At 39.9% G+C, this 287,250-nt stretch overlaps 5 protein-coding genes and 1 pseudogene across 18 annotated transcripts; 3 read left to right on the top strand and 3 right to left on the bottom strand.

The window, feature by feature from the left end:
- Window positions 1–39,289: 39,289 nt before the first annotated feature.
- On the bottom strand, window positions 39,290–39,948 carry LOC139165681 (late histone H2B.2.2-like). Its single transcript, XM_070748901.1, has one exon. The coding sequence runs from the start codon at window positions 39,755–39,757 to the stop codon at window positions 39,290–39,292; it is 468 nt and encodes a 155-aa protein (XP_070605002.1). The 5' UTR covers window positions 39,758–39,948.
- A 3,416-nt stretch (window positions 39,949–43,364) lies between these two features.
- On the bottom strand, window positions 43,365–43,825 carry LOC139165680 (late histone H2B.2.2-like; annotated as a pseudogene).
- Window positions 43,826–52,889: 9,064 nt separating this feature from the next.
- SLC45A3 (solute carrier family 45 member 3) lies at window positions 52,890–123,330 on the top strand. 4 transcript variants are annotated; one of them, XM_070745520.1, is made up of 6 exons: window positions 52,941–53,054; window positions 102,163–102,307; window positions 103,690–104,086; window positions 111,649–112,473; window positions 114,602–114,867; window positions 118,177–123,330. In XM_070745520.1, the coding sequence occupies exons 3-6, from the start codon at window positions 103,894–103,896 to the stop codon at window positions 118,603–118,605; spliced, it is 1,713 nt and encodes a 570-aa protein (XP_070601621.1). In that variant the 5' UTR covers window positions 52,941–53,054; window positions 102,163–102,307; window positions 103,690–103,893; the 3' UTR covers window positions 118,606–123,330. The 4 variants fall into 4 exon arrangements, with proteins under 4 accessions (XP_070601620.1, XP_070601621.1, XP_070601623.1 ...); XM_070745521.1 differs by lacking the exon at window positions 52,941–53,054 and adding an exon at window positions 53,364–53,385; XM_070745519.1 differs by lacking the exon at window positions 102,163–102,307 and having other exon boundaries at window positions 52,890–53,054.
- An 11,983-nt stretch (window positions 123,331–135,313) lies between these two features.
- LOC139163998 (Krueppel-like factor 15) lies at window positions 135,314–154,589 on the top strand. Of its 8 annotated transcripts, none has more exons than XM_070745516.1 (4): window positions 135,336–135,456; window positions 146,492–146,591; window positions 146,709–147,511; window positions 153,919–154,589. In XM_070745516.1, exons 2-4 carry the CDS (start codon window positions 146,583–146,585, stop codon window positions 154,097–154,099), a joined length of 993 nt encoding a protein of 330 aa, XP_070601617.1. In that variant the 5' UTR covers window positions 135,336–135,456; window positions 146,492–146,582; the 3' UTR covers window positions 154,100–154,589. The 8 variants fall into 8 exon arrangements, with proteins under 8 accessions (XP_070601612.1, XP_070601617.1, XP_070601616.1 ...); XM_070745518.1 differs by lacking the exon at window positions 135,336–135,456 and adding an exon at window positions 136,684–136,764; XM_070745517.1 differs by lacking the exon at window positions 135,336–135,456 and adding an exon at window positions 136,730–136,893.
- A 6,500-nt stretch (window positions 154,590–161,089) lies between these two features.
- ELK4 (ETS transcription factor ELK4) lies at window positions 161,090–181,565 on the top strand. Of its 3 annotated transcripts, XM_070745509.1 has the most exons (8): window positions 161,131–161,367; window positions 162,919–163,053; window positions 171,376–171,560; window positions 171,863–171,948; window positions 172,054–172,269; window positions 176,109–176,993; window positions 179,629–179,745; window positions 180,732–181,565. In XM_070745509.1, exons 5-8 carry the CDS (start codon window positions 172,063–172,065, stop codon window positions 180,828–180,830), a joined length of 1,308 nt encoding a protein of 435 aa, XP_070601610.1. In that variant the 5' UTR covers window positions 161,131–161,367; window positions 162,919–163,053; window positions 171,376–171,560; window positions 171,863–171,948; window positions 172,054–172,062; the 3' UTR covers window positions 180,831–181,565. The 3 variants fall into 3 exon arrangements, with proteins under 3 accessions (XP_070601608.1, XP_070601609.1, XP_070601610.1); XM_070745507.1 differs by lacking the exon at window positions 171,863–171,948 and having other exon boundaries at window positions 161,090–161,367; XM_070745508.1 differs by lacking the exon at window positions 171,863–171,948 and having other exon boundaries at window positions 161,111–161,367; window positions 162,911–163,053.
- A 9,358-nt stretch (window positions 181,566–190,923) lies between these two features.
- On the bottom strand, window positions 190,924–257,737 carry MFSD4A (major facilitator superfamily domain containing 4A). Of its 2 annotated transcripts, XM_070745505.1 has the most exons (12): window positions 257,578–257,737; window positions 256,835–256,951; window positions 256,464–256,613; window positions 230,180–230,378; window positions 226,276–226,515; window positions 206,363–206,531; window positions 202,161–202,276; window positions 201,192–201,365; window positions 197,296–197,443; window positions 195,413–195,483; window positions 193,985–194,105; window positions 190,924–192,702 (listed from the first exon to the last, which is right to left on the bottom strand). In XM_070745505.1, the coding sequence occupies exons 1-12, from the start codon at window positions 257,727–257,729 to the stop codon at window positions 192,641–192,643; spliced, it is 1,719 nt and encodes a 572-aa protein (XP_070601606.1). In that variant the 5' UTR covers window positions 257,730–257,737; the 3' UTR covers window positions 190,924–192,640. The 2 variants fall into 2 exon arrangements, with proteins under 2 accessions (XP_070601606.1, XP_070601607.1); XM_070745506.1 differs by lacking the exons at window positions 256,835–256,951; window positions 257,578–257,737 and having other exon boundaries at window positions 256,464–256,782.
- Window positions 257,738–287,250: the final 29,513 nt, after the last annotated feature.

Genomic DNA, 287,250 nt, shown 5'->3' with positions numbered 1-287,250 from the left:
AATAATAGAATTCCCCAAATATTTAACAAGCGTTTTTTTTATTGATGTTTTGAATAGATGGAATTTAAATTGTCCAAAGGGGGAAACAAGTTGACTATGCAAAGCCAACTACTACAAACTGAAGACATTAAATTCTTGTTAAAAGACACAAAATTGTTTTGCCTAGAGACCACAAGATTTTATGAATCTGAGAATACACTTGAAATTTATATTATTCAAATGTTTTAATCTTTTGAATCTTAAAATTGAAAAATTCTGAATCAATAACAGATTTGGAACTTCAGTACTGAGTTCTTCAGTTCTTTCAGGTATCATATTTGGATACAAGCCATTGTTTTTAATGACAATTTCTTTTACAACCATACTGCTGTTTCTTAACAGAATCATCTTGAAAAATATATCTCTGCCTTTATAGCATTTTGTAACATTTAAGAGTAGTTGAATCATTCTTTGTATGTTATCTGCAAGCCATAGAAGCAAAGTGTTGTCAGAACATGATGTTATCAGAATGGGAAGATGTATATTTCGTTTTTTGGATTAGCACAATTCCTTCTCCAAGCTTTACAGATACACTAGTTAAGGTAGTATTTTTGTCCTTAAAACTCTACCCCAGAGGTCTTCAAACTTGACAACTTTAGTTTGCTGGAGAATTCTGGAAGTTGAAGTCCACTGTCTTAATGTTGCCAAGTTTGGGGACCCCTGCTCTACCCCAAAACAGGAAAATCTGCCTCCTTTGGAAAGTTTATTTCTGTGGCTACAGTAGGTAGCCTAAATTCTGTATTTTTTGTGGATTTTTATTTTAGCACATAATTAAAATGCAAACAAGAAAAATATAAAGATGTACAAGCTGAGTAAGAATTTCAATCATTAAATTAACATTGCTAAATACAATATTGCTATATAACAAGTTTTAATTGTTCTTAAAGGTAGATAAATACTTAGCAAAGACCACTTACATAATAAAAACTCTCAATTAGAATAAACAATAGGCATCCAAAATCCAAATTTAGGATGTAGGGGAGTTCCCAGATTAAATTCTTTTGCCAGTGATCCATACTTCTACTGCTTAGTCTGCAAATCTTCTAAAGGTGGAATTATATATAATTTTAAAAGCACACAGTATCTAGGCAGTTGTCATATTTACAGCTAAACCTTGTATGCTATGTGGAAATACAAGGCTTTAAGCCTAGCAGACAAATGGCAAGGAAGAACAGTTTATCTCCCATTGGCTTGTCCATTGTTGCATATAATTTGTCCTTTTAAAATTGTATTTACATTAGAAATTACAGATTTTTTAAAGTAGTCTCAGGTTATGATAGCAATTGGAATCATTAAACAGAAACAGCCAAAGTGCAAGATCCGGTAACCACTTTGTTTAATAATGGCAATCCCACAGTCCTGATTGCTATCATTATCCCAGGACTATGTGGGTCATTGAACTGGAAGAGGGAGGAGTCCCAGGCAAGCAGGCCATTGGATGAGAGCTGTTGGCAGGGAGTGTGCTGGGCATAGGCATCATGGAATGTGGTTGGGTGAAAAAGGAGTGACATTAGTGACTTACTGCTGGTTTTGCTGTGGAAAATTGAGAGGCAGCATCAATTGACTGACGTAATCAAGCTGGGCACTGAGTAGCCAGATCATGATCACATGACCCTACTTACACTGATGGCCAGTGCTCTGAGGAATGGTGATAAGTTCCCTTTCTTTAGAGGCATTGTAATTGAATAGTTACTGAAGTAGTAGCTATAACTAAAGAACTGCCTGTAAGCAAAGCTGAGGAGTCCATCTTATTTTTGTAATTCCTTTTGAGCTATGCTACTTATTTGAAGGTGCTAGAATCAATGTAATTGAACATTCCGTGGAGAAATCATAAAAGATTAGCATCTCTGATTTCTTGAAAATGTTACAATATAAAGGTAGTCCTTGATTTACAACAATTCATTTAGTGACTGTTCAAAGTTGCGACCTTGAAAAAAGGGGAGTGATGACAGTTTTTCACACAACCATTGTGGCATCCCCATGGCCACATGATCAAAATTCAGATCCTTGGCAACTGACTAATACATTTATAAAGGTTGCAGTGCCTTGTAGTCATATGATCCCCTTTTGCAACCTTCCGAAAAATAAAATCCATTGAGAAGCCAGATTCACTTGAAAGCCATTGTGATGAAGTTAACAACTTTAGTGATTCACTTAACTTGCAAGAAAATTTGTAAAATGAGTCAAAATCCACTTAAATCTCTCAACAGAAATTTGGGGTTCAAATGTAAGTCAAGGACTACCTGTATACAAATTATTTTTTTAAGATAATGTTTTTCTAGATTAGCCTTCTTGAAAATAAATATTAGCACTAAAACTAAAGGCAATACGTCTGGACTTATTCCTGTATATCTATTGCATATACAGTACTATTTATGATCAAGTAATCATTGATAAATGACACTTCTGCTTGTATCTGACCAAGCTTCCAGGCAATCTCATTCCTCTCTAGAGGTAACCCAGTGGTATGAAATGATTAAGTCTGTAATTTACTAATACAGTTTTGAAATTAGGTATAGCTAGTATACCACTTTTGTATCTTGCAAAATTCTAAATTTAATGGAGATAAAGTTAAAAATAGTTATGTATCTGTTTAAGTTCTTAGTTTATTAGATTTATATCTCACGTTTATTTTTTACAACTCAAAATAGAGTGGAATAGGTTCCTACTACCCATTTTTCACCCCAATTACCCTGCTTACTGGGTTAGACTGACTTCAGTGCCTGTTTCTAAGACATCCCCTATTATGCTCTGCTGCTCTGCCATTTCTCAGAATTGGGGGTAAAATTTTAAAATATTGTTTTATTCATTCTAGGAGCCATAGTGAGTTGCCAGAGACGTCATCCAGCACATAGGCTGCCCATACCTTCTTTAAATCATGCTGTTCCTAGCCATAGCTTAAGATATTTCATTTCCATATATTTAAAGTTCATTCCAGCCCTGTGATTATATGATTTTAAATTATTCTAAATTTATCTGAAACCATGTCAGAATAAAGAGAATATACACTTTATTTATAGTTATGCAACTGTTCCTTTATATTAAAACAGATTTTGTTCTTTGATCTGATAAAATTGAGACTATTTTAAGATGTCATTTGATATTCTGCTCAACTGTCAGATTATGATTGGGCACTTCATTTACAATTTGAAGTGATAATTTGCATATCTTAATATGCTACAACTACACCTATGAAATGGCTTCAGTAATCCTACTTTCGTTATAAAAAATAAGATGGCTGTGAATTGTATACATTAACAGCAAGGCACCACCTTTCTATTAAATTGGTTTGTTTTCACCCCATTCCTATCTCACTTTGAAAAAAAATCATACAGTTCTTTAAAAAAATGTTAATTGCTGAAATGTGATAAATTGTATGATCTTTTTCCTGTCTTAAAAAGTCTCCAAGTGGTGATGATTTATTTCTGGATAGTATATGAGAATTCTCTGAAGTTGAGTAGGTGCATTTCAGAGAAATCACCAATTTTCTGAACAGTTCCTTTTTTCCATTACATCTGTACAACCCATGCTTTTCAGAAGCTCCTTGATATCATTCTGTATTTAAAAATAAATCCTCTCTTCTCCCATTGAATGGTTTAGCATTCATTAAATATAAATGCAAACTATACATTTAACTTACAATATTGCAAACTTTAAACTCTAGCATAATGGAATAATGCCAAAAATAAATATCTGTTACTGTTCCGTAAAATACCATGTTTGAGTTGAAAATAATTGATACTGTTGATATTCAATTCTGAAGGCAAGTTCATAAATTGCCAAAATACTATTGCAAGAGGTTTGGTTGAAAGTCCTTCCCCTCTAAGAAAAATAGGTAAATGAAGCCACGGATATTTCAACAAGGACCAAGCACAATTGTTCAGGAGGGCAAGGGACAGATGGAAGGGAGGAGAGATAAAATAGACAAGGAAATAAATGTTTAAAAATCCATTATTTCAACTTTCATTTATGGGAGGATTTTGGCTTGTCTATTTTATTTCTACAAACCAGTTGGTAACTGAAAAAAGTAGAATTTGATCCATTCAATTAAAATTTAGTTCTAACTTCAATCTGGTAGTAGCATGCATTCGTAAGTATCTAAGGACAGCTTACATCCTAAATTGTGTCCAGATCAAGCAGCAGAGGGCATACTTTTACCTTAGAACATCATACTCAAGAAAGCCTCAAGAACTGTCGCTCAGATTTTTTGCAGGTAAGTTATAATTGTTTTTGATGGATAATGTATAAACTAAGTGAAAATTACTTAAAGGTTACAGTTCCTAATTAAAATATAGCCAGAAATTTGTAACCTATACTGTATTTTATAAGAACTCAGAGGCTGAAGTACTTACCGTAATCTATAAATACATATTCTTGCAATTTGTTTCTCCGCATTATGTTCCGCTTAGAAATCTTGTGCAACCTCTTCTATATCCATTTCACCTCACACCACTAACATTTTAAAAACTTTTATATAATCACAAAGTTGCTTATAACTTATTTTTATCACAATAATTTAAAAACAAAGTGGAATCTTTTCCCTAAATTTATGCCAATTTTTAATATGCCTGGTATAATTACGAATTATATATAACTGAAGGTTTATATTGTAATCCAACTGTACTGTGTCTTCTCACCCTAATTTGTTAGTGGTATTAGTTTTAGTTACTTGTGCATGTAATTTCTTTAATCCACCACATGGATATTTTCTTCCTTTTTTACATAACTTGCTCATTGTTTCAATCTGCCTTGATATTGCACAATCTGCTAGACATAATTTTAAGCATGTAGCATTGTTTAGAAGATTGATGAACATCCTTGAGCAAGGATTGAAATGATTGATGTAATGTCAACTTAGTTTTATAGGAGAATAGTTCTTTAGACAATAAAGTGTTTCCGGGTATTATATGTATCCAATGTTTATGAGTACAAATATGAAAAAGATTGTTTGCTTTGAGAGCAATTTCATGCAGATGGCTGTCCAGCAAACCTGGAAAACAAGGAAATCAGAATTATCAGAGAAATTGGCGGTTCAGGAAGTATCAGGGAATTTGTGAAAAAAACAATAAATGGGGGGGGGGGCAAACTGTATTAAAATGCAAAAGTCAGGGAGAAATGTTTTTTAAAAATGGATCGCACTGCCTGGCAGAGCCAAACAAAAATTAGCATAACTGTGGCAGCAACTTGCTTCCTCAGCTACCCATATTTCTCTATGGCTTAGTGGTTTTGTATAAGGTCATCTACGACCGCGCCTTAACTAGATTTCAAGTTACAAGGAAATATCAGGGATTCCCCCCCCCCTCCCGGGGCACTCTGAGATGCAGAAGTAGTAGAAACACAGATTGTAAAGATGTAAATGCTTGCCCTGTATAGTTCTTTGTCTTTCTGTACTGGCTGAAGTTACATTTTGCTTTTTTATATAAAAAGCAAATGTGGAATAAGTCCTAGACAAATCAAATTTCACTTTAACTTATTTGATCTTTTTTTTAAAAAAAAACCTGATTTATTCTATTCAGCAGAGTGATTTCTAAAGGATTCTACTGTATCACTAAGGCTACTTTTATCTTGCCTTATGTTAGAACTACATATCCCATAAAACTTTGATGATATAGTTAATTACAAGGACATGAGTAGATATGAGAACAAAATACAAAGGTTATCCAGAAAGTAAATTTTATGAAACTGCAAATCTGACATTTGAAAACTACATCTGCCTGAGTCACTGTTTTACATCTGACAATGAATGTTCTATTCATTGTTTAAAACACACTCTTACATGTTTGATAGCCTCTGAGCTAAGCAAGAGGTGACTAAATGGCTTGGCACATCATGCTTTGTGGGTAATGTAATATTTGCTTTAAAATCTTTGTATGCCTATGTAGTACATTTAAATAGATATCAAGAAATCGTTCTCACTGAAATTCTCACTTTGCTATTTAAGTTGGCAACTGCTGCTTGCTAAAAGTATCTTAACTTCTTACACTCCAGAATTGTAGAGTATATTCTTTGAATAGGCTCATAATATAAGATTGCCAGCTCTTCTGAGAGGTCAAAAAAATTGCCTACAGGTTTTTAATTCACCTTTGAAATAAGCCTTTCATTTTTCATAACTCCATGTCATCCACCCAATATACAGTATAGGACAGTTTTTGCCTAATTATAAAATGCAGGGTATTTATTTTCATTCTGTAATATTGAAAATATGGGTCATTTTCAAGAAAACATTATTTCAGGATGCCACTAAATTTGTGAGGTTTTCTCCAGTACTCATTAACTAACATTAGATGACAGATTGCAAAGCCAGTCACTGAACCAGACAGAAAAGTTCCTAATTATGTGACAAGCATAATGCTGTTCATGTCTCTCAACATTCTCTTTCTCCTAAATTAATTAATTACGGATACTTTGGGGGTCAGGAAAAGCATAATTTTTTAAACAGAAAGCTAAATGCAGATCTCGGTATGTCTCTCCTGTTTCTAGTTGTGATAGTAATTTGAGCTTCTGCATTTGAATTACCCAGCAAAAGGGATAGTAAAAAGGCAAAGGGGAAGATCCAAAATTGTTCAAATAATTTATCTCACTAATGAGGGTGAAATCCCACTTAAATACAAACAATTGATTATAACATATACCGAACTTCCATATTATCTCAAATTAATTTTTTTCTGGTCTAATGGCAGCAACGTTTGTTTACTAACGGCAGTGATTAATTATCTTTGTCATATTAGCATATTTTCCTTCTATAGATTGGGCTGGATATTTGCAATTTTCACTAGAAATTCTAGGTGTAAAGTATAAAAGGTAAAGTAGTCCCTGTATATTTTATTCCACTTCTCAGTGGAGCAGTCTCATCTCTCTTTCAAGGCCATTGACCCAGTGGTATGTGAAGATTTTTCCACAGTCATGTGGCCAGCAAGACATCACGGAGCACTGCTACTGTGTTTCCCCGATAGTAAGACACCCCCGATCAGTGTTCTCTCTAAATTTTTTTGGGGGCGGGCGGAAAAGTATAATGTCTGAGCGGCAGTCCCTTCGGGACTGGGCGACACAGAAATAATAATAAAATTTCCCTCTCGGCTTATGGGCAGGTTTGGAAAACTCTGAGTTGATGATTTTTAAGTGAGCGATTGCTCACCTGCTCAGCTTAGAGGGAACTATGCCCCCGATTGTAAGACGTATCGGGGGTTTCAGGGGTGTCGGCTAATATAAGCCGTACCCCGAAAGTAAGACATATGTCTTACTTTCAGGGAAACACCTAGCTGCGCGCTGCCTCCTGCCCACGTCTACTCTACTCATCGTAGCTCCTACTATTACCCTCCCTCCGTCTTTCAGGTTGTCCCCACCTCTTCGGTACCTTTGACGCCAGCGAGGCCCCTTCCCTCGGTTGCTTCCTCCAAGCTTGGCCTTCCGTGGGAAAAAAAAACCCTCCAACAAAGCCGATCGTTTGTAATCCCCCTCGGTTTAAAGTCCCCCAAGTTCTTTGCAGTGCGGATTTTGGCGAAGTCCTGTAATCTCCGGGATCTGCGCCCTGAGAGGCGGAAAGAGGAAACGAGGCGCAAGGCAGCGGCGCATAAGTCGCCGCGTCTGCAGGAACGGGTGGTGGGGCGCCACGAAGGACGGCGCTTGAAAGCCACCACAGCGCCGTTGTCCTCACGGCGCAAAGCCACACAGTCCTGGATCGTTTGCTTCCCCAGCCAGCAAGCCGGCTGCCTAGGAAAGCAGCGCATTTGAAAAACGCACGTTTTTCAAATGCGCTGCTTTCCTAGGCAGCCGGCTTGCTGGCCAGGGAAGCAAGCGATCCGGGACTGTGTGGCTTTGCGCAAGCGCCGCCCTTCGTGGCGCCCCACCACCCGTTCCTGCAGAAAGCCTGGGAAAGCGGCCAGCAAGCCGGCTGCCTGGGAAAGCATTTTTCAAATGCGCTGCTTTCCTAGGCAGCAGACTTTGCTGGCCGGAGAAGGGAGCGATTCAGGACTGCGTGGCTTTGCGCCGTGAGGACAACAACGGCGCCGCTTAGAAGCAACAGTGGCCAGTGCCCTCCCACCGGGGCCCCAAAAGCTCACGCCGTCACCGCTAGGGAAGCTCCAATATAAGACATACCCCGAAAGTAAGACATAGTGGGGCTTTTGGGAATAAAAAGAAAGTAAGACACTGTCTTACTTTCAGGGAAACACGGTATCTCTAATTCATGGAGTGATGGTATTATATTCCAATGCAGCATATAAGTCTAGAGAGTTATTGTTAAGGCTATCAATAGTTGTGCTAAGCAATTAGCATCATCTGCCAGCCTTTCCTTCTTGTCCAACCACATAAAAATGGATGAATGAGGCCATTGTGGGATGTGAAATAGCACTGAATATTTCCTTCTCATCTGCAAAGATCCCAAAACACTAAATTGCCGTTGTATTCCAACTGTGAAATAAATATGAACTTTCATTTACTAATTAAACTCAACATATGAAACAAGTTTCTTGTGAAACTACATAGATGATTATCTGTTTATGAATTTATTGAGTGTTTGTTTTGAAGATAATACTATCCTTTGCAAATGCTTTATAATAATCTTTGCAAACTTGTTATACTGTATTTCCTACGTATTGGCTACAATTACTTGCTGCAGGAAAAAAAATGTTAATTCCATCTAGAAAGCAACAGAAAGCAAAGTTATTGTTCAATATGACAGAATTCAATCATATGGCAACAATGTATTGCTTGAAAACAAGAGAATAAGGTTAATTTTAAAAACTAGTTCAATTTTGAACCACTGCAATCTCATTATTTTAAGTTTTAAAATATCCAGGATTAATAATAACTGCTACTGTAATATGCCACCTGATTCCTAGCAAAATTGAATGGTTAAATTCATATAAATTAATACAATAATTTCCCCTGATCACTTTTGATTTTTGCAGATGAGAACCTGAAAATCTTAAGATGTATGGAGGCTTCTAATGAGTTGAAGTCCCAAATATTTGTTGGGGTTTTTTGGGGGATTACCTGAGTCAAAAAAACACCTGGGCACCTTAACTTTATTTTTAAAAAAATAAAAAATAATTTAAAAAGAAACATGACTGCTTTGACAAAAATCACATAAATAATATCCAGAAACAACTTGGCAGGAGTTCTACAGACACCCTAACTTTAGGAGCTGGATCAATCTCGTATAAGACTTCCTAGATATAATGACAACTTTTAATTAATGGGACATGGGACAAGCTGTACTTGAGTATATGACATAGGCAGAAATAGCTAGAGACAAGGAATTTCTTTAAATACTTCATCTTCTCTTCCATTTACTAAGAAGCACTCCAGGATCAACAAGCAAGAAGAAACTGCTCACGTGCAACCTGGTCCATAATTGCAGCTACCTTCAAGTCCAAAAGGTCAACAAATGTCTCAGCAGAATTACCTTACAAGGTTATAGGAGGAACCCAAAGTGCCCTTTGGAAACTAAGTGGATCTATTAGATTATTGGGATAAACCATAGATACTCAACCTTGACAACTTTAAGACTTGTGGACTTCAACTCTCAGAATTCTCCAGCCAGCATAGCTTGAAGTCCACAAGTCTTAAAGTTGTCAAGGTTGAAGACTTCTGGGATAAACCAATTAAATAGGTCCTCTTCCCCCATCCAGAGAGATAGGAAGAACTAATCAAGTCTTTAGCAATGCAAGAGTGATTTGGCATCTTCCTTGAGGCAAAAACCTGAGTTTAAAGTGTGACCATACATGTATCAGGCCAATAACCTGAGAAAGACTATCGTGGCGGCTAGACTGCTGCAACCTCCATTGAATTAGGGAAGATAAACTGATGTTTCCTCAGACATAATCTGAAAACGTCAGCACTAAATTTGATTCTGAGATTCCGGAATTCAATAAGCAACCCTGTTTAGAAATGATAAGACAGTAGAAGTTGCTGTCTTAACTACAAATACAAAGTCTCATGGCCAGTTACCCACAAGCCAGTGCCTCTGGTTGCTGTTAAAATCATTAGTCCTCTTACTCCTCCCCGCCCCCCAGTAACAGCTGGTACCAAATCCCAAATCCAGAAGTGCACATTTCTGAGGGATAAGTGAGCCCCTTCTTTTAAGGACAGGTTTATTGCAGATTTATTAGCCAGAGACCAAATATTTGCTCTTGACAAATCCATATTAATTTCTCATAATTTCCATGTTGTCAAAGTGCTTAGGGATCAATCTCTGTGATACAGAACACTCTTAGATGCTTGTGTTTTGCCGGATCTTTCATTTTCTCTTCTCTGGAGCATAGAAATATTTGCTGTTCTATTTCACCCAACACTACAACAGTTCTTCAAAATTTATCAAAAATAACGTACAGTGGTACCTCTACTTAAGAATGCCTCTACTTATGAACTTTTCTAGATAAGAACTGGGTGTTCAAGATTTTTTTTTCCCCCTCTTCTCAACTATTTTCCACTTACAAAGTCAAGCCTTCGAAACTGTAACCAGAAAAGGGAGTGAGAAGCCTCCGTGGGGCCTCTCTAGGAATCTCCTGGGAGGAAACAGGGCCGGAAAAGGTGGGGAGAAGCCTCTGCGGAGCCTCTAGGAATCTCCTGGGAGGAAACAGGGCCTTCACCCGCCCTGTGGTTTCCCCAATCACACATTATTTGCTTTTACATTGATTCCTATGGGAAAAATGGCTTCTTGTTACAAACTTTTCTACTTAAGGCAGTGTTTCCCAACCTTGGCCACTTGAAGATACTTGGACTTCAACTCCCAGAATTCCCCAGCCAGCAAATGCTGGCTGGGGAATTCTCGGAGTTAAAGTCCAGATATCTTCAAGTGGCCAAGGTTGGGAAATACTGACTTAAGGAACCTGGTCACGGAACGAATTAAGTTCATAAGCAGAAGTACCACTGTATAAGAGTTTGGCTAATCCAAACTTCAGATAATCCCTAGGATGCAGTATGTCTGATCCTAGGAAAACAAATCTTGAGAACTGTTGTTGGAAATTTCATACCAGAGCTAGGTTTATGAAACTGCAAATCTGACATTTGAAAACCACATCTGACTGAATCACCTTCTGTTTTACATCTGACAATGAATGTTCTATTCATTGTTTAAAATATTACTCTTACATAGTTGATAGCCTCTGAGCTAAGCAAGAGGTGACTAAATGGCTTGGCACATCATGCTTTGTGGGTATGTTGTAATATTTGCTTTAAAATGTTCATATGCCCATAGTACATTTAAATAAATATAAAAAAATCAAGATGTTATAGAAATCCCTTGGAATTAAGCAATTGGGGTTTAGAAATGCCTATAGAAAAAAAAAGTCCTGTAGATTAAACATCAAGTTCTCCTTGTTGAACTGTTTTGGAAACTATTCACTACACAGAGAGCACTTTATATGGACAAAATTCAACATTTTTTAAAATGTTAATTTTGGATTTGAAGCCCATCCTGATGACTTTAAGCAGCTCACATCCAAAGACAGAAAACAAGTGTTCAGAAAAGAATAAAATGACAACAATAAAAATATATGACAAAATAACCATTAGGGGCTCAGCAGCCACCCTAGCCCTTTATTTGGAAAAAATCCAGATCTTCAAAAACTTCTAAAACAACTAAAGGATGAGAGCCACATGGACCTCCAGAGGTGGGATGTGGTTCCAGAGAGGATGTGATGCATCGGGGAACAGACCTTTCTTGGGTCCTGATGGATGACATTATTTAAGTGACGGGATTGCCCACATCACCTGATCATAGTGGATGAGCAGAACCTTCAGAAACTTCATAGTGCAATGCTATATTATGTGTGTTGCAAATTTTTTGCTTGTTCATCGTATTAACCTTTCCCTTCCTTGGCAGCTGACTTTGCACAAGGAAACAGATCTGGTTGAAAAATGCCCTGACTGCGAGTTAGAGAGGATAGATTTAATTTCATTGCAATGGTCAATAGAAGCAATATTCAGTCCGCGTACACACAATTTCTCTCAAGCCAAAAGTGATGTTTGATGTTTAAGTAACATGTAAGTAAAAATTTAAAAATGGGATCAGGACAAAACTGATGCAGTTTAGTTGTATAGATTATTTACTTAACTAAATATCAACTAAATTACTAAACTCCAGAATAAGATAGTATTTGGTGGTGGCTTAGGCAGATGCCTCCCTAATTCACTGAAGTAGAAGGAAGGGGAGTGTGATGACCCGGGCAAGGCACTGAGGTAACACAGTCAGCTGATAGTTCAAATCTCCCCTTTATTGCTCCAACTTTCCCCCAAATGCTCCCCCATTTATGGCAAGTCCCAGAGCAAAGTGATGACCCACACCGACATCTCTAGCAGCATCTGGCTGCAAGTAGTTCTGCAAAACACTGAGCAAGAAATCCAGCGGGGCAAGGGAATAAGTCAATGAGTCCAGGGAGCAAAGGAACACAGCAATGGTTTCAGTAAGCAAAGGAACACGGCAGTTAATCCAGGAAGCAAGAAATAAAGCAAGAAATCAAGGGAATTCCAAATGTCGGCAACAGCAAACATAACTCCATGAATTCAGCATTTGTTCCTGACAGCATCTCCTTATAATTTTTTAGATTGTAAATTTGACTTCTTTTTATTGTTGTGTTTTTATATCATCGTTGTAAGCTGCCTTGAGTCCTTCAGGATTGGGCATCATAGAAGTCAAATTAAATTGAAATTAAATTACCGGTAAATTAAATCTCAGTCCTGAGCTGTGCCTTGTGAAGAGGGGCATGGTGCTCTCCTGAGTGATAGGATCAGCCTGTGCTGTTCTCACCTTCTCTCCACTCTCCTTGCTCGTGAATCAGGAAGGGACAGTCCTTGCTCATTGCCTGAGCTCCATCGCTCTTCAGTTCCACTACTTGAGCTCTCTGGGTCATCCTGTCTCCGTTCCTCCCTGCTAGCAAACCATCCCACTCCTGAGGGTCCTGACCTGCCTCATCCTTACATGCCAGTCTACAGAGAGGGGCGGCATACAAATCCAATAAATAAAATAAATAAATAAATAAAGCCACCCCTTCAGTCTCTCTCAGCTCCAGTTCTTCATAGCAAAGGTAGATGCCCTGCAACACAGAACAGTCTTAGAGATGAAGGGGATAATAATGCCTATTTTTCTTATAGGTCATTGTTATGAAGATAGCAGTTGCCTTCATTAAGACATTTGCATAATTTCAAATAAGAATTTCGGAGTGCAAATTAAATATTTAACTAGGAAAAGAATAGTTTGCTTTTCCTTCCTCCTCATTGGTGGGCGTAATTTGTATGGAAATTTCAGAAGTCAGACCTGTCATTAGGAAGTTGTTACTTTTCCTTAGCATTTTTCAATGGTGTCAGAGTCTATTTTTTGCTTCCCTTTGTCTAGTTCTTTCAATTAAGCTATCAATGCATTATGTCAGGAGAGTACTAAGAAAAGATGTCCATCCATCATGTTCGAAGAGGACCTTGACATCTAGCAGGTTGTGGGCTGTTTATGATGTCTCTGCAGGTGGGTGGTAAGGCCTATACGGGCATAAAATGTTCTGCCACATGTTGGACAGACATGTGGGCCCCATTGTTGCAGCATTTGCAGCTCTGGCTTTGCGAAGTGCTCGCTTCTCTTCTGCTATTACAGTACTGTTCTTCTGTCCTCAAATATCTGGCAGCCTTGGTGGATCAGCACGCGTTATGTTGATTGATCTTGTGCCAGGGTTTCCCAGGAGGTGGTGTCAATATGAAGGGTCTCCAGAGAGGTCATAAGCTTTAACATCGATATTGCGGCCCTGTGTGATACTCATCTAGTCAATGAAGGCCACCTCACAGAAACAGGAGGTGGTTATACATTCTTCTGGGGTGGATGTAGCAATAATGAAGGATGTGAATCTGGAGTTGGCTTTGCAGTTAAAAAAAAATGAAGAAATACCTAAAAAAAAATCATAATTCTGGATGATGGGATGAGATACTACAATAAAGGAGAAACCATTTTGGTAGTTGTTTTTGTTTTTTATTTGTTTAAAAACCTTAACAATTGCAACAAACCCTTTAAAAAATTTTCAAAGTAGAGATTAAAGGGATAGAATTCAGGACTTTCTCCAAAAAAACCCATGTGCTTTATGAACCTGAGCTCAGGGTATTCTCTAAAATAATAAATCACTGGACTTCTTAAAGCGCTTGAGTTATAGCTCTTGCCATTATATCCCCAGTTCATTTAGTTAAATGTAGTTGTTGCCCAAAATTTTCTTAAGAGGATTGAGTGTTCCACCTACAAGGACTTTGTGTACAGTAACTGCCCTGGGAAAGTTCTATGAGCATGTCAACCACATTTCGCTAACTAATCAAGCCAGCAGATCAGTCCTTCATTCTGCCAGGCATGTCACAATTTGCAGACTCCAAGTATGCAAATCCACTCATTTTTCCTCTTCCATCCCAGCAAAAATCTTTCAAAACGCAATAACCTGGGATAATAGTTTGTTTACTGTTGTAAAACATAAAATGTTACCGAGAACTTGATAGTTTGCATATTTAAGATCTTACAAGTGGGTGTAATAAAAAGCATTACATGTATACCACCTTTTATATGACCTCTATCTGCATATTGCAGTTTTCACTGTAATTTTAGAAATTTTGCATGAAAATCTGTTTTCTCCTTTAAAGATTTAACATAATTGGCTCCAAACAACTGTTGATAATCATCATGTGCTGTCTATTTTTCTGCAATCATTTCCTATTTATGTGGTCAAAGGTTTGTGGGTAAACATACTATGAAATGTTTGCACTGAATCAAGTAAACAGAGTCATAATATTTACCTGAAGCAAACTTATACTTGTGTCAAGAATTTGTAGAATAAATTCAGCTTAGTGAAATAGGAAGGGCAGAATTAGAAGCAAAAATGTGGACCACTTTGTGTTATTTCCATTGCAGTTTCCATTTTTTAAATTCTGGATTTATGCTGCAGATATATTTGCTTTTGATGATTCTCATGGTGCTTCTTGTTTTGAATTATATAAACATGTTATCAATGGCCAGCTAAATAGGATATGATCCTGGGTGCATTTTACTTGTACATGTCATGAATAATTTGATTATAGGATGTTTAATCATAGGTCATTTGAAACATAACACATCTGCCCATTCATATCAACCATTATTTATGGGGCTTCTTGCATAGTCCTAAATTTAAAAGTGTTTATTTTACTAACGTGGATTTTAATTTTGCATGTGAGTCCTTGAGTTTCAATCAAATGAAATGCTTTAGCATTTTCTAGGAAAAATAATGCTTATATATGCTTACAAATGCCTTGCCTCTTATATTCATGCTTCCAAAAATGTAAAACTTCAATCATACTTTTTCCATCATACCTCAGTAAAGAAAATAATGTGGCAGCTAATAAAGTCAAATAATCTAGATGAGGCTTCTGTGAGAGAGTGACAGAGAGATAAGTCTTATAAGAAAGAGACTCTTTGCTCTGAATTATCAAATACAAACTGACCATGCCAGGCAAAAACTCCAAAAACCCACAAACAAAAGACCTGAAAAATAGCAGCAACCCAAACTATCCCAGCATATGCTATAAATATAATGTTGCCATCAACGAACATGATGCTTCCAAGAAATGCCACCAAATTTGCCCACCACACCTGCCTAAAAATAACCAAAGAAGTAGCCAGCTTTCTCCAAGAAACCTCTTAATTTTCCTATATATGCCCATCCTGCTCATCAGAACTGGACAGCTTTATTGCTGTGTCTGACAGGATCCATACATTAGAACCAATCACAAAGACTCAACAGACAACATAGAAACCATTGAAACAAAATTAGAAACATGACTACTGGCATGCCTAGATCCATGTTTTACATCTTTGGGGGGAAAAACCCAAGCACAGAAAAATGCTTACCCATACTATTTTATAGTATGTTTACCCATAAATCTTTGACCACGTAAGTAGGAAATGATTGCAGAAAAATAGACAGCACATGATTATTATCAACAGTTGTTTGGAGCCAATTATGTTAAATCTTTGATGGACAAAATTGATTTTTATTTCTAAAATTACAGTGAAAACTGCAATATGCAGATAGAGATCATGTAAAAAAGTGGTATACATGTACTGCCTTTTGTTACATCCATCCAAACTGAAATCCTATGGTGTCTCTGGACCCCTACATGACTGGATAACTGTGTTCCTATCAAACAGACAAGACCTCAAATTACCTAAGTGAAAAAACACACTGCAGCAACAGGGCACTGCAACAACATTGCAAAAAGGCTCCAAGAGTTGTTAACCTAATCTTACATAGCTTCTTCTCTGGTAAAATCATACTACTAACCAGAGCATGCAAAACATTCGCCAGACCAATCCTTGAATACAGTTCATCTACCACACTGCATATGGGTCATAAATACATTAGAAAGAGATACTTTATGAGAAGAGTCCTCCACTCCTCTACCAGCAACAGTATACCTTATGCAACCAGACTTGAAATCCTGGGCTTAGAAAGCTTAGAACTATGCTACCTATAGCACGACCTAAGCATAGTTCATAAAATTATCTGCTACAATGTCCTTCTTGTTGATGACTTTTTCAGCTTCAACTACAACAATACGTGATCACAGAACAGATACAAACTCAAAGTGAACCGCTCCAAACTTGACTGTAGAAAATACAACTTTAGCAACAAAGGTGGTTCATGCCTGGAGTTCACTACCTGACTGTGGTTTTGTCACTTAACCCCCAAAACTTTACCCTTAGCCTATTCACTGTTGATCTCGCCCAATTCCTAAAAGGTCAGTAAGGGGCATGCATAAGTGCACCAGCATGCCTACCATCGCGTCCTAATGTTCCCTCTTATTAGTACTCATCTTGTGTATATAAACAATGTTATATCTATTATCAAATATGCAGGACGATAAGAGCAGAGGCGGTTTTGGACTCCTGGATTCGAAAACATATTACAAGGCAGCCTCTTTAATATGGGTCAAAGAATGGATAAACCTCCAAAATAAGTGTATATTAAAACTGGAAGGGCACGATCTCAAGAGTGGCTGGCATACATATCTTTGGAGCACTGGAAATAAAATGCAAAAGTACTTCAATAGATACTTAATCAGGAATTCACTATTAAGCAATTGGAAAGAATGAAACAGAAATACTATTTAAAAGTCCCAAACTGGCTATCAACAATGGAGGCATTAATATATCCAAATAAAATTGACATAACAAAAACAATCAAATATAAAGACATTTTAGATTCATGTAGTAAACTAAAAAATAGAGAAGAATTGGCAAAACAAAATATTAACATAGACTGGTGAATTTACTACAAATCCAAACAAGATAAAAAAAGATTCTGAAGGAGCTGGTATAGACACCCAAACACAACAGCTAGACAAGTTGCTTACAGGCCCAGAGGGAAAATTGATATCAAAAATATATAAATATATGTTTGAACATGATAAACAGGAGGAGACTGTTAAAGGATCAATGATCACCTGGACAAAAAATATCGGCCGTAATATAACCCTGGTGGACTGAGAACAAATTTGGAATAGAAACATTAAATTAACTAAATCAACAGCGTATAAAGAAAATCAATATAAAATGTTTTATTGGTGGCATTTGGCCTCAAATATATGGGCTAAAATATGCAATCAGATCTGCTGGAAGTGCATGGTGGACGTGTCCCGAAACTAAAAATACTGGAAGAACCTCCATTGATGGTTACAAGAAATAACAGGAACCATGGTTGAATTTACCCCAGAACTATTCTTATTAGATATCATTAGGAAAATATATCCAAAAAAATTAAACATTTATTGCTACATATCGTGGTGGTGGCCAGAATGACCTACACACAAAAATGGAAGGACTCAAAAGTACCTGGAGATAAAGAGACAATTAAAAAGAAAAATTGATTGTGCAGAAATGAACCGGTTAATCATGGAATTGAATGATAAAAAAGACTCGGACTATTACTCCATCTGGACAATGTGGTATATAAATGGATTTAATTATATACCAAAAGTTTCCAGAAAGCTGAGCTATAATGACGGGAGAATCAGAAGAAGAGAACTCATACAGAAGGATAATGAGGAAACGTTTCTGGAAGGATTTGGAGAGGAAAATGTTTTTTAGCAAAACGTATTTAATCCAGTAATTTCTAGACAGAATATAGATTCAGTGGAATATTCCTGAACTAAAGTGGGAAAATATTTTTACTAGTTATTTAACTCATCAGCTCTAGCATAGGACAGTAGATTTAAAAGACTGCAGTAAAAATCGAAGGATAAAAACTAATGATATAGTTCAGCATCTAAATATATGAAATTATTCTCTGTCATTGGAAAATTATGGAGATAATGGAGATACTCTTTCTACCCCATTATCTTCCTAGGTGACCTCAACCTACCACACATCAACTGGACACTAAACGAATGCTCCACCGAACCTATACATACCGCCATCTACAACACCGTCACCAGCCTGGGACTGGAACAATTAGTATTAAACAACACCAGACTCAACAGCTGCCTCGACCTCATCTTCTGCAATAGTAAAAGTGCTATTTATGGACTGCATATCATAGAACCCTTCTCCAACAGCGACCATAGTATGATCAACTTCAACCTCAACCTACGCCATCATAACATTCAACAGAACAACGTGTCACCTAAGTACAATTTCAGGAAAGCTAACTACGAACTCATAGATGTCAGTCTCTCATTTATTAATTGGCAATCCCTCTTCTCCAACTGCATCTCCATCGATGACCTCTACAACACGTTCTTACTCCAAATCAATAGACTTATAGATCTGTATGTTCCAATTACTCCTCCTAGAAGAAAACAGAAAAACAACATTCCCATCTCATTAAAGAAACTACAAACCAAAAAAAGATCCCTCTGGCGTAGAAACAAAAAAGGTCCTGTAAACAACTTCAAAAACCGCTACAGAAGAATATGCCAACAAATAAAAGTAGAATGTCTGAACTACCACAGTAAACAAGAGGAAAACCTCCTACGCTCCAAATCTAACCGTGCCTTCTACAACTTCGTCAACAACAAACTTAACGACTCCAGACCTATTCCACCTCTCATTGGACCACACAACATAGAGTACCACGACGACCCATCCAAAGCAAATCTTTTCAACTCCTTCTTTGGCTCCGTTTTTGTTAACAGTAATAACTCATCCCCCCTCTTCGCAAATCGCACTCCTAACTCATCAAATAACCTAAGCCAAATCATCTTCACCACAGACTACGTTGAAAAAGCAATCCGTGATCTCAAACCTTCCCTATCTGTCGGTCCAGATGGTCTTTGTGCATACTTCCTAAGAAAACTCTCATCTGCCATAGCTGAACCTCTAAGCATCATCTTCCAAAATTCCTTCATGACCAGCACTCTCCCCAAACTGTGGTCAAAAGCAGTAGTCATCCCCATCTTCAAAAAAGGAGACCCATCACTAGTTGACAACTACAGACCCATATCACTATGCTGTGTACCTTGTAAAATCATGGAATCAATTATAAATCGTTCAATCACTCTCTACTTAGAATCTAACAACCTACTATCAAAAAAACAATTTGGATTCCGTAAGAAACTATCCTGCAACCTACAACTACTCCACTGCAAAAACATCTGGACTACCCACCTTGATCAAGGAAAATTCATCGATGCAATTTATATCGACTTCTGCAAAGCCTTTGACTCAGTGGTTCACGACAAACTTCTCCTAAAACTCAAATCCTATGGCATCTCAGGACTCCTCCACAACTGGATTACCGCATTCTTGTCAAACAGACAACAAGTTGTCAAAATCGGAAGCGCCATTTCCTCCCCTGTCCCTGTCAAAAGCGGCGTTCCCCAAGGCAGCGTACTAGGTCCTACTCTTTTCATCCTATACATCAACGACCTCTGCGATAATATCGTAAGCAACTGTGTACTTTTTGCCGACGATGTGAAACTCTTCAACACCACCGACAACACACTCACTCTTCAAAAAGACCTTGACTTCATTTCAGATTGGTCCAACACCTGGCAACTTCAAATATCAACCAACAAATGCTCTACCCTCCACATCGGCAAAAAGAATCCAAACCACATATATGAACTGAATAAACAAATCCTCACTACCAACCAACACTCAGTAAAAGACCTCGGAATACTCATTTCAAATGACCTAAGTGCTAAAGCCCACTGCAACAATATCGCCAAAAAAGCCTCCAGAGTTGTTAACCTGATCCTACGCAGCTTTTGCTCCGGCAATCTCACACTACTCACAAGAGCCTACAAAACCTATGCCAGACCCATTCTCGAATACAGCTCATCTGCCTGGAACCCACACCGCATCTCAGACATCAACACTCTCGAAAACGTCCAAAGATACTTCACCAGAAGAGCCCTCCACTCCTCCACTTGAAACAGAATACCCTACGAAAATAGACTAACCATCCTGGGCCTTGAAAGCCTAGAACTAAGGCGTCTAAAACACGATCTAAGTATTGCCCACAAGATCATACGCTGCAACGTCCTTCCGGCCAACGACTACTTCAGCTTCAACAGCAACAACACAAGAGCACACAATAGATTCAAACTTAATATCAATCGCTCCAAACTTGACTGCAAAAAATACGACTTTAACAATCGAGTTGTCGAAGCGTGGAACTCATTACCGGACTCAATAGTGTCAACCCCCAATCCCCTACACTTCTCCATTAAACTCTCCACGATTGACCTCTCCCGATTCCTCAGAGGCCAGTAAGGGGCGTATATAAGTGCACTGTTGTGCCTATCGTCCCCTGTCCAATTCTCTTTTCTTACCTCTTTTATCTTATATATTCTCTCCTCTATATATATTCTCTTCCTATCCACTTCCCTTCTTTTTACTTCCTATCTTTATATATATATTCCTAATGTATATTCTCTCTCATATGTATTGTATATTGGACAAAGAATAAATAAATAAATAAAAATAAAAGGAAAGGAAACTCACAGTGAAAATTGGCTTTCTATACAAGACTATGTGTACAGATATATGAATCTATAGTGTATGGATAAGAATGTTAAATTACGGACACTGACCAACTCGAAAATATTTAATCCATATGTGTGTAAATGTTTGTTTATATGTTTTGTTTGTCTCTTTTTTTAACCTATACTGTATGTTCAATAAGAATTGTTTTTTTAAAAAAACAATATTATATCTATGTATCTTACAAATATGTACTTGACAAATAAAATAAATAAATTATAATTATGTTCACCCTCGGCTATATAGAAGGAATCAGAAGAGTATAGCTGAGGAGAATATAAACAATTTTTATTTTAAAGAGAAGTTTGTTCTTTCCGACTTACAAGATTGATGTCAGCCTTACATGGTAAACCAGACAGAATCATTTGAGGAACTAATTCTACTTTATTTTGAGGCTATATTAACAGAAGTTTGCAAGTCTGAACATTGCAAGTTCCTCAGAGGTGGGGAATGATGGCCCTTTCCCCACCTCAGAATATAAAAATGTCCCACAACCGTTTTTAACTGCTTGGTCCATTACTTCAGGCCTTTCTAAGTTTGGGGTCTTCTTTCTCTTTTGTCTGATTGTTTCCTAGGCAGCATTTCTTTCTCTCATTTCCCAAGGTCATCCACACATTCCATTACATAACCAGATGGTTTCTAACAGCTACAGTTATTGATAAACATGTTGCAACTTTTCTAGAGGTAGCTGAAGAATACCGGCCACCCCGGGGAAGAATTGATAGCGAGATTTGATATGCTTGCTTTTACAGTGCATCTCTGCATTTTATTCATACCATCCAGACTTCATTTCTTATTTTATGACATTTGGAAGCAGACTGTAGGAGAAGACATAGGCATTTGATGACATGGCCTCCTAATCCTATCATGTCCTCCATGGTTTTTGATGTGAGGAAAACTTGGAAGGAGGAGTGCTATGAACGTTTATACCATCTTCAGACTCCGGAGACAAAGTGACAATAATGTCAATCATAATGGACAATATGAGGGGAAAAGGTATCGTAATTATATCACTATTGACTAGTTTCTTCTTCTTCTGTTACAATTATAAAGAATTTGTTGATTAACAGGAAGCAGTAGAAAGCACTTCCCTTCAAAGCACTGTTCACTATCTATTCTGCTTTCCAAGCCCAGCATGATAAGAGCTATCCTCGCTCCCAGGAATGGCCATCCACCTTCCCTATTGCCATTAGCCTGGAATGAGGGACTGGATGACCATCACCATCAACCATATGTAGGATTAACCTACCGGTAATCAACAAATCCAAAGTTTGAAATACACATAGCTGTTGCACATTTCCCCCCCTCTCTGTTTTAATAAGGAAAGTGCAGGCATTGCTGCAACTAAGTTCCACCCATGATAATGAAAATACAGCTGTTCCCTTTTATCATCTTAATTGCAGTCTCTTGGAACTAAACCAGGCAGCAGCCTAAAGTCAAGTGATATAAGCAAACAAATCTAAAAGGCTACGGAAATAAACATGGCCGGATGCATTTTAAAAGTGAGATGCTGTGATTGAAAAAAAACCTCTCTTAGTTCCACTATCTTCTTTCAAAAGGCAACCTCTCCCCTTGCATTTTTCCCAAAGAAGAACAGTTAGGGTGGAATATAAAGCAAAGTCTCTGCAGCTTTTCTGGTTCTGTTCAGGTGGGCCACTGGAGCATCTTCTGGATAGGGTTTGAAACATGCTAGTTTGGAGAGCTGCAACGGATGATTGATTTGCTAGAGGTTTGCTATTATTCAAGGTGACTCTATTGCCTTTTCTCTTGCATTCAGCCTCTTTTTAGCTATCTGTTTCAAAAGAGGCCAATAAAATGCCTGGTACAACATGAAATACCTGCTCTAATATATGTTTTCTTGGGGGAGATTCCTGCTTTGCCTCCTGCTGTGTGCAGCTGCTATGTGAGAGGGCAAGGAGGAGGAAGAGGAGGAGGCCTGCCCCTGCATGTGGGATTGGCTCAATGCCCAGGCCAGTGCAAGACAGACCCAGGCCATCTTGACCTTGCTTTGGAGACTCACAGGAGAATGTATAGAAGCAAGTAAATAGGCCTGGAATTGTAAATCTTCTTTTAAAGCAGAGAAATGGTATCTGTGTTTCCAACCTTGTTCTTTAGGCTGTGATGGATGCTAGCTGTTTGTTGCTTGTGCTAAACAAGCGCCCCGTTAGATCATTTAAGGCTCCTTTAAGGTCATTCTTAATAGCAGGGCATCTTCTTCACTGGAACTGTGTACCATGTCCCTTTTAAAAAAACAAAACCAGCTGAGGAGGGCCTTGATGCTAACATTGCAACTGTGAATGAGAACAGCTGAAATGTTCTTTTTGGGATGGGAAATGAGTAGGACCCTATAGTTAATACTGCATTACCAGGGCCACCAGACTTCAGCTGCAAAAATCTGGATAGTTAATTGGTTGGTAATATAGATTTTGCATTGAAAATACAAAAAAAAAATTATTCAATTATTTTTCATTATTTAAAACTCACCGGAATCCCCAGGGACTCTGGGCAGCATACAATACCAAGTGAGAAGGCAAAGAAGGAAATGAAAATGGCAAATGTTGGCTGGTAATTCTGGAAGGTATTACTCACACACTGGAAGGGTGAGATTTGGGGGAAGTGTGGTTATTTGTAGGTGAATGGTTTAAAATGTCATTCTAACACTTCTAAGCATGCCACGAGCTTGTCTTTAGCTGGTTCTAGGAGACTCAGAAGCAGTGATGGGCTACCAAAAATTTTACTACCACACTGTGGGCGTGGCTTATGCATTTTGTTTCAATGTCTTTCAGTGCAAATTGGGTGCTCTGGGGTGTAGCTCCAAATTTTGCTACCAGAACTGTGTTCCTGATCGTTCCTGTAGGAGCCCATCATTGCTCAGAAGTATAATGATAAAGGAAGAAAATAGTGTTGTTGTAGCCATCAGCCAATAATTGTTGTAAGTTGAGGGTTTCTTGTTGCCCCTTGTTGTTAAATCGCTGCAGTTGTTAAATGAATCACATCAGAGTTGGGTTCTGGATCCTTTTGCTGCCAGTTTGCTCAGGGTCGCACCATGCACGTGCAGCAATCAAAAATTAACTTCTGTGCATGCGCAGAAACAAAATCCAAGATGGCGGCGTCGGCGACCACAAAGACATCGACAGAACCAGCTCCATTACATCATCACCAAGTTACTAACGATTCTAAAGAACAGGTTAGAATGGAAGGAACCCACCTCTGAATCACACAGTCATTAAGTGAATCCAACTTCCTCCACTGGCTTTGCTTGTCAGACGTCAGGTACGAATGTTACAGATAGCAATCACATATCCTGGGGTAGGCAAACATTGTAAATACTTGCTGGTTGGCAAACACTCAAATTTTGATTCTGTGACTACGGAATGCTGTAACAATTGTGTGAAGACTAGTGGTAAGTCTATTTTTTCCCCCAGTACCATTCTAACTTTGAACAGTCAATAAAAGAATGGTTATAAATTGAAGACCACCTGTAGTCTGTTTTCCCCCCAAAATATTTCATTTCATTTCATTTCATTTATTTAGATTTGTATGCCGCCCCTCTCCGCAGACTCGGAAAGCTGCACATTTACTTCCAAGTCTAACTTTTTATTTTATTAAGCCACTAAATTATAAAACTAAAAGAGTTCTTCAAGAAGCAATGAAAGTGATTCTGTCGCACGCCTAGAGGAGATACAAGTAGAAGATGCATACAGGACCTTTGTCATAAATGCAGTCATCAGTATATCCTGTGATCGATAATGCGTCATTAATAAAAAAGAAATTAATTACTTTAAAATGATAATTAGTTTCTAAACGGTTTTATTTAGAATGTGCATCTGTGGGTGGATAGATACTGATTCATATTAGCTAATAATTCAAATTATTTAAATAGAAATATAGTGCCTCTAAATTTAGCTGATAAAATTATGATCAAATATTTGCTTCTTCAGCTGCTCTCTGAGTATTGACTATTGAAAGGTAATTTCCTCTCTTCTTTCCTGGAAGTCCTAACTTTCAAATCAGACTTTGACTAAAGTTAGGACTTCCAAGAAAGAAGAGAGGAAATTACCTTTCAATAGTCAATACTCAGAGAGCAGCTGAAGAAGCAAATATTTGATCATAATTTTATCAGCTAAATTTAGAGGCACTATATTTCTATTTAAATCATTTGAATCTCTTCAAATGGAGAATTGAGCTCTGTAGAAAAAAGACATTTGTCCAGCACAGTGTGTTTTAAATTACACCCCAATAACTAATGCGTGTTTTATTTAGACTTTCTTCATTATAATCCTTTTCCACCCAAGGGACAATATAAGGGGAGCGATTTGCCATGGTTGTAGAACTTTTTCCCATGGCAGCGCAAGGAGACATAAGAGCTTTGTGTTAGCAGGGGAAAAGGTTGTCTCAAGTTTTATTAGCAAATTCATGACTGCATTTCCATTGTCTAATGTTTTGAGTGTCTCCTCTATGGCAAAAGATAGGCAGGAAGAAGGAAACAAAGCATGAGAATTGCTTATGAACTGTGGGTAGAAATGTGCAGATGGTATTCAGATAACTTTTATTTGCCGTCTTTGAGGCTGACTAGGACTGGTGTTATAACCTCCATTTTAGAATGCTTCGTGTGAGGTCCCTAAAAGCCTTCAAAGTGGTCTTCAATAGTGCTTGACCTTTCAATGGTGACTGTTCAGTGTTAGAAACATAGAAACAGAAACATAGAATACTGACGGCAGAAAAAGACCTCATGGACCATCTAGTCTGCCCTTATACTATTTCCTGTATTTTATCTTACAATGGATATATGTTTATCCCAGGCATGTTTAAATTCAGTTACTGTGGATTTACCAACCACATCTGCTGGAAGTTTGTTCCAAGGATCTACTATTCTTTCAGTAAAATAATATTTTCTCATGTTGCTTTTTATCTTTCCCCCAACTAACTTCAGATTGTGTTCCCTTGTTCTTGTGTTCACTTTCCTATTAAAAACACTTCCCTCTTGAACCTTATTTAACCCTTTAACATATTTAAATGTTTCAATCATGTCCCCCCTTTTCCTTCTGTCCTTCAGACTATACAGATTGAGTTCATTAAGTCTTTCCTGATACGTTTTATGCTTAAGACCTTCCACCATTCTTGTAGCCCGTCTTTGGACCCGTTCAATTTTGTCAATATCTTTTTGTAGATGAGGTCTCCAGAACTGAACACAGTATTCCAAATGTGGTCTCACCAGCGCTCTATATAAGGGGATCACAATCTCCCTCTTCCTGCTTGTTATACCTCTAGCTATGCAGCCAAGCATCCTACTTGCTTTTCCTACCACCCGACCACACTGCTCACCCATTTTGAGACTGTCAGAAATCACTACCCCTAAATCCTTCTCTTCTGAAGTTTTTGCTAACACAGAACTGCCAATGCAATACAGTGGTACCTCGAGATATGAGTTTAATTCGTTCCGGACCTGGGCTCTTAAGTCGAGCAGCTCTTATCTCGAACGACTTTTCCCCATAGGAATTAATGTAAATAATTTTAATTGGTTCCAGCCCTCAAAAAACTCACAAAGTTAGTCTAAATTATGCAGAAAGACATGTTTTTAATGAAGAAATGTACATGTACATATAAACGAATAATGAAGTTTCTTTCACTTAACTTGTAAACTTTCTTAAACTTTTAAATTTACATATGTTCAACTTCTCTGCCACCCAATCCTGTAGGACAGAGGTCCCCAACCCTTTTTGCACCAGGGACCGGCTTTAAGCGATCAAGAGAGGAATGGGTGAATGAATGGACGGAGGGTGGGAAGGAAGGAAGGAAAGAGGGAAGGGACAGGAACAGAGGAAGGAAGCAAGGAAACTTATGAAAGGGGAGAGTAAGAGAGGAATGAGTGAAGGGAGGGAGGGAGGGAAGAAGGTGGGAAGGAGAAAGAAAAGAAGAAATAGAGGAAGGGAAGGTAAAAGAGAGAAAGAAAAAGAGCAAGCAAGCAAGCAAGCAAGCAAGCAAGAAAGAAAGAAAGAAAGAAAGAAAGAAAGAAAGAAAGAAAGGGTGAAGGGACAGGAACAGAGGAAGGAAGCAAGGAAACTTATGAAAGGGGAGAGTAAGAGAGGAATGAGTGAAGGGAGGGAGGGAGGGAAGAAGGTGGGAAGGAGAAAGAAAAGAAGAAATAGAGGAATGGAAGGTAAAAGAGAGAAAGAAAAAGAGCAAGAAAGAAAGAAAGAAAGGGGGAAGGGACAGGAACAGAGGAAGGAAGCAAGGAAACTTATGAAAGGGGAGAGTAAGAGAGGAATGAGTGAAGGGAGGGAGGGAAGAAGGTGGGAAGGAGAAAGAAAAGAAGAAATAGAGGAAGGGAAGGTAAAAGAGAGAAAGAAAAAGAGCAAGAAAGAAAGAAAGAAAGAAAGAAAGAAAGAAAGAAAGAAAGAAAGGGGGAAGGGACAGGAACAGAGGAAGGAAGCAAGGAAACTTATGAAAGGGGAGAGTAAAAGAGGAATGAGTGAAGGGAGGGAGGGAGGGAAGAAGGTGGGAAGGAGAAAGAAAAGAAGAAATAGAAGGGAAGGTAAAAGAGAGAAAGAAAAAGAGCAAGAAAGAAAGCTGCAAGCACCCCCCCGAGCCCCCCAGGCCGGCTGCAACCTTTTAAAACATGTGCGCCGCTTCGCAGCTGTCTCCTGAAGCCGAACGCGGAAGTTAGCGTTTGGCTTCAGGAGACAGCTCCTTGGCGCTTGTATCTCGAATTTGGGCTTGTAAGTAGAACAAAAATATCTCTCCCCTCCCAGCTCTTATCTCGAGTTGCTCTTAAGTAGAGCAGCTCTTATGTCGGGGTTCCACTGTACTCAGATTGAGGATTCCTTTTCCCCAAGTGCATTATTTTACATTTGGAAACATTAAACTGCAGTTTCCTTTGCTTTGACCATTTATCTAGTAAAGCTAAATCATTTACCATATTACAGACCCCTCCAGGAATATGAACCCTATTGCACACTTTAGAGTCATTGGCAAATAGGCAAACCTTCCCTACCAAACCTTCCCCTATGTCACTCAGAAACATATTTTATTGGAAATGATGTTAGACACTTAGAAAAGCAATAATGAACAAACATATTTTATTTCTCCTCAAATCCTACGTCTTTAATTCCAATTGCACCAGAAGAGTCAGTATTTAGGAACATAAACAAAAGCATTCTTGTACATACATTGAGATTATTCCAGTGTCCTAGTAGCGCAGTGGTTAGGATTCAGTGTTGCATGCTAACTCTGCCTGCAGCCAGGAGTTCAATCCTAACTGGTTCAAGGTTGACTCAGCCTTCCAGTCTTCTGAGGTTGGTAAAATGAGGTTGTTGGAGATAATAAACTGACAATGTAAATAGCTTAGAGAGTGCTGTAAAGCACTAGGGAGTGGCATATAAGTCTAAGTGCCATTTCTATTATGAATCAATGTAAACATAATATATGAGGGTAAGTCAAAAAGTAATTTCATTTTATTTAGGACAGGTATAAATAGCAACACAGGAACATGCAGCATACATCAAAATTAAGCTGGTCCTTTGTGGGTAACATCCCTACTTCTCCACATAGTCATTATTTCTCTCAATAGCAATGTTCCACCTTCGAACGAGAGCATGTATCCCTGCCTCATAAAAGTTTGTTGACTGTTCTTTGACCCACTTCTTCACTGCAGTTTTCACTTCCTCATCGCTGGAATCATGTTTGCCTTTCGAATCCTCTTTCATGGACCGAATAATGGGGCTATAATCTAAAGTATTTTCCTCAAGCACATTTTGTAATCGTCTGTGAATATTCACAGGGGTTTCCTCCTCAGCAACAAGGAATTCAAACACTGATCTTTGTTTTTGACGCAACTCTAAGGGGGCAGCCATTTTGAATTTTCCTTGTGAGTCTACAAACCTGAAAAGTAAGAAACAAAATACTTCAGAACGTAAATGATATAGTCATTTATAACGGGGAAATTTTTTAGGTATAATAAAATGGCATTACTTTTTGACTCATCCTCGTATTTTCCAATGGTCTGAGTCCCGGAGAAAAGGAGGATCACATATCTCGAGGATGTTGAAGGAGAGAAGGACCTGAGATGCTGAGAGTGCCTGATTTATACCCACTGTTGGGTCCCGCCTTAAAAGTTTCCTGTTCCTGTACAGAAATATATCCCACTGGTGGTCAGACTCACAAGGAGTATGCTGGAGCAATTCTGTAGGCTGTCCTGAGTCCCAGACTTGGCTGATGTAATCTTCCCGGGTACCATTGCTGAGATGAGTAGAGAGCTAATCCTATCATGTCCTAAGGGTGAAGGTCTTAATCCTTTCAGCTCCAGGGTGATAGATCTTTGTTATGTAGAATAGACTGGTCCGTGCCATTAACAAAGATGGGGGCTATTGGGTGAGTCTGTTTCCTGCCTAAAAGCATGTTTCTCAATTTCTCTAGGGATATTCTATATAATATTCTGCCTTTTAAAAATATTTCCTAAAGTATTTTATTCCTCTAGAAGGGTAGGAGGTGTTGACTTTCTACAGATTTAAATAAGCCAGAACATTGGGGCTAAGCAGACATAGCAATTACAATAGCTTATTTTCATAGTTGCTCTAATCATCTCAGAAGCAGAAATTAACCACAAATTAATGCTTATGTTTGGTTTTGTTATCATACTGGGTGGTAATTTAGATGACTAAATCCATGACAATGGTTTCCAAACCATTTGAAATTATGGTTAAGATGATACTTAAAGATAATTAAAATCATAATCCAAATGTAGAGGTCATACTAGGTCTAACCACAAGATTAAGTACCCTTTATTTTGGCAAAAACATAGTCCAAATTTGCATAGGACTGCTTTAAAAAAAACCCAGGGATATCACTTAGAATTTATTTGCTGAGTACTTTTAATGAGGTATTTACTCTGTAATCATTTTGTTACATGGGGCACATTTTACAGAGATCCAAATCGTATCAGCTTCATGGGTAGTTTTTCCATGTTTTCCCACTCTACAACTAGTGTTTTCTTTTGTTTCTCTTTGGAAGGAACCTAGTTGGCTGCAGTTGATCTGATATTAGTTGTTCCTAGGACCTCTCAATATATTATTTGTTTATTAAAATATCTGTGTATGACTTTTGATGCAACATGTTGAAAAGCTTATGCAGACAATAAGCTTCCCAAAACACTGATGCTTTGATATGTCAATATGTTGCAAAGAGCAGGTGTCCTTTAAATATTGTTATTTTTGCAAGTAGATGTTAGCTTGATTCTCGCATTGAAATACTGTCAGCTGTGACAGATGGGTTTGTACATGGGTCAGAGCATGTGATGCTCTGTTGAAAACAAAATCCTGGAGGTTAAGAATTCAGCTCACAAAAGCACAAAAGGACAAAATGCAAAATGTTTGCTCTCCCACAAGGCAAAAATAAATCTTCCAAGTGGTCTTTCATTCTTCAAAAGTCTTTGCAAAAATGCACGGTCTTTCCACAATCAATAAAAATGTTAGCCAGAGGAGCAGGTTTATTTGGTTAGTTAATAAATTATGTATTTTTATAGTGTTGTGCAATAATATTCTGCTCTTTGGTGTGTGACTTGTTACAGTCAGGAAACAACAATAAGTTTGTCCTGAGAAAGCCTGCAACTGATCTTTTGGGACCCTACAGAGAGGCATAGGACTAGGTGTGTTCCTTATTGAGGTAAGTGTTCCTCGACCAAATTTCATAATAAGGAAAATGCTCTTTAAACCATGGGTCTCCAATCTTGGCAACTTTTAAGACTTGTGGACTTCAATTCTCAGAATTCTTCAGCCAGCTTTGAAGTTAAAGTCCAGGAATCTTAAAGTTGCCAAGGTTGGAGATGCCTGCTTTAAACAACTCTACTTAGCAGTCTTTGTCTTTGATTAAATAGTTGTGTAAAAGATTCCTGTAATTTAGAAGAGGATTTTATTAATATAAAGTTCTGGTGATTTCCCATGCCCCTGAAATGGTCAGATTCAGAGATCACATCCCCATGATACTTCAAGGGCAGACAGTAAGCATGGGATAAAACAAAGATTACAGACATTTTAGTATTAAATATAATGCTACAGGATAGGGTGTCCTCAGGAGAGGATAAAGAAAGTCAAGATGATGGGTGCAACCATCCCCACTGTTTTTGATCTGACTTGTGGCTGCTATGTTGACTTTTTGGTCTCTGTTCCCCACCCCACCCGGAAACATTCATGACTACAGGGAACTACTTAGGGGGGCCAGGTTCACAAATTGTCATTCAGCAGTTAAGATGTGGAGTTTGTCAGTTGGAAAGCCAACAGCCCAAGTTTAAGATCCAAGCATTGCACAATGGGATGAGCCCTTGTTACTTGCCAAATAGCAGTTCAAAAGCATGCAAATGCAAGTAGATAAATAGGTACTGCTTTGTCAGTAAAGTGTGTTCCATATTTTCATGTTAGTCACATGATGAAAGAAATGTTCCTCAAACAATGCAGGATCCTTTTACTGAGAACCGGAGATAAACATCACTCCCGTGAGTCAGTCACAGCTGGACAGAGTCAACTTTTAAATCATTTAGTTTTTAAAAAATCAGTTTTTGTTGGCTAAGATGTACCCTGTTTTTCCAAAAACATGACCCACTCCAATAATTGTTCTGCCGGGCTCTCTGGTAGGAGCCTCCTGAAAATTCAAGGGTACAAATTTCAGACACACACAGGTTTGAAAATTCAAAACAATGTTCTTTATCACAAAATTCAAAATAAACTAAGCACTCTTTTTGTATTGCAAAGGGCACTCTTCCCAAAACAATCGGGTAGTCTGTACAATTTCCCTTAATCAGTCATTAAGTACTTAGTTAGCAGCTGTGAAGAAACTTCACATCCCTTCTTCTCCCAATGAAGTGAGACACACACACATACACGTTGCTCTGCTTTGGTTTCAAAGGCATAAAAAATCAACAAACAAAGTTCAGAAAACAGCAACACACGATTCCTGAAGAACTGCGATCAGATACTCTTTCACAACGGCCAAACCCATACGCTGCAGCAGCCCTAATTACTGGAGCCCCACCCAACCACAGGTGGCCTCCTTTTCTCTTGTAATAATCCTTCAGTTGTTGTCTCCTATGCATCACTCTACGCATGCATGGATGTGTCATTAATTCTTGTTCAGAATCCAAGGATGATACAGATGATCGATATCCTCCTGGGCTGTCTGCCAAACTCCCCTCTTCCCTGTCACTCATGCTTCCTTGGTCAGAGGAGGCTTCATCGGCAGATTCCATCGGGAGCAAAACAGGCCTGCGGCATGTGGATGTCTACCCTACATCCACCTGCACATTCCTTGGGGCAGGAGCTGGGCCAGAGCTAACCACAACAATAATAATCCCAATTCTAATATTAATCCTACTCCAAAAATAAGTCTGGGGGGGTGGTGGTCATGGCCAGCACGAGTGGTGGCATGGGCGTGTGGGGGAAAACGATTTGGCTGCACCTGCAGCCCACTGGCCCCTTGGGACAGCGCAAATGCTGCTTTTACCCTTCTCTTTCTGGGTACAGCACTTCTGCTGGTTGGGGCACTTTCCTGAAGCAGGCAGCTCCACGGACTGCTGCTTTGCTTTTCCCCTCTTTTTTGGGAGGCTCTCGGGAAGAAAATGGGGAGGGAGATTTTCCTGCCTGTCATCCATTCCTCAAGCTCAATTGAAGAATGAAGGAAAGGATGACAGGCAGGAAGATTCTCCTCCCCATTTTCCTCCCATTCACCAGAAAGCCTCCATTTGGAATGCTGAATGTTCGGAATGGAGACGACAGTGTGTCCATGGCATGTCCAGCTCACCAAGTCTGGCCTGCTGTACCTCAAAAAAAGTAAGACTACCTTGAAAATAAGCCTAAGTGCTTATTTTCAAGTCTAAAAGAAAATAAGACTCGGTCTTATTTTCTGAGAAACACGGTATTATTGTGTTTTCTTCAATAGAACTGGATGTACAACCTATTAAATATGGAGTTGGGTTATCATAACCCAAAATAAACAATAATTTTATTTTATGGATTGTTCTTCTCCATAGCACAGGGAAAACTTGCCCCGATGCTCTTAAAAGTGTATTGTATTTCTGCTTACCATAGTGCTTATATATTTTATATGTAAAAGGTCTAATTCATAAGCATGATTGTATAACAACTTCCTTAGAATAAGAGCTAACAGCCAATCCTATTGGCTTGCCTCTTTTATGTTTTAATTTATTCTGTTCTGTGGTTTTGCGTACCTAAAGAAAATAGTCCTTCATTTTAAAGATTTTTAAAACCATTCTTTCAAAATTGCTATCATAATTGTGTTTGTTTTTATAAAGTCCCATCTGGGTTTCCGTTGTTCAGAGTCAAACTGTTATACAAATTTACCACCCTTTAAAAGCCAGTGATGATGGCAGAAACTTTTCCTTACAGTGTAACAATTGTATTAATCTTTAAGGTACCACCCACTCCTTGTTTCTGCTGCAGCCAAGAAAATGACCCCTTCTAGCAGATGACAGATGCTATGATTCTATATGATTTCAAATAAATTATGAGGCCTTGTGCCAATTTAGCATAAGGTATGCACTCAAGCAATTGAGGAGATTCCTGAAGGAAAAAGACTACAAAGAAAATAAAAACACCTCTGGTATTAGAAATAAAGGACATGAAATCTGAGCACGCTCTCTTTAGGTGAGGCCAAATAGAATTGGAATCCCATTAACAAAAATCTGTTTGTTGGACATTCCAGAAAAGAATTTCCAATCTCATTTAGAATATTTCTTGTTGAAGATAAGGCCAGGAATGAAGAGTGACAAATATAGAAACCATGCAACACAACATTATAATGTGCTTAATAAACAGAAATAATAGATCCTGTTGCACTCTTCTCAACCATCTCTGCCAGGCATTTTTCAGCCTGGCCGTGGTCCAGTAGCACTTAATTTACCTCCCAGGAAAAACCCAGCTCTAGCTTTTAACTTGACAGAAAGTGCCAACATTTGCATTTCCCTGGAGTCTCCACAGCTCTGCTGGCAAAGGGCCATTCTAGGTTTGAAGGACCAGTGAATGCAGACTGAGAAATTATTTTTGCTATCCCAGGGAATGCCCCAGTATAAATGGAGATGTTACATTAAAAGTGATTCTCAATTACCAAGTTAGTTGCTTGTTATGGGTCCCATCCCCTGAACCTGAGAATATACACAGTTTAGAATAAGAGACTCTCTAGTGACGAATCACTGGCTGGAAAGAAAGAATTGCATATATAATGTGGAGCAAATTTAAATCAGTTGTATTTAATGTGATTTCTCTAGTTTAAGGCTCTTGGCACATTGAAAAAGGCAGTCCTCGGTCATCAAAAGATTGCCTTGTTTAAAAAAATAATTTGTTTAGCTATAGTTTGAGTAAGCCACAATATGTAGCCATAAACTACAGTTTTGTATGATGAGTAGACTCAAGCCATACAATCCACATTATATCTTAGTATGATGTATTCATGTAGTATTGCTTAGGGTTACAAATAGTTCTACCATACTTTAAATAGACTCAAACATTTTGCTGTATCAAAAAACATCAGCCTTGCAGTACAAATTAGTCTGAAGTTATGAGCTGGCCAAAAATAATAATAATGAACGTTTAAAATGTTAAGACATGCTTTTGAAATGAAACAGCCCAAATCACACCGTGTGCTATGCTAATGGCTGTAGCAGTCTGAGATGAAAAGAGAAGCAGTTGGTTAGTGTATTGAGCTCCACGTGTGCATTGTTCAAGCACCGCTGGACAACCAATTTAAATCTTGGGTGAAAAAGGATTATATTTTCCTTTTTTAATATAAACCTATTTAAACTCTCTATGACCAGACAAAGAAGTGTCTGTAAGACCTTATTTTGATAGTGCAAATAAATGATAAGAAAGGTGCCTCTATAGGACTTAAAGGTTCAAGACTGAACAGTTGAGGTGCTAGTACATTTTTTTTCTGAATAGAGCTAGTCTTTCCTCTCTGAAATATTAGATTTCAAAGAGTTTATTTGAAAGAAAATGAATTCCGCTTCTTTCTTCAAAAATAGTTTTAATTGATTTCTGGAACAAGTGTGGCAGAAATGGGCATCATCTATATCCATTACTTACAAGCAAGGTGAAACCCCTTTTTAGCTTGTTAAATCCATTCCAAGAAACATATTTCATTTCCTGAAGCAGGGGCAGTTTTTAAACAATTAAAATGTTACATTATTCTTTCTTTTTGTGTACTGTACTGTTAAATGGCTTTGAAACGCTGTACATTGTGCCAGTCAAAAACTTCCTGTAAGAAGAGAATCGTTTATTACTTTCCCCACCCATGATTATTCTCTCCTTTGCCAGCATTATATGTGTGGGTACACATTTCTCTGCTCCATTTTGCCACCTGTAAAAATGACTGTACATATTCCAACAATGCTCTCTCAGATTTCGACATGTTTGTAATCATGCCAACTTGCTCAGAGGTAGGGTTCACTTAAGTCAATGGGATTTTTGAGTAAGCTTCTGGATTTAACTCCTGGAAATAACTGGCTTTTTTGGCTGCTTGGGAGTTTAATAAGAAAATCTCTTCTTGGTTATTACTTTGAAAAAGAACTGCTAAACATAGATTTCTAAACATATACTCAGGTAGCAATGATCTCAGATATTTGATGCTATTGTAGAACAAATACAGAGCTATGTTATTGAGCTATGTCACTAAAATGAGTATGCTCCCTTATATTTTATAAATATTTAAGTATATCTTTTGATATGACAACACTGAAGAAATGACACATGGCTACCATGTCAAGTAGTAAGTATATAGCTTGTATAACAGTGTAAATGTGCTGTCCCCTCAAAATAATGCAACAAACAGTCATTACTGTCTAAACTGCTGGCAACAAAAGTGAGTACACCCCCTAGTTATAATGTCCAAATGGGGCTCAAGTAGCCATTTCCCCTCCATGGAGTAATGTGACTCATTAGTGGTACAAGGTCTCAGGTGTAAAGAAGCAGGTGTGTTAAATTTGGTGTTATCGCTCTCACTCTCTCATACTGCAAGTTCACCATGGCACCTCATGACAATGAACTCTCTGAGGATCTGAAAAAACAAATTGTTGCTCTACATAAAGATGGCCTAAGCCAGAGATAGGCAAAGTTGGCTTTTCTATGACTTGTGGACTTCAACTCCCAGAATTCCTGAGCCAATCAGTCTAGCTCAGGAATTCTGGAGTTGAAGTCTACATGTCATAGAAGAGCCAACTTTGCCTACTCCTGGGGATCTACAGTTCATTGAGAGAACCATGAATGTCAACATGTACTGTGACATACTGAAGTAGAGCATGATCCCCTTCCTTTGGAGATTGGGCCACAGGGCAGTATTCCAACATAATAACGACCCCAAATACACCTCCAAAATGACCACTGCTTTGCTAAAGAAGATGAGGGTAAAGGGGATGGACTGACCAAGCATGTCTCCAGACCTAAACCCTATTGACCACCTGTGTAGGATTCTGAAATGGAAGGTGGAGGTGAACAAGGCTTCTAAGATCCACCACCTCGGTGATGTCATCATGGAGGAGTAGAAGAGGATTCCAGTGGCAACCCATGAAGCTCTGGTGAATATGCCCAAGAGGGTTAAAGCACTGCTGGAAAATAATGGCGGCCCCATTTGGACATTATCACTTAGGGGCGTACTCACTTTTGTTGCCAGCAGTTTAGACATTAATGGCTGTGCGTTGCGTTATTTTGAGGGGACAGCATATTTACATTGTTATACAAGCTGTGTACTCACTAATTTACATTGTAGCCAAATGTCATTTCTTCAGTGTTGTCACATCAAAAGATATACTCAAATATTTACAAATTGTGGGGAGGTTTTATTCACTTCTGTGATATACTGTACATTGCTACAATAGACAACAAGAAGAAAAAACAATTGGGAACATTTTGCCCAAATTGTTCCCTAATGGAGAGAAATTCTTGCACTGTATCTATGTTTCCTGTTTAGAGAACAAGAGCAGATAAGCTTAAGAGTTCAGATACTTACTCTGACTGTGTCAAGGCCCCTGCTGTCTGAATTCTGGGTGTGTGTATGTAACAATAAACATCTGTAATAAATATACTTCACAACAAATACTGGAAACAAACTGGAGATTCAGGATGAGTCTCCAGTGATATGCAATGTTTTGTCTCTTACACAAAGGCTGCTAATAGAGACATCATCAAATAGAAGATCCAGGATATCTGTTCCTGACAAGAGAAGGGAAGAAATTCTTCTGAATCAACTCAGCTCCTCATCTAAATCTAGCAGCCCTGCCTAGAACATCCTCTCAGGAGGTAATGAGCAGTGTCCAAAACTCTATTTGCTTTTCTAAAGTATTTCCTTATTTCATTAATCCTTCATCCCTCACAGCAGGAATTGCAAAAATACCTTGTATGGAAACCCAGCTATCTAAATATGGTTCTTATGCATTTTAATCATAATAAAATGATTTGTTTTAAATTTAAAACACAAGGGAATCAATAATATTGAGGTTAAAGCTGAACTCTTATGATGACATAATTTTGAAGACATGAAGAAACAAAATGTTGAGAGTTCAGTGTTGTTCTTTTTTAAGAACATGATTAGGGTTGTAGTTACTTTTCTCCCTCCTATTTTTGCAATGAAATCATCCTTCCTCTTGTCCCAACCCTATTGCTATTTGTTTAGGTAGCTACTGTATAATGCTTTCCATAGCAGCAACCACTGGCCGTGGGATGGAGTATAATTTTAAAAAGTAGTGTAGAGAATAAAGTAAATCTCTTTCACCCATCACAGTGCTTCAGTCTTTCTGCAAATGCTTGAAATAGAAATGCATCTTAACTCTGAGCCTGAATTGACCCTAATTGGCATTTTGCAAAGAATCAGGATTTATCCTTTGATCGTGTTTTCTGACATGAATGAAACTTGTATTCCTTTTCATGCTGCACTTAGAAATTAAGACTTGTACTTTTTATTATCAATATTGAAGCATTATATTAAATAAATAATGGCATAGTTGGCATTATCAATAGTGTTGGAAGAAATTAAGCTTAAAAATCATATTTTGAAGTATAAGGAATATCCTTCTGAGTTCAGTTCCAAGTGGGGAGAAAGACACTAGAAACATGGAAGCTATTTGTAAAGATGGTTTAATGGTGGACAGGACCACATGGTTTGAGGTCCTAGGCAAAATGGAGGGAGGGAGGGAGGGAGAGAAGGAGAGAGATAGAGAGAGAGAGAGAAAGAGAGATGTTGAGATTTATCTCCTCTCCTGGGCCTCACCTTGGAGCTTCCCGTTCCTGTGTAAGCAATGTATTCTGATTGGTTGTCAGACTGCCATGGGCAGTGTTCCCTCTATTTTTTGGGGGGGGGGGGCGGAAAAGTATAGTGTCTGAGCGGCAGTCCCTTCGGGACTGGGTGGCACAGAAATAATAAATAAACAAACAAACAAATAAAAAACCCACCCTGTTTTGCCTCAGAGAATTTCAAAATAAAATACTGTACTGTGTGTCTATAACAGCGAGCTCATAATAGGGCAACTCTATCAATATCAAAATGCCACTTAAATAGTTGAGCTAGTTTCAAACTAGATTTTGATTTTCTTTCTCTCTTCCTTACTCCCATTCTTTTTCTTTCTCTTTTTCTTCCTCTCTTTTTTCCATCTGTTTCTCTCTCTTCCTCTCTTCCTCTCTCTCTCCTTCCCTCTCACTCTTTCCCTCTCGGCTTCTGGGCAGGTTTGGAAAACTCTGAGTTGATGATGATTCATTGAATTTTATACCGAAAATTCATTTTCATGGCATAACTATTGCAAATTCCTTTGGATACAAGTGTTAACCAAAATTTTAGGTAGCTGATTAAAATAAAAACCCAGAGAGAAGAAAACATTAAAAAAAATAATACATTGAACATAGTTGTTAAAATCCTGATTTATTGGAGATAACACACATATTGTATCATAATTACGATGTTCCTTTTCTCTCTTTTTTGCAAACTCCTCACAAACAATTATTTCAAACATCTCTTTAACCTTGGCTCATCTTAAGCCTTGAGGTTCTGGCTTAGGTGGTGAAATTCTCCTCAAAAATACAGTCCACTGTCCAGTCGTCGCTTTTAACCGCCTTCCTATTATTTCGGGGTAACAATTGTGGAGGTGAAAGATGGTGTACATTTGCAGGATTTCTTATGCTTAAAAGGGCAGGAAAGTATGTTTATAGTTTCTGGGATATTTTTTGTTTTAAGATCTTTGGTCTTCTCCGTTTGGCTCCCTGAGGGAGAAGGGAGGTTGTTTCTCTAAGCACATTCGGTGCTGGTGGGCTCGGCCGAGTGCTTGGCCAATTCCTTCATCATGGCTTCCTTCAAGGCGGCTTGCACATCTGTGCCACTGATGCTGGACAGCTCGTTCTTCTGGCTCAGATTCTCCACCTCTGTGGCCACGTGGTCATAGACGTCGGTCAGCAAGGTCTTCATAAGGCTCCTGGCCTTGACCTCCATCCGCACCTTGGGCATCTGCCGAAAGATCTTGGCGGCAAAGAGCTTTGGGGAGCAGATCCTCTCTGGACCACTGTCTACTGTCTTGGTGGTAGAGGGCTGCTGCTTGACCCGACGTTTGATCTGACAAGCCTGGTGTTTCTTCTGTTTCCTGGGATGCAGTTTCTTCTGCTTCTGCTTCTGCTTCCGCTTAGCCAGTTGGTGCTTCTTCTGGATTTTCTTTTTCTTTGTGTCTCTGACTTTCCTTTTGCCTTGCTGTTTGGCGGCCATTGTTCTTTCCTCTTGGAAGCCCCTGCTTGAAATGTCGTGAGTCTTTGCTGGCAAGGTCACTTATAGGCAGCGCCATGCAAATTGGGCTACACAGGGAGACCTGATTGGCTGGCTATCTTTGCCTTTCTTTGTTACAGCTAGGCTGTCATTGTTACATTAAAATGGTTGTGATCAACAGCTTGATGGACATTTCTATATAATGCCATTCAGTTTCACCCCTTTCATCAGCTATCCTAAACTACAAGGGTTGCCGAGAAAGTAATGCACCACTTTTTTTCTCTCAGCCTACTGTAATGGTACAAATGCAAAATTTTAGATATACATTATTTGAATTGTCAGGAGCAGTGTTCCCTCTAATTTTTTTTTTGGGGGGTGGTGGAAAAGTATAGTGTCTGAGCGGCAGTCCCTTCGGGACTGGGCGGCACAGAAATATTAAATAAATAAATAAATAAATAAAGAGAATTTCAAAATAAAATACTGTACTGTGTGTCTATAACAGTGAGCTCATAATAGGGCAACTCTTATCAATATCAAAATGCCACTTAAATAGTTGAGCTAGTTTCAAACTAGATTTTTATTTTCTTTCTCTCTTCCTTACTCCCATTCTTTTTCTTTCTCTTTTCCTTCCTCTCTTTTTTCTATCTGTTTCTCTCTCTTCCTCTCTTCCTCTCTCTCTCTCCTTCCCTCTCACTCTTTCCCTCTTGGCTTCTGGGCAGGTTTGGAAAACTCTGAGTTGATGATGATTTTTAAGTGAGCGATTGCTCACTGCTCAGCTTAGAGGGAACTATGGTCAGGAGTGTGTGTGTAAATTTTGCGTTTCTTCAGACAGATAGCGTAGCTGCAGCAGTGTTTCAAAATGGCGTCTGTAAGTGATGTAGGAGACAAGCAGTGTGTCATTGAATTTCTCACTGCGGAGAAAGAAACCGTTGGGAACATTCACAAAGGCTTGTATACAGTTTATGGAGAATCTGCAATCGACAGAAGTACGGTTAGTCGCTGGGCACAGTGGGTGAGGCCTTTAGAAGACATTTCAGCAGAGCTCCAAGGCTTCATGACCAGAATAAGGAGTGGTACCGACAGAGCATACACACCATTGTGTCTTGCTGGAGGAAGGCCATAGAACGGGATGGAGATTACGTGGAAAAATAGGAAGTGTAGAAGAAACCTCCTTCTTTCTTGTGTATAAGTTTCATTGTGTTCAATAAATAATTGTTGAAGAAAAATATGTGATGCATTGTTTTCTGGGTGACCCTCATACGTTCTAAGCTACAACATACTTTGTTATTTATTCATGAATAGGTTGCTACCCTTGTGTTTTCTAACTCAAATATGAAGTATTGTGAGCTGCCCTGAGTCCTCGGAGAAGGGCATCATATAAATCCAATAAATAAATATTGAACTGGCACTGACAGCGCTGCTACAGTATTAGCAGCTTTTTCTTTTCTTTGTATTGCCGGGTCCTGCCCCAATCCAATTTTTGTCATGTTTTTCAAACCACAGTGTATGACTTAACTTGGAAATTTGGTCTTGGTGCAAGCAGGGCTGAATAGACGTGCTGATTATACAATGGTAACTAAAGTAAGACATATTTAAGTGTTGATAGTCAAACTATTTCACAAAGCACCTGAGGGTAGAACAAGCAGCAATGGGTGGAAACTAAACAAGGAGAGAAGCAACTTAGAACTGAGGAGAAATTTCCTGACAGAACAATTCATCAGTGGAACACCTTGCCTCCAGAAATTGTGAATGCTCCGACACTGGAAGTTTTTAAGATGATGTTGGATAAACTTTTGTCTGAAGTAGTGTAGGGTCTCCTGCCTAAGCAGGGGGTTGGACTAGAAGACCTCCAAGATCCCTTCCAACTCTGTTGTTGTGGTTGTTGTTAAAAAATATGAGGTAAATATATGAGCAGTTAGTGATAGCTTCAGAACAGGTTCAAGGTCATGCTGATGTGGAATTTGGATTTAAGGAATTTAGAGTATCTTCAATAAATGGATTGTGATCGAGATGGTGTCCTTCTGTCTTGGAGGTGAGATCTCAACCATTTTCCACCCATCCCACGAACCCCCTGAATATAGCCGTTTTTACATGTAACACATGTATTGTTCATATAAAAGGCAAGAGCCTCACCATCTTGATTTTTTTAAAACCCTCTGCAGACAATCCTGGTTCTCAGTGGTACGATTTGAAAGTCTAAATTTGTTTGTTTCAAGAAGCCACTTAAGATTGTGATCTGTTTGTTTCCTAGGAAGGAGAATATTGGCATTTCTGAGACACGCCAATCATTTTCATTCATAAACAGGTTTGAAGGACTCAAAGCAGTCCTAGTAATCCCATTCCTGTTTTTAAACAAATCCAGATATCCAAGTTAAATTGCAAATATGAAATCTTCCATTTGGGCAATCATAAACTCAGTAGGTTGTGACTTTAACTAAACCTCCAAATCTCATAACAATTTCCAGAAGTGCTACCTTCTTTATTTTATTATTAGAGCTGGAAGGGACCTTGTAGGTCATCAAGTCCAACCCTCTAGACCTACCTTCTAATGTTCAGTGTGCAAGGTTTGGGTTAAGAAGTAACACTGCGGCCGGCATTATTTAAAAGGAAAGAAAACCACGTGAGCATTAAATGACCTGATAAAACCCCATTTTATTATACTCCTAAGAATAAGATGTTTCTTTTCCAAAGATTTTTTCCCCCAATGATGTGAGGAGTTTTCTGCAGGTCAGAAGTTTATTGGTTCCTGTGCTTACGTGAGATGTTCCTCAAAAACGAAGAGACTCTCAGTATCTTTAGAGTATTCTCAGGACTTTTCACCAGGTGGAAACTAGATTTTGCAGGGTGGGTGGGGGGCGTTGTTTTGAAGGCTGGCTCACTCTCTCCCCTCCTGTTTCTAGATGTCGCAAGGGCCAACCAAAGGAAATGGGAAGGAGCAGTTCTAAGAGCGCCGTGGCTCTTTGCGTACGGTTTGGACCAAGTCCATGGCGTGCTTTTTGCGCATCACTTTTTTTAATGCATTTTGTAATTCCTTGGATGAAAATTCATTGAATTTTATACCGAAAATTCATTTTCCTAGCATAACTATTGCGAATTCCTTTGGATACAAGTGTTAATCAAAATGTTAGGTGGCTGATTAAAATAAAAACCCAAAAGCAAATCCCCTAATCAGGTATCTGATTAAAAAACCCAGAGGGAAGAAAACATTAAAAAATAATACATTGAACATAGTTGTTAAAATCCTGATTTATTGGAGATAGCACACATATTGTACCATAATTACGATGTTCCTCTCTCTCTTTTTTTGCAAACACCTCACAAACAATTATTTCAAACATCTCTTTAACTTTGGCTCATCTTAAGCCTTGAGGTTCTGGCTTAGAAGGTGAAATTCTCCTCAAAAATACAGGCCACTGTCCAGTCGTCGCTTTTAACCGCCTTCCTATTATTTCGGAGTAACAATTGTGGAGGTGAAAGATGGTGTACATTTGCAAGATTTCTTATGCTTAAAAGGGCAGGAAAGTATGTTTATAGTTTCTGGGATATTTTTTGTTTTAAGATCTTTGGTCTTCTCCGTTTGGCTCCCTGAGGGAGAAGGGAGGTTGTTTCTCTAAGCACATTCGGTGCTGGTGGGCTCGGCCGAGTGCTTGGCCAATTCCTTCATCATGGCTTCAAGGCGGCTTGCACATCTGTGCCACTGATGCTGGACAGCTCGTTCTTCTGGCTCAGATTCTCCACCTCTGTGGCCACTTGGTCGTAGACATCGGTCAGCTAGGTCTTCATAAGGCTCCTGGCCTTGACCTCCATCCGCACCTTGGGCATCTGCCGAAAGATCTTGGCGGCAAAGAGCCTGGGGGAGCAGATCCTCTCTGGGCCACTGTCTACTGTCTTGGTGGCAGAGGGCTGCTGCTTGACCCGACGTTTGATCTGACAAGCCTGGTGTTTCTTCTGTTTCCTTGGCTGCAGTTTCTTCTGCTTCTGCTTCTGCTTTCGCTTAGCCAGTTGGTGCTTCTGGATTTTCTTTTTCTTTGTGTCTCTGACTTTCCTTTTGCCTTGCTGTTTGGCGGCCATTGTTCTTTCCTCTTGGAAGCCCCTGCTTGAAATGTCATGAGTCTTTGCTGGCAAGGTCACTTATAGGCAGCGCCATGCAAATTGGGCTACACAGGGAGACCTGATTGGCTGGCTATCTTTGCCTTTCTTTGTTACAGCTAGGCTGTCATTGTTACATTAAAATGGTTGTGATCAACAGCTTGATGGACATTTCTATATAATGCCATTCAGTTTCACCCCTTTCATCAGCTATCCTAAAATACAAGGGTTGCCGAGAAAGTAATGCACCACTTTTTTTTCTCTCAGCCTACTGTAATGGTACAAATGCAAAATTTTAGATATACATTATTTGAATTGTCAGGAGCAGTGTTCCCTCTAATTTTTTTTTGGGGGGGGGGATGGAAAAGTATAGTGTCTGAGCGGCAGTTCCTTTGGGACTGGGCGGCACAGAAATATTAAATAAATAAATAAATAAAGAGAATTTCAAAATAAAATACTGTACTGTGTGTCTATAACAGTGAGCTCATAATAGGGCAACTCTATCAATATCAAAATGCCACTTAAATAGTTGAGCTAGTTTCAAACTAGATTTTGATTTTCTTTCTCTCTTCCTTACTCCCATTCTTTTTCTTTCTCTTTTCCTTCCTCTCTTTTTTCTATCTGTTTCTCTCCCTCTCTTCCTCTCTCTCTCTCCTTCCCTCTCACTCTTTCCTTCTTGGCTTCTGGGCAGGTTTGGAAAACTCTGAGTTGATGATGATTTTTAAGTGAGCGATTGCTCACTGCTCAGCTTAGAGGGAACTATGGCCATGGGGCCATGCAGTGATTATTTTGTAGGTTGTCTTGAGCCCCAGGCTTGGTTGAATCTTGCTGAGTGATGCAATCTCCCCAGGTGCCATATGGTGACTTCTGTTGCTAGATGGTAGAGGACTAATCCGATCCTGTCCTGAGGACCATGTCTTAATCCCATCACCCTGGAATTGAAGGGAGGGGACAGGGAACTACTTTGTCTTTAAAACATGTTCCTTCTTTTCTCATCCAGGGAAATTATAATATTCTGCCTTTTTAATATTTCCTAAACTATTTCATTCTTCTACCAGGAGTGGGTAGGTGCTAACTTTCTTCAATAGGAATGAGAGAATTCTGGTCCAGAAATTGCTAATGCTGCTGAAAAGGATTGAGAAAATTTCTGAATGAGACTCAGTTTGGAAAATATATACATTAGAATATTGCTGCATGACTAGAATTATGAGGAAAATATAGTACTTTTTAATTTTTGTGTGTGTATCTTTTAGTCAGTGTTTCCTGGCGACATTACTTCCTTTCTAGGGCTGGGAGGGAGTAACTGGTCCAAGGAGATTCAGCTACCTTTTTCATTGGTGTGGGAGTATAACTCAGTGTCTCCGAGTTTCTAGCCTGGTGCCTCAACCACTGCACCAGACTGGCTCTATTTAATACTTTACTAAATACATTCTGGATGCAGTACTTTTAATTCCACTTTTGACTGATTTGTGGAAGAGCAGTATCTTATCAGCATTCAAGAATTGTCCTGTAGAAGCAACCTGATTGTTTGAGAAGATTACTACAGTCTGTTTGGGTTTAAGTACCTTTTTTGGCAGCTTATTTAAAAAAGCATGAATGCTTATGTAATACTGTATTAATATGATATAATATAATCCTGGTTTCACAGGATTGTAATTGCATACATATTATCTTTATACAGGAAAGACATCTGTATACTTGGCTGGGATCCATGATACACTAGCAGAGATAAATCAGATGGTTTGTTACATAAGTAAAGCAATAATAATAATAATAATAATCTGCTTTGTGATAACTATTTTTGATGCTAGGTTCTGATCTGTACTCTTCAATGTTTTTAATAATTATTTCAATGAAGAGGTAGAATAAATGCCTATTCTAGCTGAAGATAGCACAAATATGAGTGGGATAGTGAATAACCAAAACAAATTCAAGGTTATCTTCAAAGGGCAGAAGAAATGGGTAGATATTAAGAGAATGAAATTTAACAGGGACAACTTCAGGTTCTTCTCTCAGAAAACAGACATTAAATCAGCCATCATTTGTTGGGGGCTGCGTGGCTTGATAGCAATATATATGTAAAGTCTTAAAAGAATTGTTGATTACAGCCTGAATATGGAAAAAGCAATTTATGAAAAGGAAGATATTTCTAAGCTTTGAGACAGATAATACTTTTTGCTATCTGTTGCCCAGGCCACATTTAGAATACTGTATCACTAGAGTTTAAGAAAAATTCAGGCAAACAATCATACATTCTCTCTGGTGAATAATTATTAGAAACTGTAAGACTTAAAGCAGCTAGGACTATAATTTAATTTAATTTAATTTAATTTAATTTAATTAACTTCTAATCATAAGAACAGGAGAGTATGACAGTGATCTTCAAATACTGGAAAGGATATCATACAAGAGTGGTCAACACCTATTCTCAATCTTTGCAGAGTGTAGGGCATAAATCAATTAGTTTAAATTAAAGAATGGAAGATTCGGACTGACCATTAGGAAAAAAAACCACTTCCAAATAAAGTAGCATGATTGTTGAGATAAATACAAAGAAGTTATATGCTCCCCTTCACTGGATGTTTTCAAATGAAGGCCAGACAGCTCTGTCCTGATTATATTTAGATTTATTAGATTTGTATGCCGCCCCTCTCTGAAGACTCGGGGCAGCATAATTTCCATTTTGTAGTGAGCAACAGCATAGACCTGATGGTCTTGCTTTGTTCTTTCAATGTTAAGCTTTTGTGACATCTTAGCAAGGAGGACAACTGTTCTTAACCTGATGTTCTCCTGATCTGTTGGACTTTAGAATGGAATAGAATAGAATTCTTTATTGGCCAAGTCTGATTGGACACACAAGGAATTTGTCTTTGATGCATATGCTCTCAGTGTACATAAAAAAGATACATTTGTCAAAAATCATGAGGTGCAACATTTAATGATTGTCATAGGGTACAAATAAGCAATCAGGAAACATTCAATATTAATATAAATTTTAAGGATACAAGCAACAAGTTACAGTCATAAGTGGGAGGAGATGGGTGATAGTAATGATGAAAAGGCTAATAGTAATAGTAATGCAGCCTTAGTGAATAGTTTGACAGTGGTGAGGGAATTATTTATTAGAATGATGGCATTCAAAAAAACTTCTTGTGTCTAGTTGTCTTGGTATGCAGTGCTCCATAGCATCGTTTTGAAGGTAGGAGTTGAAACAATTTATGTCCTGGATGCGAGGGGTCAGTAAATATTTTCACGGCCCTCTTTTTGACTCATGCAGTATACAGGTTCTTAATGGAAGGCAGGTTGTTTTTTCTGCAGTTGTGATTATTGCCTGAAGTTTGTGTCTGTCTTGTTAGGTTGCAGAACCGAACCAGACAGTTATAGAGATGCAGATGACAGATTCAATTATTCCTCTGAAGAATTGTATCAGCAGCTCCTTGAGCAGTTTGAGCTTCCTGAGTTGGCGCAGAAAGCATATTCTTTGTTGTACTTTTTTTGATGACATTTTTGATGGTAGGTGACCATTTTAGGTCTTGAGATATGATAGAACCAGGGGTGGGTTCCACTTACCTTCATCACCGCTTCGCATCGCAACATCCCCTCATGCAATTTCATTTCCGCTCAGTGACAGGATTCAGATCGAAACACAGCTGAAGAGCTGATCAACTGTATTTCGGACAAAGAAATAAAGGTCAGTATAAACCCCGGCGTGGGTGGGAGGACCCTTTTTCAAGCACCGGATGAGGAGAAGCCACCCAAACATGGAAAAAATTCCCCCCAAAAGATGGTGGTGCCCACGGACCAGCACTGATTGTTCTGGTCACACTATGAGCCTAGTGGTGCGACCAGAACAACTTCCTGTCTGTATGTGGTTTCATCGTTGTCTCGAATGAGACCAATCACTGTTGTATCATCTGCAAACTTCAGTAGTTTAACAGTTGGATTGTTTGAGATGCAGGCATTGGTATATAGAGAGAAGAAAAGTGGTGAGAGTAAACAGCCTTGGGGGACCCCTGTGCTAATTGTACAGGTATCTGATGTGATTTTGCCTAATACTGCTTTCACCTGCTGCTTCCTGTCTGTTAGGACTTAAAACGCCAGACTCTTCAGCTGTTGTGCTCAAATGGCCAAGAGCTGGAAGGCTGGCAGAGCATATAGTTTGGACAATATTGCTTGGAGCAAGAAAACTGCTTGGAGAATATTCTGAAAGGCAGCTAAACTGCACCAGCTTTTGAATTTTTGAAGCCATAGATCAGGGGTCCTCAAACTTGGCCACTTTAAGACTTGTAGACTTCAACTCTTAGAATTCTCCAGCTAGCATAGCTGGCTGGAGAATGCTGGCAGTTGAAGTCCACAAATCTAAAAGTTGCAAGTTTGAAGACCTCTGCCATAGTTGGATGTTCCTCTTGTAGAACATTTCCAAAGCTAGATTATTCAGTGACTGAGACATCATCAGTCTTTATCACATTCTTGCAGATGTTGTCATACCCTGATGGCTAAGTGATCTCAATCTCAGTTCAGTTTTAGATCAGAGAAGGAAAATCTGTAAAAGAATCTAATCAGGCAGCTGCAGCTCGTATGGCAGTTGCTCTTCCTCTTCCTTATTCCAACTGTATAATCTTTGACAAGTGTTCTTCACAATTACTGTATATGCACGGTCCCAGAATATCTCCGGGACTGCCTTCTGCTGCACAAATCCCAGCGACCAGTTAGGTCCCACCAGAGTTGGCCTTCTCCAGGTCCCGTCGACTAAAGAGGGGAAGAGCCTTCTCTGTGGCGGCCCCAACCCTTTGGAACCAGCTCTCCCCGGAGATTAGGATTGCACCCACCCTCCTTGCCTTTTGTAAACTTCTTAAGACCCACCTTTGTTGTCGGGCATGGGGGAATTGAGACATCTCCCCCGGCCTATATATTTTATGCATGGTATGTTTGAATGTATGTTTTATTTTAAATAAGGGTTTTTTTAGTTTTTTAAATTATTTAGTTTTTTAATTATTAGATTTGTTACCGTATATTGTTCTCGTTATTGCTGTGAGCCGCCCTGAGTCTATGGAGTCTAATTAATAATAATAATAATAATAATAATAATAATAATAATAATAATAATAATAATATGAAACAGTTCTATTTTTCACATGTTGTTAAGGTAAACCGAAACAGATTACCCCAGATTGGAATTCCTTATGTATTATCCCAACAGAACAGTTTCTGCTGGTTGAACTTGGAAACTTGTGGCCATAATTCATGAAGAAAGATGTCAAAATCAAATGTGCATAAATAATAGTCAATTGGACTAGGACTGACAGAGGTGGCTAAAATATCTGCTGGAATTCTTCAACAATACAGAACAGGTATCTTCACCATAATGTTATTACACACTGTACATCAGACTTGAAACATATGTTTCAGTATTATTTCATCTCTTAGGAGTTATCTTTCTTAATGCTTAGAGATGGTCAGCCAACTATGACAACCTCTAAGTTAAAACATTCCAGCTAACTTCGTCTTCTCAGCCATTTTACTTTTCTAGCACAGCTAATTTATACTCAGGTTGTATGTACAGGGAGGAGGATGTGTTTTACTTCATCGACTTATTCATTTGCATTAGGGTTATTTGTAAACATCAAGTTTTTAAGCACGTTGATGCCTGCTCGTTTGGCATTGCTTTGGCTCCATTCCTGCCAGCATCCACTTCTTGAACTCATGATGAGAAGGAGTCATGGACTCTCTTTGGAATTTTTTCTTCTTCTTGATGTGGCAATCATTTAAAAATGGTAGCTAATTAATAATAGCTCTTTCATTTTAAAATCATTATACACATGTTGATTTCTACTAGGCTGTTCTCTACATTATACTTATGAAGATAAACTTCATGTTAGTAATTTTGAACTTGATTTGGCAGAAAGACACACAGGTCAGGAATTAAAAAACACAATAAAACCAGTTAACATTAACATTTAGCCAAATGTTTTCTTCAGTAAAAGATATGATCTGATTAGCTATGTCTCCACATGGTCTTGCAGCTTTTTGCACTTGCACAGTGAGATTTTTCAGGAATAAGACTGGCTTTTTGCCAGTAGTCTCAAAGAGCCATGCCAATGGACTTGTCTCCACTTGGTAGACTCATGAGGAGAATGGGTGTTCCATAATCTTTTGTCTTATGTGTAAGGGATCCAATATGCAAACAGTTTGGATGGAACAGGTGCTCCAAATAAGGCAGGCCTGGTGCAACTATACAAAAAGAAATGAAAAGTACAATGCACGAGAATAAAAAATAAAGGGCAAAAATATTTCACATTCAAAAAGTTTTACGTGCATCACTAAAGTGTCTTGGCCTTGTCATAAACTGCTATAAATTGGAATATCAATAAATTACATATCAACAAATGCCTATCTAATTGGAGAACAGATGCTTCCATCCCCACATCTGTGCCTCTATTTGTGAATATTTGTACAAATATCTAGTTGGTCACACAGATGTTTGGGGAATGCCTGCATTCACGTCTGGATAAAGAACTAATAGAAACTCATGCTGCATGAAGATCTAAATGGACTAGAGTGAATTGACTTCAATGCTAGTCTAAATACAGCTGAAACAAGCTGCTCATTTATCACTGTAATTGGCACTTGGAAGACAGACTTGGATCTGTGAGGTCTCAGCCATGATTGCCTGACTCACTGAAACTTTGTCAGGCATTAATACCCCAACTAAACAGTCTCCACTACAGTTTAAAAGCAGGAGACAGCTTAATCAGACCAGTTTTATATAATAACTTCAGACTAGGATTGGTTTATTTATTTATTTATTTGATTTTTATGCTGCCCTTCTCCTTAGACTCAGGGCAGCTTACAACATGTTAGCAATAGGACTTTTTAACAGAGCCAACATATTGCCCTCACAATACGGGTCCTCAGAATATTACAATACAGTATTGGTTACAAGTAATATTTAGTAATTTCTTGAAAGTTTTGTTCTGGACAAAAGAGGCTCCTGTTCTACTTCTTTCTGAAGGTGCTTTTCTACTATTTTTGCAATACTGATTAATTTTATTGTGGCAAAGGAGTCCTGGGTGCTGCTGTGGATTCTATTGTCACACACTGATCCATCCTTGTGCAGCTTCTTTGGCTGATCTGAGCAAAACTGAAAGGAGGATGACTTTGGGATGTCATGGGAATGCCAGATGTCCATGAGGCTGCATGAGGCTGGAAAAGTGACCGAAGGGTGAAAAATGGGAACATTCTCAGGAACACTCATTAATCACTTCTCTCTCATGCTATGCACACCACCCATCCACCCACCCACACATCTTGGTAAGCTTTTAAGTAAGCAAAGCCCAAGAGTTTCAAATGTTATCCATGTTACCTTCAGCAAATCTTTTTCCTTTGGAAACAAACAAAAAAGCTGATATGCAGACATCTTGGCATCATGTTGTTCTCTGCAAAAATGAGTCTGCCCAATGACCTTGTCAAATAAATAAACAAATAATGAGCTTGTAGATATGGCAGTGTATAACCTGGCTTTATTCTGAGGACATTAAAAAAAGATTGAATCATTGTTCAGTATTCTATGTTTGGAATTGTGCCTGAAACACAGCACTGAAAACCAACAAATCCAGGACACATTTGAACTGGTCAGAAAGATGGTTAAGCCATGTCTGGACTTCCAAATAAAAATATTATTGTCTCTCTCTACCCCCCCCCCCCATGCAATTTTACAGCATGGCAATTAAACATTTACATATGTTAAAGGGTTAAATAAGGTCCAGGAGGGAAGTGTTTTTAATAGGAAAGTGAACACAAGAACAAGGGGACACAATCTGAAGTTAGTTGGAGGAAAGATCAAAAGCAACATGAGAAAATATTTTACTGAAAGAGTAGTAGATCCTTGGAACAAACTTCCAGCAGACGTGGTTGGTAAATCCACAGTAACTGAATTTAAACATGCCTGGGATAAACATATATCCATTGTAAGATAAAATACAGGAAATAGTATAAGGGCAGACTAGATGGACCATGAGGTCTTTTTCTGCCGTCAGTCTTCTATTGGTAGCCTTAGAAATCGTGGAAGCATATAAAATTAAATACTTTAAAAATTTGGAAGATGCTTCAACAACTCGAGTTTGGTAATTTGGCACAAAAAGGAGGATTTGTGTTTTGCTCCCAGGTTCTGGAGTGCCCCATCGTTAAATTATTTTAATGCTGATTTGATCCTAACTATATGGGCATGCATAAGCGCACCAGCCTGCATACAGTCCCTTGTCCTAATGTTTCTCTCTTACTAGTGTCATGTATATAAATATTTTAATATACTCCTCAAAATAAATAAATAAAGGGAACACTCAAATAACACATCCTAGATCTGAAAGAATGAAATATTCTCACTGAATACTTTGTTCTGTATAAAGTTGAATGTGCACAACAGCAGGTGACATTGTTTGTCAATCAGTGTTGCTTCCTAAGTGGACAGTTTGATTTCACAGAAGTTTGATTTACTTGAAGTTATATTGTGTTGTTTAAGTGTATCTTTGTATACGTGGTACCAATACGTACTTGACAAAATAAATAAATAAAATAAAAATATAGTTTTTATATTTTGTACTTAAATTTTTAAAGCAGCCTCAAATGTTTATAAAACAAAAAAGGCAGGGTATTCTTACACACGGAATAATAAATTAATATTCCTTTTTTAAATACAGTATTTGCATTTATTAGCATGTATTATTTTCTCCGTTGGTGTTTTATTCGCAAAGAACACCGTTCACCTCCAACGTCTGAGGGAGTCAAATATAACACTTCGGCCATAATTTTTATAGAGTCGCATACTTGTGGAAGGGGGTGGTGGTGGTGTAGTGCTTTCTGCAATAGTTGAAACGAAAAGGGGAATCAGGTCATTCCCGAAAGCCGGAGTCGAAGCGGGTCGCAGCCTTGAACTTACAGCCCGCCCGCGGGAGGAGACGAGAGAAAAAAAAAGAACTTCTCCCGCCAGGTCTCCAGACGAGGGAACGCTCCCTCGGCCCCACATTTGGGCAAGCCAACGTCACTCGCAAGGCAACAAGGCGCATGCGCCTCGAGGTCTAGCAAATTTAAAAGGCGGTAGGACGCGAGCCGGTTTGCGATTTGAGCCCTGCACGTAAATCCGCCACTCGGGGGCTCAGGAGTGGCTTCTCCTTTGAGAAAGAAGGCGTGCGAGCGGCTGCGTCTCTATTTCCAGGTACTTTTCCAGCAACACGCGCGCTAGTTGTTTCCGAGCCTCCTCTTCCTCTTTCTCTCAAGTCAGTTCACGCGTTTGCTGCTGCTCTGAAAGAGCCGGGACCGCTTTGCTGGAAAGAGCCTCTTCTCGGCTCCGTCCGGCTTTGCAATCGGTGGGACGCCTGGGAAAGTGAACGGGGTGGAAGTAGCCCCGGCGCCTCTTCTCAGCTCGGGCAATGTCCTCTGAGGCTCTCCGTGGGGGAAGACGGGGAGGCCGGCGTCCTCCGTTGCTTTTCTCCCTCCTCCTTCTCCTCCGGCGGCAGCGGCTACCGCTGCGGAGTAGTTGGGTCAGGGTGAGTAGAAGGAAAAGAGCCGCCTCAGTATTTGGAGTAAGGACGTTGTTGGCAACCGCTTCAGTATTTGGAGGTGACCGCAAGTCGCCCCGCCGCAGAAAGCGCTTTTTTTTTTTTTTTGCTCGATCATCGCAATCTCGGCTCTTTTTTTGGAAACTCTTATTAGACTCTCGTCTCCGGAAAGGGGTGGGGCTGCCGGGAGGTATGAGTCACATAATATTATAATCGCGGGGTTTGTTTTGGTTGAATTCGGCGGGCGGAAATCTCCGGCGCTCCCCCATCTGCTCGGGGATTCCACGTTTTTTTTGAGGTTGCTCCGTCGGTTCCCGGAGTTACTTCCGACCCGGAGCCGGTTGGGTTTGGGAGCTGCTCATTGGATACGTGGCGTCGGGAGAAATGTCGCGGAGAAAATGAATGTTTGGCCCCCTAGGTCAGTGTTTCCCAACCTTGGCAACTTGAAGATATTTGGACTTCAACTCCCAGAATTCCCCAGCCAGCGAATGCTGGCTGGGGAATTCTGGGAGTTGAAGTCCAGATATCTTCAAGTTGCCAAGGTTGGGAAACACCGACCCAAGTTAATGTTGCTGCTTTAATGAGCGGTAGTTTTATAAGATGGCGAAGGAATTCCGCCAAGTCCTGAGGGGGGGGGGGGGGAAGGATAATCGAGTTAGCTTCATTCTTGAACTTCTCTCCCCCCCCTTTCCTTTAATAGTTCCTTTCATGAACTCCTGCTCTCTCCTACTAGCTAGGTAGCCTGAGCTTTCTAAAGTTTGCTACCAGTAATTGTTGGAAATCCATAGAGCACAGATTCAAATTTGACATAGCCCAGTTGCTGCTCTAGCTTACCAAGTACAAAAACATGTTCTTAAACCTCTTTCATCAGTCAAGGGAGACATTTCAGATTCTTTCCTCTTTCTTCCTGCTGTATTCTGTGTTGTTATTAACATTTCTATAAGTTCTATAAGTATAACTTATATATATACATAAAAGATTGATGGCAGGAAAAGACTTTGTGGTCCATCTAGTCTGCCCTTATACTATTTCCTGTATTTTATCTTAGGATGGATATATGTTTATCCCAGACATCTTTAAATTCAGTTACTGTGGATTTACCAATCACGTCTGCTGGAAGTTTGTTCCAAGCATCTGCTACTCTTTCAGTAAAATAATATTTGCTCATGTTGCTTCTGATCTTTCCCCCAACTAACATCAGATTGTGCCCCCTTGTTCTTGTGTTCAGTTTTCTATTAAAAACACTTTCCTCCTGAACCTTATTTAACCCTTTAACATTTAAATGTTTCGGTCATGTCTCCCCTTACCCTTCTGTCCTCCAGACAATACAGAGGTATAAACTTATATAATGCATATATGTTTAATTAATAATAAATAAATTTCTGGAAGCTGAAAATCCACATCTAGAAATGCAGAAATTTTGTTTTAAAAGTTTGTCTTTACCTGGGGTAGGCCTGCTTTCCAGGGCTTTTGTTTTAAAGATCCAAATGCGGTGGCATGAAATTATCTGCAGCTAGTAACTCCAAGGTTTCCTTAGAAAAATCTGTATTGATTGCTGCTATCCAATAAAGCTAAGCTGCTAACTTTGAAGCAAAGGTATTTTCAGTTGTGACAACTGGGTTGCTCATTAGGGCCTTGTGACTTTGGGTGAAGAAAATTGTCTTGCTGTCCAGAAATGTGGAAACTACATTACCATATTGTCAAAAAATTCTGGGAGCTGGTACTACAGTGATATAATGAGCCACCCTGAATCTACGGAGAAGGGTGGCATAGAAGTCCAAATAATAAATAAATAATAAGAGGATGCAATCTGACCAGGGCTTTTTAGTAATTAGTATTTAAATTTAGTATGTAAAGATTGGGGAGATGGGTTGTTAAAAAATAAAATATTGGATAAAAATGTTTGTTTATAATTTTGTTCCAATGCTACATTGACATGTTAGTTGTTTTCAAGCCACCTAACATCTGTTATGCTGTGTAAAGCCATAAATAACTGAATGTTATATTTAGTTACTGTGACCCAGGACAACTTGGTCACATGGACTACTGCCCAATGAAAAATAAAATGGCAGCTAACCCAGATACCTGATACTGTTTGAAGCAGTAGATCTGATGTTGTTGGTAAGGGTGATAAGTGTTGTTTGACAATAATAGTAATAAAAAGTATTACATGATTGGCTCTTCATTTAAGAACTGAACTCAAGCCGTGGCCCAGAACATATAATTGAAGTAAGATCTGTTTCATGTAACGCTTTTCCCACTACATGTTCCAAATTGTTTTATTGACCACTTCAGAATTATATGAAGGATTGTGAGATGCATGAAGGAGAGGAATGCAGGTTGGACAAGGAAAGATTCCTTCCTCTTCCCCAAAATTGAGTTTGCCATGGATTCTGCCAACCAAAGAATGCAGCAGAAACTTCACAGCTGGGCATGTAAATTGGTGTCCTTGATTAACTCTGATAGACTCATAGGGTTTGGTCTCTTTCTCAAACAGAAAACTAAGCTCCAGCATTGATTTCATAATGCCCTCGCCACAACTAATGTGTAAGAGGTAGATTGGTTTGTGGTTAAGAAATGATGTTTGTCTAATAATTAACTAAACTATTTCCTGCTCTAAAGGGATAGCAATTGTCCCTTAACTTTCTGACACAGACCATAAGTTGATTGTAAATCAGTAATAATCTATGTGAGTCTTTCTTTTAAAAAAAAATAGATTAACTTATAGTACCCAAAAACAGACCATGTGTTTGTATAACTTTGTTAGCTCTGCTTGTGGAACAGGTCTATGAAAATCAAGTTTGCACACTCCTGTATCAGCACAAGTTAATCCAATAAAAGCTATTGCCTGTGGTTTTTAAAAAAAAATAAAAATCTTAGCATTGGGGAAACCAAATAATGGATTTTAAATAGTACTAAGCCTTTATGACGGATTGGGATATAACCCTAGTGTTTTACTTGGGATTATCTGAAGAATTGGACACCTGCTAAAACAAGCATCTACCTATAATTTGCTGCAGCAATAATGGAAATGGCAAATATTTGAGTGATGAGTAGGTTTAGCTGCTTTCAGTTAGGTTCAGCTCAGAGCTAGTGAGTTGATAGAGTGATCTAGGCTCACTCATAACATTCTTTGCAGTTCTTCATGAACTTCCTCCTTTTGGGTATCAGAGGAGGATTTCTAAGAATCTCAAAATTATGTTGGGGGATAAAATTGGGTATGGCAAATGATCTTTATTCAGTCAGGCATAAGTGGATAAAGTAGTCCTGGAAGGCAGACTATAATTAATAATAATAATAATAATAATAATAATAATAATAATAATAATAATAATAATAATAGTAGTAGTAGTAGTAGTAGTAGTAGTAGTAGTGTTCTAAATCATGCACAAAAAAGCACTGAATACTTTGAGGTATTCTAGGGGCTCTTTCTCACCTAACAGATACGTTGAACCACAACTCACATAGTTCCAAGGATGTATCAATTATTGTGGCAGAGAATTACAATGTTTGCAGTGTTCCTACTCTTTGCACAATTGCATATGGAGAAGACACAGGGTTGGCCTAAACTATTTCTAAAGTGTTCCTGTGTTTGCAAGTAAGATAGTGGCGTATCAGTCTAGACCAGTGATGGCGAACCTTTTTTTCCTTGGGTGCCGAAAGAGTGTGTGTGCACGCTATCACGTATGTGCAAGTGCCCACACCCATAATTCAATGCCTGGGGATGGCAAAAACAGCTTTCCCCACCCCTCTGGAGACCAAAAACAGCCTGTTTCCCAATTTCTGGTGGACCCAGTAGGCTTGTGTTTCTCCCTCCCCAAGCTCCAAAGGCTTCCCTGGAGCTGGGGGAGGGTAAAAACGCCCTCCTCCATCCCCCTAGAGGCTATTTGGAAGCCAAAAACGTCCTGCCAGAGCCTCTATGAGCCAAAAATCAGCTGGCTGACACACACATGCACGTTGGAGCTGAGCCAGGACAACGGCTCACGTGCCACCTGTGGCACCCGTGCCATAGGTTCGCCATCACTGGTCTAGACAGTGGTGTAGCAAACCTAACTTTCTTCTCATAGCATTCATCTATCCTTAGTTTAATTTGTGTTCTATCGCAAAAATGGAAGCTTAAAGTCAAGCATTGCCATATAAATGTGAGACTGGTTTTAGATCAATAGGAACTGATCAGTAGAATGTTGTTTGTTTTACTTTGAAAATTACCTTCATTTCTGTCTTTGTATTTGATAAACTGAAAAATAGTCACTGACATATCTCCAAATTATTGTCTCCTTGATTCTACCTTTGCAGTGCCTTTAAAAAGCAATTCCTGATTCCCACATATGTAGTACAGAAATTTTGGGCTCAGTTGCAGTCGTAAGTTGAATTTCAACCATAACTGAGCCCAACATTTGTGTTGCTAAGCAAGACCATTGTTAAGTGAATTTTGCCTCATTTTACGACTTTTTCTTGCCACTGCTGTCAAATGAATTACTGCAGCTGTTAAGTTAGTAACATGTTAAGTGAATCTGGCTTCCCCCCTGACTGCTTGTTAGAAGCCTGTCAAAGGTAATCAAATGACCTCAGGACACTGCAGTCCTCACAAGTGTGTGTCAGTTGCCAAGCATCTGAATTTTGATCATGTGACCATGGAGATGCTGCAATGCTCATAAGTGTGAAAAATGGTTGTAAGTTACTTTTTCAGTGCTGTTTTAACTTCAATAGTCACTAAATAAACTGTTGTAAGTCAAGGACTTCCTGTATCATAGAACGTGTTCTAAGTCAGAGGTGTTCAAACTTGGTAACTTTAAGACTTGTGGACTTCAACTCCCTAGTTGAAGTCCACAAGTCTTAAAGTTGTCATGATTGGAGATCTCTGTTCTAAGTGCACAGAAGACTCCTTCCATTTTATTTATTTATTTATTTATTTATTTATTTATTTATTTATTTATTTATTTATTTATTTATTTATTTATTTATTTATTTATTTATTTATTTATTTATTTATTTATTTATTTATTTATTTATTTATTTATTTATTTATTTATTTATTTATTTATTTATTTATTTATTTATTTATTTATTTAGTCCAATACACAATGAGGGTTTTAGTGAGTATATATCAATATACACATAGTAATACATGATGAAGGTTATAGAGGAGATACTCATAGTAAAATATATCTAAGAAAGAATAGAAAAGAAGATATAGGAATAGAATATATAGGAATAGAATATATAGAATATATAGAATATAGTAACAGAATATATATATATATATATATATATATATACACACACACACACACACACACATATATATATATATATACACATACATATACACATACATATACTTATACACATACATACATACATACATACATACATACATACATACATACATACATATATATATATATACATAGGAATAGAGTATATCATGAAAGAATAGAAGAAGAGATATAGGATATATAGGAGAGTAATAGGACAGGGGACGGAAGGCACTCTAGTGCACTTGTACTCGCCCCTTACTGACTTCTTAGGAATCTGGATAGGTCAACCGTAGATAATCTAAGGGTAAAGTGTTGGGGGTTTGGGGATGACACTATGGAGTCCGGTAATGAGTTCCACGCTTCGACAACTCGGTTACTGAAGTCATATTTTTTACAGTCAAGTTTGGAGCGCCTAATATTAAGTTTAAATCTGTTGTGTGCTCTTGTGTTGTTGTGGTTGAAGCTGAAGTAGTCGCCAACAGGCAGGACGTTGCAGCATATGATCTTGTGGGCAATACTTAGATCTTGTTTAAGGCGTCTTAGTTCTAAACTTTCTAGGCCCAGGATTGAAAGTCTAGTCTCATAGGGTATTCTATTTCGAGTGGAGGAGTGAAGGGCTCTTCTGGTGAAGTATCTTTGAACATTTTCAAGGGTATATATTTGCATCTGATTTCTTTGGCTAATTTGTTTTGCTGGTAAGCACCAAAATTCACTTCCCAAATACAGTATTACAGTACTGTATTCCGAACTGCAACTTCACCTCCCTTTGGAACCAACTGCCCCTGGAGGTTCGCACTATCCCTGTTCTACCGGCCTTCTGGAAAGCCATTAAGACCTGGCTTTTCCGGTGGGCCTGGGACCATGAATGTTTGAATGTTATTAATCGGGTTATTGACTGTTTCTATATTTTATTTTTGACACTGTGACTTTATGCTTTTATATATTGTTAGCTGCCCAGAATCCACTGGAGTTGGGCGGCACACAAATCTTGTTAAACATTAAACATTAATGGCAGCCAATTCTGATTTCTGTCCAATCTACTGTCATACAGGGATTGTTAGTCTGTATTGTTACTTGCCAAGAGAGTTTCAGGGACATTTTCAATCAGGCATTTCTGGATATGAGAAATACCACATCATCTCCCAAAAAACTATGGATTAGATTTACCTTATGTTCAGGTAGGCAGTACTGTGTTATCATCCCAAGAGGATAATTATCATTCCTGAACCTAATGTTACCTAACACTCCTATTGTTATCTGAGTGTTCAGAAAAACAATTTCTAATCTCTGTGGTTAAAGTCCATGTTCATGTGCAAGAGACACAAAAGCTCTAAACTTCAGACAGGTATAGGTGTGAGTGCAGGCAAAGGAAAACCCAACTTCATGTTTTGAAAACTACTTAAGTGCAGCCTAATGTATTACAGGAAAGGCAAGAAAAGCATGTGGACTTGGCTGTCTCAGGAAAAAAGCCATGCAGCTTTTTTCATTTCTTTTTTTTATTTCTGAGAATAATCTCTTTATTCCTTGTATTTGAAAATTGTTCCTTATTGTTCTGTATTGACAGATTTGTCAGTCAAAGGGACAGGATTTGTTTCACTCCAAAGCAGCATTGTATGTCATCTATCTAATCTATCATCTATGCTATTTTGTTACATTTTGCAAAATGGGAACTAATCATGAATTATCTTCAGATATAATAGGCTTAGTTTTCAAACTGGCTTTATTAAAAGTTTTTTTTTTGGTATGATGTGATGTTGGGAGGCCCATAGGGCTTTCTGAATCTTATTTCTCAGTTATATTTCTCAAACGGAAGCAAGTCCATAGGTGGCATTATAATACGTACTCATATTCATTTCCAATTAGTTCTGGTTAACTCAGTTTTGCTCACTGTAATTACTATTTCATCAAAAGAGAGAAAGAGGTTGAGCATGCATACTTTCTTTGGTATAGGTATGTGTTTATCTTTACTTGTGCCTTGCCAAATTTTTGAAAAAGTAAAATAAACAAAAAATCTAAGAGATTAATAGAAGGGGGGGAAAAGACAGGGATCCCAAAAGGAGGAAAATAAACAAATAAACTTATCACCCTTTTGTAAATGTTGTACCACTAACTTACAAAATGTCCAGGTGTAATGGTCACTGCTGTAGATTATTTTGGGAGTAGCCAAATGGCAGCTTGTCTCAAAAGTAGGGTGGATGAGTGGGTGGAGGAAGTGAGAGCCTTAATATCATGCCTCTCCTTTACTGCAGTCAGATGGATCAATAGGGAAATAAGTGGCTTGGTTCCATTGGGCAGTGTTATGAATTTCATCACCTTTGCATATTGGGCCGGCCAATAAGCAGAGTGATTAAACATACCATCCTGTATATATTAACTCCAAAGTTCACAGTGACTTACACAAAGCTTTGTGAGAGTTGCACTGAGCCTTGTGCAAGCCACCCTGGATACTGCATTTCTCAGGTGACAAATGTAAGATCGTTTTTGCATATTATTTGTATTTTCTGTAATTGCATCATTGTAACTGAATTTGGATGGGAGGAATAGAATCCTAGCATTGCTATTTTAAGGTTTAAGAGTTACCTGAAATTCTTGGTGACTACCTGACTTTACTTATATAGTTTTCTTGTAGGGAAATGGTTTGCCATTACCTTTTTTCTAGATGTTTTTTCAACCTGTTCAAATTCTATGTTTTTACTTCTGGGCAATATGAAAATATGAATGGCCCCAGGAAAACAAATCTCAGACTTTGACATCAGTTAAATCTGTCTTTACTGTATCTTTCCTTCTCTATATAATTGTTTGTTCGTGGGTATTGACCTGATTCTTATGTTGTATATTCACTACCTAAAATGCACAGTAAGTGCTTTTTGGAAAACAAAGTGCATCATTTATAGAAAGCATAATTTGAAGGCACCAGATAGGTGTATGAGAGGGAGGAAGTTTTCTACTCCATGTATATTGTCCATGATCTTTGATCTGAAAAGTTGTGATTTCTGAAGATATGAAACATAAACTACTAACGGGAAAAGAATATGCCTGTAATTTTCAGAGAGTGCCAGGAAAATTTCCCCACCCTGTCTGCATAGAGTGCCAGTAAGTAAGTGAGAGAGTTCATGTTTATAGTTAGCCTTGTTCTCCTCAACCATACTGTGTGTACTAAGTCTTAAAATTTTCAGCAGCCAAATTCAACTTGGAGTGCAAACTTAACAAATCTTCAGTTGCAAAAACCCATTTTCCTTCTTTTCCTGTTGAGAAACTAAAAGGATAACAGGAACTGATTATGTGGAAAGCCTTCAATTAATTATCCCAGTTGTACAAGAGATTTAGCTGGTGCTTTATTTGAAAGGAATTATTAAAATCTGAACAATCAAGTGATTTGTCATAAATCCTGGCCATGTGATATATTGCAAGACATATCTTAACCAGTTTTAGCTAAATGGTGACTCTTTGGGAAAATGAATATAAGTAATACCAGTTTTCTAAGAGTGGTCTCAGTCATTTTAGTAGACTACTGAGGAACTTGTGTCTCAACCATAATTCCTACTTCCCCTCATGAAATTAGAGCAAATTGGAATTGTGGTTAAGCAATAGCCCGAGAGCCATAGGTTTCCACAGTTCTACTTTAGAAATTGATGGTAAAATAGTTATAGTTGCCAAAAGCTTAAATCTCATACTCTCAAAAGAAATGTTGATAAGCTAGGGAAATGCCTTTCTTCTTAAAGAGATAATTGGGCTGATATGATTTTCAGAAATCACTGAGAAGAATGGGATTTATGTGGCAAAATGGCACATAGGTCACTCATGAAAGAAAAGAGAGGTGACTCTTTCAAAACCTGGCATTTTCAACCTCACTGAAGACACAAGAATTGCCTCTTCCTAGTACTACATCCACTCTCTCTTAAAAGTATGCTGTAACGGAAATTAGTCCATATTCTGTCTTTTTTTCGTTTATAAGGTTCTGGGGTTTCCACGCTATGCCCCTCTGACGATCAGCAGCAGGTTTCTTCTTTGCAGTGGTCAAAAATTACAATGATGACATTAAAGAGCTGGCATGATTATAAATAGCTAGAATGGCAGACCACAAAACTGCCACAGGCAAAAATGCGTTAATTCCCATGTGATTACAAAAGGGGCCATTAGTATATTTGCAACTCAAAGCCTATCCCTCACAGAAGAGCATAAGGTCATGCTTTTCAACTTCAGTCAGAAAAATGTGATAAAGCTTAAGAATTTACTATCCTAATTTCTTCAAAGCTTCTTGGGGCTGAGACATGGAGTAATGTGGTTGTCTCCTATCACTACAGTACTGTTCTATACCAAATAAGGCCTCTCTATTGGCGACAAATTATCTTCCCGTTCAAAAATGTTAACTAGGGTTGGGGTTTTTTGTACTGGATTAGCCAGTCAATAGCTTATATTTTTGCCAGAAAGAATTTATTTGGGTTTCACATGTTGTACGAGTGGATAAGGTGGTTTGTTCAATTTTAGCTTATTATCTTGGATCTGAATTGGCTATAATGTGTTGGATTCTATGTGCAACCATGATTTGTTTTAAATTCACCCTTTTTGTTTTATGGTATGTTAGTAATAGTTACCTATAAAGGTTCCATAGGATCCTTCATTAGTTTCCCTTCCATTTGGAGCCCTCAGGATTCAGTCTGCAATGTATCTTGTATCAAATATAGTTCTCCCTCTACATCTGCCCCGAAAGTCCCCCGAAAAAGGCAAAATGGAAAATGGAAATAATTGTCTTTGACAGCATGACGAGGCACTGTCACAAAAAGGGGGAGCAAAGTTAGTTGCTGCTGTTTTCAGTCTGACCTTTGCATTTTTGAGATTCTTGATGTCATGGAGTGATGTTAAACTGGCAAAGTATTTGTTTCTGTTCAGGGCTAAGCTGTGAAGTGTGTGTGTGTGTGTGTGTGTAATGAAAACTTCAAATTATCTCTTTTTTTAATTTCTAAATTCATGACTTTTGGTGGCTTTGAATTTTATTCTACAACTTTACAGCAAATGTAACATTGGAAGAACTATGAAGAAAGAAGGAGATTTTAAAAAAACTTAAATTCACGCTGGATTCAAAAGACTAAAAGTGCCAGAGTGTGTAAGAGATATAATATTAAAAATAAGTGCTAAAAGCAATATAATTTGGATTTTTAAAAAACAACAACACTGCATTGCTTTCAGAATGATAAAAAGGTAGGTGTGAGACAGCGAAAATACTTGTAATGCCAAGAGATAATGAGGTATATTTACACATAGGTAATTACGTCAAAAGAGTGATACTGGTAGTTGTTAACTCTGTAACACAATGCTGTATCTTCACACTATTACTATACTTCCTCTTGCCATTCTCTCAAAAAATCAGCCATTTCAAAAGAATGGTATATTATGAAATGGAGGTGGGGATAAGATGGATAGCAAAGAAAGGAAAATACATTTTTTGCCTATAATTAGGTGGAAAAGGGAAGTAGCACCTTGTGCGAATTGATCATGCGACTGTGAGGCAGAGAAGTTTTCAGATGCACATGCAAGTTATGCTCTGTTGGAGATTGAAGGCAGAGTTGCATATGAAGGGGTTCCAGATCTGGATAAAAGTTACAAAAAACTATAACAGTCTGCAATTTCATCCCAGTGTAGTGCAGATCATGTGTGTCTCTTTTTGCTTTGGATATGATGTGCAGCTGAGTTTTTTCTTTGCCAGAAAGTTGGATTAAAAGATATGAGCATTTCCCTTCATGTTTATTGTACTGGTTTAGCCAATCAATAGCTTATATTTTTGCCAGAAAGAATTTATTTGGGTTTCACATGTTGTACAAGTGGATAAGGTGGTTTGTTCAATTTTAGCTTATTATCTTGGATCTGAATTGGCTATAATGTGTTGTATTCTATGGGCAACCATGATTTGTTTTAAATTCACCCTTTTTGTTTTATGGAAGAGCATCTTAAAACAAAGTTAAAGTGTTTTAAACTTGCAACTGCGTCCAGATTTTAAAGTGAATTCAAACTATCTTGACCTGAAAGTAATTATTTGACAGTGGAAGGTGAATAAGGATGAAGGCCTCTGCTGAGGAACTGACCAGCCAAAGCCAAAGAATGGTCCATGCATGGCCTTATAGCAGTTTTGCACTCTTGGTCCTTATCTTGAGATATGGGAATATTACTGCCACTTAGAAGTTACAAATATATTTTATCATTATTTAGTAAAAATCAAAGCTTTGGTTGTCTTACGCCGCTTACCCTCCGGTAACCTTCCATACCCTGTTGGAATGAAGTATGTGTGAAACGTGGCATCTTCAGAAATGGCATTTCTGGACCAGGCCCACTGCTCACTTCACATCCTTCAAGAACGCAGGCAGATGGTCAAATGCAGCCGAGCACAAGAAGAAGCCTGGATCTCTTCCATGTGCATTAAGAAGAAGAAAAAGCGATAAAACCCAAAGCCCCCAAATGGCTGGGAAGAAAAGGAAACGCCCGGGGCACTGCTACACAATGCCCAACTTAAAACTCTTAGAAATGGGGACTCTTTCCCTAAACGCAGAAGGGGTGGGCTGGGAGGAGCTTGGTGTGTGTATTGTTGGATATATACTACTCCTGGCTGCTGTTGTTTCTGTTACTGGAGAGCTGGCTGGGCCACCTGTTGGGTTTTGACACATGGGAGAGGCCGCTGCCCTTTTTAACATTGGCTGCTCTCCTCTTCCCCCCTCGTAGAGTTCCCTCTCTTTTCCCTTCCAAATTGTTGTCTTCTGTTTACAACTGTCCCATTGTCGGGCTCCGCTAGAAGTAGCTGAAGGTGGTGGGGGGGGGGATGGGACTGTTTCAGGCTCAAGGGTAATTTCAGCTTCTTCAAAAGCCTTTAGAGCCTTGCTCCCTCCCCAAGAGGACGGGCAGCACCAACAAGGGGATAATTTGATGGATTACTCTGCAGGGCTGAGAGGCTCTTGGCTAATCCCCTTTGTGTGTCTGTTGGGCGAGACATTCAGCAGAAATCCCCCAGCCCCACCCCGCTTTCCCCGCTTCAGGCAGAGAAAAGGCTGCTCAGCAGGGCGGGTTTTACACCCCCGACAGACAAATGGGAGCGGCTGGGTCATGTGATCAGGGTTTAATCCTTGCCCACTTACCATGGCCAAGAGGTTAAAGGGAGGGAGGCACCTCTGGGATGGCTTTAGGTTTTTCTCACTTTGATTTCCATTTGTATTCTTCTGTATTAAACCAGGGGAGGTGACTGACTGGCAGAGGGACAGTCCTTAATCCTGTCCCATTTGAAAGCAAACAGCTGAGGGAGGAGGTCCATCTTTATTTCTAAAAGGCAGCTTTCTCTTCCTTATTTAGGATGTTGACAGTCCAGGTTTAATGGGTCTGATTAGTGACTTGAATTAAGATCTTCCAAACCATAAACTACTAAACCATAAACTACTGAAGACTGTAGAGTCTTCACTTACAGTAGAAGTTACAGCTGGCACTGCTATGTTGTATATAGTGGTCGTGGAGCATGAATTTGTGGTGCAAGTGGAAGAATTATACGTGGCAAGGGGAGGGGAATCTGTTGGGCTGTAGGAATAGGGTTGAATCTTGATATTTTTAGAAGGATTTCCTGCCCCAGTAGATAGAAGGAAGGGGAAATGCTTTGTTGTGGTGGGGGGTGGAAATATTAACTTTGGAATGGGGAAAATCTCAGCCCCACATGGACACATGGAACTGAGATTCTCCCAGTGGGCAGCTCTTTCAGCCACCCCCAGAGATGGCATGGGGTCCTTTTGGCATCCTGCAGCAGTTTTCAGCTTTCTCTGCCAGCTTCGCCATTAACTTTCTGGAAAAGATTGCAGATGGTGATCACATGGTTCCAGTCATAAATATGAACAGGTAGTCAAGCACCCAGGTCACGAAAGCATGTCTGGAAATGCTTTACGTGCTGTGAAGTACCCCTTCTGAGGCCATCGTAATTTCAAACTCATTAAACAAACTGAGGTTAATAATAATAATAGTAATAATAATAATAATAATAATAATAATAATAATAATAATAATATTGTCATTGTCAAAAACAACGAATTGTCATTGGCAACGAAAGTCGTGTGACACCCAGAGACCAGTCCCATCATACATAAAATCAGAATAGGTAAATTTAAAATTGAGGACCACCTGTACTATAAAATTGAGGACCACCTGTACTATATATTAAGACAAGCATTTGATTAACACTAAATAACTTCTGATTTACCTACAAATTCAATTCAAATGAAATCTAGAAACAGATCTCATTCATAATTTAGGGACTCCCTGTATTGCTTTGCTTGGAAGCTGGGAAACAGAACAGAAGGTAGTGTGGGTACAATCCATTCTTGCAATTCAACAACTGCATGGAAATTTCCTTAAAAGTTTAGCTGCCTATGTGGAGATGTCTTGTATCTCCTCTGGTAAACGTTGAGATGATGAATTCTGGTGAATTTTGCAGTCATATAGCTATTGCCAACTTGGTGTCTTCCAGCCTTCAATACGTTGGTTGAGATTTCTGGGAACTGTAATACAGCATATCAGATTCAGGAGGGTACTAATTTTGGAATGATTACTGAATGATATCTGAAATCTTTATTTGAGAGTCATATACAATGCCGCCTGTGGATGTTCTGGCATGGTTCTGCTCCGTAGTGTAGCTAGAACAGATGTGAAATGGATTTGAAGACATGGTGGCCTAATGCGCAAGTCACTCTGAAACATCTGCCACTCCTTTTCTTATTCACACTCATTTTTATGCTAGGCAAATTGATTCTGCTGTTAAATTGCAACAGCTGTCTTTGATGGTGCACAAAGAGAAATAGTAGAGGAAAAACCTCAATAAAACATAAAAGAAAGACTTAGGGTGTTAAAATAGCTTTCCAAAAAGCAGTATTGAACTTACTTGTGGGCAGGTATGTGTCTCTAGGTCAATCTTGCCTTCTGGCTGCAATCTTCTTGGCAACATTTTTGGAAGAACAGTAGTTTATCACTGGCTTCTTCCTACGGCCAAGAGTAACTACACCAAAGTTACCTAGCAGACTTCTGTTGAACCGTAATCCCCATAATTTTTAATCTAGTCATTGGTTGGTCTAGTAGGGGATTGAAGCAGTCATGATCCAGTCAATATCTGATTGGAAAGTATGTAAATTGTAATACAACATATCTGTATGCCTTAGATTGATATTAGTAGGGCTGCCAAAATTGGACTGGAAAAATTAATGGCCACTAGATGACAACAAAGAGAATTCTCTGTCCATTTGCCCAGAAATGGGTGCCCAGAATTTGCAGCCAAGATCTGGCAGTTCTGTTGATTTAAGGATGCTCTTCTCTACTCCCCTCTTCCTAAGTCTTCAAACAGACTTCAAACACTGCTGTCATTACATAGAATGGTCATTAAATGAATTGTTGTAATTCAAGGACTGCCTGTAAGTATGACATCAGGATGGGTGGCTGTGGTTATGCAGCTTTTTCTTGAAAACCTGTTTGGCAATACAGTGAGAGCATGGGGTCTTTTTTCCCCAGGCCTTTTTTCTAACTTTTAATGGTCTCTTAACAAATGGTGGTAAGTCGAGGACTATTTGCATTGTTTTATTTATTTTTATGAGAATCTAGCAGGGGACTCTTTAGGCTAATTTTTGTACAGGTTACCTTTTGCAACAAAATGTGGGAAATCTTCAGGCAACGTTTAAAAAAAAAATCAATAGGCCATGGTAATACGTTGCACATTGGTAGTTTGTTTTATTTTTTATTTTTAATTTTATTAAGCATGTATTAGATAACAGATACAAGTATAAACATAACTATGAACGCATGAAATGGAGACGAATAAAAGGGAACACTAGGACAGGGACCGTAGGCATGCTGGTGCACTTATGCACATATCTTAGGAAAAAATTTTCTCGTTTCCTCTAGAAAATTATTCTTCTCCGTTCCTCCAGATTAAACAACTGACTGCAATCTTTAGTCCTATTTTCTTGGAAATTGTTCAGAATATTTGGTTTTTCCTTCTCCCCTAATCAGGGTGGATTTGATTTAAATCAACTCTACTTAAATTACGATTTAAATCACTAATAAAAAGGCTTGATTTAAATCAATTTGATTTAAATGATCATTTTTAAAGAGCAACTATCATGTCTGTCCTGCAGCGGCTGCAACATTGACTCATCGACAGTCCCAATGTTGCAGGATATACAGCCTCATGGCTACATAACTAAGCTCTATTTTATGCTGAATAAACTAAATTATGAATGTATCTTAAATAGAACACTATCTTTAGATAGATTTTGACTCCAAAAGCATTTTATTAAAATAAATTCGATAAAAATTAAAAAATCAGATTTTGAAAAAAAAATCATGAATTTTTATCCAACCTGCCCCTAATTTTATTTAACGGTCTTGTTTTTGAAATAAACAGATTTTCATCTAAATAACTTTACTGGTATTCTCCAACTCATTTTTTTCCTGGTTAATATCGGTTATTGGGAATCAAAACTAAAGCACAATTGTACAGTTAGAAATTATTATTATTTCGTTGTAGGGACAAAACAGCTGGAATATTTTGTTAACAATGACTGACAGAGACAATAGACTTATGCAACAATCCTCTGAAAGCTTACTGAGAAGTAACCTTTATATTTATTCAATAGAACATTCTAGTAAATGGGTGTGTGATTGCAGCCTTATTTAACATTTCACTGAACTGAAATCAGCAATTGAATGCCAGTTCATGCATCTTAAAGAAACAGGGAACTTCTTTCATTGTGAGTTTGCTTTTGCACTTATAGAAGCTGTTAGATCAAGGCAATATTTATTTGTGCAGTCCTTATATAAAAAGGGTTTTTGCAAGGTATTATTAGCCTTGCTCTGATGAAGAGCCAGTAAGATAACAGAGGCTTCAGTTTATCAAGCCGGGAGCAAATTCAAGGAGCTGAAATTAAATAAATTATAACTGTGCTTCTATCTTCCTGACTCTGAGCACATACTGTACTTAAGAACTAGGGGGGGGGGGTCAGAGGAGAGAGAGGGAATTTTCCAGATCAGAGAGGAACTTTATAACTGTTCTCTTCTCCTTTCCTTAGGTTTGGAGGGCAGCTTCCCAGTTTTTCTTTTCTCTCTTCTTGGAAGGCCAAGGTCTCTGGGTCTTTTTCTCGGAAGATAAATGCATGCAGTATTTTACAATAGGTTAACTTTTTAAAAATATATTTTAAAATTATTAATAAGCAACTCCCAGTTCCCCTCTGCTAAGTGTTTACTCTCCAGGCCAGGCCAAGAGATCTAATTGTAAGCTGCCTGCCTGTTCCTTTAGGTAGACAACTAGACTAGACACAATGACATCATCAAGTGAGGTTTAAAGAAAATACTATAGTGAGAAATGTTCCTGTTCCCTATTTTAAGTTACAATTCAACATCTTCCTAACTGCTTCATTAAAGCAATCAAATTTACTTTTCAGGAGACTTTGGTTATACAATAATTGTACTATGAAGCATACTCTCCTTCAATGCAATCTGTGCGTTCAATTTTTCAAATGAGCCCATAGAGGCTCATAGAGCTTCCAATGACTAAGATATGAGTTGCCTCTTGTTTGTGGGTACCTATTTTTGTGTTTTCTAAAACAAATTTGTACTTCTGAGAACTTTGGGCTTCACCATTCACCTCGTACATCATGAATTCGATCCTAGTATAGGCAGATGTAGGGTTTTATGCTTGGGCAGGGGGTTGGATTAGATGGCCTGCAAGGTCCCTTCCAACTGTTTGTTTGTTTGTTAGTTTGTTTCTTCATTTGTACATTCATTCGTTCATTCATTCATTCATTCATTCATTCATTCATTCGACTTCTATTCTGCCGAATCCCAAAGGACTTTTTATCTATTAAATCATTTGTGTGGATGAAGTTTGGTAACTTAAAAACTTTGTATTTGCATTTAGAGGGTGGATAATAAATTCTGTCACTTTTCCCTACAGTATTGATTCTAAAAGTGGTTTTAAAAGTGGAAAAGCAATACTGTATAATAGTGTGCTCATTCTCATTACTGTGAATTTTAGGCCTCTCTTAGACATGAAAGCCTTGTCTCTCAGCCAAACTGACCTCACACAATTGTGGTGGCAAAAGGAGGAGGCAAGAGGATCAAATATAAAAACACCCCAAATCCTTTGGAAGAACTCAATAGAAACATAGAAGACTGACGGCAGAAAAAGACCTCATGATCCATCTAGTCTGCCCTTATACTATTTCCTGTATTTTATCTTACAATGGATATATGTTTATCCCAGGCATGTTAAAATTCAGTTACTGTGGATTTACCAACCACGTCTGCTGGAAGTTTGTTCCAAGGATCTACTACTCTTTCAGTAAAATACTTTCTCATGTTGCTTTTGATCTTTCCCCCAACTAACTTCAGATTGTGTCCCCTTGTTCTTGTGTTCACTTTCCTATTAAAAACACTTCCCTCCTGGACCTTATTTAACTCCTTGACATATTTAAATGTTTCGATCATTTAACCCTTTAACATATTTAAATGTTTTGATAGGTGGATCAAAGTGCCAAATGCAGTCTGAATATCTGACTGACTGTATGATAATGTGTATCATATAGTTCTGTATTATTGAATACTACAGGTAGTATAATTTATTAATATTATACATTGGTGCTGAATAATTTCTTCTGGAATATTTTCCAATTTTTATTTTATTTTTGCCCAGGAGTCATTCATACATAATTTAAAAAAAAACATGTTTATACAATTTTTTAAAAATAAGATTGATGTGATTTCTTGAGTTGTTACACTTTGATACAGTCCTCAAGATTTTAGGTCTCTTGTAACATTTGTACAGAAGTTGCGGGAATGTTAAATATATGTTATAACAGTTGCCATCCTTCTAAATTGTGCTTTAAATTTGCCTTCCCTTTGTCTGGCTTTTTTCCCCTTTAAATCATGCTGAGGCCTGGCCTGCTTACCTGGTTTTCAGGTAAAGGAGTTTTGTTTCCTGGTTTCTTGGACAAATGTTGTTCTCTGTTCATCAGGTAGGGCTTATAATGTGTTTTTTTTTAAAAAAAAATCTTCAGACTGTCTCCCAGGGGAAGAATAAAGCAAAGCCCAAATTGATCATGTGCCAGATCAGTTTAGACTCTATTGACTGCATTTCATTCAGAGTAGGCAGAGGCTTAATTTTTTTGTTGAAATGTGAATCTTAAGGTTCAAAAGCAGATTTGCAGGAGACTCATAATCCATAGGTTGTGGGGGAGGGAATGTATTAGAATTAGAAAGATAATATCTAGTACAGTATTTTGAATGGAAATTTTAGTTTCTTTCAGATGAAAAATCAGAAGAATGATAAAAGTGATTCATTCACAAAATATATCTATTAACACTTGACCTTTCAGAGAATGGGAGTATTGAGGGTAGCATTAACATTTGTTTAGTTAATATATACACTGTTAGAAGCTGTGGACAAGATAGTGACAAAATCTATGCCCAGAAGATTTGTATTTACATTAAACTAGGGGACATCAAGGGATCACCAAACTCATTAAACTCATGCGGACCACTGGTGGTGGTGGTGGTGGAGGCTCAGCCGCCTTTTGGGCCTACCTCTCTGCTTTTGCGAGGCCTTCGGGTTGGAGGCCTGAGAAAAAGGGCCTGGTCCAGGCACAGAGCCTGGAAACCTCTTTTGTGTTCCTTCTCTCAAGAAGCTTGGTCAATCTGAGTGAAGTAAAATGAAGATGAGCAGGTTTGCTAACATTGGTGGGAACGTTTGTCCCATATTCCAGAGCTGTAGTAGTCACAGGACTGGTCCCTTTGGTCATCCCAAGCAGCTCCTCCACCTGTATGAGGACCTGCTCCAGGATGACCAAAGGCTGATCCTATGATTACTACAGCTCTGAAATATGGGACTGATGGTGGGGCTGGAAATCTCCGCCATATGGAGTGGCACATGCAATATGGAACTTTGCAGGTGGTACAAAAAGATAATAAGATAAAGAATGAGATAATGGGGCTGTTGGGAGGTGTTGTGGTTAGCTCTGGCCCAGCTCCTGCCCCAAGGACTGTGGATGTGGGGGAGACATCCACATGCTGCAGGCCTGTTTTGCCCCCGGTGGAGTCTGCTGATGAAGGCTCCTCTGACCAAGAAGACATGAGTGACAGGGAGGAGGAGATTGTGGCAGACAGCTCAGAAGGAGATCAATTATCTAGCTCCTCCTTGGATTCAAAACAAAAGTTAATGGTACAGCCACGCATGCAGAGAGTGATGCATAGGCAACAACAACTGAGAGATTATTATCAAAGAAAATGAGGCCACCTGTGGTTGGTGGGGCTGTGGTAATTAGTGAGGCTGCTATAAATAGCAATCTGTGGGTTTGGCCATTGTGGAGGATTATCTGATTCTTGTGTTTCGTGACTGCTTTACTGACTTTGACCTTTTGTGTGCTGATCCCCCCCCCCGCTTTGAAACTAAACCAGAGCAAAGTGTGTTTCACTTTGTGAAAGAAGAAGGACTGTGAATTGCCTCACAGCTGCAAGCTAAGTATCACAGAACTGATAAGGGACTTGTACAAATTACCAGTTTGTTTGGAGACCAGTGCTCTTTGCTATACAAAAAGAAGGCTTAGGTTAAGTGAATTTTCATTATAAAGAACATTGTTTTGAATTTTCAAACCTGTGTGTGTCTGAAATTTGTACCTGTGAATTTTTGGGAGGAGTCTACCAGAGAGCCCGACAGAACAGGGGGGGGCAAGAGGATCAAAGTAGCGGCGGTGATGGCTGGAAAGGCACGGGGTAAAGCGCTACTTGCATTTATGGGGCATCAGCATTCTGCTTTCGCCATGGTATATTGGTATATCTGCATTGGCTGCCGATCAGTTTCCGGTCACAATTCAAAGTGTTGGTTATGACCTTTAAAGCCCTTCATGGCATCGGACCAGAATATCTCCGAGACCGCTTTCTGCCGCACGAATCCCAGCGACCGATTAGGTCCCACAGAGTGGGCCTCCTCCGGGTACCATCAACTAAACAATGTCGGTTGGCGGGCCCCAGGGGGAGAGCCTTCTCTGTGGCGGCACCGACTCTCTGGAACCAACTCCCCCCGGAGATCAGAACTGCCCCTACTCTTCCTGCCTTCCGTAAACTCCTCAAAACCCACCTTTGCCGTCAGGCATGGGGGAACTAAACATCTCCCCCTGGGCACATTTAATTTATACATGGTATGCCTGTGTGTGTGTCTGTTAGTATATGGGGTTTTTTAAATCTTTAAATATTTTAATTAATTGAATTATTTATGATTTGTTTTACACTTGTTGTGAGCCGCCCCGAGTCTTTGGAGAGGGGCGGCATACAAATCCAAATAATAAATAAATAATAAATAAATATTTGCACTATTTGGTGGTGCCAAAGCAGTCCTCATCTCCTGCTGCTTGGGACTTGGAGCAGTAAAACACATCCAGGAAGCACCACAGCTTTTTTTCCATTTTATCATTTCTTCCCTATATTACAGTACAATGTTCATAACTCTCCTACTTTAAGTTTAATCAGCATCAACCTAGAATCTTAACCTGTGCATCGTTATTATTTTTTGCACAACATAATCAAGGCAATGCAGCAAAGAAAGCAAACTTAACAAATCTCAGTTCCGCCGCTTCATGCTGAATTTATTTTAAGAATGTATATTCATTCCCATTTTAAGTGCATAGGCATATTCCTGCCTGGGATTTATCCACCAATCCAATACAAAGAGAAGTCTTTAAAGCCTGGTGTTTCTAAATCTTTGATTTTTAGATTGCACAGGCAAAAAACAAAACCCAACTTATTGGAACCAAATGGAGGACTTGGGAAAGTAATGGTGGTGGTGGGGAATCAATGAAAAAAACAGAGATGTCTGGAAAGAGACCGCTGAACTAAATACTAATAATAATTTTGGGCAGCTAATTCTGGAAAAGCAAGTGTTGGAAACCGCCAGCTCTGTACAAAAAGAGGAAGGGGTCTTTTCTCCCCAGAAAGAGCTGCAGGAAAAGAAAGGGAAAAAGCCAGGTGAGAGACAAGCCTTTGTGCAGAAAAGTTGGGCAAAGATACCCTACCAAGGTTTCCCCCTTCTTCTCCTGGGACTGCTGCTGCTCTTCTTCCATTTCTTCCCAGCTGTAGCCACCCAGCCTGAAAAGATTCAGTATTTCCACCCCATCCAAAAGGCTGGTTGGGGGCAGAAGGAGGGAGAGGTGCTGGCTTTCAGACACTTTATACCGGGGTGGATTTCAGTTGAATCAAGTCAATTTAAATCACGATCTCAATCATTATTTAAATCACTAGAAAAAAAGCTTGATTTAAATCAACTCAAACGAAATCATAATTTTAAACAGCAACCCCTAACCCCCAACATTTTCCCCTTAGACTATCCATGATTGACCTCTCCAAGTTCCTTAGAGGTCAGTAAGGGGCGTGCACCAGTGTGCCTTCTGTCCCCTGTCCAATTGTCTCTCCTTATCTCATTTATCTTTTCTTCCTTTCCAATATGTTCATCTATACTTTTATATCTTTTCTTCTATTCTTTTCTTTACTTATATTATTACATATATTTCTCTTCAATGTGTATTATGTATTGGACAAAATAAGCAAACAAACAAATAAATAAATAAATAAATAATTGCCATCGGTCCTGCAGCAGCTCCTCCTCTGACCAACTGTTCACTTACCGACAGTCCCAGTACTGTATTGCAGAATAAACAGCTTCATGCTACATAACTAAGCTCCATTTCATGCTTAATAAATTAAATTAATGTATTTTAAATAGAAAACTATTTTATTAATTTTTGTTGATAAAAACAAAAAAATCTGACTCAAATTAAAAAAGAGATTCTTAAAAGAAATCCGATTTTGATTTTTTAAAATATCAATTTTTATCCATCCTGCTTTCTACAGCCATAATACTGTATATAATCTTCAAGTTCTAGTGTTTCTGATACTGTTCATTATGTCTCTTCCAAGATGGCTGCTGAATGGTAGGAACTTTTCTTCCTCCTGCCGAGAATCTTTTACAGTTGCCTGTGGGAGAGGTCAGAAAGTCAAGGGCATCGGTCATCCATTTTTCTTCTCGGTAGTTCATTTTCTTACGATTGCCTGGCTTTTAACTTCATTTTTAAAGCTTCTTTTTTCTTTGCTTCTTATCTTTAAAAGTTGACCAGATGATTGGGTGCTGATTTATTATAATCCTTTGCTGGACTCCATCTGGGGTTTGTTTTTTTATTTTTTATTTTATCACTCCTTTCGTGTATTTTCTTGTTTTGAATAACTTTCATTTTTCTGTAAGAAAACCATGGCATATTTCTGGATAGGGAAAGTACTTGTATTTTATTAATTTGCAAAAAGCTTGGAGCTTATTTTTTAATCTTTCTTTTAATTTTGGATCAAAATATCTTCTCTGCTTCTCTATTTTCTGAGTGATATTACTTCAACATTTCTTGTTTTGTGTTTTTGAAAAATTCTCTTATCTACCATTGCGTGGATAAGTGATTCATTTAATGTAATTTAATTTAATTGATTTATATGCCACCCAATCCCGAGAAATTGTTTTAAGAGGATAGAAGGAGATTGGGGAATGGATTTATCACACATAGCTGGCAAACAATTTCCTCTGGACATTTTTGGGAAGATAGACCTACTTTGGAGATTAGGCTTAGTACAGTGGTACCTCTACTTAAGAACTTTTCTAGATAAGAACCGGGTGTTCAAGATTTCCCCCCCTCTACTTAAGAACCATTTTCTACTTAAGAACTCGAGCATGGAAAAATTTCCCAGAAAATTTGAGAGAGGCACAAAGGCCTGGCCAGTTTCCTGCCATTCCCCCTGGGTTTCTCTCTCTGGCACTGTGTATGGAGGACAGCCTCGCGCCAGGTGTATGGGAGGCGCGGACTCCTCCTCGCCACTAAAGAGTCCCTCTCTTTTTTTTAAAAAAAGCCTTAAATTTTGGATTTTTTTTATTCCTCTCACCTTTTCTTCACCACTTCTTTCTTTGGCAGCGACTGTCCTCCTCCTCTTCTTCCGCCTCCTCCCACCCAAATTCCAAGCTTTTATTTCTTTCCTAATGGGTTTGCACACATTATTTGCTTTTTACATTGATTCCTCTGGGAAAAATTGCTTCTACTTAAGAATGTTTCTACTTAACCTGGTTATGGAATGAATTAAGTTCTTAAGTAGAGGTACCACTGTATATTAAGTCCTTAAGTAGAGGTACCACTGTATATTCAACTGGACAACAATTGATAAGAGATGGTATTAAGAAATATAGATATTGATCCAGGACAAATCAGTGCTAACTCTTAGACTGATTTGGGATAAGAAACCATGGTAGATTTTCTACGAGTTGATTATAACAACAGTTTGTTGACACAGGGTTTTAAAACCTTAATCTTGTCTTTTTAATTATCATTGCACTTCCTTTTATCTGTTTTATCATTCATATAATATACAGTATAGACGATGGATTAATAACTTGCAAATAGAGTTACCGGTAGTAGTTTTGATATTGGGGGGGGAGCTGTTTTGCAAGTGGTGGGAAACTAATATTGTTATTAATCAGTATTCAGCTGGAGGAGGGGATAATATGTATAGAAGTTTGGGTTAGCGTTTTGTTTGGTTTGTGGGATTTTTTCTTTGTTTCCGCACAAAATACTTTGGAGTTTTGTATTTTAACTTCTTTTAAACAAAATAAAAATAGACCTTAAAATAGATCTCTTCATAGCTGAAATAGCCAAATCATTTTTATTTTAGTACGTTATGCTTACTGGAGTCTAGAGTACGTTATGCTTACTGGAGTCTGGACCACAGTTTTATTTTCAGCGTGGTGGGCTACAACTGCAGTTATCTGTCCTGGACACTTCCACTGTATAATCTAATTTGGCTGTATGCCTGGCAGATCTAGTCTCTTGGCAAGTGCGTTGTGGGGGAGATTAGTGGTTTACAATGCCTGCCTGCTCTCTGCTGAGACTGTTATTAGTAGCCAAACAAGCACCTGCAAAAAGTGTAAGCTTTGAATTATGAGTGATAACTTCCCACTCTTCTTTCCACTTGATCCATGTTTCCTCCAGATGACTGAGACATAAACAATGCACAATCCATACATCTGAACAGAATAAATGCTCTATCTATAGTATCTATTCATGGTGCTAAATACAAAATTGTACTCAGCAATTCAGGAATAAGTTTTGAAGTGTAGGCGGTTGAGTGTTTGTGTATGTGTGCTTACGTGTAAAGCCATTGAAGAGCACGATACTTAGTGCAGCGCCCCATTGATTAGGATCAGCATGTTCCCAACCCTATACATAATTACCGTATTTTTCGCTCCATAAGACGCAGTTTTTTCCCTCCCAAAGTAGGATGAAAAATCAGCCGCGTCTTATGGAGCGAAGATGCAGGCAGGGGGGGGGAGCGGCGCAAGCCCAAAAAGCAGCCGCAGCGGAGGCCAAGTCTCGCTCCGGGCTGTGCCCCCTCCGAGCGCTCGCCGCCTGTCCCTGTCAGCGGCCCAGCCACCTTCACCCGTCTTTGCGTCGCTTCGGAAGCCGCTCTGCATCAGCGGGAAGGAAGGCGCAAGGCAAGCAGCAAAGTGGCACTTGGCGAGCGGAGAGGCGCTTCGCTGGCTGTGGGCATTTCGGAAGAGAAAAGAGCCCGCAACACCGGGGGAGGCAGGGGGTCCCGCGCCGCAAAGCAGCCAGAGAGGCTCCTGCGGGGGAAGAAGAGACTAGGGGCCTCCCCTCGGAGGCAGGCGGGGGAGGGGCAGGTAACGCGCACCGCTGCAGGAGGGAAGAGGAGCCGAAGCAGCCCCCCGTCCGCCCAGCTGCCCGTCCGGGGATTTGGCAGCGCAGGCCGCTGGGCCCTCCCGCCTGCAGGATCAGCCTCGACAGCCCCCCCCACTTGCCTAAAGGCCTGGCCGGGAGCCCGCGGGCTTGCCCCAAAAGCGCCTTCACCCCGGAGAGCAGCCGCCGCCGACCTCTTCCTCGCCCGCGGAGTGGCAGGAGCAGGCCGAGCAGAAGCGCCCCTGCCCCGCGACGGAGAAGTCGCCCCTCTGAGCCCGACATTCCGGGCAGATGCGGCAGGAGCGAAGCTCGCCCACCCGCGGCCCGTTGTGGCTCGGGTGGAGCGGCTTGCCCGGGATGATGCTCTGCCCCGTGAGCGCCTCTGGGACTGGAGGACAACCCCCCGCCCGCTTGCTCGCTCGCTTGCTCGCTCCCGGTGCGTGGGCCCGCGCTGCGTCCGACCGGACGCCCTCATGTCGAGGTTCTACTGTACTGCCTATTTTGTCTTGAAATATCTAAACTTTATAAATATATCATGGCAAGATTCTTCTTTATGTTGTCTAACAAGTTATTCTGTGAAATTTCCTAAATTTCAGAGTTTTATCCATATCCAGGTTGTGAACTACTATTGCAGTTTTCAAGATCTCTCTCTCTCTGTACTATAGTTTTTTCAGACGTGTCAGATTGATTAGTTTGCAAATCCCCAGATATTTGACTTCCTCCACTTCTCAAAAATTTGTTGAAAGGAAGAAAACCCCCCAAAGTTTTTACTGTATTACAAAATGTAGTTAATCTAGCCCAGGAGATTGAAACTCATTAAATTCTCTTTTAACAGTGATAGCTGCTAGCTACTTTATGTAAGATGCTGCCTGGCATTGTCATACAAGTTATTATTTACCCTTGTATCTGAGCTTTAGTAGAAAGTCAATTATATTTAACATCAAAATGATCCAAGTGAGATGTTGCTTGTTTGTATATTTTCCCAATTCCTCTAGGGCAGTGTTATTGTAATAAATATTTTAGCCTACTTTTTGGCTCAAAATATTTTTTTTCTATTTTCCTCCTCTAAAATCTAGGTGCGTCTTATCAGCAGGTGCGTCTTATAGAGCGAAAAATACGGTACCTTCAAATTGTTGTTGTTGTTGTGAACTCAAGTCTGACCCAATGCGATCCCATGGACAACGTTCCTCTAGAGCAAAGCTGGCTGGAGAATTCTGGGAGTTGAAGTCCACAAGTCTTAAAGTTGCCAAGTTTGGGGACCCTTACTCTAGAACTTTCCTGTCCTCTATCATCCCCCAGAGTCAATTTAAGCTCACACTGACTGCTTCAATGACTTCATCCAGCCACCTCATTCTCTGCCGCCCCCTTCTGCTTTTGCCCTCAATTTTTCCCAGCATTAGATTCTTCTCCAGTGAGTCCTTCCTTCTCATTAGGTGGCCAAAGTATTTTGAGTTTCATCTTCAGGATCTGGCTTTATAAAGAACAGTCTGGGACAGGCCGGTTTGATCGCCTTGCAGTCCACGGGACTCGCAGGAGTCAAATTGTAGGCTGTGGTTTTTTAGGTTAGAAACATAGAAACATAGAAGTCTGATGGCAGAAAAAGACCTCATGGTCCAGCTAGTCTGCCTTTATACTATTTTCTGTATTTTATCTTTGGATGTATATATGTTTATCCCAGGCATGTTTAAATTCAGTTACTGTGGATTTATCTACCACATCTGCTGGAAGTTTGTTCTAAGGATCTACTACTCTTTCAGTGAAATAATATTTTCTCACGTTGCTTTTGATCTTTCCCCCAACTAACTTCAGATTGTGTCCCCTTGTTCTTGTGTCCACTTTCCTATTAAAAACACTTCCCTCCTGAACCTTATTTAACCCTTTAACATATTTAAATGTTTCGATCATGTCCCCCCTTTTCCTTCTGTCCTCCAGATTGAGTTCATTAAGTCTTTCCTGATACGTTTTATGCTTAGGACCTTCCACCATTCTTGTAGCGCGTCTTTGGACCCATTCAATTTTGTCAATATCTTTTTGTAGGTGAGGTCTCCAGAACTGAACACAGTATTCCAAATGTGGTCTCACCAGCACTCTATATAGCGGGATCATAATCTCCCTCTTCCTGCTTGTTATACCTCTAGCTATGCAGCCAAGCATCCTACTTGCTTTCCCCACTGCCTGACTCCACTGTTCACCCATTTTGAGACTGTCAGAAATCACTACCCCTAAATCCTTTTCTTCTGAAGTTTTTGCTAACACAGGTTCAGTTAGTAAAACATGTTGATCATGATTGAAAAATCTTTGTCAACCTGAAGTGCAACTTTCAAATTTTAATTAGAAATACAAACTATACTGCAAAGAAGTTTTGTCTGCTAGTATACTAAAGGGACCCTTATAATTAAAAAAGCAAGCTATAATCAGCTGTTGCTTTATAATGTCCCATATTACCTTTTCAGATTCAGATTAACAGAGTTGGAAGGGATACTGCTGGTCATCTAGTTCAACCCCCTGCTCAAGCAAGAGACCCTACATCTGCCTCCACCAAGGATCGAACTCACAACCTCCTGATTGTGGCCAGCTCTAGGCCACAGCAGCTGGGGTTGAAACCTTTGTATTACTACGTCACAAACAATAAAAATGTGAAGGCTACAATATTACATCATTTATTAGATCAAGAATGGTATTTGGTGTTTTCCTAACTTTTGCCACTATTTTGGAGAAAGTCCTTTGGTGCTCTCCTTATTATCTCTCTAATGCCCAGGTTGATTGAAGTTGCAGTAACAGGACATGAGCCCAGAACAACTCAGTTGTTTTAGTCTATATATCCTAAGTTTCTCCTTCAACGATTCTTCATTTCTACTGTTTTCTTAATGGATGTCAAATGTGGGAACTGGTTTTCCTAATATGGAAATGGAGGAAATGCAACTTGACAGTTTTCTACTCCTCGTAGGGAATGTGCAGCTTCAAGTTGGTGAGCACTGAAGAACGACATACTGTATTTCTGAAGAGCAACTCATAAAGAAAATAGAGTTCCCTTCCAACAATAGCTTTTATTCCATGCCAACTTTCTGTGGATGCTACTGCATCCCTTCCAAGAGGCCCAGTAAAGTACAGACTCTCCTGTTGTGGAGGAAGCACTATTCAGCTGCATAATCACTTTTGAGACTGGTTTCAGGGCAGGGTTCCCAGCTGTTCCCAACCATCTCTTCTCTCTCCCTCCTCCCGGCTGCTTTTGTACCATTTTAGGTTGTCCACTACTAACATTATGTCTTAGGGCAGAAGTACTGTACTTCTTCTGAAAAAGGCAGAAATGGGAGTGTAACATTCCATATTCTGCTGATAATAATATCTACTGATACTGATTAGGGGACTGGAGGCTAAAACATATGAAGAACGGTTGCAGGAACTGGATATGTCTAATTTAATGAAAAGAAGGACCAGGGGAGACATGAGAGCAATGTCCAATGTCTCAGGGGTTGCCACAAAGAAGAGAAAGTCAACCTAATCTCCAAAGCACCCTAAGGGGTAGAATAAGAAGCAATGGGTGGAAAATAAACAAGGAGAGAAGTAACTTAGAACTAAGGCAAAATTTCCTGACAGTTAGAACAATTAATCCATGGAACAGCTTGCCTCCAACACTGGAAGTTTTTAAGAAGATGATAACCATTTGTCTGAAGTAGTACAGTATAGGGTTTCCTGCCTAAGCAGGGGGTTGGACTAGAAGACCTCCAGGGTCCCTTCCAACTCTGTTTTTGTTTGTTGTTGTTGTTGTTGTTGTTATTTACAACAATGCAGCAGTCATGTCATCCTAAAAATTTAGAATCTGAGTTCTTTGGGGGGGTTTAAAAAAAAATATTGTGTATTTGCTGCTTTGTGTTCTTTTATTTTTTTCTTTCCTCCAAACCAAAAAAAAAGAGCAGGTTGTGCATTGTAACTGGAACTCTTTTTTTAAAATAAAATTTATTTACAAATATAATACATGGTACATAGAATACATAAAACATTACATTACATTACATCCAGTAAGAGAAATAAAAAACAGAGAAAACAAAAAACAAAACAGAGAAACAAAAAAAGAGACCTACATATTAAAATAAAGGCGTGTACAGGATCAGTATCTATATTCTTCCGAAACTATGTAAATTTTCTTTACATTCAGTAACAGTTTTTATCGAAAAAGGGGAAAAAAAGACTGTAACTGTAACTCTTAACTCACTGTAAAATATACAATAGTTTTGCAGTGTAAATACTTGGGAGGGGAGAGGGAAACAGGGAAAGGTAAAAAGCAGCAGGGAGGGCTTCCAAACCAATAGGCTATGACAGCAGAGGGGTGGATCTTGGCCCCACCTCTCTCTGGTGCACTCCCAATGCCGGTCCAAGCTTACTCTGCTGAAAAAGCTTTGTCTTTCAGAGGGAAGGGATAAGAAACCAGCATACTTGAACTTCTTAGCCTGCTGGCTTCCAGCTTTAGCAAATAACCAGGTGAGTTGGTCTTAGCATTTGGAATAAGAGGAGACTCTGCAGATGTTTTGGGTGGCAGTTTAAATTTTGAAGGACAGTTTAAATTTACACTCTTTTCTCCTCTCTGCTTCCCAGAATAGCTCTGTTTTCTCTCTCTCCCTCCCAGATTACTGAATGAAAGTGTAATTATAGAAACTTACTGGAAATAACACCTTTCATCAACTACCACAGAAGAAAAGGAAAGGGAAGAGAAGAGACTAGTGGGGAACTGCTTTTAGGTTTTGCTGAACAGCTCCTTGCTTCTGAAATGTACTAATACAGGGCACGAATTTAGGTTTGTAAAGAAGTGAAAGAAGAGTCCAAGGTTTTTATTTGCTTAATGTCTAGCATGAAAGCTAAATATGCATTATATTTGTAAACATTCTGATATTGCCATTTCTAAGGGCCAAGAAGTTAATCTAATTTTGCCCCACAGAGAACAGAAGGTTTTTAGCATTGTGGTATGTACTTCTGCTAACTGATGCTATTGTAGAATCCTGTGCTGTGCATTATTATTTACAAATGCGTCAAGAGCACTTATTTGAGTTTTATGGCTGTAGGGCAGGTTTACACCCCAAGGAAGATTTTATTTTAACCGGTTTTTAAATGGTCTATTAGTTTTTCATTAGCCTAGTGGCTAAACAATAATTCTTCTAGCAGTTGAATAGCAATTTTATAGATATTTCCAAAGCAGAAATTAACGTGTACAGTAAATACATTTCCAATTCACTCTCTATAATGGATGAAAGTAACCAAAGTTCAAACCAGACAGTTAAATACAGTGGAACCCCGACATAAGAGCTGCTCTACTTAAGAGCAACTCGAGATAAGAGCTGGGAGGGGAGAGATATTTTTGTTCTACTTACAAGCCCAAATTCGAGATACAAGCGCCAAGGAGCTGTCTCCTGAAGCCAAACGCTAACTTCCGCGTTCGGCTTCAGGAGACAGCTGGGAAGCGGCGCGCGTGTTTTAAAAGGTTGCAGCCGGCCTGGGGGGCTCGGGGGTGTGTGTGCTTGCAGCTTTCTTTCTTGCTCTTTTTCTTTCTCTCTTTTACCTTCCCTTCCTCTATTTCTTCTTTTCTTTCTCCTTCCCACCTTCTTCCCTCCCTCCCTCCCTTCACTCATTCCTCTCTTACTCTCCCCTTTCATAAGTTTCCTTGCTTCCTTCCTCTGTTCCTGTCCCTTCCCCCTTTCTTTCTTTCTTTCTTTCTTTCTTTCTTTCTTTCTTTCTTTCTTTCTTGTTCTTTTTCTTTCTCTCTTTTACCTTCCCTTCCTCTATTTCTTCTTTTCTTTCTCCTTCCCACCTTCTTCCCTCCCTCCCTCCCTTAACTCATTCCTCTCTTACTCTCCCCTTTCATAAGTTTCCTTGCTTCCTTCCTCTGTTCCTGTCCCTTCCCTCTTTCCTTCCTTCCTTCCCACCCTCCGTCCATTCATTCACCCATTCCTCTCTTGATCGCTTAAAGCCGGTCCCTGGTGCAAAAAGGGTTGGGGACCTCTGTCCTACAGGATTGGGTGGCAGAGAAGTTGAACATATGTAAATTTAAAAGTTTAAGAAAGTTTACAAGTTAAGTGAAAGAAACTTCATTATTCATTTATATGTACATGTACATTTCTTCATTAAAAACATGTCTTTCTGCATAATTTAGACTAACTTTGTGAGTTTTTTGAGGGCTGGAACCAATTAAAATTATTTACATTAATTCCTATGGGGAAAAGTCGTTCGAGATAAGAGCTGCTCGACTTAAGAGCCCAGGTCCGGAACGAATTAAACTCGTATCTCGAGGTACCACTGTACTGCCATTAAGATAGTAGATTAAAAATAATGAAAAAGCAAACATCTAGAAGCACGACCTACAGAATTCTTACTATTGTATATACCGGTAATCTTGATAACAATTGATACTTTCATCAGTCCTATATAATTCTCCTGGAATTTGAAACCTATTGTAGTTGTTTATATTGTCCTTTGTTCTGTGAGCATCCAAGCAAAGTTCCATCCAATTATTTAGGTTATACTGATATACATGTTTTCCATTTATTAGTTTGCAAATGGAAGAATGTGTATTGTTCAGAAATTTAAACATGAAAAATGTAGCACGTAGTTGACTTCAGTTTTTCCAAATTAGCTGTTACCTTACTTGCCAAATATGTTTCTTTCAATAACTCAGAATTATTATTTTATTAATTTAAAAAGCCTATATTTAAAATTAGGCAAAACTTATTCATCTGGATATGTTTCTTCACTATCTGCTCATATTTTATCTTTTCCATTTCCCCTTTCCCCTTAAAAGACAGCTGTAAGAAAGTTTTTCCATTCTCATTGGTACAAAACTAACCAGTGGGATCGATGGTGTGTAGTACGAAGAGATAAAGGGCATAAATGGCATATAAGCACAACAAATAAATAAATAAACACATAAAAATAAATTGATTGATTGATTTTGGTCTCTATCCTCAAACTGACACATGTTAATTTTGTTTTTTGATATAATATAGTCAGTGGTAGGATTCAGCCAATGTACACCAACAGAACTGGTTGTTAACTTTCTGAGCAGTTCAGTGATCTAGTCATTGCAAGAAATCACTAGAGCAGAGAACCGGTTGTTCAATTATTTGAATCCCACTACTGTATATAGTACTGTACATAGTTTGCACACCATTCTCTTTGTATCTTTTATGACCTGTTTCTACTGAAGCAATGCAGTACACATACTTGTTAAAACCGAGATGATGGGTTTTGGGTTGAATGCTTTGAGGGAGAAAAGGATGTTAAGCATGTAAATATCTGTATGGGTTATGTCGAAAATTAAGATGATGGGCCGGTGAACTTCTCAACTCTTGAGCAGAGTCAGCTCCTCCTTGAACCACCATAATTGCTTTTTTGGGAAAGACTGATCAAGCGTTCTTTTATAAACTACATAAATTTCAGGCAGTTAAATGAAAGATACATGGCCTTCCCTGAGTTAGCTTTTATATTTATTTGGATCTCAGATATTTCAGAAGTATTTGTGGAATTTGTGTGAATGACTTAAATGTAAATAATTTTCTTGATAGCTGAAGAAAATAATTTGTTAATAGCAGCAGATCTAACATAGCTTCCAGTCTTGATAAGCAAAATTTATATAAGAGTGTTAAAGTTGCTGGTAGAAAGCACACAATGATAGGGAAAACTCCTTACATACACTATATAGAAGGCAGCGTGTGCACGTGTGAATATTGTAAAATTTGAAAACTGCAAGTATGTTTTCCAGGAATGTGTCCTACTCATTGTTTCAGTGTCCTATTCAAAATCCTGATTTTGAAAAACAACTTTAATAATTTAGTCCTGAGTCTTTTGAAGTAATGTTACATCAAAAAATGTACTGTGACTTTACTGTACAGTGATACCTTGTCTTACAAACTTAATTGGTTCCGGGACGAGGTTCTTAAGGTGAAAAGTTTTTAAGACGAAACAATGTTTCTCCGTACTGAAGGAGTGGGTCCAGCAGTCACATGGGTTGCTCCTGTCCAATCCGTTGGAACTGAGCCTAGTATTAAAAAAGACTGCTGGATCCGCCCCTTCCCCAGAATTCGCTCAGTTCGCATCCTCGGATGTGTGTGAATGCTCGTTCCTCTCGATAAAACACCTTCCCTTCGATCTCTCTTCAATAGCAAGTAAGATTTTTCCATTACTCAGCTTGCCGGCAGTTTTTTTCTCAGCCCTACAGGGCTTTGAGTTGGGGGAGAAGTTAGCGGCTCAGCCATTTGCGGTTTTTCCCTTCGTGCTGTAGCCGCGGCCGGTTTGTTAATTCCGGCCTTGGAGGTCCTGCCGTGAGCAAGCTTTATTTTTTTTTTTTCAACTAATTAAGGGCTATTTACCTCCCGCGGTGTGGGACTTGTTTTGTCTCCCGGGCTTAGTCGCTCCTATTGCAAATAACGGAGCAGTTATTTTGGCGCCAAGGCTCTGACGCCCAGTAAGTTGCACTTTCGGTTCTGCCCTAAGGGGTCGGCCATTAGTGCCTACAGCCCGCCGCCTGACCCTGGAGTCGTCGCTTTGAGTTCCCTCGGGCCTATTCTCCACGGAAGTGGCCTCCAACCAGTGTGCCTTGGTTTTTCTTAAAGTTAAGTTAGTGAGGCCTGCCACGCTGCACTTAAGGACAAGAACTCTTGGTATCGCCCAGGATTGCCTCTTAAGGCGCAGCTGCTCCTGGGCCTAGGAGCAGGGTCACCTATCCTCTTGGGAATTCCACAAAATAATTCTTCTCTCCCCTATTTTTTGGCTCAAGCCTTGTCTTCTGTAATTGCTCAGACTATGGCTTCCCTTCCCAAGAGAGGCACTACCAAAGGTTCCAAAGAGGTTAGGCCTACTGGTAATCCTTCTGAGCTTCCCCAGGCCTCTTCCTCCTCTTCCTCAGGCTCTCAGTCTTTAGCCAAGCCCACTAGGGCTGAGAAGAGAAGGGACCTAGCCCTACAAAAAATACATGATAAATCAGCCAAACGTTTTAAGGTGCAGGCCCAAGTGCATATCAACCCTACCCCCCCGGAGGCCTCTAACCTGCCTCCCTCTGGGGTACCTGTGCTATCCCTGGATGAGCCAAACCTAAATCCACCCCAACCTAACCTATGGGGTTTAGGTCCAGAGGAGCCAGATATTACCGAGGATTTCCCCCAGCCAGAACCTGTTCAGGGCCTCAGGGATCCTCAGGCTTTTCCGGCTGATATTTCTTCCTTGCCACCGGAGTTTCAGTCTATCTTGACTATTCTGACTAACACTATTGATGCTAGACTCTCATCTTTAAATGTACCTCCTCTGTCTCATCCTCCCCCTCGCTCCTCCCGTCCCGTGAGTTCTTCTCCTTCCTACAGAGCCCCAGTCATGGAGGTCTCTGACTCCTCTCAGGAAGAGGATGAGGACGTGGATGCAGAAGAGGATGATGACCCCTTTCAGCGTCTGTCGGAGGATGAGGAATCTCAGATTAAGATTCCAGCCCCAGCTGCTATTTTCCCTTCGCAGCTTTTCAAATCTCTCCTGCTAAAAGCTAGAGTATCTACGGGGCTAGCCGGGCAAGAGAAGCAAGCTACTCCTTCCACAGACCCCCCAGAGGAAAATCTTCCTTACTTCATGGAGGAACAGGAAGACAATGAGGTAATTCCTATGCCCAAGTTGTTTAAGGATGCCTTGCTTAAACAGTGGGACCACCCAACCATAGGCTTCACTCCCACTCCCAAGGACAAGAAGCTCTACAAGCTCTCCCCCTCCTATGAGGAACTCCTAACATGTCCCAGGCCAGATGAACCAGTGAAGACGCTCCACTCAACGGCTGCCATGCCTGGCGAGGCAGAGGAGGTCCTCCGGCCAGAGGACAAACGACTTGAACAAATGCTCAAAAGAAGTCTCCTTGCAGACTCATGGGCCATTAAGAGTGCTGCAGCGGCATCCTTCTTTTCCAGAGCTATGCTCTTATGGCTTCGTCAGCTCCAACTACACCTGCCTCCAGATGACTTACGGGGCCAACAGGATTTCAACAAAATCTTCGCAGCTGCCCAATATATAGCAGATGCTACTCTCCAATCTTCCAGATTTGCAGCCAGGTCAGTAGCAGCCTCCACAACGGCCAGAAGGCTTCTATGGCTCCGCCCTTGGCAGGCGGGGGTAAGACAGAAATGGCAGTTAGCTATGGGTCCACTGAAACGTAACCTCCTCTTCGGAGATCTTCTCCGTACTGAAGGAGCGGGTCCAGCAGTCACATGGGTTGCTCATGTCCAATCCGGTGGAACTGAGCCTAGTATTAAAAAAGCTTGCCGGATCCGCCCCTTCCCCAGAATTCGCTCAGTTCGCATATCCTGCGGTTGTATTGTGATAGCTCGTTCAACATTCTAACACCTTCCCTTCGATCTTTCCTTCAAAAAAAGTAGTAAGATTTATTGTCTTTATTTTATTACTTGCACTAATTGCGCCAGCCGTTTAAAAGAAAAAAAGAAAAAAAGCGGCTCGGCTTTTTTCCTTGGGAGAAGTTGCGGTTTCGTTTTCCCCCGGCGGTTTTGCCGGTTACGATTCCTGCGGCCGCTTGTGGATTCTTCTAATCCTTTGGCCTGGAGGTCCTGGTGCAAGTATTTACCATTGAATTACTGTTTATTTATTGTATACAAATATTTAAGGGCTTATAAAAACCTCCTGCGGAGTGAGACGCCTTATAGTCTCCTGGACTTAGTCGATCGCTTTTCCCTTAAGAAATTCTACGGAGCGATTTTTTCGGCGCGAAGGCCTTCGCGCCCTTTTTTAAAAATCTAGGCCTCTCGTGTTGGCCTTCTGCCAGCCGCGTAGGCCTCAGTCCACCGCGTGGATCCGGGAGCGGGCCTTGGGGGTCCCAGGCTAAATTCTCCACCGGCTAAGCCTCCAACCAGAGTGCCTTGGTTTACTTAATTACTAAGTTTAGGGAGGCTGGCCCCGCTGGATTTGGGGGCACGAACTCTGGGTTTGCCCAGATTGTCCTCACGTTTCAGCAGCTTCGAGGCCTCGAAGCAGGATCCATTCCTCTTGGGAAGTCCTTGAAATCTTCTCCTTATTATTTAGTTATTGGCTCAGCCTTGTCTTCTGTTAATTGTCAGACTATGGCTACTTTTCCCAAGAGAGGCACAACTAAAGGTCCCAGAGAGGCCAGGCCTACAGGCGATGAGATTACTAGTATCCCCCAGGCCTCTTCCTCCTCTTCTCCAGGGGCCCGCCCCTCGACCAAGGTCACCAGGGCCGAGAAGAGAAGGGACCTAGCCCTACAAAAAATTCATGACAAATCAGCAAAACGTTTGAAAGTGCAGGCCCAAGTAATCAGTAGTCAAGACCCACCAGAGGCCTCTAGTCTGCCTCCTTCTGGGGTCCCTGTGTTATCTCTGGATGAGCCAAACCTAGACAGACCCCAACCTAACCTATGGGGCATAGGTCCAGAGAAACCAGATATTATTGAAGATTCCCCCCAGCCAGGATCCTCCCAGGCCTTTAGGGATTCTTCTGCCATTTCTGCTGATATTTCCAGTTTACCTCCTGAGTTCCAATCTATTTTTGCTGTGTTGTCCAAAGCCATTGATGCCAAACTCTCCACCATCAATGAGCTTCCCTTACCTCTTCCTCCTTCTCGTTCCTCCCGCCCCTTGGGTTCTTCCCCAGCGGTCAGAGCTCCTATTCAGGATGATTCAGAATCCTCCCAGGATGAATATGAGGATGTAGAGGAGGATGAAGACCCCTTTCAGGGATTATCAGAGGATGAGGAATCCCAAATAAAAGTCCCTCCTCCAATTACTATTTTTCCTTCTCAACTATTCAAATCTCTCCTCCTCAAAGCTAGAATTTCTACGGGATTAGCGGCCCAGGAGAAACAAGCCTCCACTTCCACTGATCCCCCGGAGGAGAATCTACCTTACTTCACAGAGGAACAGGAGGATAACGAGGTAATTCCTATGCCTAAATTGTTTAAAGATGCCTTACTCAAACAGTGGGATTTTCCAGCCTCTGGCCTTAATCCCTCCACCAAGGATAGAAAGTTGTATAAACTCTCCTCTTCCTATGAAGAGCTTCTATCTTTTCCTAAACCAGATGAACCTGTCAAGATTCTTCACTCGGCAGCGGCTGTGCCAGGCGAGGCGGAGGAAGTCCTCCGTCCTGAGGACAAGCGCATCGAGCAAATGCTCAAAAGAGGATTCTCCGCTGATTCCTGGGCCATTAAAAGTTCTGCAGCGGCCTCCTTCTTCTCCAGAGCCATGCTGCTGTGGCTTCGCCAACTTCAACAGCACATTCCTCCCGATGACTTGAGAGGTCAACAAGACTTCAACAAGGTCTTTGCAGCTGCCCAGTACGTGGCTGATGCCACCTTGCAATCTACCAGATTTTCTGCTAAGTCTATTGCAGCTTCCACAACGGCAAGAAGACTCCTATGGATTCGCCCTTGGCAAGCGGGAGTTCGCCAAAAGTGGCAGTTATCCCAGGGCCCCTTAAAGCGCGACCTTCTCTTCGGTGATCTTCTGGATCCACTCCTCACGGAGACCACGGACAAGAAGAAGGTTTTGGGTCCAACCACGAAAAAGGTTACCAAAACGCAGTCCTTTCGTCGCCCAGGGCGCCAGCAAGATCAAGCGGCTTCCTATCAGAGATCTCCAGGTCAGTATTCCCCCCGCTTTCGTTCCCAAGGTAGGAACTCCAGGGGTAGAGGTTTTCGTTTCCAAAGGGGAGCTTCCTCTAACAGGGCTTCAAAAAAACCTAGATGGTAGGTAATCTTACCTCCATTCCCATAGGGGGTCGCCTAGCTCATTTCGCTTCTAATTGGCGTCTCACCTCCAAGGACCCTTGGGTCATTGACACTGTTCAAACAGGCCTTCTTTTAGAATTTATTTCTCCTCCCCCTAAACGTTTTATTTCCTGCCCTTCTCCCAGGTCATCCTCAGATTGTAACCGTATGGAGGAGGCCATTTCTCATCTATTGTCCATCAGAGCCATTCAACCGGTCCCTTCCGGTCAGAAGGGCCTAGGTTTTTACTCCATATTATTTATGGTTCCAAAGTCCTCCGGAGGTTGGAGAGCCATTTTGGATTTAAAGAAACTAAACCTATTCATCAAATATAGGAAGTTTAAGATGCACTCCTTGTCTTCTATTTTGGCCGCCATTCACTCGGGAGATTTCATGGTCTCCTTAGACCTCACTGAGGCCTACCTTCACATTCCCATAGCCAAATGCCACAGAAAATTTTTACGTTTTTCTTTTCAAGGCAGGCATTTCCAGTATAGGGCGATGCCTTTTGGCCTTTCCTCGGCCCCTCGGGTCTTTACAAAGCTCTTGGGGTCCCTGGCGGCCTATATCCGGGCGTCTCCCATCCACATTTTATGTTATCTTGATGATATTTTAATTCATGGGAACTCCCTAGAGAGAGTGAAATCAGACCTTTCTGTCACCATGTCAGTCCTTCAGGACCATGGGTTTTCCATCAACTTTGATAAAAGTCACCTCCAACCTTCCACTTCCATTCCTCACCTGGGATCCATTATTGATTCAAAATCTTCCCAGGTTTTTCTCTCTCCCGAGAGAAAACTCAGCATAGTGGAGTTAATTTCTAACATTTTATCTAATCCTTCAGTATCCATAGTTACTCTATCTTCCCTTTTGGGGAAGATGGTGTCATGCATAGGCATCATTCCCTGGGCTCGCCTTCATGCTAGGGAACTCCAGTGGCTTCTGTTGCCTTTTCAGAGATCGGGGCACAGCAACTCAAATCGACGCATTGTCATCCCACTGAGTGTTCGCAGATCCTTCAAGTGGTGGAAGTCTCCGGCCATGGACAGAGGATCCCCGTTCAGGTGCCCGGATCAATTTGTCATCACCACAGATGCCAGTCTATCGGGATGGGGCGCCCACGCCCAGGGGATGATAGCCCAGGGCACGTGGTCCCCGGAGGAAGCTTCCAGGCCAATCAATTGGCTAGAGTTAAGAGCCGTTTCCCTGGCTCTGAAGCATTTCTCTCCTCGCATTCCCAACCGGCACGTTCTCATTCTCACCGACAACATTGCCACAAAAAGCCATATCTGCAGACAGGGGGGCACGAGATCCAAGGCTCTCATGAGGGAGGCCCTCAAGTTGGGTCTTTGGGCGGAAAAGCATCTCCAATCGCTCCTAGCCGATCACATCTCGGGGAGTCTCAACGTCCAGGCGGATTGGCTATCCCGAGCGACGATAGACCCAGGAGAGTGGAACCTCCATCAAGACCTGTTCCATCAAATCACCCTCAGATTCGGCCTACCAGTTCTGGATCTCTTCGCGACCAATGCGAACGCCCAACTCCCTCGCTTCTATTCCAGATTTCCATCCCCGGGAGCGGAAGCAATCAATGCCCTCCGGAGTCCATGGCCCCCAGGCCTACTCTACGCATTTCCTCCAATTCCAATCCTCCCGGACGTGATTCACAAGGTCCTCACCGAGAGGGCCCGAGTAATCTTAATCGCCCCTCATTGGCCCCGCCGGCCCTGGTTCGCGGATCTCCAACAGCTGTCCGTCCAGGACCCTTGGCGACTCCCCGTTTCGGGGGATATGCTGCGGCAGGGGGCCTCTTTCCATCCAGACCCGGAGTGGTTCCACCTCACCGCCTGGCTGTTATCAGGAGAGATTTAGAACTGCGAGGGCATGACTCCGATTCAGTGGAGGTCATTTTGAAGGCCAGAAGGGGCTCGACCAATCGAATCTACGACCACACGTGGTCCAAGTTTCACCAGTGGTGTCTACAGGAAGGTCTCTCCCCTCTGTGCATCCCCATACACAGAATTATTTCCTTCCTTATGCAAGGCTTCCATAAAGGGCTTTCCACCAGCACCCTCCGGCGTCATCTGGCAGCCATTTCATCTGTCCTAGGGGGTCCCCGCAGACAGCCTCTCCGATCCCTCCCTGAAGTTCAGGAATTCCTCAAGGGCATAGCCAACCTCAGACCTTCCAAGGTCCACAGGTATCCATCCTGGGATTTGCCACGGGTTCTCCATGCCCTCACGCAGGCACCATACGAACCCCTAAAATCGGCGTCCCTCAGGTACCTATCCTTTAAGGTAGCTTTCCTGGTGGCTATTACTTCTGCCCGACGCATTTCGGAGCTGGCTGCCCTCTCAATCAGGCAGGACCTTTGTCAATTCCAGCAGGACAAGGTAGTCTTGCGACTGGACCCCACCTTCTTACCCAAGGTCAGTTCCATGTTCCACAGATCTCAGGATATTGTCCTACCTTCCTTCTGCCTCCAACGAGACCATCCCTTGGCAATTAGATGGCACACCCTGGATCTCACCAGAGCGCTGAGAATATATATCCAACGCACAGGACCCTTTCGGAGGTCAGAAGCACTTTTTGTAGCCTATCATCCCAGAGTCATGGGGGCAAAAGTGTCTTCAACAGTAATAGGCCGTTGGATCAGAGGGACTATATCTAAGGCCTATGAGTCGGCCTCCCTCTCAATTCCAAGGAACATCACTGCGCATTCCACCAGGAGCGCAGCCACCTCGGCCGCTTGGGCGACTCAAGCCCCGTTGGAGGAGGTCTGCAAAGCAGCCACTTGGGCCTCGCCAAATTCCTTCATCAGGCACTACAAAATTGATTCTTATGCTTCAGCGGACGCTGCCTTCGGCAGAAGGGTACTCCAATCCGTTATCTCTCACGATAGCAAGCTAATCCCACCCTAGGGACCATCTATTGGGTATGTCCCATGTGACTGCTGGACCCGCTCCTTCAGTACGGAGAATAGGCGTTGATTGCTTACCTGAACGCCTCTTCTCGTACGGTGAGCGGGTACAGCAGTCACTTCCCGCCCTTGTATGTGTTTTCTTTACCTTTCTATACCTTTCTTCCTCTAACAATGAGAGTTGAACACTACAGAGCTTCACAACTGAGCCTAGTCTATGGATTCGCGAATTCTGGGGAAGGGGCGGATCCGGCAAGCTTTTTTAATACTAGGCTCAGTTCCACCGGATTGGACATGAGCAACCCATGTGACTGCTGTACCCGCTCACCGTACGAGAAGAGGCGTTCAGGTAAGCAATCAACGCCTATTCTGGACCCTCTCCTTACGGAAAACGCAGACAAGAAAAAGGTCTTGGGACCTACCACCAAGAAGGCCCCGAAACCGCAGTCCTTTCGGCGCACCGGGCGTCAGCAGGATCAAAGCTTCGCATTTCACAAGAGCCCAGGTCAGTATTCCCCTCGCTTTCGATCCCAAGCTAGAACCACCAGGGGCAGAGGGTCCCGCTATCAGAGAGGATCCTCTACTACCAGAACTTCCAAAAGAACCAGATGGTAAGTTTTCTCACCTGCCTATAGGCGGTCGCCTAGCCTGGTTCTCTTCCGCCTGGCACCGCTCTTGTAAGGACCCCTGGGTCATTGACACAGTGGAAAGGGGCCTAAGGTTAGAGTTTATTTGTTCTCCCCCTAACCGTTTTATTTCTTGTCCCTCTCCCAGTTCCTCTCCATCTCGTATTCGAATGGAGGAGGCTATTTCTCATTTGTTGACTATTAGAGCTATTCAACCGGTCCCCTCTCTCCAGAGAGGTTTAGGCTTCTATTCCATCCTCTTCATGGTCCCTAAGACTTCTGGAGGCTGGAGAGCCATCTTGGACCTAAAGAAATTAAACCGCTTCATTAAATATAGAAAATTCAAAATGCACTCCCTATCTTCCATTTTATCAGCTCTTCATCGAGGAGACTTTATGGTGTCTCTAGATCTCACTGAGGCCTACCTCCATATCCCCATTGCCAAGGTCCATAGGAGATTTCTGCGCTTTGCCTTTCAAGGCAGGCATTTTCAGTATAGGGCTATGCCTTTTGGGCTCTCCTCAGCTCCCAGGGTTTTCACTAAACTCTTGGGATCCTTGGCGGCTCATATCCGGGCCTCTCCCATTCATATTTTATGTTATTTAGATGACATTTTAATTCATGGTAATTCCAGAGCTGGTGTAGCTGCAGACCTCTCCTCTACCATGTCGGTTCTACAGAACCATGGTTTTTCCATAAACCTTAACAAGAGTCATCTTGATCCATCCACTTCCATCCTGCATCTGGGGACTATCATTAATTCCGAAATATCCCAGGTTTTTCTCTCCAATGAGAGAAAACGCAGCATTTTGGATCTCATTGCTCGCATCCTGCCCCAGCAATCGGCCTCCATTGTCACCCTATCCTCCCTTTTGGGTAAGATGGTGTCATGTATTGGTATTGTTCCCTGGGCCCGCCTTCACGCCAGGGAACTTCAATGGCTACTATTACCATTTCAGAGATCAGGCCACAGCAACTCGAACCGACGCATCACCATCCCACCGACGGTTCGCAGATCCCTCAAGTGGTGGACTTCTCCAGCCCTAGACAAGGGATCCCCCTTCTGGTGTCCCGACCAGTTTGTAGTCACCACAGATGCCAGCCTCTCGGGCTGGGGAGCCCACGCCCAAGGTCTTTTAGCTCAGGGCACATGGTCACCGGAGGAGGCTTCCAAGCCCATCAATTGGCTAGAATTAAGAGCCGTGTCTCTAGCTCTAAAGCAATTCCAACCTCACATATCCAACCAACATGTGCTGATTCTCACCGACAATATAGCCACCAAAAGCCATATTTGCAGACAGGGAGGCACAAGATCCAAGGCCCTCATGAGGGAGGCCCTGAAGTTGGGTCTTTGGGCAGAGAAAAATCTCCAATCGCTTCTAGCCGATCACATCTCGGGGAGCCTCAACGTCCAAGCGGACTGGCTCTCACGAGCCACCATAGATCCAGGCGAGTGGAATCTCCATCAGTCACTGTTCCACCAAATCTGCCTCAGGTTCGGCCATCCAGTGTTGGATCTATTCGCGACCAGAGACAATACCCAGCTTCCCCGCTTCATCTCCAGGTTCCCGTCTCCGGGAGCGGAGGCAGTCAATGCCCTCAGGAGTCCTTGGCCTCCAGGCCTACTGTATGCCTTCCCTCCAATTCCAATTCTGCCAGACGTGATCAACAAAATCCTCCTGGAGAAAGCACGTGTAATCCTGATTGCCCCTCACTGGCCTCGCAGGCCCTGGTTCGCGGACCTTCAACAACTGTCCGTCCAGGACCCCTGGCGACTCCCCGCTTCGGAGGATATGTTGCGGCAGGGGGCCTCCTTCCATCCGGATCCAGAGTGGTTCCACCTCACCGCCTGGCTGTTATCCGGAGGGACTTAGACCTGCGAGGGTATGACCCAGACACAGTGGAAATCATTCTGAAATCTAGAAGGGGGTCTACCAATCGGATCTACGACCATACTTGGTCCAAATTTCATCAGTGGTGCTCGCAGGAGGGCTTATCCCCCCTGTGTCTTCCCATACACAGGATAATCGCCTTCCTTATGAAAGGTTTCCACCAAGGTCTCTCTACCAGCACCATCCGCCGCCATCTGGCCGCTATCTCTTCCGTCTTGGCGGGGCCTCGCAGGCAGCCCCTACGCTCCCTTCCAGAAATCCAAGAATTTCTAAGAGGAGTGGCCAATCTCAGGCCTTCTAAAATCCACAGATATCCAACCTGGGACTTGCCACGGGTTCTCCACTCTCTTACTCAAGCACCTTACGAACCCCTGAACTCTGCGTCCCTCAGGTACCTATCCTTCAAGGTAGCATTCCTGGTGGCGATTACTTCCGCCCGACGCATATCTGAGTTGGCAGCCCTTTCTATCAGACAGGACCTCTGTCAGTTTCATCAGGATAAGGTGGTCCTGCGGCTGGACCCCACCTTTCTACCCAAGGTCAGTTCCATGTTCCACAGATCTCAGGATATCGTTTTACCTTCTTTCTGCCTCCAACGAGAGCATCCCCTGGCGATTAGATGGCACACTCTAGATCTCACTAGAGCGCTAAAGATTTATATCCAACGCACAAGATCCATCCGGAGATCTGAAGCACTCTTCATAGCCTACCATCCCAGATCCTTGGGATCCAGAGTGTCTTCCACAGTAATAGGTCGTTGGATCAGAGGGGCCATCTCAAAGGCCTACGAGACAGCTTCCCTCTCCATTCCAAGGAATATTACAGCGCATTCCACCAGAAGTGCTGCCACATCTGCCGCTTGGGCGACTCAGGCTCCGTTGGAAGAAGTCTGCAAAGCAGCCACTTGGGCCTCGCCAAATTCCTTTATAAAACACTACAAGATTGATTCGTACGCATCGGCAGACGCTGCCTTCGGAAGAAGAGTACTCCAATCCGTTATCTCTCACGATAGCAATGTACTCCCACCCTAGGGACCTATCTCTTGGGTATGTCCCATGTGACTGCTGGACCCACTCCTTCAGTACGGAGAATAGGCGTTGATTGCTTACCTGAACGCCTCTTCTCGTACGGTGAGTGGGTACAGCAGTCACTTCCCTCCCTTGTGTGGTCTTCTTTACCTTCTATTCTAATTTCCTATAACACATGAGAGTTGAACATTAAAGAGCTTCACTACTGAGCCTAGTCTACGGATTCGCGAATTCTGGGGAAGGGGCGGATCCAGCAGTCTTTTTTAATACTAGGCTCAGTTCCAACGGATTGGACAGGAGCAACCCATGTGACTGCTGTACCCACTCACCGTACGAGAAGAGGCGTTCAGGTAAGCAATCAACGCCTATTCCCATAGGAATCAATGGAAAAGCAATTAATGTGTGCAAGCCCAAAATTCACCCCGTTTGCCAGCCGAAGCGCCCATTTTTGTGCTGCTGGGATTCCCCTGAGGCTCCCCTCCATGGAAAACCCCACCTCCAGACTTCTGTGTTTTTGCGATGCTGCAGGGGAATCCCAGCATCGCAAAAATGAGTGCTTCACTGGCAACGGAAGTCCGGAGGTGGGGTTTTCCAGCAAAGGGAACATCAATGAAATCACAGCATCGCAAAAATACCGAAGTCCTCGAAACCCCACCTCCGGACCTCTGTGTTTTTGTGATGCTGCAATTTCACTGAGGCTCCCCTTGCTGGGAAACCCCTCCGGACTTCCGTTGCCAGCGAAGCACTCATTTTTGCAATGCTGGGATTCCCCTGAAGCATCGCAAAAACACAGAAGTCCAGAGGTGGGGTTTCCCATGGGGGGGGAGTCTCAGGGGAACCCCAGCAGCGCAAAAATGGGTGCTTTGCTGGCAACGGAAGTCCGGGGGCGGGGCATCCCAGCGGCGGTGGTGGGTTTGTAAGGTGAAAATAGTTTGTAAGAAGAGGCAAAAAAATCTTAAACCCCGGGTTTGTATCTCAAAAAGTTTGTATGATGAGGCGTTTGTAAGATGAGGTATCACTGTACTGTAAATTTTAGGATTGTTTAAAATGGGAAGTTTTGCATGATGGCTTCTTTGATGATTGGGTTGGTCTCAGCAAAAATATATTCTCAAGTAAAAAAAGGGGAAATCCGTTGTAGAGAAAAAAACTTCTCATCTATTTTAAATTACATGTTTAAAACTTAGTAAGTACATCTTACTAAGTAAGCTTAGTAAGTACATCTAGAGTTCTTGAAATTTCTTGGCTCCAAATGGTTTCTGACTTTAAATTTCTGCCAGAATGAGCAAATAACTGTTAGACCTAATCAACTGAAACAAGACCCAAAAGTAAATACTGTATCAATTATTTTTAGATTTCATTGGGGAAACTGATAGATTTAGGACTTTTGAAATTGTGTAATAGCAAACTGGATTTGATTGAGACTATAATAAAGGATTGAATTTGTTTATCATGGAAAACTTAATCTTCCCTAGTCTTCTTATTAAAGATGATCATCCTACAGTTTGCCCAAGGCAAAGAAGAGTGAGTATTAATCTTGTTAAGGGGACATTGGTAGAATATACAGTATTTTCAGTGCTGTGATAAAAATAATTCAAAGTCTTGGAGGCAATAGAGCCATCTACTGGTCTGTCTTGTTAAGATGTTAGATTATGGTTTACCAAAGGAATATTGCTTGTAATTCTAACTCAAAAGGATACATTTTTCAATGACTTATATACCTTCTTTCCTTTGCTAATATATTATCTGAGGGAAAAATGTGAGAATGAAGATATTGAAGGGCAAATAAGTAACCAATATATTAACTTGGTAATCATTATTAACAATATGTCAGTTTTGTGGACCAGCCCAAACAAGAAGCATATCCAGGAAAAATCACTCAGTTTTTATTCTGAGATTTCATTAACAGAAATTTGCAAGCCTGCCCTGGCTCACTTTTACAATCCCAAAAACTAAGGAGGGTCCTTTCTGAGGCATTTTCCGTGCCCCCCTTCTTGTTTCCTACCTTACCATTAATTAATTAATTACATTACATTTATTCATTATATTTATATGCCGCCTAACTCCCAAAGGACTCTGGACCCTTATCTGATAGCTGATGTCAGATAAGACACCCCCATCTGTCTCCTAAGGTAATTCCTATATTCCCTTACACTATAGTTGCTTAGAATTTATTCCTTCCTTTCTGAATAACATATTAGTATAAAATTCTTTCCCCCTTCAAACGGTGTATGAATTTATCCGTGGGCTGTCAGACTCCTCAATGCAAAATAACATCATAACTATGTCAGTATGGTGGATTTGCAGGGCTGGCGCAACATGGAACATGTTCATAGTGGTGCAATAGGACTGGGTGTTTGATAATATGTGTTATTGGGTTAGGGCAGGGATGAAATTCAGCAGGTTCTGACAGGTTCTGGAGAACCAGTAGTGGAAATTTTGAGTAGTTTGGAAGAACCAGCAAATACCACCTTTGGCTGGCCTCGGAATGGCATGAGAATAACATTTCAGCTTTATCTTACCTTTGTGTGTCTCATTCCTGTTGTTTCTATGAGTGAATATTCCATGTGCTTTTTACTTGGACCCACATCCCGTGAATATAATTGTCAGGTGAGTTTAGAGTGTAAGCCAGTTGTTCCCAACCTTTTTTTGGCCATGCTCCACCTAAGCATCTCTAAAACCCTGAGGCCTCCCCTCCATGACATATAGAAACATAGAAGATTGACGGCAGAAAAAGACCTCATGGTCCATCTAGTCTGCCCTTATTCTACTTTTTGTATTTTATCTTAGGATGGATATATGTTTATCCCAGGCATGTTTAAATTCAGTTACTGTGGATTTACCAACCACGTCTGCTGGAAGTTTGTTCCAAGGATCTACTACTCTTTCAGTAAAATAATATTTTCTCATGTTGCTTTTGATCTTTCCCCCAACTAACTTCAGATTGTGTCCCGTTGTTCTTGTGTTCACTTTCCTATTAAAAACACTTCCCCCCTGAACCTTACTTTAACCCTTTGACATATTTAAATGTTTCGATCATTTTCCTCCCTTTTCCTTCTGTCCTCCAGACTATATAGAATGAGTTCATTAAGTCTTTCCTGATACGTTTTATGCTTAAGACCTTCCACCATTCTTGTAGCCCGTTTTTGGACCCGTTCAATTTTGTCAATATCTTTTTGTAGGTGAGGTCTCCAGAACTGAACACAGTATTCCAAATGTGGTCTCACCAGTGCTCTATATAGCAGGATCACAATCTCCCTCTTCCTGCTTGTAATACCTCTAGCTATGCAGCCAAGAATCCTACTTACTTTTCCTACAGCCTCACCACACTGCTTACCCATTTTGAGACTGTCAGAAATCACTATCCCTAAATCCTTCTCTTCTGAAGTTTTTGCTAACACAGAACTGCCAATACAATACTCCGATTGAGGATTCCTTTTCCCCAAGTGCATTATTTTACATTTGGAAACATTAAACTGAAGTTTCCATTGCTTTGACCATTTATCTAGTAAAGCTAAATCATTTACCATATTACAGACGCCTCCAGGAATATCAATAATTCTTATTATTAAAAAAGTGAACTATTCATGCGGAGAAAGCTTAAATTCTCCTCTCCTATTCTCTTATTTGCATTGAATCCAATTTGATATTTTGTTTTCTGTTCATTTACTGAAATACTCCCTTAATGTACCATATAAAATTTGCAGCTGTGGGAGTATATAGGTAGCCCATAACTTACAACCACAATGGAGTCCAAAATTTACATTGCTAAGTGAAAAATTTATCAAGTGATCAAGGATGCTGCAATAAGTGTGAAGAATGGTCATAAGCCCCCTTTTTCAGTGTTGTAACTTCAAACGGTCACTAAATGAACTGTTGTAAGTCGAGGACTATTTGTGTTCATAATAGATAAATAGGCAAGCTAAGAAAGGACTTCGAAGCATAATTACCGCAAATTAAGGGTTATGTTTTAATTCTTATGAAGTTGCCAGAATTTCATGGTTTGTTTGAATCACAATTCTTAACATCCTCCCAAAGTATAGCTCTGAAACTTATTTGGAGAAATCTTGGAATTCAGCTAGTTTAAACTTCTTTATTTGCATAGCTAAACAAGAAAAAAGCCACCAGTATTTAAAAAGTCCAGGGCTGAGAAAACATTTGGTGATCATAGAAACATAGAAACATAGAAGTCTGACGGCAGAAAAAGACCTCATGGTCTATCTAGTCTGCCCTTATACTATTTTCTGTATTTTATCTTAGGATGGATATATGTTTATCCCAGGCATGTTTAAATTCAGTTACTGTGGATTTATCTACCACATCTGCTGGAAGTTTGTTCCAAGGATCTACTACTCTTTCAGTAAAATAATATTTTCTCATGTTGCTTTTGATCTTTCCCCCAACTAACTTCAGATTGTGTCATAGACTGCATGTCACAATTGTTTTAGGAAGGGGTATCAAATTCTGGTTATGTAGCAATTATATGGATGTTTTACTACACCTTTTATTATTGATTAGATTTCTGTCCTGCCTGTTGTGCAGGAACTCAAGATAGCATACATAACGCCGCTTATTTGGATTGTTGGCGAAAGTTGGATTGAGGGAATGTGACTGTCACCCACAGAATCACCAATCGAGTTTATATATTTCCTGTTGCTAAGTGGTGGGTGGTAGTGTGATATGTGATGCAATTGTGGGTAAAGATGCAAGGGCAGTGTGGAATCACGAAACCTTGATTTCTTCAGTCCTAAGCTAGACACAACCCGGTTGTTATTAAGTTCTGAATAATAAAGCTGCCGCTTTAAGTTACATCATGAGGAAGGTTGGTATTTTTTGGTGTCTGTGTGTGTAATTTTTTTATTTTTCTCCATACAAACTTTTTCAATAAATTTCAAAATACCTTCATAATACAATAAAAAAAATATTGAGTTAATAAACAATTATAATTGCCCCCCCAAAAAAGTTATTAGTTCCCAATTAATTATTTCCTGTATTCATCGAGCCCCCCAACCTTGACCTCTAATTTTGTCATCTAGATATCTAATTTTCTTCTAATTGAATCCAACCTTAATTTCCTTTAAACTTTATTAGATTAATATCATTAATCTAATTCAGGTATGCCATCCTGCCTACTCCTCCTTATATATTCTCCAAAACCCTTACAAGAGAAAAAAAGACGTTATCAACTAAAGAAAAAGAAAGAAAGAAAATTATAGTCTTAAAAAGGAAGGGAAAGAAAAAGTTAAAAAAGCAGAGAAAAACCACAACATAGAAATTAATCCATTAATTTAAGTCTTCAGTTCTTAAACATTTATCATAATATTGTAATCATATATCATTCAATATAATAATCAGTTATTATTCAAATATTTATCAGGAAGGTTGGTGTTTAAGGAGTAACTGTCTTGTGTGTTTCCTGCAGAACATGGGGAACAATTCATTTGCTGGGTGTTGGGTGGTAGGGGAGCTGCTACTATTAGAAACATACTAGATTTGTATGCCGCCCCTCTCCGAAGACTCGGGGCGGCTCACAACAATAATAAAAACAATATTCCAGAGAAAACAAATCTAATATTAAAAAGCACATAAAACCCTATCATATTTTTAAAAGCAAACAACATAAACATACCCAAACATAAATATATAAAAGCCTGGGGGAAAGGTGTCTCAACTCCCCCATGCCTGGCGGTATAGATGGGTCTTGAGTAATTTACGAAAGACAAGGAGTGTGGGGGCAGTTCTGATCTCTGGGGGGGAGTTGATTCCAGAGGGCTGGGGCTGCCACAGAGAAGGCTCTTCCCCTGGGGCCCGCCAAATGACATTGTTTGGTCGACGGGACCCGGAGAAGGCCAACTCTGTGGGACCTTATCGGTCGCTGGGATTCGTGCGGTAGCAGGCGGTTCCGGAGGTACTCTGGTCCAATGCCATGCAGGGCTTTAAAGGTCACAACCAACCAACACTTTGAATTGTGACCGGAAACTGATCGGCAGCCAATGCAGCCAATTAGATGCTGATGTGTATTATTTTTAATTTTCATTCTCATAGGGAAAGTGAAGCCTGACAAACAGTTAAGACCACTCATCTTGCCATCCTCACCTCGGACCAAAGTGGACAAGAAACAGATCTTCTCTGCTGGCTGTAACATGGCTTCCGCTCTTTTGCCATTCAGCTACAAAAGAAAACTCAGGACTCTGAACTCCTCTTCTCAATCGCCCTAAGGAGTCTGCTGTGGCCTGAGGCAACTCTGGGATGATGAGGTGCATGGCTGGGCTGGCTCAGAGGGCCTCGCTCAGCATGGTGTTCCAGAATCGCAGAGCCCAGCTTTTGCTGATCAACTCCTTGACCTTTGGCCTGGAAGTCTGTCTTGCTGCCGGTGTCACATACGTGCCACCCCTCTTGTTGGAAGTAGGAGTGGAAGAGAAGTTTATGACAATGGTTCTGGGTAGGTGGCTTCTTTTCTTCTTCGCTGGGTGTGGATATGTGGGTGTGTATGCTTACCTGTCCATCAGTCAAGGCCTTAGGGTTGCCAACTGAACAATATTCAGGCTGCAATAATAATGTCGTGCAGGTGAGTATTTAAAGTGGCATATTATGGATTAGGACAGGGATAGGCAAAGTTGGCTCTTCTATGACAAGTGGACTTCAACTCCCAGAATTCCTGAGTTAGCATGATTGGCTCAAGAATTCTGGGAGTTGAAGTTCACAAGTCATAGAAGAGCCAACTTTGCCTGTCCCTGGATTAGGATATAACAAATATAACATAATTGCTATTTTATATTAAACATGTAGTCTAATCCAGATATGGGCAACCTAAAGTCTGCAAACCATATCTGTCCCTATATTGTCTTTATATTTGGATCACCAAATATTGGCAGCATAGTTCTCCGTACTGAAGGAGCGGGTCCAGCAGTCACATGGGTTGCTCATGTCCAATCCGGTGGAACTGAGCCTAGTATTAAAAAAGCTTGCCGGATCCGCCCCTTCCCCAGAATTCGCTCAGTTCGCATATCCTGCGGTTGTATTGTGATAGCTCGTTCAACATTCTAACACCTTCCCTTCGATCCTTTTCTTCAAAAGTAGTAAGATTTGTTTTATCATTATTATTTACTTGCACCAATAGCGCCAGCCGTTTGCGGCTCGGCTTTTTTCTTTTGGAGAAGTTGCGGTTTCGTTTCCCCCCGGCGGTTTTGCCGGTTACGATTCCTGCGGCCGCTTGTGGATTCTTCTAATCCTTTGGCCTGGAGGTCCTGGTGCAAGTATTAATCTATTGAATTATTGATTATTTATTGTATACAATATATTTAAGGGCTTAAGAAATACCTCCTGCGGAGTGAGACGCCTTCTAGTCTCCTGGACTTAGTCGATCGCTTCCCCTTTAAGAAATTTACGGGGCGATTTTTTCGGCGCGAAGGCCTTCGCGCCCTTTTTAAATCTAGGCCTCTCGTGTTGGCCTCCTGCCAGCCGCGTAGGCCTCAGTCCACCGCGTGGATCCCGGAGCGGGCCTTGGGGGTCCCAGGCTAAATTCTCCACCGGCTAAGCCTCCAACCAGAGTGCCTTGGTTTACTTAATTATAAAGTTTAGGGAGGCTGGCCCCGCTGGATTTGGGGGCACGAACTCTGGGTTTGCCCAGATTGTCCTCAAGTTTCAGCAGCTTCGAGGCCTCGAAGCAGGATCCATTCCTCTTGGGAAGTCCTTGAAATTCTTCTCCTTATTATTCACTTATTGGCTCAGCCTTGTCTTCTGTTAATTGTCAGACTATGGCTACTTTTCCCAAGAGAGGCACAACTAAAGGTCCCAGAGAGGCCAGGCCTACAGGCGATGAGATTACTAGTATCCCCCAGGCCTCTTCCTCCTCTTCTCCAGGGGCCCGCCCCTCGACCAAGGTCACCAGGGCCGAGAAGAGAAGGGACCTAGCCCTACAAAAAATCCATGACAAATCAGCAAAACGTTTGAAAGTGCAGGCCCAAGTAATCAGTAGTCAAGACCCACCAGAGGCTTCTAGTCTTCCTCCTTCTGGGGTCCCTGTGTTATCTCTGGATGAGCCAAACCTAGACAGACCCCAACCTAACCTATGGGGCATAGGTCCAGAGGAACCAGATATTATTGAAGATTCCCCCCAGCCAGGATCCTCCCAGGCCTTTAGGGATTCTTCTGCCATTTCTGCTGATATTTCCAGCTTACCTCCTGAGTTCCAGTCTATTTTTGCTGTGTTGTCCAAAGCCATTGATGCCAAACTCTCCACCATCAATGAGCTTCCCTTACCTCTTCCTCCTTCTCGCTCCTCCCGCCCCTTGGGTTCTCCCCCAGCGGTCAGAGCTCCTATGCAGGATGATTCAGATTCCTCCCAGGATGAATATGAGGATATAGAGGATGATGAGGATGCTTTTCAAGGCTTATCAGATGATGAGGAATCCCAAATAAAGGTTCCTCCTCCAATTACTATTTTTCCTTCTCAATTATTCAAATCTCTCCTCCTCAAAGCTAGAATTTCTACGGGATTAGCGGCCCAGGAGAAACAAGCCTCCACTTCCACTGATCCCCCGGAGGAGAATTTACCTTACTTCACAGAGGAACAGGAGGATAACGAGGTAATTCCTATGCCTAAGTTGTTTAAAGATGCTTTACTCAAACAGTGGGAATTTCCAGCCTCTGGCCTTAATCCCTCCACCAAGGACAGAAAGTTGTACAAACTTTCCTCTTCCTATGAAGAGCTTCTATCCTTTCCCAAACCGGATGAACCTGTCAAGATTCTTCACTCGGCAGCGGCTGTGCCAGGCGAGGCGGAGGAAGTCCTCCGCCCAGAGGACAAGCGCATTGAGCAAATGCTCAAAAGAGGATTCACCGCTGATTCCTGGGCCACTAAAAGCTCTGCAGCGGCTTCCTTTTTCTCCAGAGCCATGCTGCTGTGGCTTCGTCAACTTCAACAGCATATTCCTCCCGATGACTTGAGAGGTCAACAAGACTTCAACAAGGTCTTTGCAGCTGCCCAGTACGTGGCTGATGCCACCTTGCAATCTACTAGATTTTCTGCTAAGTCTATTGCAGCTTCTACTACGGCAAGAAGACTCCTATGGATTCGCCCTTGGCAAGCGGGAGTTCGCCAAAAGTGGCAGTTATCCCAGGGTCCCTTAAAGCGCGACCTTCTCTTCGGTGATCTTCTGGATCCACTCCTCACGGAAACCACGGACAAGAAGAAAGTTTTGGGTCCAACCACAAAAAAGGCTACCAAAACGCAGTCCTTTCGTCGCCCAGGGCGCCAGCAAGATCAAGCGGCTTCCTACCAGAGATCTCCAGGTCAGTATTCCCCCCGCTTTCGTTCCCAAGGTAGGAACTCCAGGGGTAGAGGGTTTCGCTTCCAAAGGGGAGCTTCCTCTAACAGGGCTTCAAAAAAACCTAGATGGTAATCTTACCTCTATTCCCATAGGGGGTCGCCTAGCTCATTTCGCCTCTAATTGGCGTCTCACCTCCAAGGACCCTTGGGTCATTGACACTGTTCAAACAGGCCTTCTTTTAGAATTTATTTCTCCTCCCCCTAAACGTTTTATTTCCTGCCCTTCTCCCAGGTCATCCTCAGATTGTAACCGTATGGAGGAGGCCATTTCTCATCTATTGTCCATCAGAGCCATTCAACCGGTCCCTCCCGGTCAGAAGGGCCTAGGTTTTTACTCCATCCTATTTATGGTTCCAAAGTCCTCCGGAGGTTGGAGAGCTATTTTGGATTTAAAGAAACTAAATCTATTCATCAAATATAGGAAGTTTAAGATGCACTCCTTGTCTTCTATTTTGGCCGCCATTCACTCGGGAGATTTCATGGTCTCCTTAGACCTCACTGAGGCCTACCTTCACATTCCTATAGCCAAATGCCACAGAAAATTTTTACGTTTTTCCTTTCAAGGCAGGCATTTCCAGTATAGGGCGATGCCATTTGGCCTTTCCTCGGCCCCTCGGGTCTTTACAAAGCTCTTGGGGTCCCTGGCGGCCTATATCCGGGCGTTTCCCATCCACATTTTATGTTATCTTGATGATATTTTGATTCATGGGAACTCCCTAGAGAAAGTGAAAACAGACCTTTCTGTCACCATGTCAGTCCTTCAGGACCATGGATTTTCCATCAACTTTGATAAAAGCCACCTCCAACCTTCCACATCCATTTCTCACCTGGGATCCATTATTGATTCAGAATCCTCCCAGGTCTTTCTCTCTCCCGAGAGAAAACTCAGTATAGTGGAGTTAATTTCTAACATTTTATCTAATTCTTCAGTTTCCATAGTCACTCTATCTTCCCTTTTGGGGAAGATGGTGTCATGCATAGGCATCATTCCCTGGGCTCGCCTCCATGCTAGGGAACTCCAGTGGCTCCTGTTACCTTTTCAGAGATCAGGGCACAGCAACTCAAATCGACGCATTGTCATCCCACTGAGTGTTCGCAGATCCTTCAAGTGGTGGAAGTCTCCGGCCATGGACAGAGGATCCCCGTTCAGGTGCCCGGATCAATTTGTCATCACCACAGATGCCAGTCTATCGGGATGGGGCGCCCACGCCCAGGGGATGATAGCCCAGGGCACGTGGTCCCCGGAGGAAGCTTCCAGGCCAATCAATTGGCTAGAGTTAAGAGCCGTTTCCCTGGCTCTGAAGCATTTCTCTCCTCGCATTCCCAACCGGCACGTTCTCATTCTTACCGACAACATTGCCACGAAAAGCCATATTTGCAGACAGGGGGGCACGAGATCCAAGGCTCTCATGAGGGAGGCCCTCAAGTTGGGCCTTTGGGCGGAAAAACATCTCCAGTCGCTCCTAGCCGATCACACCTCGGGGAGTCTCAACGTCCAGGCGGATTGGCTATCCCGGGCAACGATAGACCCAGGAGAGTGGAACCTCCATCAAGACCTGTTCCATCAAATCACCCTCAGATTCGGCCTACCAATCCTGGATCTCTTCGCGACCAATGCGAACGCCCAACTCCCTCGCTTCTATGCCAGATTTCCATCCCCGGGAGCGGAAGCAATCAATGCCCTCCGGAGTCCATGGCCTCCAGGCCTACTCTACGCATTTCCTCCAATTCCAATCCTCCCGGACGTGATTCACAAGGTCCTCACCGAGAGGGCCCGAGTAATCCTAATCGCCCCTCACTGGCCCCGCCGGCCCTGGTTCGCGGATCTCCAACAGCTGTCCGTCCAGGACCCTTGGCGACTCCCCGTTTCGGGGGATATGCTGCGGCAGGGGGCCTCTTTCCATCCAGACCCGGAGTGGTTCCACCTCACCGCCTGGCTGTTATCAGGAGAGATTTAGAACTGCGTGGTCATGACCCCGATTCAGTGGAGGTCATTTTGAAGGCCAGAAGGGGTTCGACCAATCGAATCTACGACCACACGTGGTCCAAGTTTCACCAGTGGTGTCTACAGGAAGGTCTCTCCCCTCTGTGCATCCCCATACACAGAATAATTTCCTTCCTTATGCAAGGCTTCCATAAAGGACTTTCCACCAGCACCCTCCGGCGTCATCTGGCAGCCATTTCATCTGTCCTAGGGGGTCCCCGCAGACAGCCTCTCCGATCCTTCCCTGAAGTTCAGGAATTCCTCAAGGGCATAGCCAACCTCAGACCTTCCAAGGTCCACAGGTACCCATCCTGGGATTTGCCACGGGTTCTCCATTCCCTCACGCAGGCACCATACGAACCCCTAAAATCGGCGTCCCTCAGGTACCTATCCTTTAAGGTAGCATTCCTGGTGGCTATTACCTCTGCCCGACGCATTTCGGAGCTGGCTGCCCTCTCAATCAGGCAGGACCTTTGTCAATTCCATCAGGACAAGGTAGTCTTGCGACTGGACCCCACCTTCTTACCCAAGGTCAGTTCCATGTTCCACAGATCTCAGGATATTGTCCTACCTTCCTTCTGCCTCCAACGAGACCATCCCTTGGCAATTAGATGGCACACCCTGGATCTCACCAGAGCGCTGAGAATCTATATCCAACGCACAGGACCCTTTCGGAGGTCAGAAGCACTTTTTGTAGCCTATCATCCCAGAGTCATGGGGGCCAAAGTGTCTTCAACAGTAATAGGCCGTTGGATCAGAGGGACTATATCTAAGGCCTATGAGTCGGCCTCCCTCTCAGTTCCAAGGAACATCACAGCGCATTCCACCAGGAGCGCAGCCACCTCGGCCGCTTGGGCGACTCAAGCCCCGTTGGAGGAGGTCTGCAAAGCAGCCACTTGGGCCTCGCCAAATTCCTTCATCAGGCACTACAAGATTGATTCTTACGCTTCAGCGGACGCTGCCTTCGGCAGAAGGGTACTCCAATCCGTTATCTCACACGATAGCAAGCTAATCCCACCCTAGGGACCATCTATTGGGTATGTCCCATGTGACTGCTGGACCCGCTCCTTCAGTACGGAGAATAGGCGTTGATTGCTTACCTGAACGCCTCTTCTCGTACGGTGAGCGGGTACAGCAGTCACTTCCCGCCCTTGTATGTGTCTTCTTTACCTTTCTATATCTTTCTTCCTTTAACAATGAGAGTTGAACACTACAGAGCTTCACAACTGAGCCTAGTCTATGGATTCGCGAATTCTGGGGAAGGGGCGGATCCGGCAAGCTTTTTTAATACTAGGCTCAGTTCCACCGGATTGGACATGAGCAACCCATGTGACTGCTGTACCCGCTCACCGTACGAGAAGAGGCGTTCAGGTAAGCAATCAACGCCTATTTCACCAAATATTGGCAGCATAGTTTCTCACTGGATTTGGCTGCAAATCAAACCGTGTGTGGTTTTTTTTTAAAAGGTCTGGGTCGCAGTGATTCTCAATCTTTCTAATACTGCGATCCCTGAATACAGTTCCTCATGTTGTGGTGACCCCAACCATAAGTCTAGTGCCAATCCTCCCAACAGAGCTTTAAGCTGATTGGCAGGAAGGTCAGAAGGACACCCCCACTGTAAACGCCTGATTGGTCAGATTGTAAAAATATGTTCCAAGATGCCAGAATAGAAGCTTTAGTTCCTAACCCCATGGAAAATTTGTCTTTTCCCATGGTCTTAGGTGACCCCTGTGAAACGGTCATTGGCCCCCCTCCCCCAAAGGGATCCTGACTCACAGGTTGAGAACCACTGGTCTACAAGGATTGGAAGCTCTGCATTTTAAAAGATGTTTCAAGATTATTCCCCCTGTCACACAGGATGACTCTTCTACATTTGTATCCAGGCTTTCCTTACCTTTGAAGTTGACTTCTGTTGCTAACTTCTTTTCCCTTGTTTTAGTCTGTTGAAGTCACATGGCTACACACATACTCCATTTTGGAAAATGAGTGACGGGATTTATTTATTTATTATTTATATGCCACCCCGAGTCTTCGGAGAGGGGCGGCATATAAATCAAATAAATAAATGAATGAATGAATGAATAAATAAAATTTTATTTATTAATCAAATTTGTATGCCGCACCTCTCCGTAGACTTGGGGCGGCTAACAACAGTAATAAAACGATATAAACAAATCTAATATTTAAGTTAATTTAAAAAGAAACCCCAGTTTGAGAAACCAATCATACATACAGACATACCATGCATAATTTTTTTATAAGCCTAGGGGTAAGGGAATATCTCAATTCCCCCATGCCTGACGACAGAGGTGGGTTTTAAGGAGCTTACGAAAGGCAAGGAGGGTGGGGGCAACTCTGATATCAGGGGGGAGCTGATTCCAGAAGGCCGGGGCTGCCACAGAGAAGGCTCTTCCCCTGGGTCCCACTAAACGGCATTGTTTAGTCAACGGGACCCGGAGAAGGCCAACTCTGTGGGACCTAACTGGTCGCTGGGATTCGTGCTGATAGACCCCCCTAGCAGTTATTAATTTCTCCTTAGAAAGCCTGGTTTTCCTCTTAGGTTTTGGAGACCTGGAGATAGGTTATCTGAGGTTGTATTTTTTTGTTTTCTGAGCATTTGTTTCTAGCTTCTGCTCTATATAATCCCCTCGCCTCAAATAATCATTTCTCTCCTCTTCTTGTTTTCCAGGAATTGGACCAGTTCTGGGCCTAGTGTTTGTACCACTGCTTGGCTCTGCCAGTGACCATTGGCATAGTAGCTATGGTCGACGGAGGCCTTTCATCTGGGTCCTATGCCTTGGTGTCTTCCTGAGCCTTCTCATCATCCCACACGCTCACCGCCTGGCCAGACTTGTTGCCTTGGATGCCCGTGCACTGGAGCTGGCTTTCCTTATCCTGGGGGTTGGCCTTCTTGACTTCTGCGGCCAGGTCTGCTTCACCCCGTTGGAAGCTCTTCTCTCAGACTTGTACCAAGAGCCCGATAGCTGCCGACAGGCCTTCTCTGTCTACTCTTTCATGGTAGGCCTGGGAGGCTGTGTTGGATACTTGCTCCCAGCTATTGACTGGGACAGTAGCTTCCTTTCTCCTTATCTAGGGGGTCAGGAGGAATGTCTCTTCAGCCTCCTCCTCATCATCTTCCTTGGCTGTGTCTTTGCAACTCTTTTTGTGACAGAGGAGGTGTCAGCTCAAGTAGAGCTCAGCTCAGGCCCTACAGGAAAGTCTTCGTCCAAGCCCCCATCATTTGCCTGCTGTCCCTTCTGGCTTCCAAAGAACTTTATGAGGACCAGGCACCTCGTCCAGGCCTTTAGGAATCTTTGTGCCTTGGCCCCACGCCTGCACGGAGTGTGCTGTCGTATTCCCAAGGTAATCCAAAAGCTTTTTGTGGCGGAATTCTGCAGCTGGATGGCCCTCATGACATTCATGTTGTTCTACACAGACTTTGTTGGGGAAGGATTATACCAAGGCATTCCCCGGGCTGAACCTGGGACAGAGGCCAGGAGAAACTACGATGAAGGTATGGAGTGTGCGAGAGTCCTTTTGCTTCTGTCCTTAAAGCAGATTACAAAACGGAGTGTTTTTAAAATTATGTAATTAGAAAATCCATTCGTATTAAAAATGTTTGATAATGGATGCAATTAGAGCAGACTTATATACAGTGTTCTCTCGATTTTCGCGGGTTCGAACTTCGCGAATAGACTATACCACAGTTTTTCAAAAAAATTAATTAAAAAATACTTCACGAGTTTTTTTTCTATACCATGTTTTTTCCTGCCCGATGACATCATCTGTCATCGCCAAACTAATAATTTTTGCAAATAAATAACAAAATAATAATAATTATTGTTAATAAATAATTATGTTTATAAATATCAGGATCACTAAGTGTCTTATTCAATGGTGCGTACCAGTAATAATGGTGAGTAAATGGTTGTTAAGGGAATGGGAAATGGTAATTTAGGGGTTTAAAGTGTTAAGGGAAGGCTTTTGTCCATAGCCAAAATGGTGTATTTACTTCTGCATCTCTACTTCGCGGAAATTCGACTTTTGCGGGCGGTCTCGGAACGCATCCCCCGCGAAAATCAAGGAAACACTGTAAACCTGCCTTTGCCATTTGTTATAAATTTTAAATTCTCCCTGAAACTTGGACTTCTTTGAGGAAAAATAGCAAGAAACTCATTATTATTCATGCACATAACATTAACCTATACCAGTGATGCCAAACCTTTTTTTCCTCTGGTGCCGAAAGAGCGTGCGTGCATGCTATTGCGCATGCATGAGTGCCCACACCCATAATTCAATGCCTGGGGAGAGTGAGAACAGCTTCCCCTGCTCTCTGGAGCCCAGAAATGGCCTTTCCCCAACTTCTCATGGGCCAGTAGGCTTGTGTTTCACCCTCCCCAGGCTTCAAAGGCTTCCCTGGAGCCAGGAGAGGGTAAAAACGCCCTCCCCCATACCCCCTGGAGGCTCTCTGAAAGCCAAAAATGCCCTCCCAGAGCCTCTGTGCGAGCCAAAAATCAGCTGACTGGCACCCACATGCACATTGGAGCTGAGCTAGGGCAACGGCTCGCGTGCCAGCAGATATGGCTCCATGTGCCACCTGTGACACCCATGCCATAAGTTCCCCATCATTGACCTATACCTTATTCTTTTATGAAAATATATTCCCTTGTTGCTAAAGTAGTTAATATCTGACTTTTCTGATTAATTGATTAATGTGTGGTGGCCTGTGAGCAAACTACTTTTTATTAATTAATAATAATAATAATAATAATTATTATTATTATTATTATTATTATTTATTAGATTTGTATGCCGCACCTCTCCAAAAACTCGGGGTGGCTCACAACAGTAATAAAAAACAATATTATAGCGAAACAAATCTAATATTAAAAAAGAAGCATATAAAACTCTATCATATTTAAAAGCCCAAATGAAATTAAAATGTTAAAATATTCTTTTAAATATTTGTCTTGCACTAAATCAAATGTGCAGACCCCCTCTCTGGTTGCAAAAGGATAAAACCTGTTCTCTCATCTCTTTCTTAACATGAAAAATTACCCAGAGGGTAGCTTTTTTTGAACGTTTCCTCTTAAAGCCATTTGATCTGTGGCTTGCCTTTGTTCCAATATAGCATATTGTTCCAAGGTCTGAGTGACCCAGTTTCAGGTTAACTAATATTTAACGTTTGTTAATGAGGTGTACACAATGCTGTTCAGTAATTGCCTCATCTTGGATCCGTGACCCGTGTATAATTATCTTTTAGAGATGCATGAAGAAAGGTTCACAAGGAACTGAAATGAGGCCCTGATTTAAACATCATTTTCAATATAAAAGAAATGTGAGCAACATTTGTCATTTGCAGGTAAAAGTTAACATCTCGGCCACAGTTAATCCTCAAATTAACAGCTGGATAAAGTTCTGAAACACTGAGCTATATTTGAGGTTTATGTTACTCTGTGCAAAACACCGGAGGACAGACTTGACTTCTGGCATATCGAATATTTAACACTTTAATTTCATAAACAGGTTGATCAATGTCCAGATGACTAACGATAGTTGGATTTATAAAATTTGAGTTTTTCCTAGCTAACTTGTCCATCTTCTTTATTTCACTATATATAAATATATATCTTTCTTCTCAGGAATTCGGATGGGTAGCCTGGGCCTCTTTCTTCAGTGCATCATCTCCATTTTCTTCTCAACAATCATGGATCGGATGGTGAAACACTTTGGGACACGAATGGTCTACTTAGCCAGCGTGGCTTTATTTCCATTGACCGCCTTCATCATGTGCTTCTCTCAAAGTGTTGTCATTGTCACTGTCTCTGCTGCCTTGACTGGCTTCCCTTTCTCAGTGCTTCAGATCATTCCATACACGCTTGCATCACTTTATCATCATGAAAAACAGGTAGGAGAAACATCCTGAGATGCCTCAGAGCATGGAACAAATGGATATAATTTTATTATGAAGTGTGGCACACGTACACTTTTTCACATAGCTATCTTGCATGAAAGCAGAAACTAGTACATAAGAATGGTTCCAGAAAAGGCTCTTAGGTAATTTTTCTGATGAATTCATATATCATCTTCCAGATGTGATTCTCCTATCATTCTGTTAAGGAAAAGGCAGAATGGTTGCGTAATAATTTGATTGCTAATACAGTGGTACCTCTACTTAAGAATGCCTCTACTTAAGAACTTTTCTAGATAAGAACGGGGTGTTCAAGATTTTTTTGCCTCTACTTAAGAAGCATTTTCTACTTAAGCACCCGAGCCCAGAAACGCTTCCCAAGAAATTTGAGAGCAGCACGAAGGCCCGACCAGTTTCCTGCCATTCCCCCTTTAATCCCGGCCATCTGGGCTGTCAGTGGAGCATTTTATTTTATTTTATTTTATTTTATTTTATTTTATTTTATTTTATTTTATTTTATTTTATTTTATTTTATTTTATTTTATTTTATTTTATTTTATTTTATTTTATTTTATTTTATTTTATTTTATTTTATTTTATTTTATTTTATTTTATTTTATTTTATTTTATTTTATTTTATTTTATTTTATTTTATTTTATTTTATTTTAATTTATTTTATTTTAATTTATTTTAATTTATTTTAATTTATTCATTCATTCATTCATTCATTCATTAAATTTGTATGCCGCCCCTCTCCGTAGACTCGGGGCGGCTCACAACAGTAATAGAAAAACAATGTACAATACAAATCTAATAATTAAAACTAAAAACCCATAATTTAAAAAACATGCACACAACATACCATACATAAACAATATAGGCCTGGGGAAGTTATCTCAGTTCCTCCATGCCTGACGGTGGCACTTAGGAGACTTTGGCAATCCAGAGCGAACGAAGCATTTTCCTTTCTCTGGGCGCTTGGAGAGGGAATAAACCTCTGCCAGCGCCCATAGAAAAGAAACGCTCCCTTTGCTCTGGGCAGCTGAAGAGTCACCACAGTGAAGGAAAACTGCCAGCTACAAAGCGAGCGAGCGAGCGAGCGAACGAGAGGAGAGGGGAACCCTTCAGCATGGGAAGGAAGAGGCAGCAGGTAGCAGCAACAGCAGCCAGTGTAGGGGAGGCAGCCTCATGCCTGCTCTTCCTCACCGCCTCAGAGTCCCTCTTTTTTTTTTAAGCCTTAAAGTTTTGGATTTTTTTCTGATTCCCCTCACCTCACCTTTTTCCCTCGGCAGCAACTCTCCTCCTTCTCCTCTTCTTCCTCCTCCTCCTCCCACCCAAATTCCGAGCTTTTATTTCTTTCCTAATGGGTTTGCACACATTATTTGCTTTTACATTGATTCCTATGGGAAAAATTGCTTCTACTTAAGAATGTTTCTACTGAAGAACCTGGTCACGGAACGAATCAAATTCTTAAGTAGAGGTACCACTATATTCCCAGCAATCCAGCTGAATTCCCAGCAATCCAGCCAAAGACTAAATTTGCTTAATGTATTAATGACTAAGTCAGCAGTATTTCATTTGATTGCTGCTTTATTGATTCTTGTCCATTGTCATATCAAGCTATTGACTATATAAAGTACTGTAGTATCTTGACTTGATCTTGTTTTCCCTATTTATATACATTTTAATAAGCAATGGATTTTTGTAGACTTGGTGTCCTAGCTATGAATCTTAAAACCTACATTTCTGAGCAAAACAACTAGGAAAGAGTGGATGGTTTCAACTAATATAAGAGAAAATTGCCATCAGAAATTCTGATTGTACAAACTCCTAGATTTTTCTAGAGGTTTTGTAATTGAGAATTCCAGTAATGACTTTTTAAAATATACATAATTGTCAATACCATAATCAATAAGTCTGGGATACCTGATACAAATTCCCAAGTCGTAATGGCTTCACCACCACTCGCCTTGGCAATAGTCATGCGGGATAACTTCATGCTAGCCATTGCATTTATGTATTGGGTAGGATTCCTGGATTCCTATGACCAGGGTTTGTTTGGCCTAGAGATCTATAAGTGGATTTTAAAGCAATAAGACAATTATATAATGGTGGCAAAAGAGGCATGTTCAGTTGATCCTTATTCAGTATGGCTGCCCTGATCAAACAATTAAACAAATACATAACTTCTATTGTTAAAACTGTCACTACTTTGCCAGTTTTGCATCCCAATCAAGATATGTCCAAAGCAGCTGTTCCCCATTATCTAACTGCACGACTACTGTATCTTCTTTGTAGACCTTTGTAGAGTGATACAGTTCTACCTATGCCTCCTCTTTTTTTCTTTGCCTTTTGTCAGTCCTTTATGTCTGCTTCCTCTATCTTTTTGCTTCTTTCTTCTGAAGTGATTGCTTCATAACAGCTGCCATCCCAGTGTTGCGAGAGCCAGCAAGACTAACTCTGTCTGAAGCTTCCAGTGCTCAAGCCGTGTAAGTCGGTTGCATTTCATGCATGCCCTTGAATTGTACCTTATAGGACTATCATTTTTCTGGAATCAGTTCCTGACTCTTCTGTTTTGGATAAAGCCGTTTTGACCAGGTTGACATTACATAAACCTAAATGGTAAATAAACTAATAAACATTTCATTGGTAACTAAATAGTAAATGAAAACAAACTGCTCTGAGCTCTTTTTTTAAAATGAATCTTCAATTCATGTGAAATAGCTTGAACAATACAGTGTTCCCTCGATTTTCGCAGGTTCGAACTTCGCAAAAAGTCTATACCACGGTTTTTCAAAAATATTAATTAAAAAATACTTCGTGGGTTTTTTTCCCTATACAACGGTTTTCCCCGCCCAATGACGTCATATGTCATTGCCAAACTTTCGCCTGCCTTTAATAAATATTTTTTAAAATAAACTTTAATAAATAAACACAGTGAGTAATAATCTAAATAGTTGCTAAGGGAATGGGAAATTGTAATTTAGGGGTTTAAAGTGTTAAGGGAAGGTTTGTGATACTGTTCATAGCCAAAAATAGTGTATTTACTTCCGCATCTCTACTTCGCGGAAATTCGACTTTCGTGGGTGGTCTCGGAACGCATCCTCCGTGAAAATCGAGGGAACACTGTACTTTTAATTTCTAGAAAACAGTTCTCTTTGTTTTCTTCTGTTGATCTCTATTTAAAAGCTTTCATCCTCACTTTTCTCTGCTCAGGCTGGTCATATATTTCATATCATATTCTGTGGTTTCTTTACTGAATTGTGTCCAACTTCTCATTACCTTTTATTTTCTTGTGCTTTCAGATATATTTGCCTAGGTGTAAAAGTAAAGAGAATGCAGCTCAACCAGAAAAGAAGCTGGGTTTCCTCAAAACCCACCTTCCTGCTCAGAAGCTGACCTACCAGAATGGACACGGTGGTAGCTTGTACTCTCCTCCTGTTGCCGGTTCTTCTCTCTGTGTCAGCTCACCATGTGAAGTCTCACTCATGATGATGGTGGGAGATTCTGACACTGCAGCGGCAAGCCGAGGCATCTGTTCAGATCTGGCCATCTTGGACAGTGCTTTTCTCCTTTCCCAGGTTATCCCGTCCCTTCTTATGGGTTCGCTGGTACAGTTCACACAGTCCGTCACAACTTATATGGCATCAGCTACCGGCTTTGGCTTGGTAGCCATTTACTTTGCAACCAAAGTTATTTTTGATAAAAGTGATATGGCTAAGTATTCAGTGTAGAAGGAGAAAAGTATAGAGGGGAAATTAATGTGTATTAAAGACACATTACTAGAGAAGAGCCGGGAGTGCAAATGTAGCCTCTTTTTCTACTTCTCTGTTTGTTCAATGAGATATGCAAAATATTTGACTGAAGGAAAATAACTGGATTGATCTCAGGGTATCTTAACAAAAAGTATGGTGTTGGTCTGCCTCTTTTTACCCAATGCCTTTAGTAAAAATCTGTGCCCCATCCTCTTTGAATCAGGCTCACAAGAGCCATTCGGACAGGGGTGCTGCTATGATCACTTCCTTAAGTTGTGCGGGTGGAAGATGACATAGTGCAGAAGGGACCAAAGATAGCTCAGAATTGCAATTTCTGACCTTGCTTTTTAGTTGCTTTCTGTATTGAAATGTTGTTGGTCAGCTTTTTGTACTGAGTAACAAGCCCTCACAACTTGCCGTGAGCCAGAAATCATGTGGAAGAATGTGATATGATATGTTAATGTTTTTGAAAATATGTCACAATAATACACTCCCTTCATTTTTCTGGATATGTTGCAGTTTAAAGTCTAGATGGTATCTGAGAAGAGCTACATAAAAGGGAGCTTGTTTAAGAGAAGATGCTGTGGTTATACTGGCAGCAACTCTACCACTGCATGAAGGAAATGAGACCTTCGTTGTCAGCTGATCCTTTCACCCACATCTGCCCAAAACAGAGCTTGCAATTAGTGTAAATAGTAAGACTTGCATAAACGGACACTGGAGAACATTTCTCTCTGGGGAATTGCCTGTAAGTGACTGACTGGCCTGAACAAACTACAGTGCCTTCTACTATGTACAATCCTAAAAAGAAGGCTTAGATTAGAGTAAAAACATTTGGGTGTAGGCTGCTATTTCGGCTAAGCAGATGTGTGGTCATCTACATTTCTGGGGAAGGACTGCATAGAAAAGGAACTATGTTCTTATGTACCACAAGGCAGGCACCAAACTGAGTTTTCCACTGTGTAATCCATTCTTTCTGCCACCCAGATAGAACATAGGCATTTCTTGGGCTAGAAAAGTATTATAAGCCAGACTGCCCCTTTTTAAGTGAATGTGCACAAACTCACACACTGACACACCCCAACTGTTTTTAATAAGCCATTTAGCTGGCATTGATTCAGTCAGCATCAGGCAGGACAGGTTTTCCTGGCCAGGACTAACATATATCAAGTACAAGAGTTCAGGGTGTATAGAACAATGTGACCAGAAGGTCAAGATCAACTCTCTTTCTCCAAGATAGGATCCTCTTTCCATGGGTTGCACCAATTAAAAGACTGTATTTTTAATTAGAACAATTAGTAGATTAGATCTGACAATAGTATTAAGTAAATAGGGATTGCTGGAAGCCTTAGGATTCTAGAATCTGGGATGGGAAAGAGGATTGTTTTCTATACTCTCCAAACAAACAAACAAAAACCAAATAGCATCATTAAAACTACAATTTGTATTTGAAGCTTCCATTGATGGTCTTTTCTTGGAATATAGAAAACCACTACAATGAAATGATTTTTTGGGATTGAGAGAGAGTAAGAGAGATGGATGCTTCATATTGTATCCATTTGATATAAACTTCAGTTGGTCATTTCTAATCTGACCCATTTGGCATTTTGAACTAGGAGATAAATCATCAAGACAATCATGTGGTCCTTTAAGCCTATGTCCATGGGTTAGTGTGCTACAATCTTGCAAATTATCACATTGTTAACCAGACTGACACAAGAACCCATTAGGAAATTGATAGATGAATTTGAACAGAAGACCCCTGTAGGAAAAATATTTTTTTTAATGGATTAATCATGCTTTTGTGAAATGCCTTAGGCAATTTTAACTAGTCCAAATTCTTAGCTTAAAGAAACCAGTCTGTTAAATCCTGTGAAAGATGACATTTATCTATGAAGTTTCCTGCTACATGACTCAGGTAATTTAATCTTCTGAGTGGAAGGAGTAAAGTTTTAAAACAAAAATAAGGGCAAAATGTCAGAACTCTGGAATAGGGAAAGATGTAAATAGAACCAGAAAAAGCAAAAAACAAAATTGAACACATTGCAATTACTTTGGCTTTCCCCAATCTGATGTTCTTCATACGTGTTAGATTATAACTCCGCATTCCCATCCAGCAAGATTACATGTGATGGAAGCTACAGTCCTAACATGTGTTTTCTTCTGATGCCACAAGTACAGGGATGTTGAAAATATATATTTGATATTAGACCCTAATAAGATTTCATGCTTTAAGTGCTGGCACATATTGTATTAGCCATCAGTACCACCTGTGTGATCAAACAATAAGTATTTGTATATTAATACGATGGTCCTTCAATAATGTTTACTCACAGATTAGCAAATACCTTAGACACACTTATGATTCCATGAAGCAAATGGAATTATTTTCCGGCAAGAATACGGAAACTACAACCTTCTAAAATAAGATGCTTCAGTCTTTCTTAATCTGACATCTTTCAAATGTTTTGCAGTGGCAGAAATTCTAAGCAATTCCATCCTATCTTGTTTAAATAATAATGAAAAATTCATTCATAGATAGAAAGTGTCAGTATCTCGGCTCTGGTTTGAATAGACAAATATAGATGTGTTTTTTCTTCTTCAGAGCAGTGAATCTAGTGATTGGTATTAAAAATTATGCCCGTTTTCACTGAAACTTTTTCCTCCTTGTAAAGTCACCCAGGTGCCCACATTTCTCTCTTGGTAGGAATGACTGTGGTTTATAAAAGGGAGCAATAAGTTTCCATTAGAGAAAGCAATCATTTTGGTCGGTCTTTTCCTCTATTAAATGTTAGTTAAAAGACTATAAGTAGCATTTTACTTGTTCACTGCCCAGGGTCATTTGATAACTATAATTTCATTTATTGCTGCAAATAAGATCTGGAATAAAAAACAAAAAGGGTGTCACTTTAGAAAAACAATTAATTTGAAAAATCATCTGAATTCAGGAGAAAGAAAGAAAGAAAGAAAGAAAGAAAGAAAGAAAGAAAGAAAGAAAGAAAGAGGACTTATGTGGAAATAGCTCAGGTTGTTTTTTCCAAGGAAAATAGTTCCATAGAATTATATTTGCCTTCAAATCAGTTATACCATTCTTTATAGTACAGTATGAGAGCCCTAACCATTAGCCTAGATCCTCTGTGCCAAAAGTGAGGGGCATTAGTTGTTTCTAGGATCCTTCTTGGGTTCTAGATCTAGAAATTCAGAAATCTGATCATTCCCCAATGGTTTTCTTGTTCTTGTTCTTCTCCATACAATGTAGCAAAAGATCACAACTATCTTTTATCAGCAAAACTTCTGCTTCAAAATAAATCATGGTATATCACTAGATGATGCAGTGGTAAGCAATTTTGTGTATAAAACATGCATAATCAGTTTTAAAGTCAATCATGCTGTTATCAGGATTTTTTTTAAAATATGGGTCTCTGAAAGTGGTATGTCATTTTTGCCTCTGCTATACAATCTTCACAGTATTTTCCACTCAGGCTAGATTTACATGCTTGGTTTAGCTTGATATGTCAAGATTAGGAGAGAGGGATAATATAGAAGTACAACAGAATTGGGGAGGTCTAGCTTGAGGTAAATTGAACTAGCTGATTGGTTGAAAAGATATTGGCAGAGATGCCTACACAAGAAGCTTGACAAACCATGCAATTCATCTTTTATACCAATCCCTAAAATTATAAATTAGGATAATTAATTCCATTTAGTCATTGGTGGTTTGACCATAATTTAGCTGTGTTCATAGAAACAATAGCCATAAACTCTTGAGTTAACAATTTCCATTACTAAGTTAATAAAACAAAATCTGAGTAACCACATTATACAGTAGTTTAGACTTCAGCATAAACCCATTTTTTGTTCTTGCATTTTGAACAAATTATCCATGGATATGGAATAGTGGAATAGGCTGGACAAACACGTGTGGGGTTTGTAACACATTGTGACCATCTTGGCTTTCTTATGATTAAATTTGTTCCATTGTATTATGTGGCACAATGCTGTCCAGTTGGAATTAGGAAACATAAATCTGATAAGATTTGTCTTGCTAATATGTGGAGGACTGAAAAGATATAGAATGAAAAGATAAATTCATGAGCCATATCCAAAATTAATATATATCAGTAACTTGGTTTAAATGAATATGATTGTCAGAAACATTCTTTTTATACTTGAGATGTGCTAACAAAGAATCCACTGGGTAATGGATTCACACACTTCCTTTATTGTTATGTTCCCATTATTGTTTGTCCCTAATGCATATCATTCACAAACTTTCTTTGGCCACGTTGAAACTTTGTTAGGGCACTGACTGTGGAGGTGACAAAATGTACAAATAATGACACGTGCATTATGATGGAATCGCACAAAATCTGCAACTTGTGCATTTGTGTCATTGTATGTATGTATTCATAATGTTTGCATGATTGCCTCTTCATATATGAATTGTCATTTTGGCATCACATCAGCTTTGGGTGTTAATTATTCCTCCTTAGTTAATAGTATTCTTACCTTTCCCACACAGCTTTATTTAAAGGGAATTTTCTGAATCAAGTTTTTGGCCAGTGATTAAATTATACCTTGTGCTATGTCCTCCCCCCATTAAAAAACCCCACCTGTATGGAATTTGTATGTTTATTTATTTATGGAAATAAGTATTTTGTACAGTTTGTGCAGGAGATATTAAAGTCTATTAAGGAATGTAAATGTTTAAATGTCTTTAATTTAAAACAATAAGAACTTTTGAATTTAGAACCAAATACCAAATTATTTACTTTTTTCTATCTTGAATTTTAAGAATGAATAACTTCTGAAATGGTAAAGTAAGCCAAGGCCATTCACGGCCTGATGAGTGTCAAATTTGATTGTGTCACATAAGGTATCACAGTTTTTTAACCTTTGCTGAGCCAGGGTGGGCGTGGCCTGATTGAGACGCATTCGGCCCATGGGCCAACAGCTTGACAGACCTGTGGGATAAAATATACTTATGGGGCTATATCATTGTGATTTGTTTATGAAAATGGGTAATTTCAACAGGAAAATTAAAAGACGAGGAGTTGAAGCTGGTCACAAAGTTTGAATAGCTTCCTTTTCAAGACATGGAATTTTCCATATTACAATAACTTATGGTTAGGTTACACTAAAAAATACATTTAAACAAAATTTATTATTTACTTATTTATTATTTGGATTTCTATACCGCCCTTCTCCATAGACTCAAATACAAGTTAATTGTTTGTAGGCAGTAAAATATTAAGTTAACAAAATATTTTTATTTTCAAATTTTACACTGGGTTTATAAAGCAAATATATTTGCGTTTCATACCAAATCCCATTTGCTTTGGATTGATTGTAGAACTGTATTGAAAACGTGTCTGGTTTTCACCCACTAACCCCACTAGCCTCTTTTTAGACTTGGCATGGATAACCTTTATAATAATAATAATAATAATAATAATAATAATAATAATAATAATAATAATAATAAAAATATTATTATTATTATTATTATTATTATTATTATTATTACAACTACCATTTACCAGTGGCAAAGAACTGGTGGGATCATAAGCCCAAAAAAGTGGTCGAAAATGAGCAAGCAAAACTACTGTGGGACTTCAGACTGACCGAATTCTGAAGCATACCACACCAGACATTGTGATTGTGGAGAAAAAGAAAGTATGGATCATCGACATCGCAATCCCAGGGTACAGCAGAATTGAGGAGAAGCAGCTAGAGAAATTAGTGAAATACGAAGATCTAAAAGTCGAGCTGCAACGACTCTGGCATAAGCCAGTGAAAGTGGTCCCAGTGGTACTTGGCACGCTGGGCGCAGTACCAAAGGATCTCAGCGGACATTTGAAAACCATCGGAATTGACAAAATCTCCATCTGTCAATTGCAAAAGGCCGCTTTACTGGGATCGGCAAACATAATTCCCCGCTACATCACGTAGTCCTAGGTGCTTGGGAAGCGCCCGACTGGTGATGAAATACGAAATCCAGCATAGTGATCTCGTTTGCTGTGTTGTATTGACATAATAATAGTAATAATAATAATAATTATTATTATTATTATTATTATTTATTAGATTTGTATGCTACCCCTCTCCGAGGACTCGGAGCGACTCACAACAATAAAACATCATACACAAATCCAAAGTTAAAACAGTCTTTAGCTCTATGATTCTGCCATGGCATGATAGGAAATTCCCAGCAGGTTTGTCAATTCTTTTTGCAGAACACTGTGTACAGTAAACATATTGGCAGACTTCAGTTATAAGTCCGTTGCAGAAAAGTTTCAGAAAAGTTAGAAGGTATCACCATTTGCTTGCATCACACAAATACCAAAATTCTTAGATTAATCTTAACCTCCCTGAGACACTCATCCCTACTTTATGTACTATTTATTTTATTATGACTATTGAAAAAAACAGTGTGGGTGGTTGTAACTTAGACCAGTCTTTTTCAATTTGCAGCTCTAAAGAAACATTGTCCTGGAACTTCGACCCCCAACATTTCAAGCCAAAGGCTGGAGATTTTGGAAGTTTCCAAACTTTTAAGCTACAAAACTATTTGGAAAACCAAACCCATAATGCAGCGGTTTGAATTCTGAGCAAAACCTGAACATTTCCATTACATGCATATATCCATGATATCAACCCAGCTAGTGTACAGTGAATAATAGCTACTGAATGCTGCAATATTCACATTATAGCTACCATTATGTATGCTAGCAGTGTGGGCATAGTTTATGCAGTGTGGCATAATCAATTTAGATAGGAGTCCATGGTGGTTTTGGAAGGCCAATAAAACTGTTCTTACAAAACTTTAGGTAGAGGCACTCAAGAAATTGGCAGTGAATAAAGATAAATTGTTCTATGAAGAATCGCTTGGGGTATGGAATGCTACGGTTTTGACAAATTGTGAATTATAATTGAGGGAAGTCAAAGGAATAAAGGATAATTCGAAATATCATGTCTGGATGTGCACAGTGGGAATAATTAAAGGAGGGGGAAAGGGGAAAAAACCCTCCTAGAAAAATTTGGCAACTTTACATTAATTTATGCCTTCATTTTAAACTGTAAAATAAATCTGCCAGTTCCGTTTCTTGGTTTGTCATGCATTCCTTTCTGAATTAGTACAGTATCTGCTAGGGAGAAAGTAACAGCTTTGTTTTCTAGCCCCACACCCCTAAAATGATTGCAGAACTAATAGCTGTTCATAGAACAGCCTTGGTTTTTATTTTTCCCCCCCATTCAGCAGAATTTTGGGAAGAAATTATGTCAGGACTGCCTGTCAGCAAAATAGCTCTTCAATGCAAGAGGGTCATATTTGGTATGGGGGAGAAGCTGGCAAAGATGTTTGCAAATGGGCTGAATCAGCCCAGGTGCTACAGAGAAAGATTTGTGGAAGAAGAAATTGACCAGGAGCTGGGATTGCTGACAGCTTTTCCAAATCTGAGCATCACATGACCCAAAAGCAGAGAGTATTCACAGAGACACAACATGATGCCTCATTCTCACAGAGGATACTTACTTAGCTACACAAACCAAAGTGCAATTGCCCCCAATAATCAGCGGGTTGGAAAAATATTAAGCAGTGCTCAGTTTGCTTTCCTTACTTCATTTAAGTATGGATACACCATATTTTGCGCAGGGTCTCCAGCAGGTGGTGCTATAATATTCTAATCTAGGCAAATGTACAGTGGTACCTCTACTTACGAACTTAATTCGTTCCATGACCAGGTTCTTAAGTAGAAAAGTTTGTAAGAAGAAGCAATTTTTCCCATAGGAATCAATGTAAAAGCAAATAATGTATGCAATTGGGGAAATCACAGGGAGGGTAGAGGCCCTGTTTCCTCTCAGGAGATTCCTAGAGAGGCCAGAAAGAAGCTTCTTCCCACCTTTTCCGGCCCTGTATCCTCCCAGGAGATTCCTAGAGAGGCCCGAAAGAGGCTTCTCCCCACCTTTTCCGGCCCTGTTTCCTCCCAGGAGATTCCTAGAGAGGGAATTGGATTCCCTGTTTCCTCCCAGGAGATTACTAGAGAGGCCCCATGGAAGCTTCTCCCTGCCTTTTCTGGTTACAGTTTCAGAGCCTCGGGTTTGTAAGTAGAAAATGGTTCTTGAGAAGAGGCAAAAAAAATCTTGAACACCAGGTTCATAGCTAGAAATGTTCTTAAGTAGAGGCGTTAGGTAGAGGTACCACTGTAGTTTGCATTAGTGTACAAATTACTTTTTTATATACAGTTGACTTGGATTACTAATGCTACTACATCCTTCTGAACGTGAATCCTAGACTGGATTAGTCTTTTGGACATATCTGTTTCCAGGCTAATTGATTTGGCACCATATTCTGGCAATTCTGGATAATTACATTTGCACTTGAAAGATTGACATATTGGTTATTTGATTCTAATAGGTATCACTTGCTCATAAATAATAGCTTTCAAATTAAAAAAAATCAATCCTCTACAAAGCAGAGCAAAGGCAGCATGATCATTCAATTAAAGGCATCAAAGGTTAAATGGATAACAGAACCAAGAAAAACATAGAATCAAAGATTTAAAACTACTAAGCTGAATAAAATAGGAAGAATATGTAAAAGAATAAAAGCAATCCTTTAGAATGCATTCCAGTATAGCCAACCTAACTCGTTAAGATAATAGCTAGATAAAATATGCTAAGAAATAAATATTAAAATATATTGAAATCCCTAATAGAATAAGTTAATTAACTGAAAATGTTGATTGTGAGCTTTTCTGGAAAAGGAAGTCATGAATATATGGAATTGAACTGCTTTAGGGAAATGAATTTATTGTCCAAGACTAAAAGAATACAAATATAAAATATAAAGTAAAAAATCAACACATTAAAGAATGGAAATGGTGGTAAACATTAACAAAGCATTCATTCATTCATATAACCAGATCATTTGAGCCTATGGCTAATTCACACCAGTACCTTCATAGCAATTGCATTTGAACAGAATTTGGCACCTTTTATAGAAATTTCAGTAATCTGATAGGTTAATAGAAATGTATTCCTACTATTTTAGGCCAACCTGGGAGATATTAATTCAGAATGCTAAGCGTGGAAGATGAATGAGGCTTCCTTGATGGCTTCATCCAAGCATGGATGAGAGCACACTGAATACAGGATGTAGCTAAACTTTATTATTTATTTATTAATTAGATTTCTATGCCGCCCTTCTCGAAGTGACTCCAATATCTTTTGAGGGTAAGGCATTAAATTTCAGTAGTGTAAATATCCTTTGAAGTGAGATGAAAAAGCATTATTGAACGGTTGGGGATGGCAAAAGTTGTGGTACAGAGGCCCCTGCACTATTGGTCAAAATCTTTGACACGGCCTTTTCTGATTACCAAAAATTGGGAGGTGAAGCCCCAAAACACAAAAAACAAGTTATATCTTTTTCTACCAGGAAATGAAGCATCAGCAAGAATAGACATTGTCAAAGATCAACACCAACACTGGGGATATCCCAGCCAACAGATGATATAAAAATTCCAGAAGAGCTCTGGTGGCACAGTGGTTAGAATTCAGTGTTGCAGACTAACTCTGCCCGCAGTCTGGAGTTCGATCCTGATTATTGGCTCAGCCATCCACTTTTGTGATTGGTAAAATGAGGGCTCAGATTGTTGGGCGTGGGTAATTAGCTGACATTAGATAATTCTCAGAGAGTTCTATAAAAGCACAATGGAGTAGTAGATGTCTCAGTGCTGTTGCTATTGCTATTGCTAATACAGACCCAAACCAGATAAGAGGGAATCTTACATGAACAAACTTGAATAGGCTAACTTATTCCTACCCATTTGCAATGCAACATGTTATGTACAGTTAGGTTGTATGTTAATTTTAGAACAGAAATTCCATTGTATTATTATTTATTATTCTTAGAGCACAGGTTAACATTACTATTAAACTGACATCAACAGAACAACTACTTGAAATGGTGTGCAAATTTCACCATTAAAAATTGCAGGTGCTATTCAAACAATGTTCTATGAGCACTGCCTGCTAAAACATGCATTTTAAATGTAGCAGGAATCGGTTCTGATTCCTGAATAAATTAAAGATCAAGAGTGTTGGCAACCTGCGTTTGGAAATTAAGGGTGGTACCTTCTTACTACCATTCTAGTAGATCAAATAAGCTGGTTACAAGTTAGTGCAAGTCTCTGGGACGCCTCTGGGAAGAAAAGGCTAATCATGCTTTAAGAAAGAGACAGTGTTGAAATAATACAAGAATCAGATCCTCTTGTGATTAGTATAGAACAGAGTACAGTAGATGCCAGCCACAAACCAAACTTGGAATTCCAAGAAGTTATTAGAATTTAAATATCCCTTTTGAGTGTTCGGAACATTATGTACTCGTTTTCTCAACAGTCCTTATGACGACATTATAAAATGACTAAGTACTGCTTATAAAATGACTAATTACTGCTTCATTCATTCATTCATTCATTCATTCATTCATTCATTCATTCATTCATTCATCATTCATTCGACTTCTATGCTGCCCAATCGCGAAGGACTCAGGGCAGCTTACAACAATAATATAAATACAAATACAAATAGATACAGAACAATAAGAAGAAGTCGAATATAATATCTAAGACTATAAAACCCTATATTAAAAAGAACCCATTAATTATAAAACAGTCATAATCACATGCATACTATTATTATTATTATTATTATTATTATTATTATTATTATTATTATTTATTAATTTGTATGCCACCCCTCTCCATAGACTCGGGGCGGCTCACAACAGTAATAGTACAATATATAACAAATCTAATAATTAAAAGTCACTAAAAACCCCTTATTAAAAAGAAACATACACACAAACATACCATGCATAAACTGTATAGGCCTGGGGGCGATGTCTCAGTTGCCCCATGCCTGGCGGCAGAGGTGGGTTTAAGAAGTTTATGAAAGGCAAGGAGGGTGGGGGCAGTTCTCCGGGGGGGAGCTGGTTCCAGAGGGTCGGGGCCACCACAGAGAAGGCTCTTCCCCTGGGTCCCGCCAGACGACATTGTTTAGTTGATGGGACCTGGAGAAGGCCAACTCTGTGGGACCTAACCGGTCACTGGGATTCGTGCGGCAGAAGGCGGTCTCGGAGATATTCTGGCCCGATGCCATGAAGGGCTTTATAGGTCATGAGCAACACTTTGAATTGTGACCAGAAACTGATCGGCAGCCAATGCAGACTGCGGAGTGTTGGTGTAACATACATAACATTCATACAGTTCATGACCTCTCAGGCCTGCCAGCAAAGCCAGGTCTTTGTGACCTTACGGAAGGCCAATAGGGTGGGAGCAGTATGGACCTCTGGGGGTAGTTGGTTTCATAGAGCTGGGGCGGCCATAGAGAAGGCCCTCCCCCACAGCCCCACCAACCTGTATTGCTTAGTCAATGGGACCTAGAGGAGGCCAACTCTGTGTGCTCTTATTGGTCTCTGGGAGGTATGTGGCAAGAAGCGGTCCCATAAATAATCTGATTCTGACCCATGTAGGGCTTTATAGGTGATAACCAACACCTTGCATTGTGCCCGAAGACTAATAGGCAGCCAGTGCAGCTCACGGAACATAGGTGTTATATAGGTGCCGTCCCTTAAAATAAATGCAAATTGAGCCGAATACCATATATATAAACATGCATATATCTTGTCTCAAAGGTGCTTTGTCAAGAGGCAACTGGACTTTTGTTTTTCTTTGAAGACGTTTTGCTTGTTTGTGTAGAATTGAATGTTTTTTTTAATAATAATGGGTTTTTAAATTAGTTTTAATATAGGATTTATATCATATTGTATTTTATTGCTGTTGTGAGCCACTCTGAGTCCTCGGAGAGGGACGGCATACAAATCTAAAAAATTATTATTATTATTATTATTATCATCATCATCATCATCATCATCATCATCATCATCATCATCATCCAAGAAGCTTCTTCATCTCTGATTGAAGAAGCTTCTTCTCCACCATCCAGTCAGAGCTGAAGAAGCTTCTTGGATGAGAAGCAAAATGTCTTCAAAGAAAAACAAGGAAGTCCAGTTGCCTCTTGAAAATGCACCTTTGGGACAACTGTGACTTGGATGGCTGAGAATCTCCATAGACATACACATATCTTTGTAGAAACATAGACATACACCTTCTCTTTGTAGAAACAATCTTGGCTTCTCCATAACCAGTTGAAAACTATGATTAGGTCTGCCCATACATTGTGAAATTAATTAACTGTGAGCATCTTAGACCAAGCCAAGTCCAAAAGCACTAGAGAATTCCTGGAAGCCTGGCACTCAGACAAATTGGCAATCAGCAGGCATGCAGAGATAAACAACATCTACATATCATTCAAAAGTGGCAGTCAACAAGTCTAAAAAGAAACAAAAGGCCCAAACATCTTCTCACCAGTAATCAACAACCAGATGAGCAAAGATTAAGACCAGGATTAACACTAGACCAACAAACAAGAAGCAAACAATACCCTAATCAGATTACTTAATTTGTCAATGACTACTTCAGCTTCAACCACAACAATATACAAGCACACAATAGATACAAACTCAAGATAAACTGCTCCAAACTGTTGCAAAAATGTAACTTCAGCAACAGAGTGATCATTGCTTGGAATACACTACCTGACTCTGTGGTCTCTATCCCAATAGTGGGTTTTAGCTTCAGTTTTTTAATTATTGGATTTGTACTAAATTGTTTATTGCTGTTGTGAGCCACCCTGAGTCTTCGGACAGGGGCGGCATACAAATCTAAATAATAATAATAATAATAATAATAATAATAATAATAATAATTATTATTATTATTATTATTATTATTATTATTATTATTATTATTATTAATTATGTCAATACAACTCAGCAAACGAGATCACTATGCTGCATTTCATATTTAATCACCAGTCGGGTGCTTCCCAAGCACCTAGGACTGCGTGATGTAGCGGCGAATTATGTTTGCCGATCCCAGTAAAGCAGCCTTTTGCAATTGACAGATGGAGATTTTGTCAATTCCGATGGTTTTCAAATGTCAGCTGAGATCCTTTGGCACTGCGCCCAGCGTGCCAAGTACCACTGGGACCACTTTCACTGGCTTATGCCAGAGTCGTTGCAGCTCGATTTTTAGATCTTCGTATTTCACTAATTTCTCTAGCTGCTTCTCCTCAATTCTGCTGTCCCCTGGGATTGCGATATCGATGATCCATACTTTCTTTTTCTCCACAATCAGGATGTCTGGTGTGTTATGCTTCAGAATTCGGTCAGTCTGAAGTTGGAAGTCCCACAGTATTATTATTATTATTATTATTATTATTATTATTATTATTATTATTATTATTATTATTATTATACAGAGATGTAACTGATGTGAGTGATTTCTGTCCCCGACCAATGAGGATAAAGCAGTTTTTGGAAGCTTGTGAAAAGGGAGCTGCAAATAATATAGATGTAGTTGTTGATGATAAGGGGCAAACTAATAACGAAAATAATGTTCTTTGGGTAATGTGCACAAATGCTTGAAGCTTGAGCAACAAGCTCTGTGAATTAATGGCCATAATATCTAGAGATAATTTGGACCTGGTTGCCATAACTGAGACATGGTTTAAGGATTCTAATGAATGGGAAATATCCATACCAGGATATACACTGTATAGGAAGGATAGAATAGAGAGAAGGGGAGGTGGAGTAGCCATTTATATTAAAGAAAGTCTAAAAACAACACTAATTCAAAATACGTGTCAAGATCTAGAGACTCTCTGGATTTGCATGCAAAATAAAGAAGGTACTGTCATTAGAATTGGGGTGATCTACTGTATAGGCCTCCAGGGCAATCCGAGGAATATGACAACAAGATGGTGGATGAAATTACCCAAATGGCAGTAAAGGGAGATATTGTGGTTATGGGTGATTTCAACATGCCTGATGTTGACTGGAATATCCCCAGTGCCCTTACATGCAAAAGTAAGAATATAGTAGAGGCCTTTACAGGAGCAGCTCTGGCACAGCTGGTTAAAACACCAACTAGAGGGGAGAATATTCTAGATTTAGTTTTTACGAATGGGAATTGGGTTTCAGATGTCAAGGTGGGAGAAAATTTAGGTTGCAGTGACCATCTATGTTTGTGGTTTGATGTAAAAACTCATTGTGAGCAATCCTATAATGCAACCAAAGTATTGGATTTCAGAAAAACAAATTTTAATGCAATGGGAGAATATTTAGATAATGAATTAAAGGGGAGGGATAAAATGGCAGGAGCGAGCATCCAGTGGACTGTATTAAAAAAGGCCATCTTAAAAGCCACTGGACTGTATGTAAGACAAATAACTAAAGGTAAAAGGAAGAAGAAACCGCTATGGTTTAGCAATGATGTAAGGGCTATAGTCAATGAAAAAAAGGCTGCCTATAGGAGGTATAAAGAGTCTGGAAGTATAGCTGATAGGGAGGTGTATAAAATGAGACAGAAGGAGGCGAAACAGATAATATATGATGCTAAAGCCTCAAAAGAGGAAGAAATTGCCAAATCTGTAAAGAAGGGGGATAAAACCTTCTTCAGATATATTAATGATAAGAAGAAGAAAAGCTGCGGCATCATGAAGCTTAGTACCGGGAATAATACATGCATTAATGGGAATAAGGAGATCGCTGACCATTTCAATAGCTACTTCTGTTCAGTTTTCTCAAAAGACACCTTACAAAATGATACTATAGAGGGATATAGCATTGCTTCCAACTGTACAGATTCAGCTCCAGTGATCTTAGAAGCCGATGTCTTAGAAGAACTTGAACGATTAAAGATAAATAAGGCAATGGGTCCAGATGGCATCCACCCCAGAGTTCTTAAAGAACTCAGAACTGTCATTACTACCCCCCTGACTGATTTGTTTAACCAATCGTTGTTAACAGGAGAAGTTCCTGAGGATTGGAGAATGGCCAGTGTTGTGCCTATTCACAAGAAGGGCAGTAGAGAAGAAGCTGGTAACTACAGGCCAGTTAGCTTGACATCAGTTGTAGTTAAAATGATGGAGACTCTACTCAAAAAGAGGATAAATCAGCACCTAAAAAACAATAACTTATTGGACCCAAATCAGCATGGCTTTACTGAAGGCAAATCATGTCAGACTAATCTCATTGATTTCTTTGACTATGTCACAAAGGTGTTGGATGAAGGTGGTGCCGTGGATATTGCCTACCTGGACTTCAGCAAAGCCTTTGATACGGTTCCACATAAAGAGCTGATAGATAAATTAGTGAAGATTGGACTTAATCCCTGGATAGTTCAATGGATTTGCAGCTGGCTGAAGCGTAGACATCAGAGAGTTATTGTTAATGGCGAGTATTCTGAGCAAAGTCAGGTTACAAGCGGTGTGCCACAAGGGTCTGTTCTGGGTCCTATTCTTTTTAATATATTTGTGAGTGACATAGGGAAAGGTTTGGTAGGGAAGGTTTGCCTATTTGCCGATGACTCTAAAGTGTGCAATAGGGTTGATATTCCTGGAGGCGTCTGTAATATGGTAAATGATTTAGCTTTACTAGATAAATGGTCTAAGCAATGGAAACTGCAGTTTAATGTTTCCAAATGTAAAATAATGCACTTGGGGAAAAGGAATCCTCAATCTGAGTATTGTATTGGCAGTTCTGTGTTGGCAAATACTTCAAAAGAAAAGGATTTAGGGGTAGTGATTTCTGACAGTCTCAAAATGGGTGAACAGTGCAGTCAGGCGGTAGGGAAAGCAAGTAGGATGCTTGGCTGCATAGCTAGAGGTATAACAAGCAGGAAGAGGGAGATTATGATCCCACTATATAGAATGCTGGTGAGACCACATTTGGAATACTGTGTTCAGTTCTGGAGACCTCACCTACAAAAAGATATTGACAAAATTGAACGGGTCCAAAGACGGGCTACAAGAATGGTGGAAGGTCTTAAGCATAAAACGTATCAGGAAAGACTTAATGAACTCAATCTGTATAGTCTGGAGGACAGAAGGAAAAGGGGGGACATGATCGAAACATTTAAATATATTAAAGGGTTAAATAAGGTCCAGGAGGGAAGTGTTTTTAATAGGAAAGTGAACACAAGAACAAGGGGACACAATCTGAAGTTAGTTGGGGGAAAGACCAAAAGCAACATGAGAAAATATTATTTTACTGAAAGAGTAGTAGATCCTTGGAACAAACTTCCAGCAGACGTGGTAGATAAATCCACAGTAACTGAATTTAAACATGCCTGGGATAAACATATATCCATCCTAAGATAAAATACAGAAAATAGTATAAGGGCAGACTAGATGGACCATGAGGTCTTTTTCTGCCGTCAGACTTCTATGTTTCTATGTTGTTGTTGTTGTTGTTATTATTATTATTATTATTATTATTATTATTATTATTATTATTATTATTATTATATACTCTCTATATTTTTCTCAATAAAGAATTTGAATTTTTAAAAATGATGGGAGCTTCTGACCTTCAAAGCCAGCGGTGAGAGTAAGAATGGAAATGTAAACAGCAAAAACCTATTTTTTGAGCGTGCGGGGAACTTACCGGTGATGGTCCGGAGGCCACTCCGGCCAGATTCTCACCCCTTCAACGGCACGTGGCTCCGCAGCTAGCGGGGGTGGGCGGGCCCAGGCGAGCCCCCGATAGGCCCCCGTCCAATGAGGAGCCTGGGACGGAACCAAGCCTTCGAAAGGGGCGGAGCCCCCGTTTCGGCAGACACCTAACCTTGGGATCATATGAACAGAGAGGCGAGAGCGCGAGGCGGCGAGGGGGGAATAGCCAGCGCGTCGTGGCGGCCGGCGAGGGTAAGGGTTAAAACGAGCGGGGGGGGGGACGTTGGTGTGGAAGCGCGCGAGTCGGCCACAAGAACGAGGTGAGGGGGGGTGAAGGGGGAAGGGGCCGCGGGTTGCAGGGAAGCGACCGCGTTTTTCACCGAGAAGATTTGCAGGGCGTTTGTTACGGTAAAAAGGGCCGCTTAGGCAGCTAGTGAGTCGGGGAAGGCGCGCGAGGAATGCACTAACACGGCTCTCCGACCTTGGCAACTTTAAGCCTTGGCGGACTTCAACTCCCAGAATTCCCCAGCCAGTTTTGCTGGCTGAGGAATTCTGGGAGTTGAAGTCCGCCAGGCTTAAAGTTGCCAAGGTTGGAAGCCCCTGCGACTAACAAGCTGCGCGTGAATTAGCATCTTCCAAAAAATAGTTTTCTCTGTTTCTCTACCTCGAACTAACTGGGTTGGAGACGGGTTCACCCGCGAAGGGCCGACATATATGCATATTTTTCCAAAGTTTCCCCCCCCCTCCACATTCAACCTACAACCTCATATACCTTCAATACATCTTTAATATCCATAATATCGTTATTTATTACAATAGACTGCTTCACATTCCAAATTAGCTTCGTATTATTTCATCTGTATATCACTTTCTTCTCTCCACTTCCCTATTTCTATCTCAGGCGGCTATTCCGCCTCTACTACCTGGTTTTCTTACTTTTTCTATTACTTACTACCTTCTATTACTTACTCCTCTGTTTTGCTTGCCGGGGGGAGCCAAAAGCTCCTGAAAAAGCGGGTCCGCTGTGTTTATTTTCACACACACAGGCGCCCGCGCGCCTCGTTATATTTCAAACCTGGGTGAAGAAATAAATCGTGTGGGGGTTGTTTTTACTGCAAAGTTCCCGCCCGCTTCTACAGTTGAAAATCTGGGGGCTTCTTGACACCAAAGGACGGATAGGATAGGTCCCCCCAGTCCGTCTGAATTAAAGCGTCAATTCAGAAACGCAGTCGGTTCTCTCTTCATGACGCTGACTAAACGTAATGGGGCTTCAGGAATCCGGCTAAGCAGGCTAAACTTCTAGAGCGGAGCGTGGGTTTTTTTTTAAATTATTATCTGCAAGGCGCTTGAAGCCCTCTGAACGCGAGTAACCCGAAGCCGGCTGGCCCGTCGGGAAGTCGATCTCCGCCGGCCTATCGGAAACGCGGAGCTATGATTGACGGGTTTAAAAGACCTGCCCTAGGGCTTCGGCTTGCGAGGGCGGGACTCTCGCTCCTTCGGCTCTAGCGTGAGTGGGGGGCGGGGGCAGCCACGCCGTGTGTAGCGAGAGGAACCCGAGAGGTGAGCCGAGAAGCCCGCGCCGACCGGGCGACTTTTATTCCGGTCTTCCTCAGGGCAGACGCCTCATTCCCTTTCCAACCAGAGTTCGCTCCTGCGCCCGGTTTACGAACAGCAAGCAAGTAGCGTGAGGTTCGGGAATTCCTTTTCCTGGAGCTTCTCAAGTTCTCTTCACCCCGTTCCAGTTGTGGGGAGGGGGGCACTCGTATTGGATGCTTGAGAAATACCCCCTTTCTCAAAAAGTCCATTCTAGATGGACGGCATACTAATTAATTAATTAATTTGTATGCCTCCCATCTCCGTAGGGATTCTAGGCATCCCACAACCAAAATTGAAACATACAGATAAATGTTAAAACCTCTAAAACAATTTTAAAACAAACTGTTGGGTTTAAACAGTTAAAAACCATACATACCATTTATGACCGGATTTATTTATTATTTATTTATTTCTTAGTTCGCCCAACTCCCCAAAGGACTCTGGGCGACTCTCAACCAGAACAAACAAGTATACAATATTAATATGTATTAGAATAGCTAAGATTTGTATGCCGCCCCAAGTCCTCAGAGAAGGGTGGCATAAAAAATGAATGAATGAATGAATGAATGAGAAACAATTTAAAATCCACAATAATATCATGCGTATCTTCTATGGCCAGATCTTGCTGATACAACAACTGATCAACAGCCCCAGGCCTGCTGGAAAAGTTAGGTCTTTAGAGGTTTCCAGAAGGCCAGTAGGATGGAGGGCAGTCCAGATCTCAGGAGGTAATAATAATAATAATAATTATTATTATTATTATTTATTAGATTTGCATGCCGCCCCTCTCCGGAGACTCGGAGGTAACTGGTTCCAGTGGAAAAAATGGCTTGCAACTATTTTTCATACTTATAACCCTTACAGCAGCGGTATGCAAAGTTGGCTCTTCTATGAATTGTGGACTTCAACTCCCAGAATTCCTGAGCCAGTCATGCTAGCTCAGGAATTCTGGGAGTTGAAGTCCACATGTCATAGAAGAGCCAACTTTGCCTACCCCTGCCTGGTTCCAAGGTGACAATACAGTATTGCCTTTTGCAACCTTTTGACAAGCGAAGTCATAGAAGCCAAATTCACTGAAGCAACTGTATTTCTAGTTTTAATTGCAGCAATTCACTTAACAACTATGGCAAGAAAGGTCATAAAATGGTGCAAAAGTCACTGAATCGCAATCCGTCTTAATAACAGCATTTTTGGACTCAGCTGTGGTTGTAAGTCAAGAACTATCATACTTGTACTCTCACCTTCTCTCCTCCAAATATTCTGCAATCCATTTCTCTGTCCTTTTAAATTTTTTGCTTCTCTCTTTCCTCTGCTGTGTGAGTATTTCTCCCTCCTATTAACATTTCTCTCTAGGACAGAGGTCTTCAAACTTGGCAACTTTAAGACTTGTGGACTTCAACTCCCAGAATTCTCCAGCCAGCATAGAATTCTAGGAGTTGAAGTCCACAAGTCTTAAAGTGGCCAAGTTTGAGGACCCCTGCTCTAAGAAGGAAAGAAGCGAGTTCAGGGAAGCTGTAGTTTGTTGCTGTGAGTTAGGAGGCATCAGGTCTGAGCCCAGACAATCTCCTTAATTGATTGACCTTCAGGTAGCTCTTATCTCTCTCCAGATCCACTGCTTTCACTTCCTTCAACCCAATTTACTTGGCAACTTTATTTTCTTTAATAACACACTGCTAGTTATATGCAACTATTTTGTTCTTCCAGTCTCTTATCTACCCTATCTTGTTTGCTTTAAAAACATTTTATTTCCACCCCTGAATTCAGTGCTACAATTTTTCCATTGGTTAATGTGTCCATTACTAATGTTATTAATCGAGATTCAGGGGGAAATGGATGGTTCAGCTACTGTTTGTATATTATATTAAAATCTATGTAAATAGGAGAATTCAAGTATTTAATTTCTTAGTTCAACAGGCTCTATTTGCTACTGGCAAAACTGGTTTTCAACAAAATTAACACAGTATCTAAGATAGAGCAATTGTTCTTGTGCCAGATTTTCAGTTAAAGTTTTACAAACCTTTAATTAGGCTATGAAACATCCCAGTTTCAATGTTTTTTTTAAATATTTACAGTTCCTTAGTGCAGTAGGTAAGATGTCTTTCCTGTTTAAAATAGGTCAAAATTTAAGTGCAAAAAATGAGTATACTTTTATATAAACTTGGTCTCTGAAATCTTTCCACATGTGTAAATTTTTTGCTTAATTTTTCTTTAATCCTTGCATTTTCATATGTAAATTGATATTGTCACTTTAGATATTTCCCATATGGAATAATAAATTGCTCATAGTGCCAATACCTGCTGTTTGATCTTAGCAGTGATTTCTCTTATTCATTCATCATTTGATGCTGATATACCTGTGACTTTATAGTTTTTTTTACTAGAGTTAACATCTATATATAAATAAAGAGGCAATTCAGTTCAAAGGTGCTTTAAAACAGGTATAATTCTATTGCCTTGAAGGGTAGAAGATGCATCACAACAAGTGATAGTCAACTTGGCTATTTTATTACTGAAACTGTTTTCATGGGAATTGATGTGGAAGAGAGTCCTTCAAGAGTAAGCCAATAGCATCAGTTACAGATGAGTTACAGTCCCAAAGGTGCTTTTTCAAGAGGCAACTGGACTTTTTGCTTTTTATTTGAAGACGTTTTGCTTCTCGTCCAAGAAGCTTCCTCAGCTTTTCTTCATACATTTCTCTGTATTCCTGGCAATTGAATAATAATTTAAAATGTGTTCAATAGGGTGACTGGAAGAAGCAGACAGAAATGGCTTCAAAACAACACCTCTTGAAGTTCGGAAGGACTTCTGGCAGTGGTGGTGATCCTGTACTAATAAAAATTTATCGATTTGTCAATTGCCTGGGCTCATGTGTGACAGGGCTTCTTCTGCTGATCTGACCATTCTCTCCACTTGACCATTGCTGGAGGGGTGGAATAGTGGGAAAACGGCGTGTCTGATCTATCCCCTGTTCTGCTAAATAAGTTTCAAATCGTAAGGCCCATTGTCTGAAACCAGGACTTTCGGCAGGCTGTCCATGGAGACAATAGTGAGAGACAACCCGGTATCAATCTCCATGCTGCATGGTGACTTTTGAGCAGGATGGTGACTTGTAGTTTCTTCCAGTATGGCTTGGTTGCTTGCTGGATTGTTGTTTGGCAGCCTCGATCACGATGGCCCTGTTGGTTCTCTGTCGTGGCTGCCAACCCCTTATTGAGGCTGCTTGGCGTAGCCAGGCTTGCTTGGTGCTTGTCATGTTGTCTGTGGTGAAGGTAGGTTGGCATGGCAGACTCTTGTTAGATGACTGTGATGGTCACATCATTGACAGATGGCCTTGTGGTATCAGCAGTCAGTGCAGTGACAGTGGAAGTCATCAGGTGAGTTTACCGCATCACACTTTTTGAATCAAAAGCGGAAAACGTCCTCAGCGCTGTCATGTAAGAAGTCTTTCACTGAAGTCTTGTGATGCACCCCGACTGTCTTTTGTACACTTTCTGGGCTGCATGGTTGCTGTAGTGCCTCACTTGACCTAATGGACACCTTGGCTGCCCTGGTCTTGTCCAGTGCAGTCTGGAGAGTGAGGTGGTCTTTGAAAGTAGCCTCCATTGGAGGTTAATGTCCCGAATTCTGCAGATTACTCACTTGAGCAGTAGCTCTAGATCACAGAATTCTCAATGGGCAGCAGCCTTGTGCAGCACGGCAACATATTCATTAATGGACTGCAGATTGAAGGTGACAGTTTAGTTCAGAATCAGTAAAATAATCTGTGATGTCTTGAGACTTCGGGTTTGTTAGGTTTGTTTGTTACTATTATATAGGTTTGTAATTGTTTTTCCATTTATGTATCCATGTACATATACTTGTTTTGTTCTTTTGTTTTTGTTTTTCTTTATCTGTTTTTGTGTTATATGTTTAAAAATTATTTAATAAAAATTACTTTAAAAATATTTTAAATAGTAATCATTTTGCAACATAGAAGATGATGGAATTTGAAGACATTTAAACAACATGTTAACTCAGTCATTATTTTTTTATCCATAGGCTAAGTCAAATTGCCCTTCCTTCCTTCCTTCCTTCCTTCCTTCCTTCCTTCCTTCCTTCCTTCCTTCCTTCCTTCCTTCCTTCCTTCCTTCCTCGCTCTCCCCTCCTTCTTTATATTATTTTAATTTATTGTTGTTGTTGTCATTATTATCATTATTATTATTATTATTATTATTATTATTATTATTATTATTATTATTTAGACTTGTATGCTGCCCTTCTCCGGAGACCCGGGGCAGCTCACAACAACAATATAAACAATTTAAGTACAAATCTAATAATTAAAACTATAACTAAAAACCCATCATCTTAAAAAACAATCAATATATCACAATCATATCCACACATAACTTTTTAATGATCAGAAGGGGAGGGGGCATGTACTAGTTGCCCCATGCCTGGGAAAGTTTATTTAGTCAATAAACTTTAGTTAAACAAACCACAACAACGCAATATGAAAATCCAGTTTTTATCTGCATCCAGTTAGAGCCAGTTCTCACTTGACTCACTGTTTACATTGAGGATGATTTGTTGGAAACAAATCACCATTGTTTTTGAGAGAGCCTCTTTTGCATTTGTTGAATGCCTCTGTCTATTCAGACAACAAGTCAAGTTGTTCCCTGATTGCTTTATTTTTGAGATATAAATGTGGCATCAAGTAGGAACCCCCTCCCTGCCCCACAGAGTTCTTTGGCTTTAAATTGCAAATGACACACACATGGACATAACATGCCTTTCATACTTTCTAAAAATAATATCAGATTTAGCTCTAACAACAGCCAGTGTTTTCAACACCTGGTAAAGCTGCTATTCTTTGAAGATGTGAAACAGTGCTGAACCTTTAAGAAGTCACTTTCTGAAAGAAAAAACTGGAGAGGAAAGAAACATATACTATAATTAAAAACACTAGCAATACAAATAAACATTATTAACCAAAATCAAAATGAAAATTCTCTACGAAACTGTGTTTGGGGCTTGATAAATTGACAAAGCTTGAAAATTAATGATTAGTTAAAAAGGGCACTATTATTTTGTTGGAGATGGTAAGCTAAATTTCTGTTACAGATGAAGACATTATTTGCATAGCATAGACTTTCAATTAGTCCCTCAGATGAATTGCTTAGGACCTCCCTGTAAACAACATTCCTAGTTTTGTGCTCTGGCTGGAGGATGACCAGGCTGTCAGGTGAACTGACTCTGGAGCATGCAACATAGAACTGGCCATGGGAGAAATAGGCTGTGTAAATCTTTTCTCTCGTTTTTTGCCTCTTTTCCCTTTAACTGACGTTATAGTAGAAGGGACAGATTCATCTGAACTGAGGAGGAAAATGGGGGAGGGAATCTGTCTCTGCCTACCACCACCATGGGTATTCATCTGGCTAGGGTGGCTTAGCTCACTGTTCTGTAGTAAAAGCTGCTTCCTGCTATGAAAGCAAAAATGAAGCTGAAACTCCTCTGCTTGTGTTTTGCATTTGGATCAGATTTCTTTTCAGGTGGGGAGGGAGAGTAGAACTCCTTAGCATCAGGACTTGTTAATAATAATTTAAGAAATACTCATGCTCCAATGGTCATTTTGAAAAATCCTTTCTTAGTGAACATCTGAAAGCCAAGAGGAACATACGTGGCAAATTTCAAGTTTGCAGGCTTTATGGTTCTGGAGATTTTGTGATTAATGTGTGAGTGGTTTTTGCTTTTACTTATATATAATAATCCAGGCTAGCTTGGCATTGTAGTCTTAACCAACCCAATGTCTGTTTTCGTTAAACCAAGACTAGAACCACAAAGTGTTCTTTAAAGGTAAAGACTGCTTTACTTCCTGTGATGGTGGGTCCATGGCCATATTGATTCTCAGCAACAGAACAAAAAAAATTTGTATAGTATTTGCATTTTCTGGGATGTTTATTAATCAAATCTGGTCTCCATTTTGATTGCGGTCAAATGTTCCAGAGGAGAAAGAGTAGGCAGGGTGATCTAATTCCTTGCAATTTCTGGACATGCATGGAACTTGCAGTGGGTGTGGGATCAAAAAACATTCCAACTGTTATGAATGGTGTGTTACAAAATGCGTTGAGTAATGCCAGGTCTTTGACCTGAACGTTGCCTTAGGCTGGAAGTGAAATCCTTTGAATGCTGTGCTCTCAAAAATGGGTATGTTTATTCAGGAATGTACCCATAATTAGGTTTTCTTGCAGGAAGATGCATAAGAAGATAAGCCGTGATTGAGTGCCATTAAAAGAAAAGAGCTCTGTCAGTTAAGCCCTCAGAACACATCCAGACAGTATCCAGTGGGACAGGAGCAAACATTCTTGGGTGGTTGTTTTTTTGGTCATCCAGATCTTCATACACAAATTTGTATTCATGTTTGCTTTTTTTAAAATAATATTTCCAGTTATGGCTTCTATTGTATGAAATGTAGAGGAAAAGTGGATTGAAAAGGTCTTGGATGGATTGATAAAACTTATGTCTTTTACAAAATTGTATCTTCTCAAAAGGACAAATGCATTTATGCAATGAAAGGAAAGTCACAGATGGATAAATCTGTGAATTGATATTTCTGAAGTGTTTCTGGTTTTAACTCCATCCCTGCAATGGCTCAGGGCTTAAAGATGATGAGTTTGTCAACGGGAAGGTTGTCAGCCCAGGTTCGAGACTCAAGTGCCGCGCAACGGATGAGCTTCTATTTTTACCCCAGCTTCTGTCCCCCTAGCAGTTCAAAAGTTTGCAAATGCAAGTAGATTAATAGGTACCACTTTGATGAGAAGGCAATAGCATTCCATGCTCCTTTGGCATACAGCTGGCAACATGACCATGAAAATTGTCTTCACACAACTCGGGCTTGTCCAAGAAGCACAGATGAGCATCGCGCCCTAGAGTCGGACACAACTGGACAGGGAACCCTTTTTACTACCTCACCACCACCCCCAGCTGTAAGAGTATCCTTGTTATTAAGTTAAAATAATATGACAACCACCATGCTGGTGGTTGCATAGACATCTCCATGAAGTCCTCAGGAGTAGAATTCAGCTTGAGGGAGATTCATTTCATCACAGGGACCTTCAATGGGATCATAAGATTTGATAAATGACAGGAACAAGTCCTTTGGATGTAGGGGAGGGGAGCGTATTTGTTGAGCTAAGGCATTTGTTTCATTTCAACAGCTATCTCAGGAACAGAATTTACAACTGGCTAATTGCATTCCACTGCTCTTGGCTTCTGATGACAACTGTCCCTTGACTTTTTAAATATTCTGTCTTCCTTGCAAGGAGACTACCCCCCTTCTATTACTGAACAGGATAACTTAAGATTTTTAAAAATTTACAGTCAGCTTCAGTGGACTGCAGGATAGCACTCTATCTGCTGCGCCACCCCGGCTCTTGAATGTACCTTTTGTTATTGACTGTCCAAAATTCTGACCAAATTCTGTATACAGTATTACGAATTTCATATGGCTGTATGAGGAGGGAATGATACAGTAGTTGTGAACATTGGTTGCTCTGATTTTGCTAATGGTTAAAACAAGGTTCTCATTAGTTTCCCATCAGGCTGCAAAACTGATTAATACCAATTTAGATTTGTAGAAAGCTGCATCTGCAGGTGCAGCAGGACAGATATACGGTGATGCATATATTATTATACTGCAATGCTTATTTGTCCCATTTAGTTGTTTCACTGAATCTTTTGATATAGAGCATAATGCAGTGATGGCGAACCTGTTTTCCCTCAGGTGCAAAAAGAGTGTGGGTGAGTGACCACACCCACAATTCATTGCATGGGTAGGTTGAAAACAGCTCCCCCCCCGGGAGGCCCTCTGGAGACCAGAAATTGCCTGTTTCCCAACTTCTGGTAGGCCCAGTAGGCTCGTGTTTCATCCTCCCCAGGCTCCAAAAACTTCCCTGGAGCCAGGGGAGAGTAAAATCGCCCTCCACCATCCCCCCCAGAGGCTCTCTGGAAGCAAAAAATGCCCTCCTAGAGCCTCTGTACAAGCCAAAAATCAGCTGGCTGGCACACCCATGCACATTGGAGCTGAGCTAGAGCAACAGCTGCTGTGCCAGCAGATATGGCTCTGCATGCCACCTGTGCCACTTGTGCCATAGGTTCACCATCACGGGCATAATATATTGTGGAGTGTTGTTTATGCCTATAGTACAGGTAGTCCCCGACTTACGACGGGGATTCATTCCCACGGCCCGTCGTAAGCCAAGTTTGGTGTAAGTTGGAATATTCTGATTTACATGAATATTCCAACTTACACTGTGGCGGTGGCGGCTTCTTCTTCAAGGAACCAACAGCCGGTCCTTCTCGGCGCTGCATTGCTGCAGCCTCTGAGGCTGCCGCCGCCACTGCCGCCTCCGTTTGGGCGAGGGGATCTCCGTAGTGGGCAGCCTCGGAGGCTACAGCAACACAGCGCCAAGAAGGACCGGCTGTTGGTCCCTTGAAGCTGCCGCTGCCTCCGGGCAAGGGGATCTCTGTGGGGTCTCCGAAGCCGCCGCCCACCACAGATTTGCCTTCGCCTGAATGGAGGCGGCAGAGGTGGCTTCGAAGCTGTCTCCGGGTCGTCGTAACAATGAAATGTCATACGTCGGGGACGACGTAACCCGGGGACTGTCTGTAGAGCTAAAGTAGTAGATATAATAGAGCTAAAGCCAGAGCTGCAAATGCTGCAACAATGGTGCCCACACATGTTTGCCCAACATATGGCAGAACATTCTGTGCCTGTATTACCAGCCACCTGCGGACACATCGTGGGCCGCCCATACACAACCTGTTAGATGTCAAGATCCTCTTCGAACACAATGGATGAACATCATATGCCTATAAGCAGTGAGGGTGAACCTTTTTTTCCTCGGCTGCCAAAAACACATGTGTGCATGCTATTGTGCCCATGTGAGTGCCCACACCCATAATTCAGTGCTCCCTTGCCCTCCTGCGCATGCATGTGTGATCCCCCCATGCTGCCCCGCCCCCTGTGTATACATGCCCAATTCCCCCGTTTACACGTTTCTCGATTTGGGGTCCAGAGGTATTCTTAGAGCCTAGAGAGGCTGAAAATGGCTTCCCCATCTCCCCCGGATGCCCTCCAGAGGCTGAAAGTGCCTTCCCAGAGCCTCTACACTACACAAGCCCAAAATCAGCTGGTCAGCATTCACATGCGCACTGCAGATTAATTAGTGTGCCAGCAGATATGGTTCCACGTGCCACCATGGCACCCGTGCCATAGGTTCGTCATCACTGGCCTATAGTATAAGTGTCTGGGCTTTCCTTTTATTTATTTATTTTTTTTTGCAGAAATATCTTTTTATTTTAAAATTGGTTTTGTGCATATATATCATAATGAGACATCTCCCCCCTGGCCTATACAGTTTATACATGGTATGTTTGTGTGTATGCTTGCTTTTAATAATGGGGGTTTTAGTGTTTTTTAAATTATTAGATTTGTTCTTACATTGTCTTTGTTATTGTTGTGAGCTGCCCTGAGTCTATGGAGGGGGCGGCATACAAATCTAATAAAAATAATAATAATAATAACAACAACAACAACAACAACATATCAAAATCTAAAACCTAAAATTGCACACTGCAATTGAACATCAAAAAAATAAGATATGTTGAGTTATTATATTTTTATTCTGCCTTTGTGGTTATTTTCTTGCAGGTGGATCTATAGATTCCCCAAGGCCTTCATTTCCATCTGACTTGATTACATACCGTGCAGTTCATCTTTTTATGAGGGACTAGATCAACCCATGGTCTCAGTAAGTCATAGCAAACCGCTATCTGTTTCTGGTCCATTGCTTGCCCCAGCTCTTGATCAGCAAGATATCATATTCGATGTTTTCAAGCCTGATATGCCATCATTAAATTTACTGCAGGACTGCAGCAATGAACAAGTATCTGTTCCAGCTGTTACCTCAAACACGGTTTCTACACCAGAGATGGGTGTCTCATTGTCCATGGTAAAGAAGGAAGTGGAGAAATCACAGAACACCATCTATGAGGCTTACCTCAAACTGCCAGATTTTTGTTCAGATGTCTCTAGAGATTTCATCCCTACACTGGAAGAGATTGAGGAGTTCCTCAATGAGAAGAAAGAACTTGTCAAGGATGAGCTGAATGACAAACAACTAGGGGGACAACTTGAGATAAAATCTGAAATCAACTTAAGCAGTGCAGGGGAAGAGTTTGCTGCTGGGACTGATCTAGATGAAGGTGTTTCTAGTTCCGTTCAGGCTGGAGTCGTATCTGGAGATATAAGCATGCCTGGAACTGTGGGGACAATCCCTGTTCTCCTTCACATCCAGCCTGGCCAAGCAGAAGATAGCTCATCCACCCAGAATTCAGTGGGTGGTATCCGGGTGGCCCATGTAATCATCAGAATGCAAGGCCAAAACTTGACTGTTTATCCCCAGGTCACTCCAAGTCCTGTGAAAGCCACAGACCAGAAGTATGTACGAATCGCTCCATTGCCTGTTGCATTGAGGCCAGAAGTTTTTGGAAGTCCAAAGAGTATAGAGGCCAAAGTCCCCAAAGTTTCCCCTTCGGTTATTCGAGTCCACAAGTGTACACATCCTGGCTGCACCAAGATGTATACCAAGAGTTCCCATCTTAAGGCACACTTCCGACGTCATACTGGAGAAAAGCCTTATACTTGTACATGGCCTGACTGTGGTTGGAGGTAAGTGGGTGTCAGTGAAAACTGCTTTCTTAACTACATCTTTCACTGCTTTGATAACTATAGGCTTACTGTTCAAGCCTGTTCACAGTTCAATGAACCATTTCAAATAGGTGTAACGGTCTTAGAATTGTGTCCTTTCTATGAGGGTCGCCCAGAAACTAATGCATCACATTTTTTTCCTTCAACAATTATTTATTGAACACTATGAAACTTACACACAAGAAAGAATGATGTTTCTTCTACACTCCCTATTTTTCACCGTAATCTCTGTCCCACTCTATGGCCTTCCTCCATGTATGCCCTGTCGGTACTACTCCTTGTTCTGGTCATGAAGCTATTTCTGTACTTTGCAAATCACCAAACTATCTTTTACCCTCTGTGCCCAGCAACTAACTGTACTTCTGTTGACTTCAGATTCTCCATAAACTGTACACAAACATTTGTGAATGTTCCCAACAGTTTCTTTCTCCACAGTTAGAAATTCAATGATGACACTTACAGATGTTAATAACACTGCTGCAGCTACGCTACGCTATAAGAAACACAAAATTTACACACGCACTCCTGACAATTCAAATAATGTATATCTAAAGTTTGGTATTCGTATCACTACTGTAGGCTGAGAAAAAAATGTGGTGCATTACTTTCTGTGCGACCCTCGTATTACTATTTCTCTGAGTCTACAGTGTAATTTCATATATATTTCCACAACAGACATTACAAATAGATTCAGTGAGGCTTATAAGACACTTTAGGATTGTAGTCCAAATACAGCTCATACTTTGCTTGAAAAATAATTTGAAATGTATTAATCTGATCTGAAAAATATACACATGATTTCAACATATGGTAGTCGACAGAAACAACTATATAAACATTTGTTAATACTTGGATACTTATTCTTCATGTGGGCAACAGTATCTTTTTATATAATTATATGAAGCAATTTTTAAATAAACAATAGTGTATTACTATGCTATTGTATATTTAATACAGAGTTGCAAAAGATACAAAATATGACAGTTGACATATTTAAATTGCCCACAAGGGAAACTTACAATAATGTGAACCATTTAGTGTACAAAAAAGGCACATGTTTGTCTCTTTCTTTTGGAAAATATTTTCCAAAACTCAATGGTAAAAAAATGAAGATAGAAAAGGGAAGAACTTTTTCACACAGTGCTATAAACTATGAACTTCATTACCACAAGATTCCCTGAAATTTGCCAACTTCCACAGGTTTAAAAAATAATTAAACAAATTTTGGGAGAGTTAAACTATCAAAGGGGGTGCCAGTTCAGGGTTAAAGCAATCTGCAATCACTTGCTGACAAACATGATCAATATAACTTGCTTTTAGGCTTCCCATGTGCAATCTCTTCGGAACAGAATGTTGAACTGGAAGGTTAAACAGGCATGGCATTTCTTATGTCCATTCTTGGTGAATGGTTGATTCACATACAATAGTTTCTCTGTCTTTTTCTGTTCCCTACTCACAAGGTTTTGATTCGTTTTTACAGCTGCCTGGCAGCTTACAGTAATTTAGCCTGGTGCAAAATAACTTATTTCCTTCTTAGCAGGACTGAGAAAAGCTTCAGCTGCTGAATTTTTGCTTGGTGTTCTAAAGTTTTGGAAAGCCCTAAGGTTAGCCTCCCATCCCTTGGGATTGTGTTTAATGTACATTTTCAAAGGCATCATGAATTAATTCCCCGTAGTATTCCCCTTTCTCCAGAAGCCGCCTTAGCCTGGAGATCATTGGCCCCATCTTTATTTTAACCTTTTTCACCCCTCCTCTCCCCCCTCTCTCCTCCTCCATCTACTTCTTGGATACTTGCTGGATGAAGTGTTCTGGAACTCTTGAAAGTTCCCTACAGTTTTGCTCTCTACATATTTTCTTCTGATAAAGAATTATCCACGCATGGACTTTGTCAGACTGTCATTTTTATTTATTCAGTTTTGCTGGTCTTTTCAGTTCTAGCTATATCTTACGGCTGTAAAGTTGCAAAGTTTTGGAAAATTACATTTATGTGCATATATCTCTTCTTCAAGCAATGATAGCTCATATGGTTTAAACTTCCAGTTTTCTGTTTGTCATTGCATCCATGGAGACTTTCCAATTGTGGAGAAAGGCTGCTGTTCACAGATGTGTAATTGTATTTACAGGGAGCTTTGCAGTAATTGGCAGAGCTGTGTTGTTTGTCCCAGTAACTGTTCTGTGATCAGAACAAGGTTGCCATATTTGGGCTGAAAAATGCCAGATAACCTTGGAAGAGGGACAGAGTTTGATTTCTGAACCTTTGTACTATGTGCCATTCAGTGGTCATCCAGATTTTTACAGTTCGGAATAAGGGAAACAATGTGAAACCTATAGAAACATAGAAACATAGAAGTCTGACGGCAGAAAAAGACCTCATGGTCCATCTAGTCTGCCCTTATACGATTTTCTATATTTTATCTTAGGATGGATATATGTTTATCCCAAGCATGTTTAAATTCAGTTACTGTGGATTTATCTACCACGTCTGCTGGAAGTTTGTTCCAAGGATCTACTACTCTTTCAGTAAAATAATATTTTCTCATGTTGCTTTTGATCTTTCCCCCAACTATGAAACTCATTTGCAGAGATGAGTGTGATAAATCCTTATATACTGGTATAGCTGGCTGTGATTCACATGATATTGCCTAGAAACTTAAACAACTGGACTTCACCTGTTCCACTCTATAAATTAAGAGCATAAGATTTTTTTTCATGGAGCAGATTGTCCATTCAGAACTAGCTAATTCATTTGTAAAGCTATTAAGAGGGTAGAGATTTAAAAAAAATATTTTCTGGCTAAACTTCTGGCATTTCAAATGGTGAAATTACTGTTGACTAAAGGAACAAATTCTGTCCATCAAATGTGGTGAAAGAAATTAATGGTCTTATGAGCAGCTACATCTAAGGCAGTGATGGTGAATCTGCCCCCATATCTACCGGCACATGAGCTGTTGCCCTAGCTCAGGTCCAGCATGCATATGCACACCATCAAGCTGATTTTTGGCTTCTTCAGAGGCCCTGGGGGGCATTTGAGGTTTCCGGAGGACCTCCGGGAGGGCAGGGGGGTTATTTTCACCCTCACCAGGCTCCAGGGAAGCTTTGGAGCTTCGGGAGGGGGGAAATGGGACTACCAGGCCTACTGGAAGGCAGGAAATGGGCCATTTCCGTCTTCCAGAGGACTCCTGTAGGAGCAGGGGAGGCTCTTTTTGCTTTCCCCAGGCAATGAATTAAGGGTGTGGGCACTTGCACATGTGTGTTAGTGTGTGTGTACACACTTTCAGCACCTGAGGGAATAAAGGTTTGCCATCACTGTTCTAGGGAAGCTTGTGAATTATTTTAGGTGGGAGATATCCACAATTGATCTACCTGAAGATTAATCTATCAATTCTTATTTTTGGAAAATTTTGGAAAATTTTGGAAAATTTTGGAAAATTTTGGAAAATTTTGGAAAATTTTGGAAAATTTTGGAAAATTTTGGAAAATTTTGGAAAATGAGAGCTTCTTCAGTAGAAAATGTACCCTTCCCCAATCCATAATGGGGGTCCATAATCCACCACTGCAAAGTTCAACTATATGCCATAACAAATAGTGAACTGCTCCTTGCCACTTTGTCTCACTCACATTTGCCATTTTCTACAGTTCTTAGTCTACAAGCTATCAAGAATCATGCTACAAGTTTCTTTGGCTGATCTGTTTATTTCCACTCTTTCAGCTACATAACTGGATGCGTTCCCATTTTATTGCAATAATGTAGTTATTTCCCCCCTCCAGAACTCTGATAAATGTATTAAGAAGTGGATCTTTGCTGACTCCTCTGATGTGTTGACAATGAGTTGCTTTTTAATGAAAACACAAGTGGGAGGAATTACGATTAGAACATATTTCAGATTCTGCATTATCTTACGTAAGCCTTATTAAATGTTTCCATTATGTTTTGGTAACCAGGAATGCACTCCCTTAGTTTGAAACTCTGTTCCTTCATGGAGGTGGATACTCTAGAGATTTTAGTTCCCTTCTGGTCAGGTTGATTCTGGATTAGGAGAATTAAAGTCTGATCCATTTAGGCAAAAAATAAATATGAACATCTCTCAATTGGATATAAGCCAAAATATGGTGTTACATTCCCTCCCTATTCCTGTCTTTGCTAGAAGGCCAAGATTGGTCACTGTGGGAACTTTGGATTTAAGATTTAGCTTTGATCCTCTGATAAGAGTCACTAAAACAAATAAACTAGAAGATGACAATATCAGAGTGAATAAAACTAAAGCAAATAACTTGGCACACTTCAACATGTACATTCATATTGGGCTTCATATAAAGGCTCTCTTTTTACGTGTACAGTCAAATGAAGACTTTTGACATGATGGTGTCCATGTGCATGATGGGTGTGCATGTCTGCTCTTAATTTATTTAAATTTATTAATTGCCATTATTTTATCAACTTTGTCAACTTTGGAGTTGATATCGTTAGAGGTGAGATTATTGTTTAGAATTGGTGTTATTATGATGAAGGTGATGGGCTTGATCATAAGTACTGTGTAGCTTTATGAACGTACCCTTAGTAAAGAGCTTTGCTCAAAGCCTTGAATTGATTGGTTTTCACCAGGGTGTAGTTCCTGAGTGAATGGATAAAATAAGTTAATATTATTCCATTAAAATTGGGTATCCTATTATGTCAAGAGCCACATTCCTGGAAAGGCCATTTGCTGAAGGTTATGAGTGAGTCATAGATAGAGCTAAGACAGTGGTAAGCATAGTCAGAAGCCATGGTAGCAGGGTTACCTCTTACCCCTTTAGAAAGTTTACTTTTGCCATCTGTCTGTCTGTCTGTCTGTCTGTCTGTCTGTCTCTTTTTTTGAGACAGTCTCTTTCTCTCACCGCCACCCTAAAAAAATTATTTGTTGTCCAGGCAGCCAAGACAGATTGCTCAGATTGGAGAGAGTTTTGAAATTAGGTTGGAGGGTGCATGTTATCCAATACTTGACTTATATCTTTACATTTAAACAAAGATTCCTTTCCAATTAAAAGGAAAATAAATCTGCTAGGGAGCAGTTTGTGTTCCGAGCCCAGTTTGAGATCATGTCTAGCCTGTTACATAAAAATGGACCAGCGATGCTTCCTTTTGTATCTCTCATCACATTCTAAATAAAGAAGTGATATTGCACAAAAGCACAGTGGTTTTATTAAGAATTGTTAAGGTCTGTTGCAAGACTTCATAGGAAGATTGGGTGTGCACATCTGCATATGAAAATAAAACCAAAGAAAGGCTGGACCTGACTTGCACAAAAATAAGGTCCCCATTTATTTGTACTCATTCCTTGTTTGTGTCTATGTTTACACTTATACCTGTTATCTAGTACATGTTTGACAAAATAAATAAATAAATAAATAAAATAAGTAACAGAAGCCTTTATTGTTGTGAACTGGAGAGGTGTCATGTCTTTTCTCTCCTTGAGCCATATACAACAACATGCTACATACATAATGCAGGGGTGGGCAGCAGGCAGGATGGGGTGGAACACAGTTCCACCGGTGGAAATGAAGATGCGTGTGCAGCTCCAGCTGTCACTTCCTGGATTACTGGTCTCGGCATGGCTCTCCTTTTTTTCCCTGCTGCTGCTGCGGCGTCTGCACTCCTTGCTTTTTTCCTCTTTCCTCCTTCTTGGCCTTGGATGAGCTTCCCTCTCTCCTGCCCGGCTCTCCTCCAGCCTCACGTGGCCACCTCCTGCCTGAGGTACAAGCAGAAGGCATGGGTGGAAGCGGCGCTGGCAGCATTTATGCTTCTGGCAGCACCCGTTCACCTAGCTACTCAGCTTGAGGCGGGTGTGTGTGTGACCCAGGAAGGAGAGTATGGGAAACATGAAGCAAATTGTCACCCCAATAAGCAACACTGGTAAGGTTGTAATAAATAATAATTATAATAATTTATTAAGTTTGTATGTCATCCTTCTCCAAGGACTCGGGGCAGTAAGTCGAGGACTTAACAGTTCACTTGAACAATGATTATTGTTCAAGCCACACCCACCTGGTCACATGGCCACCAAGCCACTCCTACCCAGTCACATGACCATTAAGGCACACCCACAAAATAAGCTACACTGGTGTGGCAGTAAAATTTTTGGCTGCTCATTACTGACATAATGTGCATGTGTGAATTTATATGAGCCAAAGTTTGGTTTATGAGGGGGTGGAAAAATACTGGTTTCATGAGATTCAAATAAAGATGACATCCATTTGATTCTCTTTTCTATATCCCAGAAAATTTTCCTGCATTCTGTGATTTGATGTTGATGGCACAGGGGGAAAAAACAATAGTTTATTTAGTTTTAACAAATGTGCAGTAAACAAATGTTTTCTCTTCTGTCTGGCAGGTTTTCCCGCTCAGATGAGCTCTCTCGCCACAAGCGCTCCCATTCTGGACTCAAGCCTTACCAGTGTCAAATATGCGAGAAGAAATTTGCCCGCAGTGACCACTTATCTAAACATATGAAGATCCACAAAGGGTCATTCAGTTCAGGAAGTCAGTCAGCAGTTTGTTTTCGTAACAGTTAACTAACTCCCTGTTTCCTTGCCAAGAGAAGATTTCTCATCGACTCAAAGGACAGCTGAATAGAAAATATGATTTTTCTTTAGGAGATAAGTAATTAGAAAATGACTTATTTAAGGGAAAAAACAACCTCTGTTTCAATGTGCCTTACAATTAGGGTGTGCCTCCAACTCAAGATCTTTGACACATGTTAATGTATATTATATCTAAGAGGAAAATGTGACAATTCAGGATGTGGAGAAGAACAGCATGAGATCCTGTTTCATTTAAATTTTGTAAATATACTGTACTGTAAATATTAGTCAGGGATTATGTATTTTCTATTAAGCTGCACACAAGGGACTTTATTCAAATGTAAGTTACCCTTTTAGTCCTTTCAGCCTACCTTATTTTATCTACCTAGCACTTATTGTAAAACCAAAAGAGTGGAAGAAAATTATTTCAGTTTGAAATGCAGGCAAGTGAACATGAACTATAATAAATACAGTAAACAAATTCCAAATTCTCTTTTAAAATATAGACTTCCTAAGTTCATATGCTACTACTTCAAAGTGAGTTTCATTGCTTTCTCTGTAATATGTTTTCTTTTTTTTGTTTTCTTTCAGGAAATTATTTGTATTTTATGTTACTGTGAAATATTAGATTATCTCTTAAATGACACATTTAAAATGCATATTCAATAGAATGCAGATTGCCAGTTCCTCAGAATAGTGTCTAAGGTGAATTTGTACACCTTGATATTTGTCAAAATGCTGCATTATTAGGAACTGCCCTCTGCCTTTCTAATAAGGCAAGCCAGAATTAGTCTTCAGTCCATATTAATTAAAACAATAAAGAGCCTGATACGTTACAATTGATAAAACACTAATAAATATATTGCAATATCTGCTATATAATGCATTGGATTTGCGCTCTCAGTACACAGCAATGGCAATGCCTAGTTAACTTTATTTATTTATTTACTAGATTAGTATGCCGCCCCTCTCTGCAGACTCGGGACGGCTAACAACAGTAAAAAGACAATGTAAACAAATCTAATATTAAAAAATCTAAAAACCCCAATTTAAGAGATCAGTCATACCATACATAAATTTTATAAGCCTAGGGGAAGGGAATATTTGAATTCCCCCATGCCTGATGACAGTGGTGGGTTTTTAAGAGCTTATGAAAGGCAAAGGGGGTGGGGGCAACTCTGATATCTGGGGGGAGTTGGTTCCATAGGGTCGGGGCCGCCACAGAGAAGGCTCTTCCCCTGGGTCCCGCCAAACGACATAGTTGACGGGACCCAGAGAAGGCCAACTCTGGTTGATCTCAGACAACCTAAGCATATCAGATCTGGTTGATATGTGGATGGACCTTAGCAGGAAACTCCAAGGCTTTGGGTAGACTATGAGATTAAAAATGGTTTGAAAAAATAGCAGCATGCAATAACATGATATGTCTACCTGAACATATAGCTGTCAAGAATGCAGCCAAAGTAAGGGAGTTTTCATCTTTAATATGCCTACTTTACTTAAGTATTTAGACCTAGATCTTTAGATCTTCTGGTGTAAAATTTAGGACAAATATTCTTCTACAGTTGCATGTGAGCACAGAAAACATCTTGTACTGAAGACACAACATGCATCAGCAAGCAAGGTTTTTATACATCTCCAGCCTATCCCAAAACGCAACGGTTCCTGCCAGAGGAGGAGAGCATCTGTATAGCCAGCCTGCACTCAACCACGGGAAACTGATTCTGAGATATGTTATGGCTTGCCTTATATGTTTTAGCCTCCTTCCCCTATGGGCACTATTTTCATTTTTTAGCGTGTGCCAGCCCAAATGATTCATATTGCCCTGTCTCCCTTCTTTGCTTCAGTGTGTTCCACAAGAATTCTGTACTATGTCAAGTTTATTATTCTCTCTTTCAACATTCTCAGTCTTCAACTAGGACTCTGAGTAATGTATAAAGGTGTACTGCAGTGATTTCTCCTCCCACTGAGTGACACTCTGTTGGTATAAATAACAAAAAGATTTTAAAACAACCTCCAATATGCTCTACAATTTTTTTTTTTACCATGGCACAATAAATTGTACTGAAAAATCCTCAGAGCAAGTTGTATTTGCTGATACAGAAATCCAGAATTCAAGCACAATTATACAAATAAGTGTGTTTATTAAGCCAACAACCATAAAATAATTTTTTAAACATATCACAATAAGAAATAAAACTTGACTCAAAATCCTTCCTAAGTTGTATCTGGCAACCCAAATTGTCTCATTATGTTCAAGTACATGTAATTGGCAAACTGATTTCCAAGGATCTGTTAACGTACCCTAGAAAAAAAAAATAAAGCTGAAATCTAGTATAATAGATTGTAGATACTGAGCTTCAAATAACAAAATAAAATTAACAGGACATTCAACAGTGGAACTAGTTGTCCAGAGGAATAGTAGGATTTCTATTGTAGAAGATGTTCAGGAGAAAGTTGAAGAGCTGTCTTCTGGGGATGCTTAATTTTTATTTCTATCTTGAGCAGGGTGTTGCACCCAATAGCCTCTTTCACCTCTCTGATTCAATGAGATTTGAATTGATACCAACATTATATAGCAAGGGCATATTCTTACATATGCAACTACACCATATGTAAACACACAGATTAGGTATTACGGAATTCTTTTTCCCTTTGGGAGTTATTTGGACTCGGAGAACTTAATTTTTCCCCATAACTTCTACCATTCTTTAAAAATGCTGGGTTTTTTTTAAAAAAAAGCAAGTCCTAATATAAACTCATATATATTCTACAATTGTGATGATTTGTGTAATCTCTGTTACATGTTTTAGGGAGGATTTTTTTTCCTTGCGCAATAGTGCTGCCAATTTTTTAATACAGTACTTATTATAAAGAGTTATATTGACCACCAGGAGGCAGTAGGAGATGGTACATGATCTTTATTGGGAACCACCAGATGTAGGTATCAGATGTTGGTTCAAATCCTCTCCAAGATTAATTGATCATTGCATTTTAAATGAATAAATACAGTGCATTACCTTTAGAAGCTTTTCAATTCCCACTGCTGTTGGCAGACAGAATATATACAATCAAAAAGAATGGTATGTACGCTCTGTTTCCCTTACACATCCTAGGTCTGAATGAATGAAATATTCTCATTGAATACTTTGTTTTGTACAAAATTGAATGTGCACAACATGTGAAATTGATTATCAATTAATGTTGCTTCCTAAGTGGACAGTTTGATTTCACAGACATTTGATTTACTTGGAATTATATTGCGTTGTTTAAGTGTTCCCTTTATTTTTTTGAGCATAGTTCAGCAGTTCAAATCTCACCACCAGCTCAAGCTTGAGTCAGCCTTCCATCCTTCCGAGGTGGATAAAATGAGGACCCAGATTGTTGGGGGCAATATGCTGATTCTGTAAACCACTTAGAGTAGGGCTGTAAAACCACTGTGAAGTGGTATATAAGTCTAAATGCTATTATATAGCAGTGATGGCAAATCTTTTTTGGCTCAGGTGCCAAAAGGGTGTGTGTGCAATAGCATGCATGTGTGTGCCCACACCCATAACGCAATGTGGGCATGCACACAAGCCCCACACTGTCCCCCGCTCATATTCACAATCCGCCGCACTTACCACCCCCCCCCCCCCCCGCACATGGGCACAGGCCTCAATGAAGCCTCCAGACTTCCAGTATGCTTGCTGGGCCATTTTTCGCCATCCTCAGATATGGCTCCCTGTGACACCTGTGCCATAGGTTTGCCATCATTGTTCTATAGGATTCAAACCTTTTACTGAAAGGATTCCAGGCCAGGACCACGGCCCACTAGCAAACTGCGGCCTATTTGGAATTGGGTGACTGGTTGGCTGGCTCAACAGCGAGCTGGTGGGCACTTAAGTGCATGGGCCCCAGCACTTGTGCAAGGGCTGCATGGATGTGCACATGAACACACCATCCCACTGCTCACGCCACCCAGTTCCCCTCTCCCTCTACTACCAGCCCACCAACCAGGTTACCAAGCCACAAAGGCTGGGGACTGTTGCTTTACTAGGAATTAGATGATGTAATAATCATTGTGTGGGTTTTAGCAGAATAGGCATGTTTGATTAGTGCAGTGTTTCCCAACCTTGGCATCTTGAAGAGATCTGGACTTCAACTCCCAGAATTCCCCAGCCAGCGAATTCTGGGAGTTGAAGTACAGATCTCTTCAAGTTGCCAAGGATGGGAAACACTGGATTAGTAAATGTGGAATGGGGAGATAGTTTGGAAACCCAGTTTGCTTTGCAATAAACATTGAATGACTATGCTGTTGACTCACTTTTTCAATACAAATTTGCCTCAGGACTAATGTGAAAAGAATTTTTTTTTGGCAAATCAATATTTTTCATCCTGTTGGGAATTCATTGAGAGAAAATTAGGATGCAAATGTTATATCAAATAACACGAGCTCGTGCAGTGGTTGTTTGAAGAAGTAGATTGTACAGTAAGACCTGAAAATAGGAGATTGCAATCTATGATGGATATATATCAAAGATTTAAACACAATCGCAACTTCCAGATCATGGTCATTTATGGTTTTATATTTATTACTGCATGTTCTTGACTGAACTTGGCAAAAATGTAAATCTTTTTACATTTTTACAAGCAACAGTTACTAAAATATATATATATAAAATCAGGAATAAAAAAGTTAAAAAACATGAATCTTGCATAAGCACTGAGGCAGTCCCTGAAGAATCTGAAAACAAATGACTTTTTAGCTATGTTATTATAACTTGGGCAGACAAAGACATAACATCATGCTATGCTTGGTTAGCTTAACCCCACTTATTTTAGAGTTCAGAGAGAATCCAAACCAAATTGTTAGCTTATGGTTTTCTACAAACCCGGAAAATAATGAAGTTGGTAACTAATTTAAGCATGCTGTTTGAACACAATACTAAGTCTATCTAAAATTTTGAGCCTTTCTGGAACTTCTATAATTGAACATATAAATAATTAATGTTGAATATATATACTTTAGTGTCTTCTTTACTACCTGTTCTTATTGGTATCATTATTATTATAATTATTATTACTCTGTTGCTTTGCATGTATACTGAGAGTTTTTGCACCAGAGACAAATTCCTTATGTGTCTAGTCACGTTTGGCAAATAAAGTATTCTATTCTTCCCAACTAAAACAACAAAGCTTGCCAATAATGCAGCAGTAAACATTGCTCTTATTGCATCAAGAATCCTCCATAATCATATGTGACAAATGAATTTGCTTCATTTGCTCCACTAGAAAGTGGGTGGTGTGAATACTATTGTTTCCCCAGAACAGGTGTCTAAACATGATCTCTATGTTTGAGATATCTTGTTGACTTAACTGGGTGGAAAATGTGTGGTCTAGGCTATTCTGCCTTTAAAAAAACCTTTATTCTTATTATGTTTGTTGGAATATTTTATTTATTGCCAAGTTCATTCCAATCTGTAATGATAAAAATATTATGAAATTCAGTTCTTTTTTCTTTATCTATGAGCAATGACAAGAAATGAGATGGGTAGCCACAAATGCCCCCTCCACCTAGAATAGGTCATATACATTACAATCGGACCCTCATAGAATACCTCCCCTTACCCGGGCACCCATTTCTGTCCTCAAGTCATTTTTATAAGAAGCTTCCTTCCTTCTAAATTTTCTGAGAATATTTATCTAAAAAGAAGCCTTCCTTGTAACTTACACCTTATCTCACTTGGCTGGATAAGCTACTTTAAAGGTCGGTGAACCATGAAATGTTCTAGCTTCTCAGTTCTTTTGTTTGCACTATATGAAATGCAAGGTGCAGGAGCCGGAGAGATTCTCTGGATTTAAAACCAAAAGTCTCTTGAGTAGCCTTCCACCTGCACCATTTTCTCACTTTCAGGGTTGGAATTTGGAAGTCATAATGTTAATAACAACAATAACAACAACAGAGATGGAAGAGACCATGGTGGTCTTCTAGTCCAACCCCCTATTTAGGCAGGAAACTCTACACTACTTCAGACAGATGGTTATCCAACATCTTAAAAACTTCCAGTGTTGGAGCATTCACAACTTCTGGAGCCAAGCTGTTCCACTGATTAATTGTTCTAACTGTCAGGAAATTTCTCCTTAGTTCTTTCCTTGTTTAGTTTCCATCCATTGCTTCTTGTTATACCCTCAGGGGCTTTGGAGAATAGGTTGATTCCTTCTTCTTTGTAATAAAGATAAGCCATTAAGAGATTGTTAAAAATAAAGTTTAGAAAGCTTAGAACTACCTTGTCTTAAACACAACCTAAGCATAGCCCATAAAACCATCTGCTACAAGTCCTTCCTGTCAATTACTACTTCAGCTTCAACCACAACAACACACAAGCACACAATAGATACAAACTTAAAGTAAACCGCTCTAAACTAAACTGCAGGAGATACGACTTGAGTAACCGAGTAGTTGATGCATGGAACTACTGTATTCTGTAGTAACATCACCTAACCTCCAAAACTTTTACCCTTAGATTAACCACTGTTGACCTCTCCTGATTCCTAAGAGGTCAGTAAGGGGCGTGCATAAGTGCACCAGAGTGCCTTCCGTCCCCTGTCCTAATGTTTCTCTTTTACTAGTATCACGTATATAAATATTATACAGTATCTTTGTATACCACCGATACGTACTTGACAAAACAAACAAATAAATAAAATAAACCAGGCCTCAAGGCATGTGACAAAACAAAATGAGCGCGCTCTAAAAGAAAACCCTGATTATTTGTTTTGAATTGGTAACAAGCAAGTCTTTTAACTCTCCCAACTCTCACTTTCTAGCTCTGCTGTTTTGTTTTTTGTTTTTTGACTAGCTGGCAAAAGCAAAACTCCCACTTACACAAACTACTGCAATGACCAGAAAGCCTTGCGGGACGGAGGCGGGAAAAAACATCTCATTGGCCCAACAAATTATTCAGGTTGTTCGTGATTGGACTCTTCCCTTCCCTTTCCACAAGGGAGTGGCGGAAATGCGGAGTACGGTGGCCGTCATTGGGCTTGGGGAAAAATCTATGTGTTCCGGAATAAACGCCTGGTCGGCCAGGCTGGTCTCGCCGCTGGGCTTTTTCGCGTTTCGGTTTTGCCCTCAGAGAGAGAGAGAGAGATGGGCAGCCAGCTCTGGGGTCTCGGCCGAGGCCGCTGGCCATGAAAGGCGGGCATTCGGCAGGGAGCAGCTCAGCACCTGCCATTGCACAGGAGCGGCTTGACTTGGGAGGGTGTTGTCCGCCTGGGTGAGTCCAGGGTCGGTTTGGGACCCTTTTTTCTCTTCCTTCCCCGATGCTGCTGAATCTCGCAAGGCGGTGGTAGGAGATCTGCCGCACGCCCTGGCCGCTATACTTTCCTGCGCCCGCGGAATTGCTTTAAAACGGAGTGGCGGAAAGACACTCTGTGTATGCTCAGAGGTCCTTTCCCGGAAACGAAGCACGCATTAAGCGCATGCGACGCTCCTCGTCCTCTCGCTTCCCCGCGCCCCCCGGGCTTTCAGATCCCGACTCGCAATAGCAACATAGACTGACTGACTCACTATATGCTGACTCTATATGCTGACGATATGCTCATTCTATAAACCAGTGTTTCCCAACCTTGGCCACTTGAAGATATTCGCTGCCTGGGGAATTCTGGGAGTTGAAGTCCAAATATCTTCAAGTGGCCAAGGCTGGGAAACACTGCTATAAACTGCTTAGGGAGGGCTGTACAAGCACTTTGAAGCGGTATCCATTAACTGCACCAACGTGCCTTCTGTCCCCTGTCCTAATGTTTCTTTTTATTTGTTACTAGTATCATGTATATGAATATTATTATATCTTTACATACCTCCAATATGTACTTGACAAAACAAATAAACAACCAAGTAAGTAGGTAGGTAGGTAGGTAGGTATGTCGGTCGGTCTAGGTTGATATTGCGAGTTGGGATCTGAAACGGTATACTGTATAAGTCTAAGTTGCTATTCCTATTGCTATTCATATAAATGATACTAGTAACAAATAAAAAGAAACATTAGGACAGGGGATGGAAGGCACGCTAGTGCACTTAATAGCGAATGCTGGCTGGGGAATTCTGGAAGTTGAAGTCCAAATATCTTCAAGTTGCCAAGGTTGGGAAACACTGGTTTATAGAATCAGCATATCGCCCCCAACAATCTGGGTCCTCATTTTACCCACCTCGGAAGGATGGAAGGCTGAGTCAACCTTGAGCCTGGTGAGATATGAACTGGTGAACTACAGCTAGCAATCAGCAGAAGCAGCTTGCAGTACTGCACTCTAACCACTGCCCAAGCATCAAAGTTCTGACGTGCTCAACCCCATCTTGACAGATGCCTGGGTTTCTCTCTTATGTTGTTAGCTGGTTTATTAATTGCTTTCTGAGAAATATTCCCATGCAACAGTTGCACGGCATGTTTCATTAATTCTGCTTTTGTCAAACGATATATGAACACGGCCCTTGGCTAAGGATTTGGAAATTTTCCCCTGATCCAAACAAATCAAATCTGTACCTACGGTGGAGGTTTATATTAGCTGCACTGATGTTTTGACATTTCCCTACTACTTGTTCTCAACCTTATAAACCGCTCGGAGAGGGGTGGCATACAAATCTAATAAATAATAATAATAATAATAATAATAATAATAATAATAATATTGTTACTATTACTATTATTACTATTACTGTTATTACTGTTATTACCATTATTACCATTATTATTATTATTATTATTATTATTATTATTATTATTATTATTATTATTAACTTTCCCTTCTTTTTTTTGCTTTGAGAACCTCAGATGTGGCTTCTGAAACTTGCTGGAAACTTTCCTAACCAACTTCAGATCTTCATATTCTGTTATGGCTTTTCTGGAATCCAGTGTCCTCTCCTTCATACACATCTAGTGACAAGTACCCAATGCTGACCATGCATGGTAGGCAAGCTCCATTTGAAATTTCTGCAATTACATTTTGCTCTGGTTGCATATTTCATAGGGCAAGAAATCATGTGGGGCTACCCAGATGCTTTTAGCTTAGTACCTAAAGTATAATATAATATGGGCACATACTATTTAATTTAATTTAATGTATTAGACTTGTATGCCGCCCCTTTCCGCAGACTCGGGGCGTCTCACAACGAAATAGTGACAGTGTAACAAATCTAATATTAAAAACATTCTAAAACCAACATTGGAACCATACAACACAATCATACTATGTGTAAACTGTATAAGCCTGGGGGGTATCTCTATGTAAATAAAGGGGGGGAGGGGGATATAGTAGTTATTTGTACAGAACTTGGCTTGTTTTTTTCTATTGCAAACTTTTATTTTTTCACTGGAAATTCTTATTAATAGATCATAACTTTGACTTGTATGAAATTTGTGTAATATGTATGTATGTTTTCCTCATAACAAGAACAACTAATAAATGGTCTTGAGTCAACCAAGATGTCAGGAGCCAATCACAAGAAGAAAATCTCAATTAGTGTCCCTCAGTGGCAGTACAGTGATCCCTCGAGTATCGCGAGGGTTACGTTCCAAGACCCCTCGCGATACTCGATTTTTCGCGATATAGTGGTACGGAAGTAAAAACACCATCTGCGCATGCGCGCCCTTTTTCCATGGCCGCGCATACGCAGATGGTGGAGTTTGCGTGGGCGGCGGGGAAGACCCAGGGAAGGTTTCTTCGGCCGCCCAGCAGCTGATCTGCTCGGCAGCGCCGCAGCAGCAAGGAGCCAAAGATCGGGGTTTCCCCTTTGCGTGGGCGGCGGGGAAGACCCAGGGAAGGTTTCTTCGGCCGCCCAGAAGCTGATCTGCTCGGCAGCGCCGCAGCAGCGAGGAGCCGAAGATCGGAGTTTCCCCGCCGCCCACGCAAAGGGGAAACCCCGATCTTCGGCTCCTCGCTGCTGCGGCGCTGCCGAGCAGATCAGCTGCTGGGCGGCCGAAGAAACCTTCCCTGGGTCTTCCCCGCCGCCCATGCAAAGGGGAAACCCCGATCTTCGGCTCCTTGCTGCTGCCCGCCCGCTGCTCGCCCGCCCGCCGCCCGCCGCTCGAGAGCAAGAGGGGGAGAGATAGAGAAAGAGAGAGAAGGAAAGAAAGAGATGAGAGAGGGAGGAAGAGAGTATGAGAGAGGAAGAAGCAAGATAGAGAAAGAGAGAGAGAAAGAAAGATGAGAAAGGAAGAGAGTGACGTCATCGGGTGGGAAAAATCGTGATATAGCGTTTCGCGAAGATCGAGATCGCGAAAATCGAGGGATCACTGTATACTTGAATTTTCTTTACCTCATTGAGAAGAAATTAGGTTCAGAAGACATACTGGGATGGTGCTCATCCCATTTCCCACATAATTCACCTAGTCTTCTGCAGCTAGTACATTGGACTTTTATCATTGCACCATAAAGCTCACTGGACGATTTCATGACAGTTTTCTGAACCCAAGCTACCTCATAGAGTTTATTGTGAGAATAACATGACAAGCATTCCATCTGGAAAATCTACAACATAATCAGAAAACACCAACTTGGTGGAAGCTTGTTAAGCACTTAAGTGTTATTTGCTTTCTCTGGTTTTTCCAGGTTATTACTTTTTCTACTTAAGTCTTTGTAGTACCATTGTTGTGACTACTGTCACAAAAACACATTAGGTATTTTTTTTGCAGCCTTATATATTAAAAAAGATTTAAAAGAACAGAATGAAATAACAATATATGCTTGCCAAGATCTGAAGTGTAGCTTTGCAGCTTGATTATTTGGTTGTGTAGGGAAGAACTTTTTTTTATACTTTCGTAGTAGATAGAGGTCTTTGAAGTTTGTTCTGCAGTTGCAAGACTAAATGGACAAAGCAGTTTTAAAAAGGAAAGTGGCTTCCCTGTTATTTAACCTTCCAGAAGCAATAGCAAAAGATCATTCAAGGGATACAAACATTTTTTTCTTATGTGTGTATCTCTGGTAGTGACTTCTGGAATGCTTGAATTTTAAATTGTACGTTTGAATTTGAATTGGAAGGGAAAATATATAAAATACGCCGAAATTCAAGCATTCTGAAATTGGATTTGGATTTTTTATACTAAGTCTGCATACTAAGGTTCCTATATTTGGGTAAGAAAATCACAGACATGTATAGGATTGGAGCCATACTAGATTAAAAAATGGCACATATGAAAAGGATCTACATAGTTGGCTTGATAGATCATAAAATGAACATGGATCAATATAAAAAGGCTCCAAGGTTGACAAGACATGATTTTCCAGATGAAGTTTAACACGTAGCTGGCTATTGTATTTTGGGCCAGCTATAGGTTCAGTCATTTTTCAAGGAACCTCTAAATAGAGCACATTGTAATAATCTTAAATTGTGCTCTAAAAGTGCATCATGGTTTTGGGGGTTTCCCTTGCCTATTACTGTATAGCTATCACATTGTATGCTCCACAAACTGTACCAAGAGCCACATATAATAAGGGAAAGAACATTTAGGCCTTTTTAAAGCCATACACAATAGAACTTTATGTGTCTTCGTAACCTCTTGAGCCATTCTGTCCTGGTGTTTGCAAAGCAACTGCTTGATTTTACGGCTTGATTCCTAGTATTTCATCAAACTGTTGCTTAAGCTTTGCATAGTCCAGCATTTTCCTAAAGAAATGCCAGTAGTCTTTGACTCACAGGCCAGTCACCTAATGACCATTCAAAGTTACAAGGGAGTAAAAAAGAAAATTACCTACAACGCATCCTCAAAGTTACGACTGAAACACTGCCATAGTCAGCAACTCAGCAACATCTCATCAGCAAAAAAGCAGGTTACAAATGTACACAGATGCTTCCTTTTTGTGTCCCTTTAACTTTGGTTGTGTTCTCATAAGATCTTTTTTAAAAAGGGGGCTTCAGAAAAGTTTTTCTAATTTCTGATTTGCGGGCATTGACTTTAGTTAGAGTCGGAAAAAGAAGCAGATATGATTCGCTCTTGGGAACAAGCAGTCTTCCCTTCACGTGCACCCATTCAGTGACCGTTCCATGTTATGGTGTGGTCATAGCCATTATTTCAACCCTGTGATAAAATGATCATGATTCAGACACTTGGCAGTTGACTCACAATTTTGTTGTTGCAGCATTCAGCAGTCAGGTGATGACATTTATTTATTATTTATTTAGATTTATTTTGTTAGATTTATAAGCCGCCCAACTCCAAAGTGGACTCTGCCTTATCTAACATTAAACATTAAAACCCCTATTGTTAAAAGCATTCACTATTTCTGGGGCGGAGCAGAATAGCATAATTCACTGGCCCCAGGCCTGTCGTCAAAGCCATGTTTTTAAGGCCTTCCAGAAGGCCAAGAGGGTGGAGGTGGTATGGATCTCGGAGGGAAGCAGGTTCCAAAGAATTGGAGCCGCCACAGAGAAGGCCCTCTCCCATGGCCACAGCAGTGGACATTGTCTGGCCAAGAGGGTTGAGGTGGTATGGATCTCTGAGGGAAGCTGGTTCCAAAGAATTGGAGTCACCACAGAGAAGGCCCTTTCCCATGGCCACACCAGTGGACATTGTCTGGCCAAGAGGGTGGAGGTGGTATGGATCTCTGAGGGAAGCTGGTTCCAAAGAATTGGAGTTGCCACAAAGAAGGCCCTCTCCCATGGCCACACCAGTCGACAATGTCTGGCTGACAGGATCTGTAAAAGGCCAACCCAGTCGCTGGGAGGTGTGAGACCGGAGATGTTCCCGTAAGTAATCTGGTCCTAAGCAATGTAGGACTTTATAGGTAATAACCAATGCCTTAAATTGTGTCTGGAGACCAATCGGAAGCCAGTGCAGCTCACGGAGTGATGGAGTTATAGGGATGTACCGAGGTACACCCAGAACAGCTCGTGTGGTTGCGTTCTGGACTAGTTGTAATCTCCAACTCCAACTAGTCCCATGTAGAGCCCCATTTGTGATCTTCACTATAAAAATTCCAACAAGCAAAATCAATGCGGAAGCTTGCAGGAGGTCACAAATTGTGATATCTGTGACCCTTGGGATTCACATAATGATTGCAACTGGGACTGCTGTTATAAGTTGTCATAGTCATGTGATATAAGGCGACTTGTACCTTACCACTGGGTTGCTTTGTGACCAAGTCCTCAGTCCCAATTACCATTAATAAGCAAGGACTACCTGGCAGAGACATCTGGTTTTGTGGGAACTTTGTCACTGGAAGCTTTCAAGAAGATACTGGAGCCTTTCCAGAGCCCGAGCTGCTTTGCCTCAAGCATTTGTGCCCCTATGTGTGTGCTGCTGCCCAGGCCTCTGTTTGGCCAAAGGTTGCCTGCTGAGGCTGCTGAGCACAGATGAGCCTGGCCTGGGTTTGAGGGTTCTCCAAAGCACTTGGAAACAGCAGGGAATTCTCATCCTATTCTTCTCAGGGGGGAGTGTCCCGTCAAAGCTCTTCCATGTTTGTAATCAAATAAAAAGACTGACCCTCAAAAAAAAAAAACTTCAGAAGAAAAGGATTTAGGGGTAGTGATTTCTGACAGTCTCAAAATGGGTGAACAGTGCAGTCAGGCGGTAGGGAAAGCAAGTAGGATGCTTGGCTGCATAGCTAGAGGTATAACAAGCAGGAAGAGGGAGATTATGATCCCGCTATATAGAGTGCTGGTGAGACCACATTTGGAATACTGTGTTCAGTTCTGGAGACCTCACCTACAAAAAGATATTGACAAAATTGAACGGGTCCAAAGACGGACTACAAGAATGGTGGAAGGTCTTAAGCATAAAACGTATCAGGAAAGACTTAATGAACTCAACTGTATAGTCTGGAAGACAGAAGGAAAAGGGGGGACATGATCGAATCATTTAAATATGTTAAAGGGTTAAATAAGTTCCAGGAGGGAAGTGTTTTTAATAGGAAAGTGAACACAAGAACAAGGGGACACAATTTGAAGTTAGTTGGGGGAAAGATCAAAAGCAACATGAGAAAATATTATTTTACTGAAAGAGTAGTAGATCCCTGGAACAAACTTCCAGCAGACGTGGTAGATAAATCCACAGTAACTGAATTTAAACATGCCTGGGATAAACAAATATCCATCCTAAGATAAAATACTGTACAGAAAATAGTGTAAGGGCAGACTAGATGGACCATGAGGTCTTTTTCTGCCGTCACACTTCTATGTTTCTATGTTTCTATACTCGACTGTCATCCGTCAGAAATGGTGTAGGGCACTGATGGAAAACCTTTTTTGGCTCAGGTGCCAAAAGGGTGCATGCGTGTGTGAGTGTGATAGGGTGCATGCGCATGCCCAATACCCCTAATGCAGTGCCCTCCCCCTGCGTACATGCACACAACCCCCTCACTGCCCCCCCTCCCCCACTACGCATGGACACAGGCCTCACTGAAGCCTCTGGATTTCCGGGACGTTTATGGCAAAAACAGAAACGAATTTCTGGTTGGGCTATTTTTCACAGGGTTCAGGAGGCTTTCCTGAAGCCTGAGGAGAGTGAAAACGGAAGGAAATAAGGCTGAAAATCAGCTGGTCAATGCACATGCATGCTGGAGCTGATTGGGGGCAATGCTTTGCATGCCTTCAGATATCGCTCTGCGTGCCACAGGTTCACCATCACTGGTGTAGGGTTTTCTGCTTGAGTGGGCTTTGGACTAGATCAGTGTTTCCCAACCTTGGCCACTTGAAGATATTTGGACTTCAACTCCCAGAATTCCCCAGCCATCGAATGCTGGCTGGGGAATTCTGGGAGTTGAAGTCCAGATATCTTCAAGTGGCCAAGGTTGGGAAACACTGGACTAGATAACCTACAAAGTCCCTTCCAATTCTGTTATTCTGCATCCGTTTACAGAGATAAAGGAAAAATACTTTGAAAGAAAGCCCCCCCCCCCCAATTCCCCTGTGACCTCTATTTCTGCCTGGTTTCTTAGCTGTGCATCAAATGTCACAAATCATCTTGGAAAGTATTTTGAGTTCCTTTACTTGAATAATTTACAGTTTTAGAAGCAGACAAATTGATAGATTGTAGATCTCAAGGAAGGAGATAATTGCCCCAGTGTGTACTTTAAATGAAACAATGAATCATACTTAAGCATTATGCAGGTACTGTTCCAGTATGTTTTCTGAATGGGCCACTTTGTAATATTCTAGAATTAGTAAAATAATATTTTTCTTGCTACTTGTAAAAAAACAACACATTACTATCTAAACAACAGAATTATTAACCGAATTATTATCTAAACCAGCGTTTCCCAACCGGTGTGCCGCGGCACACTAGTGTGCCGTGAGACATGGCCAGGTGTGCCGCCAAGCTTCAGCTGGGTGGAGCGCTGCCGGTATTTCCGTCCTGGGGCTCCCGTTCGCAGCTGTCCCCCGCCTCCTGCTCGATGCTGCGGTTTTCGGCGCTCTCCTGCTGGGCCCCAAAGAAGGAAGGCACGAAGAAGGAGAGCTCCATTCTTCGCACCTTTTTCCTGCCTTCCTTCTTTGGGGCCCAGCAGGAAAGCGCCGAAAACCGCGGCATCGAGCAGGAGGCGGGGGACAGCTGCGAGCGGGAGCCCCAGGACGGAAGTACCGGCAGCGCCCCGCCCAGCTGGAGCTTCTCTGCCGTTGACGGCAAGTGTCTGATGGGAGTGGGGGGAGGTGGCCGCAGCGGCCACAGGCAGTCGCGGGGAGATGGCGGCGGCGAGAGGGATCGCTCTCTCTCTCTCTCTCGACGGCAAGTGTCCGATGGGAGGGGGGGGCGGCCGCAGCAGCCGCAGGCAGTCGCGGGGAGATGGCGGCGGCGAGAGGGATCGCTCTCTCTCTCTCTCTCGACGGCAAGTGTCCGATGGGAGCGGGGGGGGGCGCAGCGGCCGCAGGCAGTTGCGGGTAGATGGCGGCGGCGAGAGGGATCGCTCTCTCTCTCTCTCGACGGCAAGTGTCCGATGGGAGGGGGGGGCGGCCGCAGCAGCCGCAGGCAGTTGCGGGTAGATGGCGGCGGCGAGAGGGATCGCTCTCTCTCTCTCTCGACGGCAAGTGTCCGATGGGAGCGGGGGGGGGCGGCTGCAGCGGCCGCAGGCAGTCGCGGGGAGATGGCGGCGGCGAGAGGGATCTCTCTCTCTCTCTCTCTCTCTCGACGGCAAGTGTCCGATGGGAGCGGGGGGGGGTGGCCGCAGCGGCCGCAGGCAGTCGCAGGGAGATGGCGGCGGCGAGAGGGATCGCTCTCTCTCTCTCTCTCTCAGCTGACTGCAAGCGGGAGCCCTGACGGTGGCGGTTGGAGGTGCTGCTGGACGTCGTACATGCTGGCGCTGCGTGCCTGGCATATACGGTGTCCAGCACCACGTCCAGCTGCCGCCGTCAGGGCTCCCGCTTGCAGTCAGCTGAGAGAGAGAGAGAAAGAAAGAGAGACATATAAGAGAGGCAGAGAGAGAGAGAAAGAGAGACATAGCAAGAGAGGCAGAGAAAGAGAGACAGAGCAAGAAAGAGAGAAAGAGAGACATAGCAAGAGAGGCAGAGAGAGAGAAAAAGAAAGAGACATAGGAAGAGAAAAAGAGAGACTTAGCAAGAGAGGCACAGAGAGAGAGAGAAAGAGAAAGAAAGAGAGACATAGCAAGAGAGACAGAGAGAGAGAAAGAGAGAGAAAGAAAGAGAGATAGCAAGAGAGGCAAAGAGAAAGAAAGACATATAGCAAGACAGTGAAAGAGAGAGAGAGCAAGAGAGAGAGAAAAAAGCAAGAAAGAGATAGCAAGAGAGACAGAGAGAGAGCAAGGGAGAGAGAAAGACATAGAGGAAGGGAAGGAGGGAGAGAGAAAGAGAGCAAAAAAGAGAGGAAGAAAGAAAGAAAGAAAGAGGGATGGAGAGAGAGAAAGAAGGGAAGGAAGGAAAAGAGAGAAAGAGGGAGAAATAGAGCAAAAGGGAGGAAGAGAGAGGTTTTTTTTGTCCAAACTTTTCTTTAGCCCGCCCCCCCCCCCTTTCAGTGTTCCCCAGGATTTTGAAAATATGAATAATGTGCCGCGGCTCAAAAAAGGTTGGGAAACACTGATCTAAACAGTTGATTTCTTTTTTAAAAAAATAAACTTTATTAATTTTCCATTATTTTCTTTAAAAGCAGTACAGTACTGTAATGCAATGGTACAATATGTAATTCTGCATTGTTACATTGTTGCATTTGTTTCCTTTGAGTTGATTTCTTGGTCTAGAAATTTTTAATACAATTGCAAACAAATTGTATTCTTTATGTTATATGGAAAGTAATTGGCTAAAACTTCTTCATATTTTCCCCTCCAGTAATTTTGCTACTTATCTCTAGATCCTGATTCTACTTTTACAACTTTGTCTGTAACCTGGAGGATTGAGTACCAAAGTGAAAATCCATTTATACCTGCTGCCTTCCAGATGTTTGGGTTCACAGCTTTTGGAAATCCTTATCATTGGCCTTACTGGCTGGGGCTGCTGGAATCTGATCTTCATTAGACATGTGGATTTTTGTAGAAGGTATGTTTGTGGTGCTCAAAAGAAGAAGGAAGAACAAGGCTATAATGTCAATATTTGCATCTCTAAAAGACTCTTCCTGTTCCATTGTTGAATATCACTGGGATCTTCCTTGTACTATTCAGCTGTAGAAATTTGGGGGGGAAATGATATAAAAATAAATTTGGAAAGCCAAGAGGAGGTTATTTGAACCATTTCATGCTTGGTATTTACCTGAAGGGAAGATGACTAGATGATTTTCCGTTTCCATTGCAGTAGTTTCTAGCAATCTAAAATGAACCTATCTTCACTTTTTTCATAATTAGATTTCTGCCAATTGATCTGATTAGGAAAGAAAGCTTAAGAGAAAAAAGCAGAAAACCAGATTGTATTGCAAACATACAATGTGAATGTGAGTTGACTTTGAGTTGACTGCTCACAACTGGAGATGTATTTGTTCCCAAAATATTGTGCATGACCTTGATGTCAATCTTATCTCCTCTTTTCTAAATTTCAGTTCATTGCTATGGACAGTGCTATCACCTTGTGGCAGTTCCTTTTGCAACTTCTTCAGGAATCTCGAAATAAGGACATTATTTGCTGGACCTCAAATGATGGAGAATTCAAACTTTTGCAAGCAGAGGAGGTAGCCCGCCTTTGGGGAATCCGTAAAAACAAGCCCAGCATGAACTATGACAAACTCAGTCGGGCTCTCAGATATTATTATGTAAAGGTAACTTGGCCCTTTGTTTGCATCATGTTTAACTTACATTGCATTCCAGTGGCTCTAGAATTAGTGGTTTTTTTCCACTCTGTTTTCAATGTCAGGACTGTTGGGAACTCCATGAGAGTTTATTGATCTATTTATTTGTTTGTTTGTTTGTTTGTTTGTTTGTTTGATTTTTATGCCACCCTTCACCTTAGACCAGTGATTTTCAAACTTTTTTGAGCCACGGCACATTTTTTACATTTATGAAACCCTGGGGCACATTGAGCAGGGGGGGGGGGGGGCGGCTAAAAAAAGTTTGGACAAAAAAATTCTCTCTCTCTCTCTTCCTCCCCTTCACTCTATTTCTTTCTTTCTCTCTCCCTCCCTCTTTCTCTCCTTCTCCATCCCTCTTTCTTTCTCTTCCTTCCTTCCTCTTTTTTGCTGTCTCTCTCCCTCCCTCCCTCTATGTCTTTCTCTCTCTCTCTTTCCCTCCCTCTTTCTCTCTCTCTTGCTTTCTTTCTCTCTTGCTCTCTTTCTTTCTCTTGTTTTCTCTCTCTTGCTTTCTTTCTCTCTTGTTCTCTTTCCCTCTCTCGCTTTCTCTCTTGCTTTCTCTCTCTCTCTCTCTCTCTCTTGCTTTCTTTCTCTCTTGTTCTCTCTCTCTCTCTTTCTCTCTCTTGCTTTCTTTCTCTTTCTCTCTTGCTTTCTCTCTCTCTTGCTTTCTTTCTCTCTGAGCTTCGCGGCATACCTGACCATGTCTCGCGGCACACTAGTGTGCCACGGCACACTGGTTGAAAAACACTGCCTTAGACTCAGGGCAGCTTACAACATGTTAGCAATAGCACTTTTTAACAGAGCCAGCATATTGCCCCCACAATCCGGGTCCTCATTTTACCCAACTTGGAAGGATGGAAGGCTGAGTCAACCTTGAGACGGTGATGAGATTTGAACAGCTGACCTACAGATCTACTGTCAGCTTCAGTGGCCTGCAGTATAGCACTCTATCTGCTGCGCCACCCCAGCTCTCTTGATTTATTGATCTAAACTGGAAAACAGATAATGTTACTTGCTGGTCTGAGTAAATGTATTTGTTTTGTGATTGAGCAACAATCACTGCTACTGTTCTACCCAACCATTTGTTCTTGTTTTGAAATAAGTTTGTGTAACTCAGAGCTCTATTATTTGACACTTTGATTTATTCATTTGAATCATCAGATTTTTAAAGGCTATTGTATTAATAAAGTTACTATACTTTACTATTATTAGTAAAGTAAGTAATATTTTATGCAGAATTTCCATGGAACATCTGAATTCATACAGTATGATTCTCTTCCTCCCCACCCCGATGTTTTCAGGAAAATTTTCAGCATATTCTGAAAAGCTTCAGCTGACGTGCTTATTAGAATTTAATTTGGAATAACATTGACTTGACTATTAAATACTGCGTGTAATTTTGAATACATGGATTGTAGCACTCAGCACATTGCTATAGAACAACATGAAAGCCATTGAATACTGTCTGGAGACTTTGAAATGGCTGTACAGTAGTTCATACCATTCTGCTGAATATTTCAGATGTTAATTTCCCTTTAGCTACATCAAGTCATCTCTTAATACTTAATCTTGATGCTAAAATGCACCATTGATATTGATACAAGTACTATGCCTAAGATAAAATTGGCTTATATTATACTGCCTTCTGAATCATAGTAATAAAATATGCAGTTGTCTGAAAAACCATGTTCATTATGAGCAAACTTTTTTAAAAAAGCTCTGCTATGTTTTTAAATTCATTTTTCATTTTTTATTATTGATAGATTTGTTGGTATGCGGCTGGCCTCACAGTGAAATAGGAAAGTGCATTCTTATTTTCCCTGTGCTATATGTTTATAGACAAATGGATGTTGGGTATGCGTCCTGATTAGTACAGGGATGTGTATCTTCAAATCACTTACTAAACAAAAGTGAAGAAAGCTTAAAGTATGAATCTAGAACTATGTAGGGATCCTTTAGCCCAGCGGTCCCCAAACTACGACCCGTGGGAAGGATGCGGCCCGCTGAGGCCATTTATCCGGCCCGCAGCAGTGCACGAGATTTTATCAATAAGCTCCCGAATCTCCTGTCCACTCACCGCGGTCTGCTGCTGAGCGAGGAGGAGGTGGAGAGCCAATGGGTGGGGAGGAAAGCGGGCCTGCAATTGGCCCCTTTCTTTGCCGCCTTTAGAAAGAGAAAGTGTTGCTGCCCTATGGCAGAGCAGCAACAGTTCCTCTGCCTAAAGGCAAGAAAGAAAGGGGCCAATTGCAGGCCCGCTTCCCCCCCCCCCCGCCCCTTGGCTCTCCACCTCCTCCTCCCCACCTCCTCCTCTGTGGTGAGTGGACGGGAGATTCAGGAATCCCCCGAATTCGCCCGAATGGAGGAGGCGGCAGCCTCAAGGGACCAACAGCCGGTCCTTCTCGGTGCTGCGTTGCTGCAGCCTCCAAGGCCAGCACTGCCACCGCCTCCATTCAGGCAAAGGGATCTCCTCGGTGGGCAGCCTCGGAGGCTGCAGCAACGCAGCAGCAAGAAGGACCGGCTGTGGGTCCTTTGAAGCCGCTGCTGCCGCCCACCGCAGAGATCCCTTCGCTTGAATGGAGGCGGCGGTGACTTCAAGGGACCAACAGCCGGTCCTTCTCGGCACTGTGTTGCTGCAGCTTCCGAGGCCGCCGCCTCCATTCGGGTGAAGGGATCTCCTTGGTGGGCAGCCTCGGAGGCTGCAGCAACGCAGTGCCGAGAAGGATCGGCTGTTGGTCCCTTGAAGCCGCTGCCGCCCACTGTGGAGATTCCTTTGTCTGAACGGAGGCAGCGGCAGCGGCTTCAAGGGACCAACAGCCGGTCCTTCTTGGCGCTGTGTTGCTGCAGCCTCCAAGCTCCCCGGATTGTCGTAACAACGAAACGTTGTAAGTCGGGGACGATGTAACCCAGGGACTACCTGTAATTAGAGAGAGAGAGAGAGAGAGAGAGAGAGAAAGCCATTGCTGGAGAGAGAGAGAGGGCCAGAGAGAGAGAGAAAGAAAGAAAAGAAAGAGAGAAAGAAAGCAAGAGAGAAAGAGAGAGAGGGACAGAGAAAGAAAGAGAGAGAGAAAGGAAGAAGGAGAGGTAGAAAGGGAGAGAGAGAGAAAGAGAGAAAGAAAGAAAGAGGGAGAGATAGAGAGGGAGAGAGAAAGGAGGAGGGAGAGATAGAAAGAGAGTGAGAGAGAGGAAGCAAGAGAGGCAGTAAGAGAAAGACAGAGAGAGAGAAAGAAAGTAAGAGAGAGAGAGAGAGAGAGGGACAGAGAGAAAGAAAGAAAGATAGTGAGAGTGAGAGAGAGGAAAAAACAGGAAGAGAAACATTAGAAAATGATGGAGGGAAAGAATGAGGGAGAGGAAAATGAAACAAATGAGAGAGAAGGAAAAAACGGAGAGGGAAGAGAGAAGTGGAAAGGAAGAAGGGAGGGAAGGAAGGAGAAATGGAGGGAGTTTGTTGATTTAAGTTTAAATTTACTTGTTAATAAAGAAGTATAAATTACTTTATGACTTAATTACTTTATTACTTCTTCATTTCAAATATATTTGTTCCCATTTTGTTTTTTACTTTAAATAAGGTATGTGCAGCTTGCATAGGGATTTGTTCATGGGTTTTTTTTATAGTCCGGCCATCCAAAAGTCTGAGGGACAGTGAACTGTAAAAAGTTTGGGGACCCCTGCTTTAGCCATAGAGATAAATGGGACAAAATAACCCCACAGTTTTCTCATCTTCAGTTAATCGTATTCCCTCCTTGACTAGCTGAACTATGTCTGGGACAAGAGGGAGGTGCCTAATCTTTGTTTTATTTTTGATATTTTCACAGAACATCATCAAAAAAGTGAATGGTCAAAAGTTTGTTTACAAGTTTGTATCTTACCCAGAGATTTTGAATATGGATCCGCTGGTTGTTGGCAAAATTGAGAGTGAAGCTGAGGCACAGGCTGCTTTTGTTGAGACTAACAATTCTACAAAGGACATTGAAAGTTACGGGAAAGAAAAGCTTCAGGCCAATGGGAAATCCTCCAATCGCAATGACTATATCCACTCAGGCCTATATTCTTCATTTACTTTGAACTCTCTTAATTCCTCCTCTTGCACAAAACTGTTTAAGATGGAGAATTCAGCTGAGAAGCTGACAGAAAAAAGAACTCAGGATTCAACACCTTCAGTCATAAAATTTGTAACCATGTCCTCCAAAAGACCGCCTGTATCTCCCCTTGCCTCAACTACTCAACTGACCTCTACTATTTCAGTGGCCTCTGTCGCACCTTCAGGTCCAAGTGGAAGTCTCCAGGCCTTGGGATCTCGAGCAACATCTAAAGGTCCAGCCACCGAAAGGCCAGCATCTTTGCCAGGCTCGACCTCTCATTTTAAGTCTACATCTCCTGCAACCTCCTCATCTCCTGGTCTCCAGGTCCCACCCAAATCTCCCTTGCCACCTTTAAGTTCTAATTATGATCTGGTTATAGATACAGAAACTGAGTCTGTAGTTTGCCAGCAGTCAGAGCACTTTCAGAATCAACTCTTGGAGGTTAAACAGATGAGTTCCGCCATGTTTGAAAAGAGTTTTCGTCATAGCAGAACTAGGAAGCCCAAAGGACTGGAGATTACTCCCACTCTGGTTATTACTGGCAGTGACCCCAGTCCCCTGGGAATACTGAGTCCTTCTCTACCAACTGCTTCTCTTACACCAGCACTTTTTTCACAGGTAATTTTGTCTTTTGTTTGAGATCCAAATTCTGTATGTGAATTTGCAATAGAATATGAGGGTCGCCCAGAAAGTAATGCACCACATTTTTTTCTTCAACAATTATTTATTGAACACAATGAAACTTACACACAAGAAAGAATGAAGTTTCTTCTACACTCCCTATTTTTCCATGTAATCTTTGTCCCGTACTATAGCCTTCCTCCAATGAGACAAAAAGGGTGTGTATATGCCCTGTCGGTACCATTCCTTGTTCTGGTCACAAAGCCATTTCGGCACTGTGCGAATCACCTCTTTGTCATCCTCAAAATGTCTTTCACAAATGGCATTTTTTCAAATCCATGCAGATTCTCCATAAATTGTACACAAATGTTTGTGAATAGTCCCAACAGTTTCTTTCTCCGCAGTGAGAAATTCAATGATAACACGCTGCTTGTAACGTACATTACTTACAGATGCCATTTCAAAACACTGCTGCAGCTACGCTATCTCTCTGAAGAAACACAAAATTTACACACATACTCGAGACAATTCAAATAATGTATATCTAAAGTTTCACATTCGTACCATTACTGTAGCCTAAGAGGAAAAAAATTGGTGCATTACCTTCTGGGCGATCCTTGTAGAAATTTACCTGCTAATTCTTGCTTTTGGTTTAAGTTTGGGAATAAAAGTAGGAATTTAAGAGACTTGGTGGCTATCTACCTAAGGTTGTCATTGACCAGAAAATTGACCTAATCTGTTTAGTACATATTTTAGCCTGCTTGAGGAGTTAATGCAGAATACTTAATGTTGGGTGTTTTTTCAACATATTACTTTTTCTTAAGAGACCTAAGCTTTCTAGATATTTGTATCTTAGTTAAGACAATAAGGGACAGTTGGGTATAATGGTTAAGGCATCTGGTTATAAACTGGGAGAAGCAGAGTTCTAGTTGTGCCTTGGACATGAAGTGACCTTGAGCCAGTAACTTGCTATCAGTGCTAGGAAGGAGGCAGTGGCAAGCCATTTCTGAAAATCCTTCCAAAAAAACTTCAGGGACTTGACCAGGTAATCTCTGAAAATTTGTCCTTAAAAAAGGACAAAAGTTAACATTTAACTATTCAAATCATGGTTACCAGTTTGGAATTTCTATCTTCTCTCTGTTTTAAGAAGAAATTTCTTCAACTGATTAAGACCATATGTAATTATTACAGCAACACTATGTGAACATAATTTTTACTTAACATAGCAGTTCAAAAATATTTCTAGGTGATTTCATATTCTAAATTAAGCAGATGTACTTTCAGCTAAAGTTAATTTTGCTTCACATATAAAAATAGAGTGTAATGAGTAAGCAAGTGATTTGAATGTAATGAAAAATAGGGAAGTGTTGGTGAATAGGCAATCCAATCTAACGATTTAACTATGATGATGATAATAATAATAAAATATAATAATAACAATAACAACAAACAACAACAACAACAACTGGGGTGACTTGATCGAAGTGTATAAAATCATGCATGGGACAGAAAAGGTGGATAGAGAAAAAATATTTTCTCTATCACATAATACTAGGATGAGGGGGCTATCCCTAAAGCTCATAGGTAAGAAAATGAGAACAAATAAAGGGAAATATTTCTTCACCCAGAGGGTCATTGCTTTATGGAATTCATATCCAGAAGAGGTCATGACAGCTGTCAGCCTTGATAACTTCAAGGCAGGATTAGACAGATTCATGGATGCCAAGTGTATCTGTGGTTATTGAAACGGATGTCCATGTGCCTCTATGTTGCTTGAGGCAGGCAGGATTCCCTGGAGTACCATTTGTTGGGGGTCAAGGGAAAGGGAGGGTCTTGCCTTATCTTTCTGCTCAAGATCCCCATAGACAATTGGTGGGCCACTGTGTGATACAGAATGCTGGACTCGATGAGCTTTGGCCTGATTCAGCATGGCTTTTCTTATGTTCTTAATAATTGCCTTTATTTGCATTGTACATCAATTATACAACAAAATTGGTTTAGCCTCCACTGGTGCATTCCAATAGTTTGGATTAAATCCCAAAATGGCAGTTGAAAATAGTTGATCAAAATGAAAATGAAAGTAAAATCAGAGTAACAACCTCAAGCTAATGTTTTAGATTCATGGAATTCATGAACATATGGCCACTTTCTCTTGTAAGAAAGAGTATGAAACATCTCTATTTTAGGACCATCTGTACAGGACAGTTTATTAAATATTGTTTACCTAGGTCACTTGCTTTATTTTTGAGCCATTAAGTGCTGCTTAGACAGCAAATACAGTTATTTAAAGCCGACACATCTCCGCTCCATTTTATCATACGGTATTTGTTAGGATCTGACATTGAAATAGACAAAAATCTCTGTTCATCTCCTTCTCTCGCTGTATCTGGAAATGAAACATAGCTAACCAAATCGTCTTCCTGTTTTTGCAGTGTGCCATCATTCTTTGTTCCTAGACCAGACAGAACTAGTTTTATTTTCTATCCTTTATTAACGGTCATATTGGTCGCAGACTAGTAATGTTAAAACAGATGTCTTACCTTAGTGGTATTAGATGCTGGTTAGTCATAATTGAATTTAATGATCACTTCCAAATGATTAGTTTTATCCTCTTGTTCTGTATGTCCCACAGACACCTATTTTATTGACACCAAGCCCCTTGCTCTCCAGTATCCATTTTTGGAGTACTCTCAGTCCAGTTGCTCCTCTCAGTCCAGCAAGATTACAAGGTGCTAATACCCTTTTCCAGGTAAGTCTCAGCTCATGACAACAAACAAAGTCTACATGGCAGATATTTCCCAAATAGACACATAAGACATTTTCTTCATTAGGTTGTGCAACTTTATTTAAGCCAAGGACTAGACCTGGCCTTTAGGGAGCGAGTTGGGAGGAGGCTGAGCTCCAAAAATGGTCAAGAAGGTTTACAAAGGGGTAAGCAAGAGTAGGAGAATTACTTTTGATTTAACTATAAGGACAGTTTGAGAAAGTAAAATGACCTTCTAAGTTGATCATCCCTGTGAGGAGTTTGTAAAGCCCAAAGACCTTCTAGCCAGTAAATAAGTGTGATGCTTTACTTTGCAATAAAATTATACAGTCCTGCATCTTGGTCACACCCAACCTGGTAATTGATCCCATGAAGCAATCTGGTAACATCATGATCTAGAATCAGACTCTTGGAACAGGGATGCTGTCTGGGGGTCTGGGAGTTGACATCCACACACCTTAAAATTGTTGAGACAAATGAGTCAGTCCTCCTGATTATGGAATGAGAAGAGGAAAGCTAAAAACAGTTGTGCTTTTTTTGCTTGATTTGGAAGATTTAAGGAAATTCAATATTCCTGCAATAATAACCAAAATGCAGAGGGAAAATCAACAATAGAAGTCCTTGCATTTTAAGTTTTTAATGTATCACGCTAGAAGAAATGACTTGGTAACTTGGGTGCTTGACTTTTGTAGCCATTTTGGTGAATTTCATATGAATAATTTATTTATTATTAATTTGACTTGTTCGCCACCTAATCCCGCAGGACTCAGGGTGACTCACAATAATAAATGGCTGGGTAGGCTTCCCTCTTGAAAAATGAATATGAAATTGTTACTTTGCCTTAAGCTGAAGAAACTGAAGCCTGCCGGTGTCTTGCTGATGACAAAAGCAAACAAGTGAAAAAGCTAACTAAAAATACAGATATTACCTTATAGACAACTGTAGCATTAATATCTGTTTCTGTTTTATAGTTTCCATCAGTGCTGAATACTCACGGACCATTTACTCTGTCGGGAATGGATGGGCTTTCCACTCCTGGCCCTTTCTCCCCAGATTTGCAGAAGACTTAACCTATGGCCTTTTGAAAATGGAGAGCTTAAAAAGAGGAAGAGGCTTTACTAAAAATGCTGCAATCCAGGTTTTAAGAGACAGTTTTAATTGCATAGAGGCAATTTAAAGTGACTTGGTTTTTGCTATTCCCAGTTCAGATGCCTTTGCAAAATTCTCTTTAAGACATATGAGAATTCATAAGGAAGTGCCTTGACCGTGGAGATTCTTCTTTAGAGTTTCTCTCTCCCCCGTGTTCCTTACTGCTTCTTTTGAATGAAGAAGACTTCTTTTAACAGACAACATACTTTTGTATTACAATGAGGTACTGGACAGAACTGCCAGCTGATATCAGATGGCTTTTGACTGATATCCATCCATTCCTTTGCTTTTTGTTTTTTATGTCAAAATATTATTTCGTGGAAGCTGGCATTCCAAGAAATACTTGGAAAATGAATAAAAAGATTTTTTTTTACAGTGAATTCCAATGACCTTAAAAAGTTTTAGCATTGCATCTTACAATACTGTAGAGTCGAGCAAAAATTTTTAAATGGTTGCTATAGATAAGAAATATCTTTTTTCTCTGGCAGAAATGTCAGTTCATCCTCACATAATAGTATGGTATTTTGTATGCTTAAATGGCATAGTTATGCATAGATCATGGATTGAATTGCTTTGATCTTCCCAAAATATTTAAAGGTGTTAATATTTGATAAGCCAAGTCAAGAAAAATAAAAGCAAATCCCTTGTTTAATAAACAATTTAGCAGGTTGAGCTAATTAAAGAAACTTGCAGTGGATTTATGGTGGCACTGGATTAATAAGCATTTATTTGACACAGCAGGTTATTGTTGTCTTGCTTCTTGTTAATATACATAAGTGTGACATTTATTATTTGTTCTTTTTTCCTCTCAAAGAGGGAAAGAGACATACCTTTTCTTGGCCTCCTGCATATCTAGGTGTTATTTTAAACATAAGTGGATTGAATTGTTAAACATTCAAGCCTTTCAAATTAGAATGTGTCATTATTAGAAAGTACTCCGACTAATTAAATGTTTGAGACTAAAGGGAGAAAGCACAAAGTGGCACATGTTGTTTGAAATCTAAAAGGAGTAAAATGTGGTTTTAGCCTGTACTCAATCTTGTGGGAAAATATTCATTGCATAACAAACTTCGACATGATGGTAGTTGAGACTTCTTTGCAAACATATGGTAACATAATGATGACTTGCTAAAGTGGGGACTAAAATTTGAAAGTAAAATGGATAGATATAACACCACTAATAGTAGTTATCCCTCAGTTGAATTGAAAGAAGATAATATTCATATCAGGCTCTGCTATATTTCAGAAAACACTTTAAATCTTGTTGCTTCAACAGCTTATTATAAAATTGAAGTAGATATCAGTATTATAAAATTGAAGTAGATATCTACTTCAATTTTATAATAAGCTATTGAAGCAACAAGATTTAAAGTGTTTTCTGAAATATAGCAGAGCCTGATATGAATATTATCTTCTTTCAATTCAACTGAGGGATAACTACTATTAGTGGTGTTATATCTATGTCGAGGTGGGCTTGGTTTGAAAGGGGTGATCAACCTGTGGGTTTTTATTCATATACTTATTCTTAACAGGCCTCATAAATTGGTTGGTATGCAATAGTACCTCAAGGTAACATGTCAGACTAAAGTAGACATTTGTTAATTTGTTTGCATTAAACACTAGCTGGCGCCCTTGATCAAGCAGGGATTCAAAAGGTCCAATCCTATCTCTTGTTGTACCTAATTGAACATATGTGGATCTATTTCAGTGTAGACATGCAGAACATTGATCGCAGGTAGCAAGAGAGAGTCGGTTTGGTTTAGTGGTTAGAAATCTAGAAAGCAGGACTTGTTACCTTATCCGTGAAAGCCATGGGTGATTTTGGGCTAGTCACTCTCTCTCTCTCAGGCCAACTTACTTCGAGGTTTGTTGCTGTGGGGAAAATAGGAGGATGAAGGTATGTTGGATATCTTCTTTGTAAAAATTATAAAGGTGGGATTTGTTGTTGTTCAATTGCTAAGTTGTGTCTGACTCTTTGTGATCCCATGGACCACAGCAGTCAGGCCCACACTCATTATGTTGATGGCACCATCTAACCATTTCATCCTCTGCCGATCCCTTCTCTCTTTGCTTTAAATCTTTTCCAACATCAGGGGCTTTACCATTTAGTGGCCAAAATATTTGAGCTTCAGCTTCAAAATGTGGGAAACACATAAATAAATAAAAATAAACAAAAAAGTAGATGTCTTGCATTCTTACGTGGCACAGTAGGCAATACCCAGGTCAGAGCAGCACTTTTTAAGGGCAGCCATTCTAGACTGGAATGACTGCCCTTAAAAATACGAGAAGTTTTTTAAACGAAATTTTGCTATAACTTTATGATGGAGAGTAATGGTGGTTAACATATTTGCTTGACTCTCCTTTGCCCGTCAGGCTACAGAAAAGACTGGCAAATTCCAATTAAACGTTTAAAAAATAATATCTAATGGACTGGAGCCATTTGCACAGATGCTTCAACACCTAGAGTTTCTCAGCCAGCGCTGGTTTGTGAAATTCTTGGAGTTGAAGTCCACACATTTGAAAGTTGCCAAGGTTGAGGAACACTGGCCTGGATGGCTTCTGTCTTTGGGAGTCTCCCTTTTCCAGTATTGTGCTTTTCTATGTGGTATAAGGAGCAACTGGTAAATAATACATGTATTTAGATTTGCAAGTGAACCAAAACTTAGATGATCCTGAAAGTAGTTTGTTTATCCTAGTTTCACAAGCTAGTCCCAATATTCTCAGAAAAAAATGTTCTGCTTTAAAACAATGGCCCACTTATGCTAAGATCCAGGTATAGCGTTTCCATTTTTAGTTGCTTAATTGAACTGTCCTTTTATTTTTTGGGAGATTTATGTGTAGAGAAATTTTTAATTTATCTCTTCTTGCTTCATTATCAATAAATCGTTTTCTCTTATTTTCTATTTAAGAATGATCTTTGGGAGCCAGAACTGGAGGTGGCTAGTATATTTGGTATGGAAGATAACAGATTTAGCCATTATATAGTGGCTTTACCTAGTGAAGCTTCCCTCCGTATTGAAAAAAAACACATTCCCTGTTGCAAACTTTTCTGTGATTTATTTAGAGCCATTTTACATTTGTCTACTTCCTGGCTGGTTGACTTTCTATTTTCTTTAAAAAAAATTCCTATGCTTACATTTTGAATAGAATTTTTGTCCCATTGCAACTGTTCACTTAGGTACTTTATTGCTATTTTCGAAACACCCATTTAGTAAATGTGAAAACTTCACTCTAATTTCCATATTTAGGTTGTATTTTGCTTTTTAAAATTGTGTTAGATAATATTCATTTTCATGTTTTCAGCTGCTAGATAATGTTAACATACACATTATTCAGATGGTTTCTTACTTTGATATGATTACTGATTAAGAAATATCTGGTTATAGAGCGCTGGTGAGACCACATTTGGAGTACTGTGTTCAGTTCTGGAGACCTCACCTACAAAAAGATATTGACAAAATTGAACGGGTCCAAAGATGGGCTACAAGAATGGTGGAAGGTCTGAAGTATAAAACGTATCAGGAAAGACTTAATGAACTCAATCTGTATAGTCTGGAAGACAGAAGGAAAAGGGGGGACATGATCGAAACATTTAAATATGTTAAAGGGTTAAATAGGGTTCAGGAGGGAAGTGTTTTTAACAGGAAAGTGAACACAAGAACAAGGGGACACAATCTGAAGTTAGTTGGGGGAAAGATCAAAGGCAACATGAGAAAGTATTATTTTACTGAAAGAGTAGTAGATCCTTGGAACAAACTTCCAGCAGACGTGGTTGGTAAATCCACAGTAACCGAATTTAAACATGCCTGGGATAAACATATATCCATTGTAAGATAAAATACAGGAAATAGTAAAAGGGCAGACTAGATGGACCATGGGGTCTTTTTCTGCCGTCAGTCTTCTATGTTTCTATGTTTCTATGTTTCTGGTACTTTATTGACTTTTCTTAATGCCATATTTTTCTTATCTGATTATTAGAGAAAACAACAATCTCTACATTTACCTTTACAATATTATTTTACATGTTAGCACAAATTGATATTCGTTGGTTTTTACCTAATCAGTTAGTGTTTGGACAAATGTTGAGTCTCCTAAATAATTCATTATGTATAGGTTTTGCTACTCTTTTACTGCATTTTTATATGTAATCCCTTATGAACAATCATTCATTCAAAAGATCTTAATAGGCTGTCGAGATTATACTGGTTAGAGCTCTGTTTTTAAAGGAAATATTAAATTAGATATTACTTTTCAAGTTTTAAAGTAAGCAGTGAAAATTTTATCTTTCACAAATTACATTGGTGATTTCTCCCTTGCACAACTCGTAACTGGTATAAAAAGAGATTGTGAGAGGCCATAAAAGTGCATATTAATGTGAGGAAATGCCAAAGAACTTTAATTCTCCTTTGCTGTCATGCTAATGTTTTGTGAATATAAGTCGGTGAAATAATAATTTAAGAACCAAATACTTCCTTAAGCTTGTTGATATTTCTAAAATTTTGTTTGGAAAGAAGCATTAGGATACTCATGGTACTGGAAAAAAGTGAGGTATGGTTTTTAAGGGCTAAACTAGAGTACCTTTTCAAAATAAAAGCTGACATTAACTATCAGTAATTATTAGTGAGTGAGCCAAACTGGTGTATTGTTTACTTGAAAGTCCCACTGATTTTAATAAATATGAATATGTTACATATTCAGCCCGTGGGCCACTAATTTGACACCCCTGCTCTAGATTCATTAATTAGGATTTGCACTAATGCTAAGGATATCTTGACTTTTTTATTTGAATAGCTACCGGTATTTGCTTTTTATTTCCAGAAAAAAAATGCTTCTGAAAGTAATTCACAAGGCTTGACTGATCGACAAAATACGAATATAATGTCATAACTATGGAACTACTGCCATGATATGAGAGTTTTCTCTTGGGGTCATTCTTATAATGCAATGGAATGTTATTAATCACAGTGACGAAACTAATTCTATTGCTTGGAGAAATTGCTACCTAAGGCAATATTTTATAGAGTTAAACAACTGGAATGGTGTTCAAATTGTTTTATTAAACATGATTGAAAGCTACTGCACTTTATGGTTGCAGTTTTTAAAATGACTTGTACATTCAGGATTTCTAATGCTATAGACCGCTGTGTCATATTTCTTTATTTGTTAAAACATAATTTTAAAGCTACTAAAATATCATTTTCTCCAAAAATATCTGAAACCAATTTTCCGAGGATGAGTTAAGGGAAGTATTAGTCATACAACTGTCTCTTTCATATAAATAACCTGAATGGTTGAAATAGTTGTTACCATATGAATGTATCTTTGCTTGAAACAGCTTTCACATTTGCAATTAAGTATTTTATTTAGCTTGCCACTCTATGTTGGTACTGCATAAAATTGAAGAAGTTTTTCTTTAGTTGAAGTGCCAGAAAGCTAAATTGGTTTAGCATCATTTACTTTCATACTGTTGAAAAAGATATGAATGGATTGGCTCCAAACAGGGGTGTAATTCTCCCAGTTCAGGTGTGCTTGCCGGTGGTCGGAGAATGCAGATGCAAAGCTTTCTGAGCATGCGCAGAGGATAAAAGAACCCAAATGGTGGCGTCCAGGTGGATGGACAAAGCCTCGTGCTGCCGCCGATACCGGCTCTCCAACCACTGGCCGGCATGCCTATATTGGGAACATTTCACCCCTGGCTCAAAATAAGATTTCTGTGTAATGATAAGCTTCCAAAATTGTATAGTTAGTGGATTCATCAGTGTGAGTGTTAATTTGGAATCCTTTTGCAGAATTTTCTAGAAAAGAAAAAATCTGTGGATCACACCAAAGATCTTACTAATACATGCTGCTCGGAAGACCAGAAACACAGCTTCGAATTCTTGAAAGAAACGTGGAATATAAATAAATATCTGGCCTTCAATTAATACTCATTTATTCTTCTCCCAACTTTACTGCATCCCATTTCAAAGCCACCTTAAAGTCTGGTGTGGAGCAAGTTCCTTAATATTACTTGCGCACTACATTAATAACTGGAATTTTTTTTTCATACTGTTTTCATATATAGTTTTATTTTTTTCCTTTAAAATCTGACTTTAGTATGCCTTGCAGAATTATGAGGAAAGAAGTAACAACATTTTCCAACAGCTCCTTCAAGCTGCAATATTTTGTCTTTGGTAGTGCTTTAATTTTAGCTGTTATTTGGTCTCTCAGTGTTCAGCTGCACAGAATTTTAAATACTAGAAATATTAGAATAACGAAATACCTGCTAGAACTTGTAAGGAATAGCCTCTTCTTCTAAATCCACGTAACAATGCATTGTTTGTATTTTAATGCAGTTACCAAATGATCTTATGTAAACATAGTGATTGTGAAAAGTATTTTTTTTTATATTGTTTCTGTTCACAGTTGACAAGTTCATGCATGTTGTAAGATTATACAAGGGGAAATCTAGGTGGTGGTGGAGTGGAAGAAACTAGATTAGGCCTTGATGTACATGTTGATGTAACAAACATTTTTCAGAAATGAAAGCTGACAAATATTGTTGAACTATTTCCAGTGCTTCACAAAGAATACTGTTTAGCTAGTACCTACACTGCACCTGCAGTTAATGGAGATTACCAATCTGTAAGGAATTGGTAATCCTGAAACCTACTATTGAATCTCTGCTTTACATGGATGAATTAAAGCTCTGATGTTGCTAATTTTAGTTTACAAACACGTATAGCACTTGTTTTTTGTTCTTTTCTAGTTCAATGTAACTTTCCCAGAATAATATTTTTCCCAGAATATATATTGCAGACAAAAGTGGAATTATCTTAATTTTGGAGATGATGGCCCTCTTTGATGGTTAGACCAGAAAGAATGGGAGTGGATAAGGCCACGTCCTTGAGCTTTTTCTTAGGGTAATTGCCTATTGAAAACCCTCGCAGCTTCCTGTGGTCTTTGTGGGGCCCTTAAAGGATATAAAAATATGTTCTAGCTACTCTTTCCTCATCCTGTGCTCTTAGATAAGTTCTCATGGGATGTGTTCTGCAACATCTATGTTGGTACATCTATGGGATAGGTTGGAAATATTAAGGATTTCTTAATATTTGTCATATGTTCAGCCTTTTGCCACAAGAGTCAAGTGAATTTATCTAGGGAAATGTAGCTTGTTCTTTTTTTTTTTTATGAAAACCTATACGTTTTATATATTTAGTATATTGCCATTGTGTAAAATAATGTTAATATATAATAAAATTGCATGAATAGCCAAAGTCTTAAGTAAGTATCAAAGTGTTATTTTCTTCACTATGAGCATATCTGGACAAGGTATTAGGAAGACTTTCATAATCTTAAGATGTTTATAAGAAATGAGAAAATTTTGTATTTTCAATAATAATTTTAATTACCAAATCTGATTCAGAGCTTTGCAAAGTTAATCTTACATTTCTCGAGCACACTTTGGAAGCCTAATTGCTTTAAAAAAATGATATATTAGTTACTGCACATCCTAACATAACGAAATTGTTCCTTGAGAAATCAGTCTGTTTTTTTCCTTATTGCTTAAACTTTTTGCAAGAAAAAAAGTTATGGCAACCTTTCTTTTTACAAGAGTTGGGGAGAGTGTTAAATATTTTCTTTAAGAAATTATAGAGGGATTTACTTTGTCTAATAATGTAGGTTTGTTTTAAATGTAGTAAATCATGTTAATATGTATGTGCAAGAAGACTTACAGAACAATTGTATTTTTAAAAATAAATATTTTTTAACAAACATTTATCTTGGAATATTATTTTTTTCCACGGTAGACAGAATATACCACTACAATACAATTTAAAAAGAAATATTTAAAAATATTTTGCCAGAGTGTTATAAACAACTGTTATTTAAATCAGATATGTCATAGTACAAATTTACAGCCTGCTTCTATGGTACTGTTCTTGAATTTGGATGTAATTAAATGACACATATTCATCATAGACTACCCTATTGAAATCTGAGGGTTTGCAAATTAAAATACTACTGTGATATTAGGATTTCTTGCTTTGCAAGAAGAGAACAACTCCTCTTTAATAATATTAGTGGATGATTATTTTTTTATGGATAGTGAAACAAATAAGCCCAGAGAAATAAGTATAAAGGATATCCTGTGGCAATAATAATCATTTGACTGCCAAATCAAAATGTAATTAGTACCTCTCCTGGTTCCATGGCTTTGAAGGTCTTAATGAGCAACAAGGAAGCAAGCAACCAGGCAAGGCGACTTTGTCTTCTGATGTTTCCTTCTGGATTGCAGTGTGAAACAATCTAGCACCACAGGGCTTAATATAGACCCCTTTCACTAGATTCAGATTATTTTGTGCTATTTATATACCATGCTTTTAAAGTGACTAAATCCAAATCCCTTCCTTATGTTTCCAATAACCAATCAATGCAGTGTTTTTTCATATATCAATTAGAGCAGGCGTCATATCTATTTCACAGCTTCCCAAATGGGAGAAAGTCATTCAGGTGTTGAGTTCTCATTGTAGATTGTCCAATTTGCTACTTTGTCAATGTGGCAAAGTAGTTTATCAATTCCAGACTTTTGTAAGTGAAATTGACCTTCTAGATCCATTTCAGTCTGGTGTCACACCTGGTTGTGGAAAAGAACATCATCCTGTAGGATGACTTGGAAACAAGACATAGGGATTAGGACCATATTATGTTCCTCTTGAACCTCTTAGTGGCTTTCAGTATCATTGACTGATATTCTTCTAGATCAAACTTTCAGCGTTGGGATGCACACTGTCTTAGAATGATTCTACTTTATTTGGCCATGTCCAGAAGAATTTCCAGAAATCCAGGTGGATTTATTATTTATTAAATGTATAGGCTATTCAACTCTTGACTGTATGTGATTTCTACTTCATGGTTGGACATCAGTATCTCTTGAGAGCTCAGCTATGCTTTTTAATATCTATATTAGTGGTTCTCAACCTGAGTAAATTTAAGATATGGGGATTTCAACTTCTGTTCTGGCTGGGGAATTCTGGGAGTTGAAGTCCACACATATTAAAATTGTGACTGCTGGGAATGGGTGTCAGTTGAGTATATATCAGTCATTAATAAGCAGATAACATTGGGCTCCATCTCTCCATTTCATCTAACCAGGTGAGATGCTTGGTGTTCTGATTGAGCAAGTAATGGACATGATGCGTGCCAATAAACTGAGACAGTATATACAAGACATAAATCCTGTTTATGGGTGGCAGGTCTGTCCGGCCAAAATAGTGCCCTGCCTGTCCTAATAGGTATCTGCATTTCACATTATCTCTCATATGTATACCAGGCCTTAAAGTCATCCCATGATGCTCTCTAAGTCTCCTCCAACTGGTCTTTACAAGGGAGGGAACTTTTTCTGTAGTGGATACAAATTTGTGGATATTTTCCCAGGAAGTCTTGACTGACACCCCTGTTTGCATTACATTAGTTCCAGATTAAGAAGACATTTTTTCCCAAGGCTCTTCAATTGATTTTTCATTCTATTTTTAAAAATTATTTTAGTGTAAATCATCCAAAGAACTTTGGCTATTGACCAGTCTAGAAAAAAATGAATAAAACAATAACTCAGGTTTTATAATCCAGATATAGCATGACCAGTTTGATGCAGGCTTGCTAATTAAATATAATTTTAAAGATAACAATGGTGGACCTCCTGTATTGCAGACTTTGAAATAACTTCAAATAGCAATTTGAAGAATATTGTTTGCCAAATGTCTCTTAGGGACCTACAAACCATTTTGAATGATACTTTAAATTTGGAACATCTGCTTTCCAGATGCAACACTGTTTTAAATGCAGTGTGCTCCATGTAGCCTGTTTCATATTTGAAACAGGAATATTTACATTGTTACTTTATTCATAATGTTTTGCCCATTTATACTGTCTTTTATGTATTAAAATAATTGATAAAGACTCTCCAAATCAAAGATTGTTAATAGCTGTTTTTTCACACATTTTTTTGCCTTAGATTGCATCTACAAAAAACACTTATGTTGCAGATTATTTTACTCAGACTGAGTTCACACAATATGTTAATCCATATTTTGCTTAATATGGGTTATAGAATAAATCACAATTGGTTGCATTTATATGACATACTAAACCATCTCTTACAAACCACAATCTCTGGGTTCAATCTGCAATCAAAATAAACTGATTCATAAATACAATAAAAATAAACTGTGATTTATAAATGCAAACCAAGCAAACAACATGATTAAAGGTTAAAATTTTCAATCCTGATCCCAAAAGTATTTTGGTATGAGCTATATTTGGATATTAAGTGATTGGATGCTGCACTCCAGCAAGAAGGTGGGCAAGCTTAAATTTATTCTTACTTTTAATATATTACCTGTATAATTATTTTTTCACTCTGACATATTAAAAATAGCTTGCAGATAATACAGTATGGAGACCTTTTGTAGCAGCAGAAGCTTCTGTCTTCATCAGCTTCAGCTTTGCATAACGCCAGAATTTTCACACATGAAATTGATACTAATATTGACCACCTGGCCTAGAAATCTAAAAATCTAGAAATGGGCAATTAGAAAAGTTTACACTCATCTGAATATATAAACGTGAGTACACGTGCTCTGTAATAAGGACAGTGCATTTGAAGGTTTAAACAACATGGAAATCAAAGATGAGGGTGCATACCCATGCAACATAGCAATCCAAAAGCCACATTGCAATACAAATTTAGTATAAATATACAATTTTGAAATGAGAAGTGCAACAAGCCTCTTAGAAAAAATAGCTTAAGTAATGTTGCTGGGTCCCATCTTGGTCACTTCACAAGTTCATGCAACAATACCATATTTAACATTCCTTCATATATACATAACAGATGTATACCCCTAGGACAGCATTCGCAATTCCCACCTATCCCATTACCTTAATTTGAGCCAGTCATGAGAATAGCCATCACTTATTTAGTACTTCTCAAGTTCACTTCCTGGAAGGCACCTATTATACAATATTGCACAATTGCAAGAGACATAACATTTGTGTTCGTGTGCTTTAAATTTTTTTAATACTTCAGAACTTCCGCTTTTCTGACCAATAAAGTAGCCCATCTGGCTTATATCATTTAGTAGCCTAATGTTAAAAGGCCAACTTATACTGATTCAATCAAACTTAATCCACCTTTACGTGAACTATATACTGTACTATCTACAGTGTCTAGGGCTTTTCACCACCAGAACATAGTAAAGTCCCATCTGGGGACAGACAAAACTTGAAATCTTCAAGCTAGGTGGCAATTTTATAACAACGTATTTATTTTAGCTATGTACAATACGAAGGGTAGAGGTTTTTTAATTTTTCCTGCAACTAAGAGGGTGCAGGGTACATAATTAAGAGGGGTGCTTTCCAAAACTTTCTACATATAAAATACTACTATATCCCCACCCCTACCCCCGATTTCCTATCAGCAAGATCTGTAAAATGACAGTAGTACTTTTTTTTTCAACTGAGCTTTTGAATGGACTTTAATTGATCATATATCAAAAGTTTGGCCTCTTTAGGATTCTGCAGATTGTCCCTCAATCATTATGACCATTCCCTTCAAATCATAAATGGGAATGAACTGTAATCAAGGAGTTCAGTTGTAGAAAAATCAGATAGTTTCAAATCAAGCTTTGATAACAAATCTTTCAGCTGAAATGACCATGTGCTTGATCCAGATAAGAATTCGCTGTTTTATTTAGCTCTGATAAAGTCCATGTTCCCCTATTGTTGGTGGCTTGTCAGGTGATACATCCATATCTACAAAACAAAATTTTGAAGCTGTCATTTAAAATAAAGTATCAAATGTCTTTCACTGGCTGTTTAAAAAAATCATTCAATCATTCTCCCCCTACTTGAGTTGCCCCCACCCTCCTTGCCTTTCGCAAGCTCCTTAAAACCCACCTCTGTCGTCAAGCATGAGGGAATTGAAATTTTCCCTTCCCCCTAGGCTTATAGAATTTATACATGGTATGTTTGCATGTATGATTGGTTCTTTAAATTGGGTTTTTTAAGATTATTTTTAATATTAGATTTGTTCACATTGTCTTTTTTATTGTTGTTAGCCACCCCGAGTCTTCGGAGAGGGGCGGCATACAAATCTAACAAATAAATAAATAAAATAAATAAACTTTCAATAGATGTGGATGAAGACTTGTACAGTACTTGTAGACATCAATCTTGGCAGGTGCTATTCTCCAAAATGCGTATTCTCCAACTCATACATACATTACTCTTTCATATATGTACTGGTACTCAGGATGTATAGAGGAGATTAAAAACCTCCAGCGATGTACATTTTCAAGTTACAGTTGACACCATTTCCACTTAAGAATTAAGGAAGCATGGAAATAAGGAATCTAATATTATACGTCAAGGAAAAGGAACCTAGGGCCTTCCATTCCCAGACTACACAATCCAGCCTGTCTTAAATCGAAGGATTAATATCCTGCATCCTACAGAAAGGCAGGGTTTCTATAATGTGCCACAGAATGATCTATTAAATGCTGTCAGAATTATTTTTAATTATTAGTATTCATTATGATCAAGAAGTGTTAAGTGCACAATTTTCCAAGCCAAAAAATACAGAAATGAATATTGCTACTACTGCGCACTTTAGGGGCAAGATTTACTTCAGTAGTCTTGAATCCACATAAACTCTCCCATTTACAACTCAGTTGTATGCAAGACTTGGTTCTACTTCATGAGGTTCTAATCTCCTCTTAACACAGCAAAGAAAACTACTGCTTATTTATTTAGTGTTTCTAGTGTTAATCCACCCCCTAAATTTCTTGGCTTCATTGTCCTTGTCCAAGAATAAGGAAAATGAAGGGATATGTGGTTGCCTGGGCATTCAGTCCAATCCAAGCAGGAAAGGGGGAAAGGAAGCAGCTGTAAAATAAACGCTTCCTTGAATTTTTATACATTTCAGAGTTCTTCCCTGTCTGTTGTGCAGGAACATACACCTTCTTCCTCCTGGCCTGCCTCCCTTTCTTTTCAGAAGTGCTGCTGCTAATCGGGGAGAGCAAGCAGACAGACTCACCTGATTGGGACTGAGGGTGAATCCTGTGGAAAAATAGAAGGAAGACGTAGAAAGTAAAGGCCAAAGCTCCAAAGATGGTTCCACACACTAGGAAACTATAGCTTCCTTGGTCATGAATGATCTGATAGAAAGAAAACAAGGTATTTTAGGTTTTTCAAGCTTTGGATACTGTCTTAAAAACTAACGAGCACAGCTTACTGTCTGGCAGGAAGAATAATGTTAAAGTGCTCCAGTACAGTGTTTCCCAACCTTGGACTTCAACTCCCAGAATTCCCCAGCCAGCAAATGCTGGCTGGGGAATTCTGGGAGTTGAAGTCCAGATATCTTCAAGTTGCCAAGGTTGGGAAACACTGCTCCAGTATTGCTGACTGAGGTTATGCAGGCTTCATTTCCCTACTGAAGAAGTTTGTGCCAGACTGTCTGACCTTCAGGGAAAGTAGCAAATGCCATCTGCTTCCCCAGGGTTTCTACCTGCTGGGCATTAGTTTGTGTTTCCACATGCATGGGAAGATTTGCAATTCAAGAAGTGCCAAAAAGCTCAGAAGCAACATGGTTACATGAAGAAATGCTTTTCCCATGTCTTCAATTTAAACATCAGGGTCCCTCTAAGCTTCAATCAATTAGCAGATCACACACTTTGCAACATATGATTGCTATTGGCCAATCTTTATATATGTTAGAAATATGCCTTAGAGCAGTGATAAAAGAGCATGTGCGTGCACTATCATCCATGCGCGAGTGCCCATACCCATAATTCAATGCCTGGGGAGGGCAAAAACAGCTTCCTCCGCCCCCTGGAGCCCTCTGGAAGTTGGAAATGGCCTGTTTCCCAACTTCTGGTAGACCCAGAAGGCTCGTGTTTCCCAAGCTCCAAAGGCTTCCCTGGAGCTGGAGAAGGGTAAAAATGACCTCCCCCATCCCCCGGGAGGCTCTCAGGAAGCCAAAAATGCCCTCCCAGAGCCTCTGTATGAACCAAAAATTAGTGGCCGGCAAACACATGCACATTGGAGCTGAGCTAGGGCAACAGCTCGTGTGCCAGCAGATATGGCTCTGCATGCCACCTGTGGCACCCTGTGGTTCGCCATCACTGCCTTAGAGAATTTTGCTAGCTTTCTTAGCACCCCTTCTCTACAAACTAGAGGATACATGCTATAGGATACATTAGTGGTCAAGAATATGCTTTTGTGCTCCAAATACCATTTTATTTATTTAAAACACTCACATGGGATATCTCCATGGAAGGCTTTTCAGATACCTTTTCTGAAATTCACTTGGTGCAGACACTATTAAGCTAGCTGAACTAGCAGTCTTGGTATAAAATTTCAATTTTATCTTCAATGGTTGAAATTTTCCCTTTGATTTCCTGGGAGGTAGCTAGATGTCAATTTACACCCAGCAGAGTGTCATTTTGATATCTAGTATACTTACCGACCCTACCAGCAACTGTAGAACCATCTCTCCAATTCCTGCTCCTGTCACCAATACAGTAGTGGCACAGCCTGGAATTTAAAAGTTGGCATCTGTTTTAGTTACGCAGATGATATAAGACTGTAGTCTATGACTGGGGCATTCAAATGTAAGTGGTAAAAATTAATCCCTAATCTAAAAGAATGCCACCTTTCTTGTGCTGAAGTCCAAGATAAACATTCAGTGTTAATGTGCCCCTATCAAAGCAAATAAGGAAGAAAAAAACCATCAGGTTCTGTGGTTTAATTAATTCCTTGAAACTCATTCTGTGTCCTTTCACTTTCAACATTTACATAATAATATGGTAGCATCTAGCTCAGTGGTTCTCAACCTTTCCAATGCCATGATCCCTTAATACAGTTCCTCATATGGTGACCCCAACCATAAGTCTAATGGGACACCCCCACTGTAAATACCTAATTGGTTGGATTGTAAAAATATGTTCCAAGGTGCCAGAATAGAAGCTTTAGTTCCTAACACCATGGGAAATTTGTCGAAAGGTCATTTGCCCCCGAAAGGGGTCCCGAGTCCCGACCCCCAAGTTGCGAATCACTGATCTAGCTGATCTTGGCTGATTTCAAAAAAATAAAAAAGCTTAAGAAGTCATGGTCATTGTTGTATTGCAATAAAAACTATTACAAAAATCAGGGCAGTAGAGAAGAGTGGGAAGTTGAGAAAACCTCCCAGAAGAAGGAATAAGAAACCACTACCATTTGATTTCCAAGAAAATATCATGGACATTTCAATGCAAGCATCCATAGTTGAATTCAACCTCAACAGTATATTACATTATGTTATACAGTGTTCCCTCGATTTTCGCGGGTTCGAACTTTGCAAATAGCCTATACCATGGTTTTTCAAAAAAAAATTTTTTTTTAAAAAAAATAGTGTTTATTGAATATATATACAAAACTATATACAAAGACAATACAAAACAGTATGGACAGGACAAGGTGTTCTTATCATATGTGTCTAATTGTTATTTTCATTAAGGTCGAACAAGGTCAAAAAATATTAATTAAAAAATACTTTGTGTTTTTTCCCCTATACCACGGTTTTTCCCACCCGATGACGTCATACATCATCGCCAAACTAATACATTTTGCAAATAAATAACAAAAAAATAATATTGTTAATAAATAATTATGTTTATAAATATCAGGATCATTAAGTGTCTTATTCAATGGTGAGTACCAGTAATAATGGTGGGTAAATGGTTGTTAAGGGAATGGGAAATGGCAATTTAGGGGTTTAAAGTGTTAAGGGAAGGCTTGTGATACTGTCCATAGCCAAAAATTGTGTACAGTATTTACTTCCGCATCTCTACTTCGCGGAAATTCGACTTTCGCAGGCGGTCTCGGAACGCATCCCCCGCAAAAATCGAGGGAACACTGTACAGTAATGTTACATTGTATATACTGTATTGTATATACAATATTGTATTGTGTTTAACAATAAGTGCAATCAAATCTGGGGCTAGGCAAACAATAGCCAGAATGGAGAAATAAGGTATGACAAGCAAAACAATTCAGATCATTCAAGCCATTCTCTCTTAAAAAGGCTGGCAGAATATCAGGAATTTATTTGCACAAATGAGAGTTCTATGAGAGTGAGATAGGCAGAATCCCCATTACTGACTAATTTAGCATCACTCAGCAAGATCTGTGCCAATGTAAACCAATCCTCCCATTGTGCAATTTTGGCACAAGGATGGCTCAGTGACTCTAGAAGATAGCAAGTCATTAATGGGATCCTACTATGGGTCCTACCACCTGCTTTCCTAAATTGGCATTCTCCAACTACTAATTTTCTAGGAAGTGAAAACACGGGAGCGGGGACTTTACCTTTGTACTGGAGGATGTCCTCCGTGTAGGCCAGCACACTGGGGAATGTGCTGCTGAGGAAGAGGCCAAGAGAGGCAGTCCCCACAAAAAGAAAAACCACACTGGTAGAAAAAATTAGCAGCAGGAAGAACGTTACAAGCACTCCAACCTGCAATGACATTAAAAGGGAAAGTAGAAGAAGTAAGACTCAGCTGTGAAGGGAATAGCAACTATAAAAATACATGACAAAGAAAATAATAAATACTACTATTGGATTCTGAAATCAGCATCCAAAAAGACAGAGGCTGGGGGAAGAGTCAAGAAAGGAATCAATGTGGAGTCATTATGTTCCCACAAGTGATTCAAATCCACTCCCACCCTCCCTTGAATTCTGTTAACTTTTTATATAATGCTAAATTACTGCTGACCATTAGCTGATTTTGTGTATAGGTTTATGCTATAAATCTTTTTAACTGGAGCTTAACGTGTGGTTCATGGCACTGGACCAGAATATCTCCGGGACCGCCTGCTGCCGCACGAATCCAGTTAGGTCTCACAGAGTTGTCCTTCTCCGGGTCCCGTCAACTAAACAATGTCGTTTGGCGGGACCCAGGGGGAGAGCCTTCTCTGTGGCAGCCCCGACCCTTTGGAACCAACTCCCCCCAGATATCAGAGTTGCCCCCACCCTCCTTGCCTTTCGTAAGCTCCTTAAAACCCACCTCTGTCATCAGGCATGGGGGAATTGAGACATTACCTTCCCCCTAGGCTTATCAAATTTATGCATGGTATGTCTGTATGTATGATTGGTTTCTTAAATTGGGGTTTTTAAAAATTAACTTAAATATTAGATTTGTTTACATTGTATTATTATTGTTGTTAGCCCCCCCCCCCGAGTCTACGGAGAGGGGTGGCATACAAATCTGATAAATAAATAAATAAATAAATGGTCCTGGTTCTTTGTGCCTGACAAAAATGTTCCAAGAATTTTGCTTGACACTATTTCGGATTCTACAGGAAATTTTCAGCAGAGAGAAGGGTTGCCCTGATTGACTAACATGCCTTCTCATTGGTCTTTTACTTCAACTTTGTACCTTCACACCTACAGCAAAGATCCACAGATATGCTGAAATGGGAGCCAACATTTTGAGTGGTTGCTGCTATTTTCCTCCAGGGTTTTGCTACTGTATTGCCTGCATGGTAATTTTCTTTTTCTTTTAAATAATTTTTATTATAAGTTTTCCAAGGTTTTACAAACAAAGGTAGGAACAAAGAATAACAATAAAATAAACACACGTAACAAAAACAATGCAAGTAATATACAAAGAAAAAAAGAAAAAAACATGCAATATTATTATTAAAAGTGCAATTTTCTTAAGATGTACTCTTTGTGGTTAATGCCATTGTTTTGTTTTACTTAATTCAGTTCAGAGTAATATCTTTCCAAGTTTAGGAAAAAATAGGGAACCTGTCATAAAGAAAGAAAGATAGGCTATGTGTCTAGAAGGCAGTGGTGGGTTGTAAATAAATTTGTCACCGGTTTGTGTGCATGTGTGACACTTCTGAGCACGTACACAAGTATCCTGGGCAGGTGGGTGGAGCCTCCCACCGCCGGCACTAACGGTTCTAAGAACCTGTCCAAACTGGAAACAACCCACCACTGCTACAGGGGAATTGATAAAAATGTCTCCATACATTGCAACCTTCCTCTATAGGAAAGATCTTTTTTTTTCTATGAATAATGAACCATTTGTTGAAAGATGCTTCTGGATCTGAATTATCAGAATCATAACACTGGGAAACAATTTGTAACACAAGTTCTGTTGAGTTTGATTTTTGAGCTTTCTTATAGTTAATTAGGTATGCTGGTTTCAAAACTTAATTTATTTTATTTATTTATTTATTTATTTTGTCCAATACACAATGAGGGTTTTAGTGGGTATATATCTATATACACATAGTAAAATACATGATGATGGTTATAGAGGAGATACTCATAGTAAAATACATCTAAGAAATAATAGAAAAGAATGTATAGTAATAGAACATATCAATGAAAGAATAGAAGAAGAGATATAGGAATAGAAGAAAGGTATAGGAGATATAGGAGAGCAATAGGACAGGGGATGAAAGGCACTCTAGTGCACTTGTACTCGCCCCTTACTGACCTCTTAGGAATCTGGATAGGTCAACTGTAGATAATCTAAGGGTAAAGTGTTGAGGGTTTGGGAATTACACTATGGAGTCCGGTAATGAGTTTTTAGTTTTCTTCTACTACGCCAAGTTTTTGCTCTATACTTTCTATATATAATATAGTTAATTAGGCAACATGAGCATTAAATTGCATAGCCATCTTTCTAATTTTCCGGAAGATCTTGGTGCAGTCAGTAACGAGCAGGGTGAGCAATTCCACCAAGTTTTGAAGGTCATGGAGGCATGATATCAAGGTAAATGGGATGTACATATGATGGCTGACTGTTGTTGGAGCATGAAGTGGGAATGTCCACAGATTAAACACTACAGAAAAAGCTATAAACAATTTTTTAAACCTTAATATGTATAATTTCTGTTCAATAAAAAAACAATTTGTATGAACACAATTTAACTTGCAGTAACTATTATAGCCTTTGCATGAATAAAATTATTCTTTGTGAACAGTATATTTGGTAAGTTTATACTTTATTTTCCTTTATATGCACAATTTGTATGACTTTTGAGGGTATTCTGTAGCTTTAAAAGTTGACGTGATAGAGAAAAAATGGTAGTTATTTTTAGATCCAGAGGCCAAAAGTTAGTTGAAAACAAGTCACAAAATTAAGACAAAAAAATTGCTGTTCCCCAGTGAATTAGTGACTGCTTTATAGTTATACTTTGTTTTAATTTACATTGAATATTACATTGAATTAGAGCAAGAGAATTGTTTTGTTTTCTCCAAAACACAAATATTTCTTAGGAAAAGAATTAATTACAGCATTTTTAAAAAAAGAAGAGCTGGCATAACAACCGCAGAAGAACTTCGGGAATTTGAAAAAAAAAATGATAAAAAGATTGCTTTGTTGGAAATCCTAAGCTTACACATTAGACCTGTAGTTTATATGAGTCCCTGAGTCCCAAACATGATGCCCTCCAGATATACTGAGATACATCCTACTTATGTGTTGTGGTTAGCTCTGGCCCAGCTCCTGCCCCAAGGACTGTGGATGTAGGGGAGACATCCACATGCTGCAGGCCTGTTTTGCCCCCGGTGGAATCTGCTGATGAAGGCTCCTCTGACCAAGAAGACATGAGTGACAGGGAGGAGGAGAGCTCAGAAGGAGATCAATTATCTAGATCCTCCTTGGATTCAGAACAAGAGTTAATGATACAGCCACGCATGCGGAGAGTGATGCATAGGCAACAACAACTGAGAGATTATTATCAAAGAAAATGAGGCCACCTGTGGTTGGGTGGGGCTGTGATAATTAGTGAGTCTGTTATAAATAGCAGCCTGTGGGTTTGGCCATTGTGGAGGAATATCTGATCATTGTGTTTCGTGACTGCTTTACTGACTTTGACCTTTTGTGTGCTGATTTTCCCCCACTTTGAAACTAATCCAGAGCAAAGTGTGTTTCACTTTGTGAAAGAAGAAGGACTATGAATTGCCTCACAGCTGCAAGCTAAGTATCACAGAACTGATAAGGGACTTGTACAAATTACCAGTTTGTTTGGAGACGAGTGCTCTTTGCTATACCAAAAGAGGGCTTAGTTTAAGTGAATTTTCATTATAAAGAACATCGTTTTGAATTTTCAAACGTGTGTGTGTCTGAACTTTGTACTTGTGAATTTTCGGGAGGAGTCTACCAGAGAGTCCGACAGAACACTTATGTATCATGACAATGTAATACAAAAAAATTCACTAGGTGAATAAGATTTGGCCATACCACGTTGATGAAAACCATGGTTGCCGGCTTCATTCTAAAGGAGACAGGGATGGAAATGAGTCTGCCTAGAGTGATGAACCCCCAGAAGAGACTCGGTAGATAGCCAGCCCTCTTGTGTCCCACGGAAAGCGGTTCCTCTACGGCATAGCTGTATACAAAGCCAGAGTATTCACCCTGAAGAGATGGAAATATGCTTCATTATATTTGCACTCTTTCTGTATTAAGCAGTGACCGTAGCGTTCATCTTTCATTCATTCAGATCAGCGATGGGTTGCTCCCAATTTGGCCCGGTGGTGGCGGCAGGAGGGCTCTATCCACCTGCCTGGGACCCTTCTGGTCACACATCCGTGTGAACCGGTACAGCACAAGTTTTAGAACCCACTACTGATTTAGCTGTTTTTTAAATAATATATAATTACAGTTTTCTGGACACTGGATAAAAACAATTAAAATAATGGTGTTGTATTATCTGGCACAACTTAAATCATAAGACAGATTTTAAAAAGTCATTTAAAAAACTTTTACCTTTTTAAAAAATTCCCAGAATCACTTTAACTTGTAATAATAAGGTGCTAGATGTCGGCAACAAAATAAAAGGAGGGAAGAAATACATTTTTTTTAAAAAAAGTAGCTAGGTAAAATTGTTTTGTCCTTGCATAAAGCCAAATAATTTTACCAATAGAGTAACAACAATAGCAAACTTGGGGAAGGAGGGAAGAAAACATTAAATATTTATGGTTGAAAACTACCCTTTCATTTTGGAACATATGAACATTTTAAGCTAGAGATCACACCTGGAACAAAATTAAATTGTCTACATGGTAGATGCTTAGTATCTTTCCAAGCCTCCCTCCAACTTGCATTCTCCAACTCAGTAAACCCCAATCTCTGAAAGTAAGCCCCAATCTGGGAAAGCTATGCTTGTCAGACTCATGTGGGCCTGATGTTTTCTTTGTCATTTTTCCTTACCAGGATCCCATCTGTCATAAAAAGGAGAAGAGCTCCAGTCACGTGGACACCAAAGTAAGAGCAAGGCAGTCCTCTGAAATTTTTGCTTTGGCAGCACCCAAAGAGGTCATTGTGTCCTGGGGAGAGAAAATAATGCCATGTAAATGTATTGATTAAACTACTAGTACTGTATAGCCAGCCATCGTCTACACATAAGTTTAGCATAACTCACACTGAGGGATTGAACAACAACTCTCATTTTGATAACATAGAAACACAGAAGATTGGCGGCAGAAAAAGACCTCATGGTCCACCAAGTCTGCCCTTATGCTATTTGCTGTATTTTATCTTAGGATGGAAATATGTTTATCCCAGGCATGTTTAAATAGAATATATAATATATCATGTTTAGAATATATAACTATATATTTAGTTTATGTATTTATAATTTTGATTTCTTTAGGCACCATTCCCAACAATTCTGATTGTCCATTCCTAGTATATTAAAAAGGGCAATAATTTCTGTGTTCCACAGTTTGTTGGTTTCAAAGCACAATGTTGGTGTCAAAGGAGCATTCTTCCCTCATCAATCTCTGATGTAAATATGAAATTTGAAATCTGAAAACTAGTTATGGAAAGTTAGTTATAGAAAACTAGTTATATAACTAGGTTATAGAAAGAAGATATAAATTTTGAAATGAAAAGATTCCTTATTTACAAAAGATGCCCAGGTGTGTTAGACCGCAGTGCTAATGCTTCCTAGTCAAATTAATCAATAGATTGTGATAAAGAGTCATGTATTCTAAGATCTGAAGGGTACCAGCAAGAAAAAGGTAGAATAATGGTTTATTGCAGGTTAATTCTGCCAGGAGGATTGCAGTTCTTTTGGAAACCTTCCACGAAGCAGTGATTCAGTTTATAGCTTTTTGTTTGACCCAACGAGACTCTTATTATTTTTCATTGCTTCTAAAAGCTGTCTTGCACTCATGGTTTGTACTTCCCAGGCTGATATCAACGTTTCTTCATCTAAGGCATATTGGCAGGTTAACTGCATGGCTTAATGAGGTCTACTTAAAGCCACCATAAAATGTGAGCACATGATCCTAAGGTTCTTAAGGTATAAGCTGATAGATGTTGCTGCGAAGCTATCAACTAAATAAAGCAATACAGCTTTGCAACACAAACAGAAAATTGCTTCCTATTAGAAGTAACCGTCTAGGCATGTATTGATTGCTTTTCATCTTCAAACTACACATTGTGAAATAATTGCCTTTTTTATTAATGAGAATTGTTGCAGCATAGGGATATAGTTACTTTTGCCCGGTGAAAAATGGCTTCTTTATTAGAAGACTAAAGTAAATATGGAGCCTCATTTTCAACTAACAAGAGTTTTTTATGGACAAATACAAACGATTGTGCTAAATGCAGTCCACAAGACAATCTATTGCAATTACATTAACTATGAACTAAATAAACTACACTGAAGAACCTGCCTTGGGAATAATCTACCGAGCTAATATTAACAGATACTAAACATAAAAGACAGATAAAAGATAGAATCTGTATGGAATGGAATGGGGTAGAATGGAGTGGATGGAATGGAATGAATGGAATGGAATGGAATAGAATAGAATAGAATAGTTGGAAGGGACCTTGGAGATCTTCTAGTCAAACCCCCTGCTTAGACAGGAAACCTTACACCACCTCAGACAAAGGGTTATCCAACATCTTCCAGTGTTGGAGCACTCACAACTTCTGCAGGCAAGCTGTTCCACTGATTAATTGTTTATTTATTTATTTATTTTGTCCAATACACAATGAGGGTTTTAGTGGGTATATATCAATATACACATAGTAAAATACATGATGAAGGTTATAGAGGAGATACTCATAGTAAAATATATCTAAGAAATAATAGAAAAGAAGATATAGGAATAGAACATATCAATGAAAGAATAGAAGAAGAGATATAGGAATAGAAGAAAGGTATAGGAGATACAGGAGAGCAATAGGACAGGGGACGGAAGGCACTCTAGTGCACTTGTACTCGCCCCTTACTGACCTCTTAGGAATCTGGATAGGTCAACCGTAGATAATCTAAGGGTAAAGTGTTGGGGGTTTGGGGATGACACTATGGAGTCCGGTAATGAGTTCCACGCTTCGACAACTCGGTTACTGAAGTCATATTTTTTACAGTCAAGTTTGGAGCGGTTAATATTAAGTTTAAATCTGTTGTGTGCTCTTGTGTTGTTGTGGTTGAAGCTGATGTAGTCGCCGACAGGCAGGACGTTGCAGCATATGATCTTGTGGGAAATACTTAGATCTTGTTTAAGGCGTCTTAGTTCTAAACTTTCTAGGCCCAGGATTGAAAGTCTAGTCTCATAGGGTATTCTATTTCGAGTCAGGAAATTTCTCCTTAGTTCTATGTTTCTTCTATCCTTGATTAGTTTCCACTCATTGTTTCTTGTTCTACCTTCAGGTGCTTTGGAGAATAGCCTGACCCCCTCTTCTTTGTGGCAGTCCCTAAGATATTGGAACACTGTATCATGCCTCCCTTAGTGTTTCTTCTCATTAAACTAGACATACCCAGTTCCTGCAACTGTTGTTCATATGTTTTAGTCTCCAGTCTAATCATCTTTGTTGCTCTTCTCTCAACTCTTTCTAGAGTCTCAACACCCTTTTTGCATTGTGGTGACCAAAACTAAATGCAGTATCCCAAGTGTGGCCTTATCAAGGCATTATTAACACTTCACGTGATCTTGATTCTGTCCCTCTGTTAATGCAGACTAGAACTGTGTTGGCTTTTTTGGCAGTTGCTGCATACTGCTGGCTCATATTTAAATGGTTGTCCACTAGGACTCCAAGATCCCTCTCACAATTACTCTGTTGAGCAAGGTACCACATATACTGCACCTGTGCATTTTTTTTGTTGCCTAAATGCAGACCCTTACCTTTTTCTACAATTGAATTTCATTTTGTTAGATAGTGCCCAATGTCAAGATCTTTCTGTAACTTGAGCCTATCTTCTGGAATGTTGGCTATTCCTACCAGTTTTGTGTCATCTGCAAATTTGATGAGTTCCCCATCTACCCCCTTGCACAAATCATTGATGAAGATGTTGAAGAGTACTGGACTAAAACAGAGCCTTGGGGTACTCCACTACATACTTCCCTCCATGTAGATGCAGTTCCATTGAGCACTACATGTTCAGTGCAGTTGGTAAGCCAGTTTCAAATCCATCTGGTGTTGTTGCTGTCTAACACACATTCTTCTACTTTATCTAGTAGTAGGCTATGGTCTACTTTATCAAATGCCTTACTGAAGTCCAAGTAAATTATATCGACAGCAGTCCTCTGGTCCACTAATTTTTTCACTTTGTCAAATAATGCAATATAATTAGTCTGTCATGATCTGTTTTTGACAAACTCAGGTTGGCTTTTGGTTATTACCATATTTTTGGGAATATAAGACACACCTTTTTCCTTCCTAAAAGAGACTGAAAATTTGGGTACATCTTGTACTCTGAATGTAGCTTTTTCAAAGCTTTTTTTCCAGCCCTAACGATCTTCCCAGCTCTTACTTTGCAGGCTCTATCATTGTTACTCTATGTGATTAATGTTTTCCAAGCCCTAAGTCTTTGCAGGGTTTTTTTTCATTGCTCTACTTACTTCAATGTTTCTTTCCAGTCCTAACTAGGGTGCTAATAATGTCCCAAGCTCTTAAGGGCTTGCAAGCTGTTTCATTGTTACTCTCTGTGAATAAGGTTTTTTTAAAGCCCTAACCAGGGGATAAAATAATGTGCTGAAGCTGACCAGATGAAGGATGATAGCCAGAAGAATATCTGGTAGACAGATTTCCCCCCATATTTTCCTTATAAAGGCTATCTTTATATAACATATTAATTTATGCTTATCTTAATATACTCTATTCAATTAACCCAATTTTGTAGTTGACACAACTCACAGAAGAAGACATAAAACCAAGCTGTGCCTGAACATCCTAAAGTACAGCACAGGCAATTCATTTGATCCCATGTATTGTGTGAACACAGCTATTATATGATTTGTTTAATTTGGGCTGATTCTATTGCAGGCTGGTATAATAAGCCTGGTTTAACATTATGTATAAGACCTTCATAGAGCAGCACATCATTCTCTTTTGGTTTTGCCGAGATAATGGAAGCAAAGTAGATCCCAATCGGAATAATCTCTCACCACTCTCACCTATTTCTACTTGGAGTTTTGATGAGGATGTTGAAGAGTCATCTTTGTCAGTTATCCGTGTTTCCATTGCCAGTTCATCTGCAGGTAACAGTGGGGGGCTGCCAGTGGGGCAACATGGCACAAGTCTTTCCTTGTACAGCAAAAAGAATACTGCAATGGGGACAGGCAGCTAGAAAACAATAGAAAAGAGGAAGGACAGTTAGCCCAGCAGACCTAGGTTGTACTATACTCCTCAAAAAAATAAAGGGAACACTGAAATAACACAGCCTAGATCTGAATGAATGAAATATCTCATTGAATACTTCATCCTGTACTAAGCTGAATGTGTACAACAGCAAATCTAATAAATAATAATAATAATAATAATAATAATAATAATAATAATAATAATGTGAAATTGATAATCAGTGTTGCTTCCTAAGCTGACAGTTTGATTTCACAGAAGTTGATTTACTTGGAGTTATATTGTGTTGTTTAAGTGTTCCCTTTATTTTTCTTTTTGAGCAGTGTATATCCACTGTATAGGTTATATGCTAGCTCTTCTACTGAAAGAGACTGATCTGATTTTCCCCCCTCAGGAAACTCTTCAATGTGACTCATGTAGCAGTGTTACTCATCATCTTTCCCAGCATATACTAAGAGGAAGAGCACAGGTAGCATGATTACATACAGACAAGCATAGCCTTCCTGCTTTTTTCTTCCTCTCTTTTTTAAAAAAAGTCTTCCTGCTTTTAAATCAGTGTGTTGGAGCAAATATTTTTGCAACTGCAGGTTCTTGTGGCAAGAATATTTAAAAGTTGCTTTATAAACTTTTTTTTGCTACATTTTTATAAAGGGTTAAAAAAGGAACAGGTTCCACTAGAACATAGGAATAGCAACATATTTTTAATTGATTTAATTCAGTTTTGATGTTGCCCAATTCCAAATAGCTTGGGGCAGCTAACAACATAAGCATTATAAAAATGGCTGAATATAGAACTTTAATCAAAACCATGCAAAAATAATTACAGCTCTCCACCCCTACCCCAAGATTTATTTATTTATTTATTTATTCAATTTTTATGCCGCCTTTCTCCTTAGACTCAGGGCGGCTTACAACATGTTAGCAATAGCACTTTTTAACAGAGCCAGGCTATTACCCCCACAATCCAGGTCCTCATTTTGCCCACCTTGGAAGGATAGAAGGCTGAGTCAACCTTGAGCCGGTGATGAGATTTGAAGATTAGATAGATTAGATTAGATTTATTGGATTTATATGCCGCCCCTCTCCGCAGACTCGGGGCGGCTCACAACAACGACAAAATAGTACATAATGACAAATCCAATTACAATTTTAGGCTAAAAAATTCATAAAAACAACCCCAGAATATATAAAAACAAGCACACAATCAATCAAACACCAGAACAACATGGGCAAGGGGGAGATGTTTCAGTTCCCCCATGCCTGATGGCAGAGGTGGGTTTTAAGGAGTTTGCGAAAGGCTACCTATCTACAAAGCAGACATAAAACATCACAAAAAAGAGGCAATTCCATCCACCCTATCCTAAGCCCTGAGTAAATTGTGGTCTTTAAGAATGTCATCTGTTTAGGGAACAACACTGATCTCAGGAGGGAGCTCATTCCAGAGGGTATACTTTCTGATTGCCAAAAGATGACACTATTTAATCAAGGAGACCTGAAGCATGTCCACTCAGTTAGCTGATACCAGCTAGGCAGGTAAACAGAGTTTGGTGGTTCCTTGCATACCCAGGCTTCATGCCATGTAAGGTTTATAAGTTACAATCCGCATCTTGAATCATACCTGGAAGCATACTGCCAACCATTGCAGTTTGCAAAGCAAAAGTGTCACATAGGTATGCTAAGACCTGTCCATCACTGCCTGAGCTGTTGCATGCTGGACCAGTTGAAGGTTCTGAATAGTATTCAAGAGCAACCCCATGTAGAATGTGTAGCGACAGTCAAATAATGAAGTGACAGGGTGTGAGTAACTGACTGGAGGACTGGCTGATCCAGGAAAGGGTGAACTGGAGCCTTGCAAAAGTCCTCTCCACATCTATGGCATAAGATGGGCCTATGTGTAGTGTATAAAAATATACCTGAGCTTCCGCTGAATCAATAGTGGAGAGGCATTACAGCCATTAGGAGTACAATGCTTGGCTCTCCAAATGACAAGCTGTAAAACTCAACCCAAATATAATATTGGATGTGTTTTTCAGAAAACCTTCTCCGACAGTTTCTTTTTCTCACTTAAATTACATCATGCATCTAAAACTAAAATGTACCTCTCTGCCAACTAAAGAAACAAAATGCTGTTTCTCACTCTGCCAGCAGGTGGCAGGCCAGGACCACAGACACTAGCAATTTTGGTACCCGCAGTGAAAATAGCTTTGCATTTTACATTAACGCTGAGACTTGCATTTAATGACTAAATTTTGCACACCATCTGGACAGGCATTAAAGATCAGATATAGATCCCAAAAAGTACCTGAGGACACTTCATTACTAATACTTTGCATTGTTGCATTCAGATATATAAAAACAGCTTCCCTTTGTGGCTATTGCCACAGTATAAAATAGTTCTGTTAAATGCACACTGATTTTGCTAAGCCTAGTTGAAATATTTTGTGCAAAGTATCTGAAAGTAATTAAGTAATGTTAATTGAAGCTATCTTATTCCTGTCCCACCTGATTGGTGGTGACTGCTAGAACATTCATAATTAATGAGTGATTGCTCCAAGATTGTTTGTGTGTGTGTGTGTGTGTGTGTGTGTGTGTGTGTGTTTGTGACTTAAGAGAGCTGCAAATCCACATTTCCTGATTTTTGTTGGCTCACAGAGTTATTTCAAGGTATGGGGCATTCTCCCCCTGCCTGCTCCCCTCTCCTCAACTGAATTCATTGAAGAGGTTTCTATTGTTCACAGAACAATAGAAACAAGAACAGCTAGGAAGAAAAACATTTTCCTTTAATAGTTAGAATCTTTCCGGAGGTCAGGACCAGTTTGCGTTAATGGCAAATTTGCTATGAAAGTGAGAAGAGCAAAAACAGATGCATATTTCACAGATCATCTGAACAATGCCAAGCCATAAAATATTGGGCAAACACTCTATGTTACGTGTTGGACTATTCCTATATGGTTGGAATAACAATCCACTTGCAGATGGATGCCAGGATGAATGAGAGCAGTGGTTCAGTGTATGTGAGACCTACAAAACTGAGGAAGGACAGTCCATGTAGCTATTATCTTGGCTGCAGCCTTGAAGGAGATTGCCAAACAAATTAACATTGCATATATAATAACTTAGAGCAAGTACCAGATAACAACAAGGATAATCTGAATCATGAATTATATACAAGAAATGATAGCAATCCAAAATCAAATAACCGGGATGATGTTAATGGCTATCCCATATTACATATTTCCCTTCATTGGTAAAGTCAGGCTAATTGTCTTGATAAAGTGCTACATTTTGCTAAATGGGGTCAAAACTGAGTCCTTTTCAAGAAGAAGAAATATTATTATTATTATTATTATTATTATTATTATTATTATTAATTAGATTTGTATGCCGCCCCTCTCCGAAGACTCGGGGCGACTCACAACAGTAATAAAAACAATATAGCAGTGGAACAAATCTAATATTAAAAACATATAAAACCCATCAATATTTAAAAAACCAAACATAAAACAAAGTATAAAAAAGCCTGGGGGAAAGGTGTCTCAACTCCCCCATGCCTGGTGGTATAAGTGTGTCTTGAGTAGTTTACGAAAGACAGGAAGGGTGGGGGCAGTTCTAATCTCCGGGGGGAGTTGGTTCCAGAGGGTTGGGGCCACCACAGAGAAGGCTCTTCCCCTGGGGCCTGCCAAACAACATTGTTTAGTTGACGGGACCCAGAGAAGGCCAACTCTGTGGGACCTTTTCGGTCGCTGGGATTCGTGCGGTAGCAGGCGGTTCTGGAGGTACTCTGGTCCAATGCCATGTAGGGTTTTAATGGTCATGACCAACACTTTGAATTGTGACCGGAAACTGATCGGCAGCCAATGCAAGCCACGGAGTGTTGAAGAAATGTGGCTGAATCTTGAAAGCCCCACGATGGCTCTCGCGGCTGCGTTCTACACGATCTGAAGTTTCTGAACACTTTTCAAAGGTAGCCCCATGTAGAAAGAGTTGCAGTAATCGAACCTCGAGGTGATGAGGGCATGAGCGACTGTGAGCAATGACTCCCAGTCCAAATAGGGCTGCAACTGGTGCACCAGGCGAACCTGGGCAAAGTAATAACTCACAGGCATAAAGAATCAGATTTTTGCAATAGCTTTTCTTCAAGCACATTAAGTAAATAGCACTGACTTCAGAAGCTGACTTCAGCACCAAACTTCCCCTGTCCTCAAATTCACAGTTGCTTTTCATTTCTGGTGGACTGATGTGAAAAAATATACACCTTCATCACAGCCATTATAATTCATGTCATAAGCTTCCATCAAATTGGAAAGATGAAGAATTGCCCATCTTTTCAGTCTGAAGCCAGTATTATTAGAAGTTATGGGAATGACACATCTTATAAATTGTACATTCTTAGAGCTGCTAGTTTAAGGAAGCCCTGTTCTAATCTCTGATTCTGTTCTACTTGTTTCTAATCTCCTTTTGCAGTCAATTACCTGGACCTCAACATTCACAATAATATTCCAACATTACACTATTGTGAAAAGGATAAATCAGGTGTTGTGGTTAGCTCTGGCCCAGCTCCTGCCCCAAGGACTGTGGATGTGGGGGAGACATCCACATGCTGCAGGCCTGTTTTGCCCCCCCCCCCCGGTGGAATCTGATGATGAAGGCTCCTATGACCAAGAAGACATGAGTGACAGGGAGGAGGAGAGTGTGGCAGACAGCTCAGAAGGAGTTCAATTATCTAGCTCCTCCTTGATTCAGAACAAGAGTTAACGATACAGCCATGCATGCGGAGAGCGATGCATAGGCAGCAACAACTGAGAGATTATTATCAAAGAAAATGAGGCCACCTGTGGTTGGGTGGGGCTGTGGAAATTAGTGAGGCTGCTATAAATAGCAGCCTGTGGGTTTGGCCATTGTGGAGGATTATCTGATCCTTGTGTTTCATGACTGCTTTGCTGACTTTGATCTTTGTGTGCTGATTTTCCCCCGCTTTGAAACTAACCCAGAGCAAAGTGTGTTTCACTTTGCGAAAGAAGAAGGACTGCGAATTGCCTCACAGCTGCAAGCTAAGTATCACAGAACTGATAAGGGACTTGTACAAATTACCAATTTGTTTGGAGACAAGTGCTCTTTGCTATACAAAAAGAGTGCTCTGTTTATTTGCATTTTCGGTATAAATAACATTGTTTTGAATTGTCATATGTGTGTGTGTCTGAAATTGTATCTGTGCATTTTTGGGAGGATTCTACCAGAGAGATCGACAGAACATCAGGGATGGATTCTAAATTACCTTGCCACCGGTTTACTTCATCCTCCCTCTCTGTGTGGCTGTGTGCATATTCTGCCCCCTGTAGCTGCCCCCTGTGGCCACAGGTATTCAAAGCATGTGCATATGTACAGTACTGAAAATCCAGCTTTTGCACATGAGCCAAAAACAAAATGGTGGTGCTGATAAAGCCTGTTCGGGGGCATGGCCAGTCGGCGATCACTCCTGGTTCAGCGAGTGGGGAAAAATTCCTGCTACTGGTTCTGTAGAACCAGTCCAAATCTGAAGCAACCTACCTCTGGGGTACATGTAGTTCTTGCTTAATGACTTGTTGCTTAGTGAGTGTTCAAAGTTATAATGAAGCACCCCAGAATTACTTACAACCCATTTTTGAAGTTCCAATGACAACACACATCCTGTAGTCACGTGTGATCGTATTTTGGGCACTTGGCAATCAGTTCTCATTTGCAATCATTTCTATCATTTCCTGGTCACATGACCACAATTTTTGGCAGTTTTTGCTAGTTTTCAGCATTTACTTCCAATTTCTGGCAAAAAACACCAATTGGAAAAAACAGATTTTGTTTAATGAACATGGTGTTTTCTCAACAGCCAGTGTTCACTTATCCAATGTGGAATTTGCTTATGGACCATCAGAAAAGGAGTTGCAAAATTGGGCATAGTCACATGGTAACCCACTCGTCATGATTTATGAGCATAATTCCTGACTCACATATAATTGTACGTTGAGGACCATTTGTACTTACAGTAAGGGTCTATACTGTAAATTGGGAATAAATAAGCAAACCCATAGGAAGGAATTACAATAAGAAACTTGTTTCTGGTGTTCCCATTTCTATCTTTCAAAGGTTTCATTGTTTAATTAAAGTGACTACGAAAATGGTATTTGGTTTATTTCCTTATTATTCCACCCCCATGCTGGAAACATATGACAATAATGATATTAAGACATTTTTTTCTCCACCATACCTCCAAGAATAATGTACTCCTGTTCTTTTTCTCTGATTGTTTTCTAACAGCATACCTTTGGTGTCTGCTTATTTACAATCTACAAGGTCAATCTGTGAAGACCAAATGCTGAACTCAGTAGGGCTCTGGCCTTTGCATCAAAACTCTTCTTAAGAGAGAGAGAAAAAATAGCCTGAGGTCAACCAGAGACTGTCATGAAACAAGAGACTGGGGTGAAGATTGCTAGACCTAGTTTAACACTCTATGCCAATATGAAACTTCCTTATTTAAGTAAAGTGACTAAGTCACTACTGCCCCCACCCTCCTCGCCTTCCACAAAAGCCTCAAGATCTATCTATGTCGCCAAGCTTGGGGCAATTAGACCTTGCCACTCTGACCAATAAATGTAATGTATGGTGTGATTGGACTGTATGATTGTGTACTAAACAAATAATTCCCTCAACACTGTCAGACTTTCTACTAAATCTGCACTTCTATTCTACTAGTTTTTCTCATCATTCCTATCACCCATTTCCTCCCATGTTGACTGTATGACTGTAACTTGTTGCTTATATCCTAAGATTTTTATTAATATTGCTTCTTCATGGCTTATTTGACCCCTATGACAATCATTAAGTGTTGTACCACATGATTCTTGACAAATGTATATTTTATTTTATGTACGCTGAGAGCATATGCACCAAGACAAATTCCTTGTGTGTCCAATCACACTTGGCCAATAAAATTCTATTCTATTCTATTCTATTCTATTCTATTCTACATTAAGTTTTTTAGTTTTATTTTAAATTATTCAATTTGTGCTACATGCTTATGTTTATATCTATTCTGTGAGCCGCCCCGAGTCTTCGGAGAGGGGCAGCATACAAATCTAATAAATAATTTTTTTTTCAACTTTAACATGATACATCCCAATTGAATAGCTCCCAGAGACATTCAGAGGCATTTGTTGCACACTGCAAGTGAAAAGACACAATTGTGTCAAAAACGTAGATGCTGCATTAGTTGTTTCTAGTTGCTTTTGAAAGGTAGCCTTAGGACAGGGGTGTCAAACTCAATTTCATTGAGGGCCACATCAGGGTTGTGTTTGACCTCAGTGTGCCAGGGTGGGCATAGCCACCTCGGAGTCATTCCTGTTGGGGGCGCCTGTGGTGGCTCAAACACACTCTCAGCAAAAATGGACTCCCGAGTTCCGTTTTTGGCTGCCGTGGCCTCCTGCAACCCTATGCCAGTGCCTCAGCTCTGTTTTCATTAGCAGGGGGTTACAGGAGGTTGTGGCAGCAGAAAATGGAGTTCGGGAGCCCATTTTCGCGGCAGAAGCACAGCGGGCTGGTCCTTCACTGTGGGTGGCCCCACAGGCCAGATCTAAATACTCCAAGGGCCAGATCAGGTCCCTGGGCCTTGAGTTTGACACTCCTATCTTAGGAGTTGTTCTGTCGAGCTCTCTGGTAGAATCCTCCCAAAAATTCAGAGGTACAAATTTCACACACACACACGTTTGAAAATTCAAAACAATGTTCTTTATAATGAAAATTAACTTAAACCAAGCCCTCTTTTGGTATAGCAAAGAGCACTCGTCTCCAAACAAACTGGTAATTTGTACAAGTCCCTTATCAGTTCTGTGATACTTAGCTTGCAGCTGTGAGGCAATTCACAGTCCTTCTTCTTTCACAAAGTGAAACACACTTTGCTCTGGATTAGTTTCAAAGCGGGGGAAAATCAGCCCACAAAAGTTCAAAGTCAGTAAAGCAGTCACGAAACACAACAATCAGATAATCCTCCACAATGGCCAAACCCACTGGCTGCTATTTATAGCAGCCTCACTAATTACCACAGCCCCACCCAACCACAGGTGACCTCATTTTCTTTGATAATAATCTCTCAGTTGTTGTTGCTTATGCATTGCTCTCCGCATGCGTGGCTGTATCATTAACTCTTGTTCTGAATCCAAGGAGGAGCTAGATAATTGATCTCCTTCTGAGCTGTCTGCCACACTCTCCTCCTCCCTGTCACTCATGTCTTCTTGGTCAGAGGAGCCTTCATCAGCAGATTCCACCGGGGGCAAAACAGGCCTGCAGCATGTGGATTTCTCCCCCACATCCACAGTCCTTGGGGCAGGAGCAGGTCCAAAGCTAACCACAACAGGAGTCTGATACAGGAATCTAAATAAGAGGGGGCTAAGACAACAATTGCTATAGTGATATCTTCCTTGCTCTCAGAAAGATTACTGTAAAGCTATCATACCAAGAAAAGTACTTGACTTTAAACAAAAATTAAAAAGAAAACCCCGAATATATATTTTTAAAGACATAATCTTGTCCTGTCTCTGAATTTGCTCTTCTTACAGTCAAGTAAAATTCTTCTACCTCCATGTAAGTATTCTACAAACACAACTGTTCAATTCTCTTCTTCCTCTGAATTTTGCTTATCTTTCACCTTTAATTCTAACAGTTAAATGATGCTGATCAGCCAATTTGGCTTCTACTGCTGGTTTATGTGCCAAGATACATATGGCCAGAGCCAAGACACTTTATTGCAGGATCTCACAATTTGCTTTCAGAGTGACATCGGCAGTATGGCTATGTTGCTTAATAACAAACCATGGTACAGAATTCACTGGCCTGCCAGAAGGTGAAACAAACACATTCAGAAACAAATACATTCAGATTCATTAATGCTCTGCTTACAAGGCTAACATCTTTGCACCCATGTAGCATAAACAGAGAATGCAAACAATGGATCCCCTTATTATCCCAGCAGAGATGAACTGAACCTCAACTCCCATCAACCTCCAGACACTATAAATCCAACAAATCTGGAGGAGACTGGGGAAGCTGTTAAATGCCTTCACAGCGGAGAGTCTACTTCAAAGAAGTCTTCCCCCTCCCCTGTGGATGTGGTGCATTGTTGCAACATTCCACACAACAAATAGTAATTATCTTATATGACCTACCATGGTCTGAGCTAATTTTTCAAATCTGATCAAATAAATAGTGAACAAATAAGCAGCTTTTGCTTCTCAAACTGCTTGGGTGTTTATTATTTATTTATTTATTTATTGGATTTGTATGCCGCCCCTCTCCAGAGACTCGGGGCGGCTAACAGCGACAATAAAACAGTGTACAATAGTACTTTGGTATTGATGATTAAAAATCAATTAATATAAAAACCAAACATACATACATACATACCATGCATAGAATTGTAAAGGCCTAGGGGGAAAGAGGATCTCAATTCCCCCATGCCTGGTGGCAGAGGTGGGTTTTAAGTTGTTTACGAAAGGCAAGGAGGGTGGGGGCCATTCTAATCTCTGGGGGGAGTTGGTTCCAGAGGGCTGGGGCCGCCACAGAGAAGGCTCTTCCCCTGGGTCCCGCCAGGCGACATTGCTTAGTTGACGGGACCCGGAGAAGATCCACTCTGTGGGACCTAACTGGTCGCTGGGATTCATGCAGCAGAAAGCAGTCCCTGAGGTAATCTGGTCCGGTGCCATGAAGGGCTTTATAGGTCATAACCAACACTTTGAATTGTGACCGGAAACTGATCGGCAACCAATGCAGACTGCGGAGTGTTGGTGTAACATGGGCATATTTGGGAAAGCCCATGATTGCTCTCGCAGCTGCATTCTGCACGATCTGAAGTTTCCGAACATTTTTCAAAGGTAGCCCCATGTAGAGAGCGTTACAGTAGTCAAGCCTCGAGGTGATGAGGGCATGAGTGACTATGAGCAGTGACTCCCGGTCCAAGTAGGGTCGCAACTGGTGCACAAGGCGAACCTGGGCAAACGTCCCCCTCGCCACAGCTGAAAGATGTTTCTCTAATGTCAGCTGTGGATCGAGGAGGACGCCCAAGTTGCGAACCTTCTCTGAGGGGGCCAGTGATTCTCCCCCCAGGGTAATGGATGGACAGATGGAGTTATTACTCCTCTGGCCAGTGAGAAAGGGTACTGACATCAAAACTTCTGTTACTCATAACTAGTTCACCCATAGGCTATACCAGTGTTTCCCAACCTTGGCAACTTGAAGATATCTGGACTTCAACTCCCAGAATTCCCCAGCCAGCATCAAAACTTCTGTTACTCATAACTAGTTCACCCATAGGCTATACCAGTGTTTCCCAACCTTGGCAACTTGAAGATATCTGGACTTCAACTCCCAGAATTCCCCAGCCAGCATTCGCTGGCTGGGGAATTCTGGGAGTTAAAGTCCAGATATCTTCAAGTTGCCAAGGTTGGGAAACACTGGTATATACACAGTAATATCATTTGACCCCTTAAGAAGCTGTGTAATCTGCACAAGAAAACATCCCTACGGCTAGTTTTCAATCAATCTTTAGAAGAAAAGGTTTACCTTATCTTGTCAAGATTGTCTCCCAACCTTATTCTACTGCTTTTAAGAAAAATCTGCTGAAAAGGAAATTTTAGCCGATGAAGATCCACTCCCTTCCCACCCTATCCCATGGAAATTGTCAGGGAACTATTGAAACAATGTACTGAGGACCTTTTAAATCTGAAATCTTAAAAGGCTTTTAAATCTGAATTTTTTTTGTTTAGTGTGCTACCTCAATAGGAGAACCTGGATGAAATCTATGACATAGTCTAGCACCTTTTCTATTTTCTGTATGTGCAATAGCGTGTTTCTTTAAACTCCAATTCAGAGATTGCACGCTAACAATTCTCATAGAAATGGGAATAGCCTGCCCTTATTTTCTACCACAGAAAAAAATGAGGATAAACTACAGATAATGCTAGAAGGTCACAAAGAAACCAAGGAATAATAATTAAGGGTAGGCTGGAATGGATGGATGAAGGAGCAGGAATTTGTTCACAGCAACAATCCAATGGGAGAAGAAGTATTAAAATTCACAACAGAGCCCTTCACGTTAAGCTTTCTATTGTGGTAGGACAATGCACTCTTTCACCACTGATGAGGAAAGATGGGGAAATTTATAATGTTCCAAATTTAAAATAAATTTCTCAGCATTTCTCATTATTACTGGTGCTTGTTAGCAGTGCTGGGTTTTTAATCTAAGATGGATGATGCTTGGTTGCAAATGCTTGCCCTAAAAGTAGCAGAACAGGGAATACTAGACGTTTTCTACCATTATGTGTACTTTTAGGAAAATAATCTTTTGGAACTTTTTGGAATTTTATATTCCAAAATTCAAGATCAACTCATCCAATGAACTCAGGCCATATTAATCACTTAATACATTTAAGGCACACATCCAGTGTTAGTATTATTGCTAGAAGATTCATTCATTCATTCATTCATTCATTCATTCATTCATTCATTCATTCATTCAATTTTTAATGCCACCTTTCTCTTTAGATTCAGGGCGGCTTACAACATGTTAGCAATAGCACTTTGTAACAGAGCCAGCACATTGCCCCCACGATCTGGCTCCTCAATTTGTTGCAAATTATGTATCAGAAAAAAGACAAATCACTTCAAGGTTGGTGTATTTAGCGGTTGTCACTATTTTCCACTTCATTCATTAATGTTCTCCTTTAGTCAACAAGTGTGATAGAAATCACATTGTATCACCTTGTCACTTTTTAACATTTATAATTTTCTTTAACCAAGCTCATTGAGTAACTCCAGGCCAATTTAATAATGTTTTTTGACCATTATCATAGAAGCTTTGGTGGTGCAGTGGTTAAAGTGCAGTATTGCAGGCAAACTCTGCCCAGAGCATTGTAGTTTGATCCTGAGTGGATCAAGCTTGATTCAGTCTTCATCCTTCAGAGGTTGGTAAAATGAAGTGTAAGGTCTTCAAGGTGGCCACCCTTTCTTGTTGATCATCTATTTAAAACAGCTGGATGTGATTTCTTGCATTCAATTACAAGCACTGGAATTCAAAGGTTTTGCTCTGCCAGACGTGCTGCCCCCACCAATTTCACAGTCTTTGGTCTTTGAATCCTGAAACATCCGTAGCATTTCTCTGATTTAACCCCCCCCCCATAAACCACACAATTCATATTTATTTTGTGCCTATGTGTAAATATCATCCACTGCAGGTGTTTCTCATACCAATCCCACATATTTTCTTACACTTTACAGAATTTCAGACTGAATCCTCACACCCTGCCCACTCTACCACCATATTGTTTAATTGGGGGGGAAAAAAACCACTTTCCCTTTTAATAAAGAATATTCATTTCTTATGTTCTACAAGCTCCATATGTTTTTCTCATCTACATCATATTTGGCATGTAAAGTGGATTAGTCTTATATTTCCCAAGAGAGACAGAAAATAGAAGTTTCGTCACCCACCCAAGTGCTGGAAAACCTTGAAGAGGCTGTAAAGTGTTAAAAATTGTGCAAACACATTGCAGATTTAAGATTTGCATTATCAAAGCAGAGAATATTAACAAGCTATTCCCTCCCATAGCAGGTCTTATGAGGCCTTACAGTTTTTAAACTAATAGGGTTTTTTTTACTTCTTTTAAAACTAAGAAGCCATCTAGTACATTAAAAAAAGAAAGAAAGAAAGAAAGAGCTTTTCTCAACGTAAGGTCTCTTCAACTCAATGACGCCCATGACATTCAGATGTCAAGCTCACTGTGTGTGCAGCCCAGATTTTGGCCCTCAAGTGGTCTCCTGCCGCCCAGGAGCTCTGCTGAGTCACACTGTTTAATTTCCTATTCTCAGGAAGTAGGAACAGCAGAGAAACTGGCAGACAGAAAGTCAGTCAGCTACAAGTGAAAATTAGAAAGGACTTTTGTCTATCTTTGTTGTCTACAGCTCTTTTTACATTTAGCAAAATGGCAGTAGTTTTCCAAATCTCATTCTAAATATGGGTTTAGAATACAGGTGGTTCTTGAATTACAACAGTTCATGTAGAAACATAGAAACATAGAAACATAGAAGTCTGACGGCAGAAAAAGACCTCATGGTCCATCTAGTCTGCCCTTATACTATTTTCTGTATTTTATCTTAGGATGGATATATGTTTATCCCAGGCATGTTTAAATTCAGTTACTGTGGATTTATCTACCACATCTGCTGGAAGTTTGTTCCAAGGATCTACTACTCTTTCAGTAAAATAATATTTTCTCATGTTGCTTTTGATCTTTCCCCCAACCAACTTCAGACTGTGTCCCCTTGTTCTTGTGTTCACTTTCCTATTAAAAACACTTCCCTCCTGGACCTTATTTAACCCTTTAATATATTTAAATGTTTCGATCATGTCCCCCCTTTTCCTTCTGTCCTCCAGACTATACAGATTGAGTTCATTAAGTCTTTCCTGATACGTTTTATGCTTAAGACCTTCCACCATTCTTGTAGCCCGTCTTTGGACCCGTTCAATTTTGTCAATATCTTTTTGTAGGTGAGGTCTCCAGAACTGAACACAGTATTCCAAATGTGGTCTCACCAGCATTCTATATAGCGGGATCATAATCTCCCTCTTCCTGCTTGTTATACCTCTAGCTATGCAGCCAAGCATCCTACTTGCTTTCCCTACCGCCTGACTGCACTGTTCACCCATTTTGAAACTGTCAGAAATCAGTACCCCTAAATCCTTTTCTTTTGAAGTATTTGCCAACACTGAACTGCCAATACAATACTCAGATTGAGGATTCCGTTTCCCCAAGTGCATTATTTTACATTTGGAAACATTAAACTGCAGTTTCCATTGCTTAGACCATTTATCTAGTAAAGCTAAATCATTTACCATATTACAGACGCCTCCAGGAATATCAACCCTATTGCACACTTTAGAGTCATCGGCAAATAGGCAAACCTTCCCTACCAAACCTTCCCCTATGTCACTCACAAATATATTAAAAAGAATAGGACCCAGAACAGATCCTTGTGGCACACCGCTTGTAACCTGACTCTGCTCAGAATACTCGCCGTTAACAATAACTCTCTGATGTCTACGCTTCAGCCAGCTGCAAATCCATTGAACTATCCAGGGATTAAGTCCAATCTTCACTAATTTATCTATCAGCTCTTTATGTGGAACCGTATCAAAGGCTTTGCTGAAGTCCAGGTAGGCAATATCCACGGCACCACCTTCATCCAACACCTTTGTGACATAGTCAAAGAAATCAATGAGATTAGTCTGACATGATTTGCCTTCAGTAAAGCCATGCTGATTTGGGTCTAATAAGTTATTGTTTTTTAGGTGCTGATTTATCCTCTTTTTGAGTAGAGTCTCCATCATTTTAACTACAACTGATGTCAAGCTAACTGGCCTGTAGTTACCAGCTTCTTCTCTACTGCCCTTCTTGTGAATAGGCACAACACTGGCCATTCTCCAATCCTCAGGAACTTCTCCTGTTAACAAGGATTGGTTAAACAAATCAGTCAGGGGGGTAGCAATGACAGATCTGAGTTCTTTAAGAACTCTGGGGTGGATGCCATCTGGACCCATTGCCTTATTTATCTTTAATCGTTCAAGTTCTTCTAAGACATCGGCTTCTAAGATCACTGGAGCTGAATCCGTACAGCTGGAAGCAATGCTATATCCCTCTATAGTATTATTTTGTAAGGTGTCTTTTGAGAAAACTGAACAGAAGTAGCTATTGAAATGGTCAGCGATCTCCTTATTCCCATTAATGCATGTATTATTCCCGGTACTAAGCTTCGTGATGCCGCAGTTTTTCTTCTTCTTATCATTAATATATCTGAAGAAGGTTTTATCCCCCTTCTTTACAGATTTGGCAATTTCTTCCTCTTTTGAGGCTTTAGCAGCATATATTATCTGTTTCGCCTCCTTCTGCCTCATTTTATATACCTCCCTATCAGCTATACTTCCAGACTCTTTATACCTCCTATAGGCAGCCTTTTTTTCATTGACTATAGCCCTTACCTCATTGCTAAACCATAGCGGTTTCTTCTTCCTTTTACCTTTAGTTATTTGTCTTACATACAGTCCAGTGGCTTTTAAGATGGCCTTTTTTAATACAGTCCACTGGATGCTCGCTCCTGCCATTTTATCCCTCCCCTTTAATTCATTATCTAAATATTCTCCCATTGCATAAAAATTTGTTTTTCTGAAATCCAATACTTTGGTTGCATTATAGGATTGCTCACAATGAGTTTTTACATCAAACCACAAACATAGATGGTCACTGCAACCTAAATTTTCTCCCACCTTGACATCTGAAACCCAATTCCCATTCGTAAAAACTAAATCTAGAATATTCTCCCCTCTAGTTGGTGTCTTAACCAGCTGTGCCAGAGCTGCTCCTGTAAAGGCCTCTACTATATTCTTACTTTTGCATGTAAGGGCACTGGGGATATTCCAGTCAACATCAGGCATGTTGAAATCACCCATAACCACAATATCTCCCTTTACTGCCATTTGGGTAATTTCATCCACCATCTTGTTGTCATATTCCTCGGATTGCCCTGGAGGCCTATAGATCACCCCAATTCTAATGACAGAACCTTCTTTATTTTGCATGCAAATCCAGAGAGTCTCTAGATCTTGACACGTATTTTGAATTAGTGTTGTTTTTAGACTTTCTTTAATATAAATGGCTACTCCACCTCCCCTTCTCTCTATTCTATCCTTCCTATACAGTGTATATCCTGGTATGGATATTTCCCATTCATTAGAATCCTTAAACCATGTCTCAGTTATGGCAACCAGGTCCAAATTATCTCTAGATATTATGGCCATTAATTCACAGAGCTTGTTGCTCAAGCTTCGAGCATTGGTGCACATTACCCGAAGAACATTATTTTCGTTATTAGTTTGCCCCTTATCATCAACTACATCTATATTATTTGCAGCTCCATTTCATAAGCTTCCAAAAACTGCTTTATCCTCATTGGTCGGGGACAGAAATCACCCACATCAGTTACATCTCTGTCCCCTTTACCTAGTTTAAATGCCTGTCCAAAAAAGTTCTGAATTCCTCACCGAGCACCTGGGTACCTCTGTATGATGGATGCAAACCATCCCTCTTAAACAACTCCCTATTAGACCACCTACTGACATCATGACTTACATAGCCAAAACCTTCAGCTTTACACCACTGCCTTAACCACACATTAAACTCTCTGATACACATTGTTTTATCCTCTTGGCCACAAACCGGTAACACCTCTGAGAAAGTCACTGAATCAGTTATTTTACCCAGCTCCACACTTAGACATTGAAAATCTCTTTTTACTACATTAACATTTCTCTGGGACAAATCATTTGTGCCAAGATGCACCACCACATCAACGTTATTACCTTTACTCACAGTCTTAACAATGTTTGTAATCCGCCTCCTGTCCCTGCTGGCAGTGGCCCCTGGGAGACACCTCAGCACCTTAACCACATCCTTGCTCTGTCCCAAATCAACACCTCTAACGGTCGAATCACCCACAAGAAAATGTGTCCTCTTTTTATTTCTACTAACTGTACTTGATGGTTTGGTGACATTTACGACAACTTCCCCTTTGAACATCCCCTCATTCTCTGCCTGAGGGACCTTGCTAATATCTCCAACATCCTTACTATTTAAATCCGCAAGAACACTATAGGAATTCGATACAGAGAGACCAAAATTGCTATGTAGTGACTGTTCGATGTTACAATGGCACCAAAAAAGGTGATCTATGACCAATGTTCCCTCTAATTTTTTTTCGGTGAAGGGGCTGTGAGAGCGCTTTCTCCGAGCGCTTCGGGAACGCCTGCCCTGCCTCTACTGCAGCCCCCTTGCTGGAAGTCTGGGACTAAAGCGCTCCCAGTGAAGGGGCTGCGAGAGGGGGGGGCGGGCATTCCCGAAGTGCACGGAGAAAGCCCTCTCTCGCAGCCCCCTGGCTGGGAGCGCTTTCGTCCCGCAGCCACCACCGCTGTGGCAGAAGTCACGCCCCAAGGCAGGAGGCGGCGGAGGAGGAGAGGGGGCGGATCAGGCGGGCGGGGGGCAGGGCCGAGAAGCCAGGGGCGCGTTTGGCCAGAGGCACCGTGGGGAGGCAGGGGCAGCCGCGGCTCCCTTTCCTCCTACTGCCGCACCTCCCCGCCCCCACCCCCCCGGTGGGCTGGCAGGGGGATGGGGAGCGCGCGCCCATGGAAAAGGCTGTGCAGGGGGTATTTTGGGGGGCGAGCGCGCACACGCGCACAGCTTACAGGGAACAGTGCCTATGACTGTTTTACGACCATTGCAGCATCCCTACAGGCACATGATCAAAATTCAGTTGCTTGGCAACTGGTTCATATTTATGGTAGTTGAAGTGTCCCATGATCATGTGATCACCTTTTGTGACCTTCTGACAAGCGAAGTCAATGTGGAAGCCAGATTCAATTAACAAATTTGTTACTAACTTAATAACTGCATTGATTCACATAATAACTGTGCCAAGAAAGGCCAAACTCACTTAAAAAATGTCTCCGTTAACAGAAATTTTGAGCTCAGTTATTGTCATAAGTTGAGGACTACCTGTATAACAATTTTCCAAGCATATAGCATGATGAGATTATACTATTCATATATGAAACTCATAATAGGAAGACTACAGCACTGTGATTTGCCCTTCTTTTAAATTCCCATTTCCACCAAAAGCCTTTGCTGTATCTAATGAAAAAGACTCAATATAGAAAGAATGTTTTATCACATCTGGTAGACATGTTTAAAAAACCCAAATTATTGGAAATATTTCCATAATACAATGCTGAAAAAACTCTGGGATTTAAATTTGAAATGAAGCCACAACTTTTCTTATGAGGTATAATCTTAAAAAACAATCACCATGATTTAATGAAATATATGCTTACAGCAACAACAATAAATCTTGCCCCACACAGGAAGAAGCATACAACTACAGTACAGCAATATCTGACTGGAAACCTAAATTTGGAGAATATGAAGTAATGGCAAAAGAACAGTGTATAAAATTGAGATTTAACAAAATTTAGGCAGAAATGATTTCCTGTGTGCAATATATTTCACAGCATAGCAAATACAGTATAAACCCTTTCAATCTGGCCTCCCCGAGAACCTAAATGTTTATAAACTCTGTAAATCAGCAGATTAAGAAAAAGGGAAAAGTTAGAAATTCAACTGTTGTTTCCTTTTTTAGTATTTTAATTGTTGTTAAATTTGGGACAATATCAAAACCCCACTACAGTATCTTAATTGTTGAAGTTTAACCTCTGTGTTGCCAAAATAGCAATGTCTGTGGCCATTTCAATTTTCCTCTTTTACATTTATTTATACAACACAATACAATCTTCCTAATGGACTCCTTGTCACCTTCACCTAGCCAATTAAAGCACAGTCTTATTGCGTCTTATTGCTGTAACCAGGGCAGATTACCTCCACTTTGGCATGCCACTCAAATTCTCAATAGTACACCAAATTTAGAGTAAGTCTTCATGAACTGAGTGGTATTCAGAGGTGGGTTTCAGCAAGTTCTGAGCAGTTCTGCAGAACTGGTAGAGGAAATTTTGAGTAGCTCGGAGAACAAGTAGCGAAAATTTGGAGTAGTTCAGAGAACTGGTAAATACCACCTAAGACTTATTAACAAGGGGAAATAGGAAAAGTGAGAATTAATCTAATTGGATTCTGTAAAAGAGGAAGAAAAGGCAGCGCCTGTTTCAGAAAGAACTGGGGAGGATTATGAATTTATTTCATGGATTAGGAAGATTTAAGATTTCAAGCAAAAGATGCTTCTTCTGTAGCAAACCACTTAGGCAATCTATTCCTTGTGAATCTGATAATTTTGGCAGAGGCAGAACAGTCTATTAAATGTTGCTTTTATGTTCTTGACCTCTCAAAATGTGATATACATATCTAAAATAAAACTTTGGATTTTTCTGTGTCTCATAATTCATATGGCTGTCACATAATAATAATAATAATAATAATAATAATAATAATAATAATAATAATAATAATAGTAACAGAGTTGGAAGGGACCTTGGAGGTCTTCTAGTCCAAAACCCTACTTAGGCAGGAAACTCTATATCACTTCAGACAAATGGTTATCTTCCAAAAAAAATTCAGTGTTGGACCATTCACAACTTCTGGAGGCAAGCTGTTCCATTGATTAATTGTTCTAACTGTCAGGAAATTTCTCCTTAGTTCTAAGTTGCTTGTCTCCTTGATTAGTTTCCACCCAAGCCCCGGATGCTTTGGATAATAGTTTGACTTCCTTTTCTTTGTGGCAATCCTTGAGATATTGGAACACTGTGTCTTATCTCTCCTAGTGTTTCTTTTCATTAAACTAGACATACCCAATTCCTGGAACCATTCTTCATATGTTTTAGCCCTCGGTCTCCCAATCATCTTTGTTGCTCCTCTCTGCACTCTTTCTAGAGTCTCAACATCCTTTTTACATTGTGGTGACACAATGGTTATTTGGATGGTGACACATGGATATTTAGAGAAAAGATGATGGTGGAAACATTTTGAGAAGACTGATCTGTCAGAATGTCAAAACAAATTGCAACCTGGAATCAAAAGCTTCTACTTACATTACTCTGAAGATGTTTTACGATCATTATACAGTACATGGAACAATTGACTATGAAGGTGGCCATACTTACGTTGATCAGAGCCATAATCCAGAAAGCATAAGACACTCTGGTCACCACTAGTCCTTTTATGGGTAGGTCATAATGCGTCAGGTTCCCAGGATGATGTGGGACCAAGGACTTCCGGATGTGAGGGAGGTTGCTGCTACCACTGGCTGTGCCATTTGCCAGGATGCAGTTGGTGTCTGATAGAAAAGGATCAGCTATCAGAGGGCTTAGCAGGGCACCAAAGCCCACGAAAAAATGAAGGGCCTACAGAGAATGACAAAGAGAAAAGCTGGCTAATTGCTCCCAATTTGTGATATAACAACTCTGGCCAGGTGAAATAAATAGAGTTCCAAATAAATTAATACTTTGTCACTAAATTCATCTGAGTTCTAGAGACAGGTAGTACAAGGCTTTGTGCAGAGTTAACTCTTTAATAAACTTCATATGCTACCCAAGTCCTCTTGACATTTTGCTCCTCTTATGTGGGACACTAGAACTATAGACATCTCCTATACCACAGAAGAACCAAAGGAAAAGCCAGAACAATTCTGATGCTGACCTCAGGTGTGACACAAATAAATATTGTAACTCTGTTCAATATACCATACTAAACCATATTATGGTTTGGTTTATTATATCGTCTAAACTAGATAGTTGCTTAAGATTTTAATGGAGTAGGAATAATTTAATCTCAGTTTATAGCTGTGTTTTGCTATAGGTTATCTTGCTTTAACCATAGCTGATGTGTTACCCAAGAAGGATAAATGGCTAGTATATGGCTAAGCAAAGACTAATCCTCCAGCAAAATGTTGCAACATGTCTCTATATTTTGGTACCAGAAGATGAAATTGCGGTGAGATGAATGATCATTTCCCCAGCCACAGATACATTTTAACATCTTCATATGCAATCTTAATATGGGGTGTGCAAGAAAGAGGGAAGTATTTATTTTAGTAAGTGGGAACATGATAAGAACTCTAAAATATACAAAATTGGCAAAAATATTCAGAAATACGTATACAAAACTGGCAAAAAAAAGCCATGGTGGCGCAATGTTGGAATGGAATATTACAGGCTACTTCTACTCACTGTCAAAAGTTTGATTGTGACTGACTGAAGGTTGATTCAGCCTTCCATCCTTCTAAGGTCAGTAAAGTGAGGACACAGATTGTTGGGGGCAATATGATGACTCTGTAAACAACTTAGAGTGTGTTGTAAAGTACTATGAATGCTTATTGCCTCTTAAGTGCTACTGTTATTGTTAAAATGTATCCAGAGATTAACTTCTATTGATAAAGGATTGCACATTCTTTATTCTAACACAATGCAGAACTTACATCTTGTCTTACTTATTCAGAAACAAGTTTTAAATTGATGCACTTAATTCTACTGCTCTTGAGGCTCACGGTCTGGTTCTCTTGACTGATCTGAATGCCAGATCAACATTGAAATAACTGCATTCATTCATTATGTGCCGTATTCCCTAGTGCTATATCATGCTTCTGTTTGGAGCCAACATGCCTTTACTTCTAGTTTTGCATCCAAGTGTTAATCTGAGGAGAAGGTTGGTATAGGGCACTTATCTTCTTGCTTCGACTAAACAGAGGTGGGTTCATCCTGGTTCGGACCGGTTTGCCCCACCTGGTAGCAAACCGCTGGTGATGTCACAGAACTGGATCAGTTCTGATCAGAATTTTTTTCCCCAATTTTTTTTTGAGGGGGAAATTTTTTCTAGTTTTTTCCTTCTGTGCATGTGCAGAAGCTGAAGCACCAGCACCGCGCAGACATCACCATCTTGTTTTCAGCTTTAAAAAAAAATTCCATTTTTTTTGCACTGCGTATGCACGCATGCGTGCCCATGAGGCATGCCCATGAGATGTGCCCACATGGCACAAGAGGAAGCAAACCGGCATTGAGATAAGTTAGAATCCACCCCAGGACTAAAGTAAAGTACAGTGGTATCTCTGCCTACGAACGCCTCTACTTACAAACTTTTTTAGATAAAAACCGGGTGTTCAAGATTTTTTGGCCTCTTATTAAGAACCATTTTCCACTTACGAACTTGAGCCTCCGAAACTGTAACCGGAAAAGGCAGGGAGAAGCCTCCGTGGGGCCTCTCTAGGAATCTCCTGGGAGGAAATAGGACCAGAAAAGGCAGGGAGAAGCCTTTGTGGGGCCTCTCTAGGAATCTCCTGGGAAGAAACTGTGCTGGAAAAGTTGGAGAGAAACCTCCATGGGGCCTCTCTAGAAATCTACGGAGAGCGGCGGCATACAAATCCAATACATATAAATAAATAAATAAATAAATAAATAAATAAATAAATAAATAAATAAATAAATAAATAAATAAATAAATAAATAAATAAATCTCCTGGGAGGAAACAGGGCCCCCACCCTCCCTGTGGTTTCCCCCATTGCACAGATTATTTGCTTTTATATTGATTCCTATGGGAAAAATTGCTTCTTCTTACAAACTTTTCTACTTAAGAATCTGATCAGGGAATGAATTAAGTTCGCAAGTAGAGGTACCACTGTATATATAAAATGGAAGTAAGGCATTCCTGTGGATTTTGCTTAGCTAATTGTTGCCAACTATAGGGGCAGTGTTCATCATCATTTCAAGGCCATTGACCCAGCACTGTCAAAAGAGATTTCTGCAGTCAAGTGGTCAATATGTTGTCACAGAGCATTGTTGCTTTCCCACCAAAGTGGTACCTACTTATCTACTTGCATTTGAATGCTTTTATCTCACTAGAAACTGAAAGGAAATGAAAATATTATGGTACTGTATATTCTAAAATGCAACATAGAAAGTTGATCATCCAGAGAACTTACCATAAGATACTCCTAGAGGTATATATGTATAAATGTAAATATACTGTCTTGTTTTGTTTAATCTCTTTTTGTCCTTTTAAATGTATATAATCAAATAAAAATGATTTTTTAAATAAAAAAATCTAAAATGCAACATGGATGGTGCAGCGAAGAAAATATATATGTATCTGGGACATAAAAGAAACCCAGAGATGCCCAGATGTAGCAGCATTTAACATTTCTAGTCACAGATTTTGATGTAAATGCTCTAATATAGTATTTAGGAAAATTATGTCTTTTTGAAGGTACCAAAAAGTTTGAGGTTTCTCCTCCATGTTGCACTGATTTTGACTCTGAAAAAATAAACCACCCAAGCTCAGTACAAAATGAATTTTTTCTTCCTTCTCTCTAGCATTAAAATAAAGAAGGGATTCAATAACAAACAATAACAATAACAACAGAATTGGAAGGGACCATGGAGGTCTTCTAGTCCAACCGCCTGCTTAGGCAGGAAACCCTACATTACTTCAGACAGATGGTTTTCCAACTTTCTTTTTTAAAACTTCCAATGTTGGAGCATTCACAACTTCTAGAGACAAGCTGTTCCACTGATTAATTGTTCTAACTGCCAATAAATTTCTTGTTAGTTCTAAGTTGCTTCTCTCCTTGTTCAGCGTCCACCCATTGCTTCTTGTTCTACCCTCGGATGCTTTGGAGAATAGGTTGACTCCTTCTTCTTTGTGGCAACCCATGAGATACTGGAACACTGCTTTCATGTCTCCCCTGGTCCTTCTTTTCATTAAAGTAGCCATGCCCAGTTCCTGCAACTGTTCTTCATATGCTTTAGCTTAGCGTCTAGTCCCCTAATCATCTTTGTCGCTCTTCTCTGCACTTTTTCTAGAGTCTCAACATCCTTTTTGCATCATGGCGACCAAAATTGAATCCAAGTTACTCGGGTTACATATCTTCATAATTTTTCCATCAGAGGAAAACATTCCTCTTCATGCCAAGTACAAGGGAACTTTGAACAGCTATGAACCAATGGAGAAGTAGGGGCATACAAGCACACAAACAGGGGTACAAAATTGGGCCCACCATCTACCAGTTTCCTCACCTGCAGGAAGACCGCTGAATCCTTCTGATAAATCTTCACCAGCTGCAGATTGGAAAGTGTGTCGATACAACCCATGGCCAGCCCAGCCACAGCCATGACCACGGCAAGAACCACCACATTGTGACAGACAGGGATGATGGCAAAAACCAAAGAAATAGCAAGGGATGAAGCGAAGAGAGCGAGCAGAGACTGTGCCAATCTGGAAAAAACAAAAGGCACAAGTTAGTTATGTTGCTGTATCATAGGGCAGTCATTCCAAGCACTACTGTAAGGATGGTAATGGTTTTTGTTTAGGTTTTCTGATATAGGAGAGTTGACTCAACATAGTATTAACGTAAGTGTGTAGGGCTATTTTGTTGTGAGGTCCCTATTGTGATTCTTTGTTATTATGCAGGTTATTTTAGTAATGTTAATCCAGTCTGTCTATGCTGTGGGATGAGTCTACGGAGAGGGGCGGCATACAAATCTAATAAATAAATAAATAAATAGATAGATAGATAGATAGATAGATAGATAGATAGATAGATAGATAGATAGATAAACAAACAAACAAACAAACAAACAAAACAAACAAATAATAAAAATTTAAATAATAATAATATAATAAACAAACAAACAAACAAACAAACAAACAAATAAATAAATGTTTTTAAACTGGTTTTTAAACCCTTTTTTTGGATTTTGTTAAGATGCCATGAATCTACCAGAGTTGATGGTTATAATAAATTTAAATAAATGAATAGAAATATAAACAAAATAATATGGTCGCTATAGTAATGAGACGTATTGGAAGCGAGTGACTTTTAAGAGAGATTTTTAAAAGAGACTTTCCCAACCTATTATATACCTGGATTATAATTTTTTGTCATTCCCAGTCATTTTGCTATGATGTGTTCTCAATAGCAGCAGAGATGACTATAATGAAGATTGCTATGGTAGATCTGTTTCCACTTCCTGCATTTTTACTATTCAAAGGGGGTATATTTAATTTTCCCTACATATTAATCAGTAGAATTATGTCTAGCTTTAATTGACTAATGCTTATTATGAATCTGATACAAGACAGTGCCATGTAATGTAATTGATATCCTGATGTACATGGAAAACAAATTGTTGCCACCACATTTCAAACGTGGTAAACAATACACCAAATAGGGTAGATTTCATTCTAGAAAGATCATAATAAGATAGGACAATGTACAGATCAGGTACATGGAACATCTCATAACTTGCATTATATCCAACTAGGCCCCTAATTGGAGCCTGGTATTGATTTACACAGGAATGAAAAATACATATAAAAATAGGAGCAGCAAGCAAAAAACAACAACCGCTAAGTGCTAGTGATGTGTCAGCAACAGGCTCAGAGCTATAAAAGCAATACCTGTGGGATACAAAAAGAGCTCGTTGGGGAATAAATATGCAGATGCTAACAACTAGGAATGGGGCAGTGTGCCAAAACTGGAATGCTACACATGAGCTTTGTTGAAACTACCTTCTACGCTCAACTGGCCTAAGAACACAACGAGAAGTTAAACATTAATTGCCAGGTTCTTTAGGACAACATCAACAGCTATATTGTGGAGGAACATGTAAAATTTAAAATAAAATCCCTTAATCCACATTTCTCAACCACAGCAACTTTAAAATTTATTTATTTTTATTTTATTTATTTATTTATTTTGTCCAATACACAATGAGGGTTTTAGTGGGTATATATCTATATACACATAGTAAAATACATGATGAAGGTTATAGAGGAGATACTCATAGTAAAATATATCTAAGAACATCTGGGTTGACGTCAACACATCTGCAACAATCTCCCAGGGAAAATGGAGGAATAGTTTGTTCATTATTGTGCCCAGAATTCAATTCTCCATTTCTCTTAAGAGTCTACTTTTGAGTTCCAATTGGGAACTCCAGAAGCTCTTTAGGATTGCAAGATTTACTTAATACAGATCAATATTCTCTGGAGGCCTTGGGATCACAAGGAGAATAATATTTACAACATTCATACAAAACCCTTTCCTCTTCATTTAATCATCTGATTATTCTATGGATTAGATACTCAAATACACTAACTGGCCAAATGATCTGATTTCATACAACAAACTGATATATCTGTACTAAGTTATCTCCCTCCTCAACAGACTTAATCAAGTTTAAAACTAAACATCAGACCACCAAAGAGTTAAAAGTAGAATAGCAATGACATTCAGATTTATATACCGCTTCACAGTGCTTTATAACCCTCTCTAAGCGGTTTTCAGAGTCAGCATATATTGCCCCCAACAATCTGGCTCCTCATTTTACCCACCTTGGAAGGCTGAAAGGCTGAGTCAACCTTGAGCCTGGTGAGATCTAAAGGCTTCTAGAGTTGTTAACCTGATCCCACGTAGCTTCTGCTCCGGCAATCTCACACTACTCACAAGAGCCTACAAAACCTTTGCCAGACCCATCCTTGAATACAGGTCATCTGTCTGGAACCCATACCGCATCTCGGACATCAACACCCTCGAAAACGTCCAAAAATATTTCACCAGAAGAGCCCTTCATTCCGCCACTCGAAACAGAATACCCTACGAAAATAGACTAACAATCCTGGGTCTAGAAAGCTTAGAACTGCGACGCCTAAAACACGATTTAAGTATTGCCCACAAAATCATATGCTGCAAAGTCCTACCTGTCAATGACTACTTCAGCTTCAACCACAACAACACAAGAGCACGCAACAGATTCAAACTTAATATTAACTGCTACAAACTTGACTATAAAAAATATGACTTTAACAATCGAGTTGTCGAAGCGTGGAACTCATTACCGGATTCAATAGTGTCAACCCCTAACCCCCAACATTTCTCCCTTAGACTATGCACGATTGACCTCTCCAGGTTCCTAAGAGGTCAGTAAGGGGTGTACATAAGTGCACTAGTCTGCCTTTCGTCCCCTGTCCAATTGTCTTTCCTTTATCTCATATATCATATATATTTTCCTCCTTTCATATATCTTTTCCTCTATTTTTATATTTTTCTTTATATATATTACCTCATGTCTATTCTCTACTATATGTATTGTGTATTGGACAAAATAAATAAATAAATAAATAAAAATAAATAAATCTGCCAAACTGGTGATCAGCAGAACTGGCCCGCAGTATTGCACTCTAACTACTGCGCCACCGTGGCTTTTATTATTTAGTAATTATTAGACCTTAGTAGTTATTAGACCAAGCAAGGAGCTTGGGACTGGATTTGCTTTTAACCTATTGAAGTTCATTCCCTAAATTAAGATGGTGGGATTGGATATGGGAAGAAAAAAGGGCATGAACATTAAAGGATAAAGAAAGGAAGGAATACTGTACAAGAAAAGTGGAGCAATCAATCTATTATGATGGGTTTGTTTTGTTTAGAGAGATAAATTTGTTGCTAGTGTATTCAGCACAAAATTAAAAGATTTCGCAAGATACATTATTGTTGTGGTTGGCTCTGGCCTAGTTCCTGCCCCAAGGAATGTGGAGGTGGATGCAGGGGAAACATCAACATGTCGTAGGCCTGTTTTATTGCCGACAGAGGCAGTTTCCTTGGAAGAAGAAGAAGGTGGGAGTGATTTGGAAGAGGGGGGCTTGGCATACAGCCCAGGAAGCCAATCTCCATTATCTTTGGTCGATTCAGATGCGGAAGTCTTGGACCCACACAGGCGCAGAGTTATGCGTAGAAGAGACCAATTGATGACATATTACAGGAGATAAGAGAGGCCACCTGTGTTTGGGTGGGGCTCTAGTAATTAGAGCTGCTGATACAAATAGCAGCTTGTTGGTTTGGCCATTGTGGAAGATTATCTGATCGCAGTTCTTCAGGACCGTGCTTTGCTGTTTTCCGGATTTTGTTTGTTGATTTTTCACGCCTTTGAAACCAAAGGAGAGCAAAGCGTGTGTGTCTCACTTCATTGGAAGAAGGAGGGCTGTGACGTTTCTTCACAGCTGCTAGCTAAGCACTTAAGGACTGATTAAGGGAATTGTACAGCCTACAAGGTTGTTTTGGGATGAGTGCTCCTTGCAATACAAAAAGGGTGCTTTGTTTCTTTTGAATTTTGTGATAAAGAACATTGTTTTGAATTTTCAAACGTGTGTGTGTCTAAAATTTGTACCCTTGAATTTTCGGGAGTCTCATACCAGAGAGCCCGGCAGAACACATTATATGGGAAAGAAGTTAACATCAAGAAACACAAAACAGGACATGTAGAAAAATGTTTTGATAAACAATATCTTGCAGCAGTAATGAATTATTTAGAGGAGTTGAAATTCTCTTTAAATCTAACATAATTTTAAAGTAAGGAAAACACCAGGGAGTTTCATTTTTGTTAAAGAGAAATTGGGCAATAAATCTCTCACATTTGCTTCCATATGTGTTGAATTAGAAGATCAACTTCTACAGAAGCTAGTGAAACAGTTATTAAGATCTCTTATGGAGAGTCTGATATGGAGGCAACCTGAATATTTTTATTTATTTATTTTATTAATCAAATACAGTATATATAACTGCCAATCTCACCAAAGGAGATTATTATGCTGATATTAAGGAGACAATAGAAACAGTAAAAATTAAGTAAAAGAATTTATTATATCAACAATTGTTGAAAATTATGCAAACAAAATGACAAAAACACGGATTAATCCCTAATCAAATTTAAATCATATTACTCAAACAGATATAAGTCCTTCTTAAAAATATACCACATAGTGTATAGGGTATCTAAATTTTACTAACTCAAATTAAGCAAAACCCAATCACTCAGGCACATATAATTGAGAAGTCATTATTTTACTGAGATAGTGAAGATTTTATGATTTATAAATGGCAAAATGAATACAAGTAGCCCTTGCTTAATGATGATAAGTAGGATTGGCAATTCTGTTGCTAAGCAATGCAGTAATGAAAGTATAACATCAAATGATCGTTCCATCTTAGGAGAGTAGTTATGGCGATCCCAGCTGTTGTCATTAGATAAATCCATTGCGGTCACAGAGTCCACGGTCATATGATAACCACTTATGATCTCCTGCCAACTTCCTCACTGGCTTTCCTTCTTGGAAGTTAGCAGTGAAGTTTGCAAATAGCAATCATGTGACTTTGGGACCCTGTGACCATTATAGTTGTTGAGCATGTTGAATTGCAATTACATTGTGGGGACACTATAACAGCCACAACTTATCATAAGAGCACAGAGACTAATGCAATGGTGTTGTAACTTCAAATAGGACTTAATGAGAGTCCTCTCCTAAGGCAACATCACGCAAATACACGCAAGCACGGGTTTGTTCTCTTCACTAAATTAGGCTTGCAAATACATACATTTACAGTATAGAGATAAGTTGCCTTCAAACGTTCAGCAAGCCTGGCTTACAGGTTTTCTAAATCAAACTGGCAGACAGAACAATAATCAGGTCAGGTGTCCAAGAATCCTGTAGCAGATTCATTGGCTGGTGCAGGTTCAAATTCCTGGATTGGAAGTCAAGTCAATGGAGTGAGAATTAATGTACAGTTGTTGTTAATGGAGAGCTTTGTGCTTGCTGCTCCATTTTAACTCATCCAAGTAACTTCTTCAGTCAAAATGAAAATTTTGGGCAGGCAGAGAGACATTGGAATGAACCAATGTCTTCCCAAAATGAAAAGCAACAAATAAATGAAGACTCAACCACCCAGGCCAAATGTATCTAAAAAGATTAAATCATAGCAACTAGACTGAAGATTTCTAAATTTTTAATTTACATTGTTAAATATGTTACACAAAGTGGTCATACTCTTCCTGCACTACAGGAGGATTATATCCTGGTGGAACAATCAGGCTTTCAATGCAGACCATCCCATGTTCAGTCCTGAGGCCAAGAAAGACCTTTGCTTTAAACCAGTGGTTCCCAACGTGGAGTCCACACCCCATTGGGGGCAATTTGATTTTTAATGGAGGCAATTGAAACCAAGTTAATGGCCTTTTAGGCTTCTTCCATGTGAATAAGAGTTCACGTTTTGAATAGTAAGAATTATGTCATGGGGTGGGGGAATCAGGAATTTAGAGATGCTAAGGGGGGGCACGGCCAAAAAAAGGTTGGGAACCACTGCTTTATCATCACATAAATTGCATTTATTTATTTTTATTTTTATTGGATTTGTATGCCACCCCTCTCCGAGGACTCAGGGTGGTTCACAGCATATATAAGACATAGAAATACAATAGATCCAATTAATACAGTTAAAAAATCTTTAAAAATTCTAAAACACTTTGAAAACATTAATCAACATTCATCAACACCAATAAATTTACACTAAAAACACTCGTTGGTCAGGGGGAAGATCTAATGACCCCTGGCCCGGCAACAAAGATCAATTTTTAAACTCTTTTGGAAGGTAAGGAGGGTGGGGGCAGTGCAAATCTATGGGGGGATCTGATTCCAGAGGGCTGGGGCCCCCATAGAGAAGGCTCTTCCCCTAGGTCCCGCCAACCAGCATTGTTTGGCCGATGGGACCCTGAGGAGACCGACCTCACCGGACGCTGGGATTCACGTGGCAGAAGGCAGTCTCGGACATAATCTGGTCCTATGCCATGTAGGACTTTATAGGTCATAACCACCACTTTGAATTGTGTCCAGAAACCAATCAGCAGCTAATGCAGTCCGTGGAGTGATGGTGAGATATGGGCATGCCTTGGAAGGCCCATAACCGCTCGCGCAGCTGCATTTTGCATGATTTGAAGTTTCTGAACACTCTTCAAAGGTAGCCCCATGTAGAGAGCATTGCAGTAGTCGAACCTCGAGGTGATAAGGGCATGAATGACCGTGAGCAAAGTCTCCCTGTCCAAATAGGGCCGCAACTGATGTATCAGGTGGACCTGGGCAAACACCCCCCTCACCACAGCTGAAAGATGGTGTTCTAAAGTCAGCTGTAGATTGAGGAGGATGCCCAAGTTGTGGACCCTCTCTGAGGGGGTCAATAATTCCCCTCTAGGTAATGGATGGACAGATTGAGCCTGTTGGCACCCATCCAGACCCTGACAGCCTCCAGACACCGGCACATCACTTCCATTGCTTCACTGAGTGGACACGGGGTGGAGATGTACAGCTGAGTATCATCAGCGTACTGATGGAAACTGACCCCGTGCCCTTGGATGATCTCACCCAATGGTTTCATGTAGATATTAAACAGCAGGGGGGAGAGGACCGAGCCCTAAGGAATCCCACAAGGTAGGGACCTAGGAGTCGACCTCTGACTCCCTGCTAACACCGACTGCGACTGACCAGAGAGGTAGGAGGAGAACCACTGTAAAACGGTGCCTCCCACTCCCAACCCCTCCAATCGGGGTTGAAACTGATAGCCAAATTCAGTCCAAGGCCAATTCCTAACTACATAAAAAAAATAGGTGGTGAAGAAAAACTTAATCTGTTGGTTAATATTTCAACCTTTATCCAAATAAAATGAGACAATAACTTCAAAGAAGGAACTAGTTAGAATTACATGCAACTCCCCAGATACGGATGAGTAGAAAAGGTCCCACTGTACAGGTATCTGCACTGCATACCCTAATCATTGCAGAGGGTGCAATATTTCACTGACACTTCCAGTATGACTTTGAATTACAACTAAGAGAGACACAGGGCAATGAACATTTTCACACATGCCGCAAAATCAACTTTACCTGCCTGTGCTTTAAGGATAAAAGATGTACTACAAACTGAAATGCAAATTTGATTTACCGGTAAAAGAACTTCCCTAACTGACACATAAATAGCACAAATGGTCTTCAAAATGCTTTCAAGCATAGATTCAGAAATGGTTGCTAAGAATACTGTGGGCGGCAAGAAAAACCCATCAATCAATCCTGGAACAAATAATGACTTGCTACTTACTCCCTTGAGAGGATGATGATATGCAAGCAGGCAAGTGATGCAAATTAATATCAGGAAAAAACCCATTACTGTTTTGTAAGTATAGGAGAAGTAAAAGAAGGGAAACTGATAAGTACATTGATCATACAGAACTGCCTTTGTTAGGGCAACAACTGGGTATGTCCACGGTCACAAGGAATTACCCTAAATAATTCCTAAAGTGGAATTCCCATAAGAGGTAACTCTTCTAAATGTATTTTTAAAGAATGAATAGAACAATATGATTCATTCTAATTGTAACCTTCACATTTAAATGTATTATTTTTTGATAATAGATGTGTGGGAGAAACAAGACTATCTCGCTCGCTTGCTTGTCAGAAGTGTGCCGAAACTGAGTCTTGAAACTGACAGGCATTAGATCTTCCCTAAAAGGATTCTTCTGCAGTCAGTATCCAGCCATGTTAACAACACTCATATATTCTGAAATAGTCTTCCAGACAGCTCAACACAAATTTATACATTCATAAATACATTAAAATCTAAAGCTTTTCAAAGTCCTGCACAAAAGTATGCTTTGAAATTTTGAAAGGAACACAAAGTTATTAAATAACTGTAATAACTCTAAAGCACCCCGGGTGGATTAAACAACTGCTCCATCTTTTTTAGACAGTGTAGGACCCAACAGTGAGAAAAAAATGTCAACTAGTTTTTAATAAAAGAAAAGCCTAAAGTGTGAAATGGGGAAAGGCTGAAGCTAGAAGGAGCATTTAAGAAGGAAGAGAACTACAGATAGATATAGATATATGATTTCACTGAAACGTCGCATAGACACTCAAAATATTACACGGGGTAAAACCCGAACTCAGAACAATCTACATACATATACCTGTGAAAATCTACGAAAACATATATATATATATATATATATATATATATATATATATATATATATATATATATGTAGATTGTTCTGAGTTCGGGTTTTGCCCTGTGTAATGTTTTGCATGTCTATGCATGTCTATGTCTATATATATATATATATATACACACACACACACTGTATATATATATATATATACAGGTATACACATACACATACATACATATATGTCAAATTTTTTTTAAGCTATATATATATATATACTGTATATATATATGTATATATGTATATATGTATATATGTATATATATATATATATATATATGTTTTCGTAGATTTTCACGGGTACAGGTATGACGGTCTTGGCTTCAATGGTTGTAATATATATATATATATCTCAATCACGGTTTTTTTCCTGAATTTGAAAATTAAGGGAGACTAGGATAGATCTATTTTGGCCTTATTTTGGCCTCATCAGCTAGCCATACCCAACTGGGACTTGAACCTGCAACCTTTGCCTTGTAAAGCAGAGAATTATCCTCTAGGCTACAGTATCCAATCCCTTCAGCTCTGCACCAGAGAAGGGTTACATATTTTTGTGTCGAATCACCCTGCTGTATTGAAGGAATATCACAGCTCCTTATTTGCCTCTCGGCCCAACCCAGGGCCATTTCCAAAGCAGTTGATTTTATTGATAGCCGACAATTCTATCTGTATGTGTATATATGTGTGAATTTATTTTTAAAAGGGGAGGGGAGTGTTTTTACAAATAAATATAACCAGAGCAACAGGACCAATATATTTAAAGAGACGTACATATTTTCAGGATTTCTTTATCCAAGTATCTCACTATTCAGTGGCTAGTCCAAAACTTACAACAGCAATTGAGATTGGAATTTACATCACTAAATCATAGGGCAGGAATGCACTGTTTAGTGAGGCAATCACAGATGCCGTTGTTAATCAAGTCCAATGGTCATGAGGTGAAGAAACAAGGAAATTAATGGGAAAGCTGGCTGGAGATAGCAAGTCCCAGGTGGTTGCAAGAAGGGAAGTGGCTGCTGCCCAGTGAGAGAGGCCAGAGGGGGTCTATAAAAGTATAAGGGATGCACAGCAGAGTTTGGGAGAGGCACGCAGGTGTGTGTGGAGGAGGAGGTGTAGTTTGGCTGAGGAAGGTCTGTGAGGGCACTCAAATGTACAAGCAAGCCATAGTTGAGGACTGGGATGTTATTTCGGGTTGCTCCCTTCTCATGATTGGGGCACAAAATGGTGTGAGCATCAGGGAGGGCCTAGAAGGCTGTGATGGAGGCAAGGTGAGAGTTGGAGAGGGTACACAGCGTGAGTGGCCAGCACACCACAAGCAAAATGAGGCTGAGGGAGACTTATCCCTGCCAATTGCAACCTTCCCTGCTGGTTTCCCCATTGAGTTTCTAAAGATGCTGCAAGGGAAGGTCACACATGACAATCATGTGACTGAAGGACATGGCAATCACCATAAGTAGGAACTGGTTGTCAACCACCTGGATTGCAATCCTGTGATCATTGGTGCGCTTGGATGGCTGGAATTCCACGAACCGGTCATAACCACAATTTGTTCAGTGCCATGGTACATTTGAATAATCTGAATGAATGGTCAAGACTACCTATATTGTATTTAACCATGCTTCAATGGTTGTAATAAAATGTAGTTTGTTAATTAAACTGCATGAAAGAGGCAATAATTCAGTTGACAAACATAAAACACAACTATGTCGCCCTGGACTTAGTGTACCATATAGATATTTTTCAAAGGGAAATTTAAGAAAACTTACAAATGATTAAACCATTGCACTAAATTTCTCCACAAACCCAATTTTCTTTAAGAGTTTATAAAACAAAACAGAGCTACTCGTAGATGAACAAATGACAAGTGAGCAGGAGATAGCTATAACCAAATAGCCAGGAGTGGGCAGCAGGCAGGACGGGGTGGAACGCAGTTCCACTGGTGGAAATCAAGCTAAATTCACAGCTCCAGCTGACCAGTGGCAGTCACTTCCTGGATTACAGGTCTCGGCTTGGCTCTCCTTTTCCCCCCTGCTACTGCTGCTGTGCGCTCCTCGTTTTTCCCCTCTTTCCTCCTTCCTGGCCTTGGACGAGCTTCCCTCTCTCCTGCCTGGCTCCCTTACAGCTTCATGTGGCCACCTCCCAAGGCCAGGAAAGAGGAAAAAAGCGAGGAGCGTGCAACAGCAGCAGCAGGGGAAAAAAAGGATAGCTGCGCCGCGCCAAAGCAGTCTGAGCTGTAGTCTTTTTCCCCTCGTGAAGCCCTCTGCCCGCAGCTGAGATGAAAAGGCATTGTGCAGCAGTAATAACTTGGTGACTCTCCCTTGGCTTTCCGATATTTTAAAATCCCCCCTTCCTGTCCTCCTCCTCCTCCTCGGAAAGCGGCAGGGAGACCAGCTCCAGCAGGAGTTGCGGGGGGTCCTTTTCCTTCCCCATCTTTTCTCAACAGCAGATTGGCACCTGTTCGCCTAGCTACCCAGCATGAGGCAGGGGGTGACCCATGAAGGAGAGCATGGGAAATGCGAAGCAAATTGTCACCCCAGCGACACTGGTGAGGTTGTAAGTCAAGGACTTAACAGTTCATTTGAAGGATGATGATCGTTCAAGCCACTCCTACCTGGTCACATGGCTGGCAAGCCATTCCTACCTGGTCACATGACCATCAAGCCACACCCACAAAATATGCCACACCCACAGTGTGGCAGTAAAAATTTTGGCTGCCCATTACTGCAAATAGCTATACCCACATAGATAACAAAAGATGGGTTAAATAGGAGGGTTGAGAATAAAATATGCTATAACAAGGTATTTGTGTAGAACACCCAAGAATGCGCCTTATACTAAGACTGATTGAGGGGTCCATACAGTGTTCTCTGAATTTGGGTAATAAAACTTCTGAAAGAAAACAACCAAACTAAGTGACATCATCAGTGGTGGCACTTTAGTATTGATATTACTTAGTTTGGGTAATGAAATATCTGCAAGAAAACAGCCAGATTCAGAGAGTACCAGAGAACCTACATTTCAAACCTAAGCTACAAATATTTTTCTTTATTGATAAGACTGATTGTTATGCCAGAACACCTGATTACTCTTCCAATGTGGGGTTTTAAATTTTTTTTTAAATATAACAAGCAAACGTACTATAATAAAAAGTACTGTTTGGAGAAACGAACTGTTTGGAGAAACACAGGGAAAAGGGTGATATTAGCATACAAATGAATGTAAAAAGTCCAGATTCCTGCTAATCATTAAGATAAACTTAATATCAATCAATTTGATTAGTAATCTTTAAATGGGTGGCAAAAAAAGGAAAGGTGATAGTTTGTTTGCTTAGGCTCAAGAAAAGATATATTATTGATTAAAGAGGAGATTAATCCCATAGTGACAAGGTTAAGCAAGATCAGAACAATCAAACCAATGGTCTTTTCACTGATAATGTAGGAACTATGACAGAGGTCAGCAATCCATGGCTCTGGAGCTGCCTGTGGCCCTTTGAGTCCGCTGTTGTGGTTCCCTATCCCATTACTGGCTGGCTTCACCCTCCCCTCCCTCACCTGGCCTGAGAAGATAAGGGCGATGGCGTGAATGGAGAAGTGATTGAGGAACATAGCCACCCCTGGCCAAGGCTTCTGCTCAGGTGACCCTCCTCCTCTCTCATGACTCCCTGGCTGGCTGTGGTGGGGCCAGGCGTGTGCACATGCATGGAGAGCCCCTCTAGCGAAGGCCAAAATGCAGCAAAGGCATGCTTGGAGAGCGGGCAGCTGCCCGCTTAAGGAGGGTCTTTGGATGTGGCTTCCCTCCTACACTAAGGATCTGGCCATTGCCTTGCAGTGTCCCCTCCACCGCAGTTCTTTGGCTAAATGGAGTGTGGGGTAAGATCCAGCCTGAAGCAGCAGGAAACGAAAGCTGCCTTCACTCTGGCAACCCTCCTCCCCCTTCTCCTCTCATGCGGAGGTGGGGGGCACAGCAAGGTGATGACCAGATCCTTAGGGCAGGAGAGAAGCGGCCCTGTAGCTGCCTTCACGCCACATTTGCGCTTCCTGCCTCTTTGGGCTGGAGCTCACACCCTCCCTGCTTAGCTGAAGAGATGCAGGGATAGGGCGATGGGACGGGACATGGCAAGGCAATGGACATATCCTTAGGGAAGGCAAGAAACCATGTCCAAAGACCGCCCTTAAGCGAGCAGCCTCCGGCCCTCTGCAGGCGCCTTTGCACCTTGTGGAGGGTCCCCCTGTTCATGCCACAATCAGACTGGGTGTTGCGAGAAGGGGAAGAGAGTCCTCTGAAGAGAAGCAGGGGTGGCGATGGTTCCTCAGCATACAGAGAGAGAAGGGGCGAGAGAGGGAGAAAAAGAGAGGTGGGAGAAAGAAAGAGATGAGGGAGGGGGAGGGAGATAAAGAGAGAGATGTAGAGAAGGAAAGAGAGAAGGAAAGATGAGAAGGAGGGAGATAGAAGATTGAGAATGAGAGATGGATAGAGAGAAAGAGAGAGAGGGAAAATGAATGTTTTAAGTATGAGTGTTGAACGTTTGGTTTGATAGGTTTTACTTTCTTTTAATTGAATTTAATGTTTGTTTTTAATGTAGTATTAATTGGATTTAACTTATTGTTCTGTTTTTGTATGTGCTGTGAGCCGCCCCAAGTCCTCGGACAGGGGCGGCATACAAATCCAATTAAACAAACAAACAAACAAACAAACAAACAAACAAACAAACAAATAAAGGAGAGAGAGACATTCCTTTTTCTCATAGAAAAGAAAACAGCCACAAAACCTGGGTATTTGTAGCTGGGGGGGGGGAATCAGGTGACTTAGTGGGAGTGATGTTGAGTCTCCCCACCCCCCACCCAGGTTTTGTAGCCCCTGGTGTTTTGTTTTCTCTGGGAAAAGGGTTTAAATGGCTCTTTGAGTTTTTAAGGTTGACGACCCTTGACTTATGACAATAAAAGGTAAGAGACAGAAGATAGACATCTTCAAATTAGAAATCCGTAGGTAGCAACTGAAAATATCAAAAACCAGTCAGTCATAATAAGAAATTACTGTATTTACTTCTCTGTTTAGATGACTAGACAGAATCAAGAAACTACAATGCATTCTTGGAAGATTATGCATTTTTTCATGCATGTTCCAAGAATCAAGTCTTGCTGGAATTGATTCCTAGGTAAATATTAAGACAGAAATCATGGCTTAAAATCCATTAGTTTTTAAAGTTCATCAATACCTGAAGTGAAAAACAAATCATGTGGTTTAGAGAAATGTGTGGCCTCTAAGTTTCTTCTGATTGCAAATTCTGTCCATAAAATTGGCAATAGTCAGCATAATAAAAAAATAATTCCCTAATGTCACTCTCAATTTTCAACCTCAGAATTGTTAATAAGCCATTAGCCCATTGTTTCCTTGTTTGATTAAAAACAAAAACAAAAAATGAGCCTATCATATACTTTTTTAGGATTTCAGCAAAAATAATTAAGGACTTGTAATATACAAAGCAATGTGTAATGAAATCTATGAATGTGCTTAATCATAAATATAATAGACAGAAGGTTAAAAGCATTACACCTTGTTTTTAGGGAATTTTTTTTACAAAAACAAAATGGATATACAGTACTGCCAACTCTTGTGATATGTCTCATCATCTTTGATTATCTCCCTCCCCCCCACTTCATCTCTAGCACACAATTAGAGACATGAATTTAAGATGAGCTTCTTTCATATTCTTTTGAGATCTCATGTCCTCCAAGAGAAGTATAAATTCTGAACCCCTGCAATGATGACATTGAAAATGGAGAGATTAATGGACATACTACCTATTTTGATGATCGTGCTGAGTTAACAAGTGATTTGGAAGAAGAGGAAATTTATAGAGGCAAAATAAAGAGAGGATTTTGAAAATGGTCTGGATAATGAAGGGGCTAATGGTCACATTTTATATTATGATTATACTAGAATAAGCACTAATAAGAGATGGAAAAGATGTGAGCAGAGGAACTGGATTTTTTAGCAGGCTAAAAAAGAAACCAAAGTTAAAATTGAAATTAAAAAGAAAAAGGGATGTAAAGGGATAAGATTTGGAAATACAGGATACTTAAAAGGGAGAGGGGCAGAAAAAGGAAATAAAAAGGTGGTACAAAAGATAAGAAAAGAAGTTGTTGTGTCTAATCAAGAAGAAGAAAAGTTTGAAAAGGGGTGGTTTGGATTTGATTGCTACATAGATAGTTTCTTTCTTTTATATATTTATTTAATTTGACTTCTATGCTGCCCAATCCCGAAGGACTCAGGGCGGCTTAAAGAAATATATGTATAATTATATATTATAATTATATCTCTGAGTTTGCATTTGGTTTTAATAGAGGTATTAATTCTGATAAATTTGTTAAAGACATATATAAATACATGGGAAACATATGAAAAATTAATGAAATGTATTAATGAGTTATTGAATTTGATAATTTTTATGAATGAAATTTATTAATGGGATAAAAGCTGATATAAAGTTGATTAACTAGATTTGAAATTGCTGAATATTTAGATGTTATTAGAAGAAAATATGATTACAATTAAAGCAAGATTTGATTATTAAGATTGATAATAAGTAAAGTAATGGTTATAAGATGTATTAAATTTTCCTCTTTTTTCTTACAGTCTTTATTACTATGAGATATTAAACTTGTTAAATATCTATACAAACTTAGAGGAAATTGTAAGATTGTTAAATGTTGATATGAGTTAGCAAGACAAAATGGGCAAAATGAATGGGATTTATAAAAAAGATATAAATGTATACATTTGATCATATCTAATAATATTTATATATATATGTAGATAGAAGAAAGATTGATTATAATTAAAATATAGGCATTTTGAATTATTTTAATTGGGTTTGGATTAAAATTAAGAAAAATTACAATTAAAATTTAGAATAATTTTAAAATTGTTTTCCTTTTTAAAAAAAAATAGGTTATATAAAGGTTTTTAGTTATTAGAAAAATGAATAAGGAGGTGAAGGAGGCACTTTGGCTGAATTTTAAGAAATTAGAGGTATTTTATTAAAGATTTGAAGGAATATTAATGGTGAATTTAATTAGGAAAAAAATATTTCATCTGAATGGCAAAATTAGAAAAGGAGGTAGCAACAGTTAAGCTCTTGTTACCATGCTGAGGCTGAGGGGTAATTGAATTAGAATATGATATTTTTTTTAATTAAACATATTTCAGATCTTTAAATTCTATTGAAGGTATATGATGCTGTAAGCATGTTTTTTTGGTGTGGAAAAAAAATAAAAAAAACCTTTTGGAAAAATAAATAAATTCTGAACTCCTGATGGGTCAAAACAAGAATGCCAATAAAAATAATGGAATCTTTTTAGATGATCCAAGCATCACATGTAGTGCAAGACAAAATCTTCATGATAGGAGACTGATATTTTGTGAGCACTGCAGCTGTTAATTTAAGGATGTGTCTTCCAGCAGTACATCTTCAGCAAGGGGTAATTGCATTTCTCTTTCCAAATACTGTATAGTAATAGGTTTTTCCTCTAAACCCAAGAATTTAGGGATGTTCATTTGCAGTAATTTGAATAATAGACTGTTTTTGAGGCCACCACTTAAGTAGAGTTTGGCATAAATTTGACTTGATTTACAAATCTGCTTAGGAGGGGAATCTAAAGCCTCAATATTCTTTGCTTATACCAAAAAGGGAGAAGATTGGTAGCTCAGGATAGAACTGTGGGATCCTTGGTGCTCTGTGAGCTTGGTTGTTTTTTTGTAGATGTTTCATTATTCAAACTAGGTAACATGGTAAGTGCTAGTAAGGAGTGGGGTTTGCTCTCAGTTTGTATTCTTGGCTTGTTCTGTCACTGGGACTTAAGTTGGAGATTGTTTTGTTGGGCTGTTTAGTGTTGGTTTGCCAATTTCTTGATTGAGGTATTGTTTATTACTTGATTGTTGGTCTGATAGTAATCTTGGTGTTAATCTATGCACATCTGGATGTTGAGTGCTGGTGGGAAGGTGTTTTGATCTATCTATCTATCTATCTATCTATCTATCTATCTATCTATCTATATCTATTTATTTGATTTGTATGCCGCCCCTCTCGTAGACTTTGTTCCCTTTTTATTTCTTTTGCACAGCATGTAGATGTTATTTATATCTGTGTGTCTATTGATGGCCAATTTGTTAGAGAGCCAGGCCTCCAAGAATTAGCCTATGTTTTTGGTCTAGGCATGATCTAGGATGGTTAGAATTTCTTAGTTGAAACTATTATTAAGTCTGTCCATAGATTGTAAAATTGAAGAGTTTTTATCAGGTCTTCTGGCTACTAATTGGTGTTCATGGATGCTTTCTGTTAGTCTTCAGGGTGTTTGTGCTAAGTATTGACTGTTGAAGTTTTTATATATATGTTGTAGATGATTCCTATGGAATGACTACTTTCAGGACTCATGATGGAGGTCATAATGCAATATCTAGAATTAAAAGCAGCCCCACAAACAGGAAGATCACCATAATAAAAAGGAACAATTAGGGAACACCCACAAAATCATCAACAACATCTTCAAAGGAATCCAATTTACCAGGGAAAAAGAAAAACAACAGCTCACTATCCTTTCTGGATATCCTGATCAGCAGAGACTATGATGGCAAACTAGAAACACAAGTGTACCCCCCAAAAAACCCACAATAACCCACCAACCCTACACACCAATCAAATGCTCCACTATCAAAGTAATAATACAACCTCCTACAAGAAAAGCTGTAAGAACTCAATTAAGATGAGTACAAACACAATGCAAAAACTCTGGACAGCAGAAAAAGGAAACACATTATCTATGCAACATCTTCCAACAAAGTGGATGTCAGGTCAACTTCATCAAAAAGTACTCAACCAATACGCCACAACCAATATAACACTGCCAACATCAAAAACATCCCAGAAAGCACCAACAGGTTATTACAACCTCATGGAATCAAACCAATTAAAGCCCTCCAAAACTTTCTAAGCAAACCAAAAGACCAACAGCCCCAGAAGAAAAAAACAGGTGTCATTTACAAAATACAATGTCAAGACATCAACAGGCACTATGAACTGAACTGAATGTACATATAATGGAAAAGCTGTACATTTGGCACATGAAAAACCTGGAGACAGTATCTGCTATAAAGACATCCATCATATATATTAAAGGTGTATCTTTAGGTCATCTGACTGGCATCAGTGAGATAAAAACATTTTTAAAAATTCATTGATTTATTTAAGATAAATGTGTGCCATTTTCATTTGTCCTGTCCTTCTTACCCTAGCAACCTTTTCTTGGCCCTTGTGAAGGTAGCCCATTGGAATGTAGAAGTCTCCTTCAAATAGGAAATCCCCTTGAAATCCCCTTTGAGTTTGACAATATCCAAGACCAAAGCACAGTAACCCAGGGGTCGACAAAGTTGTTCAGAATCTAGGAGCCAGCCAAAAAATTTAGGAGCCAGAATTTTTTTTAAGCAAACTTGGTTTTTTGCCGAGTCTCCACCTGACATCGCTTTCACCCCCTCCCCCCCGGCGCAGGCCTGGCTCCGCCGAGCCGGCTCTGCTGTACTCCCGTCGGGATCCGAGGGGAGACCGTTAGTCAGAAACCGAAACAGAGAAGAAGGAAAGGGAGACCGGGCCGGGGACGCGGGTGAGGGGGGGAGGGGGGAGGAGGGGTTACTGGTCGGAAGTCACCGCGCACGCGGCCGGAGGAGGAATGAACAAAACCTCACGCCGGGAGGGGAGGGGCTTCCGCTTCTCTCCGAAGGTGGGTGAGCGGCCAAGATCGGAGCGTCTGTGTGCGGTGGGGGGGAGTGAAGGGGTTCGAGTAGGAGGCGGAATGGAGGCAAGGGGGGGAGGGAGAGACGCATGCAAGCGCAGGGGACGCTGGGAAAGCAGCTCGCTCCGAGGTTGATGGGCGGAGCTACGGAAGCCAAGATGTACCATTTCTGGGCGTAAACACAAGGCGGGAAAAATATACTGTATACCAGTGATTTTCAACCTTTTTTGAGCCGCGGCACATTTTTTACATTTACAAAATCCTGGGGCACACCACCAACCAAAATGACACAAATCTAATAAATAAATAAATAATAAATAAATACATACATACATACATACATACATACATACATACATAAATAACCCCCTCATATATACAATCCCATGTAACATCCCCTTATAAATACAGTCAATCATCAATCATCCCTCCTGAAATTTATACCACTGTCTCATTTCTGGGTACTTCTCCTGTCTTTCCCCCTTTTCTCTCTCGTGTTTCTCATTTCTCTCTCTTCCTCCCTTTTTCCCTCATTCCTTCTCCCTCTCACTTCTCCTCTTTTTCCATCCCTGTCTCTCTCCCCCCCTTATGTGTGTGTATGTATACACACTCCAACCATTTCCAAAACCAGTTGAGGGCTGGGGTTTTTTTCTCTTTTATCCTTTTCAAAAACAGGTGTGGGCTGGGGGGTTTTTCTTATTATTTGGGTGCTTTTTACCATATGCTTCAAGAATCACCTCTCTCTCTCTTTTGTTTCACTCTCCTCTCATTCTCTGCCTCAATCATTTTCTCATTTCTCCTTTTTTCTCCCCTTTTTGTTCTCATTTCTCTCACTCTCCTTTCCTCTCCCTATCTGTCTTGCTTTCTCTCTCTCTTGCTATCTTTTTCTCTCTCTTGTTCTCTTATTTTCTCTCTCTCTCTTGTTCTTTCTCTCTCTCATGCTTTCTCTCTCTTATTCTTTCTCTCTCTGTTGCTCTCTCTCTCTTATTTTCTCTCTCTCTCTCTCTTTCCTTTCTCTCATTCCCTCTTTCTCTCTATCCTTTCTATCTCTCACTCTTTCCTTCTCTCCCTCCCTTTCTCTCTCTTTCCATTCCCTCTTTCTCTCTATCCTTTCTATCTCTCACTCTTTCCTTCTCCCCCTCTCTTTCTCTCTCTTTCCTTTCTCTCATTCCCTTTCTCTCTCTCACTTTTTCTTTCTCTCCCTCCCTTTCTCTCTCTTTCCTTTCTCTCATTCCATCTTTGTCTCCTGGGGCTGACTGCGCCTGCCCTGCACCCCCCCCCGCGGAGGGAAAGCATTTGGCATCGGCACCGCCAACCCCCCCCTCCACAAGCAGCAAAAGCCTCTGCGACTGAGCCGGAAGGCAAACGGCGCACCCCACCACTTAGGCTTTTGCTGCTCCTGGGGGGGGGAGGATTTTCTCCTCCCCGCCCCCCCGGCAGCCAAACGTCGCTGGTGCAGGAAAGCAGCGTGTTAAAAGGCGCGCTGCTTTCACGGAAAACAAACCCGGCTTTCCTGGCAACGGAGGATGACAAGCAGGATGAAGCGGGGTGGAGCAACGCGAGGCTCAAGCAGGCAGCTTCCGCGCGTTTCTTTCAGCGGAAGAGGAGGAGAGGGAGCGGATCGGGCGGGCGGGGGCTGCGCCTTCTACTGCCGGCGCCTCCCCGCCCCCGCCCCCCCCCCCCCAGGCAGGCAGGGGAATGGGGACTGCGTGCCCATGGAAAAGGGCACGCAGGGGGGGTACTTTGGGGTGCGCGGGGTAGCGGCGGCGGGCAATAGCCGGGGGGCGGCTTCTGCAAGTGGGAGCTCCAGGGCTGAAGCTGTATACATACAGTACAGCAGGCAACATTTTCTAGGCGCCAGACAACATTTTCTAGGCGCCACTGGCGACCAGGCGCCTGGGTTTGTCGATCCTTGCAGTAACCAATTATGTTATAGAAGTGGAGCATTTTCATTCATTCAAATAAAAGTTGGAAAGTCAGCTGTTAGGGATATTATATATCAAAAAAGGGGTTGGACTAGGAGATCAATATTTATGTCCTATCAAATAGCAGAAGGAAGCCCGGGCAACTCAATACTCTCCACATGGATAGGGAATGGAATGTGTGTTATACTTCATCAGGTTTAACCATTTTTATTAATTGTTTTACTAAAAAAAATAAAAATTCTCAAGCATAAAAAGAGCTAAACATGTTGTCTTTTTCAGGGACACCGTAACACAGCTTTGAAAGGCTCAGAGACAATAAATAAATAAGTAAATAAATAATAAATAAGTAAATAAATAAATAAAGACTGTGTGTATGCGTATATGTACACACACACACACACACACACACACACACACACACACACAACCATATCCAAGGCAGTTAAATTTTTATAGCTGACAAATATTCTATAGGTGTAAGATATTTTTGCTGATAATGAAAAGGAAGGGAGAGTAGTATAGATCTATTTCAAGCTTATTTTGCTGTCATCAGCTAGCCATACTCTTACTGGGATTTGAATCTGAGGAGTCTGCCTGTAAGGCAGTAGTTTTAACCTCTAGTCTAGACACAGGTTCTCCTCCTCTCAGCTTGGTACAAGCTAAGAGTGTGTGTGTATGTGTATTGTATACAACTTTATAGATTGTTCATGACGATATTACTGAGTATATCTATCTATACACACACATATACATATATACATATATATATGTATATGTCGCATAGACATGCAAAACATTACACAGGGCAAAACCCGAACTCAGAACAATCTACATATACATATATATATATACATATATACATACACCTGTACAATATATATATACTGTACTGCTAAAAAAAATAAAGGGAACATTCAAATAACACATCCTAGATCTGAATGAATGAAATATTCTCATTGAATACTTTGTTCTGTACATAGTAGAATGTGCACAACAGCATGTGAAATTGATGGTCAATCAGTGTTGTTTCCTAAGTGGACAGTTTGATTTCACAGAAGTTTGATTTACTTGGAGTTACATTGTGTTGTTTAAGTGTTCCCTTTATTTTTTTGAGAAGTGTAGATATAAGCCAGCAAGCAAGTAGCCTTGCTAAATGAATTGCCTGCCATACTGCAGTAAGAGGTATGGACCCAAAGGTCCCATTCACATGTCTTGATTGACAAGGGATCCTTGCTGAATCATCTCCCCTCATTATACCAGCAGCACATGGGTAAGACTACCCTGGTGGTCATTTTCTAGGCCCTAACTATTTGGAGGCTGCTACTTGCTTTTTCATATGTTTCTGTTGAGATGACTAGGCTGAGGGTAGGGGTCAAATACATCATGTATGGGTAGCATGAAATAAACTTATAGTATTTTTGAACTCTATCCCAGCTCCTGGTTTCTTGCATCTGACAATTAATATTTCTTTGAATGCAGATTAAATAGTGGACCAGTGGCACTGCAGATTTTTTTTTTTGGGGGGGGGGGGAGGTTATCATTTTTCTTCTTGCTGGGTCAGGCTGGTTAGAGAAGTGAAGGTGACTCTAAAAAGGAAGTCACAATGGGATGCTAGAGAAAACTTATTTAAAGGAGTGGTCACCAACTGGTGGTCCACGAGAAATTTTTGGTGGTCTGCAAAAAACTTTTTATATTGCACTAAACCAGGGCCTCTCTAGGAATTTGCCTCAATCAGAGAGAGAGAGGTTACCCACAAGTTTTCCTTAGAGTGGATACATGAGCAAAGTTATCTTAGTTTCCAACACGCCTGATTTATCTAGGGATAAAAATAATTTCTCTTTTGAATTAACAATCGGGGTCATTTAAGTGAATACTTCTGATTCCATTACACAGTAACCCATCACCTCTGTAGATTGAATTAAGATTGTTGTGACAGAGTCAACAGATAATGACAAATTGGACAACAATGCTCCCATGTCAATGGATCTTAGTTTTAGGAAAGTTATGTTGGAAAATTATTTTTTAGATGTAAAAATACCATTTAAATCAATATTATCTGTTCAAATAACATCCTGGAAGATAGCATCAGAGAAGCATGTATTTTTCAAATACTGAATTGAGACAAGCCATCATTTTTTATAGTGTCTTGAAAGGTAACTGCTGAGATCTGGATGATGGAGCATTAAGGATTTCATGGGAGTGGGGGGAGAACTAAAGGTCAGTCTGTTCTCCACAGCTATGTTAAGCACAACCCTCAATCTTTCTGCTTCCCAATGTACTTGATTATCTGATGACAAGAACAGAATTCTTCAGAATTAGTTTATTAGAAGAGAATATATATCATTCTAGATTGAATTGAGGGGTCCTTGGTGAAAAGCAAACAACCAAGCTCTGAAAGCACCAAGGAGTCCACAGTTATTAACAGCTGTCTACCTGGCACTTGGGAGTTGCCTTCTCTCTCAGTAAAGTGAGAATTGCAGCATATTTCAACTCAGAAAACATATTGTACATTGTAGGATGAAAATAGGTTACCGTAATTCAAAGGACTAGTTAATGTTGTTGTAAATTCAATTGAGGTTTTAGAAACTTGCACATCAAGGCTATGATTTACTAGTTGCACTGTATACAAGTTAATTGCAGTCTCGGTTCTTAGACTACACCTAATGGAATGCTGGGAATTAGTCAGCAAAAATAGACATATTTATGACTGTTGGGAAAAATGCAATATTGATCAATAATGAATAGCCTACAGAATCTTTAAGAAATTTTGCCAATGAAGTTTATTTTAATGATAGAAATACATGACCAGTTTATTTCATGCTTAAATAGGCTCTGTTACTATAGATCAGGGGTCTTCAAACTTGCCAACTTTAAAGCTTGTGGACTTCAACTCCCAGAATTCTCCAGCCAGCCTATAGCTGCTACTGGAGCTATGCTGGATGGAGAATTCTGGGAGTTGAAGTCCACAAGCCTTAAAGTCACCATGTTTGGGGACCTCTGCTATAGATGATACAAGCAATATATAACTCACTGGAAAGAATAGGGCCCTTTTAATATTCTAAACACCACAATCATTTGCTTTTAATTTCATTTTTCCTTTAAAGGTTTATTGGACAGAATTACGGGGATGTCTTAGAAGAATGATACTGGGGAATAATAGAGCAAATTTCTCACATAGAAGACACTGTCCAATATTGCCAAGATAGATGATTAGAAATCAAGATGTAATCCCACGTTTTTCTCAAAATGGTCCAAGCCAATTCACACACAATTTCTCTTTCATTAATAAGCGACAGCTACTCTTGTCCACAAAAATCATACAATTATTTTTTTAAAAAAATCTAAAGATTTTATGGAACAATTTCACATCACACTATAAAGTTGAAGTCAAATAATAATATAAGATGATGTATGTTCAAGCATATCAACAGTTAAAAGCTCAAGTAGGACTGTTCTTTTTGACTTCATAATTAGTGTGACTGATTTTATTTAGAGATGTTGTAATGGAACGATATCTTTGTATACAAAACTGTTATTACATGAATATTTGGTTTGCTTGCCTTGGTTCAAGAGATTCTAAAACATGCATTGATCATGAGACTATTAAATATTCTGTAAACATCCCATTAATTAAAATAATTGTTTTTTAAAGACTGTTTAATAGAAAACCTTGATCAAAATATCGCCAATTCCTTTAAAACGTCAAGATTTAAAACATGCAGACTGTTAAAACTTTTTCCAGATTAAACATAAGTTTAATCATGTTAAAATGGGAACCTTGAACAAATTAATATAGCAGCAGTTATACAACACAAATTGGGAGTAAGATATTCATGTTTTCTGCTTTATAGGCATCATTTCCTTATTAATTGTTCATTGATGATTTACAAAAAATAACATCATCTTGGTCCTGGAACTCTGTATGAAAATGGAATATTTCACTGTTTTACCGTACATCAACTTAAATGCTTATTGGCCATTAGATGTTAACTGCCAACATTTCAGAGAAGAAGACAGCTTGAATTTGGACACTGAGGTTATTAAAACAAGTCCTTTACAACAAACCTCTTAGATTACAAAGAGAAATTCTCAGCATGATTTCTTCAGCCTGAGGTTTCTATGTCAATGTCCATCATGCATGCTGTGTTCTGCTGGTTCCCCACTGTAAATCCTTCTGGGATGTTGCCACATGCTCCATTTTCCCAAAGTCTGCAACCACCTCAATGCAGGCAGAAGAGTTCACATAACCACAATGATGTCATGTGAACAAACCCAAGGGTTGCTAATGTAGGCCCTGGAAGGTGACCCTATAACATGATTGATTTCAGTGGGATTTCTCAACTGATGGGTCCATGGTCAATACAATAAGGCCCTCTTCATATTTTATCTTTGACTTTGATTTTATTTGGATAAGCTCTCTGAAAATTATTGGAGGATAGGTTTTAAATAATTCACGAATAGAAAGCAGCACATTGATTTTGGAAACAGACATTGGTCTAGTTTACAAAAAATCAAATTTAGCTGCAAAAGCAATAACGTGGAAAAGTGTGTGTGTGTGTGTATGTTGCATTCACAATTGCCTGTATAAGAAGCATATCTAAGAGCTATTGGTTAACTGCTTTTAAAATAACTGACTAAATTTCCCTTGTGATGGCATCTTTATCATTGTTTAATCTTATGTCATTGTAATCTATCATTTAAACAAGCTGTTAAATAGATATCTACTAACTGCTTGATTTGGTGTGGAGGGCTGCTCTTAAAGACACAGGGACCAGGCTTCTCTCTGAATAGGTGTTGCCCACTACTGTGTTAGGTGTCCTACACAATCTGACTCACCCACCCACACATCTACTCACCGGAAATGTCCTCTGGATTGTACCATCCATTAAATCTAGTCTCTGCAGCAACACACAGGCTATGTTCATAAAGTTAATCCATAGTTTGTGGTTTGTACATCAAAACATATTTCACCAAAACAAAGCATTGTATGGCCGGGTTCCCCCTTTCCCCCCTGACTTATCACAGGCCAAGCCAGAGAGTCTGGCTTATACCCATTCCGCTATGTATATAGGAACCAGGAATAAAACTGCACAGAGTCATTTTTTTAAAGGCAAACAAAACCCCTTTGGCAGTTCTGCTTGCTGGAGTCAATTCAACACACAGTACACAGAATTAAGTCCTGATTTATACCCAAATTTGTGGCTGAGGGTCTTAGGAGGAACCCGGCATGGATTTCAACAGGCGTAGAATGCCTCAAACTTTGCCTGAGGTCCTTAATTTAGATGGTCAGGAACTGCAGCATCAGCTCTGTTCCAGCCTTGTAGCACCAGAAAACAGGCACGGGCATAGAAACAAGCACTCATTAAGTGTTGTACCTCATCATTCTTGACAAATGTATCTTTTCTTTTATGTACACTGAGAGCATAGGCACAAAGACAAATTCCTTGTGTGTCCAATCACACTTGACCAATAAAGAATTCTATTCTATTCTATCTTATCCTATCCCTATTGCTATCCTATTCCTATTCCATTGTATTCTATTCTATTCAGTTCCGGGGCACACCTTGGCACGCATCTCACCCAACAAGCCATGGACAACATCACCCTCCAGGATACTGAAAAGATGCCCAAGTGGCCAAAAGAGGCCAAGCGCATCTCTCCCGGCCCGGCCAACAGCATCTTCCCCTCCCCAAAGGAAGGAGGCGGCAGCCGATGCCGATGGCGAAGAGCCCGAGACGGCGAAAAACCCGAGCGGCAGCCGCCAACTTACGTTCTCTTGAAGACGCCGCCCAAGCAGCTCCCGACCAGCAGGCAGAACTGCTGCGAGAAGAAGACCCAGGTGACCTGCGACAGGGAGCTCTGGGTCTGGCAGCGCAGGTCGAGCAGGGTGGGCCCCAGGAAGGCGATGCACAGGCCGAAGCTGAAGAAGACGCTCCAGTAGGTCAGCGTGGGCTGCAGGTTCCTCTTGAAGAGATTCGTCAGCCGCGCATCCCACCGCCACATCCTCGGCTCGCGCTCCTGCTCTCCGTCCACCTGCCTTCCCCGAGCAAGTCCCTGCTGGGACGCGGGCGGAGCGCCTCCAAAAAACAAAAACAGGCGAGTGGCGCCCCCTAGTCACCCGCGCTCCGGATCCGCACCAACCTTGAGCCGGAACCGCGGTCCGGGCAGCACGAGCCGGAACCTCGGGAGAATCCTCCTCTTCGTCCTCCTCCTCTCTTCAGGCGAGCCAGCGCAGCCGCCTTGACGGCAGTGGGGATCCTGCTCGAAAAAAACACCTGCAACCGGATACCCCTCCCCGCCCGCCACGCCCCGCCGCGTCCCGGTTGTCCCTTGGCTCCCTTCTCCCGGCCGCCTCAGCTGCTCCGGTGCCGGTGGTTGCCGATCCCCCAGCGGCTAAGTCGCCTTCTCCCCGTCTGGTCGGCCGCAAGAGGACGATGCGTCTAGCGCAAAGCGAGCGGACGGAGCAGTGCTGGATTGGCGCTGGCTCCGCCCCTTCGGGCCGCGCATAAGCAACCGGCCGAGTCGCCTCCCTCGTCCGGCTCCCTCGGGGGACATCGGCTGAGGGGGCGAAAAGGCGCCGAAGGGACCGGCCGGCTCCGACCCGGCCGCCCAGCAACAGCTCGGTGTGTGTGTGTGTGGGGGGGGTGTCACTCGCCGAGATGGGAGGTGGCCGCGTTCTCCCCTCACGGTCCACCTGGGAAAACCGCGTATAACCTTCCTCCGCATTGCCGCCGCCGAGAAACCGGATTGGCGCGCAACTGGGTCAGCTCTCCCGGCGCAGCTCTTTCGCCGAGGGTTGCCCGAAGAAACCGGGTCCCGCGCGCGGCATCTTTTGAGTCGTCCGGGTTGTTTCAGCCGCCGAACAGCCCGGGACTCCTCCTCACCTGTCTGCCCTCAGTTTAGAATTCGCGGCTCTTCCATTGGAGATGACAACACCCCCCTTCCCCCCCCCCCGAATCACTTTTTCATAGGCAAAACGAGAGAACCGTTTGAAACTGCTCCAGACAGAACTGAGATTCCCTCCACACACACTCATTTGCTTGTTTGCTCTGTTCCTGACGAATGGAGGTGGCATAACTCCCATTAAACGTTACTAAGTAACAACTTCTGTTAAAACGATCACCTCATGAATGGCCTACAATGAAATGTTGTACCTCATGAGTCTTGACGAATGTATCTTTTCTTTTATGTTCACTGAGAGCATATGCACCAAAGACAAATTCCTTGTGTGCTCAATCACACTTGGCCAATAAAGAATTCTATTCTATTCTATTCTATTCTAGTCTATTCCATTCCACTCCACTCCACTCCACTCCATTCTCCACTCCACTCCTACTCCTCCTACCCTACCCAACCCTACTCTACTCCTCTCCCCCAAACTGTTTATATGTACTGGTTCAGGGGGAAGGGATTTCTCTTCCCTTGCAGTTAGGAACCAGCAGAAACTTGAAGGAAGAAGGGTTCACCTTCAAAGGTACTGTAAATACAATAGCAATCTTCCCTTGGATTTCCTTGTACTGCTCTTTACATCAAGCAAATGTGTGTTTATTGCATTCAGGTGAGAACTATCTTGTTCTTAAGTCTTGAGAAGATCCACCTGTTGCTAAAAATCTTAGTTTTTTTCAGGTTATGCTTTGGGGAATCTGATTGCCTTGAATAATAACCTTTATACGGTCAATTTCTTCTTTAATTCACCCCCCCAGTGGACAGTTTAGGTAGATATAACGAAGAGGGCTCTAGATTGTTTGTGTTTTTTGTGTACAAACAAATATTTACATGTTGGCTATATGCTCAGCAGCTGGTTCATATATTTCACAGCTGGTTCACACCTGTCATGAGGACACGGTTTGCTTCACTCAGATCTTGACCAGGAGGCAGGTCACTACATTGTGCTAAGCTATCATCATGGAAACTTTAGCTGTATTATCACTTAATGTGGCTTTTCACATATTTGGAAACCTTCAAACAGGAAATGTGGTATCCAATGTTTTTTCTTTCTTTCTTTCACATTCTCCAGCTGAAATGCAAAGAAAGAATCAATGTGTCCTTGCTCAAGACAATATGTTGTTCTACATTTAGATCTGGAATATTAAAAGAACAAATTCAGTAACTGAGAAAACTTTCCTGAATTTTCCAGAATTTAATTAAAGAAATAATATGTGGACATGTGCTCACAGGGAAGACCTTGGCATTTCTTTCCAACATATTTTAGCTCTTTGGTCCTCATCTCCTCCTGCTCCATTCTTTTAAAGCGATAAACTAAAACCTTGGGCCTTTTAATCTACATTGCAAAGCGTATCCAACATTTAGAGGAAATGGGAAATGCTTTCTTGTCCAATGAAGTCAATCTTCTTTCCCCCCTTGGTTCTAGTGTTTTGGTTTTTTTTAAAAAAAAATACAATATATATTATGTATATACATTATGTAGCAGGCTGGATTGGAGTTAATGTTCCACTTGTTCAGAAAACTCCCTCTGGAGGAGGAAGAGTTTATAAATATTTTACCTGCTGCATTTGAAACAGTAACTAGGTTGGGTTTTTTAAGAGCTTTCTTTCTTGCTTTCTTCTTCCAGCCTTTTTCTTCCCAGGAAGTGCAGTACAGTACATAGGCAAATGAAGCAGAGATGATTCAGTGACATGTTTTCCTTTTCCCAAAATTTCTGGCAAGATTACAGTAACTACAATGTACATTACAGTTAAGAGAAAGGCAAAGACTGCCTCAAGTTGAATTTGTCTTTAGGTTTTTTATGATTATAATGTAGAATTGATTTACCTGTTAACTTTATTATTGTTATATAAATACTGACCAGTCCTCGGTTAGTTTTTCAAGATCAGAAAAGGTTATTTAGCTCTTGCCAGCTAGCTGGACATTAAACTAGTTTTAACATAGTTAAAGTTCCACAAACTTTCTCAAAAATTGTTTCTCCAAATTTTTTTTGGGGGGGAAATTCCACAGTTCCTTTCATTCATGTTCAAATTGTTTATCCATTGTAATGAATTCAAAAAAGGTTAAATGTGTTCATCCTTCCATACTTGAAAAGAATTGCCATCCTGCAAAAATATCCTATTGTAATTAATGGAGCTTATGTGATCAGATTGTGATCTGAAGGTTTTGTCCTTAATTACCTCAGATGTCCTATTATAAAAATGGACACTATTTTAATGTGATTTTTTTTAAAAAAATGTTAAATTAATGGATTAAGTCTCTCTGTGTTAACAGTGAGATGTAATGCTACTATAATTTAAAGGAGAAGACACATAGAAAATCAGGAATAGCAACACCAAAACATTCAATCAGATGGTTTGAAATCCTCTTTGTTGAAACAGTACCAATTGACAGACAACTTTGATCAGTATTACGTAGCTGCAAATATAACTTCCATAATTGTATGAACATCTTTTTACTACTTTCCCCTGCATAAAAAATCTCCAGTTTCTGATATGATAAATAATAGAGGGTAGAGGATGAAGACTTCTGCATCTTTGACATACTATAATTTTCTAAAGTATTAAGAATCCTGTGATTCACCCCCACCCCAAAATGTGGAATAGTGCAGTTAACTATCCTGATTAGGTATATTGGAAAAGATTGATATACAATACAATTCTGGACAAATCTATTCAGAAATAATTATCACCTGGCAATTATCCAAGGTATCATGCACAAAGGATTATGCCAGATGGACATAATTTAAACCAGTTTTTCTCAATCTGTCATCCTTCAGAAGTGTTGAATTACAAATCCTGTCATGATTTTTTTTAGCTAGTATGTTCTTTAAAGAATAGGAGCTATAGTACAACCCATCTAGATGTGATTAGGCAAATGCAGAACAGTCCCTAAACTGCTATTATTTTAAAGGCTTAATTGGATTCCCAGGTAACCAGTAATCATACTGTATGATGTTCTCAATATTTTATTTTGGCAGATAGCTGTATTCATATTTAGATATTGAATTTAATAGTGTTAGTATTCATCCACCCATCCATTTGGATTTATATGCCACCCCTCTCTGAGGGCTGGGGTGGCTTACAACATATAGTTAGTATGATCAGTAAATAGTGCCATCTGATTAACCCAGTCATCTTTTTGTTGCTCAATGTCTCAATCATTTCATTATGGTGTTGTTTTGTTGTTTTCTATAACACTGACTACATAGATTATGTCATACACTGTCATTATGGGTGTTTTCCCCCCCTGAAATAAAATATTAAATAAATTCCAAACATTCTGGAAGATTTCTACATAATTCTTTAATCATGATATAACCATTAATTATTTTTCTCTTATTTATATGTTTCTGATATAACCAGGTGGAATATAGGGTAGATACAACGGATTCATTAGGGTAAGTAGGTTAATGTACACTGAATAACTTAAAATGGTTTAAAAACAGGTTCCCTTGATTCTGCAATGTTCTTACAGTCAATAGTTGCCTTCTCTGACAATAAATATATTCCTAACCCTTTGCTTTGAAAGGTGGAGATTATTCTAGGCTAGGAATCTGATCCTCAAACCTGTCTTTCAATCTATATTGCCCCAGTTCTTCTACTACCAGTTGGGTAGTAGAGGATGTCAGTGGCTAATCCTTTCATCATGGAAACACCTCTGTGCTTCTGACATAGAAGTAGTAGTAGTTCCCTCCTCCTGTTCTTCCTCCTATAAAGAGGGAAAAGATATCCCTGCTTTGGCTTGTATTTCTGACATCCAGCATCACAGGTTCTTCCAGACAATTGTATTGGGATCTTCTTGCTGGCTTCAGGTTATACTTGTTTGGTTTCAACTGTGGGGTTCACACATCATGCTAAGTCACTTTGCAATTTATATGGTTTTGGGTTAATATAGATTGTGTGAAACCTGACCCCTGTAATTAGTAAAGTATGTGAGTGAAGGAATAAATAAGAATTGGCAGAAACATAGCCAAATAGATTTGGAAACATAATCTGTGACATACTGCCGGATTCTAGAGTTATTGTAAGAATCCTGTGATTTCACCTCAGAGTAGGGCCTAATAGGATGATCAATTTATATGAGTTACAATGATTTATTGCAACCTCCAACAGCAATTGCAACCTTGTAATCAGTTTCATTTTTTGTTCTACAGTGTTCTCACAGTTCCCATGCAACATTCTGCCCTTTCATTCTTCTCAACCAAAGGCCAAAATAGTACAGAGTGTACATGGAGGCCAAAGGAAAAGGAGGCAAAACAACATTTAGAATTGGAAAATGGACTGAAAAGTACTAGGGAGATGCAACGGTGGATGGTTGGATTGGAAAAGATGCACAAATTACCCTGCCTGTTTACTTCCTCAGTAATAAATAGTGACAGTGACTTCAGAAGTGGGAAGGAATTTCTCCCCAATTCATCTCCAATGTGATAAATTCTAATTATTACAGTATTTCCCTCCTCTCTTTTAGACAATTTTTGTGTCAATTGGAGGCACAGGGTGATTTTTGGAATGCCCTTCCCTCAAGGGACCCTTGATGCTGCAGTTTCTTATTCTGTGGCTGTTTACATTTGCAGCCTAGAGTAATATAACAAAACCACCTTCTCTTTGGATGCTTCATTCCCTGGGATGCTTTCTGAACATTGTAAAACAGTTGGTGTCTTTAATTTACTCTTTCCACCTGTTTTGTTCTCGCACCATATCTTCAGCAATTTAACCTTTTAGCAACAATCCATAACACTGGAAACCACAAAGAATCCAAAACTTTTTTGACAGTTACTGAGAGGACAAAGTGAGCAATTGTATTTTCCTCCCATTCTCCAGTATTTGGGGGAGATTTTCAATGGAAGCAGTTCATTTAACTGTAAATTCTATCAGGCTTTGTGCAAATCCGTGTATTCCCCATCTACTGTGCCATATCTATGATGTTTCTTGTTTACATCCTGGAGAGGAAAGGCCTGCATTCATTTTGCCCTTTGTGGAGCACAATTTGGAGGTTATATCTCCCTTTCCCACTATTCTTAAAGCTCCTTCTTTGACCTTGACCCTAAAGAAATAACTCCCTAAATCCTCAACTCTTAAACCAGGAACTATCAGACTGAATTATATTATATGACAAACATATGTTAGTATTATATGACAAAAAAGCTTGTAGATATGTTAAACAAATAGAATCAATAAATAAAGTGTAGGATGTTTCATCCACTTGAGTGCTCATTAAGAGGGTGCAGCAAAGAGAAATTTCATTGCTCAAAGGAGGTTTATTGCTTCCAGGATGCTAGTAAACTAGACAGCAAGTGACTGGTTTTGGCAATGATGCAAGGAAGTGGTGAAATATTTCATAAGGTTAATTAGTTAAAATAGCACGGGTAGTAAGAGGGCAACTTGATGAATGCCTTTAAATGTACCAATCAGATATTGGCAAACAAGAAAATAGCTCAGGACTATTGAAATAATAGGTCAAATCTTTACCATATTTGATGGTGAAGTGATAAGAATTGTTTTCCCATTCCTGCCTCTTTGACCTTAAGGTCAAAGCTGCCCTGAGTCTTCAGAGAAAAGTGGCAAAAAAGTCCAATCAAAATCAATCAATCAATCAATCAATCAACAGACAGACAGACAGACAGAGTCAGCTTGAATTCCTTTTTTGGTTTTTCCCTTTCCATGATTTTGTAATTGTCTTTGCAAAGTTTCTTCAAGTTCATCACTATAGTTCTCATAGACCTGAAGCAGGCCTACTTTGTTAGATCTGGTGTCTATTACAGTATCTGATGCAATATTTAAATTGGGATAAATAGGGAAAGGAAGAGGAAGGCAGGTAGATTATATAGAAACAGGTTATACCTGAGACAGATTACAAGTATCTTACCAGGTAATAATAATATGAATGTAATATGAAAAACCCATTTTGAAATCTTTTGAAGTATATAAATTCAGTGATCTCTCACTCATTTGATTAAAATTGCAATATGCTTCAAAATCTGTAATTTGTAATTTGTGATGTTAAATCATGGTTATCTGAATAAGCTGTAGTGAAATGAATTATATATAATCTCTGGGTGTCTCTAAAATAAACCAGAGTACAATTTATATGAATAAAGTAAACAATAAAACTAAATGAGTTAATTAAAATAAAAATTTAAACTCAAAGTAATAAGATATTTAGAAAGACGTTTCAGGATAAAATATAGAGAATATGGATGCTAAATCCCTAAAGTTTATAATTTCTCTTGTGTATAGAGATATCCAATTCAAGCAGTGTGAATCCAGGTGATATATCATAGGAATAGACCTTGAAAAAATCTGTGCATCATTAAAAATACAACCCAATATTTCTGAGGGTGAGGAGATTAGAAAGAAAGGAGGAATTATTTCTGTTTCAGCTCCTCTGATAACATTTCTCATTAGAAATACTCATGGCTCAACAAGCTACAGTACAGATCTGTGGTGCGCTATTGTTATTGCAGCATTACATGTGGGTTTTCAAATTTGGCAATTTTAATGTGATCCAGACACCTTAAAATTGTTCAGGTTTGAAAAACACTCACATGTATGTGATTCTCTATTTATATACCTGCAATTTCTCCTTTTGGTAAGCAAGTTAGAATTAGAAATGACACGTTCCCTCGTGGCTCTCTCCTGTATTGGCTCATCCTTTCTCTGTGAAGTTTCCTGAAATAGTTGTTTAACTTCCCCTTATGTCTACAACCTATTGTCACTCGATGTGGGCAATTTCATGCAGCTTCACAGATTCACCAGCTTAGCATAAGGCAGCTGGGTTCCTCTGAATTTGCTGAATTCCAGGCACCCATCTGGTTAGGAATTCTGGAGCAGGAATTCTGCAGAGGGAGTCAACCTCCCAAACCTCGTAGAAGTTCAAATGCTGGTGGCTGCTTTAAATCTTCAGTGTTACAAATGCCAACCAAAGAACTGCTGCTTTCCCCCCATCATTTTTAAAAGCATAGTTTAGCATACTCTGCGGTACAGCTTGAAAATAGAATTTTCTTTGCAGACAACACAAAGAGACAATAGCTTGGTATGAATCTTTTATGCCGGATCTAAAAAGGCCCATCAATGATATAAGAATTTTTATTCTTTTAAAAGCCTGGGCAGCAATTAGCATTGGGTTTTTTTTCCCATGATGGACTGAAATATAGGAGAGGGTTGTCATTTAGTGCAAATTTCAATGGCCAACAAATACAGTATGTGAAAAAGCAAAGTGTTTTGCAATACCAGAACGAGTAGCACATTTGTGTGTATAGATAGGCAGATAAGGTTAGAATGTAGCTGTACATTTCTGATATGTCCTGACTACATAGATATTAATCAATCTACGCAGTCCAGAGATATCAGAAGTCTGCAGAAACTCAGCAGCATATAGTCCTTTCCTTGCAGCCAAATCCTTAGAAATTGTTAGCTCTTGACTGATTTCAAAAACCAGTCTAAACCTGGACTTTTAGTACAGTGATACCTTGTCTTACAAACTTAATTGGTTCCGGGATGAGGTTCTTAAGGTGAAAAGTTTGTAAGATGAAACAATGTTTTCCATAGGAATCAATGGAAAAGCGATTAATGTGTGCAAGCCCAAAATTCAACCCTTTTGCCAGCCGAAGCGCCTGTTTTTGCACTGCTGGGATTCTCCTGAGGCTCCCCTCCATGGGAAACCCCACCTCTGGACTTCTGTGTTTTTGCAATGCTGCAGGGGAATCCCAGCAGGGGAATCCCAGCATCACAAAAACGAGTGCTTCGCTGGCAATGGAAGTCTGAAGATGGGGTTTCCCATGGAGGGGAGCCTCAGGGGAATCCCAGCAGCGCAAAAACGGGTGCTTCAGTGGCAACGGAAGTCAGGAAGTGGGGCATCCCAGCGGCAGCGGTGGGTTTGTAAGGTGAAAATAGTTTGTAAGAAGAGGCAAAAAAATCTTAAACCCCGAGTTTGTATCTCGCAAAGTTTGTATGATGAGGCGTTTGTAAGATGAGGTATCACTGTATTTGGATAGAAAGCCACTAGAAAATACAGTACCTGGTCAGAAGAAGGTAGAAATAAATCAGTTACATAACTTTGCCACAAAACTCACAAAGATGTGTCCTTGAGCTGAAGTAATCAAGATTCCACCTGGATTCAAATAAGTCTTTAGGAATAAAGTATAAATAGTATTTTGTAATATAGTTGGTCTGCTTGTATTAAACAGTACATATAGCTGATGTTTTTAAAATAACCCAGCCTGTTCTGATTTCTAGTTGCTTTAGTGTGTGTCACAATATGGTTAGGTACATGCCTTATTATGTTCCAGGTTGGGTTTTAGAAAAGCCACAATTGTGCCTACAGTGAAGTGGGGTTTAACCAAAATCATAGTGTGTTTGCAGAAATGGTTTAGTAAAAGCTAGAGTGAATCTCTCTTAGGTTGGTACATCAAAGGAGAGATGGAGACACTTCACCAATATTTCATTCTCCTAAAGGTGAGTGAAACTGGATGTCCAGGATCCAGTTGGTGGAGTTGGGGCTTTAAAGTTAGTTAAAGTTAATGGTTGCAAGAATTGGGTATGTGAAGTATAAAGAAGACAAGGACTAGGGTGACATTACAACAGTCTCCCAGTTTTTAAGGGGCTGTCACAGAAAAGAGAGGGTCGGCTGATTCTCGAAAGCACCTGAAGCAACAGGTGGAAATTTATTAGGAAGAGCCTAGGATTAAGGAGAAATTAACTGACAATGAGAACAATTAATCAGTGGAAGAGCTTGCCCCCAGAACTTGTGCGTGTTCCATCACTGGAGGTTTTCAAAAAGAGATTGGACAGCCATTTGTTTTACATGGTATATGGTATCCTGTCCAAGCAGGGGGTTGGACTATAAGACCTTCAGGGTCCCTTCCAACTCTGTTATTCTGTATTACCTACAGATGGACAGAAGGACAGACTGAAATTCCTATATGAATTCATTTTGTTAGGCATTTCCCTTGCTGAAAAGTCGAAACCACTGCTGGAAGAAAATATGATTGAAAGAACCCAGTTTGGGTGGGAAAAGGTGGATGGGGGAGGACAACTTAGCTTGCTTCTACTGTATTTTCATTTCAAATTTTAAACCTCTGAATCCCATTTCATAGGAACCTATGAAACATCTGCTTGAAACATCTGGATGGGTACTGAACTTACATTTTCTGCTTCTTAGAACTGATTCATTTCTTTTGCAAGAGCATGTGTGCAAGGTGTGTGTGTGTGTGATGCCTGTTTAATATACTAATGGGATTTGATTTCATTTAATAGAGATCTCAGCAGAAAGTCAGATTTCCATGTGCAATATAACTCAATTACGGTCTTTCTGTAGCTATTTTTCATTCCAGGTGATAAAGAAGAAGCAACATGGAAGGAAGGAAGGAAGGAAAGAAGGAAGGAAAGAAGGAAGGAAAGAAGGAAGCAAGCAAGCAAGCAAGCAAGCAAGCAAGCAAGCAAGCAAGCAAGCAAGCAACATGGAAGGAAGAAAGGAAGGAAGGAAGGAAGGAAGGAAGGAAGGAAGGAAGGAAGGAATCCTAAGAGTCCTGGACACAGTTCCCAGCACTGGAACAGTCTCTGATGAAAAGAAATGTGTCACTCCCTGGAGAGGTAGAAAGAGGATATCATTTATTATTATTGTATAGAGTTAATTGGTGATTATTACTTTATAGATTATATTGCTGTTTCTTTTGTTATGTGTTATAGGTAAGCTGCTTAGATTTGCCTAATTATAATAAAGCAGCTTAAATATATCAGCAACAAACACCCAAACAATTAAATACGTTCATAAGGGGACAGAATTTTAAAAACATTTTCAGAGAATGGCTTATGGTATAGATTCCCATAAAATGTATTACAGTATATTGTCTTTCATTTTGCTATAAAGATACAATGATATTTTTAGTTTTTTTCCTGAATGCAATCTGATTAATGACCTGGATTATATTCATTGCAATTGCTGAGAGTTAACAATTTGATTTGCCTTTCTTTTATTTTAAGAAGTCATCACTCTATTTTGGGAGACATATCCTTAAACACCAAAGCTGTTCGTCTATGCACATTTCTTATGTTTGTCACCTAAACGACAATAACTGACAACCTTTTCCATCTTGTTCATTAAGAGATGATAAAGCATTGAATTATCCTATAGCATTTCCACAAAAATTCCCAGCTTCTATCCATATCAGCTCAAGGAAATAAAGATAGATGCTCTTCTTACAGTAACTGATTTATTTGTAAAGATATGATAAAACATCAGCAAGTTTTCACAAGTTATTCTTTAATGGATTTTTACTCTTGCAAGCTCAATAACATGCATATTGATTGTATTTAGGAATAAGATGTTACTGCTGCTTTTTACACCCTTGACCATGTTTATGCTAATTATAGGATTCATAATTCATGAGATATCCACATGAATTTTATTTGAGGCTTCCTTAAATGTTCTTTATTGCCATACTACTTCTATACCTCTGAATCAGTGTTGAATTCTGGCAACTGCCCTGGCAATTTTTCCTGGCACAGTTTTTCAGAGGTGGCTTCAGAAGTTTTACTCTTGGGGTTGTGAGAGAGTGACTGGCCCAAGGTTACTCAACTGGTTTTTGTATTTAAGGCGGGACTAGAATTCACCATCTATTGATTTCTAGGCTGGTGCCTACACAAAACTTGCTTTTTATTGCTGTACAAAGAAGTATAATTAATTGCTATCTAGAGAAGAACATTGTGAGTCCTTCATGCTCTCTGGGTTTGGTTATTCACCTGCAGACTTTTCATTACCTGATTAGGTGACATCATCAGTGATAATGAGTGTGGAGGTTCACTCCTTGCTTACATACAGTAGTTTGCCCTGCCATTATTTGGGCGTGTTTGTGTCAGCAGTGGATTGTTCCAGTTCGGTCTGGTTCTTAAAATCAATTACACTGGCAGCGGGAGGCTCCATTCACCCACACGGGATGCATCTGCGCATGCCCAGTAGCATTGCGTGCATGAGCATGGGAGCGAACCGCTAGCAAAAATATTTACAACCCACCACTGGTCTCTCTGTGTGTGTGTGGTTTTCTCCTTGCAAGCTTGATTTTCTGCTTATCTATGTGATGTTAATCACTGCTTACCTGGTTGCTGGAGACAATGTGAAATATTTTATTATTAAATACATTTAATAATCATTGCGATTGGGCAAAACAGTCCTTAGCAAGTTAGGATGGACTTTATACAAAACATTTTCAAAACATGGTCAGGACTTTGAATTGCATACCAATAACTCCCCAATTATAACATCAAAATTAGTGTTCAATTTAAAGCTAAAGAAAAAAAAATCTCAATATCAATAGCGTTTAGACTTACATACCGCTTTACAGTTATATATATATTTGTCTGTCTGTCTGTCTGTCTGTCTGTCTGTCTGTCTGTCTGTCTGTCTGTCTGTCTCTCTCTCTCCCTACCTACCTATCTATCTATTGGTTGGTTGATTTATTGATTGGACTTATATGCCGCCCTTCTCTGAGGACTCAGGGCGACTCACAACATATGAAAATACAAAAATAATTCAGAAGTCCAATATTTAAAACAATAAAAAAAACCTCTGAAAATTATACAAATTATATCTCTTTAAAATCATACAACCTTACTCACTCCCTTTACAGCCCTCTCTAAACAGTTTACAGATTTAGCACATTGCCCCCAACAATCTGGGTCCTCATTTTACCAACCTCAGAAGGAAGGAAGGCTGAGTCAACTTTGAGCCTGGAGAGATTCAATCTGCCAAATTGCAGACAGCCAGCAGTCAGCAGAAGTACTGCATTCTAATCATTGTGCCACCATGGCTCCAATATTTTCTTTTTGCTCCCAGTATTTGTCCAGATAAAATTTAGAAGGAAGTCTTGATTATTTGGATAGCTGAGAAGCTTTTTTGACTTGAGAGTTTTGGTGTTGACCGAGAAGGGTTACACAGGTTTCTATTTTCCTCAAACCTCTTATGTAATTGTGACCAAAAAGGAGCCTCCTCATGAGTCACTGAAAAGTATTCATATGATTATATTCTGTGGTAGGTGTAATTCAGTGCCTAAGCTGAGATGCTAAGCTTTCTACATGCAGGGAAAATCTTGACACAAGGGGCTTTTGTAAACAATAAAAGTCTTCTACCCTTTGGAGTTGGGACATATTATCCCTGAGGTGATCTTTGATCACCGTATCCATCAGCTGTAAATCGCTTTAGGCCGATGTTTCACAACCTGGTGTCAGGCATGAATAACCAGACCCACCACATATAAAGTTCAAACTAGGTATTTTATTGTTCACTGCCAATAATACAGGAATCTCCCAGACTGGCAGCTCCCAGACTGGAAAAGACTAGATATGATTCAAAGGCATTGAGATGGGGGCAGGTCAGACCTTGCCCTCTTGCGTTTACATAGCAAGTCCAACTATTTTTCCTGTACATGCCTTTGTATGCATTAGGTTTGTAGGAGGCAGTTCAGTTCAATGAGCTGGACGATAGAAACATAAAAACATAGAAGACTGACGCAGAAAAAGACCTCATGGTCCATCTAGTCTGCCCTTATACTATTTCCTGTATTTTATCTTACAATGGATATATGTTTATCCCAGGCATGTTTAAATTCAGTTACTGTGGATTTATCTATCACGTCTGCTGGAAGTTTGTTCCAAGGATCTACTACTCTTTCAGTAAAATAATATTTTCTTATGTTGCTGTAAAAATAGAACAAACAAACAAACAAACAAACAAACAAACCTGTCAAGATATTTCACCTCACTAAAGCATTGACGTGGAGCTGATGCAACTCAGTCACCTTGCTTTACAAATGGAGATGCTACAAAGGTGCATCTGTTCCCATGTTTCTGATCATGAATTTTCTGCCCATGAATTTTCTAAGATGTTGCACAATGTAGAAATACTGATCATGAATTTTCTAAGAAGTTGTACAATCTAAAATTCTGTCTGTCTAGTTGCAGAAAATTATGCAAGCAAGTCTGAAAGTTATAGCAAAACATCCGGTGGTAGATTCCTGTATACCATCCTTAATATCTTTCTGCCTAGTTTGTCTTTCTGTTACAATGATGAATAACAGGTAGGTTTTTCAACATGTCAGATGGCATGAGAAGGAGAGCTGGGGAATGTGATTTGTGCTGTGAAAAACAAGATTGTTTTAGCCGAGAACATGCTGCTAAGAAGCAAACAGCTGTTGCTTATCTCCATATTTACCGTGTTAAACATCATCTGCACTAACTCCATATTAACTATGTCAAACTGATCTGTTTGTAACTAGAGTCCATGGGGAGAAAGAAGGCGTAGCCTTGAAGAAACTAAAGAAATATAATCTGGTTTGGTTCAGAAAAGTTAAATCCACATGAAAATGTTGGCATTTTTAAAACCTAAAAAATTAAGGCAGAAATGCACAAAGCTGCCTTGAAACATACACTGACATCCTTTTATTTTCAGACCACTACTGGGTCAGTAGATATTTCACAAATAATTGCCACCTAGGTAGAGCCAGTTTGGGCTAGTGGTTATGATACCAGACTAGAAACTAGGAGATATGAGTTCTAGTCTCACTTTAGCCACAAAACAACTCTTACTCAGCTCCAGAAAGCAAGATTTCTAAAAACTCTTGTCAATAAAACTGCAAATATTAGTCCAGGCAATAATCAGAAGTCAACATTGACTTCAAATAAACAAACAAACAAAAACCACAATACCACCCTACAAGAAAGGAAGGGGTGGGCAATTAATAATATAATTATAACATATAATTATATTAATATAATATAATATAATATAATATAATATAATGTATAATTATAATAAATTAACTTAGTTCTATCCAATAATATACAGTACTGGGTAGAACTGAGTTAATTATATTAATCCGGCCCTCTGAAACCATCCCAATTTCTCATGTGGCCCCATGGCAAAATTAATTGCCCACCCCTGCTCTAGACCTCTTTTGATTTACCCTTGAATCTTCTTTTGCCAATCCCTATGATAACTTGGTATTTGGGAGGATGATCAGTTTAAATAGCTGATTTTGACTTTCTGGGCCATGTGTGCAGAAACACTATTTGTGGTTAACTGGGAGGGGTGGTTGCCTGAAGGGGAAAGATACTAGCCACAACAAATTCCTTCCAGAAGATTCAAGGTCATCCTTTGTTCTGCACCAGCGGAAATCCAGGGGAGGACAGTGAACGTTCAGAGAACCGGAGTGGTGCACGAGATTAAGTTTTGGGTGTGGGGATGCGGGATAAAGCTTAACCTGGGTGGAGAACTGTATGGGGATTTAGTATCGGTTTGACCACAGGTCGTATTCCCACATGGCTCTGTTAATAAATTGGAACTTGGAGGAAAGCCAAAGTTTGGACTCTGATTTATTTCTCAGAACTAATCAAATAACTTAATTATAAATTGTCTTCCTGTGTGCTCAGCTCAGTTATGCAATCAAGATCAATTAGTTTGTCCTGCTGATCAAATGACCATGTCACACTGTACAGCTTTTCCCGATTTAGCTCTTACCTCCTAGGATTGAATCTACGTTCAATTGCATCTACTGTAGAGTCTAATCTCCTAAAAGATAAAAAGGCTCTTTTCTTAGGGTCTAATTGAAGCTGGAAGAATTTTATCATTACTCAAGATAGCTGTCTGTTACATTAGTGCTGGTTAGGAAATGTCTTATATAGATTATTATATTATACAGATTACTATGTTGCTTTATTGCTATTATTACTCTATATTGGGATACATAAAATGGTTTTGTTTTTTTTATGCTTAGATATAAGTTCACATTAAATAAAAATCACAACTACTGTTAGCTTCTCTCCAGAAAGCTTTGTCCCTGAAGACTTCATTCATTAACACAAAATTTTCGTCTGAATTAAAGTGTGCTGATACAAGTGGACCTCAATTTATAACCAGTTGCTTAATGATTGCAAAGTTTTGATGGATCCCCAAAAGGAACTGATGATTGTGTTCTGAAGCACATCTCCCCTGTTGTCATATGACTGCATTTTGGGTACTTGGTAACTGGCTTGAATCTATGACTATTGGCATTGGCCATGGTTGGGTCACAATAATTAATGCTTTTACTAGATGATCATGATATTCACTTAATGAGAAAGGTTATAGAATTGAGCATGGTCAGGTGATGACTTACTTAACAATTGGCACGACCCAAAGCCATAATCTCAGACTCAAATACCATTGTAAATTAAGGACTCCTTTCCCTGTTTTAATAGATGCTACATCATTATTGAATAACTCTCAGTGATACATATAAGTAAAAAGATTTTTACTTTCTCAAACTTATCTACACAAATATTAATGCTTCCTGAGTTTGGAATGTGTGGCTCTGAGTTAAGTCAGGGTAGGCATTATACCAACCATAGTAATACCTTATTAATGTTCTCTTTGAAACAGAGATTATAATGGTCCCTTGACAATAGATAACATTGTCTTAATATTGTTTTCCCAGAGTTAATATGGTTGCATACAGCAGCTGCAATAAAAGCTGAAATGTAGAAAATAATAAAACTATGTAAATTTAAAACTTTTTGCATAAGCCTATATTAAAGCACATTATGATTATGCAATTTCAATAAAATTCCAAGGGGAGCTATTTTCTACACACAGGTGATTCCAAATAAAAACAAACAAACAAACAAACAAACACTTTTTCATTTCCTGCTGAGGAAGTCATTATGCATTGATGATTTTTCATATGTATTGGTGTACTGTAAGAAAATTAGTTCTTCAGCCTATATTCTAAGGTAGAGGAAACTTGAGCAGTGAAAATTCTTATGGGTTCAGACCAGTGAAGGACTACCAAACTTTTTACTACCACACTGTGGGCGTGGCTTATGCAGGATACCTACATTTTCTTTCATCTTTCAGTGCAAATTGGGTGCTCTGTGGTGGAGCTCCATTTTCACTACTCCACTGCGTTCCCCCCCCCCTGGTCCGGGCAGTAGTTCACCCCTGGTTCAGACACTATTGAAGATAATAGACACTAATACCCCCTCCCCCACCCATCCAAATTATTGTAAGGCAAAGCAATGAAATTTGTGCTAAAATTATCATTGGAATGCTTGCTAAAGCTTGTGGATTCTCTCTCTCTCTCTCTTTCTTTCATCCTCCCTCTCTCCCTTCCCCCTCTCTCTCACACACAAATCACTGCATTAAGACCAAGAAGAGAGGACTACTGAAGATGACCCAGCTGCCATGGATTAATTTATCTGGAACGTGAGAACTGGTCTTATCCTGGATTTGCATAGAATGCATTTGTTTGGAAGTGGTGATTATCCAAGTCTATGGCCAAGATACATCTCTTTAACAGGACCCAATTTAATTTTTTAAAACCTTGTTGCACAGTGGTTAAAATGCAGTATTGCAGGCAAACTCTGCCCTCAGTCTGAGGCTCAAGCCTTTCATGCTTCCGAGGTTGGTAAAATGAGGGCACAGATTGCTGGGGACAATAAGCAAATAATGCTTACATTGTAAACTGCCCAAACAATGCTATAAAGCACTATGGGACAGAATATAAACCTAAACACTATTGCTGGATATTTTAATTTATCCCTTTTTATTTATTTATTATTATTATTATTATTATTATTATTATTATTATTATTATTAATTAGATTTGTATGTCGCCCTTCTCCAAAGTCTCGCATTGAATTTATTATTGTGTTTATCTTTTAACTGTGAGCCACATTTAGTGTTCCTTACATTCACAAAGAATATAGATGGGCTTGCAGCATCTTTGATTCCATCTGAAAAGTATTTTAAAGACTCTGGGGGCGTGATTCCTGTGATTCCTTAAAATCAAAGATATCTTTTCCAAGAGTTGTGTTATTGCCATCCATAGATATTGTGCAATCGCAAAAGACAACACAGTTGGTTTAAGGAATGGAAGTACTTGTCAAGGATTAGCTCAATCCTAGGTTACCATATAAGGTAAAAGAAGGATGTAAGCATGCTAAACAGTAATGAATGCTGAGTCATAGGGTGTAAACTGCAACCTGATTGGGCCAGAGCATTATAAAATGCAAAGCAACTTTACAATAATTGTTGGCTGTTTATGTTGGCTGTTGGTGGTGGTAATGTTGTTAGTTGACTGGCTGAAGCAGTTTGAGCGTGAGTTAATTATTGAATTCGAGCCAAGACCTGGATTGGTTTAGAATCTACATGTATGTAAGCTTTATTGCATATAGTTAAAGCAAAGTTTGTTCCTGTAGATAGAAAACTAAGGTAGAAGATATTTTGATTGCACTGAAGGGTAAAACTGTTTACTACTGTTTTCTAAAAATGTGTCTTATTTCTCTGTACAAATAAATTCTGGTATCTTGTCAAGTCCTGCTGGGTAGCTCTTTATATACGGACAGTACTTTAGAACAGGTGAGATTGGAAGGCAGCATCTGGACTTTACACACAGCCTTGAAATGGATCCAATAATATTCTGGGAGAATCCTTTCTGAATCCTTCAAGCAACTGAGCAAGAACCATAATCTTCTTACATTTCTTCTGGGTTTAGAAATGTTTGTGATATATTTTTAGAAATTAGAAATGAGTTTAGAAATAAGTTTAGAAACTTTTCTTTTCTTTAATGTACGCTGAGAGCATATGCACCAAGACAAATTCCTTGTGTGTCCAATCATAACTGGCCAATAAAATTCTATTCTATTCTGTTTTTCCCTGAACGCCATCACTCTACTAAACAAATAATTCCCTCAACACTGTCAGACTTTCTACTAAATCTGCACTTCTATTCTACTAGTTTTTCTCATCATTCCTATCACCCATTTCCTCCCATGTTGACTGTATGACTGTAACTTGTTGCGTATATCCTAAGATTTTTATTAATATTGCTTCTTCATGGCTTATTTGACCCCTTTGACAATCATTAAGTGTTGTACCACATGATTCTTGACAAATGTATATTTTATTTTATGTACGTTGAGAGCATATGCACCAAGACAAATTCCTTGTGTGTCCAATCACACTTGGCCAATAAAAATTCTATTCTATTCTATTCTTCTGTTCTGTTCTATTCTAATATATTCTATTCTATTCTATTCTATTCTATTCTACTCTACTCTACTCCAAATAAAAGGGGTTTATTGGGACGTGGAATTGATTTTGTGCTTGTGGGGAAGCCTGGGTCAGAATACACGATTGTAGAAAGGCCATGTATTCTATATTTATAGAGGGAAAACATGCTGTTTTGTTCTCCATTATTCTCTTCAGGGTTAAGCCTTTATTTCACCAATAGACTGCCCACCTCCCCCATATCTATGTCACAAGCTCAGCTCCAGTTTTAACACAAGAACTGTTCTGGCTTTGAGGAACTGATCACAGATCTCCCAAGCAGAATCCTTCCAGCTCCTTTACAATTTAAACAAACCTGCTGCCAAGTTTGCAACCAGCAAGGATTCTCCAAGGGGCAAATTCTCTTCCCAGGCATCCAATAATAATAATAATAATAAAAAAAGAATACCAAGGTTTACATACAAGCAGATCATAACAATTTATTTTACTGCTTGTGCTAGTATGAGCAGTAAACTACCATGATCATACAGATTGTATTATACAGGTAGAAGAATAACCTTAAAACAGCTAAGGAATTGAACTCAATGGAACAAATATCCTAGTGTCCTGTGATGGTGGTGGCTCAGACCTAGCAGCTCAATCCTTTGGTACACAGAATAAAAGCCTCCACAGCATTTATGTAAATTCCTGCCTTAGTAAAGTAGGCTTGTCACTTGTCAGCTTTTGTGAATGCACAATCACTTTCTGTTTCTTCAGCAACAATTCTGTCTGCCGCAGCCTCTGGCTTTGGCCTTTGGTTTCTGGAATGGAAATTACTGGATGATAAACATAGGGCCTTTGTGAGATTGGACGGGGTGGGGGCGAAGCGTAAAAAAAAATCAATTTGAGACCCCCAATTTCTTCCTTCTCATTGCATACTAGTGAATTATATTTTCCTTCTGTGTTGTTTTTTCTCCGATTCAGTGGTCCCTCAATGGCCCAAAATAGGGGATTCTAAAGGAAAACACAAAACACTGCACCAGCAAGTGTTCAGAAAAAGGTGTTACCTTTTAAGTTGAAAGTTGTAGGACTCCCTGGGTTTGAATATATTTTAATTAAAATAGAATGCCCTACATTTGACAATATGCATGGCTGCAGGGCCTTCTGACTCCGGATTGGCTGGAAGGGATGGTGGTGAACATTTATAATGTATGGAACTGGTTTTTTCCACAGCCAAGGATTGAAACAGGAAAACTAATCACAGTCTTGAAAGTAACCCACACTACATTCTGTAAGAGGAGCAATATTACTGACCATGGTCAATGTTCCCTCTAAACCAAGACTTACGAAGAGAGACTGCGGGAACTGGGCATGGATAGCCTAGAGAAAAGTAGGGCCAGAGCGGACATGATAGCAGTCTACAGGTATACGAGGGGTTGCCACAGAGAGGAGGGGATCACTTTATTCTCCAGGGCACCGGAGGGCTGGACGAGGAACAACGGCTGGAAGCTGATCAAGGAGAGATTCAACCTGGAAATAAGGAAGAACTTCCTGATGGTCAGAACGATCAACCAGTGGAACAACCTACCAGTGGACGTTGTGAACTCCAATACTCTGGACATTTTAAAGAGGAAATTGGACTGCCATTTGGCTAGGATGCTATAGGGTTCCTGCTTAGGCAGGGGGTTGGACTTGATGACCTGCATGGTCCCTTCCAACTCTAACAATAAATAAAATAAAATAAAATTTTTTTGGTATGAGCGGAAAAGTATAATGTCTGAGCGGCACATTTTCATGCCTGGGCATGGATCGGCTAGAAACCCAGTTGTTAAGTGAATCTGGCTTCTCCCTGCCTCCCCTATTGTCTTTGCTTGTGAGACGGTCGTAAAAGGAGGTCATGTGACCTCAGGACACAGCAAGTCATAAATATGAAACGACAGCCAAGTTTTGATCACACGATCGTGGGGCTGCTGCGAAGGTCATAACTGCTTCCTTCCTTCCCTCCCTCCCTCCTTCCTTCCTCTCCACTTCTCTTTCCCTCCCTCTTTCCCTTTTCTTTCTTTCTCTCCACTTCTCTCTCTCTCTTTTCCCTCTTTCACCCTCTCTCTCATTCTCTCCCTCCAAGTCTCTCTCAGTTCTGTGTATCCACTGAAATGTGTCTTACATGGCTTACAATTGGAAAGCAACCAACTTTTCAAAGAGCTGGTTGGGTGTGGATCATATCGTGCCTGGATCTGCAGTATTTTCCAGAAAGCTGACCTACAGTTTGGGAGCTGAGTTCTCTGCACTGCCCAGACTACAGGATGAGTTTGGGCAGGTAAGAGAAATGAGTCCTAAACTAAAGGGGCTTCTTCAAGAGGCATAGCATCTTTGGTTGACTTAGCCTTCCATCCTTCCAAGGTCGGTTAAATATAGTTGGGGGCAATATGAGGTCTGTTCTGTAAGCAAGGCTTTAATAAGAACTATCTGTTTTCAATAAGGAAGTACATAAGATTACAAAACAGATGCATTTGTTTGTGAAAGGAGGAGAACTGACAAAGGCACAACCACATGTATAGAATTACAAACTAAATTAACATAGTCTAACTTATCTATTCACAAGATGAAAATGTGGAATTTCTTGCAAAGAGAATAAATAAGAAATGTCCAAATCCTGCTTAGGTGGAAATCACCTAAGCCTCTTCTTAAAAAAAAAAACCTAGAGAAAAAAAGCATTGTTTTCAGAAAAACTACCCTTGAAACTCCTAACTAAAAAGCCCTTGAATACAAGAGATCAAGGTAGCTGTCAATGACTTCTTTTTTGGGCTTAAAAATGTGAGTCAGAGAAAATTATGGGGTGAATACCGGTAGTAAAGAGCACCAAGTTGTAATATAGAAAAAGTTCCTTCTTTCTCTTGGGTCAAAGCAGAGGAAGGAAGTTAAATCTTTTGTTTCTGAGTATGGTTTTCCCATTCCAGAATATAATCCTGAAAGCAAGACTTGAATTATGCAGAATTCCCTTGCTTAGTGAAGGATGCCAACATGGGAGAGTTATTTAGATAAAATTTAATTTAATTTAATTTAATTTAATTTAATTTAATTTATTGGATTTGTATGTTGCCCCTCTCCAAGGACTCAGGGCGGCTTACAGAATATACAAAAACAGAAAAATAATATAAATCCAATTAATAATACATTAAAACAACCATTAAATTCAACTTCAAATTTTTCTACTGCCTCAAGATGTTCTGGTTTCACCAAATCTTCTTCGAAATTAAGCCCTTTAAAATAAAAAAAATCTGTATATTGCTTCCCCCCCCACCAACATAAGAATAACTGCAATAACAGAGAAATTAGAAGGTTTTTTCCCATTTTAATGCTAGCAGCTGGCCCATAGAGAGACTCAAGTTTTCTCAAGTTATTGGTTTCAACTATTCAGAGCTGGTAGTCAGGGTTTCAGTCTTATCAAAAGAAAAACAGCAAGCAGACGTCACCCCGTGACTGGGGAAGATGGGGAGCAAAGCTCCATGAGGCTGCTGGAGGGCCGCTCCAGGGTTCAGTACCGCCTCCTCCTTGGCTCCTTGCGGCGTCGGCTGCTATGGTAGCCCCTGAGCACCATTTTGTGTTGGGAAAAGACCTTGCTGCCAACGAAGAGGAGGTCGTTCCTGTTGCTCGGCTGACAGCGCTGCCCACTTGTAATAGTGTTATTCTCTTTTGTCTATTGGAAAGCTGTTGATACTAAATCATTCGTTCAAACTTGAAGCCAAACCTGTTCTGCAAACAATTATTTGCTACATTTCATTTCCTATATATGATTCATACCAGTGAAAGCTGCATCCTTGTTACAACATGTATAACTCATGAATATATATTTTTCTAATGGAAGTTCAAAGTGTAAACTTGGCATCTAGAACAATGATGCTTGCTTTAAATTGTAATCTGCTTCACATTTTGATAATTTGTTTCAAACCACAGTTTACTTAGTAAAATACATCTGGGTTAACACAATATGCTAAATCCCAAATGAACCAATCACTGACAACATAACAGATGAAATCAGTGCATCAAACAGTCTGACATTGTCTTCAATGAAGAGGAATTTGTCTTTAATGTAAAAGATATTTCAGTGAGAGGAATGTAAAGGAGTCGTTGAGATGATGTAACTAAAATTTAATGGGTTTGCTAAGAAGAATTGGCTGAATTTTGTCCTACACTTCAATAAAACCTTGTATTAACCTTCAATGAGTCTTAAAAGGAATAAATGAGCTGCTTTATGTAGAATTAGGTCATTAAGTTATTGAAGTGATTCTCAATTATTTTTTATTATACCCTCCACAGGAAGAAGTAAATATTTTGTGTCCCCTTAACTCTCTGATCTGGGCTGGAATTTTAGTGTTAATATTTATTATTTTACTTTTTATAAGCTGCAAGCAAACTATTGGCCGGGGAAAGCTGCTCTACCCACTTACCTGGGAGTAAGTCCCACTGAGCTCATTGGAGCCTGTTTTCTGTTAGGATGGCATAGGCCAGTGTTTCCCAACCTTGGGAACTTGAAGATATTTGGACTTCAATTCCCAGAATTCCCCAGCCAGCGAATGCTGGCTGGGGAATTCTGGGAGTTGAAGTCCAAATATCTTCAAGTTCCCAAGGTTGGGAAACACTGCCATAGGCTACCGTGGTTAGGTCTTATTTTGACATGGGGCCAGGCCAGCTTAATCAAGCCGATGTTTTGGGTCGCCGGCCTGGCCCATAAGTGCCACCTCTGCCGGGTACTCAAAGTGAATGTTGTGGAAAGAGGCTTTGGGGTGCCATTAGAAGCTTTTGCCCAGCTGCAGGGGATGCCCCTCCTTTTCTAGCAGCAGGTTTGCCACACCCTTCATGGCTACCATGGTGCCCGCCAAGAAAAAGCTGCCCCACCTTGCCTGGCTGCCTTCTCTTCCAGGCTTGGAGTACTGTGCAACTGGGAAAACACTCCCCATCCGGGGGAATCCATTGAGAGGGACCATACATGTTCCCAGAAGTCACATGCATCCCTCTGCCCCACCATTTGAGAAGCACTGAGTTATTATTATTATTAATAATAATAATAATAATAATAATAATAATAATAATTTATTAGATTTGTATGCCACCCCTCTCCGAAGACTGGGGGCGGCTCACAACAACCATAAAAACAATATTATAATGGCACAAATCTAATATTAAAAAACTAAAAACCCTATCATAATTAAAAACCAAACAGCACATACGTACCAAACATAAATTATAATAAGTCTGGGGGAAAGATGTCTCAAATCCCCCATGCCTGGCAGTATAGGTGGGTCTTAAGTAGTTTACGGAAGATAAGGAGGGTGGGAGCAGTTCTAATCTCCGGGGGGGAGTTGATTCCAGAGGGCCGGGGCCGCCACAGAGAAGGCTCTTCCCCTGGGGCCCGCCAGACGACATTGTTTAGTCGACGGGACCTGGAGAAGGCCAACTCTGTGGGACCTTATCGGCCGCTGGGATTCGTGCGGTAGCAGGCAGTTCCGGAGGTACTCTGGTCCAATGCCATGTAGGGCTTTAAAGGTCATGACCAATACTTTGAATTGTGACCGGAAACTGATCGGCAGCCAATGCAGGCCATGGAGTGTTGTAGATATTCCATGGAATAACAATAGCTCAGCATTATTTCCTCGGAGAGTCTAATAAATAATAATAATAATAACAACAACAACAACAACAACAACAACAACAACAACAACAATTATTATTGCAATTAAGAGTTTTATCCCACCCATTTTCGAAGTGCTGAAAATCTGAGACTTTTCAAAGGTAACACATGCATTTTAGCACTGAACAGTAATCTTTCCCAAATGAGATCATGTACTTTATCAAGAAGACAGAAATTAAATTAAACAGTTGTAGAAAACTGTGTGAATTAAATTTATCTCTGTGCCCATGTCTCATTCTCTGATTCCTGCATTTTAAAAGTTGTGCTATTTATTAATTCTTAGCCTCCCAGAGTTGCCGTTTTATGGAGATGGGCAGCATATACATTTATTAAAGAAAACACGTTTTATGGAGATGGGCAGCATATACATTTATTAAAGAAAACACATAATAAAGGAACTAAATGATAAGTGTAATGCTGCAGTTTCTTATTAGATCACTAGTTGCACTGAACTCAATTAATCTCCAGTAGATACTTTGTTGCTAAAAACAAAGTACAGTGTATTTTATAGACGATTGGCGGTAGATTTAATGTGGCTATGGAATAGCACAATAATTATTATGAAACATAAAATTGAACTTCATGATATTTTTGGAAACAACTCCTATTCTTCCAATTTTTTAATGTACCTATTTTATTTGTTATTCTATGGATCATCACTTGCACTCTGTAGAATTCCACTGATGAATGTGTTGTTTTCTGTCTTTCAAAAGCTGGTTCAACGTTGTTTACATATACAATTAGCAAACTTAAGTACTGTTGCCACAATTATTCTTAAATTTTCTAATTGTAATCATTCAGACTAATATTTGGTAGCAACTTCGCTCTATTAGTTGTCACTCTGCTTTTATGGCTGCAATATTTGGCTATAAAATATTAAAAGCAGGCTTTAATATTTCATAGAGATTTGGCTGACTTTCTAGATCATACATCAAGTAACCCCGCTTGCAAATATCAATTCTAAAAATGAATACCAGAAAGAAAGAAAAAGTCAGGAACTTCAACCAGCAGAAAAGATGGTTTCATTCTTTTTCTAAGTTTTGTTTTACATTTGGCAAGTTTTCATTGACCAAAACAATATAATAATAATAAATTTAATTCAAAGAGAGAGAGATCGATCACTATCACTTTATTGATGAACTGTTTTCCATAACTATACAAAGGTTTGAACAACATTGGAGTTACATAAAGAGATTATCTTAAAAGGAGTTTCATCCCAAGAAAAAGGAACCAACTTTCTAAATGAAAATCAAAACACACCAGCGATTGATATTGTATCTTTTTACCTTTCAAAACCAAAATCTCTGTTCTGAACAGCCTCTTATTTTTCAAATTTCATTTTCAGTAGTACTTTTGCAAGGTAAGCCTGAATAAAGTAATAAACACAACAATCCATGCTGTAGGCAAAGAATCTCACAAATTACCTTTTATAAAACATTGTGGAGGCACATTCAGACAAGCACGAATGCTGCCTTTATCCTTCTCAGACTTTATTTAAAAACTTTCTGTTAGAAAATCAGAACTGCTTTACCTGGCAAAAGTTTGATAAAGTAATCACCTTTAAAATTGTCTTTTCTTTGTACAACAATATCAAGTTTCAATACATTATCAGTATTTTCAAGATGAATCATGCCCAAATCTTTTTACATGAATGTATACAGGGCTGAGTTGAATACGTGAACTTACACAACCACTACTTTTAGAAATGGGCAATGAATAATATGGACATTTTTTTTACTGCAAGATGACATTAAGCAGGAGACAAGATTCGGTTTAGGGTACATTCCACACATTATCTAGAACACGGGATGTAAGGCTGATACAGATGCTGCCACTCAGTTTTGATTTGCACTGTTCCATTAACAAACCCCATTAGTTTTTTTATTCTGTTTTCATCCAAACAGACCACATTATGATACACATATTTTGCTTGGGTTAGTAAAGTCACACTCTAACCCCATTGTATTTGAAAAGGAAAGGAAAGGAGCTGAAATGACCCAATGGAAGCCAGTTACAGTGGTACCTCTACTTACAAACTTAATTCGTTCTGTGACCAGGTTCTTAAGTAGAAAAGATTGTAAGAAGAAGCAATTTTTCCCATAGGAATCAATGTGAAAGCAAATGTGTGCGATTGGGGAAACCACAGGGAGATTGGAGGCCCTGTTTCCTCCCAGGAGATTCCTAGAGAGGCCCCACAGAGGCTTCTCCCCACCATTTCCAGCCCTGTTTGTTCCCAGGAGATTCTTAGAGAGGCTCCACAGAGGATTCTCTCTGCCTTTTCTGGCCCTGTTTCCTCCCAGGAGATTCCTAGAGAGGCCCCACGGAGGCTTCTCCATGCCTTTTCCGGTTACAGTTAAGACTCTGTTTGTAAGTGAAAAATGGTTCTTGAGAAGAGGCAAAAAAATCTTCAACACCCAGTTCTTATCTAGAAAAGTTCGTAAGTAGAGGCATTCTTAGGTAGAGGTACCACTGTACTATGCCCTGGGCAATCAGACTGTTTTAGGATAAGACCTTGAAAACTCCACATAGCTTTGAATCTGGTGTCAGCTGATAAGGAGTTAACCTGCTGAAATCACGTATTGCACCTCAGCCTGCTTGCAAGCTCTCCCTTTGTGTTACAGTTTCAGTAAATAAGTGAGCAAAGTTTTTTTTTAAAAGAAAGAACAGCCAATGAGCCTCAAGGTCACATTTTAATTTAGTCATGTTGATTTTAAAGTGAGGGCAAGAATCTGACCAAGGAAAGGAAGAATAGAAGATATTTCAGAAAAACATGGGGAAGGGAACTTTTCCTTGCTAAATAAGTCTCACGATTTGAGAATGCCTGAAGTCAACGCTCACGGAATAAGATAATATGAAATTATGGATTTAGTGATATAAAAAAGAGCATTGGCTGTTGCTTAATTACTGGTAGATTTAATTAAAGCAGTCTTGCTACACTTGGGGGATTTTCTGGTCGCTGAGTGGGTGCTGATTATCTCTCTCCAAATCCTGCCCTGATACCATCACGGAAGGTTAGAGCCAGTAATCAAAAGTGGAAAAGTCTTTGCTTGAAAATACTAGGGCTGCCTTGCAAACTCTGTTCATATTTGGGGTACTGTCTGTGGTATCGGTACCATCAGATGGCGAAAGAGCAACTTTCTACCAGTACAGTACTTCTAATTTCATGAAAGAGCAACTTTTTAAAAAGAACAGACTGGGTTTTGATTCCCTTGGACCCATACAAGCAAATAGCATGATAGCCCTTTGATTTTTAGGAAGCCTTCTGAAAAAGAGCAGAAATAAGGACTAAATTTAAAAATGTGATTGGATTCGGAAATGAAAGGGAGAAAATTTCTTTTCCATGGAAAAAGGATTTATGGTGATACTAGAAAAGAAATGTTGCAATTGTAAACATGAAATGTGGAAGTTAGGCTTTCCAAAATCAGATAAATGGGCAAGTATCTGCAAAGCTTGCCTGTTGCTGGATGAAGATAGAGATGGAATAGGAATTACAATGGTATTTCGATACTCATTGTGAATTGGGCCCGGGAAGTGTGATGAGTACCAAAAACAATGAGCACCAAACATTTTTTCCATAAGTCACAAGGCAGCCAACACCAACAGGTTCTAGCTTGTGCATTGAATAACAAACAAACAATTAATACCAAACAAAATTTTCATGTCAGAATGCATTGAGTACCAAATCCGATGAGTTTCAAAGCAGTTGGGTAACTCACTCGGTTGGCAATCAACTACCAAGTTAGTTAGGACTGACACCCACCAGACAAGCCCAGAATGATTTTCTAGATTTCCTTCCTGTGATATTTCTTCTTTAGCATTAAAATATGACTAAAAATGCATGTAAGGAAGGTGTGTTTTCTATTTTTATGTACAAAAAGACCAATGTTGTCTTGGAAACAGACCGATCTGAAATTTATCGCAAACAGAGAATGTGCTAGTGCAGATTTCCTCAAGTTGGGGACTTCCATATGTTAAGATTCAATTCTCATCCTTCTGTTGATTAGAAATACTGAGTGTTGTAGAGCAGGGATGTCAAATGTACAGCATCATGGCATTGTCACATGATGTATTAAGACTTTCATCCATTCCCTAAATCAGGTGTGGGCACGACCAGCATGTGATGGATCTGGCCTATGGGCTGGAAATTTGACAGCCCTGTTGTAGACTAACACATCTGGAAGGCATAATCTGGAGGAATAATCATATAATGACCAAGACAGGTGATTGTACAGGTCAGATCGCAAGTACATTATAAAATAAACATCATTTATATGTTGTTTTCTGCAGCACAGGAATGGACAATGTGAAACAATGTGAAATCCAATATGTTGGATTTTGGTCTGAAGAATATTACAAGTGCACGGGATAATCCTGATGGGCCAATTCCTAAGTAAGCAGGTGCATAGGAGGGGTGGGGAAATGGTGGCAATCTAGATCAGGGTTCTTCAACCTTGGCAACTTTAAGACTTGTGGACTGCAACTTCCAGAATTCCTCAGCCAGCTTTGCAGGCTGAGGAACTCTGGCAGTTGAAGTCCACAAGTCTTAAAGTTGCCAAGGTTGGAGAGCCCTGCTCTAGATATTGCTAAGCAAATTCTTCTTACTGCTCTTGTTGACAATACAATACAAATCGCGTTTCAGCAACCTCTGGAAGGTAACCTACTTCCCACTCCATTATCAAATTATATGAGGGTGGAAATATATTGTTTTGGCTAATAATAACAGGAACTGTCTATTTTGAAGATTTATTTCTTTGTAAGGAAGAATCCAATAGTAAAATTACTAGTGGAAACTATATTATCTTGATCTACATCATGAACAAGGTAGGGCAATTGTGCAACAACAAATTAACAAAAGAATCCTAATTGAAGTTTCACTGTGTTTAATGACTGGCTAGTTGGATTAATTTGCAATCCACATTTATTAAGAATAATTAGAGTACCTAAAGCAGAAGGACTCCAATCAGAGGTAAAACTGAAAATGTGGATCTTAAGATAACATTTCAATATGTATTACCACCTCTGCTAGAAAATGTCAGCCTCTTTTTCCCCCTGAAGCCTTTCTGGTTTGCAATCCACCCCCCCCCCCCCCAAGACCTAAAGGAAATGGCAGTGTGCATGTGGTCCATCATCAGAAATTCCATCTGCCAAGTCATATGAGTGAGTAGGTACAGAGGAATAATAATTCAAGCGGCATACATCAGAACACCAAATATTTGCTGATAATATCACTTGACTGAATAGAAAATATACGTACTGAAATTTTCTAGAACAAAAGGGTAATCTCAGACAGACATTAGTAACTAGGAAAGGTCTTATAAACTGCCATGTCCTTCTGATAATTTATTCAGGAAACCACCAGTGGAAGGACAAGGGACAAGAACAAATTTCAGCTTCTGAGAAAGTTTAGGTAATGTCTCTTTCTTATGCCCATAAGAAAAATCTTTTCAGGAGGACTGAAAGTAGTTAAGTCCAACTAGCTTTGGAAGAAAAATGACCACATTCTCTGCTAGATGGTGCACAATTATAGATCCAGCTTTGCTTTCCAAGAATTGCTTCAGCAGACCCTGCAGAACTGTCAAATCGCTTTTTAACTGTTTTTCATTACCCCCCTCTCCCCCCTGGTTCCACCATTTAAAAGAGAATTGCTGAAGCAACAAATACAGAAACACATTTCTTTATATTTAAAACAGACTCTATGCAAAGAAAACTGAGCTCATAATTTTAACTCAGTCTATTGATTGTGTCCTTCCATTAGTTTTTGTCAATAACATCCTAAAATGAAAAAAAAAAATGGTCCAAGGCCTAAACAATGTTTTCTCTACTCTGTTTAAACAAGATCCGTTATTGTCACTTTTGCAGAAACGTGCCACAAACATTTGGATAGCAGAACCTACATATTTAAACT

This window comes from Erythrolamprus reginae, chromosome 3, assembly GCF_031021105.1.
Source record: "Erythrolamprus reginae isolate rEryReg1 chromosome 3, rEryReg1.hap1, whole genome shotgun sequence".
Lineage (NCBI taxonomy): Eukaryota > Metazoa > Chordata > Lepidosauria > Squamata > Dipsadidae > Erythrolamprus > Erythrolamprus reginae.
The sequence above is the reverse complement of the archived record's forward strand: the minus strand, read 5'-3'. Positions and strand labels throughout refer to the sequence as shown.

Excerpts from the sequence above, each read along its gene's own strand:
- LOC139163998 (XM_070745511.1), top strand. The coding sequence starts at position 146,583 with ATGGTCTCAGTAAGTCATAGCAAACCGCTATCTGTTTCTGGTCCATTG. Across the intron at positions 147,512-153,918 it reads TGGCCTGACTGTGGTTGGAG|GTTTTCCCGCTCAGATGAGC; the intron begins GTAAGTGGGTGT and ends TCTGTCTGGCAG.
- SLC45A3 (XM_070745519.1), top strand. The coding sequence starts at position 103,894 with ATGATGAGGTGCATGGCTGGGCTGGCTCAGAGGGCCTCGCTCAGCATG. Across the intron at positions 104,087-111,648 it reads GTTTATGACAATGGTTCTGG|GAATTGGACCAGTTCTGGGC; the intron begins GTAGGTGGCTTC and ends CTTGTTTTCCAG. Across the intron at positions 112,474-114,601 it reads CAGGAGAAACTACGATGAAG|GAATTCGGATGGGTAGCCTG; the intron begins GTATGGAGTGTG and ends CTTTCTTCTCAG.
- MFSD4A (XM_070745505.1), bottom strand. The coding sequence starts at position 257,729 with ATGAGTGTGTGTGGAGGGAATCTCAGTTCTGTCTGGAGCAGTTTCAAA. Across the intron at positions 226,516-230,179 it reads ATTCAGCGGTCTTCCTGCAG|GCCCTTCATTTTTTCGTGGG; the intron begins GTGAGGAAACTG and ends CATTCTCTGTAG. Across the intron at positions 202,277-206,362 it reads AAAACTCCAAGTAGAAATAG|GACACAATGACCTCTTTGGG; the intron begins GTGAGAGTGGTG and ends TTCTCTCCCCAG.
- ELK4 (XM_070745507.1), top strand. The coding sequence starts at position 172,063 with ATGGACAGTGCTATCACCTTGTGGCAGTTCCTTTTGCAACTTCTTCAG. Across the intron at positions 176,994-179,628 it reads CACCAGCACTTTTTTCACAG|ACACCTATTTTATTGACACC; the intron begins GTAATTTTGTCT and ends TATGTCCCACAG. Across the intron at positions 179,746-180,731 it reads GTGCTAATACCCTTTTCCAG|TTTCCATCAGTGCTGAATAC; the intron begins GTAAGTCTCAGC and ends TCTGTTTTATAG.
- LOC139165681 (XM_070748901.1), bottom strand. The coding sequence starts at position 39,757 with ATGGCCGCCAAACAGCAAGGCAAAAGGAAAGTCAGAGACACAAAGAAA.